The sequence below is a fragment of the Podarcis erhardii genome (assembly GCF_964252035.2).
Source record: "Podarcis erhardii genome assembly, chromosome: 3".
Lineage (NCBI taxonomy): Eukaryota > Metazoa > Chordata > Lepidosauria > Squamata > Lacertidae > Podarcis > Podarcis erhardii.
In genome coordinates, this window is record NC_138507.1 from 119,254,068 (window position 1) to 119,511,072 (window position 257,005).

General features: G+C 46.6%; 1 protein-coding gene and 1 pseudogene across 2 annotated transcripts; one reads left to right on the forward strand and one right to left on the reverse strand.

Moving 5' to 3' along the window:
• Nucleotides 1–35,156: 35,156 nt before the first annotated feature.
• On the forward strand, nt 35,157–199,260 carry XKR6 (XK related 6; the record flags this gene model as incomplete). Its single annotated transcript, XM_081854720.1, has 3 exons — nt 35,157–35,965; nt 194,413–194,609; nt 198,036–199,260. 3 exons carry the CDS (start codon nt 35,157–35,159, stop codon nt 198,998–199,000), a joined length of 1,971 nt encoding a protein of 656 aa, XP_081710846.1. The 3' UTR covers nt 199,001–199,260.
• On the reverse strand, nt 133,662–134,194 carry LOC309337993 (large ribosomal subunit protein eL21 pseudogene; annotated as a pseudogene). Its single transcript has one exon. The product of its transcript is annotated as a large ribosomal subunit protein eL21 pseudogene (transcript).
• Nucleotides 199,261–257,005: the final 57,745 nt, after the last annotated feature.

The window sequence follows — 257,005 nt, forward strand, 5'->3', positions numbered from 1 at the left end:
TCTGATGGCAATCCCCTGACAGCATGCATCATTGGAGTCCCTTCCAACTCTACAATTCTGTGATTCTATGTTTAACATGAAGACAGAAGTGCCTGGCGTGCTCTGGTCCATGGGGTCATGAAGAGTCGGACACGACTAAATGACTAAACAACAACAACATGTTTAACACACAGGTGGAAGAACTTAAACACCCAGCATTTTCCAAACAAGCACCCTTAGCAGAAATAGAAAAGAGCACAGAACTCGCAAGAGCAAGGTGATAGTAAAGGAAATATATATTTCCTCTATATGGCAAGCTTGGACAGAAACATGCCAGTTTCTACAGACGCATTGCCTGCACAGTCTCCAAATTTCCCTGAATCCATTTGGGGTGATTTAGAGGGATACCACGTGGCTTCAGAGAAGCCCTGAACCTTTCTGAACTACCCAGTTCAGCTCAGGACTTGGGTATTCATCTCTCCTGGGTCTCAGGCAGTTGATCACCTTTTGACACAACAGGGGACGGCCTCCGAGGTTGGATGGGAAAGGGACGAAGCTTACCTTTTGCCCTTCCTGAAATAGCCCCACACAGCTGTCAAGGTGGTTCACAAGGGCTGGCTAGATCCAGTCCTTCAATCCTGGCCTCCCAAGTCTATTCCTTCTAAATGACCCAGGAGGATATTCCTTGCATTTATATGTTATAGGAATTCTAAGGTCTCAAATATAGAACAAATGTTGATAACTGCACAAGGTAAACACACATACATAATTGTATAAACCACATGTCTAAAATAGTACAGGAGAGCAATCCAAAAGCCATCTTGGGTCTCCAAAAGACACTCAGTATTTCCTCTGCCTCCTTAATCCCGCTTGCCTGAGAATAGGTAGGCAGATAGCAATCAGGGAAGTTCCTGAAAGGATTCCTCTCCCATATCTTTGAACAGGGGTCAGCAAACCTTTTCATCAGGGGGCTGTTCCACTGAAAAAAAAATGAACAAATTCCGATGCCCCACAAGTAACCCAGAGATGCATTCTACATAAAAGGACACATTCTACTCATGTAAAAACATGCTGATTCCCGGACTGTCCGCGGGCCGGATTGAGAAGGTGATTGGGCCGGATCCGGCCCCCGGGCCTTAGTTTGCCTACCCATGTTGAACCTCTTTGGTATTAATTGTCTTTGTTTGCCCAAATGCTCTGCATTGAGGGATGTCTGACAGGCATCCTGATTGTCTTATCAAATGCTAATGTTTTGTGCAAACTGTGTCTGCAACTATGTAAAACTTGCTGAATCCTCAGCAATATCACACCTTGGCCTTCCTGAGCCACAGTAACGCCACCTGTGTGGTGTAGTGGTTAAGAGCGGTGGACTTGTAATCTGGTGAACCGGGTTCGCTTCCCCGCTCCTCCACATGCAGCTGCTGGGTGACCTTGGGCCAGTCACACTTCTCTGAAGTCTCTCAGCCTCACTCACCTCACAGAGTGTTTGTTGTGGGGGAGGAAGGGAAAGGAGATTGTTAGCTTTGAGACTCCTTTGGGTAGTGATAAAGCGGGATATCAAATCCAAACTCTTCTTCTTCTTCACCTTATGTGTGATGTAATTTCTGACCGTTTGTAGAGGGGATGTCCATCTTCACGCCAAAAATGCAAGCCCTTAAAAAAAAATGCTTCTTCGTGGTTCAGGGTCTCTCTTGCCTCCTTGCAAGGAGGGGAGGGAACTCTGTTGCATCAGAAAAATAAATATCTGCCTTGCTTTCACTGCATCCTGCCTCCATCCATTCATCTCTGACCCATTATGGACATAGGGGACTCAGTTCCTTGGGGAGTTGCAAAACCCAACCACCCCTATTTTTTTCTATATCGTATACCCCAACTTTTTCTCCAAGGAGCTCAAGGTGACGTATATGGCTCCCTTCCTCATTTCATGCCCACAACAACCCTATGAGGTAGGTCAGGCTGAGAGGCAGTGACTGACACAATGTCACTCAGCGAGCTTTGAACCCTGGCCTCCCATGTCCTAGTCTGGCACACTAACCAGAACCCTACACCGGCTATGATCAAAGGTACTGGTTTCCTGAAAAACATAGGGAGCTGCCTTATACTGAGTCCATCCATAGATCTATCAGATTTAGTTTTGTTTACACTGACTGGCAAAGGGATGCGGGTGGCGCTGTGGGTTGAACCACACAGCCTAGGACTTGCCAATCAGAAGGTCAGCGGTTTGAATCCCCGCAACGGGGTGAGCTCCCGTTGCTCGATCCCAGCTCCTGACAACCTAGCAGTTTGAAAGCACATCAAAGTGCAAGTAGATAAATAGGTACCGCTCTGGCGGGAAGGTGAATGGCATTTCCATGCGCTGCTCTGGTTCGCCAGAAGTGGCTTAGTCATGCTGGCCACATGACCCGGAAGCTGTACGCCAGCTCCCGCAGCCAATAAAGCGAGATGAGCGCCATAACCCCAGAGTCGGCTACAACTGGACCTCATGGTCAGGGGTCCCTTTACCTTTTTGCAGCTCCCCAGGATTTTGAGAAAGGGTTCCCTCCCAGTCCTACTTGGAGATGCCATGGAATGAACTGGTTGTGTGTGTCTTCTGCGTCCAAAGTGTTTGCTCTGCCTCTGAGCTACAGCTGATCTCTCAGATGCCCTGTCTAGCTGTTCTCTTCTTTTCGTTATTCAGTTCTCTTTCCAGATTCTCATCTCACCCACCCACCCTCCACAGCTGGCTTCCCACCTGCTTGACTTCCCCCAACATTTTACCCCTCTCCTTTCCCTGACAATGATGACACCAACGATGGCGACAACCCTTTCGATGTGCAGAAAAACTGGGCCAGTGGGAATAACCACGCTACCCATATCACGAGCTGCTTTTGAAGACCACTCCTCAGTTTCAAAGGGTGGTTGCCACAGCTCATGGGGTGAAAGCTGACCTTTGAGAAGCAACACTTCCTTGCGCATGCAGTGACCAATTGCCTGACTCTTAAGGGTGAATTGTCTTGAAACTTATTAGAGTCATGAATCAGCCCGCTGAAAAATCAAGAAGCTGGTTTTCAAGTTGCGAAAACCCACAAATGGTCAGATTTTGAACTTCTCTGTCATTCCATTCCAGGTTCTCTTTCTGATTGAGTTTTCGATGGCTACTCAGTGTTAAGGCAAAGCATTCTGGGTGATGCTCTGACATCCCCGTCTTTCATTTCATGTTAAAGGGAAAAAATGTCCGGGTCTTTCTGGCTCCTTGATCTTCTTCAAAGAGCTTAATCTTGATCTCCATCTTTCCCTCCCATTGTTCTCTTTTGACGAGCACTTGGCGTTTTTGATCTTGCAGGTGGTTAGGGCCGTGCTTATTCCGTTCACCACTTGGAGTCCTCAGAGCCGGATACGGCAGCAAGTTCCGGCACTGAGCGCCAAACTGACTCCATTTGGCAAGAAGTGGTAGCAGCCGTCCATTCTTCCTGCATCCACAGATAACATCCATGGAGGGTGGAACTGTCCATGAGGTTCCTCTGTGGGTCAGGATGACTTGACAGTGCTCCAAAGGAACAATGGCTCTGAGGCCCACTCCTCCAAGCTCCTCCTCCTCGATTCATCAGTTCCTCCATAAATACCAAGCCTCCAGACCCTGCTCTCCATCCGATCTTCCGAGAGACCTTCTCCATTATCGGATCGTCTGACATTGGGACTCCAAGAGTGAGATCCAATCCAGGCCTCCACCATGAAGGCCTCCTTCCTTGCCCTTGTGGGGCTCCTCTTCGTCGTAGCCTCTGAAGGTAATGGCATTCAGATTACTCTTGTTTTGGAGAGATGGGCTGGATTAGATGGCTCCTGAGACCCCGAAGGTTGTGTTCTACCTTAAGAAATGAAACTAAGGACGTCTTCCTTAGTTAAGGGGTTTAGACAAATTAGTGTAGGATGGAGCTATCAATGGCTGATGGCCATTGGGACAAAGGGACTCTGAAAGCCAACCGCTGGGAAATGCAAGTGGGTTGCATGCTGTTGTGCTCATTCTGTGCTTGCATGCACTCCATTGGGTCATGTGGTTGGCCACTGTGAGGACAGGATAGTAGATTAGATGGGCTTTTGACTCTTGTTATGTTCTCATGTACCCTCCGGTGACATCTCTAGAAGGGGAGATACAATGCTGTGATCTTGAGATGGGTTGTCTTAAGAATAGAATAGAATAGAATAGAATAGAATTTATTATTTATACCGCACCCATCTGGCTGGGTTTCCCCAGCCACTCTGGGCGGCTTCCAACAGAGTATTAAAATACAGTGGTCTGTTAAACAATAAAAGCTTCCCTAAAGAGGGCTGCCTTCAGATGTCTTCTAAAAGTCTGGTAGTTGTTCTTCTTTTGGACATCTGGTGGGAGGGCGTTCCACAGGGCAGGTGCCACCACCAAGAAGGCCCTCTGCCTGGTTCCCTGTAGCTTTGCTTCTCGCAGCGAGTGAACCACCAGAAGGCCCTCAGCGCTGGACCTCAGTGTCTGGGCAGAACGATGGGGATGGAGACGCTCCTTCAGGTATACAGGACCGAGGCCATTTAGGGCTTTCAAGGTCAGCACCAACACTTTGAATTGTGCTCGGAAATGTACTTGCTACCCCCTCAGTGCCTTTGGTACTGTGGAAGAGCCACTGATGGTATCTTCTCTTGGTCAGTGCTGTGGGGAGGACAATCATAACAAAACAGATAGCGGAGGAAGAAAATAGGAGCAAGGTCTTGAGTTGAGAGTAGGGATGGAAGAACCTGTCCATTTCAGTTTTTCTCCATTTCTATTCCCTGCCCCCCAATCTTAAATTCTGCACATTTCTACAGCAACCTGTGGGTTTTAAAAAAATAAAATAAAAATCTCATGAAGCTATTTCATGAGATGTGATTTTTAGAGTGATGGACTAGGACTTAGGAGAGCTGGCTTCAAAGTCCCATTCAGCCATGGTGACCTTGGGCCATTTTTGGTATGCCATATTTATTATATTGTACACATTTTTTTTTTGCAAGTTGTTTTCCTTAATATAACAAATTTTGTGTGTTTAAGAATAAAATAATTTAAGCATTTTTAGGCACACTTTAATGTAAGCATTTTTGGGCACATCATTTGGAGAAATTAAGAGACATGTGAATTCTGAAGGATAGGTTTGTTTTTGCTTGTGAAGGGAGAATTAGCTCACTTCTCAATAGATAGCAAACAAGATCAGGTATCTCCCCATCCTGAGTTGAGTGTGGGTAGCATTGCACTGAGTATACCTGTGCTTCTTTGCTCATTCCCACCCCAATGATTGGCATGGGAAAAGGGATTGCTCAGACTGCACAAAAGGAAGAGAGCTGTATGTTATTGGTGGCGTCACAGGCACTAGCCAATAGGTAGCTGGAACATTATGTATATACCTCATCAGGCTGCATGTCTTGGGACAGCTTGAGAAACACAAATGGAACTACAATCCCAATAGCAAAACAAACATATAAAACAATATACAACAATAGAATTGAAGTTTAAAAGTAGGAAAGGAATAAGGTAAAGGGACCCCTGACCATTAGGTCCATTCGTGGCCGACTCTGGGGTTGCAGCGCTCATCTCACTTTATTGGCCAAGGGAGCCGGCGTACAGCTTCCGGGTCATGTGGCCAGCATGACTAAGCCGCTTCTGGAGAACCAGAGCAGCGCATGGAAACGCCGTTTATCTTCCCGCTGGAGTGGTACCTATTTATCTACTTGCACTTTGATGTGCTTTCGAACTGCTAAGTTGGCAGGAGCAGGGACAGAGCAACAGGAGCTCACCCCATCGCGGGGAATCAAACTGCCGACCTTCTGATTGGCAAGTCCTGGGCTCTGTGGTTTAACCCACAGCGCCAACACATAAAAACTGTACATGTTTTTCTCTCCCAACTAACTCTGGGCTCCCTCTTCGGCAGGCATCAAACGGCACTGCAACCAACGCTGTTACGGAGAATGCCGCAAGAGCTGCCCGTACGGCTGGATTCCGACATCAAACTGTGCATGTGCGCACACGTCGAACATCTGCTGTCTTCCACCACCACCGCCACCACCACCACCACCACCGCCGCCACCGCCGCCTCCACCACCGCCGCCACCGCCACCGCCACCGCCACCACCGCCACCGCCACCACCTCATCGTAAATGGCCCCCCCCACCTCCTCCGCCACCCCCTCCGCCACCGCATCTTCCTAAATGGCATCCACCACCCCCACCTCCTCCTCTGCCACCGCATCCTCCTAAATGGCACCCGCCACCTCCCCCACCTCCTCCTCCTCCCCCACCTCCCCCTCCTCCTCCCCCACCTCCCCCTCCTCCCCCTCCTCCCCCTCCCCCTCAACCTATTAAATGGCACCTGCCTCCTCCTCCTCCTCCCCCACCCCCACCTCCCCCACCTCCTCCCCCACCTCCCCGACCTCCTCCTCCTCGTAAATGGCACCCTCGCCCACCCCCGCCACCCCCACCCCCACCTCCTCCTCCTCCTCCTCCTCCACCCCCACCCCCACCCTCTAAGTATCACTGGTGATAACAGCAGAAAGCCTGAGCGCCCGGGAAAAGAAGGAAGAGTCGAGTCGAGTTCAAAAGCCATCTCATCAGCATTTGGGGGAGGGGGAATGGAAAAAGAAACCCAGTTTTGTCCGCTTCTTCTTATAAAATAAAAATGTAAACCTTGTCAACTGTACGTTTCATTCGTTTCCTTACCTAGAGTGGATTTTGGATGGTGAGACCTCGGGTTGGTCTACCAGATACGGTGGGGTTCTTCACTATGGCGTCAGCTATTTCTCTAGCACATTCAGAGTGGCGGTAGCAAGGGCCTCATCCACTTAGAAGGCAACTGTGTGGGGTTGGTGGTTAGGTCACCGAAGGCTGTGGGTGGCAACACAATCTGAAGTCCTAAAATGCCAGGATTCGTTGCCTTTGATAATAATATAGTATTTCTACCCCACACATCTGGCTGGTTTTTCCCAGTCACTCTGGGTGGCTGCCAACAGAATACGGTGGAACCTCGGGTTAAGAACTTTGCTTCAGGATGAGAACAGAAATTGTGTGGTAGCGGTGCGGTGGCAGCGGGAGGCCCCATTAGCTAAAGTGGTACCTCAGGTTAAGAACAGTTTCAGGTTAAGAACAGACCTCCAGAACGAATTAAGCTCTTAACCCGAGGTACCACTATATTAAATGCATGACAAAACATCAAACGTTAAAAACTTCCCTAAACATTAAACGTTAAAAACTTCCCTAAACAGGGCTGCTTTCAGATGTCTTCTAAAAGTCAGATAGTTGTTTATTTCCTTGACATCTGATGTGAGGGCATTGTACAGGGCAGGAGCCACTATCGAGAAGGCCCTCTGCCTGGTTCCCTGTAGCTTTGCTTCTCTCAGTGAGGGAACTGAACCACCAGAAGGCCCTTGGAGCTGGACCTCATTGTCCAGGCTGGATGATGGGGGTGGAGATGCTCCTTCAGGTATACTGGGCTGAGGCTGTTTAGGGCTTTAAAGAAGAAGAAGAAGAGTTTGGATTTGATATCCCACTTTATCACTACCCCAAGGAGTCTCAAAGCAGCTCACATTTTCCTTTCACTTCCTCCCCCACAACAAACACTCTGTGAGGTGAGTGGGGCTGAGAGACTTCAGAGAAGTGTGACTGGCCCAAGGTCACCCAGCAGCTGCATGTGGAGGAGCGGGGAAGCGAACCCGGTTCACCAGATTACGAGACTACTGCTCTTAACCACTACACCACACTGGCTCTCAGCACCAACACTTTGAATTGTGCTCAGAAACGTACTGGGAGCCAATGTAGGTCTTTCAGGTAGACTGAGAGTGAGTGACTGGCCCAGGTGAGCTTCACAGTCAAGGGGGTCTGGATTTGAACCCTGATCTTCCAGTTCTTAGTCCAGCAATCTAACCACTATGTCACTCTGGATCTCCCTGTGTGCTTGAATCACCCTTGCAAAATACTGACAGTCGGGGAGGCCTTCAAAAACCTCGCACCCCACCTCCACTCGGAAGTGGTACGGTCCAGGCTGCATCTTTCCCTCTGCACGCTTTTCAGTTGCAATTCTCCTTCCTCCTGGAACGCAGCGGGGAAATATTTCTCCCTCCCGCATTAATTGCTGGCGTCCCCCTTTTGTGATATCCCCCAGCTCTGACGTTGCTCTTTGCCAAAGCAGATTAGAGCAAGGCTTTGTCAAAGCCCACAGCCTCCTTGCAGAAAGCAACCTCTCCAGCCTGCCTCGGGACATTGGTTTGGATGCTGGCCGGAGATCAGATTGCCTTTACAGTGGTACCTCGGGTTACATACGCTTCAGGTTACATACGCTTCAGGTTACAGACTCCGCTAACCCAGAAATATTGCTTCAGGTTAAGAACTTTGCTTCAGGATGAGAACAGAAATTGTGCTCTGGCGGCACGGCAGCAGGAGGAGGCCCCATTAGCTAAAGTGGTGCTTCAGGTTAAGAACAGTTTCAGTTTAAGTACAGACCTCTGGAACGAATGAAGTATTTAACCCACCCACGACGGGGTGAGCTCCCGTTGCTCGGTCTCTGCTCCTGCCAACCTAGCAGTTCAAAAGCACACAGTGCAAGTAGATAAATAGGTACCGCTCCGGCAGGAAGGTAAACGGCGTTTCCGTGCGCTGCTCTGGTTCTCCAGAAGCGGCTTAGTCATGCTGGCCTCATGACCCGGAAGCTGTACGCCGGCTCCCTCAGCCAGTAAAGCGAAATGAGCGCTGCAACCCCAGAGTCGTCCGTGACTGGACCTAACGGTCAGGGGTCCCTTTACCTTTACCTTTACCACTGTATTACATACACGCTTGTGTGAATTAACTGAAACAAAGCATGTTTTCTATCTTACTCATAATCCTGTACAGTGGTACCTCTGGTTATGTACTTAATTCGTTCCAGAGGTCCGTTCTTAACCTGAAGCACCACTTTAGCTAATGGGGCCTCCCGCTGCTGTCGCACTGCCGGAGCACAATTTCTGTTTTTATCCTGAAGCAAAGTTCTTCTACAACTAATCCAGAATACGGCAGCTAGACTGGTGACTGGGAGCGGCCGCTGAGACCATATAACACTGGTCTTGAAAGACCTACACTGGCTCCCAGTACGTTTCTGAGCACAATTCAAAGTGTTGGTGCTGACCTTTAAAGCCCTAAACGGCCTCAGTCCAGTATATCTGAAGGAGCGTCTCCACCTCCATCGTTCTGCCCGGACACTGAGGTCCAGCGCCGAGGGCAGAACTGGTGCGCACCGACCCCTCTCGCTCTCCAGGCTTCAGCGAAAGCAACATGAAGCCTCCGGAGCACGGAGGGAGTGCTTCCTCTGCACTTCGGAGGCTTCGTGTTGCTATCGCTGAAGCCAAGGAGCCTGCATTCGCTCCATAGGATGCACACACATTTCCCCTTAATTTTTGGAGGGGGGAAAGTGTGTCCTATAGAGCGAAAAATACGGTATATATGCAACCTGTGTTATTCCTGGACTGTGTGCTCAACCTGGCTTCTAAGTGTGAGTGTGGAATGCTGAGAAAAGCATGGCGAGAGCATGAAAACAGTTCACATATGTGATTGGCGGGCACTTGTGGAATGCACTGTTAATATCTCCTGAATGGTTTGACTGTATTTATTGAACATTCAATTCATCTTTCTTTCGCGTTGATGCTTTGAGGGCCTATTGTGCAAAACGTGGTATTTAAACAAAACATAACACACAGCACTTCAGCGGAGTTACTTTGCCCATGACATGCAAAAGCAGTTGCATAATGAATCAGACATTCGTCGGCGTATCACCCCAGCAAAGTGCATCCATTAACCAGCCACTGGGAAACTTCCCTGTGGAAATTGAATAGCCTTAGCTTGAAGTTCAAAGGCCCTCAGGATCGGGGATCGATGCACGGTGGATGCAGAATCAGTCCCCCTTCTGTTCTCCGGAGGCTTGGAGGCAGTGGAACTTCCACTATCTCGCACTCCCGATCTAGGTGCAACGGTTGCAAAGCCTTTGAAGCGAGAGGCTTAATGATTTCATGTGATGTCTAAAAAGGTAATGAGCAACAGGCTGCAATAACAAAGGAGTTCCTGTGACACATTAAAGACCGGCAAATTTATTGTGGCAGAAATAAGAGCTAACACTGCCAGTTACATGAAGCATTATTTTGTGTGTGTGTGTGTGTGTGTGTGTGTGTGTGTGTGAGAGAGAGAGAGAGAGAGAGAGAGAGAGAGAGAGAGAGAGAGAGAGAGAAATCATGTACAGTCATGCGTTTTTTTGGGTTTCGGTGGTCGCGCATCCGCAGAAGTGCCGAATCGCAACCCGTGCCTGAGCAGAAGCGGGTTGCAAAAGCTGCAGGTTGCAAACGTGCATCCCAAACAGATCACATTCACAACCCGAGCGTCCACTGTATCTGCAGAAGGATACAGTGTCTGCAACAAAGTGTTGCAGTCCTGAGTACTCCTGCTCAGGGTTTCGAACACACCTTTCCATCACCCCTGCCTCCTCCATCTTCTATTCTCCATCCACAAGGTCAGCTTTGTGTGCATATTCAGCATACTCATGGAGCAATCATAGAACTGTAGACTTGGAAGGTACCCGAAGTGTCATCCAGTCTAACCCCCTGCAATGCAGAAATCTCAACCAAAGCATCCATGACAGGTGCCCCCCTAACCCTCTGCTTAAACACCTCTGAGGAAAGAGAGTCCACCACCTTCCAAGGGAGTCGGTTCCACTGTCAAACATAATTGCCTTTGTTGTACCGTATTTTTCGCTCTATAAGACGCACTTTCCCCCTCCTAAAAAGTAAGGGGAAATGTGTGTGCATCTTATGGAGCGAATGCAGGTGGGGGACTCTGCTCAGCACTCCCTTTAAAGAGCCATGTGGAGTGTGTGTGCAGCTCTTGGGGGCTTTAAAGGGAGCACGGCTATCCATAAGCCAGGACAGCCAGTGGGATTGCTGCGCTGCGATCCCGCTGGCTGTCCTGGCTTCTGGCTTAGCCACACAGCCTCTCCCGGGCAGGAGATGAAGGCTCCCCTTGCCCGGGAGAGGCTGCGAGCGGCTATCCCATAAGCCAGGACAGCAAGCAGGATCGCTGCAATGGGATTCAGAATTATTTTTTTCTTGCTTTCCTCTTCCAAAAACTAGGTGCATCTTATGGACTGTTGCGTCTTATAGAGCGAAAAATACGGTAACTTGAATGCCTGCCTTATGGTAGACACTACAGCCTTTACCAGAGGTGTCATGGGCTTTGAAGACACTCGAACTCAGGACGCAAGGGAGAAACGTGCTAAGAGGAAGGTACACTTGGCAAATCCACACCGTCATCAACTCCCACCAGGAAACCAATGTCCCCACTGTGGAAGGACGTGTGGATCCAGAATTGGCCTCCACAGTCACTTAGGGACTCATTGTTAAAACTGTGTGCATGGAATATATTAGAAAACACTGATGTCCTAGATCTGGAGGGGTTTGATAATGCTTTTGGGTGGCATGCATATTTGTGGTATGACAAGGTTAAAGTTCACAAACTGTTTAAAAACCATATTGTCAGAAGAGCAATTCTGATGGTCTGGACAAAATATAAGGACTTATTGGAGAGTAAGACTCCGAGGTGGCTCTCACCTCGTAAGAGAGACTTAACATGGAAGCACGTAAGAGACTTAACATGGAAGCCTACTGGCCTAAATATTGGGAAATAATTGAAAAAATTGGAGACAATTGGAGGCTGCTGAGCTTGGAAAAACTGAAAAACAAGGTGCGAGATTGGTTGCATTATGCTCAAATCCAGGAGGTTTTTAAAGTGGATAAAAAGGTTGGATTCCAGGTGGAAAAATCGAAACTAGAGACAGAACTGTTAGAGCCAAAAAATAAATTACTTTCGAGAATGTATAATTTGCTGCTTAAATGGAATACACAGGATGAGACAGTCAAATCCGCCATGATAAAATGGGCACAGGACTTGGGGCACAACATTATGTTTGAAGACTGGGAAAGGTTATGGAACACCGGAATGAAATTTACGGCATGTAGTGCCTTGAAGGAAAATATTATGAAAATGATATACCGGTGGTACATGACCCCAGTCAAACTTGCTAAGATATATCACCTGTCTGATAACAAATGTTGGAAATGTAAAGAGGCGGAAGGGACATTCTTTCACCTCTGGTGGACTTGCCCGAAAGTGAAGGCCTTTTGGGAGATGATTCATAATGAACTAAAAAAGGTACTTAGATTTACCATACCTAAGAAACCGGAGGCCTTTCTTCTGGGCATTGTGGACCAGAGAGTACTTAAGAAAGATAGAACTTTTTTTATGTATGCTACCACAGCAGCAAGGATCCTGATTGCTAAGCATTGGAAGACACAAGATTTACCCACGCTGGAGGAATGGCAGACGCAGTTGATGGACTATATGGAACTGGCTGAAATGACTGGCAGAATCCGAGACTTGGGAGAAGAAACAATCGAGGAGGACTGGGAAAAATTTAAAGACTATTTGAAAAAACATTACAAGTTGTATGAATGTTAAAAAATGCACTTTTTAGAAATTCTTGCTTCAGCATCGGTAAATTAATGAAATGGAAATTAAGGTACAAGAAGACAAAGGTGGAATAATGAAATAACTTTATTATGTTTACGTTAAAACATATAAGATTCGGGTTACAATAGTTTTGAAATTAGGCAACATGATAAAATGAAAGATACAATAAGTTTGGAAATAAGTTAACAAATTGCTGATATTTTGTATTACAGAGAATGCAGGGTTTGGAGGATGTGGGGAAGTCCAATAGATGTGTTGGAAAAAAGGATTATGGAAATTTGTAATTTCTCTACTGTATTTTTCTATCTATGTCTTTATTTCTTTTTTCTGTATTTCATAAACTTAATAAAAATATTATAAAAAAAAAAACTGTGTGCATGGAATACAATCTTACTCGGCTACGAATGATCGCCAAAGAAGAAGAAGAAGAAGATAGGGGTACCTCGGGTTACAGGCGCTTCAGGTTACAGACTCCGCTAACCAAGAAATAGTACCTCGGGTTAAGAACTTTGCCTCAGGATGAGAACAGAAATCGCACGGCGGTGGCGGGAGGCCCCATTAGCTAAAGTGGTATCTCAGGTTAAGAACAGTTTCACGTTAAGAACAGACCTCCAGAATGAATTAAGTTCTTAACCCGAGGTACCACTGTACTTAAAGTTTTGGATCTAGCACATGCCTCTGTCTCCCACTTCCAGCCTGCTTCTAGCAGATGACTAACAGAGAAGCTAGATCTGTTGAGAAGTTAATGCGGTGAATGCCTCCCATCTTATACTCAGGTTGTATAGATGCATAGATGATTCACAAGACTGCTGTCATCCATGACCTAATTGTGGATGGCGGACTTGACATGGCATATATAACAGTGATTTTTAGGGAGTCATTAGTTTGCACCAGGCGTCCTATTGGGAAGACCCAGTTTTCTGAGTCCATGTTCTGGAAGTTGGGCAATAGGGGCAGTACAGGATTCCTTTTGGTGTACCGACCTCCCCTCTGCACCAAGGATTGCCTGCCCGAGCTGCTTCAGGTCGTGCCAGATGTTCTCCTGGAGACACCTACTTTGGTTGTCCTAGGGGATTTTAACATCCATGCTGACACAACCTTACAAGGGGCCGCTCAGGACTTTGTGGAAAGCATGGCCTCCATGGGGTTGTCCCTGAATAAGTTTGGCCCAACTCATAGTCACGGACATGCCTTAGACCTGGTGTTCACCTCTGTTGATGTGGGTGATCTGACATTAAGTAATAGTGAAACAAAAGAAGTGCCATGGTTTGATCACTTCCTGGTGCAACTGGACTTCTCCGCGGCCCTTCCCCTCTGCAGGGAGGTGGGACCGATTCGGATGGTCCACCCCCGCCACTTAATGGATCCAAATGGTTTCCAGAGAGTGGTAGGGGATGCTTTATCCCATGTTGATGGCCTTTCAGCTGATTCCCTGGTGGCCCATTGGAATATGGAGTTCACCAGCGCTATCGATTGTCTGGCTCTGAAGCAAGTACAGTGGTACCTAGGGTTACATACGCTTCAGGTTACCTACGCTTCAGGTTACAGACTCCGCTAACCCAGAAATATTACCTCAGGTTAAGAACTTTGCTTCAGGATGAGAACAGAAATTGTGCTCCGGTGGCGTGGCAGCAGGAGGCCCCATTAGCTAAAGTGGTGCTTCAGCTTAAGAACAGTTTCAGGTTAAGAACGGATCTCTGGAACGAATTAAGTACTTAACCCGAGGTACCACTGTATTGTTCCTCCTAACCTGTGGTTCCTGTCAAGGCTGGGTGGCAGCAACAAAGAAGAAGAAGAGGAGGAGTTTGGATTTGATATCCCGCTTTATCACTACCCTAAGGAGTCTCAAAGCGGCTAGCAATCTCCTTTTCCCTTCCTCCCCCACAACAAACACTCTTTGAGGTGAGTGGGGCTGAGAGACTTCAGAGAAGTGTGACTGGCCCAAGGTCACATAGCAGCTGCATGTGGAGGAGCGGGGAAGCGAACCCGTTTCACCAGATTATGAGTCCACTGCTCTTAACATCAACACCACACTGGCTCTTCCCAGGAGGGAGAGGGAAGCTGGGGAAGGGACAGCAACCACAGCCATTTATTTTATTATTGTTATTTATTTCATGAAATATGTACACCTCTTGATTGTGTGTGTTGTGGGGTTTTTTAAAAAAACACACATACCCTCAAAGTTGTTTAATTTTCCTTTTGAAATTTTGCACACATACACCCCAATTTTGCACCGCTCTGCCCCCCACCCCACACTGTATGCCACTGGTAGAAACCCCCTGCATGGGTTGTCGCTGAGGAAGGAGGGGTGAAGGAGAACTCTGGGCAGGATCTGCCTCTTCTAGAGTGATAGTCACTTAGATATGGCCTGAAGCTGGGGGCAAGACTGGAGCAGCTACAAGAGTTGAGAGGGAACGAGGCATCCTGTATCCTCCATCGATGGGCCACAGAGCAGCACTCAGGTTAAAAGATCTGAGAAGATAACAGCAGCTGGCAGTTTTAGGCCAGGGGAAAAAGAGGGGGCTGAAAGATAGCCATGGAACCCATAGCCATCACAGCTCACTATCCTGGACACACCAGGGCAATTTGCTGCTTCGAAGAGTCTCTGTGCAGAACAAAGTCCGGTGGCTGCGAGTTAAAGAGAATATCTGAGTTCAGCCCCTGGCATGGACAACGGGCCCTTTCAACATGAATTCCTCCAAGTGCCCTTCACATGGATGGTGCTACGTGAATTAATAGTATTAGGACGAGGCCATGGCTCAGGGGGTTTCCTGCAGCAGATTCTTGGGAGTTACGTAAGGGGTTCCACCTGCGTACAATGGACCACCCGCAAGATCTGTGCAGTGTGAAGCCACACCACCAAGTTTGTCCACCGTGCAGCGACACTCTCTGATAATACAGTGGTAAAGGTAAAGGGACCCCTGACCATTAGGTCCAGTCGTGGCCGACTCTGGGGTTGCGGCGCTCATCTTGCTTTATTGGCTGAGGGAGCTTCCGGGTCATGTGGCCAGCAAGACTAAGTCACTTCTGGCGAACCAGAGCAGCGCACCGAAACGCCGTTTACCTTCCCGCCGGAGTGGTACCTATTTATCTACTTGCACTTGACGTGCTTTCGAACTGCTAGGTTGGCAGGAGCTGGGACCGAGCAACGGGAGCTCACCCCGTCGCAGGGCTTCGAACCGCCGACATTCTGATTGGCAAGTCCTAGGCTCTGTGGTTTAACCCACAGCGCCACCTGCGTCCCTAATACAGTGGTACCTTGGGTTAAGTACTTAATTTGTTCCTGAGGTCCGTTCTTAACCTGAAACTGTTCTTAACCTGAAGCACCACTTTAGCTAATGGGGTCTCCCGCTGCCGCCATGCCGCCGGAGCACGATTTCTGTTCTCATCCTGAAGCAAAGTTCTTAACCTGAGGTAATATTTCTGGGTTAGCGGAGTCTGTAACCTGAAGCGTATGTAACCTGAAGCGTATATAACCCGAGGTACCACTGTACTCACACAAGTTTTGGGAAAGGGCCGTAGCTCAGGAGCAGACATTCCCAGGTATGGCCCCCAGAAAGTTGCTTGGAAGAAAATGTGGCCCCTCGGGCTGGAAAGGCTTCCTTACCTGTGCTATATCATTTGGGTGCTTCGCTCACTTCTCTGTTACATCCAGGAGGATTCCCAGCCAAGAATCTGAACCAGTTCCCTACCTCCTACTACAGTAACACTTTTTGACAGGCTAACACAGAGGAGTGGGTGTTGATAGATTCCTACACAGTCGGAAGCAGCCATATGCTCCCAAAGTATTTATTATCCAAGGATCAGAATGAGAACATATTTCTTTTTGAAATCTAAACACAACACACCCGACGCCGATGCTTTATTGCGTTATAGGGCTCTGTGCCAGGGGTTGCCCAGGCGATGCCCTCCGATAGCTCTGGGGCTCCAGCTCCCATCCCAGTGGGAATTGCCATGGGACAACTTCTAGAGGGCTCTCCTTGGGTCCCCATCCTCTGTGCTGGGGAGAAAGGTCTCTGATAAGGTCTCTGATAAGGCAATAGGGCTAAGAAGCATACCTTGCAGAAGGAGCAGGGCAGTTTCTTCAGCCCAAAGGCCTCATTCCCGGGTGGACAACTTTCTGTGGGCCTCATGTCAGAGATGGGCAGAACCAGATGGAGATATAGGCAGAGCAATAGGGAGGAGGGTTATTATCTTTCTACATAAGGCTACGTTCCAGCCAATGCCTTGGGAATGGGTTTTTCTTGCTTTCTGCAAGCTGCCTGTCAAGGAAAAAGGCAGAGATATAAATATGCTGTTGTTGGCACCCATCTGTCTTGAGAGAAAATTGGGTGCACCTCTGGGTATGAAGTCAAACCGTTGGAGAATCACAGGACCTCCTGTGGCTGCAGAAGCTGGTAACTTGTAACTGCTGCCTCCCAGGTTGTTTTTGCTGTGTTTGCAGTACCAAAGTGACCTCTCTAGGGCAATGAGTATTATTATTATTATTATTATTAATAATAATAATAATAATAATAATATCCCACCCTCCCTGGCCAAGGCCAGGCTCAGAGTGGCTAACATCATAAATAACAACACAATATGCATAAAAACAGACGTCAGTTAATCAAAATACATCTTAAAATTAATTCAGACAAGTTAAAATCTGGGAGGTGGCAGTTATCGGGTTGGAATTGAGAGTGGTTAATTCTTGCCAGGACCAACTGTTTCCACTGATCATACAAGGACCTGTGAGCAGGTTAAAGGATTTGGGGTGGGGTGGGGTAGGTGGGGGTGAATTGAGGTGACCCCTTCCACCACCCATTGATAACAAGGCAATGTCAAACGAGACAACACTGGTCAACTACATGTTCAGGAAGTACAAGTGAAGCCCATGGCTGGCTTGCAGATTAGAACCAAAGTGTGTAATTTCACTTCTTCCAGTTGACACACAACCATGGTCACATCCTGCCTCTCCCCACGGAGTCATGCTTACTTCCATAGGCAATTTGAATTCTGCTGCGTTTAACCAATCTTTCTGTACAAACAAGCAGCACCCAATTTATGCTATATTTGCCCAATCAATCTAAAACCCAAGCCTACTTGAGTATGGAGGTCCTGGGCTGCCCACCTGACAAGACCCCCCCTCTCAGCCTCGTTGATGTGGTTCAAAGCCAATCAGAGCAATACTTTTGGCTGCAGGAGTTGCTGGGAAGAGGCGCATAATGTGCCATCCAACCACCTTAGGGACTTCACTCCAGATTTGTGTACTCTGTAGTCTTTTCTTCTCCTGAAGATGTCCCACAAAGCAATGAGTACAGATTGTCCTTCAGGGTTGACTCCTGAAGCCTTTCTCATGAATGAGTTTAGCCAGAAGGTAGCAGAAGTTTCAGATCAGGGTTTTCCTCTCTTAGATGGGCTACTTTCACTGGTTGACCAGCCATATCTAACCCACCCCCGAATGTGCAGAAACCACCTTCTTGACCATTGGTGTGCTGTTCCTGAGGGTTAACCATGCGGTGAGGTCCAAGTCCAGTCCGAGGTTGAGGGTGCGGTATGGAGGCTGTCCGTCAAAGCTGAAGAATGATTTGGGGCATTAGGGACTCATTTCTAAAGGTGGAAGCGAGCTCCCTGAAGTCCCATGGAAGATTCAAAATACAGTGGTACCTCGGGTTAAGTACTTAATTCGTTCTGGAGGTCCATTCTTAACCTGAAACTGTTCTTAACCTGAAGCACCACTTTATCTAATGGGGCCTCCCACTGCTTCTGCGCCGCCACCGAGCGATTTCTGTTCTCATCCTGAAGCAAATTTCTTAACCCGAGGTACTGTTTCTGGATTAGCGGACTCTGTAACCTGAAGCGTCTGTAACCTGAAGCATCTGTAACCCGAGGTACCACTGTAAGCCCCTTTTGTTCCAGTCAAAAGCTGGGGTGGGCCAAATTTGACTTTTGCTCTATTGTGGTCCCATGAGAGAGGGGCGTGTGAGAGAGTGAGAGAGTGAGCGAATCCCACCCCAAACCCAGCTTCTACCTGACACCCTCCATTCTTGTCATACAATTCAGGTAAGGAAACACATAGGAGTTAAATCACAGGGAAAGGAGGCCTTTGAAGTGACTTATCTGTGAGATTACAAACTGTTCGTTGTATTAAGAAGAAAGAAAAGGGGCGGAATCCACTCATTCTTCGGAAACAGGTTTAGCCGAATTATTAGTAATAAGCGCATTAAGACATTTTCAATTTTATTTTATTTATCTTATTGGTTGTTGTTTTTTGCATTGTCTTTGACATTTCAGGTTACTAAAGGATTATATCCATAGGCCGTGGTAATCCTTGTCTATTTAGAAAATACATGGTCAACTCCCCAACCACCAAACATCTGCCCCCTTCTGCAGCACATCTGTTAAGCTGGCAGATTTTGTGCATACTGTTCTTTGATGCTCAAGGGTTTAGTTTCCTAGAAATTGTCAAAACATGGGGGGGGGGGGAATCCCTTCCCTCTGTCCCTCCCTCCCTCTCTCCCACCAGGCTGTCGAGTCGGCAATTTTGCAGCTTAACATTTATTTTATTTTATTTAGCCTAAGAGGGTTTAAAATATATAAAAAGCCCATCAGCTGATTTCGGCACTGCAGCCTCCTTGCATACTGGCAAAATCGATGAATGCGTTTAAAATGCTTTTGTGAGTGTCGCTTAACAAACAAACCAGATTCTTTAAAAAGCTGAAGACACCCAAATTAGCACTGAACAGACATTAAATGGGTTGGTGTTGCCGTAGCACAAAAAACAGCCAGCCCCTATTCTTAACGACTGACTAATTACCAGCAGTTTTTAATTATGGGGCGTGCGTTGGAGGCAGGAGAGAGTTTACAAACTTGCCATCCGCTCTAAACACACATATGTGTCTCCCTCCCTCCCTTCTCACTTTCCCCCCAATGGTGCCAAGAGTGGAGCTGGGAAAGCCTGCAATTCTCATTAATTAGATGGCAGCCACCTAAAAACACATGCTTTCGTCTATCGGAGGAATGACCCCCCCAGGCTGCCAAATGCTGCTCCTCAGGGACTGAGCAGTCTGAACTAATGCTGGGAGATCGGGTAGTGGAGCAAGATGAGTGGGAAGAGGCGACTTTTACAGATGGTGATCTATTTTGTCCTTGATGATGATGATGGAGACAATTAATTTATTTCTTCTATACCTTTCCCCATGACTGGAACTCAAGACAGCTTACAGATAAATGCAAGAACATCTAAAAACAAGATGGAGGAGAGAGAGAGACACACACACAATTTTCAATTTTTTTTGCAAAATTAAATATTGATCGAATTAAAACTATATATATATATATATATATATATATACCATACAAACAATTACAATGAAAACTAGACGGGTCACTAGTCTGATATGGCAGGCTTTTCTTAGGTTCTTATGAAATCATGGTGGACCAAATATTTTTCCCTAGCCTATAGTAGCAATTGCAGTGCCCTGTGCTAGATGCGGTATCATTTTCAATTGCATTTTATTGCTTCCTTTAATTTTTGCATTGTATTCCAATTTGCATTCCGCATAACTTAGTTTTCTGAGAGTTTCTATTATTGCCTTAATAGTTTTAACTGAGCTGGGGAGGTGTCTATGGATAAACCCACACAGAGAGTGACTCTGATAGAGCCTACAATCCACATGGCAAGTTGCTCAAAAGTCTTTCAGTGTGGGTGATATTTTTCTTAATTTGGTGAATAAATCTCACCTGAACTGATCCCAATGGAAAGCTGGTCTATTATCCCATTTTGGATGTTCCTTACTTGTGAAGATTTTATCAGCCAGAAACAACAAAAGCCCGCTTATTCAATTTATTTATAATAAATGATCATGTTCCGCATCTACTGGACCTCTGAAAAAAGAAGAAGACCCAAACAATGTCAGATTCTGTATTATTGAAAGTGAGTAGCTGATGAGCCTTCATCATTGCTTCCTAGAACAGCCAGCTGCTTCCAAGGAGGTCAAAGGTCTTTCTCACTCTCCTTTTGCATTTCCTTTTAATCTCTCTGAACAAATTCAAACTGCTCCTTCCCTGTTCCTCTGCTCAGATTCCAAATGTGATTCTGCTCCTGACCACTGACTGCAGCACGTTCAGTTAAAAGGGTCTCAGGCAGATGGGTGCTGAGAAGCCGCCTTTTTTTTGAGGCATTGGAGAATTTTCAGCTGTGACTTGTGACCGAAGGGTCTGCCCATTTCAGCTCCATCAGTTTCTCTGTTTTCCAGTCTTAGCCATTTTGCCAGCCAAATGGCTATTGGAATAAAGAAGATATTTCCACCGTGGGTTTCCTGAGGCAAGGAGTTCCACAAGTGCAGACAAAAAAATTTGTCCTGTCCCACATCCCATCTGTAATATCCAAGGCAACACGATGACCAAGTACAATGATACGATGTCAATATAAACTCTTTATATAATCTATACAGAACATTGAATAGTATGAAATATATGAAATGCACTCTCTGCAAAACCAAATAAACAGAAATCTTATAATCTCTGAAAGTCACAAAATATGCCCTCTTGATGGATTCTCTTGAAAACATAGAACCAAATGAAAGTCTTATAAGTCTCTGAAAGTCTTTGTAGACTATGCAAGCAATGGATCAGATTCTTTTCTGGTGAAAACAAGCCGTAAAGCTTTGTTTTATGACGTCCAATGCTGCCGAAGTAGTCCACAAACAGACATAGTGAACAGTGATTCCGGATATACCCACTGTTTCGTGGAATTCTTCTTCAGCACAGCAGAAGGATACAAAAATGCTTCAGAAACAGCAAACGAATTAATGAAACAATGACCTGCATATGCATGGTAACTTACAATAACTCAAATTATGATAAACTGTACGCATGAACTATAATGTCAATTCAATATGAAGTAAAACCAAAAGTACATACCCCATCTATATGGTGAATGGAATTGTATAACAACAATTGCTATGGAGTAGTGGTCATCCCATCTGAACAGAGCTTGGATGCTGGAGGCAGGGGTCAGGATCAGGATGAGGCAAGAATCCCTCCAGTTGGTCTTCAAGAGAAGAGGGACCCCTTGAGCTAACATGGTCCTAAGCTGGCTGCCCCACTCTTCCAGATGTTCACAGCTCTCACCAGCCTAGCCAACGATCAGGGATGATGGAAGTTGGGAGGCCTGCAACATCTGGGGAACCACAGCTTCCCCTGTTCCTGATTCGAGAAACTTCTCCACCTGCTTCTCGTGAGCCTGAAACCCTCGCCTGATTTCTTCTCAAGTACCTTGTGTGGATAATGTCAGGGAGCCAACAAGGAGAGCAGGTCATTCGCAGATCAGAGAAAGACAGTGAAACACTAGCTAACTTAGTTTCTTTATTCAGGAAATAGAACAAAGAACACACAGAAACTTCTAAGGGTTGCTGCTGTCTAGATCATGGGTAGGCAAACTAAGGCCTGGGGGCCAGATCCAGCCCAATCGCCTTCTAAATCTGGCCCACAGACGGTCCAGGAATCAGCCTGTTTTTACATGAGTAGAATGTGTGCTTTTATTTAAAATGCAACTCTGGGTTATTTGTGGGGCATAGGAATTTGTACATTTCCCCCCGCAAAAATATAGTCCGGCCCCCCACAAGGTCTGAGGGACAGTGCACCGGCCTCCTGCTGAAAATGTTTGCTGACCCCTGGTCTAGATTAAGCAGTTGCCTGGACTGGCTTGTAACTCCTCCTCCCTTCCCTATCCCTCAGCGTCAGGCCCCTCCCTTTGTCTATGGTGAAGCCCAAAGGACCCTTTCTGTTTCTGCCTGGTTCTCTGCTCTGCAACATGTAATAGATTCCTCGTTCTGGGAGTTGGCCCGTGTCCTCCCTCGAGGATCCAAATACTCTCCCTCTGTGCTTTCCCTGGGGGGCTGTTGGTCAAGAAGCATCCACCACTCCCCCTCATCTAGCCAGCTGCTAACAGATAAGCACAAATCAGCATGAGTTTAAGGTGTGAAATCTGGAATACTTAGTCTAGGAATTAGCAGTCAGAGCAGGAGCAGAATGCAGCCTCCAACCTTCTCTGTCTGGCCTTCAGAACTTTTCCTAGGCCACACCCCTCCCTGTCCAGGCCACACCCCTCATTAGCCCTGCTGCACACCCTTCTGCTTGGCTGGAATGTGTCCTTGCACTCAGATCACACCCTTCACTTGTCTAGATGGAGGTTTGAGAAGGGTGATTGTAGGAAATAGGCTATTTTACATTTGTTGTTGTTGTTGTTGTTTAGTTGTGTCTGACTCTCCGTGGCCCCCTGGACCAGAGCATGCCAGGCACTCCTGTCTTCCACTGCCTCCCGCAGTTGGGTCAAACTCATGCTGGTAGCTTCGAGAACACTGTCCCACCATCTCGTCCTCTGTCGTCCCCTTCTCCTTGTACCCTCCATCTTTCCCAACATCAGGGTCTTTTCCAGGGAGTCTTCTCTTCTCATGAGGTGGCCATAGTATTGGAGCCTCAGCTTCAGGATCTGTCCTTCCAGTGAGCACCAAGGGCTGATTTCCTTCAGAATGGATAGGTTTGATCTTCTTGCAGTCCATGGGACTCTCAAGAGTCTCCTCCAGCACCATAATTCAAAAGCATCCATTCTTCAGCGCTCAGCCTTCTTTATGGTCCAGCTCTCACTTTCATACATCACGACTGGGGAAACCATAGCTTTAACTATACGGACCTTTGTCAGCAAGGTGATGTTGCTCCACTGAATTTTACCTCTGGCCCCGCCCACCACTAGCATGCCCTGCCCACCACGGAAGGAATGCAGCCCTCTACCTGAAAAAGGGTTCCCCTTTCCTGGGGTGGCGTAAACAGGACTGAGACTTATACATGCTCAAGATTCCTGGCACATTTTAATATGCCTTAGCTAACCCACTGCCATCGCTCGCTTGGGGTCTGGCCAGTTCAGGTGTGACCAGGGAACAATAGCTCCACTCCCTAGCAAACTGTTGAAACACAATAACTATTTCATAGTAGAACTAGCACCATCCTCTCCTTGCTCTGGCAGGCCCCGTGTGAGCAGTCATGGACAGCAGCTTCCATTGCTTAGTCACCCTTGAAGGGATGTCCCAAAGGATCTTCCCCCTATGCTTGTGAGAAGTTGAGCTAGGAGCTCTCAGGCTTCCCAGATCAATGGTTTGAAGCCTTCTCAGAGCTGAACGTATGGTTGCCTTCTTGCCACAAAGCAGAATCCCCAGTGATTTGTGCAAAACAGCTGCATGGGAGCCCTAGGCTGAGCTCATAATTTGGGGTCATATGCATGGGTAGGGGGAAGAAAACCACCAGTGTTCAGAAACTCCTGTTCTGTTGGTGAATTTGAGGCTACAAAGGGATCCAGTTGTTTGGAAGTTTTATCCTTCCATGATGCTCAGAGTTCTATTCCCTAATAATAATAATAATAATTTATTATTTATATCCTACCCATCTGACGGGGGTCTCCCCAGCCACTCTGGGCGGCTTCCTTTTTTATATATATAATATTTATTCAAATTTTGAAAATTACCAAAAGGAAAAATAAAAAAGAAAAATAACAAAGACATAAAAAATACATACAAACAATTAAAAAAAACCCAGATCAGACCTTTACATAGCTTTCTTTCCTTTACTTATTTCCTTGACCTCCTCACACCTTCCTTTTTTGTATTCTAATTCAATTAGATGTTTCAGCAAATCCTTTCTAGCTTTGTTTTTATCCTAATAATTTATCTTAATATACTGTAATTCTCGTCTTTCACCAATTAATAAATCAATTTTAACCTAATCCTTTATATCATTTCTGCTAAAACAACATTACTTCATTCCAACAACCTTTTAACATTCCTTAATTTTACAATGTTTCTGTAAATAAACTTTGATTTTTTTCCAATCTTCTTCCACCAACTCTTCACCTTGGTCTCGGATTCTGCCAGTCATTTCCTCCAGTTCCATATAGTCCATCACCACTCTGGGCGGCTTCCAACTAAATATCAAAAGCAATACATTAAAAACTTCTCTAAACAGGTATTTTACTATTAAAAGTAAAATAGTTGTTTATTGTCTTGACATCTGCTGGGAGGGCATTCCACAGGGCAGGCGCCACTACCAAGAAGGCCCTCTGTCTGGTTCCCTGTAATCTCACTTCTCACAGCAAGGGAACCGCCAGAAGGGCGTCGGAGCTGGAACTCAGCATCTGGGCAGAATGATGGGAGTGGAGACGCTCCTTCAGGTATACAGGACTGAGGCCGTTTAGGGCTTTAAAGGTCAGCACCAACACTTTGAATTGTGCTCAGAAACGTACTGGGAGCCAATGTAGGTCTTTCAAGACTGGTGTTATGTGGTCTCGGCGGTCGCTCCCAGTCACCAGTCTAGCTGCCACATTCTGGATTAGTTGTAGTTTCCGGGTCACCTGCAAAGGGAGCCCCACATAGAGCACATTGCAGTAGTCCAAGTGGGAGATAACCAGTTGTGATAGATAGCCCTGATATCCCCCATTAAAAAAGAAAAATCCTCCTCCAGTATGTTAATAAACTACACTTGTATTTATTTCAGGGATGGGGAACCTGTGGCCATCTGGATGCTTTGGACTCCCATGAACCCCAGCAAATGTATCAAATGGTGGGGGTTGATGGGAGCCTTAGTCCAAGAACCACATCTGGAGGGCCAGAGGTTCTCTGCCTATAATCTATTTCATTGTGAACATCATCACAGGAAATATTGAAGTGCCTGAGTGATTGACTCACTACTAGCTTTCTGATGAGGGTTTCAGAAGTTGTTATGGCACATTCCCCATGAGCTAGAAACCTGGTATTTGGTATGCATGTAGCCAAAAACACCCTTAACCGTGGCACAATGCCTTCAAACAAGGGATTTCAAATATGTTTAAGACCCTTTCATAGCACCTGGGGATGTGAAATTTGATACACACATGGCCCAAGACACTGATGCCTCCGTTCTGATGTGACCTGCATATATTTCTCCCTTAAAATCAAAATACCTCCATGCTAAATATGGTAGCAAAATAATGCTCATAACTGAATATCTGCATATTTAATTGTCAAAATTGATGTCTGTTTGTTAAACCTTTTAGCTTTTTATCTTATTTCTTGTACAGCCTTTATGTTTTATGGCTACTTTGATTTTTTTTTTATGACAAAGCAGCGTATAAATATTTTTATAAATAAAATAAAATAAAACTGGAGACTTTTCTCTCTCCTAACACTCAAACTCGCGGACATCCAATGAATGTTGGAAGGCATAAAACTATAAATGTGTTCCCAATTTCTTTGGTAACATTTTTTTTTAAAGCATCAGACCCACTGTGTGAAGCTTTCCCTGGACAATTTTCTTTTTCCCAGGCTCAGCTCATTTTTGAGTGCTGTTCTGCTCATGGAGCTCTTTGCTTGTCAGTTGAATTTAGCAGTCTCATCCAACTTTCAGTACATCTGAGATGCTTGCAACTTGCGGTGGCTGGTGCCCATTGGGACTGGTGGAGTGGAAAGCAGAGAGGCCAGTGGTAGGTAGAGCCAATGACATGCAGAGCCAACAGATTTCAGGTTTGTCTCCATCCTCCTCCCTGCTAAGTTTTACAAGGCGCTACATTGAGGCAAAGGGACACAGGTGGCGCTGTGGGTTAAACCACAGAGCCTAGGGCTTGCTGATCAGAAGGTCAGCGGTTTGAATCCCCGCGACAGGGTGAGCTCCCATTGCTCGGCCCCTGCTCCTGCCAATCTAGCAGTCTGAAAGCATGTCAAAGTGCAAGTAGATAAATAGGTACTGCTCTGGCGGGAAGGTAAACGGCGTTTCCGTGCACTGCTCTGGTTCACCAGAAGCGGCTTAGTCATGCTGGCCACATGACCCGGAAGCTGTACGCCAGCTCCCTCGGCCAATAAAGTGAGATGAGCACCGCAACCTCAGAGTTGGTCATGACTGGACCTCATGGTCAGGGGTCCCTTTACCTTTACCTTACATTGAGGCAATGGAGGAAGAAACTGCCCCACCTTGACTAGATGGAAACAAGAAGGCAGGCGGGTGAGGGCTGGCTATGTGCAAATTGAGGTTGGTGGGGTAATGCCACATTTGCCTCAATGGACCAGCTTCCACTTCTTCCTACAGGTGCAGAAGCGCAATCTTGCTTCTCTTCTGCATTGTACATGAAACAACAAAGCCTCCAGCAACGTTGACGTGAAGGACACTTTACCACTACAGCAATAAATGCAATGAGATTGAAATAATGCGATCAGATTCCTTTCCTTTAATGTGATATTATCCCGGAATGATCTTCGGCATGCTGGCAAAACGTTTCTGTTTGACTTGTATACTGAGCAACCAGGAGTGGAAGCATTATCCTATTCAATGGAAAGATTGGCCACTTCTAAGAATTTCTGTTGTTGTTGTTTAGTCGCTTAGTTGTGTCCAACTCTTCGTGACCCCACAGACCTGAGCACGCCAGGCACTCCTGTCTTCCACTGCCTCCCACAGTTGGGTCAAACTCATGCTGGTAGCTTTGAGAACACTGTCCAGCCATCTCGTCCTCTGTCGTCCCCTTCTCCTTGTGCCCTCCATCTTTCCCAACATCAGGGTCTTTCCCGTGGAGTCTTCTCTTCTCATGAGGTGGCCAAAGTATTGGAGCCTCAGCTTCAGGATCTGTCCTTCCAGTGAGCACTCAGGGCTGATTTCCTTCAGAATGGAGAGGTTTGATCTTCTTGCAGTCCATGGGACTCTCAAGAGTCTCCTCCAGCACCAGAATTCAAAAGCATCAATTCTTCGGCGCTCAGCCTTCTTGATGGTCCAGCTCTCACTTCCATACATCACAACTGGGAAAACCATAGCTTTAACTATATGGATCTTTGTTGGCAAGGTGATGTCTCTGCTTTTTAAGATGTCGTCTAGCCACATTTATATCCTGCCCTTGAGGAGCCCAGAACTTATCCCTGTGGATGGGGAAGTGCAAAATCCCAGTGGCAGAACACGTTCTTGGCATGTAGAAGTTTCAAACCCCAACATCTGTAGGGAAGTGGAGGAAAGAGGAGATATCACCAGTCAGGTTAGAACAAGGCCAGGCTCCCTCAGGGCTGATGCATCAGGAATTATTTTTCTATTTTTCTTACGTTTATTTTGTGGTAGCCATGAGCTACATGTATACCAAATTTCAGCTTCATACTTCATGTAGAGGTGCATTGATAATTTCAAGGGGGAAATACGTAAGAGCCGCAATACATTCATTTCACCAAGGAGTTATCCTACGTTCAGCAGTTACAGATAGGTAGCCGTGTTGGTCTGCCATAGTCAAAATAAAAAATTCCTTCCAGTAGCACCTTAAAGACCAACTAAGTTAGTTCTAGGTATGAGCTTTCGTGTGCATGCACACTTCTTCAGATACGTTCAGCAATGTGTTTTCAGCACTATTGATTCAGCACCACGGACAAAGTACGGGATCACCAATTCAGGACCACGGACAGCGGCCACATGGGTTTGTATGTATGGTGGGAGAGAATTGTGAAGAACCAATTGGGAGTGCGGGTCTTTTTCCTCTGATGCTGTTTTTATTAATTTTTTGTTTGCAAATTTAACAAAGAAAGAAGGGGGGAAAGGTACATAAATAAAAGACCAAAAAAATTAGTACATATATAATACTAATAATAGCTTTATTTAAGCAAGCAAACAAACAAACTCTTCCCGGGCTTTTGCATCACTCAGAGCAAAAATATCACGCACACACATGTACAACCCAGACATAAAACAGCATAATATCAGAAATACGTTGGGCAGATTAAAAAAAAGCAAACATTTTAGAATGTGGGTCTACCACATAAAAATCATGGCAAGTATCCACTGGTAATTTCTCCCCCTACATCTTTGCCTAATCCCCTTTCTAAACCATTTAAGCTACTGGCCATCACCAAACATCTTGTTGCAGAAAATGTTGTAGATTAATATAGTATTATTCTATCTGTCCTGAATCTCCTGTGAATCAATCCCATTGGGTGAACCCAAGTTCCGGGGGGGGGGGTCAATGAAAGAGGGGGGAAAGAGGGAAGAGGGAGTGAGATCTGCTTTCTGCCCACTGTCGCACATTTTATAAATCTCTTATCAGTTGTTCGTTTTATTGTTGCCGTTGCTATTAATTTATTTATTCATATCCTGCCCCTTTCCCCAGACTAGTATTCAAGATGGCTCAAACAAACTGAAAGAACGTGGATGAAATACAAAAAGCTAAAAACATATATAAGAGCATCATTACAGAGTAATTAAACACTAATAGAATTAAGACAAGACAAAAAAAGGCAGGTAATAAAAACAGCACAGCCCCATTAAAAGCCATTTCCTAACCCCCCCTCAAAAAAAACCCCCCCATTCAGTTCCCAAAGGCCTGTTGGAATAAAACTGTCTTCAGCTGCCTGTGGAAAGACAGCAAGGAAGGAGCCAGGCTAGCTTCTCTAGGGAGGGAGTTCCAAAGTCTAGGAGCTGCCACCAAGAAGGCCCTCTCCCATGTTTCTACCAAGTGTGCCTGAGAGGGTGGCGGATTGAGAGTAGGGCCTCCCCTGAAGATCTCAGAGTCAAGACAGTTCTGTATGGGAGATGCAGTCTTTCAGATAGCCTTTTATATGGTTTTATAGGTCAAATCCCACCTCTCCTCTTCACAAGATGATGTTTGTGGTTCTCCTCATCCCCATTTTTATCCTCACAACAACCCTGTGAGGTAGGTTAATTATTATTTATTTATTTATTTATTTATTTATTTAGTTAGTTAGTTAGTTTTATACCCCGCCCATCTGGCTGGGTTTCCCCAGCCACTCTGGGCAGCTTCCAACAAAGTATTAAAATACAGTAATCTGTTAAACATTAAAAGCTTCCCTAAAGAGGGCTGTCATCAGATGTCTTCTAAAAGTCTGGTAGTTCCACAGGGCAGGTGCCACTACTGAGAAGGCCCTCTGCCTGGTTCCCTATAACCTGTCTTCTCGAAGTGAGGGTTACCGCCAGAAGTCCCATAGCGCTAGACCTCAGTGTCCAGGCAAAACGATGCAGGGGGAGATGCTCCTTCAGGTATACGGGACCAAGGCCATTTAGGGCTTTAAAGGTCAGCACCAACACCTTGAATTGTGCTCGGAAACATACTGGGAGCCAATGTAGGTTTTCAAGACTGGTGTTATGTGCTCTCGGCGGCCACTCCCAGTCACCAGTCTAGCTGCTGCATTCTGGATTAGTTGTAGTTTCCGGGTCACCTTCAAAGGTAGCCCCACATAGGGCCCATTGCAGTAGTCCAAGCAGGAGATAACCAGAGCATGCACCACTCTGGCGAGACAGTCTGCGGGCAGGTAGGGTTTTAGCCTGCGTACCAGGTGGAGTTGGTAGACAGCCGCCCTGGACACTGAATTAACCTGTGCCTCCATGGACAGCTGTGAGTCCAAAATGACTCCCAGGCTGCGCACCTGGTCCTTCAGGCGCACTGTTCCCCCATTCAGGACCAGGGAGTCCTCCACACCTGCCCGACTCCTTTCCCCTCAAAACAGTATACTTCTGTCTTGTCAGGATCTCAGTCTGTTAGCCACCATCCATCCTCCAACCGCTTCCAGACACTCACACAGGACCTTCACTGCCTTCACTGGTTCTGATTTGAAAGAGTGTTAGAGCTGGGTATCATCCACATATTGATGAACACCCAACCCAAACTGAGGAACTGTGGCTGATCCCAAAGTCACCTGGTGAGCTTCATGGTTGTGTGGGGGATTTGAACCCTGGTCTCCCAGGTACGAGTTGGACAGTCTAACCAGTGCACCAAACTGGTTCATATGTCCTTGCCTTCCCTAACTTGGGAGGGGAGATTGTTCTTGGTGACAAGCCTGTTTCTGCTAGCTAAAAAATCAGGCAGCTTCCACTCCAGCTGAACCTATTTCAGAAGATTTTCTGGATACAGACACCTCTGACCTGGCTGCACACGGCGCACTCATCAGAAAGAGCCTGCCCAGCCAATACCCAAATTATTTGCCTTGGTTCTGACTTCCATCCTTCAGGATGACAGCTGGAGCTATGGGAAGTTGAGTATTTCAAGAGCAGTCGGCTGCGTCGGAACTTCACACAACTTTTGAACTCCCCACGAACCATTTGTAAAAGGCCACTGTTCTTTTCAGTTTGGATACTACAGCTCTCAAGCACAGCCTCTGTGTTTGGCATTGTTCCCTCACTAGCCTTGACTTCAAATGTCTCCCCCCCCCTCCATTCAGTAGCATTGAATCTGAGTCAGAGCTTAAATATGGAAAGACATCTAGTGAGAGATTTTGCTGGGAGAGGAGAAACTGATCTGTTGGATTGGTGGGCAGCCGAAAACATGCCCTCTGGTTTTTTCCCACCCACAATGAGGCAGGAGGGTAGGATGCTTATTTTATTTTTATTAATTCATACACATGTTATATACACCACTTGGCCATCAAACTCACTGGATGACCTTGGGCCAGTCGCTGCCCCCTAGCCTAACTACTACTACTACTACTACTACTACTACTACTACTACTAATAATAATAATAATTTATTATTTAGACCCCGCCCATCTGGCTGGGTTTCACCAGCCACTCTGGGCGGCTTCCAACAAAGACCAAAAATACACTAAAATGTCACACATTAGAAACTTCCCTGAACAGGACTGCCTTCAGTTGTCTTCTGAATGTCAGGTAGTTGTTTATCTCTTTGACATCTGGTGGGAGGGTGTTCCACAGGGCAGGTGCCACTACTGAGAAGGCCCTCTGCCTGGTTCCCTGTAGCTTTGCTTCTCACAGGGAGGGAACCGCCAGAAGGCCCTCGGTGCTGGACCTCAGCATCCGGGCAGAACGATATGGGTGGAGACGCTCCTTCAGGTATACTAGGCCGAGGCCCTACCTCACAGGGCTGTTGTGGAGATTAAATGAGAAGGGGGAGAACCACAGACACCACCTGGAGCTCCTTGGAGGAAAAGCTGGGGCATAAATGCAATACGTAATAGGGGTTAATCATAAAAGAATACCAGTGTGGTGTACATTGAGGAATACATGCAGTACAAAGGGGAAAAATACTAAATATGCTCACCCAGATTCAACAAGCAGAAGCTAGCACAAAGGTGCCTGATAGTGCAGGGGGCTGCCCACCTCCCTGTGCAACCTCCCCCATTCCCCAAATTCACCCTGGAGGTTCAAGAGAACCCCCAGACAGTAAGTGAAGGGAGAGAGGAGGGAGAATTGGTCCATCTGGCAGGCAGAAATGCTTACATTGAAAGAACAACCAGAAGAGTGTGATGCTGAATTCCTTCCTTAGGGTTGTATCCTTTGTTGGTCACACTCAGAGTAGACCCATTGAAATGAAAGTGTACGACTTAGAATCATAGAATTGTAGAGTTGGAAGGGACCCTGCTGGATCATCTAGTCCAGGCATGGGCAAGCTTGGCCCTCCAGCTGTTTTGGGATTACAAGGCCCACCATCCCTAGCTAACAGGACCAGTGGTCAGGGATGATGGAAACTGTAGTCCCAAAACAGCTGGAGGGCCAAGTTTTCCCGTGCCTGATCTAGTCCAACCCCCTGCAATGCAGGAATGTGCAGCTGTCCACATCGAACTTTCAACCTTGGCATTATCTTTTTTTTAAAAAAAATAATATTTATTAAAGTTTTAAATGTTACAAAAAGAGAAAGAGATAATTCCAAGTTAAACAAAAACTTAACAACACATCCCAATAAAAAAAAGAGAATAGAAAAAAAATTGTAAAAAACAGAAAAACAGAAAAATAGAAACAATTAAAAAACACAATGAACCTTCCCATAACTTATCTTTCATTTGCTTGTTTCCTTGACCTCCTCACACCTCCCTTTTTTGTATTCTAGTTCGGTTAGCTATTTCAGCAAATCCTTTCCATCTTTCCCAATTTTTATCCTATAATTTATCTTAATATAATGTAACTTTACCTTTCCTCCTTTCATCCATTAACAATCTATTTTTACTTAATCCTTTATAATATTTCCGCTAAAGCCACATAACTTCATTCCAGCCTCCTTCTAACATTCCTTAATTTTACAATGTTTCTGTAAATAAACTTTAAATTTCTTCCAATCTTCTTCCACCGACTCTTCTCCCTGGTCTCGGATTCTGCCAGTCATTTCCGCCAGTTCCATGAAGCAACCTTGGCATTATCATCACCACGCTCTAACCAACTGAGCTATCCAGGCTGACTTAGGTCCATTAGGTCCTCCCCCAAAGTTCTGTGCCTAGCTGTCAACTTTTCCCTTTTTTTAAAGGGAAATTCCCTTATTCCGGATAGGATTCCTCACAAGAAAAGGGAAAAGTTAACAGCTATGGTTCTGCGCTGAGGACGCCACAGGGATAGACAGCAGCCAGCAAACTAGCAGGCAAGGCAGGCCAGGCACTAAGGCAAGCAAAACTTCAGCACCACGGACAGCGATCAAGGGAAATAAATGCCCGTCAAAGGCTAGCAAGCCGCTCAAGGAATTCAGAAGCCTTTTGAGCTAAGAGATACTGTGAAGACATTGAGTCCAGCTCTCTGATCTTGAACTGGTCTGAGTCTCATGCTCTATGGACTGAGCAATATAAGAACATAGCAAGAGCATTAACGGATCAGGCCCAAACCCTGTCTGATCTATCGGAATAGATGGAGAGCAAAAAATGAGAGCTGTAGAAACTTATAAGGTTCTATATAGGGGTTTTTTTGGGGTGTGTGTGTAAGAATGTGGGGCTTCCAATTCAACAACCAGTGGGTTAGTCTAGTTGCTGTCCTGAGAGGTGCAGTTAGCGGTGGGAGCAGAAAACCAATTTTGTTTTAGAGGAGTGGAATAATTTAAAAAGACGTGAATGCCTTTAAGTGGGTGTGCTTGGAAGAGGCAGAGAAACAGAGACACTTACTCACTACTCCAAACCACTGGGGTGTATGCTAAAGTTAAGTCTACAAAAAGGTGGGCTGCTCTGGGTCAGAGTAAGACCTTTGGAGGCACTGAACACTGAGAAGATTACAGTGCCCACCACAGATGTAAATAAAAATAAATAAGGAATCAAAAGGGGGGGAGGGGGAAGAGTGTGGAATGTAAAGAAGACTAACAAAGTTCTGATTTTCCCCAAAATGATTAAGGTTCTTTTTTGTTCTGTTTTTAAATAACAGGAACCTGGAAAACAGGTATCTGCTTTATACGCAGTCAGAACCTTGGGTCCATCTAGCCCAATAATGTCTACACTGACTGGTAGCAGCTCTCCAGGGTTTTCTCTTCTAGCCCTACCCTAAGATACCATTGGAGATTAAATTTGGGACCTTCTGCGCGCAAAACAGATGATATAATTTAGCACTGGGGATGTTCAGAGCTGGGAGGAGGAGGAGGAGGAAACAGGAGAAAGTGATCTAGCGCATTCTTTGCATCTGTGCTTTTGCAAAAGGTACCCAGATGAATAAAGTCAGCACAGGCTGCTGGACTAGGTGGGCCTTGGGCCGGATCCGGCCCCATGGTGGCTCTTGTGATGTTCTTAGGAAAGCTGACATGGAGGAACAGAACGGAAAGGAACCGTGCTATGATGGAGACCGGCTTTTCTGAAATAACTCAAGGGGGAGGATGGCGTGGGAAAAATCCTGTGTTCCTGCTTGCAGGGCATCTTTGGGGCTGTTGGCATAGCCGGGGTGTGTGCAGGAAGAAGACCCCCCCCCCTTAAGCGCTTCGGAGTGGGGTCACATACTCATTCCAAAGGAGGAAACCTGGGGCGGGGGTGTCTCCTTGGAGAAGGCACCTCTAGAGCAGGCCTTACGCTCGGCAGGTAGAGAGGCAGGCAGCCGGCGCAGGCTGCGCGCAGCCCGGAGGGCGCCCCTCGCCCCCTTGCGGAGGGCGCCCGGAAGCACACATCTCCACCCCCTGCCCTCCACCCGCACCGCGGGAGGCCTCTCCGGGCCAGGGGGGCGCCTAGCGCGGCGTCGCAGGGGCCGCCTCTCCCGGGATGGACGAGGCGAGGGGCGCAGAGGCGCGCGTGGCGGGGGCTGCAAAGCGGCCTGGCCGGGCGGGCCTGGGCGCACGCGGCCGGGGGGCTCCTTCTCGGCCGTGGCGGACGTGCCAGCCGGTGTGTCCGGTGGTCGCCTTCGTCGTCGTCGTCGTCCTCCTCCTCCTCGGCTGAGCGCCTGGCGGCTCTTCCCCGGCGCTGGCACTAGGGGTCCCCTAGCCAGCCCGCCTTGCCTGCCTGCCAGCCCCTTCCTGTGCGGCGGCGGCGGCGGTGGCGGCGGCTGCTGCTTGCGGGTCTGAGCAGAGGAGGAGGCGGCGAGCCCGAGCAGGCGGGCGGTGGGGAGGGGAGATGGGGGGCCCGGCCGGTCTGTAGCGCCTCCCTCCTCCTCCCCCGGAAGCGGAGGGGAAAGCAGGAGGAGGAGGGCGGCGGCGGCGGCGGAGGCGGAGGAGGCGGCCGTGGGTGGCGGCGGTGGCGGCGGCGGGGAGGGCATCCCGAGCCCTGTGGCCGGAGGGGGCCCGGGAGGCGGGAGGGAGGGGCGGCAGGAAGGAAGCGGCGGGGAGGAGGAGGAGGAGGCGGAGGAGGAGGCCGGGGGAGGAGGAGGAGGAGGAGGGAGGGGAGGCAGGCGGCCGGGCAGGCGGCGGCGGAGGGAGCCGGGCTGCCGGCCCGGGCAGCAGCGGGGGAGCCCGGTGGCGGCGGCGGCGGTGGAGGAGGCGGCGGCGGCGGCGGCGGGGGGGCCCGGCGGCGGAGGTGATGGCGGCCAAGTCGGACGGCAGCGGCTTCTCGCAGCTGCACAACCTCGACGACCACCACTATCACCACCACCACCACCATCACCACCTGGCCGGGGGGGCCGCCGCCGCCGCTGCCGCCGCCGCGGGCCAGGGGGGCTGCGGTGGTGGCGGAGGCGGCGGAGGCGGCGGCGGGAGCTCGGACGACGAGGCCGGCGGGAGCAGCTCCATGCACATCTGCCACTGCTGCAACACGTCGTCGTGCTACTGGGGCTGCCGGAGCGCCTGCCTGCGCAGCCTGCTGGGCCGGGGGGCCGGAGGAAGCGGGTCGGGGGCCGGAGCCACCGACCCGCTGGCGCCGGGGGCCGGAGGTGGCGGCGGAGGAAGCGGCGGCGGAGGCGGCGAGGGGCCGTCGGCGGCGGGGCTGGCGGTGGAGCGGCCGTGGCTGGACTGCCTGTGGATCGTGCTCGCTCTGCTGGTGCTGGTGGGCGACGTGGGCACCGACCTCTGGCTCGCCCTCGACCACTACGGCCGCCGCGACTACCTGTGGTGCGGCCTGACGCTGGCCTTCGTGCTGCTGCCCTCCGTGCTGGTGCAGATCCTCAGCTTCCGATGGTTCGTGCAGGACTACACCGGAGGAGGCCTGGGCGCCGTGCAGGGCCTCACCAGCCGAGGGCCTCCCATGATGGGATCCGTCGGGGCCGGCCGCCGCGCCGGGCATCGCCACTACCACGGCGCCGGCGGCACGCCCGGAGCTCAGCGCCTCTGCAGGCTCTCCGTCTGGATTTGGCAGTCCGTCATTCACCTGCTGCAGATGGGACAAGTCTGGAGGTAAGCGGGCTGGCGGGGCGGGTGAGGGGCTCTATGCAGGTGGGTGCTTAGGCTTCTGTCATATACCCCTCTCCCAAGTATATGTATGTACATGGAGGCAGGTTGGACAAGGCCAGTCTTCAAAGCAGGTGGAGGAAGGATGACCTCAAAGGGTTATTGGATGCACTCAGGTAAAGGTGTTCTATTCCCTCCCCCCCATGAAGGCTTTTGAAGAAGGGAGCAAGATTCCCCCCCCCCGTTCCAAGTAGAGACAGGAGAGTGACCCTCACCACTTCTCAGAAGGGCATGAGGGACAGTGGTGGGGGAGGCAAGAGGAAGCCCCCCCCCGACTTTGCACATCTTTTGCCCCAGGAAAGGGTGACCCCCCCTCCTTCCTTTCTGCACCTGGAGGGTGAGGGAAAGGAGGAAGGCAGGTGACAGGTGGAGCAAGGTGATTTCCCTGCAGAAGCGTTTGGATGAGCTTATTCCTAGAGAGAAGGAAGACCCAGGCCGGGTGGGGGGAGAGAGAGGTGTAACCCCCCCTCCTCCTGTCCCTACATGCATCTACTGGAGTCATGGGAGAAACTGGGGATGAATGCCCCCCCTTCCTGAAACACAGGTAGGGAAAGGTGATTGCATCTTCTGATTCAAGAGCTTCTGGAGCAATGGGAAGCCAGCCTCCAGAATTTGGGCCAGAGATAGGGTGAGCTAGTCTTAGCATTCACTATGGTAAAGGATACAGACTTAACCCTCCTTAGGAATATTTCCTGTATGCACTATGAGGAAATAGGATACCAGAATAAACAGATAACAGGTTAGAGTGAACATGTACCTGGAGCCCTCTCCCCTCCCCCACCTTCCCCCCCCCAAAGGAAGCACACACAGTATATAATTGGGTGTAGCAGGAAAAGGGGGTGCTTTCGATGCACACCTAGTCAATACCCATTCCCAAACTTAATCCCCATCACCCACCCCCAAAAAACAGCAAGACTCACCTCCCAGACTGCGCTAGTGCAGTTGGGATATTTAAAGGAGGAAGGTAATTGCCCACTGCTATGTAAGTTTCACGGATATTGGGGTGAGGAGGGATTTCTCCCCTCTTCCAAAGACTGAGTTCACCTCATAAGAGAGGGTATAGTTGCCCTTGGATACTGGCACAGAGGAGAGGTGATATTCTGGGGCAACTGGCAGGCTCAAGGGCATCTCCACAAAGCGGGTCACCTGAAGAAGACATCTGGCCAAGTGTCTTTAGATCTAGAGAGAAAGGGTGTTCTGCACAGCTTCTAAAACAAAATATCGTTTTGTACAGGTGGACATAGGGAGGACTGCCCCACAAACCTAATTGTGGGGTGGGAAATTTGGCATTCTCCAATGCTTGGAGATGGAGAGGGTATGAAGTCAAAGGATAGGAAGGCCAGCCGCTGGTCCTCTACACTACTGCTGTACTACAATACCCATCATCCCCTGGACCATTGGTCCTGCTAGAAGGGGCTGATGGGGGTTGGAGTCCAACAGCAGCTGCAAGGCCTGAGAGCCTCATCACCTTGTGTGGAATGAAATGCCTTAAAGCCATCATAGCAGAGAGGTGAAAGACATTCCACCCTAGATGCCTCCTGGGATGATAGAACTTTTGTAAGCATTTCCTGGAAGGGGCCTTTTTTGGACCCTGGTCATACCTTGAACCCAAACATGCATTTATGGAGCCTATTCTCTCTGTGTATCTAAGAAGATTCACACGACGCCAATGCTCCTGTTGTGGTGACCTGCAGGTCAGGCTGCAACCTAGTTGTAGGTCCTGACCCACCAGTTGAGGACCTGGGAGAAGTGGGAGGGGAGCATCTTCTCCCTTCAGCCCTCCTCCATTTGGAAGGCACCAAGGTTGTAACCCAACAACACTCTCCCTTGTCCCCCATTGGACATAGGGGGCTCTACCCTTGAATAAGGAACAGCTGTGGGGAGCAAAAAGGAAAGCACCTTACCCCGTATTTTTCTGGGGCTAGAAGACTGAATTTCCTTATGGCGTCTCTGTGTTGCAGAGAATATTTAAATGCATTTGTACCAAAGAGAGAGAGAGCCGTCGGAGAATCCTCCAGGATGGGCTTTAATGATTTGAGATGTCCAGATAAATTCTCTGCACATGCAAGTGTGAGCTGAAAGTAGGGCAACAGAGAGATGGCTCCCTCCTTAAGACATGCACATAGTGGAGAGATGGAGGCATCTTTAAGGATGTGTGTGTGTGGAATTCAGAGTTGTAGCCACCAAAGGGTGGTTTACCTCCCAAATGCAACATTATATATAGGCCCAGAAGGGCTCTCTCTCTTTACCTGCTATGCACAGAGCAATGAGGGCCTTTAGGGCCAGCTGTTCAAGAGAAGACGCAAACAGCAATATTCCAGAGAAAGTACTGATGCCCCAATCAGAACACCTGTACCTCGCATCTCACACTGGAGGCTGGCCATGGGTCTTCCCTGTAGGACAGTGCTCACGTGTGGATTGACGTGAGGATTTGTGAATGTGGAGCTAGACTCCCTCCTCCCCTCCCTGTCCTTACACCTCCCTCCTCCCCAAATTCCACCCACATGGTTTGGCTACGTGAAACCCGGAGTAACGAGGAGGACAGTCGATACCACTGCCAGACAGAGGGGGAGCTGTAGGGTAGGGTTGGCTTCGGCTTTTTGAGAGAGGAACTGTGGGGAAAGATGCAGAGGGTGTCCTGGAGAGACCTTTGCTAAGATGGGAAACCTTTGCAGGGAGAAGATGGAGAAGGAATTGTGGGGGGGGGGAGGGGGCTGCAAGGAAGGCCTTTTCCGGTGCACCCACCCAGGCTTGCCCACCACCTAACCGTTTCCCGCAAATGTGGTCGTCATGCATCTTTATGTGCACACGCCAAACCCTCGGGGGTTTTGCAAATTGAATTTAAAAGGGGGTGGTCATAGCAAGATGCCAAAGCGCTCTTTTTCGTCTCAAGTTTTTGTGCAGAGATCTGAGAGCGCACAAGGCGTTCTGGAGAGACTCTAGACTTACGTAATCTGAATCAGAGAGGGTAGAATAAAGTTTGGAAGATGAAATGGTTTAGGAAGCCCCTTGCCTCAGAGATGTGCCTATGTGCGTACGTGGATGCTTTGCTCATCCACATGTGCGCATGAAATTAGCAAGTGGAACAAACTGAGCTCTCTTCCTTGCAATCATTTTGTGTGTGTGTGTGTGTGTGTGTGTGTGTGTGTGTGTGTGTGTGTGTATGATGAAGATGTATAAACAGAAGGAGTTTAGAAGGAGAAGGAGGAGGAAAGGAAATGGAGGGTTAACCGATGTGTTCCTTTAATGACTGCCTTAAATATATATTTATATATATTGGTGGTGAAATAAGGAGGGTGGAGGGCTAGATTGTAACAATTTGAATTGGTTGAAGTGGGGAGGGGAGCGGGGAGATGGTTGATGGCCAGCGATGGTTTGATGCTCAGTGATGTTGAGATTGGAAGGGCTAAGCCAGCCCCGGCAGAATTCTCTGGATTGGCTTTGAACCGATTTAAGATGGAGGCAGCCTCTTTGAGAGGGTGGGGAGAAGCCAGGTTGGTGCTGGTGTGTGTGTGTGGGGGGGGGAAACATCCAAGGGTGGGGGGAAATGGAGATTGCACAGCAAAGATCGTTCGGAGAGGGGCGATGAAGGAAAGAAGGCACCCGCTTGTGTGTGTGTGTGGCTTGTATGAAATTGCAACCCTGGGAAAAACGCGACGGTGAAAACATGCATCACAGCAGCATAGATTTCCTTGCTTTCCCGAAATGTCATTCGGACCTCTTCTTGCAGAGGAGATCCCTTTTGCATGGCCTTATTTTTCCCATGCTAGCGTGTTTAGGGGAAAGCAAGAGGGTTCTCCCCCCCTACACACAAACCTTCCCCAAGAGATTTCTGCTTTGCTTGTGGCACGAGAAAAATGGACGTGTGCCAAGTTCATTTCTCCTCCTGTGGTGTACCCAAGCACCAACCACATGCGCCAGTCCTCAGTAGCAGCTGGAGTAGAACATGTGTCTGGCATGTTGTGGGTCTCATTTTGGGGACAACTGTGTGAGCGCTTGGTGGTGTGTAAGGACAGGGCTGATCCTGATTCCACCTTCTTTCCCCACCCACCCTTCCCAAAATCCTGTGCCACGTTGGAACAAACGGTGCTGGTGAGATCCTGGGGTCTGATAGCACCCCAGCTGGATTCAATACATGGGACCACACATTGCCTACTATGCGCTATTGCGCCGATCTCAGAGGCTCTGAATATTCGTTGCAACCAAGTCGAACACTTGGTTTTCCTCCAAACTTTGCTACCTGGAACAAGGGGTGCGGGTTAAAACTGGCGTACGTTGGCTCTTTCGCTATGGATTAGCAGAGAAGGCTCAGTTTGGAATCCCGGACAGCCGTCATATCCGTTGAACAAATGCGTAGAGGTAACAGTCGTCAACCTTTCGTGGTTGTCATTTTGTATATTCTTAATTTTTTTTTTTTTAATGCCTCCTCGCTGGCTGTTATGACCGTCATTTGAATTACTCCTGGATGCCGCGGTGTGGCTAATCCGTACAGACACTGTTTAAAACTGCCTTTGCCAGCGGCGAAAATCTTTGCATATTGGACTGGTGAAATGTTTGCATTTGGAGGGGTTTGCTGGGGGGGAGAGAGCAGGGACTGACTCAGTCATTGCAAACGAATCAGTATCAAGCTTGCTTACCTTTCATGGTGATTGAGGAGAAGGGAGAGGGACGCTCGCTCACTGGTGTGGCACTTCCTTCACATGCAGAAGGTCCTCGGTTCAGTTTCCAGCCATGGCTGGAAATGTCCCCCTGCCTGAAGCCTCGGAGGAAAGCTGCCAGTCCGTGCTGGCAGTATTGATCTTGAAAGACATAGGGGCTGACTCAGTTCAAGGGAGCTTCGTATGCTCTTACATTTGCAAACTCAAGCGCATGCATGCTTATCTATAATCCTTGTGTAGGGATGGATCTACAAACAGCGCATGGGTTCTTTTGTAGAGACGTTGATGTTATAAATATATGAACCGAATTGCCTAACATGCTCTATAGAGGCATTGACCCTATTGCGAAAATCATTGTGCGGTAGTAGAACTTTTTCCTGGTGTTCGGAGCTGATGTGGTTGCAAGTTTAAGGTTGCTTTCACAGAAAGATCTAGGGATCTCTCACTGTGAATAGGGCATTTTGGGGAGGCGGGTTATTTATTTATTTATTTATTTATTTATTTATTTATTTATTTATTTATTGCGGGGGAACAAGTTTATACAAATGAAAAGGTCTGGGTGGATGTGAGATAGGAACCCAGTTTGCACATCACTGTAAACTATGGGTAATAGTTTACTGGTCAATGCAAAAATCTGTGCCCGGGTGTCGAAACTGGGTGGTTATGGTTTGTTTCACTCCAACAAGTCACATTCCCCGGTTCAGACATAAAGCTAATCAAGGGAATGTGGTCTGTCCCCCCCCCCCCAATGTGGTAGAAGTGAAAAGCAAAGAGTCCAGTACATGAGTATGCACGGTAAACTATGGTTTGCCATGACACGTGAATAATGCCAGCATCTGAAATGTCATCAAGGAAAGTCTCGGAAGACTTAAATATTGCCATAGCTGCAAGCAGAGCTTTTTTTTCCCCCTGGAGGAACTCAAAGGTACGCAGTACCAGAACCTTTTTTGTTGTTGTGTGACACTTCTGTTGCGTGGCAGTAATGTGGCGCTTACTGTAATAAATTCATGGTGAGTACCGGCACCTATCTTTCTAGGAAAAAAGCACTGACTGCAAGAATGTTAGTAGCTGCAAGATGGCGCGCACTTATAATTCCTACCGTACAAGAACAACTCAGTCAAACATGGTACATTGCAACAATGTCCTAAATTCACAGAAATTGTACGACTGAGGGAGATGGGAAAAGGAATGGTTTGAAAAACCCTATACACCTTTCGTTACATTTATGCAACAAAAGTTAAAAATTCATTAATGGGATGCCTTCTCACTGTGAAAATTTGTTGTGATTTATTTCTTGTTGCTTTTTATCCCACCTTTTGTCCAAGGAACTCAAGGTGACGTACACAGTTCTCTTCCTCCCCATTTTTATCTTCACAAGATCCCTGTGAGGTAGGCTAGGCTGAGAGACCATCACCAGTGAGCTTCATGGCTGAGCAGTGATTTGAACTCGGGTCTCTTAGGTCCTAGTCCAGCACTCAAACCTCTACAGCAAACTGGAATGTTGTAATATTTAGGAGGTGATATACAGAGACTGGTGGTTAATGAGAGCAATAAATAATGATGTTGTGTATTAAATATTATTATAGTGTGTGTGTGTGTATATATATACATACTATATATATACAATATATATAGTATATACTATATTATATATATTATATATAATACTATAAATATTATTATAGTATATATACTATAGTATAGTATATTATTATAGTATATAGTATATAAGATTAGGTTTCGTTATGTATTATATGCTATATATTAGTATCATAGGGTATGTTGTATGGTTGGTAAATTTAATTTTAAAAGATTGCCATATGGAAACTTATATTTGATTGAGCAAAGTTATTTCATGTGGCTGGTTAGTCACACTGTTATTCCGCATGTAAGCTGCAGCTGAAATTCCCTCTTCCCTTTCCACCTTTTTTTAAAAAGCGAAAGACCAAAGTTTCCCGAATGTTTTAAGATTCTTGAAGACGAATCTCCCCCCACCCCCAATATGGCTGAAAATTTGTACTTGGTTGCATTTGAGAAACTCCTGCGTGGAAGGGAATGTGGAGAGGGTCAGAGCCTTCATAAAACATCTCCAGCTGACTGTGAAAACTGGAGATCGTTAAATGAAGGCTTGGCCGCACCCAAGCGACATTTGCCAATAGGAATAAGGGGTACAGTGCAGAATGATAACACGTCATGGGCAGGTAAAGGACATCTTGGACAGTTAAGTCAAGTCAAAGGTGACTATGGGGTTGCAGCGCTCAACTCGCTTTCAGGCCAAGGGAGCTGGTGTTTGTCCACAGACAGTCATGTGGCCAGCATGACTAAACCACTTCTGGTGCAATGGAACATCATGACAGAAACCAGAGCTCACAGAAACACCTTCCCTTTTTTTTTTTTAAATTAAATATTTATTTATTTTAACAAAAAGAGAAAAAGAAAAGAAAAAAACATCAGAAAAATACAAATCTGCAAAAACAATCACAGACATAAATCAATAAAAAAGAGAAAAAATATGAATTAAGAATAAAAACTCCAATTTTTAAATTCATGTTTGCATAGCCTTCTTTCTTGACTTCCTCACACCTCCCTTTTTTGTGTTCCTCTTTGTCCAGTCATATACAGCAAATCCTTACCCTTCTTCAAAACTCATTTCAAATTATTATGATCACTCTATTATGTCTCCAATCTTTCCTCCTTATAATTAAACACTTTTATCATAATGTTTACTTTGACATAATATAACCTTATTTTCCACCCTTTTTCTATTGCATTTTTTTGCATATTTTTTAACACTGTACCGCTAATGCCATATTATTTCATGTCCAACATCATTTTAGCATTCATACACTTTACAGTGTTTCTGCAAATAGTTCTTAAACTTCTTCCAGTCCTCTTCCACTGCTTCTTCTCCCAGGTCTCGGATTCTGCCAGTCATTTCTGCCAATTCCATATAGTCCATTACTTGCATCTGCCATTCTTCCAAGGTGGGCAAATCTTCCTGCCACAGCAGTACCTATTTATCTACTTGCACTTTGACGTGCTTTCCAACTGCTAGGTTGGCAGGAGCTGGGATAGAGCAGCAGGAGCTCACTCCTCGCGGGGATTTGAACCACCGACCTTTCAATTGGCAAGCCCAAGAGGCTCAGTGGTTTAGACCACAGCGCCACTGCAAGCTTGGCTGGCTTCTATGGTGGCCAAGACTTTGGAACTCCCTCCCTAACACTGGCTTCCTTTTTGTTGCCCTTCTGCTGGCAGGTGAAGACTTTCTTGTTCCAACAGGCGATTGGGAATATATTGCTTTTAATGAAAGGGCTGGAACCATTTGGCTTTTACTGTAATTATTTGTTTGGTTTTAATACGGTGTATAGTTTTAACTCTACCAGTGTTTAACTGTTTTTTTTTAATTGTTCTTTCCTGTGTTTTTGGCTGTTGTCATTTTTATCTCTAAACTGCCTTCGGGGGGAAAAGACAGGGTATAAGTTGTGGGCATCATTCTGTCTCGATGTACAATGGAATGAGCCTCCAGGGGTGAAGTCAAACCATTGTGTTAGCAACATTGACGTGACCTCACCTGGGCAGGATGTATGGAGGTCCTGGGCTACCCAGATGACAAGACCAGCCTCTCGACCTTGCTGATGTGGTTCAAAGGAAATGAGAGCAAGACGTTTGGCACCAGCTTGGCTGCAGGAGTTGCTGGAAGGAGGTGTGCAATTGCCATCCAAACGTCTTGGGGACTCTGGATTTGTGTAGCGTTTATTTGGTAGTTTTCTCTTCTCCTGACGATATCCCACAAAGCAGCGGAGGTTGAGGAGCTGCGTTTCCCTTCTCCTAGGTGGGCTACCTTCCCAGGTAGACGTGCCTCATTTGCTCCAGGTGTATAATTATATACAGTGGTACCTTGGTTCTCAAACTTAATCCATTCCAGAAGTCTGTTCCAAAACCAAAGCGTTCCAAAACCAAGGCGCGCTTTCCCATAGAAAGTAATGCAAAATGAATTAATCTGTTCCAGACTTTTAAAAACAACCCCTAAAACAGCAATTTAACATGAATTTTACTATATAACAAGACCATTTATCCATAGAATAAAAGCAGTAATCAATACTATAAAATAAATAAGACAGTCAAGTGGTACCTCAGGTTACAGACGCTTCAGGTTACAGACGCTTCAGGTTACAGACTCCGCTAACCCAGAAATAGTACCTCGGGTTAAGAACGTTGCTTCAGGATGGGAACAGAAATCGTGCGGCGGCAGCGGGAGGCCCCATTAGCTAAAGTGGTGCTTCAGGTTGAAAACAGTTTCAGGTTAAGAACGGACCTCCGGAACGAATTAAGTACTTAACCCGAGGTACCACTGTATTGTAGATGATAATTTTTTTTTTAAAAAAAATCTTACCTGCACTGATGATAGTCATTGTTTGAATGGGGGGCTTTTATCCATTTCCGCAATCACATAATCAATCAATCAGTAGCTGAACTGGGTTTCACACAGTCACAAAAACAAATTAAGCAAAAAAAGCCACAAAAACGCACATGCACATGTGGTGGGACTGTAAAAAAGTAAGGGGGTTCTGGGAGATGATACACAATGAACTAAAGAAAATGCTAAAATATAGCTTTGTTAAGAAACCAGAACTCTTTCTGCTGGGAATAACAAGAACGGATATAAGTAGGAGAGACTGTAAACTGTTTCAATATGCTATCGTCGCAGCAAGGATATTGTTGGCCCAGAGGTGGAAACAAGAAGAGGTTCCGACTTTGGAGGAATGGAGGTTAAAACTAACAGACTACGCAGAGTTAGACAAATTAACAGGGAAAATTAGATACCAAAAAGACCAGAAATTCATTGAGGACTGGGGGAAATTTACAGAGTATTTGAAAAATATATGTGAGGATAGTACAACGCTAGCGTGTTTCAAAGAAGCTTTGTGAAAATAGAAGGAGTATTGCCAAAAGGCAAGCAAGGATAGAAATATAATATTTAATGGCAATATTTAATGAAGGAATGTGAGGAGAGGATTTGAACTACGAAAGATTGTCAGAGAAGTTGAGGGAGGTCCAAACAAGGCGAAATATGTGATATATAAATGGATTGGTTTATTGTTTTTTATGGAAAAATTTCAATAAAAATTTATTATAAAAAAAAAGCCACAAAAACGCAAAATAAATAGCCAAAACAAAAGCGCCAAACTTAATCCGTTCCCGAAGTCCATTTGACTTCCGAAATGTTCGAAAACCAAGGCACGGCTTCTGATTGGTGCAAGCGCCCCGGAAACAATAGCTGACAGCTGCGTCGGATGTTCGGCTTCTGAAAAACGTTCGAAAACTGGAACACTTACTTCCGGGTTTTCGGTGTTTGGGAACCAAGGCGTTTGAGAACCAAGGTACCACTATAGTGCAATCGTCGTTGTCGTTGTCATCACGCATTTACGTCCTCTCTATCCAGGCAAGCAAGAGCACTTAGCAGGGTTCAAGGACACTTCCCAGCCAGGAATTCCAAGCGTCAAACAAGTCCGATGAGGGATGTGGCTTGGGGAGACTTCTGAGGGCCAGATAAAGATGTCTGGAGGGCCATATTCAGTCCCTGGGACTGAGTTCCCTCCTACTGTATTATAGAGGGCAAAAGTAAAGGGTTGCCATGAGCAGATGGCCGCCGCCTCCCCAGATTTCCGCTGCTGGCCCCAAATGCCTTCCTTTGCTCAGAGAAAGGGAGTATGTTGTCCTGTATCAGCTGCCCCAAAGTGGCACGCGGGTTCTTCGTTTCTCCAGCGGGTCCACCTTTTGTTTAAGCCGTGGCCGCAAGTAGGTTAGTGGGTCATAATTTGCTCTGTCCTGAAAAACATAAGAAGTTTAGCTTGCCGCGGAGGCTGTATAATTTAATCCCCTTCAGTCGGCAGCAGATTGCGGCGTGGTGTGTCCAGAATGATGCGAATTCCCAGCTGCCCTTCTGGTGGACGGTCGCCAGTTTGCGTGGGAAGGTGGTACGGTTCTGGTGTTGGCAAATGCTCATGGGATCGAGTGCGACCCCAGGATGAAATCAAGGTCACAAAACCTGCCCTGTAGGGTGGCAATCCTCCTGCTTGTGTGTACAAAGGAGGACAATGCCATCTTTGCTGCTTCAAAGCTGAACATTGGGATGCATAATCATCTTTAAATGGCAATAATAATAATAATAATAATAATAATAATAATAATAATAATAATTTATTATTTATACCCCGCCCATCTGGCTGGGTTTCCCCAGCCACTCTTGGCAGCTTCCAACCGAATATTAAAATACAAAACCTATTAAATATTAAAAGCTTCCCTAAACAGGGCTGCCTTCAGATGTCTTCTAAAAGTCTGGAAGTTGTTTTTCTTTTTGACATCTGGTGGGAGGGCATTCCACAGGGTGGGCGCCACCACTGAGAAGGCCCTCTGCCTGGTTCCCTGTCACCTCACTTCTCACAGGGAGGGAACTGCCAGAAAGCCCTCAGAGCTGGACCTCAGTGTCCTGGCTGAACGATGGGGGTGGAGAGGCTCCTTCAGATATACCAGACCAAGGCCGTTTAGGGCTTTAAAGGTCAGCACCAACACTTTGAAGTGTGCTCGGAAACGTACTGGGAGCCAATGTAGGTCTTTCAAGACCAGTGTTATATGGTCTCGGCAGCCACCCCAAGTCACCAGTCTAGCTGCCGCATTCTGGTTTAGTTGTAGTTTCCGGGTAACCTTCAAAGGTAGCCCCACATAGAGTGCATTGCAGTAGTCCAAGTGGGAGATAACCAGAGCATGCACCACTCTGGCGAGACAGGCAGGTAGGGTCTCAGCCTGCGTACCAGATGGAGCTGATAAACAGCTGCACTGGACACAGAATTGACCTGCACCTCCATGGACAGTGCAGAATGACTCCCAGGCTGCACACCTGGTCCTTCAGGGGCACACTTACCCCATTCAGGACCAGGGAGTCCTCCACACCCGCCCGCCTCTTGTCCCCCAAAAACAGTACTTCTGTCTTGTCAGGATTCAACCTCAATCTGTTAGCCGCCATCCATCCATAGCTAAACTGTGGAACTCGCTTCTGAAGGAGGCAGTGAGGGCCACCTGCCTGTCTTGGACAACTTCATGGAGGAGAGGCCTACCAATGGTTGCTATCCACAATGGCTGTGCTGTGTCTCCGTAGTTGGACACAGTAATTCTTATGAATAGCAGTTGTTGGAAACCAGAGGAAGGGAGAGGGCTCTTGTGCTTGGATCCTGCTTATGGCTGTACCACAGGCATCTGGTTGAGTGTTGGTCTAGTTGACCATTGGCCTGGTCCCTCAGTCTCTGCCTTTGCTTTTTGAATGATGACTCAGAACAGCAATTCGCTAGTACCTCTTCACACAATGCGTCTTCAGTTTGTGAGATTTGCTGCCATGCCATATAGTTTTGGCTGCTGGTTTAGAATGTTACAAAAAGGAGCAATGCAGTAGCGAGCTGCAGCTGGCTGGAAAAGCCAAACAGGATGTTGATGTTTGGGGCTGTACCATGGGAGCAAAGGGACAGCCTATTCACTGTACTGAGCACCGGATGTTAGCTCAGTGTGCCACCTGACATGTACTGGAAGTACAGGGGTGGAGTTTACTCTCTCTGCTGTTGGTGTTTGAAGAGTACGGACATGTTTCTCTGTACTGCTGCATAGACAGAAATAAAGGCATGTAAATACATTTCTGTCTGTCTCTTTTCCCCCTCCTGGGGAAAACAGGGAGGAGGGAGAGTGGTGTGTTCTTCTCACGTTTGAGAAGGATCGCCGATAGAGACCCCGCCTGTCTCCTGCCGGGAGTCGCTGACAGGGAGGTCAAGAAGTCATCGAGCCGGGTGCCTGGAGTATGGCACATTCCTCTGACTAGATTACAACATAGAAGGCCGTTAGCCACGATGCCTCTGCAGAACCTCCACATCAAAGAGTAGTCGATCTCTAAATATCAGTTGATGGGGGACAAACAGGCGGGGATTGTTATTCATGCTTTGGGCTTCCCCGAGGCATCAACCTGTCACTTTGGAAAGCCAGGTGGGTCAGCTTTTGCCAACCTGATGCCCCCCACATGTTGGCGGGACCTGATGGGACTTGTAGTCCAGAAAATCTGGAGGTTTATTGGCCAAGGTTGGAGCTGTTGTATTCTTCCTATATTCTGCTGCTCAGCTGTAGAGAATTGTCTCCCGACACATTTGTTCTCAGTTTCTCCTAGGTTTCAAATAATTAACACAGAGGCATTCAGGCAGGTGAGGTTGTAAACATTTTTGCGGGCCATTACATTTGCAGGCTCCTTTGCAAGTCAAACGTTACCAGTTTACTTCCTGATCCAAAAAGATTCAGGATATGGGGGGAGGTGCACAGACGTATTAAGGAAATAATACTTGCTTGTTTATAAAAAAAACTTACTCAGCGTGATTTATGAGGATAATAAAAGCAAAGAATGAAAAAATAAATAAAGCAGGATTATGCTCCTCTATAAAGTGTCTTATTCTTCTTTTTCTTTGGCAATCACTTGTAGCCAAGATTGTCTTCCATGAATACGGTCTTAACAGCGAGTCCATAAGTGACTGGGGAGGCCAATTTTGGATCCACACATCCTTCCACAGTGGGGACATTGGTTTTGGGGCGGGAGTTGATCACGGTGAGGGTTTGCCAAGCGTACCTTCCTCTTAGCACATTTCTCCCTTTTGTCCTGAGTTTGAGCATCTTCAAAGTCCATGACACCCTTGGTAAAGGCTGTTCTCCAACTGGAGCGCTCGCAGGCCAGTGTTTCCCAGTTGTCGGTATTTATACTACATTTTTTTAGATTTGCCTTGAGAGTCTTTAAACCTCTTTTGTTGACCACCAGCATTACGCTTTCCATTTTTAAGTTCAGAATAGAGTAGTTGCTTAGGAAGACAATCATCAGGTATCCAAACAACATGACTGGTCCAACAAAGTTGATGTTGAAGAATCATTGCTTCAACACTGGTGATATTTGCTTCTTCCAGTACACTGGCGTTAGTTTGCCTGTCTTCCCAAGTGATGTGTAAAAATTTTCAGAGACACCATTGATGGAATCTTTCAAAGAGTTGGAGATGGCATTTATAAGTGGTCCATGTTTCACAAGCATACAGTAAGGTTGGTAGTAGCATAAAGTGTACTGCTGATCCAAGCTATAAATGAGACAACAAAGCTGCCTCAAGTTAATCCCAGGCAATGGAGTGTATGAACTTTGGAACTCCCTGCGTGTTGACATCAGACAGGCATCTTTGCAGTAGCTCCTGCTTAAAACACTTTTGCTTATGCAAACCTGTCCACAGATTTTAACCTTTTAATACAATTTTAATACTTTTTTAAACAGCCCCTGGATAATTTTAATGTTTTATTTTAAATTGTTTAAAAATTGCAATCATGTGGTAGATACATTTTGTTAAATAAAATAAAATAAAGAAATATTTGGAGAAAAGTGCTCTCTCAGCAGCCTTGAACCATTAAAGTTTATAACCCACACCATGAATTGGGCCTGAAAATATATGCAGATGTATGCAGATATATGCAGAAATATATGCAGATATTTGCAGCTTGGGGGGTTCACAGCCACTCACCCTTGTCAATAATAATAATAATAATAATAATAATAATAATAATAATTATACCCCACCCATCTGGCTGGATTTCCCAGTTGAACTACAGAATTCTGAGCAAGTTGAAGTTTCTGAGTCATCTCCAAGAGCAGCCCCACACAGCCTACATTGCAGCAGCCCAGAGAGGAGATGATAATTTCATGTATGGCCATTTCTTTTTGGTTGGTAAAGAACAGGAAAAGTTTGACACAAATAGGAAGGTCAGAAGGATAAGGGTAGAGAATCGGGGGGGGGGGGATAAGGGTGTGTGTGTGTGTGTGTGTGTGTGTGTGTAAAAAAAAAGAACTTTGTGAAATCACAAATGTTTTGGAACATTATGAAAAGACAACAGTGATTCATTCTTAAAATGGGACCACATGAGGTATGCCCACTGAAATAGAGACACAGAAGGAAAAATACTATAAAAGTACTTTTTCACATGCTTTAAAAAATAGTCGTAATTAAAAACATAATTAAAAAAATAAGCCGGCAACTTCCATTATAGAGATATGAAAACTTTCTGCGCAGTATTTACTGATTCTGGTAGGTAGCTGTGTTGGTCTGACATAATCGAAATAAAAAATAAAATAAAATTGTCCAGTAGCACCTTAGAGACCAACTAAGTTTGTTCTGGGTATGAGCTTTCGTGTGCATACACACTTCTTCAGATACACGGAAACAGAAGTCACCAGACCCTTATATATAGTGGGAGGGTGGGGAGGGTGGGGAGGGTGGGGTGGGTTCCCCCCCATGCAGAAGGGTAAAAAACATGCCAAAGTTATTTTTGGTCATCTGGATACTATCCCTTGCTTTTTTCTGTAGGACTAATTGCAGTCATTAACAGTCGTCAACAGGTTTACCATACCCATCAAGTCAATCACCCATCTCCTATTACCCTTCTGAGAAAAACCCCACCCCACCCTCCCACTATATATAAGGGTCTGGTGACTTTTGTTTCAGTGTATCTGAAGAAGTGTGCATGCACAAGAAAGCTCATACCAATAACAAACTTAGTTGGTCTCCACCTCATGAGAAGACTCCCTGGAAAAGACCCTGATGTTGGGAAAGATGGAGGGCACAAGGAGGAGGGGATGACAGAGGACGAGATGGTTGGACAGTGTTCTCAAAGCTACTAACATGAATTTGACCCAACTGCGGGAGGCAGTGGAAGACAGGAGTGCCTGGCGTGCTCTGGTCTATGGGGTCATGAAGAATCGGACACGACTAAACGACTAACAACAACAACAAAGGTGCTACTGGACAATTTTTTTAGTATTTACTGAAAAACTCTGTACGGTGGTACCTCAGGTTAAGAACTTAATTCATTCCGGAGGTCCGTTCTTAACCTGAAACTGTTCTTAACCTGAGGTACCACTTTAGCTAATGGGGCCTCCCGCCGCCACCGCCCAATTTCTGTTCTCATCCTGTAGCAAAGTTCTTAACCTGAGGTACTATTTGTGGGTTAGCAGAGTCTGTAACCTGAAGCATCTGTAACCTGAAGCATCTGTAACCCAAGGTACCACTGTAGTAGGTTTTAGGGTTGTCTTAATAGTCCAGGAAAGATACATAGTTAATCTATTGGAACTGCCAGGAGTAAGGACTGCTTTGAAGAATAATGAAGTTTCTTGGCCAGCCAGATCTGTATTGATGGCTACTAGCCATGGCGGCAAAAGCACAGACTTCCTGCTGATATAGCTGATTGCCAGATGTTGTGGAGTAGTGGGATAGTTGCCATGATCCTGGCTGTTGTTGGAAGGATGCGGAAAGGATGCTGAGTTGAATGGAACATCGTGTGAGCAAATGACTCTTAGGTTCTCGTGTTAAACCGGTGTGGGACAGAGCATGGCACGGGTGAAGGGACCTGTCATGTGGAGAAGTTCAGAGGAGAGCAATTAAGGTGGTCTCCCCAGCCACTCTGGGCGGCTCCCAACAGAATATTAAAAACACGCTAAAACATCAGAGATTAAAAACTTCCCTAAACAGGGCTGCCTTCAGGTGTCTTCTCAAAGTCAGATAGTTGTTTATTTCCTTGACATCAGGTGAGAGGGTGTTCCACAGGGTGGGCACCACTACTGAGAAGGCCTTCTGCCTGGTTCCCTGTAGCTTCACTTCTTGCAGGGAGGGAACTGCCAGAAGGCCCTAGGGGCTGGGCCTCAGTGTCCAGGCTGAACGATAAGGGTAGAGACTCTCCTTCAGGTATACTGGACCAAGGCTGTTTAGGCCTTAAAAGATCAGCACTAAGACTTTGAAATGTGCTCTGAAATGTACTGGGAGCCAGTGTAGGTCTTTCAAGACTGGTGTTACATGGTCTGAGCAGCCACTCCCAGTCACCATTCTAGCTGCCGCATTCTGGTTTAGTTGCAGTTTCCGGGTCACCTTCAAAGGTCGCCCCACGTAGAGCACATTGCAGTAGTTCAAGCGGGAGATAACCAGAGCATGCACCACTCTTGCGAGGCAGTCTGTGTACAGGTAGGGTCTCAGCCTGCGTACCAGATGGAGCTGGGAGACAGCTGCCCTGGACACAGAATTGACCTATGCCTCAATGGACAGATGTGAGTCCAAAATGACTCCCAGGCTGCACACCTGGTCCTTCAGGGGCACAGTTACCCCATTCAGGACCAGGGAATCCCCCACACCTCCCTGGCCCCCCAAAACAGTACTTTTGTTTTGTCAGGATTCAACATCACTCTGTTAGCCGCCATCCATCCTCCAACTGCCTATAGACACTCACACAGGACAAATAGGGAAAACCTTGTTGTGGTCAGATCCTGCTTTTGGATTTCCCACAGGGATCTGTTTGGTCACAGAACAGGATGCTGCACTAGACAAACCACTGTCCTGATCCAGCAGGCTCTTATCTATTATATGTTTAGCACAGAGGATCAAAAAGGGATTAGAGAGAGGATGGTAGCCTTCTCCAGGTATGTGATGTCACAAAGAAGAGAGCATAGATTTATCTTGGAAGGCATGGCTGGATTAAAGTACAGGAAGGTGGTTTTTGGTGGAATGTTAGAAGAAAGCTTTTGATGGCAAGAACAGGTCAGCAGTGGAACCAGTTGACTAGAAGGGTGGTGGACCCTATGTGTCTGGAGGTCTTGAAGGAGAGACTGGACAACCATCCATTGGGCATGCTCTAGCTCAGTGTTAGGTTGCAGTCACCAAAATGAAATGTCTAGCTGGTATTTTTGGCCAAATGAGCTCTAAAGCCTTATTTTTCAAATGATGGGCTGTCCGTGATTGATTCTCACTTAAACATCTGGCTAGTCCAGTGGACAACCTTGAGGTAGGTTAAGAACTTTGAGAACTTAAAACAGAAAAGTCACTTTATCCAGGGACAGTCCATACCTACATTGGCCTATTCCTACCTCTTTTTCTTACTGGTGACACGGACCGTTCATAATGTAAGAATATTCTTCACAACTCTGAGCAGGGCAGTGGGGGTGGGGTAAGTGAAGACACGCAACGACAATTAACTATAATGTCATTCACTGCTCTGGCTCAGGCTGCATTTTGGGATTTTTTTCGGATTGTGCAGATAAAATATAATGGGTAGAATTCTGCAGGATGTATTGCTAGTGTGTGAAAACAACCAAGATCCAATGATGCCCAGGTATATACCTCCAGATGGTGGAGATGTCAGGCATCATCCTGGTGCCAAGGCTCTTCACTTGGTGGCAAGTGTCCAACAGTCAGGTGCAAAATGCGCCTGGCTCCTGGCTAGTTTTGAAAACTATTGAGGGCCAGACTAGATGATTTCCAGCACCCTCCCCAGTACTTTGATCCCGGGATTCTTACTCCCCAATTCATTGCTCTCCTCTGCAGTAAACTCACCAATCCACCTTAGGCAAGTGGCTTGGTCTCAGGCTGGGCAACCCTCAACCACAACTTGGGGATAATAACACTGACCTACTTTGCAAGTTTGTTGTAAGGGTTGCAACAAAAATGGTTGTTGTTGTTTAGTCATTTAGTCGTGTCCGACTCTTTGTGACCCCATGGACCAGAGCATGCCAGGCACTCCTGTCTTCCACTGCCTCCCGCAGTTTGGTCAAACTCATGCTGGTAGCTTTGAGAACACTGTCCAACCATCTCGTCCTCTGTCGTCCCCTTCTCCTTGTGCCCTCCATCTTTCCCAACATCAGGGTCTTTTCCAGGGAGTCTTCTCTTCTCATGAGGTGGCCAAAGTATTGGAGTCTCAGCGTCAGGATCTGTCCTTCCAGTGAGAACTCAGGGCTGATTTCCTTCAGAATGGAGAGGTTTGATCTTCTTGCAGTCCATGGGACTCTCAAGAGTCTCCTCCAGCACCAGAATTCCAAAGCATCCATTCTTCGGCGATCAGCACCCATATAAACGATAAGCACCAGCAACAACAGTAGTAGAATTATTAGCATCATCTCATCAAAGCTGTTTGTTTAGACTACATTAATGACGTATCTCCAGGCCTGATAGTGACTGTGAAAGGCATGTGTTTGGGTGTTTCACGTGTATGCTAAACGAGGGATGCTTTAGAAACAACAACACAGCTCTGGAATGAATGGTGGAAGTGAAACCCTCAATATATTTAGAAGAATGGAGAATTGTTGCACGTGAGCCAATCCCATGGTTTTCTTGGCTGAGCCTATGATGTCTCATAGTCTCGTGTGCCATATGGGGCAGGAGCCAGGATTCTGAATGGCCAGCCAGGGTGGCAGAGAAGACAGCCAAGAAGAGGGAAATTCAGTCTGAGATCTGGCAAAGGTGGTGTGGAGAGGGCCTAGAACCAAGCTGTATGGTGTTGGGTGTTTGGCTCAGCTGCAATGATGGCTCTGGGTGCACCAGCAATGATGTTGCCTTGATGGAGATCGACAGGGTTGTGGCTCAGGGGTAAAGCACATTCTTTGCTTGCAGACAGTCTCAGGTTGAATTCCTGAATTCTCCAGGTAGGGCTGGCGAGAGGCTTTCCACTCCTCAATTGAACATATGGAGCATTTAAAAGGGCATTGCTCTGATTTGCAGCTTGGTTTATAGCATCAAGCCCATCAATGGGACGTCCTCAGCCAGGGTCCTCTGGAGTGGCTGGCAAAATGGTTTAGAAGGGCTTCTGTGCGCTTTGCTTAATTAACAGAACTAACTTTGCCAGAAGCCTGAAGTGGGGTGTAAAAATGTCCTGAGTGGCCGTCAGCTTGGACATCTTTTAGAGGAAATTAGACAAACCCATGACAAATAAGTCTGTCGATGTGGCTGTGGTGGCTATGTTCAATATTTGCCATAGGCCCCTTATACCAACTGTTGGGAATCCCAAGTGGGAAGAATGCTCTTGCATCTGGTTGGTCGCTGTGAGAACAAGAGACTGGATCAGCCTTTGGTCTGATCCAGCAGGACTTTCTTCTGCTCTAATAATAATAATAATAATAATAATAATAATAATAATTCATTATTTATACCCCACCCATCTGGCTGGGTTTCCCCAGGCACTCTGAGCGGCTTCGAACCAAATATTAAAAACAATACAGCATCAGACATTAAAAATTTCCCTAAACAGGGCCGCCTTCAGTTGTCTTTAAAAAGTTGTTTATTTCCTTGACAACCGATGGGAGGGCGTTCCACAGGGCGGGCGCCACCACCGAGAAGGCCCTCTGCCTGATTCCCTGTAACCTCACTTCTCACAATGAGGGAACCACCAGAAGGCCCTCGGCGCTGGACCTCAGTCTCCGGGCTGAACGATGGGAGTGGAGACGCTCCTTCAGGTATACTGGACTGAGGCCGTTTAGGGCTTTAAAGGTCAGCACCAACACTTGTGCTCGGAAACGTACTGGGAGCCAATGAAGATCTTTCTGGACCGGTGTTATATGGTGTTATGTTATGTTCTTGGCAGTTGCAGATCTCTCCTTAGGGATGTCATTCAGGCATCCGGGTGGACCAAATAATTTCCTGGTCCTGTCCAGTGACCAAGTGGGGTGATGTCAGGGACTGGGCAGAGGAGGAAAGGGGGAGACTGTTTCCCCAGCCTGACCCTTCCAGGGAAGAAGAAGACAGTTTAGCATTACAACAGGGGTTTGAGGGAGATCTCCGCTCTGAGGAAGATGAGGGGGGAAGTTGGGAAACAATGGGAGAGGAGGAGGAGGAGCTGGCTGCCACGTTATCACTAGAAAGCATTCCAGACCCACCTTCTCCCACAACCCGGCAAGCCTTAAAAGTAGGAGAGCAAAGGCTCTTCTGCCGAGATGGTATGTTGGGTTGCCATATTTCAAAAAGTGAAAATCCAGACACAAAGTTGTTGAGCTTTTTTTAAAAAAAAAGTTTTTGAGATATTTTTAAGGAAATTTGCAAAAAATCTAGACTTCTGACATAGGTTGCCATAATATAATAAAGCCTACATACAGCAACAGTGTTTTGTAGGCTCCTATGATGTAAGCCTGCCAGCCTGCTCCCTAAAATATCCCTGGTTTGCTCCTTTCTATATATAGGGTGCCTACATTCTGCATAGACTGGTTGCATGGCCACACGCGCAAATGGCTTGAAATACCTATTAGGTCCATAAATTACCATATAGCATATTGTTGTTGTTGTTGTTTAGTCGTTTAGTCGTGTCCGACTCTTTGTGACCCCATGGACCAGAGCACGCCAGGCACTCCTGTCTTCCACTGCCTCCCGCAGTTTGGTCAAACTCATGCTGGTAGCTTTGAGAACACTGTCCCACCATCTCGTCCTCTGTCGTCCCCTTCTCCTTGTGCCCTCCATCTTTCCCAACATCAGGGTCTTTTCCAGGGAGTCTTCTCTTCTCATGAGGTGGCCAAAGTCTTGGAGCCTCAGCTTCAGAATCTGTCCTTCCAGTGAGCTCTCAGGGCTAATTTCTTTCAGAATGGATCAGTTTGATCTTCTTGCTGTCCATGGGACTCTCAATAGTCTCCTCCAGCACCATAATTCAAAAGCATCAATTCTTCGGCGATCAGTCCAGCTCTCACTTCCATACATCACTTCCATACATACATATAGCATATATTCAACACAAAAAACAGCGACAATTTGTTGTGACAAAGGACAGCTGGACATATAAAGTGCCCCATTGCCTTCAGTAGCTTAGGGCATCATCAGTGATCCCACATGATTGGAGTTTCCATATATTACCAAGGTGATTCAGGAACCCAATGTGCTGCTTTTTCCCCAGCAGACACCCACCCACCCACCACTTCAGTCATGCCTGAACTCGACTTAAGTGGCTTTTGTGCAAGTTGTTTGCTTTTTTACGTTCTTACATCGATTGAAGGTGATCTGTGGAATATTCTATGAAATGTGGCGGACTTGGAAGACACTTGACTCGAGTTGCTCAATATGAGGCTGGATTTGCACAATCGTTTACCGCATTGAAGCCTGCTGTTTTCTTAGGAGTGTTTTACACACAGAGAGAATAATGTACACACAAGCTTGGCAGATAATGCCTTCTGCAAGGCAGAAGATCTAGAGTCTAGATCCAAACCTTCGCAGCACATGTGTGTGGCGACAGCGTCCGAAATCTGCCAGGCACCGGGCTCATTTGGCACCCGGCTATCGGCCACGAAGGGACGCGGGTGGCGCTGTGGGTTACACCACAGAGCCTAGGACTTGGCGATCAGAAGGTCGGCAGTTCGAATCCCCACGACGGGGTGAGCTCCCGTTGTTCGGTTCCTGCTCCTGCCAACCTAGCAGTTCGAAAGCACGTCAAAGTGCAAGTAGATAAATAGGCGGGAATCTGGCGGGAATCTAGCGGGAAGGTAAATGGCGTTTCCGTGTGCTGCTCTGGTTCGCCAGAAGCGGCTTAGTCATGCTGGGCACATGACCTGGAAGCTGTCTGCGGACAAACGCCAGCTCCCTTGGCCTATAGAGCGAGATGAGCGCGCAACCCCAGAGTCGGTCACGACTGAACCTAATGGCCAGGGGTCCCCTTTACCTTTACCCTTTATCGGCCACTTGTGACCATGCCTCTCCATCATCTGGAGGCAAATGCCTGGGGATAGTTGGATCTGGATTGTTTTCACACACTAACACCCCACCGTGTAGGATTCTATCCATTATATTTTAGCTGCACAAACGGAATGAGTTTTAGGAACCAAAAAACCATATTGCAAAATATGACTTTCGAGCCATCTGGCCCCCCAAATGGCAACTAGGTCTTCCCTTTTGGCAACTGTAATTCTGGTTTAAGGAACCATTTGTCACCCAGCTTATACAGTCATACCTCGGGTTACAGACGCTTCAAGTTGTGTTTTTTTTGGGGGGGGGTTACGGACCCGCCGAAACCCGGAAGTACCGGAACAAGTTACTTCCTGGTTTCGGGGTCACGCATGCGCAGAAGCGCTGAATCGCAACCCACATGTCCACAGACGCACCACTGCGGGTTGCGAACGCTGCAGGTTGCAAACGTGCATCCCACACGGATCATGTTCACAACCCGAGCGTCCACTGTATATCTGAATTTCTACCTGCACAGCACGGGATGCAAGAACTCAGAGGTGTCCAATGACAATGAACCTTGGAAGATGCAGGAAAGACAATGGGAGGCACTGAGCCGCATAAGCTATTCCAGATGAGAGACTTGTTTTATTCTTCAGAATTAAAACAGTGTGTGCTTTGAATCATTTCTGGAGAAAACCAAAGAGCCGCCTTCACTTTAATACATAAAAGAAAGAAAACAGGGAGGTTATGAACTTCAAACTGCATCGAAGCCGCGCTTAACTTTTAGGATGCAGTAGCTGCGTTGGCAAAAACCAAATAAATGGAGATCACCCTTCGAGAAATCGGTCTTGTCCACAATTTGTTTTAATTTATTTATTTAATAAAATGTACACACCCCTTGACTGTAAAAGCAAGCGAGCTAACAAAGAAACCTCAAAGCTGATTACACAAAGAGAACGTTAACCGTAAAAAGAATTGACAATAATTTCAGACTTTGGAAAAGTTCAATTGGCAATAGACTAAAAAAAGAGAGATTAAAACTCACATCGATTTTCTAAACATGTGGGCAGGGAGTTCCAAATTGTACGTTAGGGACCCCTGACCATTAGGTCCAATCGTGACCGACTCTGGGGTTGCGGCACTCATATCGCTTTATTGGCCGAGGGAGCCGGCATACAGCTTCTGGGTCATGTGGCCAGCATGACTAAGCCGCTTCTGGCGAACCAGAGCAGCGCACGGAAACGCCGTTTACCTTTCCACCGGAGCGGTACCTATTTATCTACTTGCACTTTGACGTGCTTTCGAACTGCTAGGTTGGCAGGAGCAGGGACCGAGCAACGGGAGCTCACCCCGTCGCGGGGATTCGAACTGCTGACCTTCTGATCGACAAGTCCTAGGCTCTGTGATTTAACCCACAGCGCCACCCACCAAAATACCAATTTTTTACAGTTCTGCAGTGGATGAGAGGTTATATGTGGGGCAATGGCTCCTAGCAGGCTAATCTTACGATCTCATGGAAAATGGCTTTATAAAAATGTGTATTTCCATGGGGTCTCCCCCCCCCCCATTTTTTAATGTAAACTGATCTGGGGGGAACTGGAATTAAGACGAGGGGAAAGAGAAACCAAAAGTGACAGATTTGCCAACCCTAACCCCCCACTGAGCTGAAGACTTGGCGACTTTGGTTGTGGGTGGGTGTTGCTGTTGTGCCTGGCACCCCCTGTTGAGAAGGGGGACCCGCCAGCTTAGCCCCCCTCCGGCGGCGCCGTCAAGTGAGATGGCAGCCGCGTCAGCAAGCCAGCAGCCTCTGCGAGCCGCGAATGGCTTTAGGCTGGGATTGGACGCCATCCCAGTTCTGTCTAAGTCGAGGAAACACTCAACAGATTGTTTATGAAGAGAAGGCAGCCAACAAAATGTACACACCGTCTGATGCAAAGGGGGGAGGTGGGAGTCGTTCCAGGAATAAAACATAAAGTACCTTTTGCAAAAAGAAAACCACACTATAATAATAATTTAATAATAATAATTTATTATTTATACCCCGCCCATCTGGCTGGGCCTCTCCAGCCACTCTGGGCGGCTTCCATAGAAACCAAAAATACAGTAAAATATCACACGTTAAAAACTTCCCTGAACAGGGCTGCCTTAAGATGTCTTCTGAATGTCAGGTAGTTGTTTATCGCTTTGACATCTGCTGGAAGGGCGTTCCACAGGGCGGGCGCCACTACTGAGAAGGCCCTCTGCCTGGTTCCCTGTAGCTTTGCTTCTCGCAATGAGGGAACCGCCAGAAGGCCCTCGGCGCTGGACCTCAGCGTCCGGGCAGAACGATGGGGGTGGAGACGCTCCTTCAGGTATACTGGACCGAGACCGTTTACCTAACATACGAAACCCTACGAAGAGATGGAGAGAAACAAGGAGACAGAAGTCAGTGGGACTCCTCAGTTACCGACTCTTTGCCTGATTCCTTGTACTGAGCCAGGGTGCAGCAACCTCACAACCATCTGATGTAAGAATCATAGAACTGTGGAGTTCTTCTCCTTCTCCTTCTCTCATAAGACTGCAGCCCATGGACCTGCCGTGAAGCTGAACATTGGAAGATTCAAGGCAGTATAAAGGAAGGAGTTCTTCACACAGTTAGACTGTGGAACTCTCTCCCACAGGAGGCAACTTTGATGGCTTCAAAAGAGGATTGGACAGTAATAATATAATAATAATAATGATTTATTATTTATACCGCACCCATCTGGCTGGGTTTACCCAGCCACTCTGGGCGGCTTCCAACAAAGTATTAAAATACAGTGGTCTGTTAAACATTAAAAGCTTCCCTAAACAGGGCTGCCTTCAGATGTCTTCTAAAAGTCTGGTAGTTGTTTATTTCCTTGACATCAGATGGGAGGGCGTTCTACAAGGCAGGTGCCACTTCCTGGTTCCCTGTAACCTCACTTCTTGCAGTGAGGGAACTGCCAGAAGGCCCTCGGAGCTGGACTTCAGTGTCCGGGCAGAACGATGGAAGTGGAGTTACAGATAGGTAGCCGTGTTGGTCTGCCATAGTCAAAACAAAATAAAAAAATTCCTTCCAGTAGCACCTTAAAGACCAACTAAGTTAGTTCTTGGTATGAGCTTTCGTGTGCATGCACACTTCTTCAGATACACTGAAACAGAAGTCACCAGACCCTTCTATATAGTGAGAAGGTGGGGAGAGGTATTACTCAGAAGGGTGGTGGGAATGGGTGATTGGCAGATAGCTGTGATGAGCCTGTTGACGACTCTTAACGACTGCAATAGGTTTTACAGGAAAAAGCAAGGGGTGAGAAGGTGTGTTTGAGCAGCTTCTTAGAGAAAGTGCTGCATAGTTTCCTTGCATATTCAGTGGGATACGTGGATTGTAGAGGGTTCTTAATTCTAAGACCCTTGGGTGGAGACGCTGGGTGGAAGTGGAGATGCTCCTTCAGGTATACTGGTGCCGAGGCCGTTTAGGGCTTTAAAGGTCAGCACCAACACTTTGAATTGTGCTCGGAAACATACTGGGAGCCAATGTAGATCTTTCAAGATCTTTCAAGTGCTTCTGAGTCCCAGGAGGGGAGAGTTGCTCTTGTGCTTGAATCCAGCTCACTTGTCTCCCACAGGCATCTGGTTGGTCAAGGTGAGAACAGGATGCTGGATGAGATGGGTCTGCTTTGGCCTGATCCAGCAGGCTCTTCTTATATTCTCATGTCCATGAATTTGTCCTCTTTTAAAGCTGTCTTGGCTGGTGGCCATAACTGTCTCCTGTGGGAGTGAGTTCCACAGTTTAACTATATGCTGGATATGCACATGATTGCTCACATGCCCATTTTGTTATATTGGTTCCAAGTGAGGAACCCCTAGGTCAGGGGTCAGCAACCTTTTTCAGCTGTGGGCCAGTCCACCATCCCTCAGACAATGTGGTGGGCCAGACTTTTTTTTTGGGGGGGGGGGAATGAACGAATTCCTATGCCCCACAAATAACCCAGAGATGCATTTTAAATACAGTGGTACCTCGGGTTAAGTACTTAATTCGTTCCGGAGGTCTGTTCTTAACCTGAAACTGTTCTTAACCTGAAGCACCACTTTAGCTAATGGGGCCTCCTGCAGCCGCCGCGCCGCCAGAGCACGATTTCTGTTCTCATCCTGAAGCAAAGTTCTTAACCTGAGGTACTGTTTCTGGGTTAGCGGAGTCTGTAACCTGAAGCGTATGTAAACCGAGGTACTACTATACAGTCATACCTTGGGTTACAGCTGCTTCAGGTTGTATTTTTGGGGGTTACGCATCCGCCGAAACCTGGAAGTACCAGAACAGGTTAGTTCTGGGTTTCGGCGGTCGCACATGCGCAGAAGCGCTAAATCGCACTTTGCACATGCACAGAAGTGCCAAATCGCTAGCCGCACGTGCGCAGATGCGCTTCTGCAGGTTGTGAACGATGAGGCTTGCGAACGTGCATCCCACATGGATCACGTTTGCAACCCGAGCATCTGCTGTAAAAGCACACATTCTACTCATGTAAAAACACCAGGCAGGCCCCACAAATAACCCAGAGATGCATTTTAAATAAAAGGACACATTCTACTCATGTAAAAACATGCTGATTCCCGGGCCATCCGCGGGCCAGATTGAGAAGGTGATTGGGCCGCATCCAGCCCCCAGGCCTTAGGTTGCCTACCCCTGCACTAGGTCCTTGGCTTCTGATAACAATAGTAGTGGTATGGAAATGAGAGAGAGAGAGAGAGAGAGAGAGAGAGAGAGAGAGAGAGAGAGAGAGAGAGAGGGGGGCAGGCATTGAATTAACACTTGCCTCTCCCCCATGCTATATCAGATGACCATCTGGCGTGGAGAGGAGAGGCTCTGCACCAGATTAAAAGCTTTTTGGTCCCTGCATGAGGGCTGGACAGGGCCTTTGCCAGGCCCCCTTTGAAATAATTTATTGCCCGCACTGGGATACTAATCGACAGCTGCAGCCGTTTATTTATTCCCCAGGCCAAGCTTGTAGCAGGTAGATTTGAGTCCATTGATTTCAAACATGTAGACTTCGCTGGGGGAAGGTGAGGAAATTGCGGGCTCATGCACAAGCAGAGAGAGTGAGAGATGTGCTCAGTAGATGTTAAGGGGGAAAGGCTTTGCAGGCCAAATTGGGATCTGTGCCAGGACCACTGCTTTTTTTCGGGGGGGGGGGGGGACGCAGGGGTACGCATACCCCTAAACATTTTGTGAATCTAAGCTTGGCCTCATTGCGGGGCAGTATTTCTATATGAGTAGGAAAATGACAGTACCGCTAAATATATATTTTTTAAAGAAAAAAAGCACTGGGCAGGACTAATTCAGTCTGTGGTTCCTCACTTCTGTGTATCTTTATTTTTATATCTTTTTAGGTGTATGTGGAAAATGTTCAATTTGTTTACTTTTTGATGAGTTTTATTCACTGTTTCTTCTTGGGAGAAAAGCAATGACAAACCTAGACAGCATCTTAAAAAGCAGAGACATCACCTTGCCAACAAAGGTCTGTATTGTAAATGCTATGGTTTTCCCAGTCGTGATGTATGGAAGTGAGAGCTGGGCCATAAAGAAGGCTGATCGCCGAAGAATTGATGCTTTTGAATTATGGTGCTGGAGGAGACTCTTGAGAGTCCCATGGACTGCAAGAAGATCAAATATATCCATTGTGAAGGAAATCAGCCCTGAGTGCTCACTGGAAGGAGAGATCCTGAAGCTGAGGCTCCAAGACTTTGGCCACCTCATGAGAAGAGAAGACTCCCTGGAAAAGACCCTGATGTTGGGAAAGATGGAGGGCACAAGGAGAAGGGGACGACAGAGGACGAGATGGTGGGACAGTGTTCTGGAAGCTACCAGCCTGAGTTTGACCCAACTGCAGGAGGCAGTGGAAGACAGGAGTGCCTGGCATGCTCTGGTCCAGGGGGTCACAAAGTGTCGGACACGACTAAAAGACTAAATAACAACAACAATTTACAACTACAAAAGTCAGTTTACAACTACTTTTGTTATGTTTGTAATTACGCACATTTTTTCATGTTGTAAGCTGCCTTGAGCATGGTTTTAACTATGGAAAGGTGGCATGCAATAAAATGATTAATGGATGAATGAGATTAATAGACAGAATGTGTGGTTTGGAGAAAGATAGCAGCAGGAACTGCCCATAACTATCTTCCCCTGAAGAGGTACCTGGCTGGCTGCTCTCATTCTGGAAGCAAAATATTGTGTAGCCTGGAGAAGAGAAGACTTGAGACGTGATATTACAAGATATCAGGCCAAATAAGGGATGGGGACCCCTTGGCCCTCCAAATGGACTACATCTCCCATAATCCCTGGCCACTGGCCATTCTGGCTGAGTCTGATGGGAGCCAAACAACAGCTATTTTGCCCCTGGGATTAGAGGGGCATTGGTCTGATCCAGCAAGGCAGTTTTTAGATTCTCCTTGCTTGCGTCATTCCTGCGCTGGTGTTTTCAGTTGCACTACGATGAGTCTTTGGTGGAGAATGTGTGTTTGCACACTGTTGAATCATTGGCAAAGATACCTAGTATAAAAAAGGTAAGAAAAGGTAAAGGACTCCTGGACAGTTAAGTCCAGTTAAAAGCAACTATGGGGTTGTGGTGCTCATCTCGCTTTCAGACAGAGGGAGCCGGCGTTTGTCCATTGACAGCTTTCCGGGTCATGTGGCCAGCAGGACTAAACCACCTCTGATGCAACAGGACACCATGACGGAAATCAGAGTGCACGGAAATGCCATTTACCTTCCCACCACAGCAGTACCTATTTATCTACTTGAACTGGTGTGCTTTCGAACTGCTAGGTTGGCAGAAGCTGGGACAGAGCAACGGGAGCTCACCCCATCGCAGGGATTCAAACCACTGACCTTCTGATCGGCAAGCCCAAGAGGCTCAGTGGTTTAGACCACAGCGCCACCCACATCCCTGCTGGTTGAGGAAGGACATCAAACAGTATTCATGGCTTGAGGAAATATGATTTTTTTGGGTGGGTGTTATTTGCATACCCAAATAGCATGCAAAGTTGCTGTCAATGCCTCCTCCAAGCTGATGGCAAACATTTGTGCACAATGCGCATTACAATAAATGCTTGCAAAAATTGCTTGTTTTAGAGACAGAGTTTGGAGCTCCTTGGAATGGGGTATAAACAACTTTTGCTTATGGCTTCCAATGGGACCTTCCTTAAACCTCTGTTGGGAATATTTATTGCAACCCAAAGGATTAAAATATTCATGTCTGGTTTGGGGATCTTTTGCCTGATAGTGACCCTTGTGATCAACAAAAGGTTTCCTGTCTTGATAATAGACTTTCCTTTGGGGATTGTATTAATTGGATGTGTGAATTAATTGCAGACTAAATTTCATTAGGCAGCCATTATCCTTGCATTTATATTCTTTCTGTCCCAAATCCTTCGTGAAAACATCTGTTAGGCACCCAGAATAGAACTATGCATTTGAAGGAGCATTTTTACTGTTATAAAATTGGTGGATTCTACCATAAGATGTTTAAATTGTGAGTGTCCCTTTGTCACTTCCTGAATGCTGCATGATTTCAAAAAGAAATCGAAATGTTCAACTGCAAATCGCCAGTATTACAATTCCTTATTTCTCTGCTGCCAGATTTGCCCAGGTTTTCATCAAATAAACCACACACTGTTGAGGGGTCATTGGTCAGGCTTTTGGTTCTCTCTAGAATCGTGAGGATTTCAGCTTTCTTTTAGAAGTTGCTTGTCTTCATTGATGCATTGCAGATTGGGTGAAAACATTTATTACTGTGATTTCCTTTCCTTTTTCCTTTTAATATTTCCCATAAGCAGTTCAAGGTATAATAACCTCACACGAGCAGGGTTTTCTGCTGCAGTGAAGTGCATGTATCTTCTTCGTGAAATGAAAATGGAATGTCTTATGTCAATATTACGAAACAAAAGGCAAATTTTAAAAGTAAAGGATTCAATCTTCTGAACAATTCAATTTCAAAAATCAGAAGCTTGACTGAATCTTCTTCACAAACTTAATTATTGCATATGTTAACTTCTGTTATGCTAATATAAATCAATGTTCCAGTATTTGTTTATTTAAGAGTATAAGAGCATAGTGTTCTAACAAGTTAGAGTGCAGGAGGATAGTGTTGTAACAAGTGTGAGCACAGGGGCATAATAATATATCGTATTGTTTTTAATACTGATTGGGAGCCGCCCAGAGTGGCTGGGGAAACTCAGCCAGATGGGCGGGGTATAAATAATAAATTATTATTATTATTATTATTATTATTATTATTATTATTATTATTATTATTATTGAGTTAGACAACTGGTCCATTTCATAGAATCATAGAATTGTAGCATTAGAAGGGACCACGAGGGTCATCTAGTCCAACCCCCTGCAATGCAGGAATATCAGCTCAAGCATCCATGACAGGTGGCCATTCAACCTCCAATGAAAGCGAGTCTACAGTCACCTGAGGGAGACTATTCCACAATCAGACAGCTCTTACTGTCAGAAAGTTCTTCCAGATGTTTAGTCAGAATCTCATTTCTTGTAACTTGAAGCCATTGATTCGAGTCCTACCTTCCAAAGTAGGAGAAAACAAGCTTATTCCCTCTTCCAGGTGACAGCCCTCAAAATATTTGAAGATGGCTATCGTATCTCCTCTCAGACTCCTCTTTTCATACCCAACTCCTTCAACCGTTCCTCATAAGGCTCGATTTCCAGACAGCTGATTATCTTGGTTGCCCTCCTCTGCACACCTTCCAGCTTGTCAACGTCCTTCTTGTCAACTGTGGTGCCCAGAATTTGACAGACTATTCCAGGTATGGTCTGGCCAAGGCAGAATAGAGTGGAACTTATTCTGGAAACTTAACTTCTGTTGGGGACGCGGGTGGCGCTGTGGGTTAAACCACAGAGCCTAGGACTTGCTGATCAGAAGGTCAGCAGTTCGAATCCCCGCAACAAGGTGAGCTCCCGTTGCTCGGTCCCTGCTCCTGCCAACCTAGCAGTTCGAAAGCCCATCAAAGTGCAAGTAGATAAATAGGTACCACTCCGGTACAATAAAGCGAGATGAGCGCCGTAACCCCAGAGTCAGTCACGACTGGACCTAATGGTCAGGGGTCCCTTTACCTTTACCTTACATACTGTAATGTTTCAGATGTTACCTTACATACTGTAATGTTACCTTTACATGACCCGGAAGCTGTACGCCAGCTCCCTCAGCCAATAAAGCGAGATGAGCCCCGCAATCCCAGAGTCGGCCACAACTGGACCTAATGGTCAGGGGTCCCTTTACTTTTTTAACTTCTGTTGATGCAGCCTAGAAGAGCATTGGCATTTTTTGCTGCTGCCTCACAATGTTGTGTGTTAAGACCCCTAGATCCTTTTCACATGTACTGCTAGTAAGCCAGGTGTCGCCCATCTTATATTTGTGCATGTGGTTCTTCCTGTCTATGTGCAGAACCTTACATTTGTCCCTACTGAAATTCATTTTGTTAGCTTGTGCCCAGTTCTCCAATCTGTTGAAGTCCTTTTGAATTTAACTCAGCGTTGTCTTTACTAGCCTTTCTCCAGCCTGGTTATACAACCCCCAAGTATTTGCAGCTAAGATTTCAGACACAACCAGGACCTGCAGACTTTGATAAAGGCCCATTTAGGACCACAAAGCCAGCTGCTCTAAAGATATTGGACATGGGTGGCGCTGTGGGTTAAACCACAGAGCCTAGGACTTGCCGATCAGAAGGTCAGCGGTTCGAATTCCCGCAAAGGGGTGAGCTCCCGTTGCTCGGTCCCGGCTCCTGTGAACCTAGCAGTTCGAAAGCACGTCAAAGTGCAAGTAGATAAATAGGTACTGCTCTGGCGGGAAGGTAAACGGCGTATCTGTGTGCTGCTCTGGTTTGCCAGAAGCGGCTTAGTCATGCTGGCCACATGACCTGGAAGCTGTACGCCGGCTCCCTCAGCCAATAAAGCGAGATGAGCGCCGTAACCCCAGAGTCAGTCACGACTGGACCTAATGGTCAGGGGTCCCTTTACCTTTACCTTACATACTGTAATGTTTCAGATGGCCTCAGCTCTGTGCTTAGACAACATCTCTCCATAGCTCCCATACAGAGAAATGCAGCAGCCAGCTTGTGAGCCCCCACTCGTAGCAGGAAGTGGTACAGTTCAGGAAAAGCTTCAGTTCTGCTGATCGTATCAACTGGCCCTTTGCTCGTCGAAACTCGTAGGGTGCACAGATGCTGCAACACTGATGCACGTCGGGTTAGGCTCTCTCCGCCCCCCCAAACAACAAGCAGAGCTATTAATAAAAGCGATTAGAGACAAAATGGACTAGGTGGGAAGCTTTTGCCATGCCGAGGCAATCAAGAGCCGAGGCAATCAGCTCATTTCAATTAATAATGTGGAGATTTGCTGCAATGGTGTTTGATTGTCTCGTTATGGTCGAGGCTGCATTAACAGACCTTTGCGGTCAAGGCTGTGCATTCAAAATAACAATGGGGGTCTTCCTGTTGTGGGGGCATGCCCCCTACACTTTTCCAAGTCTGTTTGTATTAGGTAGGAGCACTTCTATCCCCTGCTCCTTAATGTGGACTAGCACCCTGCTAGACCCTGGTAAGGAACCTTTGTAAGCTCGCTTTCCCTCGTGTCGAGTCTTCCTGGGGAGCAGTGCTGCCCCTTAAAAATCTCTCCATTTCTCCTCAAGGGGGTACAGCCTTAGAGGAGTGGATTGGCTGATGGAGCATATAAGCTCAGTTAGTTACCTGAAGAAGCGTCTCCACCCCCATCGTTCTGCCTGGACACTGAGGTCCAGTACCAAGGGCCTTCTGGCAGTTCCCTCACTGCAAGAAGCCACATTACAGGGAACCAGGCTGAGGGCCTTCTCGGTAGTGGCACCTGTCCTGTGGAACACCCTCCCATCAGATGTCAAAGAGATAAACAACTACCTGACATTTAGAAGACATCTGAAGGCAGCCCTGTTCAGGGAAGTTTTTAATGTGTGACATTTTAATGTATTTTTAATCTTTGTTGGAAGCTGCCCAGAGTGGCTGGGGAAACCCAGCCAGATGGGCGGGGTACAAATAATAAATTACTATTACTAGTTAGCACCAACCACTCATTAGGGCAACCTGTCTGCTCCTTGGGAGCTCTCCAGGGTACTAAAGGGCAAATCTCCACCAGCACGTTTCCTGATTCCAAGCTCTGAACCGTGAGTTCTTCCCATTGGTCCCCTGTTCATCCCAGCCATTTGCCAGTTCTGCTGCTGTTATGGGCTCAGCCTACCAGGACTGTATGAATTCAGACGTTTATTGGGGCCCAGAAAAGAGCCTACCTCCCCCCCCCTCAATAATGCTGTCTTTTTAACTTTGGATAGACATCTTGTCTGTTGGGTTATGATAACCAAAGTATGGCGCACATGCATTTTACTTAGGCTATAAGGGCCACACTCAGATATGTAAAGTGCTGGTAAGCCCAGCCATCTCCTGCATCTAGCCTGCACTCAGGCATCTTATAGATCAGTGTTTCTCAACCTGTGGGTCCCCAGATGTTGTTGGACTACAACTCCCATCGTTCCTAACCAGCATGACCAGTGGTCAGGGATGATGGGAGTTGTAGTCCAACAACATCTGGGGACCCACAGGGTGAGAACCGCTGTTATAGATGAAAGGGCTGAGGGTAAGAAGATCACGGCTCATTGAAGGCTCTCTCTTGCCCAAGGGATTTGAACTTCCTTGCTTACATGACATACTTTTGGCCACTGTGCTCCTTATACAAAAACCCTGCCCCTTTTCTATCTGTTTGCCCCATTTGATATCCGTAAAGCAGAACAATTGGGAATTGCAGTGAGTGCATGGGGAGGAGAGGACTCGCTTCTGACACATCAAGTTAACAAACATTGTTACTTACACCGTTCACACCTTCCGAAGGCTTGTGAATCTGATCCCCATTAGAGTAAGGGAACTCTTGCGCTGGAGTAAATTGCAAGCATGCATAATTTATGAGTTACATCATTTATGAGTTACATGGTTCACGGAAGGACCGGTTTGGGTGACAGTTCAGAACCTACATTACGTGCAGATGTGTGCAACCCGACCCTGAGGCCCTTTATCCTTTGCAGAAGCGATTTATTGGAGGGGAAGGTTTAGACCAGAGAGACAGTGGGGGAAAGGGGTGCTTGACCCACCCAATCTTTCCACTTCTTAGTTCCAAATACTTCCCTCTTTTCTCCCCATTGTAGAAACATAGGAAGCTACGCTATACTGAGTGCTTAGTGTCAGACTAGGACCTGGGAGAGACCAGAAGATTCAGGAAAGATGAAAGAAACTACTTCATCATCATCATCATAATTTATTATTTATACCCCGCCCATCTGGTTGGGTTTCCCCAGCCACTCTGGGTGGCTCCCAATCAAGTGTTAAAAAAATACACCATTAAATATTTAAAAATTCCCTAAACAGGGCTGCCTTCAGATGTCTTTTAAACATAAGATAGCTACTTATTTCCTTCACATCTGAAGGGAGGGCATTCCACAGGGCGGGTGCCACCACCGAGAAGGCCCTCTGCCTGGTTCCCTGTAACCTCCCTTCTCGCAGGGAGGGAACCGCCAGAAGGCCCTCGGCGCTGGATCTCAGTGTCTGGGTAGAACGATGGGGATGGAGACACTCTTTCATGTATTTAAAGGACATTTAGGGCTTTAAAGGTCAGCACCAACACTTTGAATTGTGCTCAGAAACGTACTGGGAACCAATGCAGATCTCTCCGGACCGGTGTTATGTGGTCCCGGCAGCCGCTCACAGTCACCAGTCTAGCTGCCGCATTCTGGATTAATTGCAGTTTCCGGGTCACCTTCAAAGGTAGCCCCACGTAGAGCGCATTGCAGTAGTCCAAGCAGGAGATAACTAGAGCATGCACCACTCTGATATTGGAGAACAGGAAGGGACTGGGAGGAGGTTCATCTGATCCAGCCCCCTGCAATGCAGGAATCTCAACTAAAGCATCTGTGACAGATGATGAAGAAGAAGAGTTTGGACTTGATACCCCGCCTTTCACTCCCCTTAAGGAGTCTCAAAGTGGCTCAAAATCTCCTTTTCCCTTCCTCCCGCACAACAAACACTCTGTGAGGTGAGTGGGGCTGAGAGACTTCAGAGAAGTGTGACTAGCCCAAGGTCATCCAACAGCTGCATGTGGAGGAGTGGAGATGCAAACCCGGTTCACCAGATTACGAGTCCACCGCTCTTAACCACTACACCACACTGGCTCTCAGATGAGTACTGGAGTACTATGTCCAGTTCTGGGCACCACAGTTCAAGAAGGACACTGACAAACTGGAACGTGTCCAGAGGAGGGCAACCAAAATGGTCAAAGGCCTGGAAACGATGTCTTATGAGGAACGGCTAAGGGAGCTGGGCATGTTTAGCCTGGAGAAGAGGAGGTTAAGGGGTGATATGATAGCCATGTTCAAATATATAAAAGGATGTCACATAGAGGAGGGAGAAAGGTTGTTTTCTGCTGCTCCAGAGAAGCGGACACAGAGCAATGGCTCCAAACTACAAGAAAGAAGATTCCACCTAAACATTAGGAAGAACTTCCTGACAGTAAGAGCTGTTCGACAGTGGAATTTGCTGCCAAGGAGTGTGGTGGAGTCTCCTTCTTTGGAGGTCTTTAAGCAGAGGCTTGACAACCATATGTCAGGAGTGCTCTGATGGTGTTTCCTGCTTGGCAGGGGGTTGGACTCGATGGCCCTTGTGGTCTCTTCCAACTCTATGATTCTATGATTCTATGATGGCCATCCAACCTCTGCTTAAAAACCACCAAGGAAGGAGAGTCTACCACCATTCCACTGTGCTCTGCAAATCAGGCTGTGACGGCACTCTCTCCTATGGCAGTCAGTGATGGCCACAAACTAGGATGGCTTCAGTAGAGGACTGAACAAATTTATGATGATGATGATGATGATGATAATTTAGTATTAAAATACAAAACCTATTAAACATTAAAAGCTTCCCTAAAGAGGGCTGCCTTCAGATGTCTTCTAAAAGTCTGGTAGTTGTTCTTCTCTTTGACATGTGGTGGGAGGGCGTTCCACAGGGCTGGCGCCACCACCGAGAAGGCCCTCTGCCTGGTTCCCTGTAGCTTTGCTTCTCGCAATGAGGGAACCGCCAGAAGGCCCTCGGTGCTGGACCTCAGCGTCCAGGCAGAATGATGGAGGTGGAGACGCTCCTCCAGATATACTGGGCCGAGGCCATTTAGGGCCTTAAAGGTCAGCACCAACACTTTGAATTGTGCTCAGAAACATACTGTAGATCTTTCAAGACTGGTGTCATATGGTCTTGGCGGCCACTCCCGATCACCAGTCTAGCTGCTGCATTCTAGATTAGTTATCTCTATGGCTACCAGCGACAATATCTACGCTCTGCCTCCACAGCGGCGGGGCAGTCATGTTTCTGGCTACCCGCTACTGGAAAGCACAGGAGGTGAGGTGGCTCTTGTGCTTCGGTCTTGTTTGCACGATGCCCACAGGCATCGGTTTGGCTAAGAAGAATTTCCGAGAGCAGGCCTGAGAGATTAGGCCGGGGTGGACAATCGTCAATGCAAGGAGCTTAAGGAAGCCCCTGTCCTAATTTTGTGATGCTGACAGGGTGAGGAAGATGTGAACAAAGGAGAGAGAAAGAGAGGGAGAGGGGAGAGAAGGAAGGAAGGAGAGGGAAAGGGGGCTACACTACTTTTGTGTCCTGTTCTCACTGACATTTTCATTTCATTTCACTTTTAACTTGTATCGACCGCCTTTCTATATTGCCATAAGCAAGGCAGTTTGCAAGCAGAAGAAACAACGAAGTATACAACAAAGGCCACATCGCATTGTAAAAAAATGTATGCCATACCAAGAATCATAGAAACAGAACTATAAAACAAACAATAAAGAAATATTCGATAACCCGTTTGAGTACAATAGAGTGCAATAAAATTGAACACCAACAAATAATAATTAGACAGCAATCCACTGTTAACAATTGCAATAAATAATGACTATCAACACGTTCAAACAAATTACTTCTACAAATTAACTAACTTAGAAAGCTAAACAAAATAAAATGCAAAATGCAGATCAACACGTAACGTTCAAGAATAATTTGAAGCGACCCCCACACGAATATTCATGTGTGTGAGGCTTGTGTGAGCAATTCATTGCCTTAATTGCTCCCGGTGGAGTACAGGGTCAGGTTTAAGGTGCTGGTTTTGACCTTTAAAGCCCTATGCAGCCTAGGACCCATGTACCTACGAGACCACCTCTCCTGGTATGCCCCACGGAGAACCTTAAGGTCCACAAATGACAACATTTTGGAGGTCCCAGGTCACAAGGTGGTTAGATTGGTCTCAACTAGGGCCAGGGCCTTTTCAGTACTGGCCTTGACTTGGTGGAACGCTCTGTCACAAGAGACTAGGGCCCTGCGGGACTTGACATCTTTCTGCAGGGCTTGCAAGACAGAGCTGTTCCGCCTGGCCTTTGGTTTGGACTCAGTCTGACCCGTATGTTTCCCGCCCCTTATGGTTTTGATCTATGGGCTACTATTAAAATGAGGCTGCATTTTGAATTGTATTTTAACCAGTATTTTAATAAATTGTTTTTTTCTCACCTATTATGTTTTTATTGTAATTTTACTGGTGTTAGCCACCCTGAGCCCGGCTCTGTCCGGGGAGGGTGGGGTATAAAAAAATTTATTATTATTATTATTATTAATAATAATAATATGAAGACAACAACAAATAAAATGCTTGTAAGAGTGCAAAACTGCTTGTGGGAGTTGGATAGGGCACACACACACACACACACACACACAAACACAGAGAAAGAGGGAGAGGGAGAGAGAGAGAGAATTTGGCTTCCAGCAGGAGCCACCCACCACACCACCCTCTGCTTCAGACCATCCTAGCTTGTTGTTGTTTAGTCGTTTAGGCGTGTCCGACACTTTGTGATCCCCTGGACCAGAGCATGCCAGGCACTCCTATCTTCCACTGCCTCCCTCAGTTTGGTCAAACTCATGTTAGTAGCTTCAAGAACACTGTCCAACCATCTTGTCCTCTGTCATCCCCTTCTCCTTGTGCCCTCCATCTTTCCCAACATCAGGGTCTTTTCCAGGGAGTCTTCTCTTCTCATGAGGTGGCCAAAGTATTGGCGCCTCAGCTTCAGGATCTGTCCTTCCAGTGAGCATTCAGGGCTGATTTCCTTCAGAATGGAGAGGTTTGATCTTCTTGCAGTCCATGGGACTCTCAAGAGTCTCCTCCAGCACCATAATTCAAAAGCATCAATTATTCATTGATCAGCCTTTGTTATGGTCCAGCTCTCACTTCCATGCTTCATTACTGGGAAAACCATAGCTTTAACTATATGGGCCTTTGTTGGCAAGGTGATGTCTCTGCTGTTTAAGCCTGGCTTAGGGTCTTCCCAAGAACGGTGTGTTGCCTTGGCAGTCCTCTGCGCCTTAGGAAAATCTCTACACGCTTTAGCCAAAGAAGGCTAGAAGATGACAGGTTGCATTGATAGCCCACCTATTGCCAGAGAACTCAAATTGGCTTCGACCCACCCCAATTATGCCATGAAATCCAGTCTGATGGGTTTGATAAACTAATATAAACCATGCACAAACTCAAATTGAAACGGTTGTAGATAATTTATATCCGCCAGGATCTCTTGCAACTTCTCAGCTGCTACCGGCTTAACCAGGAAGCAGGTAGTTCATAGAGTTGTAAGGGACCCAAAGGGCAGGGTGAATTTGATTTAAATCAAATTGATTTAAATCACAATTTAAATCATGATTTAAATTACTAGTCAGTATGATATAATCTTAATATTTACAACCAGATGAAGGTTTCATTTTTGGAATAATAAATTTTCAGAGTAGTTTTTACAGTTATATCAAAAATTACTGATTTGGTTATACTATTAGAAATACATTGACAGATAATTATGAAATTATTGTGAGGTTTAATAAGTTAACTGTTTATATTTGGACAACTTTTCTGTTGTACTTTATCGGAAGGAGAAAAATAATCATTTCCTTAATAACAATTTAAACAAGGTATTTAACTAAAACAATAACATTATAGCATACGTATCCATGTTTGTTAACTGATGTAGTTAAACAATTTTTTTTAAAAAAAACCTTGGACTGAGTTTTAGCACACATGAAAAACTTAAACAAATCCTTATTTCCTGGTGATTAACCTTTGGACTATATTGTAACTTAAATAGAAATCTATCTTTAGAAATATTTTCCCTCCAAAAGCATTTTATTTTAAAAATCCAATTTAAATCAGAAAAATCTGATTTAAATTTAAAAATCTGATATTTTTTTAAAAAAAATAATTGGTTTTTATCCACCCTGCCAAAGGGTCAACTAGCCCAAATCCCTTGCAATGCAACCAGATAGTAGTTTAAAACAACCATAGGAACCAGCGTAGGCTTCTTAACCAAGGTAGACTTCTTCAGGAGCGCATGGACTTCTGTCTAATGGCAGCAGGTTCCACTCCATGCTGGACTGATCTGGCTAATCTCCCCATGCCTAGACCATTGTTCTTCTTTTGATCTCCTTTCGAAGCCAACTTGTTGCAAGCCGTGCCATCGTTGCACCATTGGTTTCCTTTATCAACAGCAGATTTTTGGGGGACAGAGTTAGGAAGAGTATGAGGTAACTTCAAGTTTTGGAGAGGTGTTATATTATTGAGTTACATTATGGGGTGTTACATTATTGAGACCCAGCATGGATGGAGTTGCCCTCCTATGGAAGGAGCTTGGAGGTCCTCCTGCATCTAACAGTGTCCATGGAGCTTCATGATGGCTTCAGTGGCTAGGAATTCCTATTCTCAGTGGTGATGGGTTCACCATCTTGGACAGTGATGACATGGCCGCTCCATGCTCTGATAACTTCCATGCGCACTGCGTAGGGCTGTCCTTAAAGACAACTCAGAAACTTCAACTGGTCCAAAATGCAGCGGCCAAAATTCCTGAGTTGGGTTGCCTTTCAAAATCATATAACCTGTGCTCTATAACTGCTGTATTAGCCACCAGTTCATTTCTGGGTTCAATTCATGGTGCTTAAAGCCCTAAACAGCTTAGGCCCCCAAATACTCAGAAGACCAGCTCCTTCCCTACAGACCGTCTTGGATGTTAAGATCAGCAATGGATACCCTCGTGATGTTTCCATCCCCCTCAGATGTTTGTGAAGAGGGGCCAGCACAGGAGAGGGCCTTCTCTGTGACAGCCCCTAACCTGTAGAGTTCGCTCCCCACAGAGGTATGTTTGGCACCTTCATACTATTAATTCGTGTCTTATGCAGAAGATGCAAATCTTTACCTTGGCCTTTGTCACCTGAGTTGGTGTGTCTTCAGAACACAACCCATTGTTTTCACTGTAAATGGTTTAAACTCTCTTTAAAAAACTGTATGTTTAGATTATTATAATCCCACATTGCGTCCTTATGGTAAAGGGGTGGGTAAGAAATAAAGAGTAAGTATCATCATGCGAAAGGCTGGGCTGGATGAATCCTAAACTGGAATTAAGATTGCCGGAAGAAATATCAACAACCTCAGATATGCAGATGACACAACCTTGATGGCAGAAAGTGAGGAGGAATTAAAGAACCTTTTAATGAAGGTGAAAGAGGAGAGTGCAAAATATGGTCTGAAGCTCAACATCAAAAAAAACAAGATCATGGCCACTGGTCCCATCACCTCCTGGCAAATAGAAGGGGGAGAAATGGAGGTAGTGAGAGATTTTACTTTCTTGGGCTCCATGATCACTGCAGATGGTGACAGCAGCCACAAAATTAAAAGACGCCTGCTTCCTGGGAGAAAAGCAATGACAAACCTAGACAGCATCTTTAAAAGCAGAGACATCACCTTGCCAACAAAGGTCTGTATAGTTCAAGCTCTGGTTTTCCCAGCAGTGATGTATGGAAGTGAGAGCTGGACCATGAAGAAGGCTGATCGCCGAAGAATGGATGCTTTTGAATTCTGGTGCTGGAGGAGACTCTTGAGAGTCCCATGGACTGCAAGAAGATCAGACCTCTCCATTCTGAAGGAAATCAGCCCTGAGTGCTCACTGGAAGGACAGATCCTGAAGCTGAGACTCCAATACCACCTCATGAGAAGAGAAGACTCCCTGGAAAAGATCCTGATGGAAAGATTGAGGGCCCAAGGAGAAGGGGATGACAGAGGACAGTGGAGGAGGCAGTGGAAGACAAGAGTGCCTGGCATGTTCTGGTCCATGGGGTCACGAAGAGTCAGACACGACTAAACAACAAACAAACAAACAAACAAACAAACAAATAACAAATAATGTGCCATTTTTAGCAGCAGTTCCATGTATACCTCTCCACGTATCTGAAGAAGTGTGCCTGCACACGAAAGCTCATACCAATAACAAACTTAGTTGATCTCTAAGGTGCTACTGGAAGGAATTTTTTTATTTTGATTCGACCCCTCCAAGTGGTCCTATTTTCCAGGGACAGTTCCGACTTCGCAGAAGCCATCCTGGTTTCTGATTTGATCCCAGAATGTCCCATTTTTCCTTAGGACATGCCCATTTTCATTGGAGAAATTTTGGAGGGGATGTGACCTTGAGCCAAGGAGATAAGTAACTATATAACCTTTAAAAGACATCTGAAGGCAGCCCTGTATAGGGAAGTTTTTAAATGTTTTATTGTGGTTTTATATATGTTGGAAGCCTCCCAGAGTGGCTGGGGCAACCCAGTCAGATGGGCGGGGTACAAATAATTATTATTATTATTATTATTAGATGTTGTTGTTTAGTCGTTTAGTCAAGTCCGACTCTTCGTGACCCCCTGGACCAGAGCACGCCAGGCACTCCTGTCTTCCACTGCCTCCCGCAGTTTGGTCAAACTCATGCTGGTAGCTTCGAGAACACTATCCAACCATCTCGTCCTCCGTCGTCCCCTTCTCCTTGTGCCCTCCATCTTTCCCAACATCAGGGTCTTTTCCAGGCAGTCTTCTCTTCTCATGAGGTGGCCAAAGTCTTGGATCCTCAGCTTCAGGATCTCTCCTTCCAGTGAGCACTCAGGGCTGATTTCCTTAAGAATGGAGAGGTTTGTTCTTCTTGCAGTCCATGGGACTCAAGAGTCTCCTCCAGCACCATAATTCAAAAGCATCAATTCTTCGGCGATCAGCCTTCTTTATGGTCCAGCTCTCACTTCCATACATCACTACTGGGAAAACCATAGCTTTAACCATATGGACCTTTGTTGGCAAGGTGATGTCTCTGCTTTTTAAGATGCTGTCTAGGTTTGTCATCGTAAACCTATTATGGGATAGGATACCCCTATTTTAATGGGAGAAATATTGGAGCGTATGTGTTTATAGCGCCGTCTTTAGAGTTGTCCTTCCTTAGTTGTGTATCGGAAGCTGTTTGTGAGGGACAATGGAGTATTGGGGAACAGGTGAGTCCATTTGAAGATTGGGATTGAAGAGCAATTATTCAAATTTGGAGCTCATTGTCGTCGGGAGATTTATTTATTTTCTTAATAGAAGGAATATGGGGTTGCCTCATAAACCCGAGCCATAGTAATAATGACGGCGAGGAGAGCAACAAAACAAAAGGGCGAGGCGGGGATGGAGAGAGAGGAGGATGTATAAAGGCTATTTTTAAAAATCAGGCCCGCTTCGCGTTGCAAGCAATCGTGTCAATTATATCAGAAGTCTGGCAGTAGTGAGGTAATGAAAAGGAGATTTGATTGCCGAGGCAAATGTAATTTACACAGCATTAAAATCAGGGATAAACGGCTCTCCAAAGCTGGCAGATCACATTCTTATGAGATGATGGTGGCTTTCTCTTCCCCTCCTCCTGCCCCGGCGTTCGCTGAAGAAAAAGGGTGCTGCTATTCTGGGCCTCTAATCCAGGTTCCTGGCAGGTATCAGGTCCACCCAGGCTCCAGGTGGTTTGTGCTGGAAGACTCAGCCGTCGCCACATTCATGCAGGGGTGGGAAAGAGCTGTTTTGGCTCGAGGGCCACATTTCCTCCTCAGCAACCTTTCTGGGGCCACATGGCAAGCAAGAAGTGTGTTAGAGTTCAAGGGTGCATTATACGCAAGCCATAACATGAGAGGAGGGTGCGGAGAAGAGTTGGTGAAGGTGTGGTTCGGAAGAGAGTCCTGAGGGCCACGTATGGAATTCTGGAGGGCCACCATTGCTGCAGATATTATTAAATATTGTGCCGCTTGAATCGACTGGAAGCATAAGAACTGATTCCTTTGGAAACGAAGTGTTGTCCAGGCCCATGGAAATTTTATTCCAACATTTATTTTATTGTTTTGACATCTTAGAATGGGGTACATGCAATGGTCAGTTCTCTGGTAATAATAATAATAATAATAATAATAATAATAATAATAATAATAATAGTAATAATAATAATGGATGCTTTTTAATTGATGTTTTTGAATTATTGTGCTGGAGGAGACTCTTGAGAGTCCCATGGACTGCAAGAAGACCAAATCTCTCCATTCTGAAGGAAATCAGCCCTGAATGCTCACTGGAAGGACAGATCCTGAATCTGAGGCTCCAGTACTTTGGCCATCTCATGAGAAGAGAAGACTCCCTGGAAAAGACCCTGATGTTGGGAAAGATGGAGGGCACAAGGAGAAGGGGACGACAGAGGACGAGATGGTGGGACAGTGTTCTCGAAGCTACGAACATAAGTTTGACCAAACTACGGGAGGAAGTGCCTGGCGTGCTCTGGTCCAGGGGGTCACGAAGAGTCAGACACGACTAAACGACTAAACAACAACAACAACTAATAATAATAATAATAATAATAATAATAAATTTTATTTATATCCCACTCTCCCGGCCAGAGCCGGGCTCAGGGCGGCTAACACCAGTAAAATTACAGTAAAAAAATAATAGGAAGGGAAAAAAACCAATTTAAAATACAGGTTAAAATGCAATTTAAAATGCAGCCTCATTTTAATAGTAGCCCATAGATCAAAACCATAAGGGGAGGGATACAGAAGGGTCAGACTGAGTCCAAACCAAAGGCCAGGCGGAACAGCTCTGTCTTGCAGGCCCTGCGGAAAGATGTCAAGTCCCGCAGGGCCCTAGTCTCTTGTGACAGAGCGTTCCACCAAGTCGGGGCCAGTACTGAAAAAGCCCTGGCCCTAGTTGAGACCAATCTAACCACCTTGTGACCTGGGACCTCCAAAATGTTGTTGTTTGAGGACCTTAAGGTCCTCCGCGGGGCATACCAGGAGAGGGGGTCGCGTAGGTACGTGGGTCCTAGGCCGCATAGGGCTTTAAAGGTCAGCAACAGTCAACCCTTCTTCCCAGAGAACTCTGGGAATTGTAGCACCCTGAAGGGGATAAGAGTCTCCTGACTACTCCCAGCCCCCTTAATAAATTGCAGTTCCTTGATATCCTTTGGGGGAAGGAAGCCACATCTGTTTGTAGTGGTACGACAACTTGGCCTTTAAATTATCTAACCACTGCACCATACTGCCCTTGGCAAACACCTCATCTGAGCCTGGCGCCGCCAGTTGCCCGAGGAGCAGGAGGAAGAGAGAAGGATACACACCCAGCAATTGCTTGCTTGCTAGCACTGGCGATGCCCCTTTAAGAGCAAAACAATCTCAGAAAAGTGAGAGCTGACCTAGACAGAAGGAGAGACGTTTCAATGATCATAAATCAGCTCCTGATCAGACTATGGAACAGGGACGTCAGGGGAAGTCTTATTTATGAACTGCCCAGGTAGAGTCGAAGGCACACAGAGGCTCATCTGTCCCCCAGGGCCCCCAGGCAACGCTCCCTCATCGTTTTCAATATTGGAATTTAGCATGGGCATTTGAAAGAGTTTGGGAGAATCCTAGGTAGCGGATTGCTTTGCTGCCATGCCTGGATCAGCCTTTGGCAGCCGGGTTCTCCCTGCCAGGCATGTGGGACTCACAACTCCCATCAGTGGAGGACGCCTGGTTGGCAGAGGCTGGTCTAGACCAGTGATTTCCAACCCTTCCGCCTTGGTTCCATAAACTCGTCCCCAGTGCCCACCACCCTGTAAAAAGCATTATACAGTACAGCGTAGAGGTTTGCACAACCCACTAAGGCAGATAACAACACAGTAAAATTCAAACCGGTAACAATTAATTGCATGTTTGTTCAAAACCCGATTAAAACTATTCTAATTAATTCAACAAAATGGATGAATTTGGTTCAGTGATACCAGCTGCTGAAAGTCTGGTTGTTGTTGTTGTTGTTGTTGTTGTTGTTGTTTCCCTCCCATGTGGCTGGGTTGCCCTAGCCCAGGCACAGGCAAACTGATGTTTTGGAACTACAACTCCCATCATCCCTAGCTAACAGGACCAGTGGTCAGAGATGATGAGTGTTGTAGTCCCAAAACATCTGGAGGGCCGGTTTGCCTATGCCTGGCCTAGGCACTCTGGACGGCTTCCAACACATATAAAAACATAATAAAACATCAAACTCAAAGAACGTCCCAATATCTTCTAAAAGTTCTGTAGTTCTTTATCTCCTTGTCATCTGCTGGGACGGTGTTCCACAGGGCGGGCGCCAATACCGAGAAGGCCCTCTGCCTGGTTCCCTGTAACCTCACTTCTCACAGGGAGGGAACCGCCAGAATGCCCTCGGAGCCTGACCTCAGTGTCTAAGCTGAACGGTGGGGATAGAGGCGCTCCTTCAGTTATACTGTGCCGATGCCGTTTAGGGCTTTAAAGGTCAGCGCCAACACTTTGAATTGTGTGGTAATCATATCTCCAGCACCCAATTGTCGACCCTTTGCATCTTAGTGCCCCCCTAGATAATCCCCACAGGGGCTGTTACCACACACTTTGAGAACCACTGTTCTAGATACTGGATTCCAGCCTGTTGTTGTTGTTTAGTCGTTTAGTCGTGTCTGACTCTTCGTGACCCCATGGACCAGAGCATGCCAGCCACTCCTGTCTTCCACTGCCTCCCGCAGTTTGGTCAAACTCATGTTTGTAGCTTCGAGAACACTGTCCAACCATCTCGTCCTCTGCCATCCCCTTCTCCTTGTGCCCTCCATCTTTCCCAACGTCAGGGTCTTTTCCAAGGAGTCTTCTCTTCTCACGAGGTGGCCAAAGTATTGAAGCCTCAGCTTCAGTATCTGTCCTTCCAGTGAGCACTCCGGGCTGATTTCCTTCCGAATGGAGAGGTTTGATCTTCTTGCAGTCCATGGGACTCTCAAGAGTCTCCTCCAGCACCAGAATTCAAAAGCATCAATTCTTCGGTGATCAGCCTTCTTTATGGTCCAGCTCTCACTTCCATACATCGCTGCTGGGGAAACCATAGCTTTAACTATAAGGACCTTTGTTGGCAAGGTGATGTCTCTGCTTTTTAAGATGCTGTTTAGGTTTGTCATCGCTTTTCTCCCAAGAAGCAGGCGTCTTTTAATTTCGTGACTGCTGTCACTTTTCCTTAGGATGTCCCTATTTTCATTGGAGAAATGTTGGAGGAATTGAGTTATGCAACCCACTAGGCAAAGAGAAAAGTAGCTGTACAACCTTTAGATGACATTTGAAGGCAGCCTTGTGAAGTTTTACTATGTTTCTATTGAGGTGGAAGCCACCCAGAGTGGCTGGGGCAACCCAGTCAGATGGGTGGGGAATAAATAAATATGATGATGATGATGATGATGATGAATGTCCCTATTTTCATTGGGGAAATGTTGGAGGGTATGCACTTCTAGACTGATGCCTAGAAAGCACAAGTCCAAGCGGTTTTGCTGTCCCCCTGCTGATTTCACGCTCTTTAGCAATAAACACAACCGTCAATCCTGAGAAAGCCTGATTGACAGTCACTCCGATCTAGTGGTGAAGTCTGGGTGAGCCCTTGAGGAGCAGGATTTACTTCTGAGTAGAGATTCATAGGTAGGCATGCACATGGTTAGGGACTGCACACAATATGTCCCAAAAGTTATCCACAAGCTTGGTCTGAGTGGGTGTATTCCTGCCAAGGCAATTCAATAATCACATCAACATTATTGGGTCCCTGATCCTTCCGTACCCCTGTTTTGTTTCCGCTTCTCTCTCTGCACCACCACCAGAATCCTACAGTAGCCAAACTGTCATAAATGCTATTTCTGAGCATTAGTCACATGGTTATTGCTTTTTGCAAACGGAAAGGAACGCCAATTAGCGGAGAATAACTGGCTAGGACAAACCCCCGTAATTGGCGCAACAGAAGGTGATTTCAGCAAGGCTCCTTGATGGAGCCCGCAGCTGCTGGTTTTCCTCCTTTTCCCTCCCTTTCCCCCTTCCTCCCCCCCTCCAGTTTTCCTGAGCATCTAATAAATCGCTCATCTGCAGAGGCTTGTAAAAACGAACAGCGATTGCCTTTTATCAGCCTGTAATGTGCTTTCATCACCCAGGAGAAATATGTGATATTGATATTGAGTTGATCCCCAGAGAATTCCAGGAAGATGTCGTTAGCGGTTCTGTATTTAAGAACACACCGAGTTCCCCCAGTTAAAATGTCCGAATCCCTTTGTTAAAGCGGGAAGACAAATGGGCCCCATCACTGAAACCCCATTCCGCTCTAATGGACAGAATTCCTTTGATTTGACAGGTCGCCCTATACTCAGAGAGGTCAGCGTTCAGGGGATTCTAAAAGTTACCGCTGTTTGAAATGGCCCAACACTACCACATATGTAAATTCTTTTGGCGCAGCATCAGTCACAGATGCCCCAAAGCATCTTGGTAAAATTTTGATAATAATTTGGGTTGAACAAATGACACGATTTGACTGATGCTTGTGCCACACCGGTAACATCTGAACCTAACAGTAACATCTGGCAAAGATTCCTTGACTCCTTCAGTGACCTTTGCCACTTCAGTGTAGGGATGAATTGATGGATGGGTGGAAGGAATGAAGGAATTTGTTTCAGTTCACATCCGTAGGCGATCCTACCGAACTGACACTTTCTGAAATAATATGAGAACTGAAAAACTTATTTGCACTTCTCCCAAGTTTGCTGTGTAGTTCTCCAGTCAAGTCAGGCAAATAATTTCTGCAGGCAGAAGTCAGTCAGGTGCCAGCCAGATGACTGCCAGAGAAGAACATGAACTTGCTCAGAAACCATCCAAAGCCCTGAGTGCTCACTGGAAGGACAGATCCTGAAGCTGAGGCTCCAATACTTTGGCCACCTCATGAGAAGAGAAGACTCCCTGGAAAAGACCCTGATGTTGGGAAAGATGGAGGGCACAAGGAGAAGGAGACGACAGAGGACGAGATGGTGGGACAGTGTTCTCGAAGCTACCAGCATGAGTTTGACCAAACTGCGGGAGGCAGTGGAAGACAGGAGTGCCTGGCGTGCTCTGGTCCAGGGGGTCACGAAGAGTCAGACATGACTAAACGACTAAACAACAACAAAGATGGCAGAGATAGGCATTTCCTCCAACTCTGGACTTTCCAATGGTAAAGAGCTGTTTGCCAATGGAGTGGACCCCCTTGGAAATGTCTGGAGTCTCCTTCACTAGGGGTTTCTAAACAGAGTTTGGGTGGTCTTCTGCTGGGAATTACTGAGACATGAGGAACGGTTGAGGGATTTGGGTCTGTTTTGCCCAGAGGAGAGGAAATATGAGAGCCATCTTCAAATATCTGAAGGGCTGTCTTGTGGAAGACGGAGCAAGCTTGTTTTCTCTTGCTCTGGAGGGTAGATCCCAAACCAACGGACTCAGTTCCAGGTAGGGTCTGGTGACTTCTGTTTCAGTGTATCTGAAGTAGTGTGCATGCACACGAAAGCTCATACCTAAAACAATCTTAGTTGGTCTCTAAGGTGCTACTGGAAGGAATTTTTTTATAATGGATTCAGGTTACCCAAAAATGAGATTCCTACTAAACATCAGGATTCTGTTATTCTGTGATATGTCTGCAAGCCTTGCCTTCGGCTAGTGGTGGAGGGAGCAGAGAAGTAGTAGCTGGTCTTCAGGGGTTGTGACTTTTGAGTCCCATGGGCCTACTGGTATTCCCAGATCACGAGTAGTTACATCTCTATTCTCCAGTCTAGACTCCCTGAGTTTACTCACTATGGCTGGAAGGGCAGCAGTCATGCTGAGATCTGCTAAAGTCCATGCCTGACTTTCTTACTGCCTGCCAATTATGATGGTGATGTCCGTTTCACATGCTACTTCTCTTCTGTAGTTGAGGGTCCACAATTCCCAGTGACTGACTGGGGTGGGTCAAATGTACCTGCCATGTCCCTGACACCACTGAGCAGCCATCCTTTGCAAGGAAGCAGCAGCTCCTGGGGAAAAGATTCTCAGCTCTCTCCCTCATTTCGTCCCAGGATAAATGACGGCAGGGTTGTTCCCTGCAAGAGCTGGTACTAATCACTCCCCTGAGAAACGCCACAGGAACCTGTGAATGGTCTGTGGGAGCCACCAAGGGGATTTGGCTGCCAACACCCTGGAGTTCCCGATTTGGGTGCATAACGGTTATCTCGGAATAATGTTCTTGAGATTGACAACCTCTCCATCTTCATTTTGCTTAGCCCAGGGCAGCTTTGGTGAGGTGAGGGAGAGGCATTTTGGAAAGGAACAGCCAAGGCAAGCTCTGCACTAAAATACACCCTCCAGTAGTACTGCAGAAGATAGAATCAGGGTACAAGAGGAAGAGTTTTGGATTTGATATCCCACTTTATCACTACCTGAAGGAGTCTCAAAGCGGCTCACAATCTCCTTTCCCTTCCTGCCCCACAACAAACACTCTGTGAGGTGAGTGAGGCTGAGAGACTTCAGAGAAGTGTGACTAGCCCAAGGTCACCCAGCAGCTGCATGTGGAGGAGCTGGGAATCGAACCAGGTTCACCAGATTACGAGTCCACCGCTCTAAACCATTACACCGCATTGGCTCTTAGGAGGGCCTTAACGGATCGGTGAGCTGGGCTGGTTCATAACAAAACGAACTTCAATAGTGACAAAACATAAGGTTCTACCTTGGAAGGTGTTGGACTCTCCTCCATTGGACATTTTGAACAGAGTTTGGATGGCCATCTGCCAGGAATTCTCTAGCTCTGATTCTTCCATTGCACAGACTTTGATTAGATCCCTTCCAACTCTATGATTCAGCGACTTCCAAACTGAAAATGCTCAGCAAGGTTAGCTGCCCTGTTGCACAACAGTGGATTTACCTGCTTTTGACTCACTGGAGGGGTTGGTGGAGGGCAGAGAGGGCATTCCCAACCTGCTTTGCCAGCCCTTCCGATGGGTAAAAGGGCTACAAATTCAGCAAACCAATGAAGGAGGCATGGAAGGGCCGTACATCGGTGGTAGAGCATCTCCTTCACAGGCAGAAGCTCCCAGGTTTCATCCCTGACAGCATCTCAAGGACAGCTAAGAAACAGTCCCTGCCTGCAATGCTGGAGAGCCTCTTCCAATCAGTGTAACAATACTGAGCTAGAGCGACCAGTACTTTGACTCTGTATAAGTGTGCTGGGCCCGGGGGTAACCCAGGTCCGGTCCACAATCCATAGGTTCCGCTAGGAGTCAGTCCAACAGGGTCAAGGCAGGACACAAGGCAGGAAACCAGGCAAGGATAGGTACAGGATCTCAGGCAGGAACTGGCATACCCAATGTTGCTCCTGCAACCTGGGGCAGGGTCTGACAGCCTTTTATCTTTGTCGGGGTAATGGCCGGTCCTGATCCCCCGGCGACTCACCTCCCTGTCTTGCCTGAAGGTGAGCACTCCTCCTGTGAGTACTCAGGTCTCTCCTTCCCTCAGACCTCAGTCTCTGCAGCTCGGGAGACATCAGTGGGTTACTAGACCCAGGGGCCACCTCAGCCTCCCCTGACCCAACCAGTAGTGGAGCAGCTGTAAGTTATGGCGCAGCTGGAGGCAACGAGGTCATCCCCGCATCTGGAGCAGGGCAGGCTCAGGCCCCTGACTCGGCCCAGCTGGTGTTTGTTGCAGGGGAACCTGTGCAGACTGGGACTCTTCAGGATCAGGCCCCAGAGTTGGTTCAGATGATGCCTGAGGCAAAGGATCCGGTGCAGACTGAGACTCCTCTGGTTCCAAGTCCGAGCCCGAGTCCCAGGCCATCACAATAAGGCAGCTTGGTCGTTGTTTGTCTTCCTGATGGATGGACCCAGACTGTGTTGGCCGTGTTCTTCCTCTACTGTCAGACGCATCATGCCTCTGGATCCCAATTGATGGAACCACAGGATTCCATCAACTGGGTGCTGTTGTGCTTGGATCCTGCTTGGGGGGGTTTCCTATGGGGGCATCTAGCTGGTCCCTTGGCCTGATCCAGCAGGGCTCTTCTTAGGACTCCATTTGATTTTTTTTTTTTAAAATAATATTTATTACTTTTAAAACTTACAAAAAAGAAAGAGAAGAAAAAAGACAAAAAGAGGGAAAAACAAGAAAGGGAAAAAACAATACAATACAATATATAAACAATACAAAACACAACATTAACACATTGACCTAAACAAAACAAAACAAAAGCAATTTAAAAACATACATCACACCATTTCAGTACTCTATCTTTCATACCCTTGTTTCATCGACCTCCTCTCATCTCCCTTTTTGTATTCCACTTCTATAAATTGTTTAGGACTCCATTTGAAGGCTTCCCCTCTGAAGACAAAGGACGGCTGGTGTCTGCTTTGGAGTAGGTGGTGGCCTGTAAGGTGGCCTGTGTTCCATTTGTGTGTGTGTGTGTGTGTGTGTGTGTGTGTGAGAGAGAGAGAGAGAGAGAGAGAGAGAGAGAGAGAGAGAGGATCTCTTCTCAGCTCAGAGACTTAACTGCACGCCACTGTACCATGCAGAACAAGTATTGTAAAGCTTTCTCATTATTGCATCCATTTGGGAGTTGCTTACAACTCTAACTAGTGTTGGATTTTCAACCCAGTGATTTTTGGTACTTGGGAGAAGAGAATCCCTTCCATCAATGACTGGCTTTGTCCTCGCGAGAGGGATGGGTGAATCCGTCCATTTTAGCTTCTTTCAGTTTCTCGTTTTCCCAATCTTAAGTTCCGTTTCCCACATCAATTTGCATTTTTAAAAAATAGTGCTTGTGAAGCTTTGCATGCATTTCACTGCAAATTCCGCCTAACATTCACCAGTTGTACGCAACTTTGCCTAACACACATATTTCTGCAAAGTGATTTCCACCAAAATAATACATTTTTTTCACCAATATGCTCATTTTAATGCATACCTTACCCTCGGCATATTCATTTTTGTACACACAATATCTGTTTTTAAAAAACGCAATATAAAAACCAATCAAACAATATAAAAGCCAAAAAAGACAGAGATTTGGGAGAATTCATGCACATAAATCAGGGTCAGATCTTATGCATCAGGAAAAGCCCATTTTTGGGTCACCAGCCTATGATAATATGTGTGTGATGCCATGTGCAGAATTTCCCCAGATGATCTAAGTGATCTTAGAGTGATCTTATTCAGGGGCAGGTAACCTGGTCCCATGAAATTATTAAATATTTCCATTCCAATGATCTGTCTCAGCATAAGGTATCTTCCTGTGTCATTATTTCGCTCTCTGAAGAATCACCTGCTACCTGAACCTTTCATTTGGCCATGCTGGGAATGAAACCTGGGTCTGTCTGAATGTCTGTAAGTGTGCGCACTGGGGCCATAAGTGCCATTTCAGCAGGGAGAGCCTGTCCTCAGTTGCTCTCCCTCGATCTGGTCTTTAGAAGCTTAAGCCTGTCTTGTCATTCCGGAAGAGACTTTCGTGCTGTCTGGGGCACTTAGGAACCGGGAGTTAATAAAAGTTCTTATAAAATGAAAATTCATTTACAGTGGCCATGCTGAATTTTATTTTACAAGACCTTTGCTGCCCAGGAGTTTATTTAAACGTGTCAAAGGAATAGATTCCAAAGATTTCCATGCTTTCCTCTTTCTTCTGGGCTGTTGGCAGTTGCCGCGACTGATCTTCTGCTTAGAATCGTAGAATCAGAGGGGATCTCAAAGGTCCTCTTGTCTGTCTACCCCATCCCATTCAGGAAATGCACCGCTGAATCAACCCTAGTAGACTTAAGCACTCTCAGCTACACCACACTGCCGTTTTCTGCAGCAAGGTAGGTTTGCAAGAGCTGAGCCTTGAGACATAAGAGCTTGCCTGATATTCCCGCGTTGCAGAGGGCTGAACTAGATCACCCTTTGGGTCCCTATGATAGGTCCCGCCATCACTTGCAAATCTCCAGTGAAGGAGAGTCCCATCCCCTTCCTAGGCCATTTATTTATTTATACATACATACATACATACATACATACATACCGTATTTTTCGCTCTATAGGACGCACCGGACCATAGGAGGGGGAGAACAGGGAAAAAAAATTCTCCCCCTCTCTGCTCAGCGCCCCTTCAGTGAAGCGGAAGGAGAAATGGAGCCCCTTCCATGTCTCCTCCTTCTTTGCTGAAGGGGCGCTGCGCAGAGAGGGAAAACTGTGCAGCGCCTCTCCAGCAAAGCGAAGCCTGGAGAGCAAGAGGGATTGGTGTGCACCGACCCAACTCGCTCTCCAGTTTTCAGGCGGCTATCTGCAAGCTTTCCGAGCACAGCGGGAACTCCTATGCACTCCGAAGGCTTGCGGATAGCTGCCTGAAGCCCCCGGAGCACAGCAGGAGTTCACGCTGTGTTCCGGGAGCTTCTGGCGGCTTCAACGAAAGCAACGCAAAGCCTCTGGAGTGTGGGGGGAGCTCTCCCTCTGCGCTTAGGAGGCTTTGGGTTGCTGTCGCTGAAGCCAAGGAGCCTGCATTTGCTCCATAAGATGCACACACATTTCCCCTTAATTTTTGAAGGGGAAAAAGTGTGTCTTATAGAGCGAAAAATATGGTACATACATACACACATACCCTGCCCATCTGGCTGTGTTTCCCCAGCCACTCTGGGAAGCTCCCAACAGATAATTAAACACATGATAAAACATCAAACATTAAAAGTTTCCCTAAACAGGGCTGCCTTCAGATGTCTTAAGCCGGGTAGGGCTGAGAGAGACTCCCTGCTTGAAACCCTGGGAAGCTGCTGCCAGTCTGTGTGGACACTTCTGAGCTGGATGGCGCAACCATCTGACTTGGTCTAAGGCAGTGCCCAATGTAATTTGCTTTTCATCTGGGCAGGGTAAGCAGGAGCCAGGCATTGCATAGCCCTAATTCACTTTGGGATTTTTTAATTGGGGGGGCAGTCGTCTCCGAATCCCCCTTGTATCCAGTCTAAATTAGGGTTACCAGACATCCGTGGTTCCCGGGGACAGTCCCCGGATCAACTTACAGATTTGAAAATAAGGGACCAGCAGCCTCGAAAATAAGGGACCTGCAGCCAAAATAAGGGATTTTAGTCAACCAGCTCCCGAGCCAAAGGCAGAAAGCCCAGCCAGCCCAGCAGCCAACCTCAAGCGGTGGTTCCCACAGCGCAGCAACCCGACAAAGGGGATGCAGCAAGGAAAACCACCGTCACCTCTCCGCTGGGAAGCGCTGAGCAAAGGCGAGTCCCCAGGCAAAGCGGCCGATTTGATCGGCACAAGGCATGCAAGCTCCACCCGCCAGTCGTTCTTAGACTCCTTATTGGGTGAGCAACGCAGCCAAGCAACAGAGTTGGAGCCTCCCTCCTCCCTGGCCAGCAAGGAGGGAGGGAGAGGAGCTGCTTCCTTTGAAACCCGGGAAATTTAAGGGACATCATCATTAAGGGACAGCAGCGGGACATGGCGCTGGGATAAGGGACTGTCCCGCCAAATAAGGGACGGTTGACAGCCATGCCCCGGATTCACCAATCTGTCCCCGGACAAAATCTGTCCCTGGAATGTCCCCGGTTTTTAAATTAATGTCCCCAGATTTATGCCTGGGGACATCCGGCGAAGCAACATGGGGGATGCCATGGGAGCGAGCAGCACCGGAGGTCCCGGCCACGTCAAAGTTCCAGCCAGCCAATCCACTGGCTGGGGGGGGGGGATTTAAACCAAGGCGCGAGCCAGGGAGCTTCCTTCCGGCTCGCTTCCTTGATCAACGCTCACCCCAAAATTGAACAGAAGAGCCCATGGCATTCTTCTGCTGCGGGCTCTGCACACCTAAGTTGGGGGGGGGGCAAGCAAGGCGGTGAAAAAGAGGAGAAGCCTAGAAAAGAGCTGTGCTGTGTTGCGAGACAGAGAGAGACAGAGCCTTGTGTGTGTGTTTTAATGCGTGTTTTCCTAAGACCAGCGAGCGCCTTTACTCGATCTCTCTCTCCCCCCACCCCAACCTCTTTTTTGGGGGTGTTTGTAGATGGCCTCTCCGCCTGCCTTTTGTCAAGGTGCCTGACAACTTTGGGGTCCCCCTAACTAAAAAAGGTCAAGAACTCTGGGCAACCCTTTCCTAAAATAATAAAGCATGAATTTTTATTTTAAAAAAGTGTCCCCGGATTCCTTGGAAAAAATATAGTAACCATAGTCTAAATGAAAGGCAGAGGCTCGTCTAAGAATGACGGTCTGTTCAGCATCGTCATTGGCAGGAAACCTTTGCAGGATAAAAGGGATGACGTTGTGGAATCAGAAAATGGATTTCAAAGGATGCTTCTTCGTCTTCTCCTCCTTCTCTCAGTTATGGTTCTGCATTTGGGCTACAGGCTGAGGGATTCCATCTCCTGCCTTCATTATTTAATGTATTTCTTCTAAATATAGACGGAGAGCAGCGCAAACTCCGCCGGGAAGTTCTCCAGGGCAATCGCTACGCATTTCCCATTCTTCAGAAGCAAGCAATTAATGCTGCAAAGCTGAGCACCGCCCCACCACCACTCCGGGAGAAAAAAGCTCCTGGAGAAGGCAAACCAGGATTTTCCCTGGAATGGCAGCCCCCATTTCAAGCTCCGCCTTTCCTCACCTCAGCCTCCAGGTGGGCAGGATCAGAGTGGAAAGTGGCCAGAGAAGCAAATGAGGATTTTTACCTTTGTGCTGTAGGCTGCTGTCCACAGTCACACAACTCTATCTGTCCTCTATCCAAGCAAGCAAGAAGCATTATTAAAGTTTTAAGGGCACCTTCCCACTAGGCGGAAACACTCAAGAAGGGTGTGCAGGAAAGGCAGTGAGGGTTCAGTCCTGGGGAGAGTCCCAAGGAGCACATTGGGCCCCTGAGGGCCCCCACTCCTGGTAAGGATGATGATGATGATACAGATACAATTTTTATTTATATCCCGCCCTCCCCAGTCGAAGCCGGGCTCAGAGCGGCTAACAACAATAAAAGTAACACAGCATTCTAAAATCAATTCATTCTAAAATCAATTCAAAATCAAATTAACGGCAACCATTGGGCTAGAGTTCTGTGAGGATTACCAAAGGATTACCAAGTGTTGGGTTCAAATCCTGCCTGCAGACTGAAATGATGTCCTGTCATTTATGTGGTGCATTTCAGGTTTCCAAAGTGCTTCCGATGCATTAGTTCAGGAGTCGCTGCAACAGCCCTGCAGAGTAGGCCAGCATGTGGAAGGGACCACGAGGGTCATCTAGTCCAACCCCGTGCAATGCAGGGAACTTTTTCCCAAAGTGGGGCTCGAACCCACAACCCTGAGATTAAGATGCTCTACTGACTGAGCTGATGATAGGAACAATAGCACGGTCCCACTCATTCTTTATTGAAGCTTACATTGTGCCTTCTGTGCTAATACCCCAGGGCAAATTACATCACACAGTAAACATTGCAGAAAAATACAATATCCTTAATGTAATAAAAAAGGGGAGGGAGTCCATGAATATCCTGAGACCTAGGCACCCCTCCACCTTAAAAAGCCTTTCCCAAAAGACAGGTCTTCCACTGAGCTTAAAGCTGAACAATGTTGACACCAGCTAAACCTTGATGGGGTACTTATTGCATTGAGACCAAAGCTTTCATCGGGTTTGGTATTTAACTGGCAGTCCGTGCAGATTTCTGAGAACTAATGTGATACAGTCTGGGGCATTCCAAGGCAGCGGGGTGCGCCCTGTGTGCCATTCCAAAGGGGGGGACACAAAATGCCAACCCCCAATTGGCGGCACCTCCTGGGGCACGCACCACTCGCCGCGCACCTCCCAGGACGCACATCATGCCCCCTCGGACGCATGCCACGCTCCCTCAGACGTGGACCACGCCCCCTGGGATGAGTGCCGCTCTAGGTATCGGAGCAGGTTGCTCCGCCTCTGAATACAGTTGATTTGGCTACACTTTGCAGTACAGTGGTACCTCGGGATGTGAATGGGATCCGTTCCGGAGCCCCGTTAGCATCCTGATGCGAACGCAACCCACGTCAGCACGTGCAAGGGTCACGTTTCGCTGCTTCCGCACATGTGCATGATGTCATTTTGACCATCTGCGCATGCGCGCGGCGAAACCTGGAAGTACAGTGGTACCTCAGGTTAAGTACTTAATGCATTCTGGAGGTCCGTTCTTAACCTGAAACTGTTCTTAACCTGAAGCACCGCTTTAGCTGATGGGGCCTCCTGCTGCTGCCACCGCACTGCGGGAGCACGATTTCTGTTCTCACCCTGAAGCAAAGTTCTTAACATGAAGCACTATTTCTGGGTTAGTGGAGTCTGTAACCTGAAGCGTATATAACCTGAAGCGTATGTAACCTGAAGCGTATGTAACCCGCGGTACCACTGTAACGCGCTCTGTTACGTCCGGGTCGCCAAGGAGCGCAACCCGAAAATACTTAACTTGAAGCACATTTATCCCGAGGTACGACTGTACAGTGGTACCTCGGGTTACATGCACTTCAGGTTACATACGCTTCAGGTTACAGACTCTGCTAACCCAGAAATAGTACCTTTGCTTCAGGATGAGAACAGAAATCGCGCAGTGGCAGTGGGAGGCCCCATAAGCTAAAGCGGTGCTTCAGGTTAAGAACAGACCTCTGGAACGAATTAAGTACGTAACCATAGGAACCACTATGGAGCAGAACTCCTGAACCATCTTCAAGGGCTGTTCCATGCAGAACACATTGCAGTAGTCTAAACGGGAGGTTGCTAGAGCATGGGCCACAATGGCTCGGTTGCACCTTGCATTTTCCACAAGGCAAGGCATTGTACGAATGAGGGTGGTAATGCACTTATTTCATGATAAAGGGAGAAACCTATCTGTTCTGCTTTGATGTAGCAATTACAGTGTGTTGTGGGGTGAGAGAAGCTTTCGTGTAAGTGGCGGAAAAAACCCGCCTGCCTCACAATTCCAGGAAGGGAAGACCCCAACAGCCGGCCAGATGGTGTGTCAGAACCTATACGGCGTCCCGCGAGCAGCCCCCAAAGCCTCTATATCTTGGAAACGCAGGTGATTAGAGTTGGCAGTGAGCGAAGCTCGCGGTGGCAAGCTGGCGTCCTCAGCAGTGGGGTTGGAAAGTGAAATAAGGAGGGAGGGATTCTGGGCAGTCCCAGTTTGAGATTGGTATATGTGCATGTGAATACAGTACATCCCCCAAGAAGGATGGGGGCTAACGACAGACACTGGTTATTTCAAAAAGAATTCTGCACTGGAAGAATAGCCGTAATTAAGACCGCAGCACAATTAAAGACATCTCTGTGGGTTTTTGTATGAGGTTTACTTGAGTCTTCTAGTAATTGGCTAGTTGAATTTTTAGATTGGTAAAAGCAATGTTTCTGAAGGGAGAAGCATCTTTGGTTCCTTGTCTCCCATCCGATGTCAAGGAAATAAGCAACTATCCTACTTTTAAAAGACATCTGAAGGCAGCCCTGTTTAAGGAAGTGTTTAATCCTGTATTGTGTTTTTAATATTCGATTGGGAGCTGCCCGGAGTGGCTGGGGAAACCCAGCCAGATGGGTGGGGTATAAATAATAAATTATTATTATTATTATTATTATTATTATTATTATTATTATTATTATTTAGGTGACACACCCATCTATCATAACAGAGATCCTCTTAGAACAATCCTTCCTGTACGTGACAGAAGGGAGGTTTTAAAAGCATATTATTATTATTATTATTATTATTATTATTAATAATAATAATAATAATAATAAATTTTTTAAAAAAATTACTGCCTGATTAATCAGGGCACTTTCTTTAGCCAAGACTGGGGAGAGGATGGAGGCATTCAGACACTGACTAAAAATCCTTTTGTGACTATGAGATCCTGGCTTGCTAACTGTGTCTTGCGCAAGCCGCTTGTTTGAGTGAAACAGGTAACCGCGGTTTGTTGCAAACCACAAACGGAATATCCTCATGCATGAAGGTGGCGGTTAGCTGAAGGGCGCTTAAGGATGGCCCAGCTCAGGCAAAACTGTCTTAAAGTGGCACCTGAAAGTTGACAAAGCTTGTGACAGGCGTGCTTCCTTGGGGAGAGCATTCCCTAAACGGGGAGCCACCACTGAAAAGGCCCGTTCTCACATGAAATATAAGAACAATATCTCGACGTAAGGAAAACGTTTTCTTTTTTTCTTTTATAATAATTTTTATTGATTTTAACATATAAATTATAATACATACCACAAAACTTCAGCACTTATACAATCTTTTTTGGACTTCCATCAGCACCTCTGATGACCCACCGTTTTAACCACTTCTTATGCATTTCTTAAATTCATATTGCCTTTAATTATCTTAACTATCCATCCTCCCCCTTATCCATTTTTGCAATAGTTCCAATAATTCTCCTCACAAAACTACTTGCAAACCTACAAACATAGTTTGATCATCACAAATACTTTTCAAGTAATCTGTAAATTTACTCCAGTCTTCTGTGAATTTCTGGTCCCGCCGATTTCGAATCCTCCCTGTTAGTTTGTCTAATTCTGCATAGTCCATTAATTTCATCCTCCATTCTTCTTTCGTCGGTAATTCTTCTTGCTTCCATTTTTGTGCCAATAATATTCTTGCTGCCATTGTTGCATATAAAAACAGCTTACATTCCTTTCTATTTATATCATTTCCTACAATGCCCAGTGAAAATGCTTCTGGTTTCCTTATAAATGTATATTTCAACATTTTTTTCATCTCATTATATATCATCTCCCCGAAGTTTTTCACCTTTTTACATTCCCACCAAAGAAAAATGCTTTCTGGAGCCAAGAGTGCTTCAGAGCTGATGGGTCACTAAGTTCTGTTCTGTGCATTAGCCTGGAAGGTGCAGATTGGGTGAGTTCATCTCAGAAGGGGCACAGATTGAATTCCTCTGGCATCCCTACATTCCTTTTTTTTAAATAAATTTTTATTAATTATCATCAAAAGACAAAACAAACAAAACATATTAATTTCACATCGTTTTTCACAACTTATTTCTTTTTTAGGACTTCCCTCAGCTGTTCCGTAAATCATCCATAGTTATAATTTTGATTACACATTTCTCAAATTTATATTGACATTATTTATCTCTTTTTTTCCTATTCCCTTTAGACAATACTTCTTACTTTTTCACAGTGCTTCTTTAAATCCCTTTAGCGTCATCTGTCCCTCACTTATATGTTCCAGATATTCCACAAATTTCCCCCAGTCCTCGGTGAACTTTTGGTCTCTTAAGTATCTAATCTTCCCTGTCAGTTTATCTAGCTCTGCGTAGTCTAACAGTTTCAATCTCCATTCTTCCACAGTCGGTATTTCTTGTTGTTTCCATTTCTGGGCCAGTAACACTCTTGCTGCTGTTACTGCATACAGGAAAAATTTACAGTCTTTTCTTTTTATCTCATTTCCTACTATTCCTAACAGAAAGACTTCTGGTTTCTTTGTAAATGTATATTTTAAGATCTTCTTCAGTTCATTGTATATCTTTTCCCAGAAGTCTTTCACTTTCTTACATTCCCACCACATGTGATAAAAAGTACCTTCTTTATCTTTGCATTTCCAACACTTATTACATGCCTTATACATTTTTGCTAATTTTGCCAGTGTCATATACCATCTATAAAACATTTTCATCACATTCTCTTTTAACGTCATACATGCAGTAAATTTTAAACCTTCCTTCCATAATTTTTCCCAATCCTCAAATTGTATATTATAACCCACAGGGGGGCATCCCTACATTCCTGATCCCAAGATCTTCAAGGGCAGCCCCACCTGAAGCTCATTGCAGCAGTCAGTGGACTGATAGCAACTTGGGTGTAGGTACGGATGAAGGAGAACCCAGCTGTGCATTTAAAAAATTCACTTTGTGGGATTTTGGCAGCTGGGATAATAATAGAACAGGCTCGGTGGAATACAGAGAGGCTGTTTCAGGCAAATGGACTCCCACTGATCACTGAAAAACAGCAAGAAAATAAAGCTGGGAAGCAGCGTCTCTGAAGAGAGAATTTTGGGTGCTCTCTGTGCTTTGAAAAACAGCAGGATCATGGACTTTGAGGGATTCCTAGGGAGGCTCAACCACAGGGGGGAAAAATAGATGTGTATGCTCCTGTTCTCAGGAAAAGGTATGATTTGATCGTGAGCAATTTTGCCTCCTAAGACTCAAAAGTAGGGTGTTTAATTGATGCAATCCTGAAGGAAAAGAGAGCATCTTGTTCTGTAGCAGCTGGGGTCAAAATCAGCAGCTTAATAATAATAATAATAATAATAATAATAATAATAATAATAAATAATTTTATTTATACCCCGCCCTCCCCAGCCGAAGCGGGGGGAAGCTCCCTCTCTGGGGAGTGTAGGATTCTTCCCCAAAGGATTCCTACATAACCATTTGCATGAGCTTGGAACAGTTCCAGCAGCTGGGCTGACAGGTTTGAAATTTCCTGGATTTCCTCCCCTCCTTGATTATTTATTGATTAATTCATTTATTTTATCAATGAATCGCTCCCTGTGAAACCACCCTGAAGCATTTCAACAACACACCAGCAAGAAAAACAATTGCAAGTCCTATACCATGGCATTACTTATTTGGCACCAACAATAGTTATTTGACGCATCTTCCAGCTACTTTTAATTATAAACATATACACAAACACCATCAATGTGGGTACCTTCTGGCCTATTCCAGCAGCTTTCAGGAGACAAGCAGAAGCAATTTTCTGAATTTTCAAAACTGAATCACGTTGCGGAACTGGTTCCCCCTTTTCAAGAATTGTATGTTTATCATTTAAAGCATGGGTCGTGCTTAGGTATTCTGCACCTCCTGGGCTTCCTCATACAAGGACTGCCATTCATTTTATGCTCTGCTTTATAGAGATCCTGGGAATCCCAGGAATTCTAGGTCTTTAGACAGATAACTGCAGGTTTTTCATATCTTGACAGAAAGACCTTCCCATTTTCTGCCACAACATGCCTCTGACAATGCAAAACCACACAGGTACACTTAGTAAATGTACTCCATAATTTATTTTTCTATCGGAAGAGTCCTTTCTAACTCAGAAGGCCATTCACTGCATTGCAAACACTGTGTGCTCCTGATAAAGCTATTACAATACATTCCCTCTGAATCTAGACTTGGGAATCAGGATAAGTGCACTTGATCCGTGCATCGTAATAATAATAATAATTTATCATTTGTACCCCGCCCATCTGGCTGGGTTTCCCCAGCCACTCTGGGCGGCTTCCACAGAGACCAAAAATGCACTGAAATGCCACACATTAAAAACTTCCCTGAAGAGGGCTGCCTTAAGATGTCTTCTGAATGTCAGGTAGTTGTTTATCTCTTTGACATCTGATGGGAGGGCATTCCACAGGGCGGGCGCCACTACCGAGAAGGCCCTCTGCCTGGTTCCCTGTAACCTCACTTCTCGCAATGAGGGAACCGCCAGAAGGCCCTCGGCGTCCAGGCAGAACGATGGGGGTGGAGACGCTCCTTCAGGTATACTGGGCCGAGGCTGTTTAGGGCTTTAAAGGTCAACACTAACACTTTGAATTGTGCTCGGAAACGTACTGGGAGCGAATGTAGGTCTTTCAAGACCGGTGTTATGTGGGCTCGGCGGCCACTCCCAGTCACCAGTCTAGCTGTGGCATTCTGGATTAGTTGTAGTTTCCAGGTCACCTTCAAAGGTAGCCCCACGTAGAGCGCATTGCAGTAGTCCAAGCGGGAGATAACTAGAGCATGCACCACTCTGGTGAGACAGTCTGCAGGCAGGGAGGGTCTCATCCCACGTACCAGGTGGAGCTGATAAACAGCTGCCCTGGACACAGAATTGACCTGCGCCTCCATGGACAGCTGTGAGTCCAAAATGACTCCCAGGCTGCGCACCTGGTCCTTCAGGGGCACAGTTGCCTCATTCAGGACCAGGGAGTCCTCCACACCAGCCCGCCCCCTGTCCCCCCAAAAACAGTACTTCTGTCTTGTCAGGATTCAACCTCGAACCATAAGTGGCCATCCGTCCTCCAACCATCTCCAGGCACATAGTTTAGCATCCATTCCAAACAGCGTGAAAATCCCCCAGTTAGCATGCAAGTAAATTATATGCAAATCGACGCCAGCCCTTCCATCTCATGACCATATTGCTATTGTGATCCTGAAGTTGCCCAGGACTACTCTGGAGGGAACAGATTGTTAGAACGAGTCACGGATGGCAGCGGCTGAGTCCTTGAATTTCCAGCACGGCCACTTTGATTTATATTGTCCTCTGCTCCCAATGTGCATCTAAGGATGATTTATCGCCGAGCTCCTTGGAATGAGTGAACTAATCGGGGGAGCAAAGTCACGGGACGATGTCTCTTTTGACGTTAAGGCCGGGCTGGTGGCAGGGGTCGCAACTGTTGCCCTCTAGCTGAGTTTATTTGATGATGATGATGATGATGATGATGATGATGATGATGATGATTTTATTCCCATTGCGAACTGCTACCCTTAAAACATCTCTGAACGATTCTGCAGTCGAAATTGCCAGCAATTAAAATAATTTTGAAAACAATTTCATACATACAAACAATTGAAAACAATCAATTAATGATTTCATATCCAATACGGGAGCAATTCCAAATCCTATACAGCTACAGGTTGTGATCAAGATATCTGCTTAAAGGAGTTGCTTTAAAAAAAAAAGTCTTCAAAAGGTACTAAAAAGAAAAGAGAGACAGGGCCTGTTTGATGTGTATTGGAAGGAAATTCCAAAATAAGTGGTGTACCTCACTTAATGGCTAATCTGCTCACTTAATGGCTATTCTGCTCTGGTCAGACCTCACCTGGAGTACTGTGTCCAGTTCTAGGCACCACAGTTCAAGAAGGACACTGACAAACTGGAACGTGTCCAGAGGAGGGCAACCAAAATGGTCAAAGGCCTGGAAACGATGCCTTATGAGGAACGGCTAAGGGAGCTGGGCATGTTTAGCCTGGAGAAGAGGAGGTTAAGGGGTGATATGGTAGCCATGTTCAAATATATAAAAGGATGTCACCTAGAGGAGGGAGAAAGGTTGTTTTCTGCTGCTCCAGAGAAGCGGACACGGAGCAATGGCTCCAAACTACAAGAAAGAAGATTCCACCTAAACATTAGGAAGAACTTCCTGACAGTAAGAGCTGTTTGACAGTGGAATTTGCTGCCAAGGAGTGTGGTGGAGTCTCCTTCTTTGGAGGTCTTTAAGCAGAGGCTTGACAACCATATGTCAGGAGTGCTCTCATGGTGTTTCCTGCTTGGCAGGGGGTTGGACGCGATGGCCCTTGTGGTCTCTTCCAACTCTATGATTCTATGATTCTATGATTCTAATCCTAATTCTTTTTCCCGACCTGCACCCCAGCAAGACTACTGGTGATCTCGGGACTTAATGGTTTTTCTGCCTCTTGTAGCAATTGTACTGTGTTGTACCAGATCCAGTGTGATCTTTTTCCTTTGCTTCTTTTATCTCACACTTCGTGTTTTATTGCATTACAATTTGCATTGCTTAGATCAGGGGTCTGGAAACCAAGCCTTATGCAGAACGGTTGAAGGAGCTGGGTATGTTTAGCCTGGGAAAGAGGAGACAGAGAGGAGTTAGGAGAGTCACCTTCAAATACAGTGGTGCCCCGCAAGACGAATGCCTCGCAAGACGAAAAACCCGCTAGACGAAAGGGTTTTCCATTTTTCGAGGCGCTTCACAAGACGAATTTCCCTATGGGCTTGCTTCGCAAGACGAATACGTCTTGCGAGTTCCTGCAGGGGTTTTTTCACTCCCCCCCCTTTTTCTAAGCTGCTAAGCCGCTAATAGCCGCTTAGCCGCTTTGCTGCTTTGCCGCTAAGCCGCTAATAGCGCTAATCCGCTAAGCCGCTAATAGGGTTGCTTCTCAAGACGAAAAAACCGCTAGACGAAGAGACTCGTGGAACGGATTCTTTTCGTCTTGCGAGGCACCACTGTAACGGCATTGAAGATGGCAACAGCTTGTTTTCTCCTGCTCTGCGGGGTAGGACTCGAACCAATGGCTTCAAGTCTCAAGAAAGGAGATTCTGACTAAACATCAGGAAGAACTTTCTGATAGTATGAGCTGTTCAACAGTGGAATGATCTCCATCAGGAAATTGTGGATTCTCCTTCCTTGAAGGTTTCTAAGCAGAGGTTGAATGGCCATCTGTCATGGATGCTTTTGTGCTGGGCCCGGGGGTAACCCAAGAACTGCAGTCCAGGTCCAGTCCAGAATCCATAGCTTCTGCTAGGAGTCAGTCCAACAGGGTCAAGGCAGGACATGAGGCAGAAAACCAGGCAAGACCAGGTACAGGATCTCAGGCAGGATCTAGCATACGGCAATGTTGCTCCCGCAACCTTGGGCGGGGTCTGTCAGTCTTTTATCTTTGTCAGGGTAACAGCCGGTCCTGATTCCCCGGCGACTCACCTCCCTGTTTCGCCCGGAGGTGAGCACTCCTCCTGTGAGTATTCAGGTCTCGCCTTCTCTCAGACCTTAGTATCTGCAGCTCAGGAGACGTCAGTGGGTTGCTAGACCCAGGGGCCACCTCAGCCTCTCCTGACCCAACCCAACCAGTAGTGGAGCAGCTGTAAGTGATGGCCCAGCTGGAGGCAACGAGGTCATCCCCACATCTGGATCCAGGGCAGGCTCAGGCCCCGGACTCGACCCAGCTGGTGTTTGTTGCAGGGGAACCTGTGCAGACTGGGACTCTTCAGGATCAGGTCCCAGACTTGGTTCAGATGATGCTTGAGGCAAAGGATCTGGTACAGACTGAGAATCCTCCAGCTCCGAGTCTGAGCCAGAGTCCCAGACCATCACAGCTTTAGCTGAGATTCCTGCTTTGCCGGGCTTGAACTAGATCAGGCTTCCTCAACCTCGGCCCTCCAGATGTTTTGAGACTACAATTCTCATCATCCCTGTCCACTGGTCCTGCCAGCTAGGGATCATGGGAGTTGTAGGCCAAAAACATCTGGAGGGCCAAGGTTAAGGAAGCCTGGACTAAATGAAATTTGGGGTACCTTCCAACAATTCTCTATATCCCTAATTCTATGACTATAATCCTGATCCAGCAGACACACAAGCTTTTTATGCTAGTTGAATTTATTTTTATATACAGTCGTACTTTGGAAGTCAAACGGAATCCGTTCCAAAAGTCCGCTCAACTTCCAAAACGTTTGGAAACCAAAGTGTGGCTTCTGATTGGCTGCAGGAAGCTCCTGCAGCCAATCGGATGCCCCGTTGGACGTTTGGCTTCCAAAATACTTTGCAAACCGGAACAGTCACTTCTGGGTTTGCGACATTCAGGAGCCAAAACGTTCAGAAACTAAGCTGTTCAACTTCCAAGGTATGACTGTATATGGATGATATATATACAGTGGTACCTCGGGTTACATACGCTTCAGGTTACAGACTCCGCTAACCCAGAAATAGTACCTCGGGTTAAGAACTTTGCTTCAGGATGAGAACAGAAATCGTGCTCCGGCGGCGTGGCAGCAGCAGCAGGAGGCCCCATTAGCTAAAGTGGTCTTCAGGTTAAGAACAGTTTCAGGTTAAGCACGGACCTCCGAAACAAATTAAGTTCTTAACCCAAGGTACCACTGTACAGCATATGATCATTTTACATCTTTTACGTTAGAGACAATTGCAATTAAGGGATATATAAACGGTCGGAAGAAACGGTTTTCATATACATTCCATTTTTACGTGTGCATCTCGAAATTGCTCTGAGATGCTTCATAGGAAGTGATTCATAAACGGAATAATAGTAGTCGCCGCTGCTTGAAATGGCAGCTCTGCCTGTGCCTATTGCAGTTGTGATGCTCAATTCACATGTGTCAGCTGCTGCCTGATGTGGCAAAGTGAGCCTGCTTGGTGGTACCAGCCCTCTGTAACCAGCAACCGTAATCCGGGTGATGCGTCCCGGCCCCAGCCCATGCCAGATCGTGTCGTGCATCCGTTTGCCGCTTCCGCCTCGCTTGCCGTGCGAAATCCCTCGTTGCCCGGGGAGGGGAGGGGAGGAAAAACCCCAGCTGAGCTACAAAAAAAGGTGCGAGAGGTTTCCCCTCCTTCTGCCTTCAACTGTCGTGACTTCAGAGCACATTGCAGCTGACACAGATTTGTAGCCGTCTCCATGGCAACCGAGACGGGGCGAGTTGTACGTGAAGCCTGTTCATTGTTAAGTTTCTAATTTCAGAAGAGGCTGTCGGATTCTTCATCACTCTCTGGGGAGTAAGATCAGGGCTATTTAATCTCGGCTTCCCGCACCCTCAAACTGCCAGGCCTCTGCTTCTTCTCGAAGACCTCAGCCACACAATCCAGCACATAGTCAAATACTGTGTAATATTTCAAGAGGGGGGGTGTGTCTTTTCTCACAGCGCTGTCCCCAGCCTACAAACATGCGTACATCATCTCTTTTTTTCGTCCTGGAGAGATGTCTTTCTGCAATTATTTTGATGGGGTCTTGTATGAACAGGGAGAGCAAGAGAAAGATCCCACAGTCAGCACCTATTGGCCATTTCCTGTAACGCCAACAACACACCTTGCCTCAATCTTCGGAGCTCTTTCTCAACTGTTTGAAAAAATGTTTGCGAACTGAAGGATAGCTGTCTTTCTAAAGAATTTGTAATGGTTTCGACTACACAGATAAATCATAGTATCATAGAATTGTAGGGTTGGTTAGAAGACACTTTGAGGGTCATCTAGGCAAGAATCTCAACTGAAGCATCCAAGTCAGATGACCATCCAACCTCTGCTTAGAAACCTTCCAGGCTAAAGGATAGTCCACAACCTCCCGAGGGAGACACTTCCACTGCTGAACAGTTACAAAGTTCTCCCTGATGTTTAGTCAGAATCACCATTCTTGTAACTTGAAGCCATTGGTCTGGGGCCTACCCTCCAGAAGAGGAGAAAACAAGTTTGCTCTGTCTTCCATGTGACAGCCTTTGAGATATTTGAAGGTGGCTATCCTATCTCCTCTCAGTCTCATCTTTTCCAGGCTAAACATACCCAGCTCCTTCAACCGTTCCTCATCAGGCTTGGTTTCCAGACCTTCAATCATCTTGGTTGCCTCCTCTGTAGTCATTCCCGCTTGTCAGTCATCCTTCTTAAATTGTGGTGCCCAGAACTGGACACCATATTCGAGGTATGCGATAATATTTGATCTGCTGAACGGTCCACAAGGAAAGGTTACAACATTTGGAGCTTCTTAGTATTGAGAAAAGGTGAACGACAGAGGAGTGTAGAGGATTGTGCATGGCGTTGAGAAGCGGCTGGAGAAAAAGTTCTTCTCCCTCTCTCACAAGACTTGGGGGCCATCCGACAAATCTTTGCGAGATCCAGGACGGATGAAAGAAGTACTTCCTCGCTCACATCATGTAGTCAAATTGTGGGGTTCTCTCATTCAAGGGGTCATGACGACTCTCAACTAGGTTGGCATTAAAAGAGGGTTAGACAAATTCACAGAAGATACTGTAAAACTATCAGGGCCAATGATGGCCATGTTCTACCTTCACTGGTGGAGATGGGGGCGGTGTCTCTGAATGCCAGTTGCCTCCGGGCAGCCACAGCAGTACTTTCCCCCCACTGGTGATTCCCAGAACCTGTGTCAGGAGTGCATGCAGGAGCCAGGCCCTGTGACCAATAGGGCTTTGCAGGGCTGGGGCCTTCCTAAGTATGTTCTGGAGAGGCAAGGCACGGCCGCACAGGTGAGGCTGCTTGGTAACTCATTGCACCTGGTGGCAAGGCCCGAGAAGGGATATAAGATCAGCATTTCCTTTTGGCTCTTTGCAACAGCAACACGTTTCCTGCCTTGGGCTCTTTGCTTCCTGATCCTCGGACCTTGACTCCTTGCTTTCTTGACCCTCGGACCCTTGACATTGTGACTCCTTGTTTCTCGACCCTTGACTTTGTGACTCCTTGCTTCTTGACCCTCGGACCCTTGACTTTGTGACTCCTTGCTTCTTGACCCTCGGACCCTTGACTTTGTGACTCCTTGTTCCTTGACCCTTGACTTTGTGACTCCTTGCTTTCTTGACCCTCGGACCCTTGACATTGTGACTCCTTGTTTCTCGACCCTTGACTTTGTGACTCCTTGCTTTCTTGACCCTCTGACCCTTGACTTTGTGACTCCTTGTTCCTTGACCCTTGACTTTGTGACTCCTTGCTTCTTGACCCTCGGACCCTTGACTTTGTGACTCCTTGTTTCTCGACCCTTGACTTTGTGACTCCTTGCTTCTTGACCCTCGGACCCTTGACTTTGTGACTCCTTGTTCCTTGACCCTTGACTTTGTGACTCCTTGCTTCTTGACCCTCGGACCCTTGACTTTGTGACTCCTTGTTCCTTGACCCTTGACTTTGTCACTCCTTGCTTCTTGACCCTCGGACCCTTGACTTTGTGACTCCTTGTTCCTTGACCCTTGACTTTGTGACTCCCTGCTTCCTGACCCTTGGACCCCTGGCTTCTGGACTCTCGTTCCTGCTCCCACCCCACCATCTTGCCCCCGGTCCCAACGTCCTCAGACGGGACTTTGATTGCCAGTAGACCAGACCGTGGCAACCTTGTATTCAGAGGCATATCGCCTCCGAAATTGGAGGGAGAACGTAGCCATTGTGGCCAGCAGCCATGCCCTGCCATGTAGTGCTGTGAGGGGATGTTGGGGATTAATTTGCAATTACCGTATCATTGATGGGTTGAGGATGAGGATGATAATTAGCTGTGGTTCCTGAACTGAAGGGGGTTGGTCTGGATGACCCTTTGGATCCCTCTCAACTCTACAATTATATGATATTATTATTATTATTATTATTTATTATTATTATACTCTGACCATCTGGCTTGGTTTCCCCAGCCACTCTGGGCGGCTTCCAACAGAATATTAAAATACAAGAATCTATTAAGCATTAAAAGCTTCCCTAAACAGGGTTGCCTCCAGATGTCTTCTAAAAGTCAAATAGTTGTTTATTTCCTTGACATCTGGTGGGAGGGCGTTCCACAGGGCGGGTGCCACCACCGAGAAGGCCCTCTGCCTGGTTCCCTGTAACTTGGCTTCTCACAGCGAGGGAACCTCCAGAAGGCCCTCGGCGCTGGACCTCAGTGTCCAGGCAGAATGATGGGGGGTGGAGACGCTCCTTCAGGTATACAGGACTGAGGCCATTTAGGGCTTTAAAGGTCAGCACCAACACTTTGAATTGTGCTCAGAAACGTACTGGGAGCCAGTGTAGGTCTTTCAAGACCAATGTTATGCCTTATGGCAGCCGCTCCCAGTCACCAGTCTAGCTGCCACATTCTGGATTAGTTGTCGTTTCCAGGTCACCTTCAAAGGTAGCCCCACATAGAGCACATTGCAGTAGTCCCAGTGAGAGATAACTATTATGGCGCAAGCAGTGCACAGTGACTGATGCAGTTTCTGGTGTGGCATTTTGCGAAATGTTTCAGAACCCGGGGATTTACTTCTGAAGAGGGTTCCCGGCCCCAGGTTTCCCAACATGGATTTTCTCCCTTCTCCCCTGAAATGGTACGCAATTTCTTTCTCAGAGATAGACCAGTATTCACCGTGAACTTCAAATGCAATTAATTAAAGGGCTGCAGGGTGTGAAAGTGGCTTTGACTGAGAGTGGGCTTAATCAGCTTGTAAGTTGTGCCGCCCGATTGTCGCACCAATGTGAAGGAAGACACACCTCTTTTGATACCTGAGTTGTATATTTTTAGGATCCACCATATTTCTGTGTTTGCCAACTGAGTTGAATTCCTGGAGAGGGCTGAGTTCAAGTGACGCTCACTGGGTTGTTTTGACCTCTTGCTCTCAGCCTAGCCTACCTCACAGGGCTCTTATGAGGTCAAAATGGGGGCAATGTGTCTGATCACAGATGTTGGAAGGGATCCGAGAGTCATCTAGTCCAACCCCTGCAATGTGGGAATCTTTGCCCAGCGTGGGGCTTGAACCCACAACTCTGAGATCAAGAGTCGCATTCCCCACCAACTGAGCTATCTCTATGTCTACAGGAGCCCTTTCTAAGAAGACAAGCAAACAAATAAGGACAAGGAGCTCAGTGTTTCAAGGAAGGGGTGAGATGGGAAACCCACACAGCTGGTTGTCGTTTCCATTTATAAACTCTGCAGACTGACAGATGTTGATCTTTCTACAAGTGTGGATTAATTGCTTCTTGATTGACACCCTCGCATCCCTGGATTTAATCTCCAGAAGATGGCGAGCTCACACATTTGCGGGGGTCTCGTGAATTCTCAGCTTGAGCGCTGTTCCTCTTGCAGCATAGGAGTGGGGAATCCATAGCCCTGGAGAGGTTGTTGCATTCCAACTCTCATCAGCCTCATTCGCCATGAATCAAGGTGATGGAAGTTGTAAAATGTGCAAAAAGAAAAGCAAAACAACACAGTATGTAACTAGGACATTCCTAGCATCGTGTCACACTGCAAACTTTGTGTGCATTTTTTTTATACTAGTTGAGCTTCTGTTTTGAATTGCACTGCTACTGTTTTCCAATATACCGTATTTTTCGCTCCATAAGATGCACCTAGTTTTTAGAGGAGGAAAACAAAACAAAAAAAATATTCTGAACGAAGAACTATATAGCCACCTTGTAATTTATTTGTTTCTTGACTTAACAGTTGCTTAGCACCTCCCATTTCTTTTGGGCCACAACGGCCACTGTCCCTGGCCATTGCCTATACTGGCTGAGGATGGTGGGAGTCTTAGGCCATGACACCTGGAGGGCCACAGGTAAGGGAAGGCTGATTTATGGGTCAAATCCTTGGATGGTGCTTCTGCCTTGTGGTCCTGCCCATTCAGACTTTGCATTAGCTGACTCATCCTCGGAATAAGCCTCTTCCGCTTTCAGTCGTACCCTTTGGCGTCCTTGCCAAAGCAGCTGGAAAAACGTTCTGATCGCACCGTAGGCAACTTATAGCCATTAGCCTCACATCTGGGCAGAATCAAGGCAGCAAGATAAAGGACTGAATCATGGGAGAGACTAAAAGGGAAAGAGACTCTTTGGCATCCAATGAAGTTGGATGATTCAGGGCAGGTAGAAGAAAGTGCTTCCTCAAGCTGCACCTTGGAAGATTCTGGATAGGCAAAAGAAAAGACTTCTTCGTGCAGGGCATAGGTAAACTATGGAACTCGCTCCTACAGGAAGCAAGGATGGCCACCAACCTAATAATAATAATAATAATAATAATAATAATAATAATAATAATAATAATAATTTATTATTTATACCCTGCCCATCTGGCTGGGCTTCCCCAGCCACTCTGGGTGGCTTCCAACAAAATATTAAAATACAGTAATGCATCAATCATTAAAATCTTCCCTAAACAGGGCTGCCTTCAGATGTCTTCTAAATGTCAGGTAGTTGTTGTTCTCTTTGACATCTGGTGGGAGGGCATTCCACAGGGCGGGTGCCACTACCAAGAAGGCCCTCTGTCTGGTTCCAGGGAACTTGGCTTCTTGCAGTGAGGGAACCGCCAGAAGGCCCTTGGCACTGGACCTCAGTGTCTGGGCTGGACGATGGGGGATGGAGATGCTCTTTCAGGTATACTGCACCAAGGCCAATTAGGGCTTTCAAGGTCAGCACCAACACTTTGAATTGTGCTCAGAAATGTACTGGGAGCTAGTTCAGGTCTTTCAAGACCGGTGTTATGTGGTCTTGGCGGCCGCTCCCAGTCACCAGTCTACCTGCCGCATTCTTGGATAGCTTTAAAGAAGGGTTAGAGAAATGCATGGAGGAGGAGGTTATCAATGGCTAATAGCCATGAATGCTCTGTTCTTCTTCCATAGCTGGAGGCAGCCATGCTTCAGAACAGTGGCTGCTGGAATATACAGGAGGGGAAGATGCTCTTGTGCTCAAATCTTTCATGCAGGTTTTCCATAAACACCTGGGTGGCCACTGTGGGAAAAGGATGCTGGACAAGGTGAGCCATTGGCCTGATCCAGAAGGCTCTCCTCGTGTTCTTATCTACACCCTTGTGCAAATTAACTGAAACAAAGCATGTTTTCTATCTTACTCATAATCCTGTACTCAAAACACACATGAAAAGTCAGTTGATCATTATGGTGTCGGAAGCCTGCAGCTGATAGAAGGAATGATGCGCTCGCCACAATATACTGAGGTTCTGCAAAAGAGAGTTATTCCAGAGCTGGAAAAGAGGTATCCTGACAGTACTGGGATATTGCAGCAGGATCTAGCCCCCTGTCACACATCAAAAGCGGTGAAGAAATTCATGACAGAGCAGCAAATACAGGTACTTGATTGGCCAGGGAATTCTCCAGACGTAAATCCCATTGAGAATTTGTGGGCTATATGCAAAAGTCGCCTCCGTGCTGTAGACTGTACGACGATGGAGAAGCTCCTTCAGGCGCTGATTCAAGTGTGGTACAGGGATCCGAAAATCAACAGTGACTGTTCGAAACTAGTAGACTCAATGCCAAACCCTGTTCAAATGCTGCTTAAAAATAGTGGAGGTCATATCCATTACTAATGTACGTATATGTGAGTTTTGCACATGTATATGTGAGTTTTGTACAATAAACTATATTGTTTGTTTCAATTAATTTGCACAAGGGTGTATTCCCCTGGAGATTCCATATTCAGCTGAACGTCTTCTATCAAGCAAGCTTTACCTATGGATTTTGCCGAGAACTGGACTTCCTCCTTCCTTCGCAAATTCATGTCCTTCTTCACGAAACATGGGGATACCCTCCTCTTCCGAGCATGATTTGCAGCTGGCCAAGGGCATCGATTCTGGACTTTGCTTTCATGATCAGCCCATGAGTCACACCGAGGGCTTCTGGGAGGTGGCTGGTGATTTTTCTTCTACTCTCTGTCTTTCATATTTCACAAGAACAGTGAGCTGTCGAAGGGATTTTCCTTTGTTGCGGTGAAACACCCAGGACGCATCTTCCAAGGTTAATTCAGTTTTGGAGAGGAGCAGGCGGAAAAGTGTGATGGTTGGTGGGGGGGGGGGTTTACATGGGAAATTTGCTTTATTGAAGGCAAGGCTGGAGAGCTCTCTCAAAAAGAACTCCTGGAGCTCTTTGCTTGTAAAGCATTATTAGTCAACGTAGCATAAAAATCCATAGTATTGTATTTCCCCAGATCCCTGTTGGGTCCTTTATTTGTGATAACAGCGCGAGGAGGAGAGGGGAGTCATAAAAATGCAAGGGAAATGAGCCTGGCTTGCTGTTTCACAACAGAAAAGGTTTTTCTTAATCACAACGATGGCGTGTTTTAAGATAAATAATCCAGGATACATGGGCTAAGGCAGCGACTCATCAAAAAGAGGCTCAGCAAAGAAGGCGCTCAGAACATGTACTTGGGATCATAAGAACTTATGAAGACATCTCCTGAATCATGCTGAAGACCCATCTTGTCCATCATGCTGTTCTCATACTGGCCAATCAGAAGTGTACAAACTCATGCTGGTAGCTTTGAGAACACTGTCCCACCATCTCGTCCTCTGTCGTCCTCTTCTCCTTGTGCCCTCAATCCATAGCTGTCAACTTACAGATTTGAAAATAAGGGACCAGCAGCCTCGAAAATAAGGGATCAGCAGCCAAAATAAGGGATTTTCCAGGCACAGGTATGTTCAGCTTCTGAGCCCCTCCAAGCCAAAGGCAGAAAGCCCAGCCAGCAGCCAAACGAAGCCTCAAGCGGTGGTTCCCACAGCGCAGCAACCCGGCAAAGGGGATGCAGCAAGGAAAACCACCGTCACCTCTCCGCTGGGAAGCGCTGAGGAAAGGCGAGTCCCCAGGCAACACGGCCGATTTGATCGGCACAAGTCATGCATGCTCCAACCCCCCAGTCGTTCTTAGACTCATTATTGGGTGAGCAATGCAGCCAAGCAACACAGTTGGAGCCTCTCTCCTCCCTGGCCAGCAGGGAGGGAGGGAGGGAGAGGAGCTGCTTCCTTTGAAACCTGGGAAATTTAAGGGACATCATCAGTAAGGGACAGCAGCGGGACACGGCACTGGGATAAGGGACTTTTCCGCCAAATAAGGGACGCTTGACAGCTATGCCTCAGTCTTTCCCAACATCAGGGTCTTTTCCAGGGAGATACATGTACCTAACTCTCATTTAAAAACCAACCAAGTATTGGCCATCGCTGCATCTTCTGGGAGCAGATGCCTTCATTTAATGACGTGTCCTCTATGAAGCATTTTCTTCTTTCTGTCAGCAAATGTTTACCTTCACCGGATGGTCCCTTTGGAGTCTGGCATTGTGATAAAGGCGGAAAAGCTTCTCTTCATCTACATTCTCCATCCTGTGCATAATTTCTCACACCTCTGTTGCACAGACAATCCCCATTTTTCTCCCTCTAAACCACACTTTAGAAGTAGAAATAAGAGAAGCGATGAAAATGCAATTAAAAACCGTACAGCATCTAACACAGTGCAGCAAATTTGCTACAGCTGGCAGACGCATCATTAAGTGGGTCCGCCATGACCCAATTGTCAATTGGTCTGCTGGAGTCATCATAGCGATCTGTAGTTAAAAGTAGAAGTTGGCAAATGTGGGATATAGCTATTAATGATAAATTAACATGTGCCATTAAGGTAAGACAGGGAATATGCAGGAGAAATGATTTTGAGGAAGAGATATGGAAGGTGTTCATAGGATTTAAAACAGAAAGGGGTCAAACCATCGCAAGAGGTGTTGAAATTTTGGGAGGTTGGATAGTTACGATGGAATGGTATTGAGGGTGGGGTGCACATCATTATTATTATTTATTTATGATTATTACCTTCTCATAATCTCCCTAAATTGATTTTTGAATTCTGAATTTATTGTTATTCACATTTTATATTGCATTTTATGCTGTTTTTTGTTGCTTCAATTAAGTGTTTTAAATTTGTTGTTAGCTGCCCTGAGCCCGGTTTTTGAACCGGGGAGGGCGGGATATAAATAAAAAATTATGATGGTGATGATGATGATGATTATAGTTGGCAAATGTGGACTTTTTTTGCTTTTCTTGTTACTCTTCAAAATATGGCAACTCAACACGCATTCCCTCCACTGCCCCTTAATCCTGATTTTATTTTATTTTATTCTTTGGTAGATTTACAAAAAGAAAAACACACACCAATAAATAAATTTTAGAAAGGGGTAGGATTAGATGCAGATGCACAAAGCCCTTTTTAAAAATAAATTTAAAAATCAAGATTCCTTGTGCTCCGCCCTGTTCCTGCCCAGGGCAGCCCCGCCCTCTGCCTGCCCCTCAGAGCTGGTGCGTCTCAAACAGCAGGGCCTCAATGGTGGCAGCCTCTACTCCTCCTCCAGCAGCGACTATGAGCTGCGCAAGGAAGGAGACCGGAAGTGGCGGCCATGGAGAGGCCACAGAGCAATGGGGTGCTTCCTCGCAGCCACCGCTGCCACCAACTTCATTACTTGGGACAAGCACCAGTTCCTCTGTCTCGGTGGGTTTGGCGCTGGCGGCGCTGGCACAGGAAACAGGGCCATGCTGGGATCAAATCAGAAGTCAGGGAGGCTTTTGCAATTCCATGACTGTCTCTGGGAAATCAGGACACTTGGAACATACAGTGGACACTCGGGTTGCGAACGTGATCAGTGCGGGAGGCACCTCCGCAACCCGCAACAGCGCAGAGCGATTCAGCACTTCTATGCATGCGCAAAGCGCGATTTAGCACTTCTGCACATGAGGGACTGCCAAAACCCAGAAGTAACCCATTCTGGTACTTCCGGATTTCGGCAGTGTCTAACCCGAAGAAACGCAACCTGAAGCAGTTGTATGACTGTATTCTGGTTTTCCTCAGGCATCTGCTTGGGCACCGTGAGAAGAGGATGCTAGACTAGACGTAGTAGTAATAATAATAATAATAATTTATTATCTATACCGCACCCATCTGGCTGGGTTTCCCCAGCACTCTAGGCAGCTTCCAACCAAACATTAAAAATACATTAAAACATTATACGTTAAAAACTTCCCTACACAGAGCTGCCTTCAGATGTCTTCTAAAAGTCTGGTAGTTATTCTTCTCTTTGACATCTGGTGGGAGGGTGTTCCACAGGGCGGGAGCCACTACCGAGAAGGCCCTCTGCCTGGTTCCCTGTAACTTGGCTTCTCGCAGCGAGGGAACCGCCAGAAGGCCCTCGGAGGTGGACCTCAGTGTCCAGGCAGAATGATGGGGGTGGAGATGCTCCTTCAGGTATACTGGGCCGAGGCTGTTTTGGGCTTTCAAGGTCAGACCAACATTTTGAATTGTGCCCTGAAATGTACTGGGAGCCAATGTAGGTCTTTCAAGACCGGTGTTATGTGGTCTTGGCGGCTACTCCCAGTCACCAGTCTAGCTGCCGCATTCTGGATTAGTTGTCATTTCCGGGTCGCCTTCAAAGGGAGCCCCACATAGAGCGCATTGCAGTAGTCCAAGCGGGTGATAACCAGAGCATGCACCACTCTGGCGAGACTGTCTGCGGGCAGGTAGGGTCTCAGCCTGCGTCCCAGATGGAGCTGGTAGACAGCTGCCCTGGACACAGAATTGAGATGGTCCCTTGGCCTGATCCATTGGCTCTTTTTGTGTTCTTGGTTAGCATTCTGTCACCCACCGAGCATGCTCAGTCCCCGTTAGGCTGATTGCAGAGGAAAGGTTGCTCCCCAATTCTGATATCTCCCTCCAACTGAAGGGTCGTAGTTCAAACTAGCTGGAAACCCCCAGTTTACCAACAGCTGGTGTGTAGGATATGAATTAGGGATAATGATCTCTTCATTGACAACATGCTCCTGGGCTAAGGCCTGGATTCAGCACAACACAGTAAGAAATAACAATGATGAAACAAATTGTAAACCAAAATTACTCACATCTATCACCACGAGCATATTTAATGACTAAGTATCCCTGATATTTGAGAGATGTTGAAAGAAGGATGTCATTATGTAGGCGTCAATAGCGGGTCTTTAAAATTGTATTTAGATTTGTACATATTTGCACATATCGACAAAGAGATACAGTGGCCTTGGTTGTTTATTACCGCCACGCACCTCGTAAACGGTAGGAAGAGAGAAGAGGTGTCCGTCGGCGTTTTGTTTAATTGTTTCACTACTGGAGAAAGGTTATGGCATTGCAAATACTTCAGACTTCACAAGGGTTTGAAAACAACGGCAGATCTTTTTGTTCGATAAGCAGGCCTGGAACGACTGTGGTGGGCTTCTCTGAACTTCTCATCCAGTCCTTCTCAAGGACACACAATGGCTGTTAAGTAATACTTAAGCACAAAACACTAGGCAGAAAACACACAGCTATTGATGCTTAACTCCATGCTGCCTGGAGGCCACGCAAGCAAAAAAAAAAGTTCATCTAAGGTGGCCCGCAGATTGAACACTAGAACAGGAAGCTGGACCATTAAGTCCAGTCGTGACCGACTCTGGGGTTGCGGCGCTCATCTCGTTTTACTGGCCAAGGGAGCCGGCGTACAGCTTCCGGGTCATGTGGCCAGCATGACTAAGCCGCTTCTGGCGAACCAGAGCAGCGCATGGAAACGCCGTTTACCTACCCGCCGGAGTGGTACCTATTTATCTACTTGCACTTCGTGCTTTCGAAGTGCTAGGTTGGCAGGAGCAGGGACCGAGCAACGGGAGCTCACCCCGTCGAGGGGATTCGAACCACCGACCTTCCGATTGGCAAGTCCTAGGCTCTGTGGTTTAACCCAAAGAGCCACCCGCATCCCGTTCCCATAGAGCAGTCTGAGCCAATAAAAATGTACAGTGGCACCTCTGGTTAAGAACTTAATACGTTCCGGAGGTCTGTTCTTAACCTGAAACTGTTCTTAACCTGAAGCACCACTTTAGCTAATGGGGCCTCCCGCTGCCGCCCCGCTGGAACACAATTTCTGTTTTCATCCTGAAACAAAGTTCTTAACCCGAGGTACTATTTCTGGGTTAACAGAGTCTGTAACCTGAAGCATATGTAACCTGAAGCGTATGTAACCCGAGGTACCACTGTATCTTATAAACAAAAAAAACCCTGATTAGGGCATGAAGATAAGAGCCTGTTGGAACAGTCCAGTATCCTGTTCTCAAACAGTCAACTAGATGCCTGTGCAGAACCCGCAAGCGGGATTCGAGCACAAAAGCCCTCCCTCGTCCTGCGTTTTCCAGTAACTGGGTCTCAGAAGCATTCCTTGCCTCCAGCTGTGGAGGCAGATCATAGCCGTTGTGGCTAGGAGACACCCATGGCCTGAGAAGCGTGGCTGGTGTTTTGGCTTCAAAAACCGTTCGCTTGCAACAGACTGATCCTTAATTCCTAGGAAAACCGTGCAGGAAATTCGGAGAGCGTGGGAGAAAGGGTTCTGTGCTGGCCTCCTCCCAAGAGGCCACATTTCCCTCCTGCCCAGACCGCCCGCTTTTAGCATCTCCTGGGCTCCCTCCTCGAGAACAGTCTGTCTGTGTTTCGACTATCGCAAACTGCTCCGTTTTGTAAACAGATACTTAAGTGAGTGTTATTCGGCGGCCTAGCAGATGGCTATTACAGCTGCCTCTTTCCCTTCCCCCTTACTCCCTCTGTTACGCATCTCCTCTACAATTACAGCTCCTCATTATTTTTCTCACTGGCTTTCCCTTGTTCTAATTTATTGGGAGAGAATTTTTTTTTAAAAAAGGACAGCGAAAGTCAGTCATGGATCCTCGGGGCAGGGAATTAAGCCATTGTGTCAAGGACTCTGATCAATACAGCACCCCACACAGCCCCAAATTGGGATGTGAAGATCTGGGGGTGGTGGGGGGAATCGAAAAAATTGGAGGGGAAACCCCAGGTCTCCCCCCCCCCCGATTATTTGAGTGTTTATCAAATTGTAGATTTCAACGGAAGTCTCATAAAGTTCAACGGAAAAAGCAGAAGACCCAGTGGATCAGTTCATTCTCTAGTCAGTTCATGCATAAGGTCCATACATGTAAAAGTATCTATTCCATCTGTCTGTGGAACTGTAACAACCCTTCATGTGAATTATTGGACTCTTTGAACAGACAGGTTCATTGGTTGGCCAATGTGAGGACAGGATACAAGCTCTTCTTATTCCTTTAGACTGTGGAAGGTAGGAAACAGCTACCTGACTTTTAGAAGATACCTGAAGGCAGCCCTTTCAGGGAAAAGTTTATTGCTTGATGTTTTACTCTGGTTTTATGACTTGTTGGAAGCCGCCCAGGGTCATTGAGGCAACCCAGTCAGGTGGGAGGGATACAAATAACAAATTATCATTATTACTGTTCTTCTTCTTCTTCTTTGGCAATCACTCATAGCAAAGCAAGATTGTCTTCCATAAACACGGTTTTAACAATGAGTCTGTAAGTGACTATAGAGGCCAATTCTGGATCCACACGTCCTTCCACAGTGGGGACATAGGTTTCTGGGTTGAAGTTGATCATGGTGTGGATTTGCCAAGTGTGCCTTCCTCATAGCACGTTTCTCCCTTGCGTCCTGAGTTCGAGTGTCTTCAAAGCCCAGGACACCTCTGGTAAAGGATTTTCTCCATTTGGAGCTCTCGCAGGCCAGTGTTTCCCAATTGTTGGTGTTTATACTACATTTTGTTTAAGATTTGCTTTGAGACAGTCTTTAAACCACTTTCGTTGACCACCAGCATTACGCTTTCCATTTTTAAGTTCGGAATAGAGTAAGTAGTTGCTTTGGAAGGCGATCATCAGGCGTCCGCACAATATGACCAGTCCAATGAAGCTGATGTTGAAGAATCATTGGTGATCTTTGCTTCTTCCAGTACACTGGCATTAGTTTGCCTGTCTTCTATTATTATTCCTTTGGAGAATGCAGGACAGCTCTTACGTTGCCTAAGCTGGCGTTTGAGCCTCTTTTGGAAGGAGATCCCGCCGCAAGATCCACCTTTCCGCAGAGCGTGTGAAATAAATAAGTAACAGAGGACAAGCTACTAAGAGTTTTAATCAGGCAGGGCTTAGTCATGCGCCTGGTCGCGGGCAGGAGGGTAGCAGCGGGACGGCTTCCGAAGGCTTGTCGGATTCTATTATTCATGGAGGTGTTACCGCCTTTGCTGGGTTAACTCGTCAACCGCTGGTGCTGAGGGCCTGGCTGCTTTTATACAGCAGAAGGATCAACAGGGTCTAATCCTCGTCTGAGAAGCTGAAATTCTATTAGCTGTTGTGTCAGGGGGCTGGGAGCAAATCCTGTATAGATTTCCCACTTAAGGAAAGAGTCTTTTAAGAACTTAAGTAGGTAAGAGCTGCCTCTCGTGCTGTGTTAACGAGCGCCGCAGAAACCCGGCATTGAATCTTGGGCCGTGTTGGGAAGATCTTTTAGAACGTCAGAGGAGACCAAAGGCCAGGATCTTGACTCCAACAGCCACCAGTCAGGAGTTTCTGGGGAAACCACAGTCTGGAAAAGAGCAAAATCACCTTCTTCTCTTCAGAATCCCCAGGAACTGGTACTCAGATGCTCTCTGCCTCTGATCCTTGAAGTTCTATTCTTCTTTGGCGATCACTCATTGCCGAGTAAGATTGTCTTCCATAAACACAGTCTTAACAGTGAGTCCGTAAGTGACTGTGGAGGCCAATTCTGGATCCACACGTCCTTCCAAAGTGGGGACATTGGATTCCAGCCAGGAGTTTATCACGGTGTGAATTTGTAGCCACTGTGACTAGTAAAGTAAAGGTAAAGGACCCCTGGATGGTTAAGTCCAGTCAAAGGAGACTACGGAGTTGCGGCACTTATCTCACTTTCAGGCTGAGGGAGCTGGCGTTTGTTTGACAGTGAAACAGTCTCCTTTGGGAGGTGGTAGACTCTCCTTCGCTGGAGGTCTTTAAGCAGAGGTTGGGTGGCCAACTGCCATGGATGCTTTAATTGAGATTCCTGCATTGCGGGGGGTTGGGCTAGATGACCCGTGAGGCCCCTTCTAACTCTTAAGATTCTGTGCTTCAACTTTATTTTATTTTGTCTCATTTTTGTTACAGTATCGTGCAACAATGCATTAACACAAGGAAGCATTGCAGAACAACAAATAAGGTGGAATCACGTGCGGACATTTTTATTGCATCAGTGGCATGTTGCAGAAGGACACCTGCAAGAAACTAAATTATTTATTTATTTATTTATTTATTTATACCCCGCCGTCCCCAGCCAAGACCGGGCTCAGGGCGGCTAACAACCAGTAATAAAAACAAGTTGATTAAAATACAACTTTAAAAACAAAATTAAAATATTAAGATGCAGATTCTTCACAGGAGGAGGAAGGAAAAAAGAAAGAGGGGGAAGGAATCAAACTGATTCTAAGCCAAAGGCCAGGCAGGACGACTCTGTCTTACAGGCCCTGCGGAAAGAAATCAGATCCTGCAGGGCCCTGGTCTCATGAGACGGAGCATTCCACCAGGCTGGAGCTAGTGTTGAAAAGGCCCTGGCTCTGGTTGAGGCTAATCTGACTTCCTTAGGGCCCGGGACCACTAGGGTGTTGCTATATGTGGACCTTAAGGTCCTCTGTGGGGCATACCAGGAGAGGTGGTCCCATAGGTACGAGGGTCCTAGGCAAAAGGGCAACAGCAGCCTGGACGGGCCCTGACTTTTTCTTCCCAGACTTTTTTCAAGTCATTTTGACCAGAGAATCCCCGGGGTGAGACTTGGAACTCTTTGCCCTGCTCATGTGCCCTGCCTCTGAGCTACAACCTTTCCAGGTTCCATCCCTGGATAACCGAGAGCTTTGTCTGGTTGCCAGAGACAGGCACGGATTCTGTTTCCTGGCCTGCTGCCCAGTCGATTTCTCTTTCCCCCAGCCCTGCTTTCTATGAATGAACCAAACAGATTTGGCCGAGTGCCTAAAAGCTTTTTATCAATGGAATCAACAGTTTGCCGGATCAGCAGCAATGATGAGTCACAGCGATGTCCTGTTTCTTCTTCTGAATACCTTGGACTGCAGAGGTCACCTGGCTCAGAGGTTGTTGATCTCTATTCCGGGATTCATAAGACAGCAGGTAGCCAGCAGGACAACAGCACACACTCTCTGTGGAATCACCTTTAGCCTGTGTGTGTGTCCACACAATATTCTAATGCCTTTCCATACTTCCCAAAGAGATACGAAGCTGCCACATACTGAGTCAGGTCAGAGATCCACTTAGCTCACTATTGTGAACTTAAACTGGCTGCAGGTGTCTGGGGATTCAGACAGGACATTTTTTAAAAAGTAAATAAATTTATATACCTTCCTTCATCCGTAGTTCTCAGGGCAGTTCACAACATAAAATTACAATCTGGCGTTTCCCTCATTGCGAAAAGCAAAGCTACAGGGAACCAGGCAGAGGGCCTTCTCGGTAGTGGCACCCGCCCTATGGAACGATCAAACCTCTCCATTCTGAAGGAAATCAGCCCTGAGTGCTCACTGGAAGGACAGATCCTGAAGCTGAGGCTCCAAGACTTTGGCCACCTCATGAGAAGAGAAGACTCCCTGGAAAAGACCCTGATGTTGGGAAAGATGGCGGGCACAAGGAGAAGGGGACGACAGAGGATGAGATGGCTGGACAGTGCTTTTGAAGCTACCAGCATGAGTTTGACCACACTGCGGGAGGCAGTGGAAGACAGGAGTGCCTGGCGTGCTCTGGTCCATGGGGTCACGAAGAGTCGGACACGACTAAATGACTAAACAACAATCATATCACCTCTCAGTCTTCTCTTCTCCAGGATAAACACCCACCCCCCACCCCCTGGCTCCCTCAACCGTTCCTCATAAGGCTTGGTTCCCAGACCCTTGTTCATATTGGTCTCCCTCTCTGCACATGTTCCAGCTTGGTCAATGGCATTTTACCACTGTACTGTTGAGAGTGTATTAACTTATGGTCTGCGTGTGTGGTTTGGGAACTGCACGGTCAGGGAAAAAACAATGCTGTCCAGGGTTGTAAAGACTGTGGAGAGAATTATTGGGTGCCCTCTTCCCACCTTGGATCAAATCTATGCTTCCAGGTGCCATAAGAAAGCTGCAGAGATAGTGCAGGATAGTGCGCACCCCGGAAATGATCTCTTTCAGCTTCTGCCTTCTGGAAGAAGATACAGGGTTATAAAGACTAGGACTAGCCGCCTGAGAAACAGTTTCTATCCAAATGCAATTTTGGTTTTAAACGCAGTGTAAGGTAGTCTTTGAGGGACACAGGTGGCGCTGTAGGTTAAACCACAGAGCCTAGGACTTGCGGATCAAAAGGTCACGGTTCGAATTCCCGAGACGGGGTGAGCTCCCGTTGCTCGGTCTCTGCTCCTGCCAACCTAGCAGTTCAAAAGCACGTCAAAGTGCAAGTAGATAAATAGGTACCGCTCCGGCGGGAATGTAAACGGCATTTCCATGCACTGCTCTGGTATGCCAGAAGCAGCTTCGTCATGCTGGCCACATGACCCGGAAGCTGTACGCCGGCTCCCTCGGCCAATAAGGCGAGATGAGCGCCACAACCCCACAACTGGACCTCATGGTCAGGGGTCCCTTTACCTTTAAGCTAGTCTTTATGTGGGTATATTGTATTCAATTATGGAGTATCAGAGTTTTTAGGGGCTGACCAGGCTGGGATAGCTGGCTTGTGGGTTTTGAATGTCTGGTGGAGATTTTTTCAATTTCGTTGTTCTGTCTGGGACAATGACAATAAAGATTATCATATTGTATCCTTAAACTGTTGTACCCAGAACTGTGGTTAGCAGTAATCTCATTGAGGAGTTGCCAGTTTGGAAAGTGGATGGCATTTGCATTGGGATCATTCCGTGTTCTTTCTCCTAATCTGTGTGTGTGTGTTGTGTGGTTGTGTGTGTGTCTGTTTGCACTGCATTTCCTCCTCGAAAGAAACATCCGCTGCAAGGGAATGGGCCATCCGTCCTTGTGTTCTCTGTTCCATTATCCTGTCTCCTTTACGGGGCATCTTTGCTCCAGAAAATGAAAGGCGGCCTCATTGCTTACAAGAAACTCACTTAGCCAAGCTTTTCTTCTCCGCTTGGTCCTCAGGGCAAGTCCATCCTCTGCCTTCAAACAACGCAGCGGCGCTCTGCTGCACGGCTTTGCCAACCCTCCATCTTCCCCTTCCTTTTGAAATGCACAGAATTATGCTTTCCCCGCCCCCCAAATTCCCTGAGATAATGAGCACAGTGCACCCCTGGAGCTGCTGCGGCTCCTGTGATTGGCCAGCCTCCTTCATTCTTGCCAAATGTGTGCAAGGGGGAAGGAGGGCTTTGCAGCAAGCTGTTACATCACCTAAACGGGGATGCTAATTTGATTAACATATCATCGTGCTGACATTCGGATTTGAGTCACACAAGCCCTCCCACCCATGCGATTGCAGCGTAGCGATCCTGTCATTATCTCTTCTTGCGGGGCATCCTTCAGGAAGCGGGGAAGTGATATTTCTTGACACAGGAGGACCTGAAAATCGTGGCACATAGGAAGACCTTAAAAAGTAAAGTGTTGTGAGACCTCTAGGGGTAGGGAGAAAGTCCGTCTTGTTTGCATTTTGACCAGAATCTGCGTCGTTTGCGCATCCTGAATGGAAACACATATCTCCTTTGAAATTTGCCTTTTCCGTTGAAAAACCTGGATTTTGCAATGCAGTTCTCGAGCCAGCCCGAATGTGTGTATCAGACAAAAGAACATGCAAAGATGTGTTTGTTGGAAGAAATTTGCTCTAAAATGCAGGCGAAAATTCATGAGGATTTTTTTAAAAAAGAAAAATCACCAGTTTCTGCAGAAATATGGGGAACTGAACTTAAGTTGGGGGGGATGAGAAATAGAAATCGACAGGTTAGTTCCCTCTAAGGATTGTCATCAATCAATCAATCAATCAATCAATAAACAAACCTGTTACATAAATACCCCAAACTTCACAGAATCCTTTTAAAATGTCATTATGGGGTAACAGTGGTAGAAGAAGAGGGGAAATAAAGACATCCCTCTTTTAAAACTGTTGAATTGATTAGATTTATTATTTTTATTCCACTTTCTCAACACATGCTGAGCTCACAGCAGCTCACAATAATCACATTAAACATGGTAACAAACATTGCCATCCCTATAATATCAAGCACCAACTGTGGTATTTGTATGTGCAAAATCTTCCCCACATCGTTTGACCCTTTAAAAAAACGTAGTTCTCTTTTTTCTCTCCTAGAAATGACTGGGCAAGATCTCTGCTGTTTTCACAGGAAAAACTCACAAACTCACAGTCTACAGCTGATAACAGAGCCAGCTGAAAAATCTGCTTACTGTGATGACATCATAGAATTCTATACTAAATTAACTCTTTCATAGCATTTTGGATGCACCAGCTCCCACACAAATAGCATATACAGTGGTACCTCAGGTTAAGTACTTAATTCGTTCCGGAGGTCCGTTCTTAACCTGAAACTGTTCTTAACCTGAAGCACCACTTTAGCTAATGGGGCCTCCTGCTGCTGCCGCGCCGCCGGAGCATGATTTCTGTTCTCATCCCGAAGCAAAGTTCTTAACCTGAAGCACTATTTCTGGGTTAGCGGAGTCAGTAACCTGAAGCGTATGTAACCTGAGGTACCACTGTAAAACAAACAACAACAAATTCATCAAAGCAATTAGTACAGTTCAGTAAAGTCAAAGTAACTCATCTTCTTTGGCGATCACTTAGCCAAGTAAGATTGTCTTAGCAGTGAGTATGTAAGTGACTGTGGAGGCCAATTCTGGACCCACACGTCCTTCCACAGTGGGGACATTGGTTTCCGGGCGGGAGTTGATCACGGTGTGGATTTGCCAAGCGTGCCTTCCTCTTAGCACGTTTTTCCCTTGCGTCCTGAGTTCAATTGTCTTCAAAGCCCATGACACCTTTGGTAGAGGCTGTTCTCCAGTTGGAGCACTTACAAGTTTCCACTTATCAGTGCTTATTTTTTTTAGATTTGCTTTGAGAGAGTCTTTAAACCTCTTTTGTTGTCCCCCGATATTTTGCTTTCCATTCTTGAGTTAGGAATAGAGTAGTTGCCTTGGAAGACAATCATCAGGCATCCAAACAACATGACCAGTCCAACGAAGTTGATGTTGAAGAATTATTGCTTCAACACTGGTGATCTTTGCTTCTTCCAGTACACTGACATTAGTTCACCTGCCTTCCCAAGTGATGTGTAAAATTTTTCAGAGACACCGTCGATGGAATCTTTCAAAGAGTTGGAGACAGCGTTTATAAGTGGTCCATGTTTCACAAACATACAGTAAAGTTGGTAGTACAATAGCTTTGTAAACAAGCATTTTGGTTTCCCTGTGAATGTCCCAGTCCTCAAACACTCTGCACTTCAATCATGAGAAAGCTGCACTTGCAGAGCTCAGGCGATGCTGAATTTCGGCACTGATGTTGGCTCTTGTGAAAAGATAACTGCCCAGGTAGGAAAAGTGATCATCACTGTCCAACATTACACCATTAAGTTGAATTTGTGGCACTGCAGAGGGATGGCTTTGTGCTTGTTGGTGCAGTATTTTGGTTTTTTGTATATTGAGCAATAGGTCAAGCTATCCTTAAGCTTCTGCAAAGATATTTAGGATGGTAACTCATAGTATTGGCTGGACACTTCCTAGTCACATGGAACCTTGCTCCAGAAAAACATGGCGTTTCCGTGCACTGCTCTGGTTCGCCAGAAGCGGCTTAGTCATGCTGGCCACATGATCCGGAAGCTGTACGCTGGCTCCCTCGGCCAATAAAGCGAGATGAGCGCTGCAACCCTAGAGTCAGCCACAACTGGACCTAATGGTCAGGGGTCCCTTTACCTTTACCTTTACCTATGTTCCTAATTGTCAGGCATGTGGAGCAGGGTCTTTTCAGCAGTGTCCCTCTGGAAATACATAAGCCTTCATCACTGCAAGCCTCTAGGGGGCCCCTAAAAACACATTCGTTTGGAACCGCTTTCTCTTAAATAAGGATGATGATTTATTAAATCTATTAGTAACTTTTTTGCCACAGCAGCTCAAAGCGACTTACAATATTTTAAGCAAAAAACAACAAAACATACAGACATTAAAACCAGCATTTAAAAAAGACATTAAATCAGGGGTCAGCAAACTCTTTCAGGAGGGAGCTGGTCCACTGTTCCTCAGACCTTGTGGGGGGCCGGACTATATTTTTTTTTGGGGGGGGGGAGTGAACAAATTCCTATGCCCCACAAATAACCCATAGATGCATTTTAAATAAAAGGGCACATTCTACTCATGTAAAAACATCCCTATTCCCGGACCGTCTGTGGACCCAATTTAGAAGGTTATTGGGCCTGATCCAGCCCCTGTGCCTTAGTTTGCCTACCCATGCATTAAAACACCCAACTTATAGATAGTTAAAAGCCAAATGCCTGATTAAAAAGGACAGGTTTTTGCCTGGCTTCTAAAGATATGTGACAAGGGCATCAGGCAAGCCTCTCTGGGGAGAGCATTCCACAAACAGGGAGCCACCACAGAAAAGTCCATTCTCATGTTGTCACCCACCAAACCTCTCGGACATGGAGGACTTCGAGAAGGGCCTCAGATTATGATTGCAGTGTCTGGGTAGGTTCATACGTGAAGAGGCAGTTTTTGAGGTATTGCAGCCCTAAACCATTTAAGGCTTTATAGGTCAACACCAACACTTTGAATTGGGTTTTGTAAGCATGGCACTGCTTAAACTCTAACTGTAACATTTACTCTTCTTCCTGGGTTGAATGTTGTTTGTAATTAGTGTAATTGCTGGTTCTCGATACCGGATGGCTTAATTGTTTTGGCATTCTGTGGTTTTATATTGACAAATGACTGGATCTTTCACAGCTCAATTTGACATCTGAATGGATCTGTTCTGCAATGCTGCGTCCGGTGGAGAACTTTCTCCCAAGTCTCCGTTGGGTAGATTTTGCATGCGCTCATCTTGGCCTGAGGTTTTAAGATTCAGTGACCGAGAATCCCTTGCAAGCCGAGCCCTGGAGCTACGCTTGTGTTTTAGCATGGGTCTATACGTGATATATAATTGATATATAGTTGTTCCTGTTATACTCGTCTCCAGAATGCAATTTTAATGAGGACAAAAAAAGTGGGCAGAGAGAGGTCTTTATTTTACATCGTACTCTCTCTATAAATACATTGCATTATTAAATGCAGACACTTCCTGCCTCCCTTCCTCTTGGCTCTGACCAAGGACTCAAGTGGGCTCTTTCAATGAGCTCATCCAGGTTGCGGTTGCGGATGCTGCCAGTTCAGCACAGTTGCATTGAACCCTCGTAGCAAATGGGGTCCTGGGCGATGGTGACACCCACTGGACAGCCTCGACTTCTCGTGTGATGGAAGAGGCAGCAAAATGTTTCTCTGACCTCTTTCTCTGCTTCACGTACAGGATCATACGGCAACAGCCCGTTCAAATACACAGTGGAAATAAAATCCACCCCATTTAAGAATGTTTATGTCAGCAGTCCTTTAAAACCCGGAAGTTGCCTGGTGCCTAAATGAGGCCAAAGCAGTCTCCATCCATTCCTTGAGAAGGACATTACAAAGTCAAAATTCAGGAGCCACCACAGGAAAGGCTCTCTCTTTCTCTTTCCATTCTCTCTGATCTGGGCTGGTTGCTAATTTTCTACCAAGCCAAGTTCAATGCTCTTAGAAATTTGGAAATTAGGATGGGAAAAACAGGAACAGCTGGCGGGCGGCAAAGAGAGAGATCCCCGCCCGCGTCCTGCCTATATAGGGCAGGCCATGCCCCCAGAGCCAGCCGATTGGCTGACCAGGGGGTGATGCAGCTGGGAATCCCCCCAATCGCGCAGAGCTGGCCTCCACCCACCACACATGTGGAGGGGCCATGAAGCCCACAACCCCGCCTCCTCCTTAAGGCAGAAGTCATTTCCAGTGACTGGAAGTTTTGAGTTTTTCTTGCAGGTTTCCCACGTACATCTGGTCAGGCACTATGAGAACACGATGCTGGCCAAGATGGGCCATTGGTTTGATCCAGCTGAAGGCTCTTCCTATGCCCTTATGCCCACCCGCTTCCTCCGCATTGCCCCGCATTGTTTCTTGGCCATGCTATGAAGTGCCAGAAAATTAAGTGATATAATAATAATAATAATAATAATAATAATAATAATAATAATAATAATTTATTTATACCCCGCCCATCTGGCTGAGCATCCCCAGCCACTCTGGGCGGCTTCCAAAAAAATATTAAAATACAGTAATACATCAAACATTAAAAGCTTCCCTAAACAGGGCTGCCTTCAGATGTCTTCTAAAAGTCTGGTAGTTGTTCTTCTCTTTAACATCTGGTGGGAGGGCATTCCACAGGGCAGGCGCCACCACCGAGAAGGCCCTCTGCCTGGTTCCCTGTAACTTGGCTTCTCGCAGGGAGGGAACTGCCAGAAGGCCCTCGGCGCTGGACCTCAGTGTCCAGGCAGAACGATGGGCGTGGAGACACTCCTTCAGGGATACTGGACCGAGGCCGTTTAGGGCTTTCAAGGTCAGCAGCAACACTTTGAATTGTGCCTGGAAATGTACTGGGAGCCAATGTAGGTCTTTCAAGACCGGTGTTATGTGGTCTCGGCGGCCGCCCTCAGTCACCAGTCTAGCTGCCACATTCTGGTTTAGTTGTCGTTTCCGGGTCACCTTCAAAGGTAGCCCCACGTAGAGTGCATTGCAGTAGTCCAAGCGGGAGATAACCAGAGCATGCACCACTCTGGCGAGGCAGTCCATGGGCAGATAGGGTCTCCTTTAGAAGGAATGGCGAGGCTTTGGGCAAATGGCCGGGATGTTTTCTCAGCAGGTTGATGGAGGAGTTGGGTGCCTGCCCCACCTTGCTGCAGGCCTATATTTGAGGTCCGCGGTTCATCACTCGGAGACACACCCTTCCTCCTGCCAAGGGGGCCCTGGAACGAGACACCGTACATCCTCTCCCTGCCTTCTTTTGCATCAAGGCCTCCCACATCGCAAAGGACAGCAGCAATGTGATGCAGACGCGATCAATAAAACCGTTAGCAGCGGAGACCTGGCACTTTGCTCTCTGAAGCACGTAGCCACCTGGGCTGCAGTGCACGCGCCAGGAGGAGGGCAAGGATCATCACAGGCTTGTCTCTGAGAGTGTGGTCCTGGGCAAGTGGGGGAGCTCACATAAGACCCGCAAGGAAATGTTGCAGCATAGTTTCTGGGCAAGGGTGTATCCTCCTCGATATGGCATTCCCTTCTCACAGACATTCATCCACCCAAGTTTTCCATTTCTCATTTCCACCTGACACTCAGCAATGCTCAGTTCTCCCTGGGCTGTTTCGGGTGCCTGGGTTTTTGGTTTCGCTGTGTCACCTTGTAAACCTTGGGGTTCCCCTGTGTACTCCAAGACTACCCTCATATTTCTTAGTAAACCTGTTTTGCCTTGGCTCCATGCACGGCCCAAGTTTACTATTAGCAGGAGTGACGCGTTGCATGCATCTGTAGTTGGACGCAACAATGTATCCGAATGCCTTAGAAGATGATTTCTAAATGAGAGCAGCTTGTCCTTAAAATAGCACCCTTCCTCCTCTTCTTCTTCCTCTCCCCTCTCTTCCATCACTTATACAAAACAAAACAAATTCCTTCCAGTAGCACCTTAAAGACCAACTAAGTCAGTTCTTGGTATGAGCTTTCGTGTGCATGCACACTTCTTCAGATACACTGAAACAGAAGTTTCCAGACCCTTCTATATAGTGAGAAGGTGGGGAGGGGTATTACTCAGAAGGGTGGTGGGAATGGGTGATTGGCAGATAGCTGTGATGAGCCTGTTGACGACTCTTAACGACTGCAATAGGTCTTACAGGAAAAAGCAAGGGGTGAAAAGGTGAAAAATGGCTTTGTCATGTATAATGAGATAAGAATCCAAGGTCTTTGTTCAGACCAGGTTTCTCCATGGTTTTAAGTTTGGTGATAAGTTGTAATTCAGCAGCTTCTCTTTCCAGTCTATTTCTGAAATTCCTTTGTAGTAAAACAGCTACTTTGAGATCTTGTATAGAATGTCCTGGGAGATTGAAGTGTTCTCCTACTGGTTTCTCTGTCTTGTGATTCCTGATGTCCGATTTATGTCCGTTTATTCTTTGGCGTAAGGTCTGGCCTGTTTGTCCAATATAGAGAGCTGAAGGACACTGTTGGCATTTTATGGCATACACAATGTTAGACGATGAGCAATTAAATAGTCCCGAGATGGTATGTGTGATGTTGTTGGGGCCAGTAATGGTGTTGTCCGGGTGTATGTGGCAGCAAAGTTGGCATCTGGGTTTATTGCAGGCTCTGGTGCCAGTATAACTGGACTTATACAGTCCAGTTCTGTCCAGCCTTACTCAGAAATAAGTCCCCTGTTTGGGCTTCCTGTAGGATTGCTCTCTTCTCTCTCTCTTTGGCAATCATTCGTAGCTGAGTAAAATTGTCTTCCATGAACACAGTCTTAACAGTGAGTCCGTAAGTGACTGTGGAGGCCATTTCTGGACCCACACGTCCTTCCACAGTGGGGACATAGGTTTCTGGGTGGGAGCTGATCACGGTGTGGATTTGCCAAGCATGCCTTCCTCTTAGGACGTTTCTCCCTTGCATCCTGACTTCAAGCGTCTTCAAAGCCCAGGACACCTTTGGTAAAGGCTGCTCTCCAACTGGTGTGCTTGCAGGCCAGTGTTTCCCAGTTGTCGGTATTTATACTACATTTTTTTAGATTTGCCTTGAGAGTCTTTAAACCTCTTTCATTGACCACCAGCATTACGCTTTCCATTTTTAAGTTTGGGATAGAGTAGTTGCTTTGGAAGACGATCATCAGGCATCCGCACAACATGACCAGTCCAACGAAGTTGATGTTGAAGAATCATTGCTTCGACACTGGTGATCTTTGCTTCTTCCAGTACACCGGCATTAGTTCACCTGTCTTCCCAAGTGATGTGTAAACATTTTCAGAGACACGGTCAATGGAATCTTTCAAAGAGTTGGAGATGGCGGTTTATAAGTGGTCCATGTTTCACAAGCATATAGTAAGGTTGGTAGTACAATAGCTTTGTAAACAAGCATTTTGGTTTCCCTGCGAATGTCCCGGTCCTCAAACAATCTGCACTTCAGTTGGGAGAAAGCCACACTCGCAGAGCTCAGGTGATGCTGGATTTCGGCATCAATGTTGGCCCTTGTGGAAAAATAACTGTCCAGGTAGGAGAAGTGACCGACATTCTCCAATATTACACCATTGCGTTGGAAACCACAGGAAGGGAGAGTTGCCCTTGTGATCGAATCCTGCTTCTGGCCTTCACCTTGGGCATTTGGTTGGCCACTGCGAGAAGAATATGCTGGACTAGATGGGCCATGGCCTGATCCAGCAGGATGTTCTTACCTTTTTAAGTGACCATGAGCCATAACAGTGAAGGGAAGCCTCCATCGCAAGGGGTTGTATACCTCTGAATATCATTTGGGACACAGAGAGGGAAGAACAGGCTCAGACAGCATACCTGTTGTAGTACAACGGTTTTGGAGGGCACGAGATAAGGGACAGTTGCCTTGTGTTTTTATTTTCTGGTTGGTATTGCATGTGTGTTTAGTCTACACTCCACTTCCCCACTAAAAGGCAAATGACCTAATAAAAGAATACATTTTTTTTTTAAAGAAAAGGCAACCCCTTTTTGAACAGGCTCCCAGGGTCTCCGCTTCTGAATTTTTGCTCCGGGAAGCAGAGAATCAACCGCTCGCTTTACCGTATTCTTCTCATTATGGAAATCCACAGAGAGCAAGGTGGTGCAAATCATCCCCAATTATTTCTGCGAAAATGTTCGCCTCCCTGGAAAAAAAGAGAAAGGGAGGGGATCATATGCTCAGATCACTTCTTTTTTTACATGAAAAGAAGCAGCAAAAGAGCCTTGTGGCACCTGAAAGAACTAACAAATTTATGATGGTGTAAGCTTTCATGACTCATGACTTGTTTCGCCTTCCCTTGGCTTCCATCTCCTTCCTTGTCTCTTTGCTCTGCGTCAGTTTCTAAGTTGTAAAGTCTGTAGGGCCAGCATTCTTGTACTCCCTAAAGTCATGGGATGTCTGATGTCATAGATGATATATGATAGATGATAGATGATAGATAGATAGATAGATAGATAGATAGATAGATGATAGGTGATAGATGATAGGTGATAGATAGATGATAGATAGATTAGATAGATAGATAGATAGATAGATAGATAGATAGATAGATCATAGATAGATCATAGATAGATGATAGATGATAGACAGATGATAGATAGATAGATAGATGATAGATAGATGATAGATAGATAGATGATAGATGATAGATGATAGATAGATGATAGATAGATAGATGATAGATAGATAAATATAGATACAGTAGATAGATGATAGATAGATAGATAGATAGATAGATAGATAGATGATAGATAGATAGATAGATAGATAGATAGATAGATAGATAGATGATAGATAGATAGATAGATAGATAGATAGATGATAGATAGATAGATGATAGATAGATAGATAGATAGATAGATAGATAGATAGATAGATAGATTAAGGTAGGTAGCCGTGTTGGTCTGACGCAGTAGAAATATATATAAAAAATAATAAAAATTGTCCAGTAGCACCTTAGAGACCAACTAAGTTTGTTCTTGGTATGAGCTTTCGTGTGCATGCACACTTCTTCAGATACACTGAAACCGAACTCACTTTTAAGAATCCCTGACCGATAGGCAGCCAACCTCTGCTTCAAAACCTCCAACCTGAGGTTGAGGAAAACTTGAGAGCCAGTGTGGTTAAGAGCGGTAGTCTTGTAATCTGGTGAACCGGGTTCGCGTCTCCGCTCCTCCACATGCAGCTGCTGGGTGACCTTGGGCCAGTCACACTTCTCTGAAGTCTCTCAGCCCCACTCACCTCACAGAGTGTTTGTTGTGGGGGAGGAAGGGAAAGGAGAATGTTAGCCGCTTTGAGACTCCTTAGGGTAGTGATAAAGCAGGATATCAAATCCAAATTCCTCTTCTTCTTCTTCTTCCAAGGAAGGAGAATCCACCACCTTCTGAAGGAGTTGGTTCCAGTGTCAAACAGCTGTTACCATCAGAAAGCTCATCCTAATTTTTAGCTGGATTCTCCTTTCTTGCAATTTGTATCCATTGGCCTGGGTCCTCTGGAATAGCAGAAAGCGAGACTTTCAGATATTTGAAGATGACTATCCTCTCATCTCTTGGTCTTCTCCTCTTCAGGCTAAACATGCCCAGCTCCCTCAACCGTTCCTCATAAGGCTTCATTTCCAGAACCTTGATCCTCTTAGTCACCCTCCTCTGCACACCTTCCAGCTTCTCAATATCCTTCTTAAATTGTGGTGCTCAGAACTGGACACAGGACTCCAGGTGGGGTCTAACCGAAGCAGAATAGAGTGGTACCATGACTTCCCTTGATGTGGACACTAGATTTTGTTTGATGCAGCCTAGAATTGCCTTAACCTTTCTTTTTGTTCTGCTGTCAGGTCTGTTAGAATTCCTTTTGTATTTCCAGAGCTGCGATGGGAGGACGAGGGTGTGAGGAAGAAGGAAGGCTTTGCTTAAGAGCTTTGCTGCTGTGGTAGAGCATCTGCTCTCAGCCAGCCTTTCTTGGAGCATGTCTACGATGCAGCTCTTCTCCCTCACAATTCCCCTCCCTTCCCTCCATCTCTGTCTCCACGCTTGTGCGCCTTCTCAGCTGCCGGCCGCATGACCCACAATGCACTCCGGCAGGCCTGGTCCGCCCCAGTGAACATCTCGAGGACCTCCGAGACTCAGGGAGGAGAGCATGCGAGGCCTGGAATGTGTGCCAAGTCCCAAAGTGTATCCTGTTGCGGCAGAAGGACAGAGCTGCCATTATGCCTGTCATGTTCGCAATAGCTTGCAAACACACAACTCACTCATTTCCTCCTTTCTGCAATCCTTTTTGGCACCTATCATTTTCAAGCAGACTTGAGGTGGGGGTGGGGGGAAGAAACAGCAGCACCGAACTGGAATGCGGCAGTTGGGGGGGTGTCACAGGCTTGGAAACTGTTGACAGAGACAGCCGCCTTCACGCTCCCACAATGCATCTGTATCGACGTCCGTCCTGGAAGCACCTGCAATCTTAAATAGTCTGTAGATGGGCTGGTTTTGCAAGAGCAGTTGTAAGCCTAACCCCACTTTCCTGGGAGTGAACGCAATTGAACTCCATGGGGCTTACGTCTGAAAAGACATGGTTGGGACTGCAGCCGATATGTAGACATAAACTACTTCTTTTTAAGTCACTGTGGTGTACACCATAACAGTGTCGCTGTTTCCCAAGCACATTCTTGGATTTACAGAACCTGTCACGGTTTCTGATTTGATCCCTGAATGTCCCACTTTTCCTTAAAGGTAAAGGGACCCCTGACCATTAGGTCCAGTCGTGACCGACTCTGGGGTTGCAGTGCTCATCTCGCTTTATTGGCCGAGGGAGCTGGCATACAGCTTCCAGGTCATGTGGCCAGCATGACTAAGCCGCTTCTGGCGAACCAGAGCAATGCACGGAAATGCTGTTTACCTTCCCGCCGGAGCAGTACCTATTTATCTACTTGGACTTTGACGTGCTTTCGAAGTGCTAGGTTGGCAGGAGCAGGGACCGAGCAACGGGAACTCACCCCGTCACGGGCATTCGAACTGCTGACCTTCTGATCGGCAAGTCCTAGGCTCTGTGGTTTAACCCACAGCGCCACCAGCGTCCCTTTTCCTTAGGATGCCCCTATTTTCATTGGAGAAATGTTGGAGAGTATGGAAAGGACATCCTTATTTTCATCAGAGAAATGTTGGAGGGTATGATGTCCCTATTTTGATAGGAGAAATGTTGGAGGATATGGAATAGGATGTCCTTCTCTTCATCAGAGAAATGTTGGAAAGAATGGAATAGGATGTCCTTGTTTTCATCGGAGAAAAGTTGGGAGGTATGCCATAAACTTATAAGATCCTGAAATGCAGGACAAACGACAAATGCTGAAACAAAACAGGTTTTTAAGCAGGTGGTGAAACAACAGAATTATAAGTGCTTGTATGGTTAAAATAGGAACAAGGTTCCAAATTACTGGTACCGCTACACTAGAAACCTGAGTTTGCAGAGAAACTTAACAGTCGTAACAACTTTCAGACTGAGAATCATCTCGATATCTAGCCCTGCAACTGTGGACAAGAGGGAAATCTACTCACATGTTGGTGTGAACTTGCCCAATCTGCAGATTCTGAACCATAACTCAGCTCTTCCTTGAAACCCACACACCTCCGATTTTTTTTTAAAAAATTAGGTCCTCAACATGGTTTTTTTTTTCCCCCCACATACACTATGCCATAAACTCATATGGAATTGGTTCCAGCAGCTCTGGCTCCTTGCCATTGTTTCTCACAAAGCGGGCTTCTCTTGGAGGAGCAGGCTGGCGTTTTAGTTCAAACCAAATTCCCTTTTCCTTTCCTTCTTTTTTCTTTCTTTCATTTTCTTTCACACGCTGCAAGAAGCTGTCTCTGCTCTTTGAGTGCTTAATATGCTCAATTCGCACATTAATTCTCTTGGCCAGAATCTTGCCCTTAACTTTCTTGTTCACAATAATGCCCACAGCATGCTGGGTAATGTTGTATACCTTTCCTGTCTTGCCATGGTAACATTTGTGGGGCATGCCTTTCTGAATTGTGCCCATGCCCTTTATGTCAACAATATCACCCTTCTTATAGTTGCACATGTAGGTAACAAGAGGGACCACACCATGTTTGCGAAAGGGTCTTGAGAATATGTAACGTGTCCCCCTCCTCTTCCCCTTGGTGTTGGTCATCTTGACGGTTTACTATAAGATGGCGCTGAATTTTGTGGTGCTGGACTTGAGGAGATTTCACCCCTCCCATATCCAAGAATCTCCTGAGGAGCCTGCTGATTCTACAGAGAGGAGGAGCAATGTTCTGCTTTCTACTTAGTCAGTGAGTGAATCAGTCAGCGAGTGAGTCAGTCAGTGTATCAGAGAGAGAGAGAGTGTTAGAGATCGTGTCTAGAGATAAGGTTGCTGCTAAGAGCAGCTGCAGACTCTCAGTGTAGCATTGATTTATGCTTAGATCCTTTAGCTCTGTAAATAGTTTTGTATCATAGTTGTAGCTATAGAATAAAAGGAAGATATTCTACAGAGCTGCTCTCCGAGTTGTTTATACTCTGCAAGACTCTGCAAAACTCTGCTGCGCAATGACTGTATTTTGTGCAAGTGAATCCGGTGCTCTCAGCTCTAAGCTGTGAGTCCACAGCACGGTGACCTGTCCCTGTGAGAAAGGTGGTCGCTGACAGTGCTACCCAGCTCGCCTAGCCCAGTCGGGGTTGAAGTGCATGAGTCCAGTTGGTGCACTGGCTCAGGGGGCGATGCTGACAGGACTTTGACCAGCCTCTGTCCTGTTCCTGCTGCAGGACTGTTCTTACCGTCTTATGAGTCTGTTCTCGGGACAGAAGATGCATCAGACGGAACCAGCTGCCCACGGGGCGAGGCCTGACAGATACGGAGGGGCAGAGCTGATAGTAGCAGTTGCTTCATTCTGCCCTCCTCACCCATGTTCAGTTCAGCTCTTGTCAAATCCAGGGAAGGCTAACCTGCTTCTGAGGAACTGGATTCCTTTGCTGTCTTTTGCCGGAGCCAAAATATCAAGCAGAGTTTTTTCCCCCCAAACAGCAGAAGTTTCCTTCCATGTTCGTCTGAGCATTGCTGTCTCCTCTGCTGTCTGCTTGGCAACCTCAGCAAGGATTCTCCGCTGGGGGTTTGCACTAGAAACTGTCCTGTGTCCTCAAGGGACTCACTTCTTTACCCTGACACTAATACTACTACCGAACGCCTCTTTGGCGCCACACAGAAGTGACAAAATCCCTCCCTGCGGAGGCTCAAAATCTATCGGAGACAGACAAAATGGTGTGGGCATGGGAACACAGGAAACTGCATTGAACTGAGTTGGAGATCTAGCTTAGCGCAGTCTAATAATAATAATAATAATAATAATAATAATAATAATAATAATAATAATTTATTATTTGTACACCGCCCATCTGGCTGAGTTTCCCCAGCCACTCTGGGAGGCTTCCACAGAGACCAAAAATACACTAAAATGTCACATATTTAAAAATTCCCTGAACAGGGCTGCCTTGATATGTCCTCTGAATGTCAGGTAGTTGTTTATCTCTTTGACATCTGGTGGGAGGGTGTTCCACAGGGCGGGCACCACTACCAAGAAGGCCCTCTGTCTGGTTCCCTGTAACCTCACTTCTCGCAATGAGGGAACCGCCAGAAGGCCCTTGGTGCTGGATCTCAGTGTCCGGGCTGAACGATGAGGGTGGAGTCGCTCCTTCAGGTATACAGGACCAAGGCCGTTTAGGGCTTTAAAGGTCAAAACCAACACTTTGAATTGTGCTCGGAAACGTACTGGGAGCCAATGCAGATCTCTCAGGACTGGTGTTATGTGGTCCCGGCGGTCACTCCCAGTCACCAGTCTAGCTGCCGCATTCTGAATTAGTTGCTGTTTCCGGCTCACCTTGAAAGGTAGCCCCATGTAGGGCGCATTGCAGTAGTCCAAGCGGGAGATAACTAGAGCATGCACCACTCTGGCCAGACAGTCCGCGGGCAGTTAGGGTCTCAGCCTGTGTACCAGATGGAACTGGTAGACAGCTGTCCTGGACACAGAATTGACCTGCGCCTCCATGGACAGCTGTGAGTCCAAAATGACTCCCAGGCTGCGCACCTGGTCCTTCAGGGGCACAGTTACCCCACTGAGGACCAGGGAGTCCCCCACACCCGCCCGTCCCCTGTCCCCCCAAAACAGTACTTCAGTCTTGTCAGGATTCAACCTGACTACACTGACTGCAGCACCTTTGGACAAGTTATGGCTAGCTGCAGGCAGGACCCTGCACCCTCAGCCCATAGCCAATGCCCCAGAATATTTGTGAGGCCAACCAGTATTTGTGACCCTGTCCCTGCTCTGTTGCAATTCCTGCCAAGCGACCCATTTTCAGAGGTATACCCCCACTTTCTCTGGGGGCGCCTCGGGCTCTGCCTTCGTCCCGGGGCAACCGGCGTTGGATGGCAGCGAGGGGAAGGCAGGTGGCATGGCGCTCTGGCAGGGTCGCGACAAAGCATCAGACGAAAAAAAGGAGCATCTTCCAGTCCGACACTCTAGCACAGGGGTGGCCAACTCCCAAGAGACTGTGATCTATTCACAGAATTAAAAACTGGCAGTGATTTACCCCCTTTTGGAGGGTTCAGGTCAAAGTTGTTGAGCTTGTTTTAGAAGGGAATGCCCTGTTTTTGGGGGGGTTCAGGTCAAAGCTGTTGAGCTTGTTTTAGAAGGGTAAACTCCATTTTGGGGGGGTTCAGGTCAAAGCTGTTGAGCTTTTGTAAGAAGCCCCAATTTTGAGGGGTTCAGGCAGAAAAGGGAACACCAACAGATCGCTGGGGGAACAAACAGCCTCACTGAGAAAACTCCATCTTCCGTTCTGCAGATTGGGAAACAATGGAGGGCAGAGTGCCAGGGCAGGGCAGGATTCTATTTTACCTACGCTAAGGAAAGGGACCCAGTGATCGACCACAATCTACCGAAACCTCTTGGGGATCTACCAGTAGATTGCAATCCACCAGCTGGACATCCCTGCTCTAGCACAATCCTGTTGATTTCATGCCAGAGCAGCAGAACGAAAGCCACTCGTTTTTCAGTCCTGCAAGACCGAAGAATGGGTTTCTTTTGCTTTCATGCATGCTCAAGATAAAAAAACTGAGCGTCCCCATTGCAGTGGGAAAAATGTTGGGTGGCATGTCTGCTGCCAAGCAGTCAGTTTTGTAGACTGCTGCTTAAAATTCAATCGCGGGCTCCTCAATACAGTGGTACGTCAGGTTAAGTACTTAATTCGTTCCGGAGGTCCGTTCTTAACCTGAAACTGTTCTTAACCTGAAGCACCACTTTAGCTAATAGGGCCTCCTGCTGCCGCTGCGCCACCAGAGCACGATTTCTGCTCTCATCCTGAAGCAAAGTTCTTAACCTGAGGTAATATTTCTGGGTTAGCGGAGTCTGTAACCTGAAGTGTCTGTAACCTGAAGCGTATATAACCCGAGGTACCACTGTACAACGTCACTCCAGGGGCACTGTGGGAAATTAAAATGGCTGCCCCGGGGAGGCCATTTTGATTTCACACATTACCCCAGGAGCTCTGGTTATGCCAGGAGCTTTCGTGAGAACATTGGAATGGCAGCTACTGAAACGAACCGTCCTCCATCTCTGGGAAGCCCATGGAAAGGGGACCGCTGAAGAAAGGGGGAGCCCAATAGAAGGCTGTTTGGGCCGGACTCTCAAAAGTGGGCTCTTTCTTGGTCCCACAAAACAGGTTTTCCCTGGGGCTGTTTTGGACTACCACTCCCATCCATCCAATACCAATATGCTTTTGTCTGGGGGGAAAAAATGAGAGGCACAAATACAAGATGGGTGACACCTGGCTTGAGAGCAGTACATGTGAAAAGGATCTTGGAGTCTTGGTTGACCACAAACTTGACATGAGCCAACAGTGTGACACGGCAGCTAAAAAAGCCAATGCAATTCTGGGCTGCATCAATAGGAGTATTGCATCTAGATCAAGGGAAGTAATAGTGCCACTGTATTCTGCTCTGGTCAGACCTCACCTGGAGTACTGTGTCCAGTTCTGGGCACCACAGTTCAAGAAGGACACGGACAAAGTGGAACGTGTCCAGAGGAGGGCAACCAAAATGGTCAAAGGCCTGGAAACTATGCCTTATGAGGAACGGCTAAGGGAGCTGGGCATGTTTAGCCTGCAGAAGAGGAGGTTAAGGGGTGATATGATAGCCATGTTCAAATATATAAAAGGATGTCACATAGAGGAGGGAGAAAGGTTGTTTTCTGCTGCTCCAGAGAAGCGGACATGGAGCAATGGATCCAAACTACAAGAAAGAAGATTCCACCTAAACATTAGGAAGAACTTCCTGACAGTAAGAGCTGTTCGACAGTGGAATTTGCTGCCCAGGAGTGTGGTGGAGTCTCCTTCTTTGGAGGTCTTTAAGCAGAGGCTTGACAACCATATGTCAGGAGTGCTCTGATGGTGTTTCCTGCTTGGCAGGGGGTTGGACTCGATGGCCCTTGTGGTCTCTTCCAACTCTATGATTCTATGATTCTATGAAACCACTGGAGTCTGCAGAACATGCTTTATACCGTGACTTCCCATCATTTGTTTATTTAAGCCAAGGAGCCACCACTGAAAGGGCCCTGTCATGGGTTAGTGCCAACCAGGGGGCAGCACCACCTACAGCTCCCCCCACCCCACCCCGCTGATTGTAGGGTATAGGGGGGTCCATATTGGGGGAGGTTGCTCTTTTAGGTACTTGACTCTGAAGCTGTTTAGGGCCTTGTATGCTTTCTGTAGTCTGCACAGCCATGAAAGCACTTTTTTTTGGAAAAAGTCACTTGGATTGAATGGAGGTAGCTCAGTGGGTTAGAGTGTGGCAGTGAGAACGCCAAGGTCACAGGTTCGATCCCTCTATGGGACAACAGCATATTCCTGCATTGCAGGGGGTTGGACTAGATGATCCTCAAGGTCCCTTCCAACTCTCCAGTTCTATGCATACCATGGATGGAGCCCAGGGAGGAAAGAAACTGATACGTGAATGAAAACAGTGTGCGACTTGAGGAGAATTCAACCGACGGATTTGGTCTTGATCGTACAAGCCTTGTTCATAAAGGGGGAGATGTTCAACAACATATTCAGGGGGAAACTCCCTCAGGACTAGGCAGCCAATCAGAGCCTGTGTTACCTCAGCGAGGGTCATGTTGCTGCGCCTGGTTGCTAGATAGCACCTCCACCCATCCCTCTCTTGGCTACTTGGCTTTAAGGTCAAGAGAATTAACCCTTGAGCTGCGCACAGAATGAGCCCTGCTGTTGCACTTCCAACGTGCTGCTTCTAGGAGTGTACCCCTGTTCCCCTAATTTTTGTGATAACCGTACACTTTCCACACTTTTACTCATAATTTAATAATAGGTATACATGTGTGTGTGTGTGTGTGTGTGTGCGAGAGAGAGAGAGAGAGAGAGAGAGAGAGAGAGAGAGAGAACCCCTTTCTGATCTTAAAAGCAGCATCTAGTGTGTGTGTCCTCCTTTTCTGATTGGCAAGACCCCAAGACCCCGTCCTCAACCCCATACCTTCCCCTTTCCTCCATGGATCCTGCTTCCAAGGCTGTGATGGTTCTCCAAGAAATGGTACTGTCTGATTAAGATGGATAGATTGGTAAGAAGCATCCAGTGTGACCGGAATAGAAAACACGGCAGCTCCTGGCTGGCTTGGGGGGCAGAAAGCCAGAAAATAGCTTTGCTCGGAAGATGATTTCCATACGAGTGCAGCTTGTCCTTAAAATAGCATCTTTCCTCTTCTTCTTCCTCTCCCCTCTCTTCCATCACTTATACAGTCCAGTTCTGTCCAGCCTTACTCAGAAATAAGTCCCCTGCTTCAAGGGGATGGGCTTCCTGTAGGACTGCTCTCTTCTCTGGGAGCCAGTGTGGTGTAGTGGTTAAGAGCGGTAGTCTCCTAATCTGGGGAACCGGGTTCGAGTCTCCGCTCCTCCACATGCAGCTGCTGGGTGACCTTGGGCCAGTCACACTTCTGTGAAGTCTCTCAGCCCCACTCACCTCACAGAGTGTTTGTTGTGGAGGAGGAAGGGAAAGGAGAATGTTAGCCGCTTTGAGACTCCTTAAAGGGAGTGAAAGGCGGGATATCAAATCCAAACTCTTCTTCTTCTCTTCTTCTTCTTCTCTCTCTCTCTTTGGCGATCCCTTGTAGCCGAGTAAGATTGTCTTCCATGAACACAGTCTTAACAGTGAGTCCGTAAGTGACTGTGGAGGCCATTTCTGGACCCACACGTTCTTCCACAGTGGGGACATTGGTTCCCGGGCGGGAGTTGATCATGGTGTGGATTTGCCAAGCGTGCCTCCCTCTTCGCACGTTTCTCCCTTGCGTCCTGAGTTCGAGTGTCTTCAAAGCCCATGACGCCTTCTGCTGCTTACGTATGACCTCAACACAATCTGAGTTGGTGGCAAAGCAAGCTTTTTTCTTGGTAGGGCTGTCTGTGTGGCCAGCTATTGTCTAACACGGCCCACCGAGCCTGGTATCGTCTGCTCCCTCCCCAGGTCGACAAACCCCATCTGTCCCTCACTTCCCTCTATGGCACATGCAGAGACCGCCTTCTTGACCATTGAACCCCCTCATCCAACAGAGCCTGTCTTTGCACGCAGGGGAATTAGGTGTCTGGTGTGTGACATAATTGGGGAAGGGGAGCCTTATACATGGGGTGTCTTATAGACGGAAAAATACAGTAATTGGGGAGGGAGAGAAATTTGTTTGCTGTGTTTAGATGCCGTGTTCCTGCCAAATCTCCCAGCTTTGGCTTGCACTCTAAGAGGGTAAAAAGTTAAAGGGACCCCTGACCATTAGGTCCAGTCGTGACCAACTCTGGGGTAGCGGCGCTCATCTTGCTTTATTGGCCGAGGGATCCGGCATACAGCTTCCGGCTCATGTGGCCAGCATGACTAAGCTGCTTCTGGCGAACCAGAGCAGCGCACGGAAATGCCGTTTACCTTCCCGCCGGAGCGGTGTCTATTTGTCTACTTGCACATTGACGTGCTTTCAAACTGCTAGGTTGGCAGGAGCAGGGACCGAGCAACGGGAGCTCACCCCGTCACAGGGATTTGAACCACCGACCTTCTGATCGGCAAGTCCTAGACTCTGTGGTTTAACCCACAGCGCCACCCGCATCTCTTCTCTAAGAGGGTAAGAAATGGCAAAATGAGATGAAGGGAGAGAGGGAGAGAGAGAGGCAAGGCAACTGAGCACACTCACAGGTACTGAGCCTTCCCCACTCTTACATAATGAAGTTACGTAATGGCTCAGAAGTGCCGATTGCCTACTCATTTGCCCTCTTCTTCTGGGTCTGATCTGCAGAGAGAGTTGAGCAGAGGTGGCCTGCTTGCTCCCACCGCTGCTTGTTCGCTTGTAGGGCAGGTTGACAGCAGGGACAGGAGACCCTGGGGGTTGACAGTGGGCCCCCAATGTAGGGGTGGGCATTGACATGCGCCTGGTGGTGGCAGCCTCCTGGCTCCAGCCATTCCTTCTCCCAGACACACACACACTTCCTAGTTTGATGCAGAAGGAAACGGGCTGGGGGGGGGGAATACATTCATCCCCTCCCTTGTCTTTTTGGCGAGGTACTTACTGAGCCCACCCAAAGTCCACCCCCTCTCTCTCCCTCTCCCCCCATTAGCATCCTGCAGTGTGTTTCCTTTAAAGAGACGGTGACACTTGTTGCATTTCCCTTGGGAGCAGATGTTAAAGAGTTTCCAGGATCAAAAGAAGCAGACATCGTGTCAGAAACAATTATTGTGCCGCAATGCCTGTGAGGTACTCATTCATTCCAGGGACTTTTCTTTAGATCGGGGAGAAGAGGGGAAGCAGAAAGATCATGGTCAAAGCAAACAAGAGATGGGGATGGGAACCTATTTTACAGGGCTGGTGTGAGGATTACAACAGCAACCAAATAGTAGGATAAGATTGAGGCTATTCTAGGCTGTCTCAAGAGAAGTCTAGTGCCCAGAGCAAGGGAAGTCATAGGTAAAGGTAAAGGGACCCCTGACCGTTAGGTCCAGTCACGGATGACTCTTGCTCCACCCACTGGACCAGCCTGCCATCAACATGCGGCCCCTGGAAAGTTGTCCAGGAGGGATTGCGCCCTTGGTTTGCAACAGGTCCCCCTACCCCTGTCCTGTTGCTGTAAATACTCCTGTAGGCAGGATCGCACCTGTTTGTAATATTCAGCCCTGCGGCGTAATAAACTGGCGACTTGGAAGAGCGACAGGCAAGAAAATCTTTCACATAATGTCATGAGCTACCCAAGTGATTTAAAATACCTATTTCCCATGGAATCAAAACTTAATAAAAAGTCTGCTTTTTTTCTCCCCACTACTGCCCCCCCCCAAAGGAACTGAGCTCTGCATAGATTACCGTATTTTTCGCTCTATAAGACGCACCAGACCACAAGAGGCACCTAGTTTTTGGAGGAGGAAAAGAAGGAAAAAAATATTCTGAATCTCAGAAGCCAGAACAGCTGGAGGGGTCGCTGCGCAGTGAAAGCAGCAATCCCTCTTGCTGTTCTGGCTTCTGGGATAGCTGTGCAGCTTGCATTCACTCCATAAGACGCACACACATTTCCCCTTACTTTTTAGGAGGGGGGAAAGTGAGTCCTATAGAGCAAAAAACACGGTATTTGTTCAAAATGAGCACACCTGTGGCCACAAGGATTTTACGTCTCTGCAAACCTGCACGGGATGTTCCTTTGCTTCCTGGATCTCCTGATGTCTGACTTCGCGAAGGGGATTATTAATCATTAATGCGCAACGTTAAACGCTGCTAATGCTCATGTATTTATTAAGCTATCTCTGAGGTTCATTAAACAGGCACACAGTGTAATTAGCCTCTTGCAAATCTTTTGACATCCCCGTCCCAAAGACGCTTCTTGCGAGAGCGGATAGATCCCACTGACTCTGGTGGAAATCATCTGTAAGGAAGAGTCTCGAGGCAGATCTGCCATCAGCCAGCCCCACACCTGTGGGGGTCACCCTGACCAAGAAGGAGAACCATCTGCTCCAGTCAGATGACCCATGGTATCCTTCCAGTTGCAAAAGGCATTACAGTCATACCTCGTGTTGCGTTTGCTTCAGGTTAAGCGTTTTTAGGTTGCGTCCTGCAGTGACCCAAAAGTACTGGAAAGGGTTACTTCCGGGTTTCGCCACTTGCGCATGCGCAGACGCTCAAAACAACATCACGCGCATGCGCAGAAGCAGCAGATCGCGACCCGCGCATGTGCAGACACGGGTTGCGTTCTGCTCAGGTTGTGAATGGTGCTCCAGAACGGATCCCATTCACAACCAGAGGTACCACTGTAATTAATAATAATAATAATAATAATTTTTTATTTATACCCCGCCCTCCCCAGCCACAGCTGGGCTCAGGGCAGCTAACACCAGTAAAATTGCAATAAAAACATAATGGGGGGGGACCAATTTTAAATACAATTTAAAATACAATTTAAAATGCAGCCTCATTTTAATAGTAGCCCATAGATCAAAACCATAAGGGGAGGGAAACATAAGGGTCAGACAGAGTCCAAACCAAAGGCCAGGCGGAACAGCTCTGTCTTGCAGGCCCTGCGGAAAGATGTCAAGTCCCGCAGGGCCCTAGTCTCTTGTGACAGAGCGTTCCACCAAGTCGGGGCCACTACTGAAAAGGCCCTGGCCCTAGTTGAGACCAATCTAACCACCTTGCAACTTAGGACCTCCAAAGTGTGGTCATTTGTGACCTTAAAGTCCTCCACAGACCTTATTTTATATTTATTTTTAGTATTATATACTTTAGCCCCACCTTTTTGCCGGACAGGGACTCAAGGCAGCTTCCAGCTAAAAATGAGAACCGCTGAAAACTTGGGGGCGGGGATGAAATAATTTTTTTAAAAAAAATTCAACATTGATAGAGTTGAAACTAGCTATCTACCTACCTATCTAATCCATTGAAAACATCCAGATTTCGCTGAGTTTTCTGCATTGCAGGGGGTTGGACTGGGTGACTCTACAATCCCATGATTCTATGAGATACTTACAATAAAAACAGCACGTGGCAGGATTCGAATTAGGGACTTCTAGTCCAGACATTTACTTAACTTCCTTAACAGCATGCACGTTCATTCAGTGGTGTAGAGATGAGTGGGGGCCGCGTGGAGAGTTCGTATGAGGTGAGCCCGGCACGGTTCAGGAAAGGCTTTGCAGAATAAGCTATTTGTAACCATCTCTCCTCAGAGGCGCAACGTAGTGAGTGGTCTGCGTTGCCTGTTTGGCACGAGATCTTCTCCCCAAGGAGAGCATGATGGAACAACAGGAATCTGTAAACCGTGTTCTCTGAGGTTAGTGTCTCCTGGAGCAGATGGCCTTGTATCCAGATTTCTAGGTTGAATACATACGGTTTTTTCAAATATGCTGTTTCAGACTTTGGTTATAAAAAATTAAGAAATTAAAATGTTACATGCGCCCCAATCGCCAAGCAGCGAGAGACTTGAGGGTACCAATGCTGACCTCAGATTCCGGTTCCTTGGAATTAAGGTCACTGAAGACCGCGGTGTCTTTTCAATAAATTATTTTATTTGCAACCTGGGCATAAGCTGGAGGGGCTTGCAGCAGATCTTGCCCACCCTCCATTAGGTTTCCAGGTATCTTCCCAGCTCCAGTTGAGACTAGACCAAGACTAGACCCTGTCATATCATTCTCCTACCCCTAAGGTGGTACACGGGTGGCACTATGGTCTAAAACCTCTGAGCCTCTTGGGCTTGCTAATCAGAAGGTCAGCAGTTCAAATCCCCATGATGGGGTGAGCTACCATTGCTCTGTCCCAGCTCCTGCCAACCTAGCAGTTTGAAAGCACACCAGTGCAAGTAGATAAATAGGTACGCTGCGGTGGGAAGGAAAACGGCATTTCCGTGCGCTCTGGCACTCGTCAATGTGTCCCGTTGCGCCAGAGGTAGTTTGGTCATGCTGGCCACATGACCCGGAAAGCTGTCTGTGGACAAATGCCTTTGACTGGACTTAACCATCCAGGGGTCCTTTATCTTTTTTTTTTTTTTTTAACCTCCTCCTAGGATAATGTTGGGACGTGGGCTTGCCAATCAGAAGGTCAGCAGTTCGAATCCCTGCGACGGGGTGAGCTCCCGTTGCTCGGTCCCTGCTCCTGCCAACCTAGCAGTTGGAAAGCATGTCAAAGTGCAAGTAGATAAATAGGTACCGCTCCGGAGGAAAGGGAAATGACGTTTCCGTGCACTGCTCTGGTTCGCCAGAAGCAACAACACGACCAGTCGAACGAAGTTGATGTTGAAGAATCATTGCTTCAACACTGGTGATCTTTGCTTCTTCCAGTACGCTGGCATTAGCTCGCCTGTCTTCCCAAGTGATGTGTAAAAAATTTCAGAGATGCCACTTATGGAATCGTGGACATGGGATGAGGTAGGCTGGGGAGAAATGAGAAAGGAAGAGGGAATTGACAGGCAGCCCCTTTCCCTATCCCTGTAGCCCTGAGCGAGTCAACAGGCCTGAGCAGAACCTGAGCGCGAGGGCTTGTTCCTTGTTCCGTAATGTGCAGTGACACTCTGTCGGGAAGGGAGCTTCACGAAGGAAGCGGCACTCGAGTCTTGGCTCTGGCGCCTCTCTGCTGTGCTCAGGCGGCTTCTACCTTGGCAGGGAGCCCTCTGCAAACCTGGCCATTCAGACAGTGGCCCTTTGCCGAGGAGACGCTTGGTAGAGGGTGGTCCTGCACACACACACTTCATCTGCTTCCGAAATGCTTGTGGCCGAGTAAGGAAATTGGACGAGGAATGTGTGTGCGCACGCACCCACCGAAGGCAGGCGTGGAAAAGCACATGGCTCCTTCCGTGTGCAGTGGCATTTGCAGCCAGCTGCAGAATTGCCACTTAGAAATGGATCGTTTCACCCCTCGCCTTCGACTGCCAGCCTGCTCCATCCCTGGTATACTTCAGATGCGCTGCGATATCTAAGAGGCGCAGGCGTTCGACACGTTTGGGGTGGAATCGCAGGAGGAGAAAGCAGAGTCCCTGTCAAAGGGCATGGAACGGGGGCCTTCGAAGCGTAAACTGAAAGCTTGGAAAGGGGAGAGAAAGATAAAACTTGATTCGCATTAGCCAATGGCCATAGCAACAGTAAAGCATTACAGTACACGCAGAAAAGGAAATTTGACATAAAAGCACCTGAATCAGCAGTCAGTTAGTGGCCCTTATTCTGATTGCCCCTGCTATGAACCTAGCCACCTTTGCTGTTATCTGCTCATTTTGATCTGATAGAAGAAAGGACATCGTGGCAGTGGCTGAGCGCCCTGGGATGGTTAGTACGAGTCGGGTGATGGTCTCGTTCCTCAGGTCTTTGTAGAGAGTGCAAGACAGGAGGACGTGTGCCACTGTTTCGGTGCTACCGTCTCCACAGGGGCAAAGATGTTTCTTGGGCGGGATCTTTTGGAGTTGACCCTCAAGTACCGCAGATGGCAAAACATCCAGTCTTGCAAGTGTAAAAGCACGTCTGTATTTTGGGATAAGAAGTTTGTGCAGATGTTGGGCCAGGTCTAAAGTTGGAAAGGGGATGGGACAAATTTGTGGAGGGGAGGGACCCGTCAATGGCTCCCAGCTGCAACGGCTATGCTCTTCCTCAGGTGTGGCAATGCGTGTGAATGCTAGTTGCAGAACCAGGCATTGGGCTCCCTGTTCCCCGACCCATTTAAATAAGAGACCAACAAGGCTGGTTTGGGATCAAAACAGGCTACAGCTTTATTGAACACAGATGAAAGAGGTTTGGCTTGGGTAAGGGGCAATCAAAATACTTCCAGCCTGCCCACCAGAAGTGATGCGTAAGTCAATCCAGGCTGGGGTTCCTAAGACTTACATCAAATAGGGTGAACCTTGCAGGGACCACAATGTGGGGGAGTTCCTTTGGCCCTGTCCCCCCTGCACACACGGACATGGCCACTCCCCCTGAATCCCTTTAACGGCAGCATTTGGAGGGGCAGGCGAAGTCTACAATAAGGGTCAGCAAACTTTTTCAGCAGGGGGCCGGTCCACTGTCCCTCAGACCTTGTGGGGGGCCGGACTATATATTGAAAAATAAAAATAAAAATGAATGAATTCCTATGCCCCACAAATAACCCAGAGATGCATTTTGAATAAAAGCATGCGTTCTACTCATGCAAAAACACCAGGCAGGCCCCGCAAATAACCCAGAAATGCATTTTAAATAAAAGCACACATTCTAGTCATGTAAAAAAACGCTGATTCCTGGACCATCCGCTGGCCGGATTTAGAAGGCTATTGGGCCGGATCCAGCCCTTGGGCCTTAGTTTGCCTACCCATGATCTACAACCTCCCCTCCATCCAAAACAAAGGATTTCCCCAATGCCCAACCAGATGTGACGATTGCTATGAGGTAGGCAAAACCACCAGGTCAGTGTCAATTAGCCCAGTGGGCAAATTCCTACCTGGCCCCATAAAGAACGGTGACCACTGTAGCCACAGCAAAGCCATTGACAATCAGCTTAAACCGAGGGTGGGCGGGTGAGGGAAAGTGGCGAGGGAACCGACAGGTAGTGCCCTAGGTGAGGGCTGCTTAAATGGGTAAGGGAAGCCTACCTGCTCCATTGGCTCTGCCCCCTGGCACAGCCCAAGTCCCCATTTGCCAAAGCAGGGTTTAGGCTAGGATCCGGTTCCGGATAGGTGGTTGGGGCATGGCAGTTCCAGTTATCACATCGGGGGGGAGGCTGTGAAGCCCCTGCTGTCCCGCAATGCCGCTGCCCCAAAAGGGGTAAGTGGACTTGCTGGAAGCAAGACTAACTTATGCACAAAAGTGGAAAGACCAAGAAATTCCAACTAAAGAGGAACGGCAGAATAAACAGATAGAACATGTGGAGTTGGAGAGCGTGACAACACAAGAGGAGGCGCTGTGAAGGAAGGAGTGGTAACCCCTTTGTAGGGTATTTGAGGAGGTATAACAGATAAAGTATAAGGGACGCGGGTGGTGCTGTGGGTTAAACCACAGAGCCTAGGGCTTGCCGATCAGAAGGTCAGCAGTTCGAATCTCCACAACTGGGTGAGCCCCCGTTGCTCGGTCCCTGCTCCTGCCAACCTAGCAGTTCGAAAGCACGTCAAAGTCCAAGTAGATAAATAGGTACTGCTCCGGCGGGAAGGTAAACGGTGTTTCTGTGCGCTGCTCTGGTTCGTCAGAAGCGGCTTAGTCATGCTGGCCACATGACCCGGAAGCTGTACGCTGGCTCCCTCGGCCAGTAAAGTGAGATGAGCGCCGCAACCCCAGAGTCGGGGTGATTAAGAGGGAAAATGCAGTAGGACAAGGAGGAATTGGGAAACCATGGAGGGAGGGGGAAGTTCAGATTTTCAGAGAGATGAAGGCAATTTAAATCTGTATGTTTTAAAACTTTGGAAAACCCTTGAATTTAAAAAAAAAAAAAATGGATACTAGTTGCTGGAAACGGTTCTGTCCCCTTCATCTCTCCCTCGACTTCGGCACCAGGAGTAAGGGGTCGATAATTTTAACCTAGAGTGCCTTGTGGGGAGGTCGCAGGCAAAAGGAGAAGGCTTATAATTTCCCACGCCGTCCCTCACCCTCTCCGCACCACCATCCCTACCGCTGCCGCCTTCTCCTCAACAAATATTTGGGGTTCAGGGGTGCCGCCTCTGGTAAAGGAAGCAGCCGGGTGGAAGGGGTCGCATGGAGGGATATGGCTGGTGGGGAAGGGTTAAGTACCTCCCCGCTGCCACCCCTATTTCACTACTAAGAATGGCCTCCTCATTCTTCTGCTTTGCACAGCATTTGGAGCGACCTGAGTCTGCTGGCAGAAGTCCCATCCGGCCCAGAGAAGCATCCTGTCTTAGGAGCACAAATCCCAAATTTTCGTTCCACTCCCCGACCCCCCCACCCCCCCATCATCCCCCCATCAGCCATTTACTGAATCTTCCCAGCGTGGCACCGGGCAGCTAATTGTGCAATAGATAATCTTGTTTGTTAGGCTTATCGTCAGCCTTGTTAACCTCCCAACAGGGTTTTTTTTCTAATTTTCCCTAAGTGCATTTTTGCCTCTGGCGTCGCTATCCTGGCTTGGGGGACTTCCCTACAGATGCTCATTTGTTTGCACACAGAAGCACCTCTTGCTTTTCATTTCTTGCCTACGAGGGGCAGACAGATCTCTGTCCACTTTGGTTCCACTCCTTTTTTCCCATATTTGTGCTCAGCTTTCCCTATTTCTGCAGGGTGTGTTGTTTCGGGGGGTTTTTTAGAAGAGAAAATTTGTCAGCATCTTAGTGCAATTTTCTTCTGATGGTGATCGCAGAATCATAGAATCGGAAGGGACCCCGGTCCAACCTCCCTGTCATGCAGGAATCTCAGCTAAAGCATCTGCCTGGCTTTCAATTTGAACTTAGCCTGATCTTTTCCTTACCCATCCTTCCCTCCCCCTCCCCTTTTTATGAAGATTACCCGCTCTGGGATCCCATAGATTATTCTCCCATGGTCTCCTCGCTGGCCCAAACAGGACTAATTTAGCCAGCTAGCCCTGGTGATCATCTAATGTTTATTGGATGGCTTTCCCCCTAAATTGATTTTTGAATTCTGAATTTATTGTTATTCACATTTTATACTGTATTTTATGCTTATTATTGTTGCATCAATTAAGTGTTTTAGATTTGTTGTTAGCTGCCCTGAGCACTGTTTTCTGAACCGGGAAGGGCGGGATATTATTATTATTATTATCCAGGACTTCACCCAACCTCTGCATAAATCCCTCCAGTGAAGGAGAGCCCACAATGAAGATGACGATGAATTAAATTTATGACCAATCTATCACCAACAGATCCAAGGGGGGTCGCTACAGCCGTTTGGAACTGAGATATTTCCCTGTCCTCAGGGGCAAACGAAGGTGTCGTGACACCCGGGGCATGGCGTTGCTACGTAGGGTGCATGAGCGGGATCACTACGTACGACACATAGCAACGCCGCACATGCGCTGTACATAGGGGTTTGCCGGCGGCACCGCTCCAGCACCATACGGACAGTACCGGAATCCCACCGCTGTCTGTACAGCGCTCGAGCGGCGCCGGTGACAAACCGCTATGTACAGCGCATGTGCAGCATAATTACCTATAGCGCATGCATGTGCCGCTGCCGCACATGTGCTGTACATAGCGGTTTGCCGCCAGCGTTGGGATCCTCTGCTCGCGGCTGGAGCCTCGAATGGAGAATCCTCCACATGCGGCGGTGGCGGCGCAATTGCTGCTCGCGCCGCCGTGAGCCCCCGCGAGGTGTCTTCTTGTCACCCCCCCCCCAGACATGGCACCAGGGCGCACTGCCATCCCACCCCCCGTTGCGATGCCACTGCCTGTCTTACCTGGAGTTGCCAGGATCGGACCTTTTGCATCCACAGCACATGGTCTACTGCTGAGCTACAGCATGATGGCTGAGCATTGTGCAGCGTTAACTGCGAATCTGCTGCGCCGCCACAGACGTCAAAACGTTTCAGCTCTGCCGGATCGCGCGGTTGCATCTCGTGCATTGCTTTGTAACAATTTGTTGGGTCTCTGGACCGTAATAAAGATTTTAAAAATAAATAAATAAAATAATAAATAAAATAATAATAATAATAATAAAGTAAAACAATAAACACAGGTGGTGCTGTGGGTTAAACCACAGAGCCTAGGACTTGCCGATCAGAAGGTCGGCGGTTTGAATCCCTGCAACGGGGTGAGCTCCCGTTGCTCGGTCCCTGCTCCTGCCAACCTAGCAGTTCGAAAGCATGTCAAAGTGCAAGTAGATAAATAGGTACTGCTCTGGCGGGAAGGTAAACGGCGTTTCCGTGCGCTGCTCTGGTTCACCAGAAGCGGCTTAGTCATTTTGGCCACTTGACCCAGAAGTTGTACACCGGCTCCCTTGGCCAATAAAGCGAGATGAGCACCGCAACCCCAGAGTCGTCCACGACTGGACCTAATGGTCAGGGGTCCCTTTACCTTTACCTTTTTAAAACAATAAAAAATGGAAATGAATAAAGATACAATCAGATAAAACTGAGGTGGGAAAACTGCAGGAGAGGAGAGGGCTGACGTGGTCAGATCCTGATTCTGGGTACCTGGTTGGCCACTGTGAGAACACGATGCTGGACTAGAAGGGGCCTGATCCAGCTGGACTAGAATCATAGAATCATAGAATCATAGAATCATAGAGTTGGAAGAGACCACAAGGGCCATCGAGTCCAACCCCCTGCCAAGCAGGAAACACCATCGGAGCACTCCTGACATATGGTTGCCAAGCCTCTGCTTAAAGACCTCCAAAGAAGGAGACTCCACCACACTCCTTGGCAGCAAATTCCACTGTCGAACAGCTCTTACTGTCAGGAAGTTCTTCCTAATTTTTAGGTGGAATCTTTTTTCTTGTAGTTTGGATCCATTGCTCCATGTCCGCTTCTCTGGAGCAGCAGAAAACAACCTTTCTCCCTCCTCTATGTGACATCCTTTTATATATTTGAACATGGCTATCATATCACCCCTTAACCTCCTCTTCTCCAGGCTAAACATGCCCAGCTCCCTTAGCCGTTCCTCATAAGGCATCGTTTCCAGGCCTTTGACCATTTTGGTTGCCCTCCTCTGGACACGTTCCAGTTTGTCAGTGTCCTCCTTGAACTGTGGTGCCCAGAACTGGACACAGTACTCCAGGTGAGGTCTGACCAGAGCAGAATACAGTGGCACTATTACTTCCCTTGATCTAGATGCTATACTCCTATTGATGCAGCCCAGAATTGCATTGGCTTTTTTAGCTGCCGCGTCACACTGTTGGCTCATGTCAAGTTTGTGGTCAACCAAGACTCCTAGATCCTTTTCACATGTACTGCTCTCAAGCCAGGTGTCACCCATCTTGTATTTGTGCCTCTCATTATTTTTTTTGCCCAAGTGCAATACTTTACATTTCTCCCTGTTAAAATTCATCTTGTTTGTTTTGGCCCAGTTCTCTAATCTGTCAAGACTCTTCTTGTGTTCTTAAGGGCAGCGACTGGAGGGAGGGAAGGTAGAAGACACGTGCATACACAAGGCCCAGATGAAGTATAGGCTCTTGTGAAGCAAGAGAGTTAAAGCAGGGTTTGGGTGTAGAGAAGAGCAGATTCCACGGGACTTCTGCAGCTGAACTAAGAAGCATCCTTTCCATTGCCTCAGTGCAGAGAGAACATTAAAAACATACGAATGACCCGCCGGATCTGGCCAGCAACCTGACGTTCAAACTCGTCGGCATTTCGGTGTTGATTTCTCCAAAGGCACAATTTTTTGCCTGACGTTTTGCCTCATCTGTGCATGTTTTCACTGTGATGTTCTCTAATGCAATGTATCGTTTTCACCAATCTATTAATTCTATGCATTTTTGTACATGTTAGTTCATGGGTAGGCAAGCTAAAGCCCAGGGGCCGGATCCGGCTCAATCGCCTTCTAAATCCGGCCTGCGGAGGGCCCAGGAATCAGCATGTTTTTTACATGAGTAGAATGTGTGCTTCTATTTAAAATTCATCTCTGGGTTATTTGTGGGGCCTGCCTGGTGTTTTTACATGAGTAGAATGTGTGCTTCTATTTAAAATGCATCTCTGGGTTATTTGGGGGGCCTGCCTGGTGTTTTTACATGAGTAGAATGTGTGCTTTTATTTAAAATGCATCTCTGGGTTATTTATGGGGCCTGCCTGGTGTTTTTACATGAGTAGAATGTGTGCTTTTATATAGAATGTATTTGTGGGGCATTGGCATTTGTTCATTGTTATTTTTTTCAAAATATAGTCCGACCCCCCACAAGGTCTGAGGGACAGAGGACCGGCCCCCTGCTGAAAAAGTTTGCTGACCCCTGTACAGTGGTACCTTGGGTTAAGTACTGAATTCGTTCCGGAGGTCCGTTCTTAACCTGAAATTGTTCTTAACCTGAAGCACCACTTTAGCCAATGGGGCCTCCTGCTGCCGCCGGGCCGCCGGAGCACAATGTTCTTATCCTGAAGCAAAGTTCTTAACCCAAGGTACTATTTCTGGGTCAGCGGAGTCTGTAACCTGAAGCGTATGTAACCTGAAGCGTATGTAACCCGAGGTACCACTGTATTAGTTGGATGGAGACAAGCATTGCAAAATTCCAGAGGACTGGGAGTTCCACAAAGGTAGTTGCGTTTCAGTCCTTGCATTATTTCAGAAAGTGTGGATTGGGGACATTCACCTTTAAAAGTGAACGGAACTGAATTGACACACACACACACACACACACACACACACAAACACACGGCTCCCAGTGCTCCCACTGAGATATTTTCCTCCTTTTAACGCTGCCATTGAGTGGGTCAATGGAACGCTTTCGCTCTGCCTCTGATATTACAGGAGGCTGGCGAGGCAGGAGGGAGACTGCTGTCGCTGCGTTGCCGACCGCCGAGGAGATGATCCCATCAAACTCCCCAGCAAATCCCATTCGGTAGCGTTAAGCCGAGCATTAAATGAATTAATTGGCTGGAAAGTGAGCCTGCCACATGCGAGGAAGTGGCTGTCTTGGGCCCAGAGATGACAAGAGTGCTCAGTGGAGCCGTCCTTCCCCGAGACAAGATTCCATCGTTGGCTTTTAAGGACAGGAGAAGAAGAGCCGTGCTGGATCAGGCCAATGGCCCATAGAGTCCAGCATCCTCTTCTCACAGTGGCCCACCAGATGCCGCTTCTGGGAAACCCAGAAGCAGGATCTGAGCACAAGAGGAACTCTCCCCTTCTGCAGTTTCCAGCAACTGGTTTTCAGAAGCATTGCTGCCTCTTAACAGTGCGGACAGAGCACAGCCATCATGGCTACCAGCCATCCATAGCTCTCCTCCATGGGTTTGTCCAATCCTCTTTTTAACACCATCCTAGTTGGTGGAAATCAGTACTTCCTGTGGCAGGGAGTTCCGTAGTTTAACTATGCACAGCACAAAGAAGTACACACTGTATTTTTCGCTCTATAAGACGCACCAGACCACAAGACACACCTAGTTTTTGGAGGAGGAAAACAAGAAAAAAATTATTCTGTATCTCAGAAGCCAGAACAGCAAGAGGGATCGCTGCGCAGTGAAAGCAGCAATCCCTCTTGCTGTTCTGGCTTCTGGGATAGCTGTGTAGCCTACATTCGCTCCATAAGACGCACACACATTTCCCCTTACTTTTTAGGAGGGAAAAAGTGAGTCTTATAGAGCAAACAATACGGTACTTAAAATAATAATAATTTATTATTTATACCCCGCCCATCTGGCTGGGTTTCCCCAGCCACTCTGGGTGGCCTTCAACAGAATATTAAAATACAATACTCTATTAAACATTAAAAGCTTCCCTAAACAGGGCTGCCTTCAGATGTCTTCTAAAAGTCTGGTCGTTGTTTTACTCTTTGACATCTGGTGGGGGGGTGTTCCACAGGGCGGGTGCCACCACCAAGAAGGCCCTCTGCTTGGTTCCCTGTAACTTGGCTTCTCGCAGGGAGGGAACCGCCAGAAGGCCCTCGGAGCTGGACCTCAGTGTCCGGGCAGAACGATGGGGGTGGAGACGCTCCTTCAGGTATACTGGACCGATACCGTTTACTTCTTTTTGTCTGACCTGAATCTTCCAACGTTCAGCTTCCTTGGATGTCTAGGGGTTCTAGCGTGATGAGAGAAATGCTTAATTTTATACACTGCAAGCATGTGGCCCCTTTCTCACATTTTCTCTAACCTGAAAAGTCCCAAATGCTGCAGCCTTTCTTCAGAGGGGAATTGCTCCTTTTGGTGCATGCAGAAAACTGTTTTGTTTTTTTCCCCTTTCCCTCCCATACGTTCCCTCCTCCATATGTTGGAAGTTTACAGCACCTGCTGTGGCTGTAGAGACCGATAGGGGAGAGACATGTTTTGTTGCAGCTGGGGCAGGTAAAGGGGTCCAGTTTCGCTGTGACAGAAGCACCACGGCGTTTCTTCTCTCTGTGCTCCTCTCAGTGGTCATTCATCCTCTGGTCACTGCTATGGATGCAGGACCTGATTGTCTTGTCTCCAGGCACTGTCTGCAAGTGATTCCCATGTTGTTGTTGTTTAGTCGTTTAGTTGTGTCCGACTCTTCGTGACCCCCTGGACCAGAGCCCGCCAGGCACTCCTGTCTTCCACTGCCTCCCGCAGTTTGGTCAAACTCATGCTGGTAGCTTCGAGAACACTGTCCAACCATCTCGTCCTCTGTAATCCGCTTCTCCTTGTGCCCTCCATCTTTCCCAACATCAGGGTCTTTTCCAGGGAGTCTTCTCTTCTCATGAGGTGGCCAAAGTACTGGAGCCTCAGCTTCAGGATCTGTCCTTCCAGTGAGCACTCAGGGCTGATTTCCTTAAGAATGGATAGTTTTAATCTTCTTGCAGTCCATGGGACTCTTGAGTCTCCTCCAGCACCATAATTCAAAAGCATCAGTTCTTCGGCGATCAGCCTTCTTCATGGTCCAGCTCTCACTTCCATACATCACCACTGGGAAAACCATAGCTTTTACTATACGAACCTTTGTCGGCAAGGTGATGTCTCTGCTTTTTAAGATGCTGTCTAGGCTTGTCATTGCTTTTCTCCCAAGAAGCAGGCATCTTTTAATTTCATGGCTGCTGTCACCATCTGCAGTGATCATCACCATCTGCAGTGCAAGCCCAAAACACAGGAATATTTGATTTGAACTTACTCTTGTCCAAGAAGAATATTGACAAGCTGGAACATGGGCAGAGGAGGGCAACCAAGGTGATAAAGGGTCTGGAAACCAATAATAATAATAATAATAATAATAATAATAATAATAATAATTTATTTATATCCCTCCCTTCCATGTTCAGAAAACCGAGCTCAGGGTGGCTAACAACAAATTTAAAACATTTAATTGATGCAGCATAAAATACAGTATAAAATGTGAATAACAATAAATTCAGAATTCAAAAATCAATTTGGGGGGTGGGGGAATCCATCCAATAAACATTAGATGATCCCCAGGGCTAGCTGGCTAAATTAGTCCTATTTGGGCCAGCGAGGAGACCAGGGGAGAATTAGCTGTGGGATCCCAGAGCGGGTAATCTTCATAAAAAGGGGAGGGGGAGGGAAGGAAGGGGAATAAAAGATCAGGCTAAGTTCAAATTGAAAGCCAGGCGGAATAGCTCTGTCTTACAGGCCCTGCGGAAGGAAGTTAAATCCTGCATCCTTATGAGGAATGGTTGAAGGAGCTGGGTATGTTTAGCCTGGTAAAGAGGAGACTCAGAGGAGATATGAGAGCCATCTTCAAATATCTCAACGGCTTTCACATGGAGGATGGATCAAGTTTGCTTTCTCCTGCTCTGGAGGGTAGGACCTAAACCAATGGATTGAAGTTACAAGAAGGGATATTGCGACTAAACTTCAGGAAGAACTTTCTGAGGGTAAGAGCTGTTTGACAGTAGAACAGTCTCCCGCGGGAGGTTGTGGACTCTCCTTCCTTGCAAGTTTTTAAGCAGAGGTTGGATGGCCATCTGTCGTGGACGCTTTAGCTGAGATTCCTGCATTGCAGGGGCTTGGACTAGATGACCCTCGGGCAGTGGCGTAGCGTGGGGGGTGCAGGGGGGGCCGGCCGCACCAGGCGCAACATCTGGGGGGCGCGCGCTCGCCGCCTCCGGAGTCCCCGAAGAGCCTCGGGCGCAGGCTGTAGCAGAGCCCCATGTCTTGCGGAACCGACGAGCTGTGCGCGCGTCTGGGCTGAAGGTGTCCGGCAGGCAGCGGCTCTCAGCGCTCGCCGCGGTCCCCGCGCGTCAGGGCCGCGGAGGGCGCGCCAGGCAGCCCCTCCTCACAGCCCCGCCGCCGCCACTGCTGCTGCAGCTGCTGGGCCATGTTGCATTTTCCTTGCCTCTCTGCCCTCCTCCTCCTCCGGGCAAGCGGCGTCGTTTGGGCGGCAGCGCCAGCGGCAACTTGCCTCAGATCACCTGACACGTACCTGCCGCCGCCGCCGTGGCTACCTTACCGTAAATACCCCAGCCCAGGCAGCAGCAAGAAGAAGCTGGCAGCGGCGGCAGGTTAGGGGTTAGGGGCGCAAATTACTTGCCTTGCCCCGGGTGCTGACAACCCACGCTACGCCACTGCCCTCAGGTCCCTTCCAACTCTAGGCTTTTATGATCCTGTTTAGGGAAGCTTTTAATGTTTGATGTATTACGGTATTTTAATATTTTGTTGGAAGCCATCCAGAGTGGCTGGGGAAGCCCAGCCAGATGGGCAGGGTATAAATAAATTATTATTATTATTATTATTATTATTATTATTATTATTATTATTATTATCCTATGGTTCTAAATGTGCACAGAACTGTAACTTTAACATGTTGACATTGAACTGGTATGAAAATGGCTTAATGGCATGTTTGTGTGTCTGTGACTTTGTAGACTATGGGGATTATTTTTTTTTACAGTACAGTGGTACCTCAGGTTAAGTACTTAATTCGCTCTGGAGGTCCGTACTTAACCTGAAACTGTTCTTAACCTGAAGCACCACTTTAGCTAATGGGGCCTCCTGCCCCCGCCGCGCCGCCAGAGCACGATTTCTGTTCTCATCCTGAAGCAAAGTTCTTAACCTGAAGCACTATTTCTGGGTTAGCGGAGTGTGTAACCTGAAGCGTATGTAACCTGAAGCGTATTTAACCTGAGGTACCACTGTATTTAATGTTGCCTCGTCGTGGGAGAATCTGGGGAGTTTGTTGAAACTTCACCCAACAGAAGAACAACAAAGAAGAGCTGCCAGCTCTGTTAGGTTCTGAGGGTGATGAACCTTCCCCAAATTTCCTGTCCATTTTGATTTCAGGCAAGCTGACGTTAGGAAGAGGCAGGAGCCACAGAGAGGGGAATTAAAGGTGGCAGAGAAGGTGACAGCAGGTGGAATAACAATGAGCAAAGTGAAAAGGAAGGTGAGAGAGAGAGGAAAGGGCAATGGCAGCAGGTGGAAGGAAGTAAAAGAAGGCGACGGGGTGGGAAAGAGGGAAAAGATGATGAAGAAGAAGAATAGAGGGAAAGGTGAGGGGTGGGGCCAAGAACGGAGAAGGGGTGTGGCTTGAGGAGGAATGGGAGGGACAAGGCCATACCTTGCACCCAAGGGTCCCCAGAAATCTGGGGCCAGCCCTGGGAGGGAGTTCCAGTGGGTAGCTGCCACCTGTCAGGCTTTGGGAATTGCCTTTAAACCACAGAGCCTAGGACTTGCCAATCAGAAGGTCGGCGGTTCAAATCCCCGCGACGGGGTGAGCTCCCATTGCTCGGTCCCTGCTCCTGCCAACCTAGCAGTTCGAAAGCACATCAAAGTGCAAGTAGATAAATAGGTACCGCTCCGGCGGGAAGGTAAATGGCGTTTCTGTGCGCTGCTCTGGTTCTCCAGAAGTGGCTTAGTCATGCTGGCCACATGACCCGGAAGCTCCTACGCCGGCTCCCTCGGCCAGTAAAGCGAGATGAGCACCACAACCCCAGAGTCGTCTACGACTGGACCTAATGGTCGGGGTCCCTTTACCCTTTACTTTACCCGTGGTAGTAATTAAGAAGATCAAACGAAAGGAACGTCTTACCAGTTAGATTCTTTAAGTGAGAGACAAAAGACACATCTCCCTAGAAATGGTGGTGCTCCCAATTAAGGCTTACACCCCCTCCACTCCTATTAATGTACGTCACTCCTACGTCTTGTAATCTGAGCTTGGACCCTCTGCACTTTCTGTTCTGAGACTTTCTGAGCTCTTCTTGGCCTTGGGGAGGGTGGTGGAAGAATGCTGTCCAACAACTGTGAATCTGTTAACCCTCTCTCCTCCAGTGCTTCTTCTTCTCCTAGCCGTTCCTCATCCAGTATTTCCCAGCTTCTGCCTTCTGAACTGTGCCCCTCTGCAAACCGCTGTTCCAAATCTATGCTGTCCTCCTGCTCCTGGGAAGATTCAGGATAAGGGGGAGGGGGTGGCTCCCACCATTCCTCCTCAGTACCATCCCTGACATCACCACATGAAAGATCCAATTTCTGTATCATACAGAAAAGGCTTCCTTATGAGGTGGCATCTGTGAGAAGCCCTCTCCTGCAGTGATTGGGTATGTAAGAGGTGAGATGATCTTCTATGCATCCTGATCCCAAGCTGTGCAGGATTTTGTGTACCATTGCCAGCACCTTAAACATAGCCCAGGAGCTAATTGGTAGCTAGCGAAATTCTTTCAGCAGTGGCATAACACAGACATCTCACTGAGCAAAATCAGGACACTTGTTTTTCGTTCCCAAGCTCTCATGGAAGCCAGCTGACCTGTTCCAGAGTGCAATATCAAAAAGTGGGACATTCCAGGATCTGGGGTGTTTTCTGTAATTCTGGGGTGCCCCCCTTGAATCGGGGCAGTTGAGAGGTATGAAAGACCTACATTGGCTCCCAGTACAGTGGTACCTCGGGTTAAGTACTGAATTCGTTCCAGAGGTCCGTTCTTAACCTGAAACTGTTCTTAACCTGAAGCACCACTTTAGCTAATGGGGCCTCCTGCTGCCACTGCGCTGCCGGAGCACGATTTCTGTTCTCATCCTGAAGCAAAGTTCTTAAGCTGAAGCACTATTTCTGGGTTAGCGGAGTCTGTAACCAGAAGCGTATGTAACCTGAGGTACCACTGTACGTTTCCGAGCACAATTCAAAGTGTTGGTGCTGACCTTTAAAGCCCGAAACAGCCTTGGCCCAGTATACCTGAAGGATCGTCTCCACCCCCATTGTTCTGCCCAGACACTGAGGTCCACCTCCGAGGGCCTTCTGTCAGTTCCCTCACAGCAAGAAGCTAAGTTACAGAGAACCAGGCAGAGGGCCTTCTCGGTGGTGGCACCCTCCCTGTGGAATGCCCTCCCATCAGATGTCAAAGAAATAAACAACTATCTGAGGTTTAGAAAACATTTGAAGGCAGCCCTGTTTAGGGAAGTTTTTAATGCTTGATGTTATCGTGTTTTTCATAATCTTTTGGGAGCCTCCCAGAGTAGCTGGAGAAATGTAGCCAGATGGGCAGGGTATAAATAATAAGTTGTTGTTGTTGTTGATGATGATGATGATGATGATGTTGTTGTTATAACATCAGTGGCCCACCAAATGTCTATGGGAAACCTGCAAGCAGAACCTGAGCCCAAGAGCACAGCCATAATAATAATAATAATAATAATAATAATAATAATAATAATTTATTATTTATACCCCGCCCATCTGGCTGGGCCTCCCCAGCCACTCTGGGCGGCTTCCATAGAAACCAAAAATACAGTAAAATATCACACGTTAAAAACTTCCCTGAACAGGGCTGCCTTAAGATGTCTTCTGAATGTCAGGTAGTTGTTTATCGCTTTGACATCTGCTGGAAGGGCGTTCCACAGGGCGGGCGCCACTACCGAGAAGGCCCTCTGCCTGGTTCCCTGTAGCTTTGCTTCTCGCAATGAGGGAACCGCCAGAAGGCCCTCGGCGCTGGCTAGTAGCCATCAATTTAGCTTTCTCCATGAATTTGTCCAATCCTTTTTTAAAGCCATCTAAGTTGTTGGCCTGTTGTCTTTGTCCATGGAGTTTTCTTGGCAGGGATACTGGAGTGGCTTGCCGGTTCCTGCTCCAGTTAAGAGCTGGACGATAAAGAAGGCTGATCGCCGAAGAATTGATGCTTTTGAATTATGGTGCTGGAGGAGACTCTTGAGAGTCCCATGGACTGCAAGAAGATCAAACCTCTCCATTCTGAAGGAAATCAGCCCTGAGTGCTCACTGGAAGGAGAGATCCTGAAGCTGAGGCTCCAAGACTTTGGCCACCTCATGAGAAGAGAAGACTCCCTGGAAAAGACCCTGATGTTGGGAAAGATTTCTTGATATCCTTGTGGGACATCTTCAGGAGAAGAAAAGGCTAAGGCCCTATACGAATTCAGAGTGCAGTCTCTAAGATGGTTGGATGGTGCCTTGTACACCTCCTTCCTGCCACTCTTGCAGCCAAACTGGTGCCAGACATATTGCTCTGCTTTCCTTTGGACCCCATCAGCGAGGCTGAGAGGCGAGTCTTGTCGTCTGGGCAGCCCAGGACCTCCATCATCATCATCATCATCATCATCATCATCAATCTTATTTATACCCCACCCTCCCCAGCCAGAGCCGGGCTCAGGGCGGCCAACACCCATAAAATTACAGTAAAAACATAATGGGGGGGACCAATTTAAAATAAGGTTAAAATGCCATTTAAAATGCAGCCTCATTTTAATAGTAGCCCATAGATCAAAACCGTAAGGGGAGGGAAACATAAGGGTCAGACTGAGTCAAAAGCCAGGCGGAATAGCTGTCTTGCAGGCCCTGTGGAAAGATGTCAAGTCCCGCAGGGCCCTGGTCTCTTGTGACAGAGTGTTCCACCAAGTCGGGGCCAGTACTGAAAAGGCCCTGGCCCTAGTTAGAAACATAGAATCATAGAGTTGGAAGAGACCACAAGGGCCATCGAGTCCAACCTCCTGCCAAGCAGGAAACACCATCAGAGCACTCCTGACATATGGTTGTCAAGCCTCTGCTTAAAGACCTCCAAAGAAGGAGACCCCACCACACTCCTTGGCAGCAAATTCCACTGTCGAACAGCTCTTACTGTCAGGAAGTTCTTCCTAATGTTTAGGTGGAATCTTTTTTCTTGTAGTTTGGAACCATTGCTCCGTGTCCGCTTCTCTGGAGCAGCAGAAAACAACCTTTCTCCCTCCTCTAGGTGACATCCTTTTATATATTTGAACATGGCTATCATATCACCCCTTAACCTCCTCTTCTCCAGGCTAAACATGCCCAGCTCCCTTAGCCGTTCTTCATAAGGCATCGTTTCCAGGCCTTTGACCATTTTGGTTGCCCTCCTCTGGACACGTTCCAGTTTGTCCGTGTCCTTCTTGAACTGTGGTGCCCAGAACTGGACACAGTACTCCAGGTGAGGTCTGACCAGAGCAGAATACAGTGGCGCTATTACTTCCCTTGATCTAGATGCAATACTCCTATTGATGCAGCCCAGAATTGCATTGGCTTTTTTAGCTGCCGCGTCACACTGTTGGCTCATGTCAAGTTTGTGGTCAACCAAGACTCCTAGATCCTTTTCACATGTACTGCTCTCAAGCCAGGTGTCACCCATCTTGTATTTGTGCCTCTCATTATTATTTTTTGCCCAAGTGCAATACTTTACATTTCTCCCTGTTAAAATTCATCTTGTTTGTTTTGGCCCAGTTCTCTAATCTGTCAAGGTCGTTTTGAAGTGTGATCCTATCCTCTGGGGTGTTAGCCACCCCTCCCAGTTTGGTGTCATCTGCAAATTTGATCAGGATGTGCTTGAGTCCATCATCCAAGTCGTTGATAAAGATGTTGAGACCAATCTAAGCACCTTGCGACTTGGGGACTCCAAAATGTTGTCATTTGTGGACCTTAAGGTCCTCCGTGGGGCATACCAGGAGAGACAGTCCCAGGCTTGTTGCCTGAGGAGGTGGTGCCTTTGGTGCTGCCAACAGAGCAGTTTGACTTCACCCCTGGAGGTGCACTCCATTGGCTCTCGAGACAGACAAATGCCAGCAGCCTAGATCTCCCTGCAAACCGTCAGCAGAGCCCTGCCCTGAGGACTTTCCTGTTCCTGTGTGACGGAACGTTGGGTGTTGGGTTTTATCCGGCTAGATGGCGGAGTTCGGCTCCTCCACGGCATAGCAAGGACAGGCAGGCTGCACGTTGTAACAGGAGTTATAACTCTCTCTCTCTCTCCCTTCCCTGCCCCAGCTTGCCTGTAGCACTGGGCTGGCAGAAGGATTTGCTTTGACAAGTGAGACTATATGAAGAGAAGAGACAGCAGGAAGTTTGTGTATGTAGAATCATAGAATCATAGAATCATAGAGTTGGAAGAGACCACAAGGGCCATCGAGTCCAACCCCCTGCCAAGCAGGAAACGCCATCAGAGCACTCCTGACATATGGTTGTCAAGCCTCTGCTTAAAGACCTCCAAAGAAGGAGACTCCACCACACTCCTTGGCAGCAAATTCCACTGTTGAACAGCTCTTACTGTCAGGAAGTTCTTTCTAATGTTTAGGTGGAATCTTCTTTCTTGTAGTTTGGATCCATTGCTCCGTGTCCGCTTCTCTGGAGCAGCAGAAAACAACCTTTCTCCCTCCTCTAGGTGACATCCTTTTATATATTTGAACATGGCTATCATATCACCCCTTAACCTCCTCTTCTCCAGGCTAAACATGCCCAGCTCCCTTAGCCATTCCTCATAAGGCATCGTTTCCAGGCCTTTGACCATTTTGGTTGCCCTCCTCTGGACCCGTTCCAGTTTGTCCGTGTCCTTCTTGAACTGTGGTGCCCAGAACTGGACACAGTACTCCAGGTGTTTGTGTATGTGTGGGGGGGGGGAGAATGGTAGGCTGGGGATGGAGAAATGCAAAGAATTGGAACACTTTGATTCAAATCTGCCACTCCTGCTTGCTCACGTGTAAGAAAACCATTGAATAAGGGAGGCAAGGGGCAGAGGGAAGAGGAAGACCAGACCTGTCTGGTTGGGATGGCCTAGGCTTCTTCTAATCTGTCCCCTCTTAATGCTGGTGCTTGTGAAACATGACCACTAACAAACGCCCTCTCCAACTCCTCGAAAGATTCCATCAGTGGTGTCTCCAGAAAAAAATACACATCACTTGGGAAGATAGGTGAACTAATGCCAGTGTACTGGAAGAAGCAAAGATCCCCAGTGTCAAAGCAATGATTCTTCAACATCAACTTCGTTGGACTGGTCATGTTGTGCAGATGCCTGATGATCGTTTTCCAAAGCAACTACTCTCTTCCGAACTTAAAAATGGAAAGTGTAATGCTGGTGGTCAACAAAAGAGGTTTAAAGACTGTCTCAAGGCAAATCTTTAAAAATGTAGTATAAACACAGACAACTCGGAAACACTGGCCTGCGAGCACTCCATACCCCATAACTGAATACAATATATCCACATAAAGACTAGCTTAAAGGTAAAGTGACCCCTGACCGGTAGGTCCAGTCGTGGCTGACTCTGGGGCTGCGGTGCTCATCTCACTTCATTGGCCAAGGGAGCCGGCGTACAGCTTCCAGGTCATGTGGCCAGCATGACTAAGCCACTTCTGGCAAACCAGAGCAGCGCACGGAAACATTGTTTACCTTCAGAGTGGTACCTATTTTCTACTTGCACTTTATGCTTTCGAACTGCTAGGTTGACAGGAGCAGGGACCGAGCAACAGGAGCTCACCCTGTTGCAGAGATTCGAACTGCCAACCTTCTGATCGGCAAGTCCTAGGCTTTGTGGTTTAACCCACAGCATCAACCCAGAAGATTGATAAAGTATGTATAGTTATTGTTCTGTGTATATTAATCGCCAACGTGTTGCATGAGTCACACTACTTCTATCACAGCAGCACAGGTTGCATTTTTCCAGCCTTTTCGATATTGACACGTACTTTTTGCACGCAGGTGTCCAGAGGATGCTTGGCAGGTGTAGTGTGGTGTAGTGGTTACAGCGCTGCACTAAGGGCTGTGAGATCTGGCTCAGAGCTATGAAGCTCTCTGCCGCTCTCAGCACGCAAGAGGCTCTGCGGGGAGCAGGCGGTGTTTCAGATATTTGGGAGTTTGATAGGACATTGGACTGATCCATCAGCCAGGCTCTTTCCTCTCTTAGGCTCTTGCGTTCCAATGTAGCTACTGCCTCTCTGGCTGGCTAATCACGTGAAATAGATAGCGAGAGGCTCAAGGAGGCAGATGTTTTCTTCACAGTCACGCAGGTTGCGAACCCAATTGTTTTCCGAGAAGGGGGAGCTGGGAAGGGGAAGAAACACTCGGAGTTGGCGCCATCCAGCAGTCGGCAAACAGAGAGAACACTGTGAACCTCATCCTTACAGGAGAGTGTCAAGTGCTAAATGGGAGTGCCGAGTGCGAAAGTCACCCATGGCAGTCTTGCGCTAGACGCCGAGCAAGGAAGACATTTCACATTTGCAAGCAGTCAGTTTGAAGGGGGGCCAGCCTTGGGGGCAGAAGATCGATCACCAACCTGCCGCCCTTCTGGATGAATTGGACTACAACTCCCATCTGCCCCAGGCGAGTTGTAGCACCAAACTACCAGAGAGCACCAGGTTGTCACACAGCAAGCATTTGGACTGATCAGATTAGTGGGGTGAACAATAACGCCTTTATCCAGTTGCAGGTGAGAGAAAGGGGGTCATTTAGACCATTTTTTGAATGGTCCTGCAACCCCCCCCCCCCAAGTTTTTGTCTCCCTTTGACAGCTGGCATTGGCTCTCAGCAAAACTAGGTGCGTCTTGTGGTCTGGTGCATCTTGTAGAGCGAAAAATATGGTACTCAAAATAAAAGCCAGCTTTCGAGAGGTTGCTGTTTGAAGAAACAACTGTTACTTGCAACATGCGCCCTTCCACACCCAACAAAGCACTGCCCTCTTGCATCTACAGGACTGGGATTGCCCGACCACTGACATCCATGTGTTGGTAAACCTCCAGGCTGGACTACTGCAATCTGTCCTGCGTGGGGCTTCCCCTGAACTCAGTTCAGAAGATGCAAAGTGCAGCGGCTTCATTGCTCACTGGGACAGATCACAGGAGAGAATGATGCCCAACAACTTGTTATTGTTTAGTTGTGTCTGACTCTTCATGACCCCATGGACCAGAGCACGCCAGGCACTCCTGTCTTCCACTGCCTCCCGCAGTTTGGTCAAACTCATGTTAGTAGCTTCGGGAACACTGTCCCACCATCTCGTCCTCTGTCATCCCCTTCTCCTTGTGCCCTCCATCTTTCCCAGCATCAGGGTCTTTTCCAGGGAGTCTTCTCTTCTCATGAGGTGGCCAAAGTCTTGGAGCCTCAGCTTCAGGATCTGTCCTTCCAGTGAGCACTCAGGGCTGAGTTCCATCAGACATCTGAAGGCAGCCCTGTTTAGGGAAACTTTAATGTTTGATGCATTACTGTATTTTAATATTTTGTTGGAAGCTGCCCAGAGTGGCTGGGGAAGCGCAGCCAGATGGGTGGGGTATAAAGAAATTATTATTATTATTATTATTATTATTATTATTATTAATCTTCTCCCATTGGCTCAGGACAGGGCCGGCAACAAATTTCTTGATATCCTGACGCTCTCCTGCCTTGTGCTTCCGCGGCAACCAGGCTAGGCAGATGAAACATGAACACACACACACGCAAGGTCTTGATGTTCTTAAGCTGCGCACTCACATCCCTCCAGCGCCGCATGAAGTGGCCAGGAGCCTGCGTGCACCTCACCTTGTCATTCTATTTGGGTCAGCTCGGCTGCCGGAGAGTTTTGATCAAGGCGGCAGGGAGTTGTGGGAGAGGGAGAGGGAGAGTTCCCCCCACGATGAATGGGAGGGTTTCATCTCACTCTCCTGAGCCTAAAATAAATTCCACGAGCCGCTCATTAAAGCGGAGACTGGAAGCTGGAACTTCCTAATGACTCCCAGCTCCGGAGTGCTGGAACTTGGCGCTTTTGTGTTTTTCTCGTCGCGCGGGGCGGGGGAACGGGTAGTACAACTTTGATTCTTCAGGCAGGGTGTGAGGAAAGGAGTCTCGTGGCAAAGAGTGAGATCAGAGTCGAGGTGAATGGCGGGGAGATGGGGAAGTGAATGCCAGGAAGAGGAGCGCTGGCAGCGGACTTTCTTCCTCCAGTCCTTTAAGTGAAACTAGGTCTGAGCAAGTGTTTGCAGGGCCCGCTCTCAGCTGACTGCACTGGAGCCCCTGAACATCTTTCCTTTTGCTTCAAATCAAAGCACGATGCAGTGGGTTTAATAATAATAATAATAATAATAATAATAATAATACAGTGGTACCTCAGGTTAAGTACTTAATTTGTTCCAGAGGTCCATTCTTAACCTGAAACTGTTCTTAACCTGAAGTACCACTTTAGCTAGTGGGGTCTCCTGCTGCTGCCACGCCACCAGAGCACAATTTCTGTTCTTATCCTGAAGCAAAGTTCTTAACCTGAAGCACTATTTCTGGGTTAGTGGAGTGTGTAACCTGAAGCATATGTAACCCGAGGTACCACTGTAATTATTATTATTATTATTATTATTATTATTATTATTATTATTAATTATTATTATTATTTATACCTCGCCCATCTGGCTAAGTTTCCCCAGCCACTCTGGGCGGCTCCCAATCGAGTGTTAAAAACAATACAGCATTAAATATTGAAAACTTCCCTAAACAGGGCTGCCTTCAGATGTCTTTTAAAAATAGGATAGCTGCTTTTTTCCCCTTGGCATTTGATGGGAGGCGTTCCACAGGGCAGGCACCACCACCGAGAAGGCCCTCTGCCCGGTTCCCTGTAACCTGACTTATCGCAATGAGGGAACCGCCAGAAGAAACTCGGAGCTGGACCTCAGCGTCCGGGCAGAACCATGAGGGTAGAGATGCTCCTTCAGGTATACTGGGCCAAGGCTGTTTAGGGCTTTAAAGGTCAGCACCAACACTTTGAATTGTGCTCGGAAATGTGCTGGGAGCCAATGCAGATCTCTCAGGACCAGTGTTATGTGGTCCTGGCGGCCACTCCCAGGGTTGGAGGGAGTGTGCAACAGCAAAAAATAGGGGGAAGCCACTAGGAATTTAAACTGCCCGTGTTTTTACATAGATCCAGGCACGCCAATGCCTCCAGGCAGAAGGGTCTTCGGCCCTCTCAATATTTGCTGGCAAGGGTCTGGGCACTGTTGATGTTGTGGGGGTTGGAGGAGGGTGAGCATGGGACGGTTCGATAGCTGACTCCTGAGCACAAGAGAGGAAGTTATGCCATGCCTGGGCCCCATGTTCAGTCTCCTCAGGATGATGAGACATTTCGCACTTCGTTCATCACACTTGATGTCACATGTGCACGTCAGGGGCATGTCATACGCATGGCGCACATCATGTGCATGAATCACAGCATGCATTCTCTCCCCCCCCCCCAATCCTGGGTGCAAGACAGTGCCTTTGCATAGATCTATGACTGGCCACATCTTGAATACCAGGTTGCCACAGCTCGGAAAGTATACAGTGGATGCTTGGGTTGCAAACGTGATCCATGCAGGAGGCACGTTTGCAACTCACATCGTTCTCATTCCGCAGCGCCACATCTGTGCACACACGGGTTGCGATTCATGCTTCTGTCCATGCGCAAAGTGCCAAAATCCGGAAGTAACCCATTCTGGTACTTCCGGGTTCGGTGCAGTGCGCAACCCGGAAACACACAACCTGAAGTGTCTGTAACCCGAGGTATGACTGTATTTTGCAAAAGTGGAAAATGTCAGCCAAAACAATCAAGGGGGTAAGGTAAAGGTAAAGGGACCCCTGACTATTAGGTCCAGTCGTGGCCAACTCTGGGGTTGCGGCACTCATCTCGCTTCATTGGCCGAGGGAGCCGGCGTACAGCTTCCGGGTCATGTGGCCAGCAGGACTAAGCCACTTCCGGCGAACCAGAACAGTGCACGGAAATGCTGTTTACCTTCCCACCAGAGCGGTACCTATTTATCTACTTGCACTTTGACGTGCTTTTGAACTGCTAGGTTGGCAGGAGTAGGGACCGAGCAACGGGAGCTCACCCCGTTGCAGGGATTTGAACCGCCGACCTTCTGATCGGCAAGTCCTAGGCTCTGTGGTTTAACCCACAGCGCCACGCGCATCCCTCAATCGAGGGGGTAGAAGTTCATAAAAGTTATGCATGGCGTTAGGGAAAGTGGCTAGAGAACTCTGAAGGTTGTAAGATGCAGGACCGATAGAAGGAAATCCTTTTTATCGCAGTGCATATGATATGCACTCTCCGACGATGCTGTGGTGACCACCAACTCAGATGGTTTAAAAAGAGGATTGGACCAATTCGTGGAGAAGAGGGCTATCAATGGCGATTAGACACGACGGTTGCATTCTGCCTCTACAGTTGGAGACAGCAAGCACTTCTAAATACCAGTTGCTGGAAACCACAATCCTGTTTGCAGGTTTCTCCAGGACCATCTGGTCAGCCACTGTGAGCAGACGATGCTGGACTAAGTGGGCCATCGGGCTGATCAAGCAGGTTGTTCTTGCGTTCTGAGGAGCAGGTCCCTTCTGTGGGAGGGTCACGACTTTTGGGTCTCTTTAGTCTATAGAGAGGGACGCAGGTGGCACTGTGGGTTAAACCACAAAGCCTAGGGCTTGCCAATCGGAAGGTCAGCGGTTCGAATCCCCGCGATGGGGTGAGCTCCCGTTGCTCGGTCCCTGCTCCTGCCAACCTAGCAGTTCAAAAGCATGTTGAAGTGCAAGTAGATAAATAGGTACCACTCCGGCAAGAAGGTAAACGGTGTTTCCATGCACTGCTGTGGTTCACCAGAAGTGGCTTAGTCATGCTGGCCACATGACCCAGAAGCTGTACGTCAGCTCCCTTGGCCAATAAAGCGAGATGAGCGCCGCAACCCCAGAGTCGTCCGCGCCTAGACCTAACGGTCAGGGGTCCCTTTACCTTTACTAGTCTATAGAGAAGGCTTGTGAGAGCAGGCTTGGTAGAGGTGTATTTGTGCATTTTGTAGTGGGAAGCAGAAAGCAGGAGGTTTTTCATAATTTTAGACCTCAGATGCAGTGAAGCTGGACAGATACAGTCCTGGATGACAATGCTATTGATGGCTACTAGCCATGGTGACTAATCTCTGCCTCCACATCTGGAGACAGCATTATTGCTGAATACCACAGGAGGGAAGAGGACTCTTGTACATGGGCCCTGCCTGCAGATTTCCTACAGCGGTGATGGCCCTCCAGCTGTTTTGGGACTACAACTCCCATCATCCCTAGCTAACAGGACCAGTGGTCAGGAATGATGGGAACTGTAGTCCCAAAACAGCCGGAGGGCCAAGTTTAGCCATCACTGTCCTAGAAGTATTTTTGTGGCCAACATGAGAACAAGACGCCGGACTAGATGGGGCATTGGGATGAACCAGCAAACTCTTCTTGGGTTCTTAAGAAATTTGGTAAGGATGAGCTGGGTAGTTCAGGGTTGGGGAGCCTTTGGCTGGACTACAACTCCCAAAACAACAACAAACCAGCCTATGGTCATGTAAAGCATCCTCAATAAACACACGAGACGTAACCGTCTGTGTTCTTAGATAAATAAGGTATACTATTCATTGTATCCAATTTCAGCAGAAGTAACTCATAAAGTTCAACAAACGAACAAAACAGAAGTCCCAGTGGATCAGATCATTCTCTAGTCAGTTCATTCATAAGGTCCATCGGTGTAATGGTGTCTATTCCACCTGTCTGTTCATAAAGTCCAAACAATCCACATGAAAGGTTGTTACAGTTCCACAAAATCCTTTCACAGAGTCTAGACAAGGATTTCCGGAATATCAGCCTCATTTCGCCATCCTGGGCTTCATCAGTAGTTAAAGCACTAAGTAATGCAAATAAATACAATATCATGATCTCACGTCTTTTGTGTTTATTGAGGACTACAGCTCCCATCAGCCCCAGCAGGCATGACCAATGGCCAAGGATGATGGGAGTTGTAGTTCAGCAACATGGAGGGCCAAAGGTTCCCCATAATTTGCTTTATTTGCACATCCTGTATTGAGTGTGGCTGGGATGGGCTTCCCAGTTCCCTTCCAAATCTATGACTCTATGAGGCTTGTTTGGTGATGGCAGGTGAGAGGGCCTTGTCTGCTGGGGTGCCTCAGGTATGGACCTCCTTTCCACTGGAGGTGAGAAGATCCTTCTTTTTGCTTCTGTCCTCCTGAAGACCCTTCTTCTTTTCTTCTTCTTCTAGCAGGTTTTGATTTTTATTGCTTTGTAGATTACTATATGTTCGTTCTGGCACTGGTAGTGCCCTTTGTAGTGTTGCAGTATTGTTATTTTTTGCGTACTTAATTAGGAGTTGTTGTGTTGTTGTTGTTTTTAAAAAAGAAGATTGCCACTTGGTTTTGTGTGCTTAAGCATCTCGCAAAAACAGGCTACATTTTTTTGCAAAGCAATTTTCCATAACGTGATGCGTTTTTGTTTTTTTTCAAGTTGTTTTTACTCATGCAAGCATTTATCTGCACAATTTAGCCTCCTACATCCCTTTTTGTAAGTGTTACTCTGCTAGAGAACTGCACTGCAAAATCTGCAGAAGTACACAGATTACTGAAAACAATATACAAAAATACATCATATTATTAATAATACTGGTAATTTGCACTTATGAGCTTCTTTTCTTTACAAAACATAACCCAAAGTGACTTACAAAGCAGACTGAAGATTAAAACCAGTATAAAACCAGAACAGAATAAAACCTAAAAACACATTCATGCATATACAGTAAAGGCAGGTTTAACCCTTCCCCCACATGGGAAGAGGCCGCAACTATTTTAAACCCTGCAAATTAAGGGCCAAAAAAAAAGGGAAATGTTTTCACCTGGTGCAAATCCATTTTACTAAACTGATGCATGCTTGAAATGACTGCATATTTAGGGAAATGTTGGGCAAAATTGCATAAAGACTTATTAGGAGATACGCTGATGAACTTTCACAAGGACGTCTCACGTAACAATTCTCCTGTGAACGTAGGAATGTCTAGAATGGATGACTGAGCGAAGGAGAAGTGCAGGAATGGACAGATTCGCCCGTCGGTATTGTCCATGCAGAATGTCACCCGTAATAATAATAATAATTTATTATTTATACCCCACCCATCTGGCTGAGTTTCCCCAGCCACTCTGGGCGGCTTCCAATCAAGTGTTAAAAACAATACAGCATTAAATATTAAAAACTTCCCTAAACAGGGCTGCCTTCAGATGTCTCTTAAAGATAAGATAGCTGCTTATTTCCTTCACATCTGGTGGGAGGGCGTTCCACAGGGAGGGCGCCACTACTGAGAAGGTCCTCTGCCTGGTTCCCTGTAACCTCACTTCTCGCAATGAGTGAACCACCAGAAGGCCCTCGGCACTGGATCTCAGTGTCCGGGCAGAACGATGGGGGTGGAGACGCTCCTTCAGGTATACTGGACCGAGGCCATTTAGGGCTTTAAAGGTCAGCACCAACACTTTGATACCTGAAGAAGTGTGCATGCACACGAAAGCTCATACCAAGAACTAACTTAGTTGGTCTTTAAGGTGCTACTGGAAGGAATTTTTTTATTTTGTTTTGACTATGGCAGACCAACACGGCTACCTATCTGTAACTGGAACTTTGAATTGTGCTCGGAAACGTACTGGGAGCCAATGCAGATCTCTCAGAACCGGTGTTATGTGGTCTCGGTGGCCGCTCCCAGTCACCAGTCTAGCTGCCGCATTCTGGATTAATTGCAGTTTCCGGGTCACCTTCAAAGGTAGTCCCACATAGAGCGCATTGCAGTAGTCCAAGCGGAAGATAACTAGAGCATGCACCACTCTGGAGAGACAGTCTGCGGGCAGATAGGGTCTCATCCTGCGTACCAGATGGAGCTGGTAGACAGCTGCCCTGGACACAGAATTGACCTGCGCCTCCATGGACAGCTGTGAGTCCAAAATGACTCCCAGGCTGCGCACCTGGTCCTTCAGGGGCACAGTTACCCCATTCAGGACCAGGGAGGCCCCCACACCCACCCGCCTCCTGTCCCCCCAAAACAGTACTTCTGTCTTGTCAGGATTCAACCTCAATCTGTTAGCCGCCATCCATCCTCCAACCACCTCCAGGCACTCACACAGGACCTTCACCGCCTTCACTGGTTCTGATTTAAGAGAGAGGTAGAGCTGGGTGTCATCTGCATATGTCCGGCGCATAACAGACCAACCGACCTTTCTGTGCACATTCTTCGCCCTCTGTGCTGACTCATCTCTGGAGATTCTGCCATGTCACCTTGGGAGAGACTCCAACACAGGAAAGATTCTTCCTAAGGCAAGGGAATCTGTGATGCTGCCACTGGCTCTGACAAATGACCTCAGATCATGCCACGTCCTGGGGAGGTGGCCTCTTGGATCAGGTCCCTGCAGGGATAGGAATAAGTTCAGGAATGGCGCTTTGAAAATGGCATGTGATGGCCGAGGGCTTCGGGTGAAGAGATGGAAAGGGAATAGAATCTGAAAAGCAGCACTTTCGTTTGAGGGAACAAGAAGAGGCTAAGTCAGGAAAAGAAGTTGGGTTTTGTTTTCATTCAGATCAAGCCACAAATGCCCAGTGTATTTCTAACTGGGCAATTGAAATATACTCGGAGTCGAGAGTGGATTTCACACTCTTTATTCAGCTCATAGTGGTGAGGAGGAATGAAAGTTCCCCCAGAATGTCTGCTTTATATACATTATTTACACAATGGGCCCCACGTGATTGGCTAATTCTGGGATTCTCCTGTAGGCCAATCAGGTTGCGGATTCACTTCCACCTGAAGCTGGATTGGGTGGCTCCTGTGGACCAATCTGCTGCATTCTGGGTCCTATTGTTTTAGGACCAATCAGACTGCTGCATTTTGGATCCTATTCAACTCAGTACATAACAGCAATCATACTGGGCTGCTGTGGTCTCCATTCACTCTTCTGCGAGGGAATGGTTTCAATGCCCAACATGTCCACTGAGAAACCTCTATACCAGGGGTAGGCAACCTAAGGCCCGGGGGCCGGATGCGGCCCAATCACCTTCTCAATCCAGCCCGCGGACGGTCTGGGAATCAGTTACATGAGTAGAATGTGTGCTTTTATTTAAAATGCATCTCTGGGTTATTTGTGGAGCATAGGAATTCGTTCATTTCCTCCCCCCCCCCAAAAAAAAATATAGTCCAGCCCACCACAAGGTCTGAGGGATGGTGGACCAGCCACGGCTAAAAAAGGTTTCTGACCCCTGCTCTGTATCAGTGTCTCCCAAACTTGGGTCTCCAGCTGCTTTTGGATTACAATTCCCATCATTCCTGACCACTGGTCCTGCTAGCTAGTGATGATGGGAGTTGTAGTTCAAAAACAGCTGGAGACGCACGTTTGGGAAACACTGGTCTAAACATTCACCGCAGAGCCACAGCAAACAGCAGAGTCACATATACCAGAGGAAGCTACCTCGTATGAATCCAATCCAACTAGCTCAGTTTTGTCAACACAAACCAGCAGAGGCTCTCCAGACCATATTCTCCCCATAGGAATCTGTCCAGGCTCTGAGTTCTTTACCCTTCTCTTGGTCCCATCACCTTCACAGACACGCTTGGTATGGAAGCAAGAAAGGGCCTTTTCGGTGGCTGCTCCGAAACTTCGGAACACCTGCCCTTGAGAAACTAGATTGGCTCCCTCCATGCTGTCCTTCCGCTGTTAATTGAAAACCAACAGGACTTTGGAAACAGATTAGGGTTTTGGAGGTGGGGTATGGAAAAGGAAAGGGACGTGGGTGGTGCTGTGGGTTAAACCACATAGCCTAGGGCTTGCTGATCAGAAGGTCGGCGGTTCAAATCCCCGCGATGGGGTGAGCTCCCGTTGCTCGGTCCCAGCTCCTGCCAACCTAGCAGTTCAAAAGCACGTAAAAGTGCAAGTAGATAAATAGGTCCCGCTCCGGCGGGAAGGTAAACGGTGTTTCCATGTGCTGCTCTGGTTCGCCCGAAGCGGCTTAGTCATGCTGGCCACATGACCCGGAAGCTGTATGCCGGTTTCCTCGGCCAATAAAGCAAGATGAGCACCGCAACCCCAGAGTCGGTCATGACTGGACCTAATGGTCAGGGGCCCCTTTACCTATGGAAAAGGACTTTTAATCATGCTGCGCTGTTTTTATGAATCGCTTTGGGTTTGACATTGCTTAAATTCTATCAGAGTTCAGTCACTCTTTAATGACTCTTTCTTAATACGCCTTTAGCTTTTTGTGTTTTGTCTGTGTTGCTTTAATTTGTGTGGGTCTCCTTCAGTTTCCTTCTGGGGAGAAAAGGCAGGATATAAATAAACACATTAGTAAGAATAGGTTTTCCCCCCCCCCAGAAATTGGTCTTTTCCAGCCCTACCTGGTCATGCCAGGGGGTTGAACGCAGGGCGTGAAGGTGCCGTACCAATGAGCCATGGTCCTTGGGTGCAAAATCAACTCGCCCTCCTAGCAAGAGAGGCTTGTTTTCCTGCTTTATGCCACCCATTTTCACCCCAAGTTATGTTTCAAAGCCTGCACTTGTTTCAACCATGACAGAATTGCTCCCCCTGCCCTCTGGCATTCTAAGGGGAAAGGGAATCTGAGCGGTACTGCTGGACGCAGATCGGTTCGATGGCTCTGGGCAAGTCACTTAACCTCTGTGCCCCTGTCTTTCTGCACCCAGCTGTGCATGAGGATTGGGCCCCTCGGGGGATCAGGAGGAATTCCAGGAGGCAGAATCCACTTCTCAGTTTCATGCAATGTTCACTCAGCCGCTTATTTCTTTATTTCTTTAATATATTTTTTAAAGGCATTTCACATTGCTCGGCTGTTCTGAGCCAAGCGACAATAACATGTGCAAGAAAACGTGGGAAATCAGCTGCAGTTATTTGCTTCTTTTATATATACATTTTTATTAATTTTTAACATATTAATTAACATTCATACAACAGAACTTCTCATCTTATACAATTTTTTTTTTGGACTTACATCAACACCTCTGATGATTTTCCGTTTTTATCACTTATTGTGCATTTCTTAATTTCATATTACCTTTAATTATCTCTAACTAATAATTCTCCTCATTGTCTTTTTTGCAATATTTCAAATGATTCACCTTACAAAACTTCTTGCAAACCTACTACCGTAATCTGTTCATCACAATTACTTTTCAAATAATCCGTAAATTTACTCCGGTCTTCTGAGAATCTCTGGTCCCGCAGGTTTTGAATCCTTCCTGTTAGTTTATCTAATTCTGCATAGTCCATAATTTTCATCCTCCATTCTTCTTTTGTGGCTAATTCTTCTTGCTTCCAGTTTTGTGCCAATAGTATTCTTGCTGCCGTTGTCGCGTATGAAAATAACTTACAATCCTTTCTGTTTATATCATCACCATAGGCGCCGACTCCATGGGGCTTGAGGGGGCCCGAGCCCCCTCAAAAATTCGTTTGGGGGGGCTCCGCCCCCCCAATAATCTCCGGCGCCCCTCCAGCAGAGCGCCATCGCCGCCCCTCCCCCAGCCCAAAATGCACAGGGAGGGGCGGGCTGCATGCCTCCTGCCCTCCCTCCCGAGCAAAAGCTCCACCCAATTTCCTTTGGAGCTGATTAATAGGCGCAGCACGCTCTCCCCTATTCGCTCACGAGGAGGCGGCGCCACTTTATTTGCATATTCATGAGCTTATTTATTATTCATGAGCTTTCCCGGGCCCCCCCAATATTTTTTATAAGTCCGCGTCCCTGATCATCACCTGCATGCCAAGTAAAAATGCTTCTGGTTTCTTAATAAATGTATATTTCAACATTTTTTTATCTCATTATATATCATTTCCCAGAAGTTTTTCACTTTTTTACGTTCCCACCACATGTGATAAAATGTTCCTTCCTCAGCTGCAGTTATTTACATGGCATTCCGAACCCCGCTTGCAGCTCCAGCCCTGCAAGTCCCTCTCTCATAACACTGGACCAGGTTGGAAGGCTCAGGGTCGACAAAAGAATAGACTCCTTCATCCAGTAACTGTGGAACTCATTTCCACAAGAAGCAGTGAGGGCCACTAACTTAAATTTATGGAGGAGAGGGCTATGGGTTGACTACTCTGCCTCCTCGGTCAAAGACAGTTGCTGAATACCAGTTGCTGGAAAGCACAGGAAGGGAGACCGCTCCTGTGTTCGAATCCTGATTGCTGGTTTCCTTTGGTGGACATCTGGTTGGCCACTGCGAGAACAGGATACTGGACTAGATGGGCCATTAGCCTGATCCAGCCAGCTCTTTATAGCTTACACTGCCTCCTAGCATCTCATCCGGCTATTTGGCAGAATTTGCCCTGCCCAGAAATAAAACTCAACTCCCATGATCTCGTTTCGCATACAAAATCAGTTTGCAAAATGCTGAGTCAGGGTCGGCACAGATGGAGAAGACTTGTTTGAATGATTAAGGGGAAGCCACAAGCTGTTGGCGCTGTGGGTTAAACCACTGAGCCTAGGGCTTGCCGATCAGAAGGTTGGCAGTTCGAATCCCCGCGACGGGGTGAGCTCCCGTTGCTCGGTCACTGTTCCTGCCAACCTAGCAGTTCGAAAGCACGTCAAAGTGCAAGTAGATAAATAGGTACCGCTCCGGCGGGAAGGTAAACGGTATTTCCGTGCGCTGCTCTGGTTCACCAGAAGCGGCTTAGTCATGCTGGCCACATGACCCGGAAGCTGCACGCCGGCTCCCTTGGCCAATAAAGCGAGATGAGTGCCGCAACCCCCGAGTCGGCCACAACTGGACCTAATAGTCAGGGGTCCTTTTACCTTTTACCTTTACAAGCGGTTGAGTCGGTTCACGTTTGGAAGGTGGGTCTCTGCTCTTGAAATCCAGCGGTTGGGGCAGGGAGGAATCCTGGCTTTCTCTTGCCTGGCTCCATGTTTGGCTTGTAATCCCCTCAAAGGGCAAGGCGTGCGAGTGTGTATTTGTTTACAAATGGTTCTAGATCCTACATGATTTTCTCTCTGCGCAGGGATAGTGGGTGAGTAATACAGAGCAATAGATATCAAAGAGCTGTAAAAACGTCAGGCATTGCATGTGGAATGGAGCTGACATGCTCTGAGATTGTGTGTTTGTGTGTGTGTGTGTGTGAGAGAGAGAGAGAGAGAGAGGGGGAGAGAGAGAGAGAGAGAGAGAGAGAGAGAGAGAGAGAGAGAGAGAGAGAGAAGGAGAGAGATTTGGAATGACAGCCATAGTGAGGACCACATGCAACTTTTATAACCAAGGAAAAGTCAAGAAACAGACATTTGTAATAGGGTGGGATTTGTCTTTTTTTATTCTTGCTAATGGAGGATCACTTTTATCACCTATGCTTTATTCTGTGTTGTGTGTTTTGAATGTCTCACATGTTCGCTAAAGGTAAAGGGAGCCCCGACCATTAGGTCCAGTCGCGGACGACTCTGGGGTTGCAGAGCTCATCTCGCTTCATTGGCCGAGGGAGCCGGTGTACAGCTTCTGGGTCATGTGGCCAGCAGGACTAAGCCGCTTCTGGCAAACCAGAGCAGCGCACGGAAACGCCGCTTACCTTCCCACCGGAGTGGTACTTATTTATCTACTTGCACTTTGACGTGCTTTTGAACTGCTAGGTTGGCAGGGGCAGAGACAGAGCGACGGGAGCTCATCCTGTCATGGGGATTTGAATCGCTGACCTTCTGATTGGCAAGTCCTAGGCTCCGTGGTTTCACCCACAGCGCCACCCGCGTCCCCCCCATGTCCGTTAACATTTTGCAAATTGCTTATAGGCGTTTAGCAAAAAGCGGGAGAACCAATGTAAATTGGAGCCACAACAGACATCGCCCCCCTTCTGGGAGGCTTCTCACAGGGTTGTTTTTGTGAGAACAAAACTGAGAAGGGGTGGGGATATGCGAGCGCACAGCCCTTTAACACCTTGGGAGGAAGATGGGATATAAATATAATAAATTTATAATAAGAGATAAATGCCGGGAGGTGATATTGTGTACAACAACCTCGTAAGGCGGGTCAATATTACTATCTCTTATGTTGCAGGTGTGGGTGAGGAAGCTCTACAATTCCGTGATTCTAACGCATATATGTATTCAAATGAATATAATTATATATAAAGATTTACAGTGCTACCTCTGGTTACAGACGCTTCAGGTTACAGGCTCCGCTAACCCAGAAATATTACCTCAGGTTAAGAACTTTGCTTCAGGATGAGAACAGAAATCGCATGGCGGCGGCAGCAGGAGGCCCTGTTAGCGAAAGTGGTACCTCAGGTTAAGAACGGTTTCAGGTTAAGAACAGACCTCCGGAACGAATTAAGTTCTTAACCCAAGATACCACTGTATTGGGACGCGGGTGGCGCTGTGGGTTAAACCACAGAGCCTAGGGCTTGCCGATCAGAAGGTCAGCGGTTCGAATCCCCGTGATGGGGTGAGCTCCCGTTGTTCGGTCCCTGCTCCTGCCAACCTAGCAGCTCGAAAGCACCTCAAAGTGCAAGTAGATAAATAGGTACCACTCTGGTGGGAAGGTAAATGGCATTTCCGTGCACTGCTCTGGTTCGCCAAAAGCAGCTTAGTCATGCTGGCCACATGACCCGGAAGCTGTACGCCAACTCCCTCGGCCAATAAAGCGAGATGAGAGCCACAAACCCAGAGTCGGCCACAACTGGACCTAATGGTCAGGGGTCCCTTTACCTTTTACCTTTACCACTGTATTAAATGCATAAAATCAAGTGTGTGTGTGTGTGTGTGTGTGTGTGTGTGTGAGAGAGAACTTATTGGCTTCCTAAGCCCAGATATCAACGGCGAGTGAGGTGCTGACTTCATTCTTTTATGCAGTAAGGGAAACAGATACATTCTGCGCATATCGCATGCAACAGCCGGGTGAAAAGTGCCTCTGGGCATGGGCAGAGCGCAAACCCTTCGCCAGGAAGAAAATGCAACCGGGCCTTTATGTTTAAAACTTCCAGGTCAAGAGGGCACAACGCCCACAATTCGTGGCTGGAGTGTGAGCTGGCATTTCACTGAGAAGCTCCCAGAGGAGGTGCAGAAAGGGGGAAGAGACCCTCGCCCGAAAATGCAGGCGTCCTTTCCCCCCACCCTCTCAACCCTGTTTCTGCCTTTGCAGCCATTTTCTGAGGAGTAGCCAGGAAGGATGTGCAGGAGAGGCGAAGGCTCACGTCCTCTCTGGTTCCCTGGCAGTGATGGTGCTTGATGCAAATGTGCTCTGCTCTCTGTGGATCCAGAAGGGGAGGCGGCCCCTTCGCTAATCGAGGCAGTGCTCCTGAGGAGCTAAAAATAGCAGCGATCAGAGGCTGCGGTGTCCAGATCCCTCGCAGCCACCTCCCCGCTTGGTTATTCCTGTACCTAGCGCAACATTGATTTTAATGGTGAAAGGGACCAAAGGGGGGGGGCTTCATCGCTTAACGCCCACCCTTTGGCTTGCCATCTGCTCTGTCTCTGAGGTCAAAAGAGGGTCACGGCATGGCTGTACTTTCCCCGTCACAACAACCCTGTGAGGCAGGATCACCAGCACCCTCCAAACCAAAAGCATGGGTCTTCCTGGAATTATGTCTCTTTGGAATGTGGGCAGCTGCCTGGTTGAATGCTCCCCGTGTCCAACACACACACACAGAGAGAGAGAGAGAGAGAGACTTGTGCATGGAAAGGCAGCATATCGGAGAGAAAGTACATTTCCGAGCACAATTCAAAGTGTTGGTACTGACCTTTAAAGCCCTAAATGGCCTTGGTCCAGTATACCTGAAGGAGCACCTCCACCCCCATCGTTCTGCCCGGACGCTGAGGTCCAGCTCCAAGCGCCTTCTGGCGGTTCCCTCGCTGCGAGAAGCAAAGCTACAGGGAATCAGGCAGAGGGCCTTCTCGGTGGTGGCACCCGCCCTGTGGAACGCCCTCCCACCAGATGGCAAAGATAAAACCAACTACCAGACTTTTAGAAGATATCTGAAGGCAGCCCTGTTTAGGGATGCTTTTAATGTTTAATAGGTTATTGTATTTTAATATTCTGTTGGAAGCCGCCCAGAGTGGCTGGGGAAACCCAGCCAGATGGGCGGGGTATGAATAATAAATTATTGTTATTAGATTATTATTATTCTCCATGATGCTCTGGCTTTGCGGGATCGTGAAAGCAGAAGAATTCCTGCATTGCAGGGGGTTAGACTGGATGACCCTCAGGGTCCTTTCCAACACTAAAATTCTGTGGTTGTGTAAAGAGCCTTGCTGGGACAGGACATGGGGACAGGGGACAGGATGCTGCTAGTCAGTGTGGACAATACTGAAGGGACGCGGGTGGCGCTGTGGTCTAACCACTGAGCCTCTTGGGCTTGTCAATCGGAAAGTCAGCGGAAAGTTTGCTGACCCCTGGCCTAGCCTACCTCACAGGGTTGTTGTGGGGAGTCACCTTGAGCTCCCTGGATATAAATGCAATAAGTAATAAATAGTTTCCGCAGGACTGGTGGACAGTCATGGGGGTGAGCAAGCGAACATTGAGATTTCAGCTCCCATTTCTTGCTGGTTTACTTGCTACTCTACTCGTGGTCTAAGAAGGTACGGTTGGATCGAGACTGCTCCGTCCCTTCCCTGGGCCTCATAGTGCTGAATCCCTTGCCGGCTTACGCTAAAATAAGTGTGCTCATTTCCCTTGTACAAAACGCTGCTGCTGCAGTACGTCTTTCCTCCTAAGGCAGCCACCTAGGGCTACGTAAGTGGGCAGGTTGTCCGGCCCGATCAGTATCTGCGGCCTGACACAGCTGTCAGCGAATGCACAGCGCAACTCTTGTGGGTTTTCTTTGAACTCTGGGGTCACGCTTCCCCAACAGGACTCTCAACCTCAGCAGGAGAAGAAATATGATGGACAAGCATGTTCTCCTCTGCCCTCTAGTGGACTCCCCAGAACAAGACACTTGGCTCACAAACTCAGTCGATTCCCTTCTCCTTTCCCCCCTCACTCTTTTTCCCTTTTGGAATAGCAGCTGATCTGGTTTCTCCAGCCCTTCCTCCATCTGGTTTCCTCCTCCAACTATTTTGCACTACAACTTCCATCACCCCCAGCACAGGCATATGACTGTTGTTTGGGAGTTGTAGTCCCAAACAACTGGACAGCATCAGTTTTGGGGAGGATGGCTTGGATAAATATGTATTAAAATGTTATTTGCGTTCAGGAGAAGAAAGTGATGATGATGATGATGATGATGATGATGATGATGATGATAATAAATTAATAAATAAAATGTTATTTATATCCTGCCCTCCCCAGCCGAAGCCGGGCTCAGAGCGGCTAACAGTAAAATAATACAGTATTCTAAAATCAATTCATTATAAAATCAGTTTAAATCAAATTAATGGCAACCATTGGGCTAGAGTTCTCTGAAGGATTACCAAAGGAGGGGGTCAGGCTGTGCCTTGGCCAAAGGCCTGGTGGAACAGCTCTGTCTTGCAGGCCATGCGGAAAGATGTCAAGTCCCGCAGGGCCCTGGTCTCTTGTGGCAGAGCATTCCACCAGATTGGGGCCACGGCCGAAAAAGCCCTGGCTCTGGCTGAGGCCAGCCTAACCTCCCTGTGGCCCGGGACCTCCAATATGTTTTTGTTTGAAGACCGTAAGGTCCTCCGTGGGGCGTACCAGGAGAGGCGGCCCCATAGGTACGAGGGTCCTAGGCCGTATAGGGCTTTAAAGGTTAAAACCAGCGCCTTGAACCTGATCCTGTACTCCACCTGGAGCCAGTGCAGCTGGTATAGCACCGGGTGAATGTGATCTCGCAGCGAAGACCCCGTAAGGAGTCTCGCTGCAGCATTCTGCACCCGCTGGAGTTTCTGGGTCAGTCTCAAGGGCAGCCCCACGTAGAGTGAGTTACAATAATCCAGTCTGGAAGTGACCGTCGCGTGGATCACAGTGGCTAGGTCAGGGCTAAGGAGTGAACACTACACAAATCTGGAATGGAAACTGTAAAGCAGTTGGATGGTGCCTTGTATGCTTCCTTCCAGCAACTCCTGCAGCTAAGCTGGTGCCAAATGTATTGCTCTGCTTTCCTTTGGACCACATTAGCGAGGCCGAGAGAGGGGTCTTGTCAAGGGCAGCCCAGGACCTCCATTCGCACTGCCTAGGCTTGCACCCCAGAGAAGTCGCTTCAGTGCAAAACAGTGCAAAACACAGCAAAAACAACGCAGGAGGCAGCAGTTACAAGTTACCGATTTCTGCAGCCACAGCAGGCGCTGTGATTCCCCTGCAGTTTGACTTCACTCCTGGAGGCACACTCCATTGTCTCTCAAGACAGACGGATGTCAACAACAGAACCATTTATTTTGTAAAATTTATACAGTCATACCTCATGTTACGTTTGCTTCATGTTATATTTTTTCAGGTTGGGTCCCGCGGCGACCCAGAAGTACCGGAAAGGGTTACTTCCGGGTTTGGCCGCTCACGCATGCACAGAGGCGCTAAATCGTGTTTTGCACATGCGCACAAGCACCAAATCGCACCGTGCACCTACGCAGATACGGCACTTCAGGTTGCGGGCTTTTCATGTTGCGAACGGGCCTCCGGAACGGATCCCATTCTCAACCAGCTGTACCGCTGTACTCTGTTTCATTGCGGAAAACCTCAAAGCAGTTTCCAAACAGAACAGAACAACAGGGTTATTCGTTTTAAAAAAACCATTAAAACATTCACAAATGTTAAAACCAGCAGTGAACTAAAAGCACATCTGCTTTCTAAATAGCTTGTCTAAATTAGGCTTGTTGCAACGAGACGGTTTTAAATTTTGAAGGCAGAAAAGAAAATTGGGGGAAACTGGAGGTTTCTAAGCAGAGGTCATCTGTCATGGATGCTTTAGCTGAGATTCCTGCATTGCAGGGGGTTGGACTAGCTCAGGCATAGGCAGACTCGGCCCTCCAGATGTTTTCCCATCATCCCTGACCACTGGTCCTGTTAGCTAGGGATCATGGGAGTTGTAGTCCCAAAACATCTGGAGGGCCGAGTTTGCCTATGCCTGGACTAGATCTTCTTCTGATCTCCAGTTCTATGATTCTAAGATCTGCATCGGGGACAAGGGGGAGAAGCAAATGAACCTTACTCAACAGCTGAAGTGGGAATCAAAGGCCATCGCAGAGAGGAGAGGAACCTACTCTGAATCACACCAGGTGGGTGCAGAGCCTAGAAGACCCCAGAGGGCAGTTTCTGCCATTTCCTCCCTAGTGGGAGGAGGAGACTAGCAGAGATCTGTTTACCAAGATGTGGCATGGAGCAGGGACTGCCAAGGAGGTGGTGGGTCTGGCCTCCAAGGTGCATGCAGCAGCAGTGAGCAATTAATTCATTGGTGAACAGATCTGATGCCTGTATGGATCCTGACAGTTTCTGGAAACCACAGGAGGGCAGAGTGCCCTTCTGCTCAGCTCCTGTTTTGCAGGTTTCCCACTGGGACATCTGGTAGGCGACTGGGTGAACAGGATCCTGAACTAGATGGGTCCTTGGCCTGATCCGGCAGGCCCTTCTCACGTTCTTAATTGTGCAACCTGAATTTGCCGCTATGTGGTTGAATCCCACCCACAAAGTAGGAGAAGCCTGGAGGCTGCCTAAGAAAGGTGTTCAGATCATTGCTCAATCCCAGGTGGAATCATGAATCCCTCTTGCAATGGCAGGGAAATTTTGCACGTGCTCTTAGCATGTGTAGAATACCTCTCTCCGCCGCTGCACCACACATTCTGTAAACCAAAGGTGACAAGCTAGGTAGAAGAGGCACTGGGAATGGAGTTGAGAGATGACTTAACCTGGGGAGAAAACAGAAAAGACCTGATGAAGAGAGCACAGCAGAGGTTATATTTTCTGAGCATCCTCCAGAAAAATCTCTCAACGGACCTGTTGATGGCATTTTACCATTGTACTGTGTATTAACCTATGGTCCGTGTGTGTGATTTGGGAGCTGCACGGTCAGGGGAAAAACAGTGCTGTCCAGGGTTGTAAAGACTGCGCAGAGAATAACTGGGTGCCCTCTTCCCACCTTGGATCAAATCTATGCTTCCAGGTGCCATAAGAAAGCTGCAGAGATAGCGCAGGATAGTGCGCACCCCGGAAATGATCTCTTTCAGCTTCTGCCTTCTGGAAGAAGGTACAGGGTTATAAAGACTAGGACTAGCCGCCTGAGAAACAGTTTCTATCCAAATGCATTTTGGTTTTAAACGCAGTGTAAGGAGTCTTACACACAGTTTTAAACACAGTGTAAGGTGGTGCTGTGGGTTAAACCACAGAGCCTAGGACTTGCGGATCAGAAGGTTGGCGGTTCGAATCCCCGTGACAGGGTGATCTCCTGTTGCTCATTCCCTGCTCCTGCCAACCTAGCAGTTCAAAGCACGTCAAAGTGCAAGTAGATAAATAGGCACCACTCCGGCGGGAAGGTAAACGGCGTTTCCGTGCGCTGCTCTGGTTCGCCAGAAGCGGCTTAGTCATGCTGGCCACATGACCCGGAAGCTGCACACCAGCTCCCTCGGCCAATAAAGCGAGATGAGCGCCGCAGCCCCAGAGTCGACCATGACTAGACCTAATGGTCAGGGGTCCCTTTACCTTTATGGAGTTTCTATGGGAGTATATTGTATTTAAAAATGGGGTATCAGAGTTTTTAGGGGGCTAACCAGGTTGGGATAGCTGGGATAGCAGGCTTGTTAGTTTCTGCATGTCTTATGTAGATTTTTCAATTTCGTTGTTCTGTATGGGACAATGACAATAAAGATTATCGTATCATATCATATCTCACTATGGATGTGCCAGAACTGAAGATGGCTTTCTGGGTTTTCTTCTCCTGCAGTCCTGGCTCCGAGCTCCACTCCAGTTTTTCCTCTCTCATTGATTGCTAACCAATCCACTTGAGTTTACCCGCACATTTGTCAAGCCGAGTCTAGACATTCCGCAAACATTTGTTCCGGGACACAGACATTTGCCATTCCCTGCAAACTGCTGAGGAACAAGGTTAGCTCACATTTAGAAGCGCGTCCGCTAACTCGAGTTAATCAGCCATTAATTAACCCAAGTGCAAACGGAAGCAGGAATCATAATGAAAAAATCTCCTCATGAAAAGCTGGGCCTACACAAGTAGCAGAAGGAAGTGGTACAGTCTGGAGGCAGGTGAGAGGGACCGTACCACGTCAGACGGCAAGTGTTTGTGGCTAGGAAGGGGAAATCAAAATTTTGAAAGCTTAATAATAATAATAATAATAATAATAATAATAATAATAATTTATTTATACCCCGCCCATCTGTCTGGGTGTCCCCAGTCACTCTGGGCAGCTTCCAACAGAATATTAAAATACAGTAACCTATTAAACATTAAAAGCTTCCCTAAACAGGGCTGCCTTCAGATGTCTTCTAAAAGTCTGGTAGTTGTTTTTCTCTTTGACATCTGTTGGGAGGGTGTTCCACAGGGTGGGTGCCACTACCAAGAAGGCCCTCTGCCTGTTTCCCTGTGTAGATAAGTTTTTAATGTTTGGTGTTTCATGATGCTTTTATATTTGGGGGGGAAGCTGCCCGGAATGACAGGGGTAACCGAGTCAGATGGGCAGGGTACAAAATGTTTAGTCATTTAGTTGTGCCCGACTCTTCGTGACCCCCTGGACCAGAACACACCAGGCACTGCTGTTTTCCACTGCCTCCTGCAGTTTGGTCAAACTCATGCTGGTAGCTTCCAGAACACTGTCCCACCATCTCGTCCTCTGTCGCCCCCTTCTCCTTGTGCCCTCCATCTTTCCCAACATCAGGGTCTTTTCCAGGGAATCTTCTCTTCTCATGGGTTGGCCAAAGTCTTGGAGCCTCAGCTTCAGGATCTGTCCTTCCAGTGAGCACTCAGGGCTGATTTCCTTCAGAATGGAGAGGTTTGATCTTCTTGCAGTCCATGGGACTCTCAAGAGTCTCCTCCAGCACCAGAATTCAAAACCATCAATTATTCGGCGATCAGTCTTCTTTATGGTCCAGCTCTCACTTCTTCCTCTTCTTCTTCTTCTTCTTCTTCTTCTTCTTCTTCTTCTTCTTCTTCTTCTTCTTCTTCTTCTTCTTCCTACTACTACTACTACTACTAGCCACAATGTCTATGCTCTGCCTCCACAGTCAAAGACAGTAATGCCTTTGAATGCCAGTTGCTAGAAACAACTAAAGGGGACAGTGCTGTTGCGTTTGGGTCCTGTAGAAGAGGATGCTGGACCAGAAGGACCATTGGCCTCATCCAGCAGGTTCTTCTTATGTTCTTACATTATGTTCTTCAGGATTCTGGTCTCCTTTTCTCTTTTGCTCTGCCTCTTCTGCAAGCCTCCCCTACCTTCTGAAAACCCATGTCCCTGGCTTTGTTCGAGAGCTTCTGTAGCGTAGTTGCTAAGAGACTGATCATGTACAAGTTCCCCACGGCTCGCCTTGTAATTAGCTCAGTTTTCCCGAGCTTTCGTGGAGAACTCCCAGAGAAACTTCTCTGGAAAAATAAAGCTCAGAAGGATTGAGGCTGGGGAAACTGCTGCGTGTCTCCCGCCCATCCGCTTTCCTAGCCAAATGTACTTTTAGGAAGAGGGCTGCAAAACGGGTTGGCTGGTGACGTTAAAGACCTTGTAGGTTTCAGCAGTTAGGTCTGGCTACATCCATTGTCACTGGGACAGAAGTTTAGCCCATTTCAATGACCCAAAAGGCGCCAGAAGGTCTAGTTCCTGTGCATAAAAAGGTAAAGGGACCCCTGACTGCTAGGTCCAGTCACGGACGACTCTGGGGTTTAGGTGCTCATCTCGTTTTACCTGCCGAGGGAGCCAGCGTACAGTTTCCGGGTCATGTGGGCAACATGACTAAGCCACTTCTGGCAAACCAGAGCAGTGCACAGAAACACCATTTACCTTCCCGCCGGAATGGTACCTATTTATCTACTTTCACTTTGTGCTTTCGAACTGCTAGGTTGGCAGGAGCAGGGACCGAGCAATGGGAGCTCACGCCGTTGCAGGGTTTCAAACCACCGACCTTCTGATCGGCTGTCTCTTTTGGTTTCGCTCAGCTTTTCCATCATCCACATTGGTTGCCATCGCTGCTTTCTGCCAGAGTGAGTTTCATAGTTTAACGAGATTTGCTGCATGGAGAAGGCCTTTCTTTGTCCTCCATCTTCCAACATGCTAAAAAATGCTAGCCTCCAAAGTTCTCCAGCGACTCACTGCACGCCGAGAAAGGCTTCTCAGAGAGAAGCTTAAGATCAGCCCCCTGCCCCTCCAAGTCCATTGCTGCTCAAGCAACCATGGTGCTCTGATAGCCAGAGCCATCAGACCTGGCCAGCGGCTCTGCAAATATCATTATCTTTATCCAATTTGATTTATAGTTCAACTGTGCAACGAGAGGCCTGTGCGAATTTGCTCAGAGGTCATCAATCTGGCGTTCATTGCCTGGTTATTATAATGTAGCAAGCCTGTGGCTCCAGGGCCTTTGCACTACCAAACGCTGAACCCAAACTGGGGCAGGGTTATTGAACGGGGAGGGGGAGTGTGCTGACCCTCCGTGAAATGCACTCACACTTTTAGCAGGGGTTTGCCGCGCTTTGCAAAAGGTGGCGCAAGCGTTTCTGAAACACCAGCAGGAATAGCATGCCACCCATACACGATGTTGGTGTTAAAGGGGCTTGAACCAGCTTCCTGTCTTTTGCCGGGACAGGTTTGTGGTTCTTGCACAAGTGTGTGCAAAGCGCTGAATAACTCGGGCGCAGGATACCTTAAGGAGTGCCTAACCCAGTGCGTCCCATCCCTAAGATCGTCTAGAGAAGCACTATTCGTGTTTCCCTATGAGCCAGAAGCACGACTCCTTTCCATGAGGAATCATGCCTTCCATGTTGTGGGCTCAGATCTGTGGAACTCCCTCCCACAAGACGCATTCCACATACCACATAGTTAAAACTATGGAACATGCTTCCACCAATGGCAGAGGAAGGGGCGTGCGGTGGATGCATGCCGCCCTGGGTGCCATCACTGAGGTGGGTGACAAAATGACAAAAATATGAGTTTAAAAACCAAAATTGGGCTCATGAAACTTTTTAGTTCAGGCAACAAATGTAAGGAAATGCAGCTGGCACTGGGCACCACACCACGGGGGCTGGCACTTACCATGGGATTTCCATGTACCCAAGCCACTCTCCAGGGAGTGACATGGTGGCTTGTGTGCGTGCAGGCTCCGCGCTGCCTGAAATGGAAGTGTGGGACTTGCGCCTGCCCTCTGCCTCTCCCTCAGCCACCCTACAGCTGAGGGGGGCAGCGGAGAGGCTCCACGCAGTGTGTCCCGCCCCCATGGGCAGCTCGCCCACCCCCCAGCTGCAGGACACATGCACCACACTGGGCACCCGAGCAGCTAGCTACACCACTGGCTTCCACAAGAGGTGGTGGTGGCCACCAGCTTAAAAAGGTAAAGGTAAAGGGACCCCTGACCATTAGGTCCAGTCGTGGCCAACCCTGGGGTTGCGGAGCTCATCTCGCTTTATTGGCCGAGGGAGCTGGCATACAGCTTCCGGGTCATGTGGCCAGCATGACTAAGCCACTTCTGGCGAACCAGAGCAGCGCATGGAGATGCCGTTTACCTTCCCGCCAGAGTGGTACCTATTTATCTACTTGCACTTTGATGTGCTTTTGAATTGCTAGGTTGGCAGGAGCAGGGACCGAGCAACGGGAGCTCACCCTGTCGCGGGGATTCGAACCACTGACCTTCTGATCAGCAAGTCCTAGGCTCTGTGGTTTAACCCACAGCACCACCTGTATCCCACGGTCACCTGCTTAGATGGCTTTAAAAGTGGATTGGGCAAATTCATGGCTTAGCAATGGCTACTAGCCACGGTGGCTGTGCTCTGCCTCCACCATTGGTGACCAGTATGTTTCCGAGCACAATTCAAAGTGTTGCTGCTGACCTTTAAAACCCTAAACGGCCTCAGTCCAGTATACCTGAAGGAGCATCTCTACCCCCATCGTTCTGCGCTGACACTGAGATCCAGCACTGAGGGCCTTCTGGTGGTTCCCTCCCTGTGAGAAGTGAGGTTACAGGCAGAGGGCCTTCTCAGTGGTGGCACCCAACCTGTGAAACGCCCTCCCACCAGATGTCAAAGAGAAGAACAATTACCAGACTTTTAGAAGACATCTGAAGGCAGCCTTGTTTAGGGAAGCTTTTAATGTTTAACAGACCACTGTATTTTAATACTTTGTTGGAAGCCACCCAGAGTGGCTGGGGAAACCCAGCCAGATGGGCGGGGTATAAATAATAATTTATTATTATTATTATTATTAAGCTGCAGCAATGCTTCTGAAGACCAGTTGCTGGAAACCACAGGAGGGGCGAGTTTCTCTTGTGCTCAAATCCTGATTGCAGGTTTCCCACAGGGATCTGTTTGGCAACTGCAAGAACAGGATGCTGGACTGCATGGGCCATTGGCCTCATCCAGCAGGCTCTTCTCTTGTGTATGGATATGTGGATGAAACCACAAAAACAGCATTGCAACACAATGTCCCCTCTCCCTCTTCTCCTCTTGGTTTGCTCTCAGTGATGTCACAGAACCACAACTGATTGCCTGTGTGGCACAATGATGTCATCATGGTCACAGTATGTTCCCCGATTAACAGGGATGGAGCCGTTTAAAATGCCCTTTTCAGGTTTGGGTTGTGTTTTCTGAAGCGTGGAACCCGAACAGCGGCAGATGTGGGGGTTGGGGGAGGGCCATTGGCTGTGAACAAACACATGAAATGAATGCAGGAGTGGAAAGAAAGGTTTGGGGGTGGCAATTTGCAATCATTCCTTCCTTTCCCCCCACCAGCACAGTCACTACTCCATCGCGGCAACTTCCACAGCGAAAATCAAACCTCATGAAAATTCAGTGCAGCGTGAACGCGGAATTTAAGAAAATGAGTTTTCACCCAAGCCACGGTCTCCCTCTCTCTCCATCTACATTTCTGAATGCCCTCTATGATTAGATCAGATCGCCACCTTGCGGAAAATCTGGGTCATTTCCTGTTTGTGAGGGAACGCTCCACAAACCAGCTGCCCCTCTCCCCAAAGCAAGTGGGCTTTGTTTTGCTGCTGCAGCAGCAGCAGCGGTTTTCAAAACATCAGGGATGTTTGGACACAATACTGAATATTCAGTATCAAGGCAGAGAAATATGGGGCGCGCTTTGCATCCTCTGCACATTTCACCAATGAAAAAATAGTAGTGTAAGACGCTGCCCCATATTAAATGGAGGTCGAAAACCACCTTGATTTTTTTGTGTGCCCTGTGAAAGGGCAGTGATTTTTATGAGGTCAGAAGAGATGTCTCTGAAATTTTCAGGATGTGCAGGGTTTCCTGTTTGCTTTAACTTTGCAAGGTACTTCAGGGGTTTTCCCCCACTTGTTTTTAAAACTTTCTTTTTTTAAAAAAAGACATCATGTCTGCTTGCAAGAGCCCAAAGCTTCCTCTAGTCTCCTGGCTCAGCTGTACCCCCTAGAATACCCACATAAAATAGACTACATCCACTCTGTGCATTTGAAGCAGTCTCATATCAGTTATGGGGACGCGGGTGGTGCTGTGGGTTAAACCACAGAGCCTAGGGCTTGCCGATCAGAAGGTTGGCGGTTCGAATCCCCGCGATGGGGTGAGCTCCCGTTGCTCAGTCCCTGCTCCTGCCAACCTAGCAGTTCCAAAGCATACCAGCACAAGTAGATAAATAGGTACCGCTCCAGCGGGAAGGTAAACGGCGTTTCCGTGCACTGTTCTGGTTCGCCAGAAGCGGCTTCGTCATGCTGGCCACATGACCCGGAAGCTGTACGCCGGCTCCCTCGGCCAGTAAAGCAAGATGAGTGCCGCAACCCCAAAGTCAGCCATGACTGGACCTAATAGTCAGGGGTCCCTTTACCTTTACCTTTTACGTATCATTTTAAACAGTCAAACCTTCCCCCCAAAAAAGATCCTGGTCATTGTAGTCTGCATGCAATATTAGGGGAAATCAGTTTGCAAATAAATTGTATTTGTCAGGTAGAAACACATGCAAACTTGTGTATATTAGGATGTATTTGCATTAAAAAAAAAACCCACATCTTTTGCTGAGTTTCTATGAGGACTTAAAAAAGTAAATGCAGAATTCTCAAACTGATGTGAATTGAAGCTCGGAAGAATGAGAAACTGAAACTTGTCCACCCCTTAACTTAAGGTGTAGATCCTAAATGAGTGAGAGGGAAGGAAACTCCATTAAATTGGCACGGATAGACACTGAAATTAAATGCAATTTTGGAAACAGCAGACGTAAAATTAAGAAAATCTCCCCCCACACACACTCCAACACCCTTTTCCCTCTCATCGTGCCCTGACTACTCCTAGCATATAAGGTGAACAGTTATTCATTTATCAGGAAAACATGGAATTAGGCTGGTGCGGTATAGTGGTTAGAGTATCAGACTAGGACCTGGGTGAGACCTGGGTTCAAATCCTCGCTCATTAGGTGACCTTGTGCCAGTCACAGCCTCTCAGCCTAACCTACCCCACAGGGTTGTTGTAGAAATTGAACGAGGAGGGGTGGACAATGTATACCACCTTGAGCCCTTTGAGAAAAAGCTGGGGTAGAAATGCAATCCATACATACGTACTATTCCTCTTAATATTTCATATTAACAAAGATTCTGCTTCTGAACCTTTAAGCCCAAACATTTGTCTAACGTAGGGAATTGCAGGAACCCAGCTATTTAAAAATTTCCGTGTGCTTTTCGGAACCTTTCTTAAGGGCAGCCAATTCGATAGCTCCTGCCTGCTCGTGTCATCCCTGTATCCGTCCCATCTTAGAGGGACCGTGATTACTTCCCCGCAATCTCACCTATTTGATAATTGTGATGGTAATAAGGAATAGCACTGGGATGAGCTTTTGCACAGTTTCTACTGGCCCTAATGAAATTTAGCAAGTGGGTTAGGAACATAAGAAGTTGCCCCATTCCGAGGCACAAATACAAGATGGGTGACACCTGGCTTGAGAGCAGTATATGTGAAAAGGATCTAGGAGTCTTGGTTGACCACAAACTTGACATGAGCCAACAGTGTGACGCGGCAGCTAAAACAGCCAATGCAATTCTGGGCTGCATCAATAGGAGTATTGCATCTAGATCAAGGGAAGTAATAGTGCCACTGTATTCTGCTCTGGTCAGACCTCACCTGGAGTACTGTGTCCAGTTCTGGGCACCACAGTTCAAGAAGGACACGGACAAACTGGAACGTGTCCAGAGGAGGGCAACCAAAATGGTCAAAGGCCTGGAAACGATGCCTTATGAGGAACCGCTAAGGGAGCTGGGCATGTTTAGCCTGGAGAAGAGGAGGTTAAGGGGTGATATGATAGCCATGTTCAAATATATAAAAGGATGTCACATAGAGGAGGGAGAAAGGTTGTTTTCTGCTACTCCAGAGAAGCGGACACGGAGCAATGGTTCCAAACTACAAGAAAGAAGATTCCACCTAAACATTAGGAAGAACTTCCTGACAGTAAGAGCTGTTCGACAGTGGAATTTGCTGCCAAGGAGTGGAGTCTCCTTCTTTGGAGGTCTTTAAGCAGAGGCTTGACAATCATATGTCAGGAGTGCTCTGATGGTGTTTCCTGCTTGGCAGGGGGTTGGACTCGATGGCCCTTGTGGTCTCTTCCAACTCTATGATTCTATGAGGGCAGACATTGTTGTCTGCTGTCTCGCAGAGGCTCTCCTGTTTCAAAAGTTGGACATAGTCTAACCACCATGTGAGCTTTGTGTGAGCAAATCTGTATGAGGCTTATCAATAAATATGTATGGAAATAATCACATATGCACATATGCAAATATAATTGATCGGTTGATCGATAACGAAAGCTCCTGCAATGACTTTAATCGAGCAATATCCCTAAAATGTAACTGTAGGAAGCAGGAAAGTGAAAGCTGAATTAATGGAAAAGAAGCTCTACCTCTCTTTTAAATCAGAACCAGTGAAGGTCCTGTGTGAGTGCCTGGAGGTGGTTGGAGGATGGATGGCGGCTAACTGGTTGAGGATGAATCCTGACAAGACAGAAGTACTGTTTTTCGGGGACAGGAGGCGGGTGGGTGTGGAGGACTCCCTGGTCCTGAATGGGGTAACTGTGCCCCTGAAGGACCAGGTGCGCAGCCTGGGAGTCATTTTGGACTCACAGCTGTCCATGGAGGCACAGGTCAATTCTGTGTCCAGGGCAGCTGTTTATCAGCTCCATCTGGTATGCAGGCTGAGACCCTATCTGCCCGCAGACTGTCTCACCAGTGTGGTGCATGCTCTAGTTATCTCTCGCTTGGACTACTGCAATGCGCTCTACGTGGGGCTACCTTTGAATGTGACCTGAAAACTACAACTAATCCAGAATGCGGCAGCTAGACTGGCAACTGGGAGCGGCCGCCGAGACCACATAACACCAGTCCTGAAAGACCTACAATGGCTCCCAGTATGTTTCCGAGCACAATTCAAAGTGTTGGTGCTGACCTTTAAAGCCCTAAACGGCCTCAGCCCAGCATCCCTGAAGGAGGGTCTCCACCCCCATCGTTCACCCCATATACTGAGGTCCAGCTCTGAGGGCCTTCTGGCGGTTCCCTCCCTGTGAGAAGTGAGGTGACAGGGAAGCAGGCAGAGGGCCTTCTTTAGTGGAACACCCTCCCACCCGCCCTGTGGAACACCCTCCCACCAGATGTCAAAGGAAGAACCAACTACCGGACTTTTAGGAGACATCTGAAGGCAGCCCTGTTTAGGGAAGCTTTTAATATCTGAAGGACTATTGTATTTTAATATTTTGTTGGAAGCTGCCCAGAGTGGCTAGGGGAGACCCAGCCAAATGGGTGGGGTATAAATAATAAACGATGATGATGATGTCCTTTGATCTGATCTGGTCACAAGCTCACCTTCTCCCTCCCTTCTTTCTCCCCTTGTCTCCAGGTATATCCGAACCATGTACCTGGGGATCCAAAGCCAGAGGCAAAAGGAACACCAGCGGCGCTTTTACTGGGCTATGATGTACGAGTATGCAGACGTCAACATGTTGCGCCTCTTGGAAACTTTCCTCGAGAGCGCCCCACAATTGGTGCTACAGCTCTGCATAATGATCCAAAAGAACCGTGCAGAAACCTTACCATGTAAGTTGCCCTGGGTGGGGGGAGACACTGTGTACGGGAAAGGGGGATACACCTCCATGTCGGCAGTGACTGCTCCCGTTGATCCATCGCCAGGCCCTAGAACACGGTACAAACAAAGCCCTGCCTTCTTTGTGGCAAAGCCTCTGCCCATTTCCGCTCACTGTGGGAGATGGGCCAATTGAGGCACAAATGCCTTGCCCATTGCCCTCTTTCAGTGTGGCTCTGGGCTCCAGTTTCCAAACCTTTCCAAGCCACTGTCCCCTCGGTTCCATAAACTCCTCCCCATTGCCCCTTACCCTGCCCTACTGAAAGCATTATTCAGATGAGCGGTTTTCACAACCCGCTGATAACACAATAAAATTCAAAACAGCGACAATGAATTGCACATTGGTGCAAAACCCAGTTGAAACTTGACTTGTTTAATTACCGTATTTTTTGCTCTACAGGATGCACCCGACCATAGGACACACCTTGTTTTAGAGGGGGAGAACAAGAAAAAAAAATCTCCCCCTCTCTGCCCCTTCCATTTCTCCTCCCACTTCGCTGAAGGGGCGCTGCGCAGAGAGGGAAAGCTGTGCAGTGCCTCTCCAGCGATGCGAAGCCAGGAGAGCAAGAGGGATCAGTGTGCACCGATCCCTCTCGCTCTCCAGGCTTCAGTGAAGGCAACCCACTGTGCTCCGGAGGCTTCAGGCTTCAGGTGGCTATCCCTGAAGCCTGGAGAGCGAGAGGGGTCGGTGCGCACCGACCCCTCTCGCTCTCCAGGCTTCAGTGAAAGCAACACGAAGCCTCTGGAGTGCAGAGGGAGCGCTCCCTCTATACTTCGGAGGCTTCGCGTTGCTATCGCTGAAGCCAAGGAACCTGCATTCACTCCATAAGATGCACGCACATTTCCCCTTAATTTTTGAAGGGGAAAAGTGCATCTTATAGAGCGAAAAATACAGTACTTCAATGAGATTGATTGACTTGATCGAGCAATACCAGTTGTTCAAAGTCTGATATTCATTGGCAACTCCAGTGCCGCGGCCACCCCACGGCCGCCCCCTTGCCCCTAAGCACTGCCACCACCAGGTGGCAGGTGATCCTAGTGCCCACTTTGGGAACCATGGCTCAGAAGCATACTCAAGACTTGGAAAACCACAGCCAATGTAACCGACGGCAATGATACCGTTACAGAAGGGAGGAGATTATACTGTAGCTAAATTTGATGGAGTGCAGTGGATGGTGGTCCATTAGAGTGAATGGGTCACTGCCCCACCAATTTCCATCTGTCCTCAGCTAGCTCCCATCTGCCTGCATTACAACTATTCCAGGGGTTGGCACTGCCCGCTGGCATAGTCTCAATGCTGCCCTTGTAGAAATCAGCAGGAAGAAGAATGAGGATGCCCATCTTTGGCTCTCTGCCTCCACTTGCTGCCTTCCAATCTTAGCATTACTCCCTTCACATTTTGCACTAGTATCATTATCGAATTACCCTTTTAATTCTGTTGGTGCTAGCCAGCAACAGACCAAAATTTGTGTGCATGCACACATACACCGCTCTTTCACACGCAAGCCATAAATCACACTCACATCTGTGAGAAGCAAGAGATTGTGCTCCTCTATAGCTCAGTCGGTAGAGGACAGGACTCTTAATCTCAGGGTCACGGGTTGGAGCCTCATGTTGGGCGAAAGATTCCTGCATTGCAGGGGGTTGGACTAGATGATCCCTTCTGTGATTCCTCCAGTAATTTTTACTGATGAAGATTGAAGGAGCAATGCTCTTTAGGGGCTGTCCCTCGTGAGTCTGCCGGGGGGGTCTAGTGGGAACCTGTTCTTCCACCATTCAATGCTAGAGGGCCTATCTTTGCTTGCAGAAGGTCCCAGGTTCAATCCTGGACATGTCCAGTTTAAAAGGGTCAAGTAACAGGGACGCAGGTGGCGCTGTGGGTTAAACCACAGAGCCTAGGACTTCCCGATCAGAAGGTCGGCGGTTCGAATCCCCATGACAGGGTGAGCTCCTGTTGCTCTGTCCCAGCTCCTGCCAACCTAGCAGTTTGAAAGCACGCCAGTGCAAGTAGATAAATAGGTACCGCTGTGGTGGGAAGGTAAACGCCGTTTCTGTGTGCTCTGGTTTCCGTCAGTGTCCTGTTGTGCCAGAAGCAGTTTAGTCCTGCTGGCCACATGACCCGGAAAGCTCTCTGTGGACAAACACCGGCTCCCTCGACCTGAAAGCAAGATGAGCGCCGCAACCACATAGTCGCCTTTGACTGGACTTAACCGTCTGGGGTCCTTTACCTATAGAAGTCCAAAGAGCCATATTCAGACCACCAGCTCTTATATCCCAGCCAAGCTTTTTACTCATGAACTCCTAGAAGGTGAGCTGTCATGTCAACGAGTCTGCAGCGGAAAGACCTGGCAAGCGAGATGCAGCTCATAGGCTTCACCTGTTCATGGGCAGTTATAATTAACTTGGTCCCTTCTGATTCCACAGTACCATGATCAGTTTTTTAAATCATTGCTATTCTTTCATTAGCAAACAAAACTAGCACAGTTTTCCAACAGTTCAAAGACAGCCAAGAGCAACTGAGCATGGTCAGGTGTAAAGATAAGGAGACAAAGGATATATATGAATAAGTATTAAAAGAAACTTGCGCAAAAGAGACAATATGACATTTTTCTAAGATAAGACATGAGCACATCAAAAACTCATATAATCACAAAGTGGCAGATGAAATCATATTCCGATGGAATTTGCCACCCATGTGATTGAGTTGTTAAATAAGCTTAAACAACAACAACAGTCCAATGCATCTACGTCCCCTCTTGAGAGCCCAAAGTTAGTGGGTTAGTTTCTCCAAGGTGGCTATAAATAAGGCTTTCTTAAACCAGTTCACAACAGAGTACAGTGATACCTTGGTACTCGAACAGCTTGGCTCCCAAACAAATCAGCTCCCGAACGCCGCAAACCCGGAAGTGAGTGTTCTGGTTTGTGAACGTTTTTCAGAAGCCGAACGTCCGACGTGGCTTCCGCGGCTTCCGATTGAGTGCAGGAAGCTCCGGCAGCCAATTAGAAGCCACACCTCGGTTTTTGAACAGTTCTGGGAGTCAAATGGACTCCCACAACAGATTAAGTTCGAGAACCAACCAAGGTACCACTGTACATAGAAGCCTCCCATGCAGGGAATTGTTGGTGGACAGTGAGCCTCATCGCCATGCACATCCATGCAGATGGTGGCCTCGACATATTGCAGCACAGGCATGCTCCCGTAGGAAGTCCTGCTTATTTTACTCTCTCTTCTCTTCCTCCTCTAGATCTTTTTCGCTACCCCGACCCGCATTGTAAACATGCTCCACACCTGCCCCCCGGGGGACGATGATGTGGGCTGCTGCATCCCTTTTGCTTCTCGTTTAACTCTGTGGGTTTGTGTGTGTGTGTTCTTCCGGCAGGTGTGTCCTCTGTCGCCTCCCTGATGTCCCTGGCTTGGGTGCTAGCCTCGTATCATAAGCTTCTCCGGGACTCTAGGGATGACAAGAAGAGCATGAGCTACCGAGGGGCCCTTATCCATCTCTTCTGGCGTCTCTTCACCATCTCATCCAGAGTGATCTCTTTCGCCCTCTTTGCTTCCATCTTCCAGCTCTATTTTGGGATCTTTCTGGTGGTCCACTGGTGCGCCATGGCTTTCTGGATCATCCATGGTGGGACAGACTTCTGCATGTCTAAATGGGAGGAGATTCTCTTCAACATGGTGGTAGGGATTGTGTACATTTTTTGCTGGTTTAATGTCAAGGAAGGGCGGACCCGATACCGAATGTTTGCCTATTACACTGTAGTCTTGACGGAGAATGCTGCCTTGACGCTCCTTTGGTATTATTACAGAGACCCCGACACCACTGACTCGTACGCTGTGCCAGCACTCTGTTGCGTCTTTCTTAGCTTCGCCGCCGGGGTGGCACTGATGCTCTTGTACTACGGCATCCTGCATCCCATGGGGCCAAGAGCTAAGATCTTTGCCAGCTCCTGTTGCGCCGAACTGCTCTGGGGCATTCCTCTGCCCCCTGACGTTGAACCCATGGCTCCGCAGACCCCAGGGTACAGGGCGGCCCAGGCAACGCCCACCAGAGCGGCCACGGAGCAACAGGAGGAACTCACGGCTGAGACTTGCTTGCCAGTTTTCCAAGTGAGAGCGATGGTACCCTCGACTCCGTCCGGGAGGCCCTACCACCCAGAAGGCCCTCTCATTAAGATAGACATCCCAAGGAAGAGGTACCCGGCTTGGGACGCCCATTTTGTAGACAGGAGATTAAGAAGGACTATAAACATTCTACAGTACGTCACCCCGACCGCCGTAGGGATTAGATATAGAGATGGACCTCTCTTGTATGAATTGCTACAGTACGAATCTTCACTTTAAAAGCTCCTTTAAACACAAGCACACATACAAACATGCAGACACACACACACACACACACACACACACAGACACACACACACGACACACACTGTCACAGACAAACAACAAAAGAATTAAAAGAGGGAAATTGGGGGCGGGGAAAGGCGGGTTAAATGTTTACGGTCATGAACACAGCTCATGAAACTAACCTTCCAATAAGTTTTCTTTCTGGTTGCTGTATGTATTTAACTAATTTTATATATATATATATATATATATATATATATATATATATATATATATATGAGAATGAGAGATCCTCGATGTTTTGTAAGTAAAAACAAAAAGAAAAACTTTCCTTTTGTTTTTTACGTGCAAGAAAAGAAGAAGAAGGGAAAAAAAACAAAAAAACCAACAACACAAAACCAACCAGTATTTTCAAACTTCCACGCTTTCAGAGGTCGGAGTAAAGCAAACAAGCTCCGCCTCTGAGTTTTATACCTTACACCAAGTGTAGGACATTATCATAGGGATTGGTGCTGATTGAAAATAATAATAATAATACTAATAATAAAAAATATATATAACAAACAAACAAAAAAACCTACAACTGCCTTATGCCCTTAGGTGCTGAGTTTCATTATGTACTGTCACCTCCCTCATGCAAAGCTCTTTGACGGTTTTAACGACAGAAATTATATATATATACATATGCGCGCACGTACAAGACGGGTGTGCGCATATACAGTTATGTCTATATATGTATATAAATATATATATATGAAACTAGATTTTTTAAAACAAAAATCAGATGAAGAGGAAATATAATTGCTCTTATTAGATTGGCGCAAAAAGAAAAAAGTGAAAATGCCCACGCTTAAACTTGAAGAGGGTCCATGTTCGTTTTATGATTTGGCATGGGAGTTGTTTTAATTGAACGTATTTCAGTTCCTTTTATGCAGGCCAGTCTGTTTGTAATGTTATAACTGCATTCCTGATGGGGGGTGGGGGGTTAATGGGTGGGGAAGGGGAAGGGAAGAGGAAGGGGGTGATATTTTATGTTTCACCATACTGAGCTTGTATCTCAGGGTGTAATCCTATTTCTTTCCAAGCCAATGAAAATCCAGTTTTTGACTTGCACCCGCTGTGCCGCGACTCACCAATTGATACGTCTTTAGGCAGTCTTCAGCCAGTCTCTCTTGCGAACCGGGCACCCAGTTCACTCAAATGGTAGAAGCTGGCTCATGGACCCCCTAAAAAAATCCATGCGCACACCAGTTTCTTCCATTGAACTGAATGGGGAACCCATTGCATCAGCAGACTGCAGCTCCCCTGCCTGCAGAAAATAACAAAACAAGTTGTTTCATTGGTTTTCATTGCAATTGATATTGGGGTCAATACAAAACAAAGCAAAACTTCTCTGATTTGTTTCTGGAAACAATTTTTTTTTTTTTTTAAAGATGGCCTTTAACTCTTAAACTGAGTACCAAATACTAATGGTGATCACAGTGAGGATTACGATAACAGAACTTAAAAAGTATTTATTTATTTTTTAAGTTCCATCATGGCTTTCCCCTTCCCCTCCCCCAATCATTCTCAGTCTTAATAAAACTCAGCATAGTAGCAAAAAGAAAGTCAATTTAAAGGCACAGTTCTGGAGCTTTGGCTGGTAATTGGGCTTTGATCTGCAGGCATCATTTTAAGGCTTTAAAGAGGGAGACGTCAATTGAACGTTGTAACGGTGCGTCTCGTTTCGCGTCAGCCTTAAAGTGATCTTAAAACGGTATTCTGTGATTTGTTTGTGTTTTTCTATTTTCTAAAGAAGGAAAACAAAAATGAAAAACGAAGGATGGGGATTAGCTCATCAATGGCGTGTTTCCGGCAAAAATTTGGTGCTTAACATTTCTGTTGTTTAATCGTTGTGATGGTTTAGCCAAGAATTGCTTGGCTCCGCTCATAGTGCTTTCTGGGGGAGCTGCAGAAACAAACTGGTTTTCTTTCCCTGGTGCTCTTTCCTGTATGTCCGTAGGAAGGAAGACAGCACCCAGCAACATAACAGCTTAGCGTAGAGTTCCACCAACCTCAACGTTTTGACCTCGGCTTGCAGGAAAAGCTAGACTCTTTGTTTTAACATGTTTGATGATGTCAGGAGGTTTATACATTTGGTTGCTTGCTCCTCTGAATTTGAGTTGCAATGGCAGGCAGTGCATACGAACCTTCCACTGAAAGAATGTTGCTTCTATAAATGAATTCTTCTCTCATCTAGGGCAATCTCTCCAGCCCCCCAAGGGGAAAAGTGGGGGGGGGGACACGAGCAACCCACCAGAAGCTCGTTTCAGTTCAGTGGATATGACTGCGTTTTCCGTGTATCTGTGCAAATTAAAAAAACAAAACAATAATTCAGAAATACTGTTAAATGTTTAAAATTGCAGCAGCAGCAACAAAGACCCAAAATTGATTGCGTTCAAAAGAGAAGATCAACATGGGGGCACTTGGGCGTGAACTGTGGTGAAATATGTGTAAGCACTTTTTAAAATATGATTTGTGAAAGGGTTTTGAAAGCAATCATACCAACTTTGTATTCTTATGTTTTTAAAGCTGAAAGTTTTTTCCCACCTGAATATACCTGAGCAGAGAAATAACTTTTACAAAGGAGATGTGCACTGCTGTGGTCTAGGCAATATTATTATTATTATTATTATTATTATTATTATCCTCATGATTAATTATTTCAATTGTTAAACATTTCTCAGTGTAACGTCTGAAGAGGTTCAAGGTTGTTATTGTCAAAAACAGACACATTTTCTTTTCTTTTCTTTTTTTTAAAAAAGAGCCACATTTTTACTGGTCTCAGGACAATTAATAATTATTTTGCATCTTGCACCTCTGGGCTTCATGTTGCTGTTTTTATAAGAAAAGTGGTGCCTGTATTTCCCATCCTTGTTTTACATTTTATTCTCTCCCACTGCCATCCACTCCAGTTGCCAGGGACAGTCTCTTCATTTTATGCTCCAGATAAAACATTGCCTTGATTTTCTCCCAGTTTTTGCCCCAGATAAAACACTGCCTTGATTTTCTCCCAGTTTTCGCCCCAGATAAAACACTGCCTTGATTTTCTCCCTGTTTCACCCATGGGGGGGATGTAAGGCGCAGCTTCCTAAAATATTATTAAATGACGCCCATCTGCCTAGAGTTTCGTAGGTTTCTTAACCCTAGGCTGCTCCAGTCTGCCTCTTTATTGATCATCCATCTTGATTTGCTTGTACAAAGCTTAAGCTATTCCACCTTTCCTTCAAAAGGAGCTCCAGAGCAAATCGTTCTCCTCCTTCCCATTTTTTCTACACAACAACCCTGCAAGGGAGACTAGGCTCAGAGGGAATGACTGGCCCAAGGTCATCCCAGTGGGGATTCGAACACAGGTCTCTCGGGCCTTGGTGCAAAACTAACCACTACACCAAACTTGTTTGATTATATCCATTCTTTATTGAGCATTCATTCTGGTTTGTTTGTGGGACAGGGGTGTTGTTAATGCATTTCCCCCTGTCAAATTCCTACCCACAAAAAGTCCAATTTCTTTCTTTCTTTTGAAGTGCGTTGGTTTGTTCCAGGGCAACTGAGTGCTTTAATGTACATTAATTTTGCATTTCCTAGATTCTCACTCGTGTTCTCTCTTCAAGAGCCAAGATTATCTGTTTGTTGAGCATTCATCCCGGTTTGCTTGCACAAAGCTTACACGGAGGTTAGATCGAGCATTTGTTACGGTTTGCTTATGGGAAAGTTATACGATAATGAGCATTCATCCTGATTCCCTTGCAGGTGTTTACATGTCTTCCCGTTAGTCATTCATTCATCCCACACTTTTCAATACTCTTCTCTGTCCCTTTCCAAACCACAAAAAGTCTGAGTTTTGGTTTTCCTTAGGTGGATTTGACATGCTAGGGCACTTTAATCCATTTTAAATCTGGCAACCTGAGTTTCTGCTATGCACTTGAATTCCTCCCCCAAAAGTAACCTGACTGTCTGGATTTGCAGAATAATGCAGTTGAGGAGAAGCAGGGGACCTTTTTTTAATCTATTTTTATTCTGTCCTGAAGTAATTTATAGGAAAAAAGAGGTAAAAATCCCTGCAAATAAAAGCTAGCACATCAGGGATAAAATTCCACCTCAGTCATCACCCTGTTGTAGACAGCTGAATGAACCAAGGGCTCTCTATCTTGGCAGCTGCCAATCTGTAAGACTTCAGGTCTCTCTGTTTCTCTGTCTCTTGATTGTCTCTCACTCTCTTTCTCTTGAATATTCTGCAATGGGAAAAGCGTCCCATAAGTAGAAAACTAGCAGTGAAGAGGTTGGACCAGAATCTTTCTCCCTGATATGCTTGTCTTCTGCTTGCAAGGCGAATGCTTCTTTGTTTTCAAAATGGGTTAGAAAGGAGAATTCCCACAGAAGAAAGGGCTGTTTTTGTGGTGAGCATCAGCCTGGCTTCTGGTAAGGGAGGCACCAGGCACAGGACCCTGTTAGAAAAAATATAAAATGCCAAAAGGCTCATGCAGAAGGTGCTGTATAAATTACCCTAGTTTTGCATGTGAGCGTCGACACCGGCGCTTTGAATTCAGCCTAGACACTGCTGGGCCGCTAACTGGATTCTTCTTTCAACACTGGTGCGGCATGGTTTAAACAACACACGGAGTGTGTGGAGAGAAAATAGCCCTGATTGAGAAGCCCCGCATCATGAAATCTAGCATGTCAGGGAAATTAGTGTGACTGGAGAACCAAAAGTTAGCAAGATGGATACAAGGCAGCTGCCTGGGGTTGAGGGAACTTGTTGTCCAGAATGTTGGGGGAGACTGGTTTTCAGTCCAGATTTTAATCCATTAATGGTTCCCGTTTAAAATGCAGGCTTCGAGGAACCGTTGCGAGGCTTCCCAAATCGTTTCCATTCACTTTGCTGTGTGGAGGTTTTCAACCAGGGTTGCTGTTGTTATTCAGATTTCTTACACAAACACACTCCACACTGGGGTAGGCTACAGCCATATAGAAAACGGAAGAATAAAACCGTTTAAATAATAATGGTAATAATGGTAATTTTAGTATTTATACCCCGCCCATCTTGTTGGGTATCCCCAGCCACGATTTACAATTAAAAAAAAAAATACAATTTACAATTTAAAAACAACAATATAGGTCAGAAGAAGCCAGTCAGCTTTCCTTCATTTTCCCCTTTGCCTTAGTTCTCCCCTCTTTGACTTTCCCTCAACTCAAACTTCTTCCTCACACCACAAATATACTTATATATTTATAGTCAAACTTCCATCCCTCCTGTTCTCCAGGAAGCTAACAAAGGCACGGAAAACAGTATTTCAGAAATACGAAGTAATCCCAAAATCGCCATCATAAAAACTATTTCCTTCTCAGATCGCCTAGCGATTGGGGGGGGGGTGGAGTTTCCCTCAGAAATTTTTCCCAATTTTCTCCTCAGAAAAAAAAAAAAAACAGGATCTGGTGAGGGCTCTAAACGTACAATATTATTTTCTTCAGGCACAATATATTCACAGCTGGTTTACAGGAGTAATTTGATATTTTGACTGTGGCTGGTCAGTCACTGGCGTCCCCTTAACAAACATCCGTGTTTGGATTTTGAGGTGAAAATTTCGGTTTTGGGGTGCTGGGGTCACACTTTTTGAACCTAAAGCCATCATGTTTCTTTCCCTTCAGATTTTTTTCCCCTTCACATTTTTCTTTCCTCCCAGATTTTCTGTCGGAGCTCACCCTTCCCACACGTTGGCCCCCATGACATCGTCTTGTATTCAGCAGTCCCAAACCTGTCAAATCCTATTCAACAAGCCCCGTGGGTTTATTCAGGCGGTTCCTCTGTAGAACCTTTATAAAATATATACTTCCTAAATAGCTGGTATCCTGTACCTTCTTCATCAAACAGTTTAGATGCCAACTTCAAAACAATTCACCATATTTTTCGCTCCATAAGACGCGCCTGACCATAAGATGCACCTAGTTTTTAGAGGAGGAAAACAAGGGGGGCGGAATTCTGAACGAAACAGTGGATGTATGATTTTTGTGGTTCATGCTGTGGCCACAGACATGTGATCTGACGGTGAATTAGGGGTGACCCAATGCAAAAATCCTGCGGATCCATGTGGATCCGTGCTTTGTAACCACATTTTTGCACCATTGTGGCCCCACAAAACAGTGGGTGTGTGATTTTTTTGGTGCAGGCTGTAGCCATGGACATGCTATGTGATCTGATGGTGAATTTGGGGTGACCAAATGTAAAAATCCTGAGGATCCATGGGCTTTTACCTCCCTCCTCTCAGGCAGCCTCCACTAGCATCCCTTATCTCTCTTCCGATCCCACTGATCAGCTGTTTCCTTTCAACACTCCCTTCCCACTTGTTTGCCTTAGTGTCTTTTCCTTAGCTGGAGCAGTTTCTTGCTCCTCCTTTTCTTCTAATTTCTCTCCTTATTGCTTTAGTCTTCCTGTTTGCCCCCTTTGCAAGTTGGCTGTCTTTACCTCCCCCCTCCCAGGCAGCCTCCTTTATCTCTAGCGTCCCTTATCTCTCTCCCCATCAGCAAACGATCAGCGGCTTTGTTTAAACACCCACTTCCCTCTTTCAAATAAAAAAATAGCATGATCTACTTTTTGCCCCTGGGCAATTCAACTCCAGGGACCACACACTCGCTCCGTAAGACACACAAACATTTCCCCTTACATTTTAGGAAGAAAAAAGTGTGTCTTATGGAGCGAAAAATACAGTAATTTGATATTTTGACTGTGGCTGGTCAGTCACTGAGGTCCCCTTAACAAACATCCATGTTTGGATTTTGAGGTGAAAGTTCCGGTTTTGGGGTACTGGGCTCACATTTTTTTAACCTAAAACCATCATGTTTTTTTCCCCTCAGATTTTTCCCCACTCACATTTTTCTTTCCCCCCAAATTTTCTGTCAGAGCTCACCCTTCCCGCTTGTTGGCCCCCATGACATTATATTCAGCAGTCCCAAACCTGTCAAATCCTATTCAACGAGCCCTGTGGGTTTATTCAGGCGGTTCCTCTGTAGAACCTTTATAAAATATATACTTCCTAAATAACTGGTATCCTGTACCTTCTTCATCGAACAGTTTAAATGCAAACATCAAAACAATTTAAATGCAAAAGGAGCAGGTCTCATTGTAGGGTTGTTCCTGTGGGAGACGCCAGAGCAACCCCCCTAACCGGGTCTACTCAAAAGTAAGTCCCATTGCATTCAATGGGTCTTATTCCCAAGTAAGGGTATATAGGATTGAGGCCCAAATGTTCCAGGCAAGAAGGGATGGAAATTGGCAAACTCAAGGCTCTGGTGATGATGGTGGTGGAGGTGATCCCTCCTTTCTATTCAATATTCAAGTGGTGTCTTTGTTGCCTATCTTAAATCAGGAATAGGCCCAAGCGGACCTTCCTTGGGAAGCTGTTCCAAATCTTGGGTGCCACACCTGAAAAGGCCCTGTCTTGAGTACCTGCCCACTGTATTTCAAATGTCGCAAGGGGCCCCAGAAGACAAGGAAAGTTGTTTTTTCCAAAAAATTTATTAATTTTCTAAAATTTTAAACAAACAAACAAACCAACAAAAATCATAACTGAACTTGGTCCAATCGTAATATCATTCTCAAATGACTTCCTCAAATTCCCTTGACTGAACTTCATTATATATCATTGTAACGGTTTTCCAAGACAATATCTCATACAATTTACTTAATCCTCTTAACATCTTTATCTCTTTTCATCTTAACTTAAACATGCTGTTTTATAATTTCACATATTTAAATCCTTAGCCTACCTGTTATTTTGCAAGTATTTCTATTTAATTTATCTTAGCATATTTGGATAAATAGTCTTTGTTGGGTCGATTCGTAGGTAGGAAGGTCGTTCTGGTCCCACACACCCTCTTCAAGCCACCCTTTGAAACCATGCCCTCCAACATTTCTCTGATGAAAACAGGGACACCCTATTCCCTCAGTGCCCCAGAGCGCCTGGCGTTTCCATGTAAATAAAAGTCACATTTGGGCTGAAGGCCACATTACAGTCATATGGATTCAAACCGGTTCAGCCACACCCATTGCCCCCATCACGTTCCAAGTCCTCGTGTTTTCACCAGCTTGCCAACATTAGATGATGGCATGCGGTTCTCAAAACAGGAGCCAAGGTGGCGTTCACTCGCGGTTTCCAGTAGCACCTGGGCAGCAAATATCATGCACAGTCTATCCTTAAAATTGTCCAGAAACATCCCTTTGACTTCTTCTGGGATGAAGCAGGCCTTAGAGTGTCAGAGCAAGACCTGAGAGACCTGGGACTCTGCCACATTAGTAAAAAAAAAACAAAAAAAAACAGCATTTTGAATGCATTATAAACATGCAACACCAGAGGGCGCTGGAGAGCAAAGAAAAAAATCCTAGACAGTTTTCCATAGCATTTTTTTCTTTTGTTATAACAATTGAATTTCTGAATTATTCATAGCGGCTCCCCCCCCCCCCCACCATGTTTAGATCCATGCCTGGTTATGAATCCCTGCTTCCCTATTGAGCTTAGCAGGTGACCTTCAAACAGTCACCGTCTCTTAACCTAACCTACCTCCCAGGATTGTTGTGAGGCTGAAATGGAAGGAAAGAGAGAAAGAGAGAGGGCTTTTGCACAATACCATTGCATACTGCCCGGAGCTCCTTGTAGGAAATTTGGAATACAAATTTAAGAAATAAATAACAGAAGAGCCGGTTCCAGTTATGGGATTTCTTCCTTCTGGAAACATACCAAAGTCTGAGCATAAGCAGAGTTGGTGCTGCATATTGAGGGTAGAATTTCAAAAACTCAGCCACTACTTCTCAGCTTTATTTATAGGAGTATTGTGAGGGAGACCTGGGCGTGCTGCCTGGAGGTCTTTGAGGAACAGTGGGAAGATAAAGGCGAAGCGGATGGTGCAATAGATGTGAGACTCTTCCCTTTGAATGGTAAAAGCCAAGGGTTTCTGCATAGAAACACACTCCAAACTCATCTCCTGGTCCTCTACCCAGGCAAACAAAGAAGGATTGTCACAGTTCAAGGACACATTCTCTCCCAGGGAAAATGTGCACCTGAGCTGGGTGGTTGAAGCTGGGTGTTGCCTAGGGGTAGGGGGGGTATGGACCAAGAAGGAGTATGTCAACATGGGAAGAGTCCCAGGGGCCAGGCAGAGAAGGCTAGAGGGCCACATCTGGCCCTGAAACCCGAGGTTCTCCACCCCATGCTAAGTCAACACACACACACACCCCACCGCATGCCTGAAAGTCTGGTGCTAAGTCAACATTCCCCCCTGGCATGCTTGATAGGCTTGAAAGTCTGGTGCTAAGCTAACGTTCCCGCCCACCCCTGCCCTGGCATATTTCAGCAGAAGCCCAGAGGTGCACTGGGGTAGCAGGGAGGAAGTCTTAATACTGCAAACTGCCAAGGCACGCGTCCAACTCTTAGTGTTCCTGGCACAAGACACTCACTTTGGGGTCAGTGGTTTGGCCTGGCTTGCAACTTATTCTACTGCAAAAACTTCCTCGTGCCTATTCTGCCGTGCCACTTTTGGGCAGAAGATTCTGCTTTCCCATTTTTATATATTTTTTATTTATTTGGTCAGGAGGCCCTATCAGCGGGTCAGTGGGAAATTGCTGGTGGTTCCTCCCCCCACCCCCCCGCGCAGCAAACCCCCCCCCCAATTTCGCAAAATTGAACCGCGGGTGGCCTATTTGGAATACTTCCGTTTCACACAGGGAAAGCGCTTCTGTTCCCGAAGGCTGTGTGATGGTGCTTCCACAGTTGCCTGTTGCTGCAGGGCTCCTTGAGAGAATGGCCTATGACTGTTCTATGCGGGGGGTAGGGGTGGGGTTGAGGGGGGTTGACAGGGGTCAACGTTCCTCTTCATGTCTCAGGTATATTCTGGTGCAGAGAACCTCAGCTGATGGTGAGAGCATGTCAAGGCTAACCCCAAAGAAACATGGGCAAATGTTTCATTGGTCCATTCCGTCGCAGACACTTTCGGTATTCTTTCTCTTCCCTTTGCTGGTATCTGAGCACAGAATGGGTGGGGGAACTTTCCTGCAGAGTCATTGCTAAATGCTGATCCAGTATCAAGGTACTTTGCACAGTCTGTGGAATCCAACAAGAGAAGGGAATGACCGCTGTGTGTTTTCCCACTGGATCCTCTTTGAACTGTGGGCTGGTTCAGTCGGCGTTGTGCATCACGTAATGGGCTCTGCACTTAATTAAATTGGATGACCTGGAACTATGATGGGCAGGTGGGAAATTTGAAAGGGCTCCTGTGCCTTTAATGTGTAGCTGCCCTTGCAGAAATTCCCTCTTCTAAACAATTATCAAAGGTGCATGAGTCCCATCTTCTTCGGCTTCTGGTCTCCCTAACTGAAGCTGAATGTGTGAATTTTTTTAATTGTACGGTGGGATCCTTTTGGAACACACACAGAAAGCTCAGGACCTTCTGAAGGCTCCACAGCCTGTATCACGGGGAATGATATATATATAGGATTTGAGGTTCTGTTTGCTTCCATGATAAGACAATGTTGAGGTTGTGAGGGAAACCACTCTGACATTTAATGAATGGGAAATGGCAAGTTCTCTGTCCCCAACTATGCTCTGGAGGTCTTTGCACGATGTGGCGTCAGCCCTCTAACCTTTCTGTGTCTTCAACATACCTATCTGTAAATGATGTGTTCACCTTGACCTACCTCACAGGGGTGTTGTGAGGCCCAGTTGACCACCTGCCAAGCACGTGGGTGAAAGGTGCTAAACAGTATTGCGATGTTCTTTGCCTTTGTCGTTTGTCGTTAATTTTATACTACCGCATGCCGCAGGAGTGCTTTGTGAACCAGGAACTGGAAAGAACAACAACAAGGTCTCCGCTAGCATCGGAGGATCCCACCTACCCCATGTACGTTTCTGCAAAACGGTATTTCCCTTTGCATAAAGTCAAGGCACAAGGCTTTTATGAGGCTGGTTCATGCCTGCATGTGATCACTTGTTTACCTGATGAGTCCCAGCTAGAATGTGTGAAGAGGCCTCTGTTGAAAAGCTTTGGGTCTGGTGTGATACAAACATTCTGACTACGGTGTGTGATCTGGGACAGCACGTTCACAGGTACCGTCACTTGATGGTGCACTCGTCACGGCGAACCAATCCCATATCAAACCTCCTGCTTCCATCTTCCCCGTTAATGCCTTTCAGTGTACGATGCATGCCATTTTCTAAATGTTTAATAAGTGATTCTCTTCCTGACCTGACCAGCTTCCTAACCAGTACTCCATGGCAGTTGTGTTAGTCTTAGGCTCGCCATCTTCCTGTTGAAACACAGTGAAATGCTTGCTCATACTTTGGGGACTAGCCTTGATTCAATATGGGAGGAAACCAGCCTATAGCTGTAGGCAATGGAGAAACCCCTCTTTGCTTGACTCAGATAGGTTTATTTGATTGCCTTTGTGATTCCTCATTGCCTAGCATATGAACCTTTGTTGAATTCATTATATGGGAGCTATAATTTTATATATATATAAAAATGTTACTTGTTCTTGTTAATCTTTCAATTGCATTACCTTACGCGAAAGAGCGGTGGCGATGGCAACGAACGAGCGAAAGCAACATAAAATCTTGTTCAACATTTCCTATCTAATTCCTCCCAAGACATTGGCTATGATGCAACAAACCATGGAACTAGTTTTGTGTACTCAGTGGGCTTTAGGCATGGGTTCCCCCCCCCCCAGAAAAAAAGTTGCATGGCAAATTGCATTCGAAATTGGGGGAAGCAACCTACAACATAGCATGGATTTAACGTTCAAAGGGATTTGCTCTTCAAAAAAAATGAAAAGTCAGAGTGCCCACCAGGCATGCCCAAAGTGGATCATTGGATCTGGGCCTTTGCCACCAAGCGAATGAGGTGTGGTGGAGAGAGCAGGGATTGTTCCAGCAACAGCTCAACTCTCGTTGCCATCCAGTCTTCCTATTGAAACATAGAGGCGTCATTAATTGAAATGCAGGCAGTGGTCTTATTCCTGGGACACCCAAACAAGGCTTACCAAAAACTAACAAAATTCTCATCCTTTTTTCTTTTTTTGATGGGGGGGGGGAGTGGTGATGATACCCTCTGTCTTTGTTTAAGCAGAAATTTGGTGGCATTGTTACCGTGGTCCAAATGAGGTTGTCTAGGGAAACCTTCTTTGATGCTAGGTTTTTGCTTGAGTTTATCATCATGATCCCCTTGTGGCAACCACCCGTCCCGCTCCCCTGGGGGGAAAAATGGTGCCAGAAAAATAACTTTCTCTGGAAACAGAGAATGGCCAAAACATTTTAGTTTGTGAATACCATATGATTGACCACCCTTCCCTACTTTCTGATTTCCCTGTTGCATTAGGATCTTGTCAAGGCTTGCGTCTGATGCCAAAATGACAAATTGTGAGGAATCAGTTTCCGTGCCACACAAAGCTGTGTCTACACTGGTGCCTGACAGCGTAGAATGGACCCTGCTGGTCTCTGCTGAAAGAGCAACAAAGTGGTAGAGAAAATCATGCTTTTCTCAGCACAGCTGACGGCACACAGGCACTAATGCTTCAACAACTGCAAGAACTGCATCTGTCTGCAGTGCTGTACATCTCAACGCATCACCAGCCCATGGCATGGTATGCATATTTTATGTGCAGCTATCTTGCCTGTTCGTGCCAGTGTAGAGACAGCTCAAAACACTGGGCCCCCACCCACATGCTTCAAACTGAGCGACAAGAGCCTTGTGGGACACCCGTCCTCCCCCCCCCCCATGCTAGTCCTTCTCTGTCGCACTGCTCTTATTAAACACCTGTGCCTTTAAAAGGCGTGGCCTCGGCTGGGCTGTTTTGAGGTGCAGTGCATGAGGCGCTAAAATGGCGAGCTTTTGCAGATAGATGGTAAATGCTACCTGCTTTTCAAGTCTACTTGCAAACATCCTTTTCAGAGGAGTCATCTGCAAGGACTGCACCACTTTGGACTGCAGATGGACTAACATGATTCAGTGGTTCCTTGCCCATAGAACGCTAGCATGTCAGGGAGATTGCTAGGCTAAAACCCATATTCTTGATCTTTTCTAAACAGAGGACGGTCCTGTTCCTCTGACCCAGTCTGGATCCTTCTTATGGATGCTACGGGTGTTGTGACCTAGAGGGAGTGGGGTGTGGGGGTTCCAAATGAGGGGGAAAGGTAATGGCACAGTTGACAAGTGAGAAAAAGAGAATTTCAGATGTGATCATGGTTCCAAAATACCCGTGGCCAGCTCCACATTGGGGATCTGAGGGACTGTTGTCCTTAAAGCATGTAGCATGGATGTGGGCACTGGTTTGCTTGCTTTTCACCAGCACATCTTCTTAACTTATGGCTCCCACGTGGGAGGATGGTTAGAAGGCTTCAGAATTAACCTTCAGCATTGGCACAGTGAAGTCATGTGCATGGGCAGCGGACAACCATGCACACAGCCCAAGATTCCATGGTGGCTCCTTGCATTGCTGAAGAGGCAAGCCCCTCTTTGGGAGAAAAAAAGGTAAACGGAAAAGCAGGCTTGCCTCTTCAGCCTGTGGTGGAAACATCAAAAAAACCTCTTCAGTATTTTCCGCTTTTATTTTTCCCTTGGGACTACTGAAACACCACTGTCCCCATACTGCAGCTGAAGACGGGGTGTGCAATAGAAGTAGCAATCACAGAAAAACTGTCTTAGGGTTCTATTATGTTTCCATCAACCTTTGCCGTTCCTCTGTCTTCTAAACAACTGGGAGGAGGGGGGATGTTAAACATGAAAGGAAGGAAAGTAGAGACTGGTCTGGTGTCAATGTTTCACATTCTAGGGCATCTGCCAGGCTTCCATCATGCCAGCAGGGCCACTACTGATACCTGCCCTGGGTCCTTTTATATTTTTTCCCTTGCTAACATCTCTAGGTTATCCTGTGGCTAGGAGGTTACAATCGTGCCAACAGTCCCTGCAAGGCTGGAGCCAACCCGGGCAGGGATTGCTTTCTATCTCAAGGCATAACCCACCACAAAGTTCTTCCTTAGTGAGCCCCATTGAAATGAACACTGGATCCGTGTTGAGAGTTCAGCAGCTAGACCAGGCATAGGCAAACCTGGCCCTCCAGATGTTTTGGGACTACAATTCCCATCATCCCTGACCACTGGTCCTGTTAGCTAGGGATCATGGGAGTTGTAGCCCCAAAACATCTGGAGGGCCGAATTTGCCTATGCCTGAATTAGATTTCATGGTGGATCTTTCTTTATCTACATCAGTATTTCCCAAGCTCAGGTCTCCGCTGTTTTTGGACTACAATTACCATCACCCCAAGCCACTGGTCCTGCTAGCTAAGGATGATGGGAGTTGTAGTCCAAAAACAGCTGGAGACCAAAGTTTGGGGAACACTGGACATGGACATTTTGAGACTGAAGTGTTAAACACAGGAGAGACCACGGTGGAATAACACATTCCAGCTAAGCAAAAGCTCTTGAGGAAGGCACAGATCATGTCTACTGAGGGCTGTGGGGAGGGGGCAGGGAAAGCCACAAGGGCCTGATAGAAGAGTTTGGAGGGCCACATTCAGCCCTCAGTCCCGGCATTCATAACAGAACAATGTAGGCAGAAACTGTGGAGTTGTTTCATACTGGTACCCAGCGGACTTCCATTGGTGTAATGCGGAGGCGGTAGGAAAACAAAGAGTCATTTCAATCATGTTCACATACCCACGTGGCAAATTTCCTACATGGATATCACCTCTGCAGGGGAAACTGCATGCACGCAATCATGCACAATGAGTGTGTGTGTGTGTGAAGCCTCGGTTGGTGGAGTATTCCCGCAATACCTGTAGGTGGACAAATTGGCAAATGGATTGCTGGTTCCCTATTTGACGTTTGTGTCAAAAGCAGTTTGCAAACCTAAAAATGACAGCAGTGAAACATATATATACCGTATTTTTTGCTCTATAAGACGCACCAGACCATAAGACGCACCTAGTTTTTGGAGGAGGAAAACAAGAAAAAAAATATTCTGAATCTCAGAAGCAAAAGCAGCAATCCCTCTTGCTGTTCTGGCTTCTGGCATAGCTGCGCAGCCTGCATTCGCTCCATAAGACACACACACATTTACCCTTACTTTTTAGGAGGGAAAAAGTGAGTCTTACAGAGCAAAAAATACGGTATATATGAGAAACAGCTGAATGAGGGCTATAAAAGTGAGGAGCAGTTTTCTTTTCAAAGGGCAACCAAAGCAGAAAAGTTTCCAGAAAGTTAGCAAGCAGGAGGCCAAGTGGGTTTCTCTTGGTAGAGAGTTCCATAACATTGAGGCCACCACCAAGGAGACTCTGCTGCTAATGGAGGCTTACGTAGCCTTATAGTATAGAATTTGGAGCAGGGCTTTCTCAGAAGAACTCAGGTATGTGGGGCAGGCAGGCTCATTAGGAAGAAAGTGTTCCACATGTGGATGTCATCATTTATTTTTCAAAATGTATAGGCTACTTCATAAATAAAAACTGTAAGCAGTTTACATAATATTATTTATATAATTTATATAGAAAGCCACAAAATAAAATTTAGAAACAAGTAAAGAAGATTACATGCCTGGTTAGGCTTGGGTGTGTGTGAAGGTTTTAGTAGATGTTAGAAACATATGTAGTCATCTACACATAGGATACATGCAATTTTCCACACAGAAGTGGTACCCATGTAGAAAATTCATCATGTGTGAAGAAGCCCTTAGGAATAAGCAGTCTTTGCTAACATTGATCCAGAGACACTATGGCGGACTGGGGTGTCGTCATCTTTCCAGCTTTGCTCCCAATTAAATCATTCCCATTCTCCCAATATATTTTACTGTACTGGTTTAGGAAACATGAAATCCTGGGTGGAAACGAAGGATTGCTCCAAAAGTCTTTGAAGCCAATGAAAAGATCGCTGTTTAAATCTCAGCAGATTAGTAACCGTATTGACTTTGATCGACGCAAAGTCAACACCACTTCTGATTATATAGCAAGGTAAACGCCCAACTTGGCCACTCTAACATAGACCTCTTTGGGTCTGTTTTCACATTTGAAAAACAAAAAAGCCTCTCTCTTTCATGGATAATTTTTTGGTGCTAGGTGGAGATTTTGCCAGAAACAAATTCCATATGGTTTTTGAGGTAGTCAAGAGATCATTCCAATCTCCAGCCGACCAGCATGATGTATGCTGATTTCAGGACAGTTCTGCTAGTGACTTGCTTGAGAGAAGAAGGAAGCTGAGTTTGGAAAGGAATGTGTCTTTAATCTGAGCCAAAATTTCAAAGGTCTTAAGTTGTTTGGATGGACTGGGCAAAAAACAACAACACCAATGCCAACAAACAATTGGTGCTATATATATATATATTGGCCAAAATGGTGCCTGTAACTTTCTTATTTTATTTTATTTTTTACTTTTAAATTGCAGTGCAGTTGCCTTGCACAGAAGAAAGCAGCTATTTATACACTTTTTTTGCATAAATAACTATGGTGCATGTGTTGTGGCGTGTTGGACTCCCTCGTTTCCATAGCACGGCGTTGAGTGTGTTTCTCGTGATCTTAGCCTGGCTCTGACCTGCTTCTCCTCCTGTGCAGATTTACTCGTAAATAAGCTCCACTGAGTTCATCAGAGCTTACTCCCAAGTAAGCGTGCACAGGATTGCAGGCCTTAACTTGGCTTCCTCGTTCCCCACTCTAGGACTTGAGTTTGGTTGCAAAAGCTTAGCCTTGGTTCCAGCGGAAGCACATACTAACTATTTAGAAGAGATTTAGCGTTGCAATATATAAATGTGAAAGCCGTTGTTTTCTGAAGGACCTGTTCAGTTGGTTCGTTTTAGTTGCATGATCTCTGCAAAGTTCCTAAATGATAGACATGAATACGGGGCCGACCCAGAACATTTTGACACCTGAGGCAAACCACATAATGGTGCCCTCCCGCCCAGGAAGAAGGGATGAGCGAAGGTCAACATCAGGAACGAGGTGGGGAATTAAATCAAGATTCCCCGACAGGGTTGAAGTGGGAATCAAAGGCTGTCATGGGGGGAAGGGACTCACTTTGGATCACGCCAGGCAAGTACAGAGCCCAGAAGACCCCAAAGGGCACCCCATTTTCTTCCCAGGGTTGGAGGACACCAGCAGCACATCCTATTCACCAAGAGGTCACTGTAGAGGCAGCATGTGGAGACTGCTGAGCAGGTTGCAGATCCAGCCTCCAAGGAGCATGCCACAGCCCTTACTATTACCAAGTGCCAGCGTCAGCGGCGGGACATGCATTCCTTGGAGGCTGGATCTTCAGATCCTGCCGCCTGAGGCAGTCGCCTCATGGGTGGGCCGGCCCTGCATTAATAGGTACCTCTGTGACCTGTGATCCAAACCCAGAACACCATTCCATGTTTTACACACTACCCGTCTATTCAGAGTGTGACAAGTTTCCAGACCTCATTGCTTCCTGGTTGGGGACTTTGGACTTGCTGAGCCTTTGTTGTGCTGACTTGAAATATAGGAGCCGAGGAGACAGCTAGATCTGGTGTCTGGTAGAAAATGACTGAGGGTACGGTAAGGTAAAACTAGAACAATATTCCTCTGTTGGTTTTAGCCCTTTTCATTTAACATAGCTGTCAACCATCCCTTATTTGGCGGGAAAGTCCCTTATCCCAGCGCCGTGTCCCGCTGCTGTCCCTTATTGATGATGTCCCATAAATTTCCCGGGTTTCAAAGGAAGCAGCTCCTCTCCCTCCCTCCCTCCCTGCCGGCCAGGGAGGAGGGAGGCTCCAACTGTGTTGCTTGGCTGCGTTGCTCACCCAATAAGGAGTCTAAGAACGACTGGGGGGTGGAGCTTGCATGCCTTGTGTTGATCAAATCAGCCGCTTTGCCTGGGGACTCGCCTTTGCTCAGCGCTTCCCAGCGGAGAGGTGACGGTGGTTTTCCTTGCTGCATCCCCTTTGCCGGGTTGCTGCGCTGTGGGAACCACCGCTTGAGGCTTCGTTTGGCTGCTGGCTGGGCTTTCTGCCTTTGGCTTGGAGGGGCTCAGAAGTTGAACTTCTGGACAGAAGTGTCCAGAAAATCCCTTATTTTGGCTGCTGATCCCTTATTTTCGAGGCTGCTGGTCCCTTATTTTCAAATCTGTAAGTTGACAGCTATGCATTTAAGTTGAGAGTAGTTGAGCATAATTTTGAAATGGTAGCTGTGCTTGCAAGACCGGATAACAGGTATAGAACTTAGGTGGCAGGGGGTTGGATTGAAATGGCATGCTCTGCCCCCAACCCCAGCTTCCATAGTATACATCTTCTGTACAGACTCCATACAGTCTATAGATAGATAGACAGACAGACGAATAGATGCAGGCATTGCCTCTTTGCAGAGGAACGTAGGTCTGGGTGAGAGCAATCAAAGGCCACCACTCTGATGTCTTCCTCTCCATGTGTTCGGTATTCCAATATTCAGTCATGTGATCAGAGGTGTGGTTTAGGTTGCGCTTGCTGAGAAGCCATAGCCGGTCCAACTTCCGGGTATCCCGCTATGGTGTCCCAGCAGCCAAGAGAAGGGCAACTTGGACGAAACTGAGGGCAGGGATGGGGACAACAGGGAAGGTGTCCCATGGGTTATGTGGCAGAGCAAGGCTGAAATTCAGTGGGAATGACCTTAGAGGAGCTGGCAGATATGGAAGGGCAGACCAGACTTCAAAGTGGAGACACAGGGCTGTATCCAACATCAGTCATATTCAGAGCAGACCCATTGAAATTAATAGATACATTCATTGATTTCAATGGGTTTCCTCTGAGCAGAACTGAGCTGGGTACAAGCCACAGGTCTTTGCCTTAACACCCAGGTAGGAGCTCAGATTGAGCACCCTCAGTCAATTATTCCATAACAATTTGGAGGGTGCTCAGTCAATTATTCCATATTTATGAGCAAACACAGAAGAACAAAGTGGATTCTCCCCTTAGATGATCCCCTTAGATGACATTTCCTTCTTTTAAATAATAATATTATTATTTTTAAGTCATTGCGTGAACATTGCAATGCATGCTGCTCTTTCTCCCCATCCCCAGTGAACGTTGTGTTCCCCCCATTTTCTACAACAGTGCTAAGATTTCTTTTGAGTTACTCCTGGTAGTGCCAAATTCTACTCTCTGGGGGTCAGCCTCAATGAACTGCCACCGAAGTTGAACGGCTTATCTATGTCATACTGAATGTCCACAATTTGAAGATGGCTGACTATCCCATAATTGTTTTGGGAATGTCCAGAAGCTCAAGGAGACGCAATTAGTGACCCAAATTCACTTGTATATGTCTGGAAAGCAGAACATAGATATTTTCTGGCATTCAGGGAATTCACCTGGAACTGCCAACATTCACATGAAGATGTCAACCTTCCATGAATTTTGGACGTTCACTGTAACATCTGAAAAACAGGGAAGCCTGGGAGCTGTGGTTCTTTGAGGAGGACATGGGAAGTCTAGCACAGAATTCTCTTCGCCCTCAACCAAACTCCAGTTCCCAGAATCCTGTGGAGGAAACCATAGCAGGAATGGCACCAATATTTGTGATATAGATATGGCTGAAGAGCCCGCTTGATGTCGGCCTTGATATGACCAGAATTTGAACTGCCTCCAAGACATTCCCATGGAGTCTTCAACGCCTTTAGCCCATTTCTTCCAGCCTGTGAGGGCAGGATGAGAGGGATGATGCCAACAAAACTTCGCTTCTCCAAATCCCATGGTGCCTTTTCCAGTGGTGCTCCCTATTTCACATAACCCAAGGCAAACACTTGCTGTGGCCACAGAGAATGCCAGTATTTCCTCTCTTTTATCATATGCCAGTGCAATATAAGACTTCCGTGCATAAACAAAGATAGATAGATATAGCTATAAGTACATCCATTTAGAAAGTATGTGTGCTTCTATCTCTGCACACAATAAACTCAAACACAACTTTGAAGGATATGTCAGTTGCTATTCTTGCCAAACAGAACACTCTCCTTTTCCCAAAGGCCTCCTTGGAGAGTAGGAGGCGTGAACTGATGCAAAACCACAATGACCAGATTATTTTATTTACTAAACTTATATTCCACCTTTCCTCCCAAAGAGGCCCAGGGTGGCAATGAAGAGGGAGGACATTTGAGATACATCTTTGAGAAAATGGAGAAGTTTCAGAGAGGCCTCTTTATTTACATACCGACGCCAACATTTGCACAATTTTATTTTTAATAAGATCAGTCCCCGGTGCGAGTCTTAACAGTCATGGTGGAGACAGGATCTTCTCCGCTGCAGTCCCCAAAACTGGAACGGCCACATCCATCTCTCGCCGACAATTTAAATCTTCCATTGGCTACTTAAGACACCGCAGTTTACTCTGGCCTTTGGAAGTGAAATGTGTGTTTTGGCCACCCTCCCTGTAAATGGAATTATCCATCGTATCTCTTCTATGTTTCTTATCACTGTTGCTTTATGGTTCTCCAAGAATGCTTTATTCTGTCATTGTGTTTTTAGCTTATGTAACTCACCCTGGGACCTTTGCGGGGAACGGCAGGTATAAAATACCAGAAATAGATAAGTGAATGGTTTCCTTCCAAGAGGTGCCAGTAGCTAATTCTGGTGAGGGGGAAATGAAGACCCTCACTTCTTCAGTATGCTCCTGTGAACTGCAGCGAGGAGAAGCCATGACAGTTTAGGTCTGTGGTTCCCAACGTGGGGCGCAATTTGATTTTTAAGGGGGGGCAATTCGAGAATTGATTTATTAACAGTTAACGGCCTTTTAGGCTTCCTCCACATGAATAGGAGTTCACTTTTTTTTCCAAATAATATTTATTATTTTCAGTAAATAAACATAGTAAAGAAAGAAAAGATTAACAATAATAAAGACAAACAAAAAAATAAAAGAGAAAGAAAAAAAGAAATAAGATACATACAACATATTACCACTTAATTAATTAAAACTAAGTACCATCCATCTTCATAAACATAGTATTTGACTTCCTCGAATCTCTTCCATCCAAATTTCTTAGTAATTATATGTAGCAGTTTCCAATATCAGTGTTTCAAAAGACCATATCGCAGTCCTAATCATATTACATAGCTTTCCTTATCATACATTTTCACTTTTTTGAATAATAAGAATTATATGTCACTGGAGGGAGGGGGCATCAGGATTTTAGAGATGTTTAGGCGGAGCTTGGCCAAAAAAAAGGTTGGGAACCCCTGGTCTAGGTGAATTGGGGATGCTTTCTCTTGCCATGTTCTGAAAAGGCTGACAAAAGACAGAGCCCCCCCAAAAATGGTGCTGTTACGTAAGTTTCACTTATTTTAAAGTGAGCTCAGCGGGGGCTAGTTGGATCTATGCTATGATAATAATAATAATAATAATAATAATAATAATAATAATAATGCACTTTTCTATTCCAAAAGTGCATTAGAGTCCTTCACATGATTGAACTCGTTGACGTGGATTGCTACATGGCAGGCGACTGCGGCTTGCCTCAGGGCTGCTTCGTCGGCCAAGGGGGATGATCTGGCATTTGACACCCCACCCCCAAAGATCCTGGCCCTTTCTATGGATTATGAACTCTTAGTGACCCAAATAATGTAATATATTTCATCATACGGGAGTGTTTGGAGAGAACGTTTGGGTCTTGTTGGCTCCCTGCTTTCGTCTGCTCTGTGGAACTAGTTCATCTGACACCTGTCTTGAACCCAAAATGGCAGCCATAGCTCTCTGACATGTGATTCCCTGTTGTCTTTCTGTAGTAAAGAAAGGCAGCTCTGGGTTGGTCCTCCTCAGAGGGAGAGTCCAGCCCGTCTTATAATAATACTATTATCCCAATCAGTGCTGTTTTTCTAGAAAAAGAGGTGGCAATGGCACCCACCTGAGAGGTGCCAGAACTGAGCATAGCTGTCAACTGTACCCTTTTTTTAAGGGAAATTCCCTTATTCTGAATAGGATTCCTCACAAGAAAAGGGAAAAGTTGACAGCTATGGAACCGAGTCCTGGTGAGTTCCGGCTGAAAAGCGGGGGAAGGTCCTGATTGGAATAGCGAGGGCAGTATTCTTTGATCAGCTATAACCTTCCCGCAGCCCTTTTAAATTTGTCTCTGTGCCCCCATGTTGCCCCAAGTGATTGCCCCACCTTTGCCCAACTGGTGCCATCCTGGAGGTGGCAGTTGTGGTTTGATGCCCCTTAAGGGCACCAGGTTGGTTAAGACCAGTTTAAAGAGTTGCTGCACGCTGTGCTAAAATTTCTGGCAAATTTGAGGCCGGGTGGGTTGGCGGCAGTAGGCGGGGGGGAGAGAATGGCCCTGAATAATGTCATTTTATACGAAAAGTAGGAACGCCGGTAATTACTCTGTACAAAAGGTGCTAGAATCCAATTTCATTTTATAGGCTTTGGTTTGTGGGGCCGATGAGTGTGTTTGTGTGTGCGCTCGTGTACATGAGTAACGCAGAATTCTCGGTGTGCATCCTTTTCTGTCGGTTGCTAAAACCCTGTGTTGGTTCGAAAACAAACATTATTTTATTTTATTTTATTTCTTGTGACGAGCTTTTAAAAAGTATTTTTAAAAAATGCACAGCTCCTGCAACTTATGTAACCAGAAAGGATGGTTCCCTCCTCATGCTCTTAAATATAAACGGTTGGACTTGTATTAACCGAACTTGAGGCGGAGAGCAAAGCACAAGAAGATTCTGAAATAGATATATATTTTTAAAGAACTGTCTTTCAATTGGGCAAAGGATAGAGGGGTATATAAATATAAATATATATATATATATGAGAAACGTTCATTATTCCATTCTGACAGGAAATAACAGCAGTGCTCAGCTAACAAGCTACTTGGGGGGAAGAGAAAGTTCGTTTCTGAAAAGTTTTTATATTTATGAGGTCTTATTGGTGATAAATATTTATGCTTTAATTTCTCAATTGCTTAAAAAAAACAAAACCTGGCTGTTTCACATAGAATTCTTACCTCAAGGTAGCTTTTAAAAGAAAAGGGGGAGAAAAAGAGTTTTTTGTGTTCTCTCCCCCCATTTTTTATTTTTAAAGAAACAAAACCATGAATGAGCAAAGGGGGTGGAGATAATTCAAAGTTTTTTGGTTTCCCCCCAAATTTTTTATTAATTTTCCCATAATTATAAACAAACAAGCACAAAAACCGCAAACAAACATCAATCATAACCTTATTAAAAATTACACTTATTAACATTGTTAAGTGACTTCCTTGCTTCCCCTCGGTTGAATTTCAGTGTATATCCTTTTAACGGTTTTCCAAATCACATTTCTTATAAAATTTCACTTGAAGATTAACATCCTTAAATCTTTTCATTTTGAAATTAAATATATTAATTCATCACTTAACTTATATAAAATCCTAAGCCAATTAAGTATCTGCAAGCTGTTTCCAATCAATTTAACTTAATATATTTAAGTAAATAATCATTAAATTTTATCCATTCTTCCTGATAGGGGATAATTCAAAGTTTGGTGCTGACACCCAACCATTTCTGGTGCTTATCTTTCTCCACACTAGTGGTGTCACAATGGGGTGCGTGACAAGAAGGTACTCCGCGGTGGCTCACGGTGGCACGAGCACCCATATGTGCAGGATCCTCCATTCGCAGAGGATCCCGGCGCCAGCAGCAAACCGCTATGTACAGCACATGTGCAGCGTCGCACACATGCGCTGTACATAGCGATTTGACGCCGGCGCTGCTCGAGCGCGGTATGGACAGTGGTGGGATCCCTCTGTCACCACTACAGCCGCATGTAGAGGATCCTCCATTCACGTCCGTACGGCGCTGGAGCGGAGGCGCCGGCAAACCACTATGTACAGCGCATGTGCGGCATCACTACGTACGGCGCATGCGTCGTACGTAGCGATGCCGCACATGCATCGCACGCGGCTACGCCGCGCCTCGGGTGTCACGACACCTTTGTTCGCCCCTGTTCCACTCTTCCCTATAACATGCTTTCCCCTTGTTGTCTTATTTTATTGTTGTTAGCCGCCCTGAGCCTGGCTTCGGCTGGGGAAGGCGGGATATAAATAAAAAAATTATTATTATTATTATTATTATTATTATTGGTTTTTTATGTTGCTCTGAAAACTAAATTGCATAAGATGAGGGTTTTCTTTTCTTTTTAAGGTCTTAGGAAGTAGCAAAAAAAAAAAAAGAAAGTATTTAAAAGAATACCGATTTGCATGGGGGAGAAAACCCCGAGGCAGAACATATAAGAAAGAATGGATATGAAATTAATGTCATGTGTTAACTACCAAGCTTGTGTGGTTGTGTGACTGTGGATATGTGGCTGTAAATATATTTTCATGTGTGACGTGTAGCAGTTGATGAGGGGCACAAATATATAGCTGTGTGAGTGACGTGTGTGTGTGTGTGTGTGTGTGTGTGTAACTGAACAATGACACAAGGAGAAGTTGCACTTTTTCACCTTGATGAAAAGCCACTGTTCACAACTATGCAATCTTTCCGTCTCGCTCTCTCTCTGTCTCTCTCCCCTCTCCAACCTCAATCCATTTTTTTTCATATGGAGGCACACACACACACACACACACACACACGTGTTTGTTTGTTTTCCTTTTTGTACAAACAAAACACACACATACACACACACACACAAAGTTCCAAACCCTGGTTCAAGGTGAGACTATTACAGTGACTTTTCTCAAAATTATAAGAGCTAACAAATAAAGAGACGAAACAAAAGGGATTTTTTTTTCCTGTTGCATATTTTTAAGAGGAGGGAGGAAAAAGGAGATTTTAAGTACTTCTCTTTATGTTTTACTTGATGTCTTCTTCGAGTTTCTGTTGAATGGGTTTTTTAAAAAATATATAGAGATATATATATAAATATTATTTTGTACCATTCATTTTCATTCTTTCCTTCTTCTGGCTTAGATTTTTTTTTTATACCCCCCTCCCTCCAAAAAAAACAATTCTCGTTTTGTACTTATAGGTATTAGGGATGTGAAAACTTGGGCAAAATTTGGCTTTACTTCAAATCCTGTGTCACGTGTATGTTTTCTTAAATATATTAAGATGTTTCACGCCGTTTAAGATGCACTTTACAGTTCACATTTCTGAAAACAATGTCTATATACAATATGCCTCCATTTAGATATATTAACTGGCCTTTGTTTAAGGTTTTCTGTTACACAGACCTCAGACCCAGGCTGATGCACGGTATCTACCTTTGTGCGTGATAAATTAATTTAGATAAATTTAATTTAGTTTCTGGCTCTACATAACCTCTCTTCTGCTACCATGCATAGACAGGGATCTCCTGTGCATTTAAGGTTCTCCATCCACTCCAATGGACAGAGCCATTCAGTGCGCTCCAGAAGTTGAGCAGGAGTTCTCAGGCTAGTGAGGGTCAAGGGTAGACTTTGGTAATTTTTGGTAGTATGGCGTCCTGAGTGAGGCCAAAATTTGGTGGCCCCCCTCACCACAAATCTACTCGATTATAGATCTCGATTTTGAGCCCTCTCGGCTCAAAAGACCAGTGACAGATATCTCTTACCTCCAAGGCCGGATTTAGGTTTGATGAGGCCCCTAAGGTACTGAAGGTCATGGGGCCCTTTATATGTCCAGCTGTCCTTTGTCAACAACAAATTGTCACTGTGTTTTTTTTTTGTGTGTGTTGAATATATGCTGTATGGTGATTTATGGACCTAATAGGTATCTCAAGCCATTTGCACATAACAAAATACGTATTTTAATATTAGATACCAGGTACAACAGCTTGACCTACATTCAAGTGTGCTGCAGTCTGTAGCTGCGTGCTACATGTTGCCATGCAAACAGTCCATACAGAATGTAGGCACCCTATATATAGAAAAGAGCAAACCAGTGATATTATAGGGAGCAGGCTAGCAGGCGGAGCCCATGACTTACATCATAGGAGCCTACACAAAAAGAAAACACCTTTGCAGTGGCGTAGCGTGGGGGGTGCAGGGGGGGCCGGCCGTACCGGGCGCAACATCTGGGGGTTAGGGTTAGGGGGCGCAAATCCACGGGTTAGGGGGTGCAAATTACTTGCCTTGCCCTGGGTGCTGACAACCCACGCTACGCCACTGCACCTTTGCTGTATGTAGGTTTTATTTTAATTGTTTTTTATCTTATATTTTGGAAATGTGCATCCAGTGTTTTCTTTCCTTTAAATTTTTTTGGGAGCCCCAAGAGAGTGGGGCCCTAAATTTTAGCTTGTTTAGCTTATACGTAAATCTGGCTCTGCTCCCCCCATAGCTAGCGATGGGTCTGCCTCAAAAGATTGTCATCCCCCATGTTCTTTAGATTTGAGGCATCTTCATGCACCTCATAGAGTCGTCAGAGAATTCAGACGGGAAGAGAAATGGGAGTGGGAATCTCCGATGTCCACTGCTTCATCATTCCAGTGAATGTGCTGTTGTCACTTTCGGCCAGTGTGCATGTGCGCTGGGCTTCCTTCGCATTGAAATAAATGGGGTAATGGCAATGTAACTTACATAATTAATTACATAACTTAAGCAATTTCACCAACAGAAGCCCTGCTGAGGATATTTGGCAAGTTAATAATAATAATAATCACTCTGGGCAGCTTCCAGCAAAATATTAAAATACAATAATTTGTCAAATATTAAAAGCTTCCCTAAACAGGGCTGCCTTCAGATGTCTTCTAAAAAGATAGTTTAGTCAGATAGTCAGATAGTTGTTTCATTGACAGTGGTCCAACATGGCAGTGATGTGGAATTAAGAATTGGAGTGATCATTCTGCGATATTATGGCAGTGGACAAAGCTGTATTGTAACTTTTGAATAAATTGTTTTATTATTATTATTATTATTATTATTATTATTATTATTATTATTATTATTATTATTATCATTAGTATTATTATTATTATTAAAAGTAATTTCACCACACCAGACAGTTTCCCACAATGCCCCCAACAAATCATCACTCTGGGGCATCGTGGGGAATTAAAATGGCCACTCCCACTGAGGCCTGCCATTTTAATTTCCCACAATGCCCCAGAGCAATGTTCCATTGGAGCATTGTAGGGAATTCAAGTACCGTAAATCCACCCGCCTTCGTGCTGGTGGGCCCTGCAGCTGTGTGAGGATGCCAAGGGTTGATGCCCACCCTGATGATCTCTCAGGCTTCCACACAGCTGCCAGACCCAATCGCAGGCAGGTCCAGTGTGGATCACAGACTCTTCATTGCCACATCTCTGCCATCCAAGGGGGAAATGGTGGCTGCCCTTTTCAGGCTTCTGGCTTTTTAGTGCAGCAAGATGAATGAATCTGAAATATACACAGCTAAAAATGGAGCAGAAGGAGGTGCCTTATTTCTCGGGCACTCCCAGGCATTTCATGTAGTGCTGAACAACTACAGTCCTACCTTAGTTTTCGACTTCCGAAACGTTCAGAAAACAAGGCGCAGCTTCCGATTGGCTGCAGGAACATCTTGCAGCCAATCGGAAGCCGTGTCGGACGTTCGGCTTCCAAGGCACAATTCGCAAACCAGAACACCTCCTTCCAGGTTTGCGACATTCGAGTTCCAAGTTGTTCGTGAACTAAGCGGTTCAAAAACCAAGGTATGACTGCATGGCTAAAAATAAAGAACCATCAGAAGGGAGAGCAGAGGGGACCACAAAATAGCCTATAAACAGTTCGCAGCTGGACTGAACAGGTGAACGGGTCACCTGGCCTCAGTCCTGCCCACCCCTACCCCCCAGGCAAGATGTATTTTTATTTTTGTTTAAATTATAGTATTCCCCCTCCCCAGATTTGCATCTACATGTAAATAAACCAGCATGTGCAAAGTTTCTGCGAATTTTATTTGTTTGTTTCATAAAATTTACATACCACCTAATGGTAAAAACCCTCAAAGCTAGTTGACACAAAAAAAGATAAAGTTATCGCTGAGAAAAATAATAATGTAAGAGTTTAGAAAAGTGATGTGAAAATGTGGAGAACCAAACTTAAAAAGGTGAGAAAGTGAAACTGGCAGATTTCTAGTCTGGACCTGGGAACCTGTGCATTCAGAATACATGCTCCTCCACAACACGCTTCTAATATTGAGTCAGGCCACTTCTTTCTTCTTCTTTGGCACTCCCTCGTAGCCAAGTAAGATTGTCTTCCATAAATACGGTTTTGACAATGAGTCCGTAAGTGACTGTGGAGGCCAATTCTGGATCCACACGTCCTTCCACAGTGGGACATTGATTTCCGGGCAGGAGCTGATCATAGTGTGGATTTGCCAAGCATGCCTTCCTCTTAGCATGTTTCTCCCTTCTGTCCTGAGTTCGAGTGTCTTCAAAGCCCATGACACCTTTGGTAAAGGCTGTTCTCCAGCTGGAGCATTCGCAGGCCACTAGGGAGGACCAATCAGGCCACTATTCCACCCAGCTGAGCTTTATCATCTCTGCCTGGCTGGGGTCTCTCTTGAGTTCTCACCTAGCCATGCTGCTTGAGAGCCTTGAAGCTGGAGAAGGAAGACTTTGAACCCGGGACTTGACAAAGGCATTGCAAAGCATCTCAAGGATGCTCAGCGCCCTGGGCATTCCAACCTTCGAAAGATGCTGATTTCCTTGAGCATCCGCGTTAGATCCCCTGCGTCGCTTCGGCTGGGGCTGTCAGAATGATGAGGCATCCCAAATCACGAGCTACTTCCCTCCGTCAAGGCCAGGGCATTGCTCATAGAGCGTTACTTTAAGGGTCACGCCACGCCACGATGCATGATGTCTCTGTGCTCACTCATCTCGCCTTGGTGAGGCTGGGCTCTGTACGTCCAGCGCTCCCAATCCACCTCTCCCCTTTCCACCCCATTGCAGGAGGCTTGGGATGATCATCCCTCTGAAATTTCCTGTGCTTCAGTTAGCAATTTTTCCACTGAAGCCTTAAGGAACACTCAGAACCTTCATTTTATTTTAATAGCTCCTTGCAGCGTGAGTGAAGGAAGCCTCAACCTTTTAATTCTCTAATTAATCAAACAACTTTTCTCTTTTCCCATTTCTGAATTCGTACCTTTTTTCTTTGGCTTGGTACACTACGATTTGCTCAGTTTATAAAGAAAGGCATCTGGTTGGCCAGTGTGGCTGCTGGACTAGATAGCTGGATCCTTCCTCTTATGATTGTTACAAGACGCTCACCATTCTCTAGAACGCCTGTTGGAGTACAGCAATGTGCATTGGGCAGTAGAGAAAGTTGCCATGTACTGTAATCTGGCCCCTGTGTCAGTTTATTTCTGTGAGTAAAATAAGAACGTCAGTAACTTCAGACCTAAAAAAAAAAGTCAACAACATTGGGGGGGAAATGCAAAAAAAGCTCAAGTACTTTGGGGCAAAATCGTAAAAAAAAAAAGCTGAACAACTTCAATCCCAAAAAAAAGGACAACAACTGTGGTCGGCCCTCACTCATGTTCACTTCATCAAATCTGAAAAACGTTTGGACACCCTGATTAAGCAGATCTTTCTTTTTTTGGAAAAATCACTCTGGTGCTGTTTCTCACCGATTTCACTTAGGGTTGGTTGGCCATTTCCAAACTAAATTCAAAAGGGTTCTGCGGTTCCTCGGGTGGAGATGATCAGGAGTTCCCCACTGAGGAGGGGAATAGTGGGAGACATGCTCTCCTGAACAAACACTGACCCGGAACTGTTCACCTTCCATCCCTGGACTGGAACAGGAGAGTTGACTGTGTTTCAGGACTTACTCTCAGTTCGTTCTAGAAAAGAGAGACTTTCTGGCCTTCCATGTCAGCCATGGGCCATTCCAGACTGACATAATCTGCAGTGTGTCATTGATGCAATAATAGCACATTAGTGATGGATTGGGGCGAGCTAAAAAGTATTATTATTATTATTATTATTATTATTATTATTATTGCAGTGGTACATTGGTACTCGGATGGCTTGGCTCCCAAACAAATCAGCTCCCAGACGCTGCAAACCCGGAAGTAAGTGTTCCAGTTTGTGAACGTTTTTCGGAAGCTGAACGTCCGACGCAGGAAGCTCCTGCAGCCAATCGGAAGCTGCGCCTTTGTTTTTGAATGGTTTCAGGAGTTATACAGACTCCCAGAATGGATTAAGTTCCACAACCAAGGTTGTTGTTGTTTAGTCATTTAGTCGTGTCCAACTTTTCGTGACCCCATGGACCAGAGCACGCCAGGAACTCCTGTCTTCCACTGCCTCCCGCAGTTGGGTCAAACTCATGCTGGTAGCTTCAAGAACACTGTCCAACCATCTCGTCCTCTGTCGTCCCCTTCTCCTTGTGCCCTCCATCTTTCCCAACATCAGGGTCTTTTCCAGGGAGTCTTCTCTTCTCATGAGGTGGCCAGAGTATTGGAGCCTCAGCTTCAGGATCTGTCCTTCCAGTGAGCACTCAGGGCAGATTTCCTTCAGATTGGAGAGGTTTGATCTTCTTGCAGTCCATGGGACTCTCAAGGGTCTCCACCAGCACCATAATTCAAAAGCATCAATTCTTTGGCGATCAGCTTTCTTTATGGTCCATCTCTCACTTCTGTTCATCACTACTGGGAAAACCATAGCTTTAACTATAAGGGGCTTTTGTCGGCAAGGTGATGTCTCTGCTTTTTAAGACAACCAAGGTACCACTGTATTATTATTGTTGTTGTTATTAATCGTGGGCTTTCCACACACCACTTCCCCAAGGTTGCTGTATTATTGTCATCTGGAGGGGCACTTTTGCACCATAGCTCAACAGAAGGCGAGCAAAAATTTTTTAAAAAATAATAAAGCAGAAATTTGCGACGTGAAAAAGATGCAGGATTTCAGAAGGAAGTAACAGGACGTGCACAGACTGGAAGTGAAGCAGTGTGTCCATCGCTGAAACAGCACAAAGAGTACTGAATGCAGAACTGCATATAACTGCCCCAATACCACAATGAGCACAAATAATTATAAAGGCACAACAAAAAGATACCTCAAATGCACAGGAGGTTACTGGTGGTCTTCAGCAAACATGCTGATGCAGAAAGCATCTCAAAAAGAAAAAGAAAGGGGATAGCTTGAAATCTGCTGAGGTAGGCTCTAATTCTGTTCTGCTTCTCTCCATCTCTCTCTTCCCCCTCACCTACCCCGGTTAAGCCAATTTTTGCTCCAGAAGTTTCCCATCACCCCAGTGTTTTGTATCTACCTCACTATGATTTATTTTCTTTCCTGTGCTTTTGGTTGTGTTGGAGGTGACCTGTAGATAATGTATATATATATATAAAATATATATATATATACACAAATATATATTTTTTGCTTTGCAATAAAACTCAAAGCTATAACACAGAAATATCCATCAGATGTCATAACCTTTATCGTCGTGGTGACCTTTATTGTTGTAAAAAAAAGTATCTGAACCCTGTGTCCCCCCCCCCTCCCGCCTTTCCTATACTCCAGAGTCAATATTCTTGCTATTTCTTCACTTGTCAGTATCATTCCTTTGTCAAAATGATATTGTATTTTAGGGATGCTGGCTAGATACCAGAGTTTTCAGATCAGAGTACAAGGTTGAATTCCAAAAGGTGCTTTGTGACGTTTTGTAATGGAAAGGACTTGATTTTCCAGTGTTGGTCAACCAGAGAACATCTTAGACACAATAAGCAGCCCCCGTTGAAACCCATGGGTGTTCCAAGCTTAAAAGGATTTAATTTTAAAACCCAACTTTGTTTTCATTAACTTTGGAAGGAGCTTTGTGCTGCTAATCTAAATACAGTGGTACCTCAAGTTAAGAACTTAATTCGTTCCAGAGGTCCATTCTTAACCTGAAACGGTTCTTAACCTAAGGTACCACTTTAGCTAATGGGGCCTCCTGCTGCCGCTGGCATGCGATTTCTGTTCTTATCTTGAGGCAAAGTTCTTAACCTGGAGCAACCACTTCCTGGTTAGTGGAGTTTGTATCCCAAAGCGTCTGTAACCCGAAGCATCCGTAACCCGAGGTACCACTGTACATCTTTGGAACTTTATCAGTGGGACTTGCTTCCAAGGAAACATGCTTAGGTCTGCGGGAATAAGCCAGCGACAGATCCAGAAAATCAAGTGGGGTAGCTCTTCTGGGTGAATACAGTGGACGCTCGGGTTGCAAATGCGATCCGTGCGGGATGCACGTTCACAACCCGCAGTGTTCTCAACCCGATTCACGATTCGGCACTTCTGCGCATGCGCAAAGCTCAGTTTAGCGCTTCCGCGCATGTGCAACCACCCAAACCTGCAAGTAACCCATTCCGGTACTTCCGGGTTTCGGCGGGTGCGTAACCCAAAAAAACGCAACCTGGAGTGGCTGTAACCCAAGGTATGACTGTACCTCAAAAGAATGTGGAACAATTCAAGTCTTCCTTGCGTTTTTTAAAGGTGTTGGGGGGAGGGAGATCAGGTCCGGGAGAATATTAGAATGGAAACCTTCTCCCTGAGTTGTGCACTTCCTTCGCACAGGGAGTTTTTGCCTTCATCCTGAAATGGCACAGTCCCCCAAAGCCTGTCTGTGCAGATGGTTCCTAACACAATTGGAAGCAGCTTCCATTGGGTGCTAGGTTGGTGTTATCGTGAATGTTAGTTAAATACATTTGTTAAATGCAAGGAGCAGATTTAGGTTACAGGCAGGGCTTTATGGTTTTGAAGAATGGAGAGCAGCCAATACTTCTTGATCCCAGAATGCTAGATGTGTGGCCTGATGTCTAGGGCACCTGTGAGGGATATGTTCAGCTAGTCGTCTCCATCTCGGGACTGCCTATAACAAGGGTAGGCAACCTAAGGCCCAAGGGCCGGATGCGGCCCAATCGCCTTCTCAATCCGGCCCGCAGATGGTCCGGGAATCAGCGTGTTTTTACATGAGTAGAATGTGTCCTTTTATTTAAACTGCATCTCTGGGTTATTTGTGGGGCATTGGCATCCGTTCATTATTTTTCCTTTCAAAATATAATCCGGCCCACCACATGGCCTGGGGGACAGTGGACCGGCCCCCTGTTGAACTGAAAAAAAGGTTGCTGACACCTGGCCTATAAGCTGACCTGACAGTTAGAGTTTCAGGTAGGTAGCCGTGTTGGTCTGACGCAGTCGAAATAAAAATATACAAATTAAAAAATTGTCCAGGAGTACCTTATAGACCAACTAAGTTTGTTCTGGTATAAGTGCACGCACACGAAAGCTTATACCAGAACAAACTTAATTGGTCTATAAGGTACTCCTGGACAATTTTTTATTTTGTATATTTTTATTTTGGCAGTTATAGTGTCCAGCATAATCTCTGTACTTTGTTCTGGGGTGTCCCCCCCCCTCATTCCCCACCCACCTCACCTGCCCCCTGTTTCCTGCGAAATCTTTCCTGGTGAAGGGTTCTGGGTAGACTCAGAAGTCTGACGCGGTTTTGCGACGTTTTGGTTGGTCTTAATAAGTGAATGTCACAGTTAGAGCGCTTGAAAGTACCAAACAGTTGAAGAGGAAGCCATGGTGTGGTTGCTATGTGTCGTTTGTGCCACTGTGTGGACTTCTGACTTAGAGACTGCCGCAGGTGGAGGGTTGAGGCAGCTAGCAGGATGCAGGCAGTAAGTCTTGGGTTCAAGTTCTCTCCCAGGGAGTCCAACGTTTTTCTCAAGGAACGTTGGAAGAAGGCTATGATTCCCATTTTACAAATAATAATAATGGGAAAGTGAGGGCGGGTGAGAGATAAAATGGATAACAATTAGCTCAGAAATCTACTCCTTCAGACCTTGGTGAACTGGGACTTGAATCGCTAGGGCTACTGACCACTTATATATACATCTTTGAATCTACAAAGGGCTTTAGAACTTCTCACTGTCTTTGCCCTCACGACAACATTGCGAGAGGAGTTGCTATTAGTGAGTCTTGGAAGGCAGAGACTTGCTCTGGCAGATGTGGGTCCTCTAAGGTGCATCTCACTTCCCCTGAATGGGGAAGAAATTTAGGAGTCCAGAACAAGAACACTGTGGGATTTGGGTAAGAGAGCCGTCACAATGTTATAAAACATGCCAGGGCTGCGTCATGTTAGACTTGATTTCACGAGGCGCCTGCCTCAACATTATTATAATTATCGCATTTATATTGGTTGCAATCCTGGAAGCTTTTAAGGCTGCTTAAACCTCGCTGACTTCAGCTGGATTTTAGCAGTCGAACCGCACAGGATCGCAGCCGTGGTGCCTGAAGTGTTTCACAAGCTTTGGTAGGGGCGGGGGAGTCAAGAAATAAAAGCTGGTTTAGTCCCCAAAGTGGCTTTACAACCCAAGAACAATTCTTTTGCGACTTATGCAATGGTTCAACAAAGATAGATCCTTTTCATCAGGATCTGATCTGGTGTCTCTGCAATTCTGGCTTGATTCATTATTATGGTCTATTCTTAGCTATGTCTAATTTTTTTTCTCCTTCAGGGTGGTATTGAAATGTGGAAACCAATATGTCTAAAAAAGGCATCACCTTTTGCAGGTTGAGTGTGGATTTGAAATGGTTTTGAAGGGGGGAGGGGGCAAGAATCTTGTTGTATTGATGACAAAGATGTGTTATTTTTCCCAATGATGTATGTTTGAGTCCAAGGGCTTTGTCGCTCCATTGAGCTTTCTGAGGGTATTCTCATGTGTTTCTGGGGTTTCCGCAGGTAGCCAAAAAAAAAAAAAAAAAGCCAAATGACTTCATCACCTGCCCACCCTCCCTCCCTCCTGATCTGAGCATTCATATGCCCATTACTGTGTTTTCCTTTTTTTCTGACTAGTTTTGGCCCTGCATTCTTCTTTAAAGACATATCTACATTACAAATTGACGCTGCTTCCAGCCCTGCTGGAAAAAAAACAGGTCTCAGAGCAAAAAGGACTGGGAGATACCGTATTTTTCGCTCCATAAGACGCACCTGACCATAACACGCACCTAGTTTTTAGAGGAGGAAAACAAGGAAAAAAATATTCTGAACAAAACAGTGGGTGAGTGATTTTTTTGGTGCAGGCTGTAGCCATGGACATGCCATGTGATCTGATGGTGAATTTGGAGTGACCCAATGCAAAAATCCTGAGGATCCATGGGCTTTTACCTCCCCCCTCCCAGGCAGCCTCCTTTATCGCTAGCGTCCCTTATCTCCCTCCCGGTTGCCGATCAGCTGTTTCCTTTCAACACTCCCTTCCCTCTTGTTTGCCTTAGTGTCTTTTCCTTAGCTGGAGCAGTTTTTTGCTCCTCCTTTTCTTCTAATTTCTCTCCTCATTGCTTTAGTCTTCCTGTTTCCCCCCTTTGCAAGTTTGCTGTCTTTACCTCCCCCTCCCAGGCAGCCTCCTTTATCTCTAGCATCCCTTATCTCTCTCCCCAATCAGCAAATGATCAGCGGCTTTGTTTCAACACTCACTTCCCTCTTTCAAAAAAAAAAAAAAAAAAGCATGATCTGCTTTTCTCCCCTGGGCAATTCGGCTCCAGGGACCACGCATTTGCTCCATAAGACGCACAGACATTTCCCCTTACTTTTTAGGAAGAACAAAGTGCATCTTATGGAGCAAAAAATGCAGTAATTATTAAGCTCCAGCTTTCAGACTGTACTGGAAGGGGAATGGGACGGGACAGGACACACAGATATCTGAATGCTTTCCCATATAAAAATCACACTGTCTCTTGAAAACAAGGGTTGCTTGTAGCCTGTCCTCCTCCTGCCTGACAAGCTGGACAAGCAAGGACACAAGATGAGCCGCATCAAACCAGCAGCCCATCTAGTCCAGCATTCTGTTCTCACACTGGCAAGCCAGACGCCTGTGAGCAGGATTCGAGCACAACAGCACTTTCACACCTGCAGCATCCTGGTATTCAGGAATATCGCTGCCTCTGACCACAGAGGCAGAGCATATACATCATGGCTAGCTTGTGTGTAAAGTATACATACACACACAATAATTTTATTTTTAAAAAATTAATTGAAAGTTAATAAATGCCTAAAGATTTCAGTCATTTTCTGCTAACACAAGGAAAGGGCCAAATGCTAAGAAGTAAAAGATAAATACTGAGACATCAGTATAATGATTTTATGGGCTCCAAGCTGGAGGGCTCCAATACCCTCCAAACACCCTGTGAATTCCACCTATGGAGGGGCCTGTTACCTGGAAGGTGCTCCAAGCTGTAGTTCTGATAGCTCACCACATTGGGTGGCCATAAATGCTCCACTCGTGACATAACAAGGCATGAACCTGTTCCTATTTCTCAGTGAGGGGCATTCATAGAATCATGGAACTGTAGAGTTGGAAGGGACCCACAATGCAATGCAGAAATCTCAACTAAAGCATCCATGACTGATGGCCACCCAACCTCCAAGGAAGGAGAGTCCAAGACCTTCTGAAGGAGTCCATTCCACTGTTGAACAGCTCTTACCGTCAGAATGTTTTTCCTGATGTTAGTCGGAATCTCCTTCCTTGTAGCTTGAAGCCACTGGTTCGAGTCCTCCCCTCCAGAGCAGGAGAAAACAAGCTTGTTCCCTCTTCCATGTGACAGCCCTTGAGATATTTGGAACATGGCTACTGTATCTCCTCTCAGTCTCCTCTTTTCCAGGCCAAAAGTACCCAGCTCCTTCAACCTTTCCTTATAAGGCTTGGCTTGTAGAAGGCTTGGCATTCCTGAATGTGAAGCCAAGTTTTTTGAGAGAGTTGAAGGCTGATGTGGACATCATCTTCCAGTGATAACAAAACTGGGCATTTGACAGTGGTGCCCATCACTAGAGCATCCCCAGCTACAGGACATGTACTGAACATGCAAAGCAGCTCCGTTGAAAAGTCTTAGGTTTGCAGCGATACGAAAGTTCTGCTGTGGCTCATTCACACATGCCTTGCTGGGTGTGGCTGTCATTCGCAAAATGTTTGCATGTGCAAACAAGCCACAGAGCGTGGCATGACTTCACGTCCTGCCCTTCTTGTTGACTGTGTACCTTTTCAAGTTCTTGATCTTCATACACTTGAGGGTGGCCTCTTGTAGACAAGCATCTCATTGTTCCCACAACCCTCTCACCTTCAGGCTGAAGTCATCCATTTGTTTCTGGGCTGCCCAAATTAATGCTACTCTCAGCCTAACTTCAAGCACCCTTTGCAGGTGACCAATTCAGTTCTGCTGAGCTGGTTTAAATCTCCCCCCCAGTCTGGAGACACGTCAGGGGACCAGGGCAGCTTTAGATCCTTAGGGTCCACACCATTTCTTGGTCCTTCTCCAGCATGCCCCCAGTAGATCCTTTTTGGATCAGAGCCCTGGGGAATGGGGACCTGGCTTAAGATCTCTGACATCAGAGCTCTGCCTCTGGTGTCAAAAGAGGGAAAGACCAAATAGCCTATTGGTTGTATTCAACTGACTTTTGCTCACAGCTAACCCCTTGAAATTAATGCACCTAGGCCACGTTCATTAATGTCAGTGGTTCTTCTCTGGATAGGACTGTCATTGAATACATAGTTCCTGGGATACCCTCCCAGAAGCTATATAAATGCTCTGTAGGGTTTTTAAAAAAAAGAAAATAAATGTTGCTTTAAAAAATATTATTTGCTGCTTTTCTGAGTTGCAAATCAATCCATCAATCTTCATATATATATATACATATTTAACCTATAGAGGCTACTTAACCTATAGAGGCTACTTACCATGTAATGATTTCTTGAAAGCTGGAGGAAGTCTTGTTTGGCCATCTAGTCCAAACCATGTTTGAAAGTACCTTAAATGGCTTTTACCATCAAGAACTTTCTCTTCAAAGAACTTTCTCAATCAAAATCTACCCTCCTGTAACTTAAACTCATTAGAGCTCACCCCTGCCCTGTCAGCCATTAGAAGACAAGTATTTGCCGTCTTCTGTTTGAAAGTCTTTCGGGGGAGTAGACTAAGTTTGCACCGTCACCTTCATCCCTCTCCTTTGTCGCTTGCTTTGGTGTACGTCTCAAATCATTTCCCTGCCCTTTGTGCATCAACTCACTACCTTCCCTCTTTCTCATCCAATGCTCTCCCAAAACCTCTGTGAGTACCCTTACATCAATATCTCTCCATCGCCCTCTTTGACAGTCAATTGCCACTCAACACCTTCCCACACCTTTGATCCGTTTGCCTGAATTAAGTCTCTTTGAGAAGGGACCCTGCTATTTCAGTGTGCATACAATCGGTGCTTTTAAAATGTTACATGGTGGCTGCAATGGAAAGGCAGCGCACACTCTTTCTTTGGTGTGTTGATTGGGCAATGGAACCATCAGGTGGGGTTGGAGGAAAGTTTAAATTAGGCATCATTGGCAGCAATTGTGCTCAGATCTAGAGAAATGTGAGAAGAGGTGGGTGTGGAGCTGACTATTGGGTTGCGATTCATGGTAAATTGGTGCCCTGGCTCCTTAATATATACCCCCCCCACACACACACACATATACACATACACACACAAACAAACATTGCTTACCCAAAGTGGTGCTTAACATTTTCCAAGAAGTCTGGTGGAAGGACAAAGCCCTAGAAGCAAATAACACATGTGACCATGTCCTCATGTATATCCAACTTTTACATTTTCTTTCAGTGTTGAAAGTTAAAAACAAAAAAACAAAAAACAAAAAACCACAAAAAAACCAGATTACATGCTTTTTATTAAGGCAAAACAATGTGCTTGTGAATTTGTGATATTGCTGTTATTTTGTAAATGTTTAAGAAAAAATGTATTTAAAGTTGGATAGCCATTCTGTGCTGGGTTTTTAACTCTGACTGGTGCATACACTCTAAACATCAGGGACCTACTGTACATACAAAACAAACAGCTACAATCTACAGCTACTGTAAAACCTAGATTCACAACTTTTACTGTAATTGAAAACCTTGCACTGTAATGGTTATTGTTTAAAAAAAACTTGTCAGAAATGATTTTGTATCTTTGATTATTATATATCTGAAATTTTAACATATTTGTATACTTGCCATGAAAAACCAGGGGGAAAGCATTTGACACAGTCGAATTTCCTTTGTCTGATCCAATGCATGCATTGCTTTAAGATGTGGGTGGGAGGGAGATGGGTGGAGACGATAAATTAAAAAGGTGACCCAATTCATCAGCTTAAAAAAGAAAAAAGAGAAGCTTAAATTCCAAGCCACACACTGGTTCAACTGACGCTACAGCTGAAAAGATGAACCACCAACAACAGTAAACACATCATGTTATCCTTGCAATTCCTTATCAGTGTGGTATTGTCTAGCTATATTTCCCAACAGTGCATCATGGGTAGCTAAAAAAAAAAAAATTCAAGCCGATATGAGATCTTTGAAATCACACACGACCACAAATTGATTTCCTTTGTCTTCCCAAGCCAACTTTTGATTTTGAATAAAAGGACTTGGAATCAACATGATGTCATAGTTCTTCCTGCTTTTCAATACCAATACACTCTGCGTCCAAGCGTCGTTTCGTAGTGAAGAGAATTTTTGACGTGGAGACAATTTTGAGACGATTTTCTTCTTGCTTTCCTTTCCTTCTTTTCTTTTACCCTACTGTGGATTAGGTATTATTTCCATATGATCTTACGCATTTCGTAGAAAATACCGTTTTCCCCTCCCTCGGCCTGCTTCCCTCCTTCCTCATGTCATTCCATCTTTTTTACAAAAGTAAAAAAATATATATACAAACAAAGGAACAAATACTCTTTTTCTTTTCTCTCTTTCTCTCTCTCTAGGATGTGTAATGTTGTGTTGTCCGGATTCTGTATAAAAAAAAAAAAATATGTATATGATGATGTATCTGATATTTGGCAGCTCCTGGCTGCAACTTTAACCAATATAATTAACAAAGAAATGCATAATGTTGGTGTTTTAAAAAGTTTTAAAAAAAACCTAGTTAAGATGTTTGTGTAAAATTGCATGGTTTAAAATGTACTTAGTGCATTGAGAAATGTTGTTGAGTTCCTTGGTGAAGGATGGTTTCCTTTTTGATTCTAATGGTGGTTGGTTTGTTGATCAGAGTATCCTCTATACTGTATGTCTTGCTTTATTTCACATCTTCCCCCCTTTCTTTCATTTTGTGTCCCTCAAGACCTTCCATAGCATTTATCTATCAATATATGTAATACTGTTCCTTAAAACCAGGTTGTGGAAACATTTCGTCTGGGGGAAAAAAGGATTTCGCATCATGCTTTGAATTAAGTTGCATTGGGGTTGTTGTTTTTCTGTAACAAAGATTCAGGTCTGAAGCACCTAGCTACTTCAATAAGCTCCTTTAGCTTTGGAAGGAATGCACATTATTATATTTATGTATTTATTAATTCAAAAATGTTTCTGTGCCACTGGCCTGCCAGAATATCCAAAGCAGGTTACAGCTGTAAATATTCTTCGTACAGCATTAGAAAGCACAACAATGCCATTTAGGCAGTAGCAACAATGGGAAACAGCTTATAAACATCTCATAAACAGATGAGGAAAATTGACCAATAGAAACAGCACCTACCTATCACTAACACACCCAGAGAATACAACCTCTTAACATCATCAAAACAATAAGGATTGGTGCCTGTCCAACATGGCTGAAAACAGTTTTCCATAACCAGGGCAATATCACCCCTTGAACATCACCCAGCTAATCTCAGAAGGTGTGAGCCTTTGGAGGAGGATCTTCTCACTACATAACCTCACTTTCATGGACACCATGTATCTGTGATCCTGATAGTGGAGCACAACTAAACAGATGCCATTTTTAGAGGCAATGAACAAGATTTCCACACTGGGGTTAATTCTATCCATTCATCCTTGCAATTTCCCTTAGATTGTGATGATGACCTGGCATGGGCAGGTAGACTCCTACCTATCCAACCCAGAAATAAGATGAAGCAGATGGAATAACTTCCCAAATGTCCATGGAGCACCTGAGAACTAATTCTGACACTCCAGTAGCTCTCCTGGCCAGAACCAAGTTTCTGGCCTATGAAACTGTTGTTTTATTCTGGGGCCAGAAGGTCTCAGAACTTGCTTCAGTATTTAATTTGCCCAAAATGGGACCCTTGCTGGTGCAAACAGACACACATACTTTGCATCAGGTGCTGGGGGTGTAGACTCCCCAAATCCACTTTAAAACCTTGGGTTTTTCAGAATCATCGCACTACTCTACCAGGAACCTTTGCAAAAGGAGACTGCACCAATTGAAAAGAGTCTGAGTCTAAGCCACAAAAGGAAGGCAGTTTTAAATTTGTTGAAACACCACAGAATTGTCCTCAAACCCAAATAATCCCTGGGTTTGGATGATTGGTTTCGATCGCAGATAATTCTATAATGTCAATATTAAGAAACAAAAGTCATCGCAGGGAACAGCATAAAGTTAGCAATAATACTACATCCATAAAACAAAAAACAAAAAATAATTTTAGGAGTTCAGCAAAGAGTTATCTGTAATCCAAGGAAAGCTGTAATTCCAGGGGTTCCTAAAAAGCGTCTTTGATTGGTAAATTGTTTTCCAAAAGTTGTTTATTTTAATGGCAGTGCAGGGATTGCCAGATTTTAACACTGATCCAAGAAATAAGGGTAATGATCTGGCCCTGGGGTGGATTCCTGGGGTGAATTAACATGATCAGAGTACCTACCCTGAGATAGTTCCTTTAAAGGTTGCTTTCCTGAATCAACAAAATATTTATAAAAGCTGCAGGGGATCCCAAAAGGTGGACAGTTAATAAAACAATGGCTTACTGAATAAAACGAATAGTAAAACAATTAATTGGGGGAAGGGCAGAGATGTTTAAAAGCAACATAAAATATCACAGAGAATGTAAAAGCTCAGTCTGACTCAGGTAGTTTCCTATATAACCAGAGATAAAAGATCATGGCACTAATGTAACTCTCTTGATTCACAATCATATAGTAGAGAATGAAGTTCTGTCTCGGGGTGTTCATCATAACATGGTCTCCTGAGATCAGAATAGTCTAAACTCTCTGACTAGCATGCAGTATCCAAAGTTGAATGACGCTGAGGACATAGGATTTTGCCTTCTGCCAAATCAGACCATTGGCCCATCCTGCTCACTATGGTCTACAGTTATTGGCAGAGACTCTCCATGGTTTCAGAAAAGGAGTTTCTCTCTCCTGAAGACACCAGGGAATGAACCTGGGACCTCCATTCAAGGCAGCTGTGGTGTAGTGGTTAAGAGCGGTGGACTCGTAATCTGGTGAACCGGGTTCGCTTCCCCGTTCCTCCACATGCAGCTGCTGGGTGACCTTGGGCTAGTCACACTTCTCTGAAGTCTCTCAGCCCCACTCACCTCACAGATTGTTTGTTGTGGGGGAGGAAGGGAAAGGAGAATGTTAGCTGCTTTGAGACTCCTTCGGGTAGTGATAAAGCGGGATATCAAATCCCAACTCCTCCTACCACTGAGTTACAACTTTTCCCCAAGGAGGAAGCGCAAGTGGTGCAGGAGCATAAAGAATCCCAAGGCCTAAAATGGAATGCTTGCAGGGATTAGACATCAGTCCCTCAAGGAAGGAACAAAGGAAAGCTATCTCTGGTTCCTTCCCAGCTCCCTGGTCATTTTTTTTCCATTCCTGACTCCTAGAAAGAGGCTGGCTACTCAAGAAGAAGAAGAAGAAGAGTTTGGATTTGATATCCCGCTTTATCACTACCCGAAGGAGTCTCAAAGTGGCTAACATTCTCCTTTCCCTTCCTCCCCCGCAACAAACACTCTGAGAGGTGAGTGGGGCTGAGAGACTTCAAAGAAGTGTGACTAGCCCAAGGTCACCCAGCAGCTGCATGTGGAGGAGCTGGGAAGCGAACCCGGTTCACCAGATTACGAGTCAACTGCTCTTAACCACTACACCACACTGGCTCTCACAACAATTATTGGTGCTTTCTGGACCTCCTCAGCGTTTTATGTCAATGAAGGTTCAAAAAGCAGTTGGGGGCTCAAAAGGACATTGGGTGGCTTCTGCTACTACTCTGAATTCTTCTCATCTGATCCTCCAGATTATGTGAACTTCCCCTATTGCCCAGCCGTATCCCAACAGCATGAGAAGATTGGGAAGGTTGGAAATGATAGATAGACAGACAGACAGACAGACAGACAGATATAGATAGATATGATAATACAGCTCTATTGTGGAACTTTCAGAAGACGTTCCCTCTGCTGGAATCAACTTAGAAGGCCACGCAATAATACACTTTACAAGCTCATCTATGAGAGATGCTCTATAAGGAACATTCTGTCTTTTCAGAGACATCTCTTTGTGACAGGGAGGAAGAAAGGTGAATTTATTTATTTGGACAACATTGTACACTGCCCAATAGCTAACATTCTAATGTTAATTTATAAGCCATAAAGGAAATTAAAACAAACAAGGAACACGTAATCACACACACCAAACAGGTAAACCATATAAAACAGCATTAACTAGCACTAAAAGTTCTGTAAGATAATAGAAAGCTCTTCATCTAGTGCCCAAGGACTGTAGCAAGGGCAGCAGGCGAGCTTCTGTGAAGTCCTGTAACTGGTTTGTAACTCTTTCCCGGTTAGTTTATGAGAAATGTGCTTTTGCCACAGCTGGGGAAGAGTTAGCTTCCTAGTTTCAGGACCACGGACAGCAGATTGCAGCCTCCCTGTTTAAACTGTTGAGTCCGCTGTTTCCTCTGCAATGGCACCTCTTGTCTTTTCCGGATTTACAGGGTAGCCAGCTCTGCATATCATAAACAGTTCTGCAACCACTAACAAGAGTTGGAAAAAGCTCTATTTCATGCCGGCCCCCGGTGAAATTCAGGTAACTGGAGCAGTTCCGTGCTGCATCTACCAAAAGTTATCACATCCTGCAAATGTGTGATGCGGTTAAGCAATTGCTGAGCTTCCGTCCTGCAAGATAAATAATAAATGCCCAACCAGTAGCCCATACAAAAGCCCTTTAAGATAGGCCAATATTATTTTCCACTCATTTCAGATTTGAGTTTTCCCTCAGGCTGCTTAGATGGATTTCCCTACTCAGTGCTATTTTTCTGGAAAAAGAGGTACCAGAACTCACCATCAGCACCTCCCTTGTTGTCTTGTAATGGCAATGGTGAGTTCCAGTGAGTTCTGCCTGGAAAAAAGCCTTGCCCCTACTTATGGCTCACAAAATAAGTCACATCATAGTGTACAAGCTCTTAAAAAAAATAAACACTACAGTCCCTGGCTGTCACCCAGCATGGAGTAAAATGGGAGGGGTTTTTTGCTCATTTTCTATTATTAAATAGTGTGTAAATGAGTTATTACAGTAACGTGATGTGTTTTCAGAATGCATTTAAATATGAAATACAAAAGTGCAGGAAGTCAGAACTGTAAATGATGCAGGAAAGTGGTATTTGGAAAGAACATGGGCAGGGGATAGTTTGAGATTTGATTCCTCTACACCATGGGAACAATCGGATGGGAACCTCTGGGGCTAAATCACAGAGTCACCTCAGCACACATGCAGAGCATCTGAACATCCCAAATCGGCCACTATCCTTCAAAATTGGCCACTGCCCTTCAAAGGGGTGTTGGCTGCCTGCCCACAGCACTTCAGACTGAGGCTGAAATATAAAAGTCTGCAAAATAAGTTCTGAAAGATAAGAACATTTGGAAGAGTCTGCTCATCTAGTTCAGCATTCTGTACTCCCAAGACTTCACTGTTCAATAAAACCCATCACTGTCTACAGGCTGGTCCAGATGTTGGTAAACTTGTTTTATTACAGTTTATTGCACATACCACCACCCCTCCAATTCCATGCAGGAATTCATGCATGAGTCAAATAGCTTGATTTCCACAACTTATTTAAAAAGGGGGGGGGAGGAGTGGAACAGTCAGAAATCCTGTGAGCCGCACTTCTGTGCTCACACAACCTACAACATGCTGGAAAACAACAGACACAACAGCATCTGAACTGACCCTAAACTTTGTCTATTATTGGAACATGCAGGTAGATAAATGCACATCTAAAATGTCAGGTGAGTGAGACAAATGCACGTTTGGAAATTCATGTCAAACAGGTATAGTCAAGTTCACTCTCGGGAACAAACCCGGTTTTTCTGCAACATCCCATGAGATATGCCCACAGATAGGTACATGGTCCTGTGAATGCCTTCTCTGATACAAATAGGATTGTGGTCTTATTTGGGGAAACAGAAAAAAAGCCCTGATACAGGTTGGTGTGAAAGTTGTCCTTCACATCTGTAACCTCAATCCCAAATGCTTTATCTATTTTCTTTTAAGGGTTTTTTTAAAGGCCCATAACTTGAAAATATTTGCGGTGCTGCACAAAATGAGTAAAAACAAAATGCGAAGTCTAAGCTATAAGAAGGCTTTGTAAAACCAGCCTGAACAATATTTATCCAATAACACTACCTTGAAAAAAGCTGGTGGGGGAAAATATTGCTTAAAAAAAGTCTTGATGAGGCACCTAAGAGAAGAAATTGTTAGTGCCATACTAATTTCTTGGGGAAAGTGTATCCCAAAGTGTAGGTTTGCTACAATGCTAATATCCTAGGGACTTGCGAAATGGACCTCTGGGGAAACAAATTGGAAGGATTTTCAAGGTCATCTAGTTCAACATCAATACAGGGAATCCAGAGGTCAACCATTCCCAGTAGGGGACTGACCAGTCTCTGTGCTTGAAGACCTCCAGTGAGTTAGAGCCCCCACCACTTGTCAGAATTGATTCCATTCTCAAATTACTCAAGACTAATTCATTTAACATAGCCTCCCCCTAAAATCAACAGAAGTTAGCTCTGACTTTACTGAAGTCCCACTGATTTCATTAGGAACTAAGAGCCACTAACTAATCCTGGATCCCAACAATTGTTTTCCATGGAACCGTTCAGGGGCTGCCAACCATTTTGGGCCCAGGGAGCCTCAAACGGGATGAATTATTGTGGACACCACACGTTGCAACTCTTCTCTCCTAGCTTTAGCCCCCTTGCTTCCCCCCACCCCCCAAAAAATCGCAACAACGTAACAATTAGGCTGGAAAAAAGCTTTTGACTGGGTAGAGTGTTCTTTCATTGAATTAAAAAAAAAAAAAAAATCCCCTCCGTTTAGCTAACTATAGCTTCTTGCTTCAGACCTTAACTTCCATAACTGCCTCTTTCCCTGTTCCATGTGTAAGGTGTTTTAATTTTCTTTTAATTTCTTTTTCTGCACTGCCGAGACTAGTCCTTTTTAAAAAATGCAAAGTGTGAATTGTTGTCATCAGCTTCATAATGTTCATTAGGTTTTATCTTTTTTTCTGCTCTCCACCAAGTTATTTTCAATGAAAGTCAGTGGCTGTCTTCCCTTGGACACTAATGAATGTATATATCGTTAAGTGGCAGAATACACAGGAGAGTGGTTGAGTTAAGGATTAGAGGGGATTTGGTAAAGCCTGTTTATTTTTTTAAAATGAGTTAAAGCATTTAATATTTTACCACCATTTACGTGGTTTTGGGGAACCAAGATTATGTCAAGATCTCATACCAAAACAACCCAAAATCTGTCTGAGTTGAGCGTCTCTTCTTCCACAAACCATATTTTAGATGATACTTTAAATGTCATTTTAAATGTTTTATTGAAACATGTACTGATGAAAAAAAGAAACAAACACAAAAAACACAAAAAACAAAATGTCATCTTGACAAAAGATTTATACATGACTCAGAAAGTATTTATTTCAATTTTGTACCTTTCCATTTTAATACATTATACTGTATTGACTCAACTGAGATAATATAAACAGTTCATTTTAATAATATCATTGTGTGTGGCTGATTATTTTTCTCCACCTGGTTCTTCCCGTGAATGCTGATAAGCTTCACAAGCCTCAGATGGGAACAAGTTCATCGCAGGTAAGGGGAGGAGGAGGATATTAACCAAGAGGGAGGGATGAATCTGTAAATTTTGATTTCTCTCCACTTCTCATTTACCCAGTCTCAAATTCAGTTCTCTACATTTCTATAGCATTTTGCCTTAAAGACTTAACAATCTCATGAAAATTCATAAGCATTTCAATGCAAATGTCTCCTAATAAACACACTTAGTGTTTGTAGTAATAATAACGTAGAACGCCCTTCCACCAGATGTCAGGGAGATAATGAACAATACAATTTTTAGAAGACATCTGAAGGCAGCCTTGTATAGGGAAGTTTTTTAATGTTCAGTGTTTTACTATCTAATGTATTTTGTTGGAAACCGACCAGAGTAGCTGGGGCAACCCAGTCAGATGGGCAGAATACAGATAATAAAATTAGTAGTAGTAGTGTTTAGCAGCCACTGAGAGCTTTATGCTCCAGGAACTAACACCCCTTTTAAGCCAAATCGGTGGCCATCACTACTACTTGCTGGAACAGAGGGTTTAACTAAAATGTTGTTGTTGTTTAGTCGTTTAGTCGTGTCCGACTCTTCGTGACCCCATGGACCAGAGCACGCCAGGCACTCCTGTCTTCCACTGCCTCCCACAGTTTGGTCAGACTCATGTTTGTAGCTTCAAGAACACTGTCCCACCATCTCATTCTCTGTCGTCCCCTTCTCCTTGTGCCCTCCATCCTTCCCAACATCAGGGTCTTTCCCAGGGAGTCTTCTCTTCTCATGAGGTGGCCAAAGTCTTGGAGCCTCAGCTTCAGGATCTGTCCTTCCAGTGAGCACTCAGGGCTGATTTCCTTAAGAATGGAGAGGTTTGATCTTCTTGCAGTCCATGGGACTCTCAAGAGTCTCCGCCAGCGCCATAATTCAAAAGCATCCATTCTTCGGCGATCAGTCTTCTTTATGGTCCAGCTCTCACTTTCATACATCACTACTGGGAAAACCATGCCTTTAACTATACGGACCTTTGTTGGCAAGATGATGTCTCTGCTTTTTAAGATGCTGTCTAGGTTTGCCATCGCCTTTCTCCCAAGGAGAAGGCTTCTTTTAATTTCGTGACTGCTGTCACCATCTGCAGTGATCGTGGAGCCCAAGAAAGTAAAATCTCTCACTGCTTAACTAAAATACTGTGGGGCAAAGTACTTTCTTTTTGTCGATTCTGAGTCATGCAACACTCAGCTTTATTGAATAGCCCTGAGTTCTGGTATCATGAAAGAGGGAGAAAAGTTTCCCACTATCCAATTGCTTTAAAAAGGTAAAGGGACCCCTGACCAGTCGTGGCCGACTCTGGGGTTGTGGCGCTCATCTCGCTTTATTGGCCAAGGAAGCCAGCGTACAGCTTCCGGGTCATGTGGCCAGCATGACTAAGCCACTTCTGGCGAACCAGAGCAGCGCACGGAAACGCCGTTTACCTTCCCGCCGGAATGGTACCTATTTATCTACTTGCACTTTGATGTGCTTTGAAACTGCTAGGTTGGCAGGAGCAGAGACCGAGCAACGGGAGCTCACCCCGTCACAGGGATTCGAACCACCGACCTTCTGATCGGCAAGTCCTAGGCTCTGTCATTTAACCCACAGCGCCACCCGTGTCCCTCCAATTGCTTTACACAATGCATAATTTTATGCACCTCTATCAGGTCCTCCTCTGATTCCCTTTTCTAAACAAAAACACAAAAAAATCACCCTGGTAATTCCAGTTGTCCTTTACCGTACCTTTTCCAGCTCCACAATTTCTGTTTTGAGATGGGCTGACCAGAAGGGTAGGTAGCAACCCAAGCGCAGTCACACAATGGCGTTGCATAAGGGCATTATGATAACAGTATTTTCAGTTCCTTCCCCGGGTGAAATCCTTACTGGAGGATTTGCCTTTTCCCACAGTTGGGCGCACAATGAATTCATGTTTTTATTGAGCTATCAGCTACGAAGGTCTTCTTTTCCTTATTCTGATGTCATACCCTCCAACATTTCTCCAGTGGAAATAGGGCCAGCCTATTCCATAATAATATTTTTTATTTCTGCCCTGCCACTCTGGGTGGTTTCCGACATATACAAAAACATAATAAAACATTAAACATTTTTTTAAAAAAACTTTCCTATGCAGGGTAGCACTGGGCGATATATCAATATATCGTCCAAAACTGGTTTGAAGTTCCAATCGTGATACTTGTTTCATAATATTTGAGCTGGCAATATATTGTGAATCACAATGTGTGTAAGGGCTAGGCAATATCTGGTTTTCAACATTGCGATAATTCGCCAGCTAAACATCATGAAAACTCACCAGCTGAACATCACAATAACTCACCAGCTAAAAGTTGCAATGTTATCAGCAGCTAAAACCTCACAATATCACCAGCTAAACACTGCAATATTGTCTTCTTCTTTGTTCTTTGGCAATCACTCGTAGCTGAGTAAGATTGTCTTTCATAAACACGGTTTTAACAACGAGTCCGTAAGTGACTGTGGAGGCCAATTCTGGATCCCCACGTCCTTTCACTGTGGGGACATAGGTTTCCGAGCGGGAGTTGATCACAGTGTGGATTTGCAATATGATCACCAGCTAAACATTGCAATCTGTCACAAGGTCTGTAATAAGGATAGAACTATACAGAGGGGAACAGGACAATGTCCTGGCAACTGCTACTACAGTGCATGGGGTCTAAAACAGATAAATGACAATATCATCAATCATCACACACTTAGTTTCATCAGCAGGCAAGCCAAAACGCATCCCAACAGGAACTTTGGGTTTGGGGCTTGGCTACCAAATGGTGGTATTTGGGACAATCCAAAGTATGGTGATTATTGTTGTTGTTGTGTCGTTTAGTCTTGTCCGACTCTTCGTGACGCCCTGGACCAGAGCACGCCAGGCACTCCTGTCTTCCACTGCCTCCCGCAGTTTGGTCAAACTCATGCTGGTAGCTTCAAGAACACTGTCCCACCATCTCTTCCTCTGCCGTCCCCTTCTCCTTGTGCCCTCCATCTTTCCCAGCATCAGGGTCTTTTCCAGGGAGTCTTCTCTTCTCCTGAGGTGGCCAAAGTCTTGGAGCCTCAGCTTCAGGATCTGTTCCTTCCAGTGAGCACTCAGGGCTGATTTCCTTCAGAATGGATATATTTGATCTTCTTGCAGTCCATGGGACTCTCAAGAGTCTCCTCCAGCACCAGAATTCAAAAGCATCTATTCTTTGGCGATCAGCCTTCTTTATGGTCCAGCTCTTACTTCCATACATCACTACTGGGAAAACCATAGCTTTAACTATACGGACCTTTGTTGGCAAGGTGATGTCTCTGCTTTTTAAGATGCCGTCTAGGTGATAAGTGATAGGTCGACCTATGACACGACCTATGGTGATAGATCATAGTGAATACAAATAACCAGGGACTGCCAGCCGGCCTGCTAGGTGGCAGAAGCAGCAGTGACAGAAACAGCTTGCCATGACCGCGGTATGTGTCGGCAGTAGCGGCGGCAACCTGCAAGGCCTCATGGCGGCGGCACAATCAGCGGTAGCCTGCGAGTCCTCATGGTGGCGAGGGAGGGGCGGCAGTGGCAGCGGGCTGAGAAACTTCATGGTGGCGACTCAAAGTGGTGACCGTAACGGCATTGACCTGTGAGGCTTTGCAGTGGCGACAGGATTTGGCCACAGAAGCGGCAGTGGCCTGAGAGTCCTTACAACAGAGGCTTGTGGGGATGCACAGCAGTGATAGGAGGGGACGGCAGTAGCAGTATATTGCAAGGCCTTGCGGTGACGATGAGAGATGGCGGCAATAGTAGTAGCCACCTGCGGGGCCTCGTAGCTGCTGATTCTTGTGCCACTGCTACCAGGCTGCCGCTGCTTCTCTCTCCACACCACACCCCGTGTATGACTCTGTCACCGCCGGGTGGCTGCCGCTTTCTGCCGCCTAGCTGCTTGCTGGCAGTCCCAGATTATTTGTACCGTCATGCCTCATGTTATGTTTGATTCATGTTACATTTTTTCAGGTTGTGTCCCGCGGCGACCCAGAAGTACCGGGAAGGGTTACTTCCGGGTTTCACCGCTTGCACAAGCGCTAAATCGTGCTTCACACATGCGCCAAATCGCACCGCGCACCTGCGGCGCTTCAGGTTGCGGGCTTTTCATGTTGCGAACGGACCTCCGTAACGGATCCCGTTCGCAACCAGAGGTACCACTGTATTCATTATGACTCATCACTGTACTTTGGATTGTCCTTAATACCATCATTAAAGCTAAAGGTAAAGGGACCCCTGACCATTAGGTCCAGTCGTGGCCGACTCTGGGGTTGCGGCGCTCATCTCGCTTTATTGGCCGAGGGAGCCAGCGTACAGCTTCCAGGTCATGTGGCCAGCATGACTAAGCCGCTTCTGGCGAACCAGAGCAGCGCACGGAAATGCCGTTTACCTTCCCACCAGAGCAGTACCTATTTATCTACTTGCACTGGCATGCTTTTGAACTGCTGGGTTGGCAGGAGCAGGGACCGAGCAACGGGCGCACACCCCGTCATGGGGATTTGAACCGCAGACCTTCTGATCAGCAGGTCTTAGGCTCTGTCATTTAACCCACAGTGCCACCCGTGTCCCTCCAATTGCTTTACACAATGCATAATTGTATGCACCTCTATCAGGTCCCCCTCTGATTCACTTTTCTAAACAAAAACACACAAAAATCACCCTGATAATTCCAGTTGTCCTTTTCCGTACCTTTTCCAGCTCCACAATTTCTGTTTTGAGATGGGCTGACCAGAAGGGTAGGTAGCAACCCAAGCGCAGTCACACAATGGCGTTGCATAAGGGCATTATGATAACAGTATTTTCAGTTCCTTCCCCGGGTGAAATCCTTACTGGAGGATTTGCAAAATAAACCATGGAAAGAGAAGAAGGGAAATCACTGATTTTTAAGGATGTTTAAATGAGTATTTTAAATTGTAAAACTGAAAATTTAATAAACATTTTATATATATATATATATATATATGCTTTCGTAGATTTTCACGGGTACAGGAATGCAGGTTTTGGTGTCCTCGGGTGTCTTCCCGTGTAAAAGTTGGGGTGTCTAGGCGACGTTTCGACGAGGTCTCACTCGTCATCTTCAGGCTGGTGCTTTCGGCTTCTTGTTACTGGAACAGAGCAGGATCTCAGTGTTTGAGTTCCTATAAATACTGTAGAGGGGGTGTGGTGTATAGCCTCCAATGTTCTGGGCAGAGAGGAAGTTCCCAGGCTAGTGTGCCTTTTCTTCTTTTGTTCCTTAATTACTTGAGAGATATCTTGAGTGATTTCTTGAGTGATATCCTGAGTACCACTTAGGTGGGTCATTAGGTGTGGATTAGTTGTTAAAGTCTTTGTGTCTTGACCTCTTGAACTTTGTGAAGAGTTTTCCTGAGAAGATGGCTGTACTGTACTTAGTTGTGCTCTGGCTTGGCTTCGTGTATAGGGGCGAGCTGTGGTTTTGTGGCTTGTGTCAGCCAGATCTGTGTAGGGATTGCAGGGGGGTGCAGCATCCGGAGGTGCCACCATGGATTGGCTACTGGATGGTGTCTGTAATTCATCTGTGGAGAGGGTCTGGGTTTGGGTCTGGTGTGGTTGATTGGTGTTGGCGTTCTGTGTGCCTCTGGATCTGGTGTCAGTTTTTGTGGGGAGGGCTAATTTCCAGATGTCTGGCAAGCGGGATGTGTCCCTAGGACACACTATCTACCTAGGACACACTATCTACCGGAAAAAAACACACACCAACCGCTACTTACATGCACAATCACACCACCACCCTGCACAAATAAACTCCGTAGCCAAGACTCTCATCTCCAGAACCAAACGCCTGGCTGACAAAGACCACTTGACAACTGAGTTACAGAATCTCTCAAACGTGTTAATTGCCAATGGATACCAGCAAAACAGGATTATGAAGCTAATCCAAAAGGAAACACCCCCCAAAAACCAAGACACAGAAGAAAACAATGGCATGGCCCTCCTTCCTTATATCAAGGGCACTACAGATAAAATTAGCAAAATCCTCCATAAACACAATATCAAAACAGCCTTTTGCACCAACCAAAAAATAGCCAATATCCTCAGAAACCCCAAGGATAAAATCCAGTTGGAAAACCAAGGGATCTATGAAATACCCTGCAAAGTCTGCCCAGCCACGTACATTGGACAAACAAACAGACGAATAAATGCACGTATCGCAGAACACAAGAATGCCGTCAAAAAAGAAGAAAAAACTTCCTCTCTTTTCCAACACATGAAAGAAACAGGACACGAAATTAATTTTGCAGATTCCAAATTGCTCTTTAACACGGAACATCACCACAAGAGAATAATCATGGAAGCCATCGAGATAGAGAAACACCCTCACAACATGAACAAGCGTGACGACACATCCCGCTTGCCAGACATCTGGAAATTAGCCCTCCCCACAAAAACTGACACCAGATCCAGAGGCACACAGAACGCCAACACCAATCAACCACACCAGACCCAAACCCAGACCCTCTCCACAGATGAATTACAGACACCATCCAGTAGCCAATCCATGGTGGCACCTCCGGATGCTGCACCCCCCTGCAATCCCTACACAGATCTGGCTGACACAAGCCACAAAACCACAGCTCGCCCCTATACACGAAGCCAAGCCAGAGCACAACTAAGTACAGTACAGCCATCTTCTCAGGAAAACTCTTCACAAAGTTCAAGAGGTCAAGACACAAAGACTTTAACAACTAATCCACACCTAATGACCCACCTAAGTGGTACTCAGGATATCACTCAAGAAATCACTCAAGATATCTCTCAAGTAATTAAGGAACAAAAGAAGAAAAGGCACACTAGCCTGGGAACTTCCTCTCTGCCCAGAACATTGGAGGCTATACACCACACCCCCTCTACAGTATTTATAGGAACTCAAACACTGAGATCCTGCTCTGTTCCAGTAACAAGAAGCCGAAAGCACCAGCCTGAAGATGACGAGTGAGACCTCGTCGAAACGTCGCCTAGACACCCCAACTTTTACACGGGAAGACACCCGAGGACACCAAAACCTGCATATATATATATATATATATATATATATATATATATATCATTTGGATTCATTTTGGCTTGCCTGCTGCTGAAAGTGACCATGAGGTGAATGATAATATCATCATTTATCTGTTTTAGACCCTTAAGTAGTAGCAGTTGCCATTGTCCTGTTCACCTCTGCGTAGCTCCATCTTTATTACTGATATATCGCAATGTTTAGCTGATGATATATCGCGATACTGAAAACCAGTTATCACCCAGCCTTAATACAGGGCTGCCTTCAGATTTCTTCTAAAAGTTGTATAGTTACTTATTTCCTTTCCTCGGGGGTCGCATACCAGAATCAAATCAGAAACCGGGATGGCTTCTATAAATCCAGGACTGTCCCTGGAAAATAGGTCTGTGATGTTAGGATTGCAGCAGAGAGAACCAATTTACCTTTAGTTCTCCAGTTCTTCTCAGTAGTTCCACAGAACTGGTGAGTATTTACTGATCGCACAATGCAAGGATGTGGGCTCATTGCTTACAGGCTAACAGATTGAGGTTGAATCCTGACAAGACAGAAGTAGAAGAAGAAGAAGAAGAAGAGTTTGGATTTGATATCCCGCCTTTCACTCCCCTTCAGGAGTCTCAAAGCGGCTAACATTCTCCTTTCCCTTCCTCCCCCACAACAAACACTCTGTGAGGTGAGTGGGGCTGAGAGACTTCAGAGAAGTGTGACTGGCCCAAGGTCACCCAGCAGCTGCATGTGGAGGAGCGGAGACGCGAACCCGGTTACCCAGATTACGAGACTACCACTCTTAACCACTACACCACACTGGCTGTTTTGGGGAGACAGGAGGCGGGCAGGTGTGGAGGACTCCCTGGTCCTGAATCGGGTAACTGTGCCCCTGAAGGACCAGGTGCGCAGCCTGGGAGTCATTTTGGACTCACAGCTGTCCATGGAGGCGCAGGTCAATTCTGTGTCCAGGGCAGCTGTCTACCAGCTCCACCTGGTACGCAAGCTAAGACCCTCCTTGCCTGCGGACTGTCTCGCCAGAGTGGTGCATGCTCTGGTTATCTCCCGCTTGGACTACTGCAATGCGCTCTACGTGGGGCTACCTTTGAAGGTGACCCGGAAACTGCAATTAATCCAGAATGCGGCAGCTAGACTGGTGACTGGGAGTGGCCGCTGAGACCACATAACATCGGTCTTGAAAGACCTACATTGGCTCCTAGTAGGTTTCCGAGCACAATTCAAAGTGTTGGTGCTGACCTTTAAAGCCCTAGACGGCCTCGGTCCTGTATACCTGAAGGAGCGTCTCCACCCCCAACGTTCAGCCCGGACACTGAGATTCAGCGCCAAGGGTCTTCTTATCTTTAAAAGACATCTGAAGGGAGCCCTGTTTAGGGAAATTGTTAATATTTAATGCTGTATTATTTTTAACACTCGATTGGGAGCCACCCAGAGTGGCTGGGGAAACTCAGCCAGATGGGTGGGGTATAAATAATATATTATTATTATTATTATTATTATTATTATTATACACTCATAGGGAGCTCTCTAAATCATAAGATGTCAGGAAACACGCACCCACACAAATAATTCGTGCTAGGAAATGCCACTTGTCCAAAGGTCTCTGAAGTGGATGCAGCTGGAATGGTTAGAAGCAAACCAGTACCAGGAGCGGGGAACGCTGCACAGGAATTTTCTAGTCCAGCCAATCAGTGATCCAAGAGCTGCACAGCACTGACCTGAAAGAAGAGATGTCATGCAGAAAAGGCCACAGGGAAAATTGGAAGGTTTGCAGCATCTAGAGATGAGAGACTGCACGATATAGGAGATGAACAACCGAGACACTGGTAAATACTGCTCACATTTTGACAGCCTGGCTAGGGATCTGCCTGCCATTACCACGATTTGTTTTAGCAACTAGGTCTAGAGTAGTCGAGTGTTCAAATAGTATCTCATCAATACAACTTTCACGGGCTCTAGTGCAGTCATACATGTGGATACCAGTATTATTATTGCTTGCAGGTTTAATAGGCAGGTTATCGAAAGGTTCTTTCGCAATGGTTTCCTCGTCATTCATCTCTGCTAGCAGTGAGAAAGAGTTTGAAACCGGAATATTAAAGATACCCTTTGTACTTTCAGATTCACTAAATTTTGTTTGTTTAGCAAGAGGCAGGCATCTCAGTTCCTCTGTGGCGTCTAAATCTCTGGAATCTCTGGTACGTTTCCCAGTTCCTCTCCCACAAGCAGGGCTGTATAATTGCTTAGTCATTTCTCTCTTCATGCAGCCGCCCCAAGTTTCAGGGTCGATAGAAAGAGGCGTCCTCCTACTTACTAATTAACACTAAAACTAAAACTAAAAACTAAAAACTAAGGTTAAAAGTTAATAGGTTTCTATACTCATTAAAACAAATTTGAAGGATAAAAGATAAAAATAAGAGAGCTCACATTCACGCTGACTAAGTGCCGTTCGCCATCTTGGAATCCCTAGCATAATTACTCCTCCGATTTGTGTTCCTGGCTGTCACGCGTATCCTCTCTGCCAATCCAAGGTGTGAGAAGGAGGAAATCCCCTCTGCCTCCATCCCACCTGAGGTGTGGCTAAATGCTAAAATGATCTGCTAATATGCTGTGGTCACTTTCAAACCCTTTCCAGCCTCCTGGACAACATTCCGAGGTCACACGTGGGTGGAGGGCAAAGTGGAAAGCAAAAGTGGGTACAGCAACGAATGTCAATCTTACCTTTGTACATTAGGCTATGCTACAGATACAGATAAAGCTATGTGCTGTGGTTTAAACCACTGAGCCTTGGGCTTGCTGATCAGAAGGTCGGTGGTTCGAATCCCTGTGGTGGGCTAGCTGGCTGAATTGGTCCTACTTGGGCGAGTGAGGAGGCCAGGGGAGAATTAGCTGTGGGGTCACAGAGCGGGTGATCTTCATAAAGGAGGGAAGAGAAGGGAAATAAAAGATCAGGCTGAATTCAAATTAAAGGCCAGGCGGAATAGCTGTCTTACAGGCCCGACGGAAGGAGGTTAAATCCTGAAGGGCCCTTGTCTCATGGGACAGAACATTCCACCAGGTTGGAGCCATCACTGAAAAGGCCCTGGCGGAGGATAGTCTGACTTCCTTAGGGCCCGGGACCTCTAAACTATGGTTATTCATGGACCTTAAGGTCCTCTGCGGGGCATACCAGGAGAGGCAGTCCTGTAGATACAAGAGCCCTAAGCCCAGAATACATCTGAAGGCAGCCCTGTATAGGGAAGATGTTAAGAACATAAGAGCCTGCTGGATCAGGCCAATGGCCCATTGGGATTGTCAACCTCCTGCCCACCTGTTGGATTCCAATTTCCCATCAGCTCCAGTAAACATCGCCAATGATCATGGATGATGGGTACTGTAGTCTAACAACATAAGAAGAGACCTGCTGGATCAGGCCAATGGCCCATCTAGTCCAGCATTCTGTTCTCACAGAGGCAAAGCAGATGCCTGGGGGAAGCCTGCAAGCAGGATCAGAGCACAAGAGAAACTCTCCCCTCCTGTGATTTCCAGGAACTGGTATTCAGAAGCATTGCTTCCATGAATCCACCCTAAGCAAACTCAATACAGTGGTACCTTGGTTCTCAAACTTAATCCGTTCCGGAAGTCAGTTCCAAAACCAAAGCGTTCCAAAACCAAGGCGCGCTTTCCCATAGAGAGTAATGCAAAATGGATTAATCCATTCCAGACTTTTAAAAAACAACCCCTAAAACAGCAATATACAATGAATCAATCAGCAGCTGAACTGGGTTTCACACAGTCGCAAAAACAAAAGAGCTGCAAAAAGAAAAATGCAAAATAAATAGCAAAAACAGACAGACCTCAGCTTGATACTTAAAATGGAAGTGTGGCGCTCAAATTGGAAGCGTATCTCTCAAAACAGAGCATGTTCGGCTTCCAAAAAAAAGTGCACAAACCAGAACGCTTACATCCTGGTTTGCAGTGTTTGAGTACCAAGGCGTTTGAGAACCAAGGTACCATTGTATTGCCTCCCAGTGATTTGTGATGACAATATACACAAAGCTTCAGAAGAGGGAGAAAAAGGGGGAGGGGTACTTTTAGGATTTTTTTAGGAGCAGCTGTTTGTTTGTTTGTTTGTTTGTTTGTTATACGTCCTGGGTTGCCTTGGGCAAGATCAAACGACTAAGAAATTAATAATAATAATAATAATAA